General features: G+C 54.4%; 76 protein-coding genes and 3 non-coding genes across 79 annotated transcripts in view; 43 read left to right on the top strand and 36 right to left on the bottom strand.

The window, feature by feature from the left end:
• The first annotated feature begins 8,813 nt into the window (after positions 1-8,813).
• On the top strand, positions 8,814-11,368 carry BZA05DRAFT_396150 (VRR-NUC domain-containing protein). The gene is made up of 4 exons (XM_051483504.1): positions 8,814-9,222; positions 9,289-9,671; positions 9,742-11,115; positions 11,184-11,368. Exons 1-4 carry the CDS (start codon positions 8,840-8,842, stop codon positions 11,309-11,311), a joined length of 2,268 nt encoding a protein of 755 aa, XP_051340049.1. The 5' UTR covers positions 8,814-8,839; the 3' UTR covers positions 11,312-11,368.
• Positions 11,369-12,698: 1,330 nt separating this feature from the next.
• On the bottom strand, positions 12,699-13,327 carry BZA05DRAFT_30164 (uncharacterized protein). The gene has a single exon (XM_051480321.1). It carries the CDS (start codon positions 13,063-13,065, stop codon positions 12,748-12,750), a length of 318 nt encoding a protein of 105 aa, XP_051340050.1. The 5' UTR covers positions 13,066-13,327; the 3' UTR covers positions 12,699-12,747.
• Positions 13,234-14,317, top strand: BZA05DRAFT_30182 (Yippee/Mis18). The gene is made up of 3 exons (XM_051480322.1): positions 13,234-13,500; positions 13,808-14,032; positions 14,095-14,317. Exons 1-3 carry the CDS (start codon positions 13,402-13,404, stop codon positions 14,110-14,112), a joined length of 342 nt encoding a protein of 113 aa, XP_051340051.1. The 5' UTR covers positions 13,234-13,401; the 3' UTR covers positions 14,113-14,317.
• A 785-nt stretch (positions 14,318-15,102) lies between these two features.
• Positions 15,103-16,724, top strand: BZA05DRAFT_30162 (S-glutathione dehydrogenase). Its single transcript, XM_051480320.1, has 4 exons — positions 15,103-15,504; positions 15,572-15,752; positions 15,810-16,190; positions 16,284-16,724. The coding sequence occupies exons 1-4, from the start codon at positions 15,224-15,226 to the stop codon at positions 16,506-16,508; spliced, it is 1,068 nt and encodes a 355-aa protein (XP_051340052.1). The 5' UTR covers positions 15,103-15,223; the 3' UTR covers positions 16,509-16,724.
• A 683-nt stretch (positions 16,725-17,407) lies between these two features.
• Positions 17,408-19,751, bottom strand: BZA05DRAFT_30203 (uncharacterized protein). The gene is made up of 5 exons (XM_051480324.1): positions 19,199-19,751; positions 18,340-18,803; positions 17,996-18,290; positions 17,762-17,942; positions 17,408-17,709 (listed from the first exon to the last, which is right to left on the bottom strand). Exons 1-5 carry the CDS (start codon positions 19,634-19,636, stop codon positions 17,636-17,638), a joined length of 1,452 nt encoding a protein of 483 aa, XP_051340053.1. The 5' UTR covers positions 19,637-19,751; the 3' UTR covers positions 17,408-17,635.
• BZA05DRAFT_30200 (uncharacterized protein) lies at positions 19,752-20,195 on the bottom strand. The gene has a single exon (XM_051480323.1). It carries the CDS (start codon positions 20,116-20,118, stop codon positions 19,867-19,869), a length of 252 nt encoding a protein of 83 aa, XP_051340054.1. The 5' UTR covers positions 20,119-20,195; the 3' UTR covers positions 19,752-19,866.
• A 1,377-nt stretch (positions 20,196-21,572) lies between these two features.
• On the top strand, positions 21,573-24,547 carry BZA05DRAFT_396163 (citrate synthase-like protein). Its single transcript, XM_051483505.1, has 5 exons — positions 21,573-21,773; positions 21,953-22,157; positions 22,217-22,365; positions 22,421-23,875; positions 23,930-24,547. Exons 2-5 carry the CDS (start codon positions 21,968-21,970, stop codon positions 24,110-24,112), a joined length of 1,977 nt encoding a protein of 658 aa, XP_051340055.1. The 5' UTR covers positions 21,573-21,773; positions 21,953-21,967; the 3' UTR covers positions 24,113-24,547.
• On the bottom strand, positions 24,381-25,457 carry BZA05DRAFT_444474 (KptA family-domain-containing protein; the record flags this gene model as incomplete). Its single annotated transcript, XM_051486916.1, has 1 exon — positions 24,381-25,457. The coding sequence occupies one exon, from the start codon at positions 25,455-25,457 to the stop codon at positions 24,381-24,383; it is 1,077 nt and encodes a 358-aa protein (XP_051340056.1).
• A 306-nt stretch (positions 25,458-25,763) lies between these two features.
• On the bottom strand, positions 25,764-27,579 carry BZA05DRAFT_396167 (ergosterol biosynthesis ERG4/ERG24). The gene is made up of 3 exons (XM_051483506.1): positions 27,322-27,579; positions 26,952-27,232; positions 25,764-26,888 (listed from the first exon to the last, which is right to left on the bottom strand). The coding sequence occupies exons 1-3, from the start codon at positions 27,351-27,353 to the stop codon at positions 25,927-25,929; spliced, it is 1,275 nt and encodes a 424-aa protein (XP_051340057.1). The 5' UTR covers positions 27,354-27,579; the 3' UTR covers positions 25,764-25,926.
• A 136-nt stretch (positions 27,580-27,715) lies between these two features.
• BZA05DRAFT_396177 (mannose-6-phosphate receptor binding domain-containing protein) lies at positions 27,716-29,255 on the top strand. Its single transcript, XM_051483507.1, has 3 exons — positions 27,716-28,248; positions 28,320-28,583; positions 28,647-29,255. Exons 1-3 carry the CDS (start codon positions 27,920-27,922, stop codon positions 28,918-28,920), a joined length of 867 nt encoding a protein of 288 aa, XP_051340058.1. The 5' UTR covers positions 27,716-27,919; the 3' UTR covers positions 28,921-29,255.
• A 2,774-nt stretch (positions 29,256-32,029) lies between these two features.
• On the bottom strand, positions 32,030-34,780 carry BZA05DRAFT_396180 (ferric reductase NAD binding domain-containing protein). Its single transcript, XM_051483508.1, has 4 exons — positions 34,183-34,780; positions 33,506-34,115; positions 32,532-33,438; positions 32,030-32,466 (listed from the first exon to the last, which is right to left on the bottom strand). The coding sequence occupies exons 1-4, from the start codon at positions 34,395-34,397 to the stop codon at positions 32,303-32,305; spliced, it is 1,896 nt and encodes a 631-aa protein (XP_051340059.1). The 5' UTR covers positions 34,398-34,780; the 3' UTR covers positions 32,030-32,302.
• A 10,514-nt stretch (positions 34,781-45,294) lies between these two features.
• On the bottom strand, positions 45,295-46,266 carry BZA05DRAFT_435861 (uncharacterized protein; the record flags this gene model as incomplete). Its single annotated transcript, XM_051486382.1, has 1 exon — positions 45,295-46,266. Exon 1 carries the CDS (start codon positions 46,042-46,044, stop codon positions 45,295-45,297), a length of 750 nt encoding a protein of 249 aa, XP_051340060.1. The 5' UTR covers positions 46,045-46,266.
• A 5,749-nt stretch (positions 46,267-52,015) lies between these two features.
• On the top strand, positions 52,016-52,717 carry BZA05DRAFT_30388 (uncharacterized protein). Its single transcript, XM_051480326.1, has one exon. It carries the CDS (start codon positions 52,228-52,230, stop codon positions 52,678-52,680), a length of 453 nt encoding a protein of 150 aa, XP_051340061.1. The 5' UTR covers positions 52,016-52,227; the 3' UTR covers positions 52,681-52,717.
• Positions 52,718-57,313: 4,596 nt separating this feature from the next.
• Positions 57,314-59,156, top strand: BZA05DRAFT_372663 (uncharacterized protein; the record flags this gene model as incomplete). Its single annotated transcript, XM_051481710.1, has 4 exons — positions 57,314-57,397; positions 57,428-58,167; positions 58,231-58,731; positions 58,873-59,156. Exons 2-4 carry the CDS (start codon positions 57,762-57,764, stop codon positions 59,154-59,156), a joined length of 1,191 nt encoding a protein of 396 aa, XP_051340062.1. The 5' UTR covers positions 57,314-57,397; positions 57,428-57,761.
• A 193-nt stretch (positions 59,157-59,349) lies between these two features.
• Positions 59,350-60,077, top strand: BZA05DRAFT_30437 (uncharacterized protein). The gene has a single exon (XM_051480328.1). The coding sequence runs from the start codon at positions 59,543-59,545 to the stop codon at positions 59,966-59,968; it is 426 nt and encodes a 141-aa protein (XP_051340063.1). The 5' UTR covers positions 59,350-59,542; the 3' UTR covers positions 59,969-60,077.
• A 1-nt stretch (position 60,078) lies between these two features.
• On the bottom strand, positions 60,079-62,254 carry BZA05DRAFT_30436 (dynactin p62 family-domain-containing protein). The gene is made up of 3 exons (XM_051480327.1): positions 61,831-62,254; positions 60,957-61,745; positions 60,079-60,900 (listed from the first exon to the last, which is right to left on the bottom strand). Exons 1-3 carry the CDS (start codon positions 62,142-62,144, stop codon positions 60,330-60,332), a joined length of 1,674 nt encoding a protein of 557 aa, XP_051340064.1. The 5' UTR covers positions 62,145-62,254; the 3' UTR covers positions 60,079-60,329.
• A 102-nt stretch (positions 62,255-62,356) lies between these two features.
• BZA05DRAFT_396202 (putative ARP2/3 complex 20 kDa subunit (p20-ARC)) lies at positions 62,357-63,571 on the bottom strand. Its single transcript, XM_051483509.1, has 4 exons — positions 63,350-63,571; positions 62,942-63,268; positions 62,733-62,858; positions 62,357-62,664 (listed from the first exon to the last, which is right to left on the bottom strand). Exons 1-4 carry the CDS (start codon positions 63,350-63,352, stop codon positions 62,611-62,613), a joined length of 510 nt encoding a protein of 169 aa, XP_051340065.1. The 5' UTR covers positions 63,353-63,571; the 3' UTR covers positions 62,357-62,610.
• Positions 63,572-63,690: 119 nt separating this feature from the next.
• On the top strand, positions 63,691-64,977 carry BZA05DRAFT_396205 (S-adenosyl-L-methionine-dependent methyltransferase). Its single transcript, XM_051483510.1, has 2 exons — positions 63,691-64,051; positions 64,108-64,977. The coding sequence occupies exons 1-2, from the start codon at positions 63,851-63,853 to the stop codon at positions 64,945-64,947; spliced, it is 1,041 nt and encodes a 346-aa protein (XP_051340066.1). The 5' UTR covers positions 63,691-63,850; the 3' UTR covers positions 64,948-64,977.
• On the bottom strand, positions 64,978-66,155 carry BZA05DRAFT_396208 (inositol phospholipid synthesis and fat-storage-inducing TM-domain-containing protein). Its single transcript, XM_051483511.1, has 2 exons — positions 65,262-66,155; positions 64,978-65,205 (listed from the first exon to the last, which is right to left on the bottom strand). The coding sequence occupies exons 1-2, from the start codon at positions 66,030-66,032 to the stop codon at positions 65,101-65,103; spliced, it is 876 nt and encodes a 291-aa protein (XP_051340067.1). The 5' UTR covers positions 66,033-66,155; the 3' UTR covers positions 64,978-65,100.
• Positions 66,156-67,499: 1,344 nt separating this feature from the next.
• On the top strand, positions 67,500-69,892 carry BZA05DRAFT_336872 (uncharacterized protein; the record flags this gene model as incomplete). Its single annotated transcript, XM_051480828.1, has 7 exons — positions 67,500-67,909; positions 67,964-68,083; positions 68,352-68,440; positions 68,477-68,519; positions 68,579-68,953; positions 69,010-69,268; positions 69,323-69,892. 7 exons carry the CDS (start codon positions 67,500-67,502, stop codon positions 69,890-69,892), a joined length of 1,866 nt encoding a protein of 621 aa, XP_051340068.1.
• An 899-nt stretch (positions 69,893-70,791) lies between these two features.
• Positions 70,792-75,570, top strand: BZA05DRAFT_473540 (clustered mitochondria-domain-containing protein). Its single transcript, XM_051488072.1, has 6 exons — positions 70,792-71,114; positions 71,254-71,322; positions 71,427-71,479; positions 71,557-73,347; positions 73,399-73,602; positions 73,657-75,570. Exons 1-6 carry the CDS (start codon positions 71,084-71,086, stop codon positions 75,340-75,342), a joined length of 3,834 nt encoding a protein of 1,277 aa, XP_051340069.1. The 5' UTR covers positions 70,792-71,083; the 3' UTR covers positions 75,343-75,570.
• A 1,229-nt stretch (positions 75,571-76,799) lies between these two features.
• Positions 76,800-78,905, top strand: BZA05DRAFT_418266 (P-loop containing nucleoside triphosphate hydrolase protein; the record flags this gene model as incomplete). The annotated part of the gene is made up of 7 exons (XM_051485504.1): positions 76,800-76,837; positions 76,898-77,135; positions 77,191-77,250; positions 77,301-77,575; positions 77,674-77,825; positions 78,013-78,160; positions 78,326-78,905. The coding sequence occupies 7 exons, from the start codon at positions 76,800-76,802 to the stop codon at positions 78,903-78,905; spliced, it is 1,491 nt and encodes a 496-aa protein (XP_051340070.1).
• Positions 78,906-79,228: 323 nt separating this feature from the next.
• On the top strand, positions 79,229-80,193 carry BZA05DRAFT_30651 (uncharacterized protein). The gene has a single exon (XM_051480329.1). The coding sequence runs from the start codon at positions 79,551-79,553 to the stop codon at positions 80,103-80,105; it is 555 nt and encodes a 184-aa protein (XP_051340071.1). The 5' UTR covers positions 79,229-79,550; the 3' UTR covers positions 80,106-80,193.
• Positions 80,194-81,753: 1,560 nt separating this feature from the next.
• Positions 81,754-85,113, top strand: BZA05DRAFT_30714 (uncharacterized protein). Its single transcript, XM_051480330.1, has 9 exons — positions 81,754-82,207; positions 82,267-82,542; positions 82,604-82,640; positions 82,703-82,949; positions 83,016-83,138; positions 83,237-83,317; positions 83,493-83,546; positions 83,612-83,797; positions 83,858-85,113. The coding sequence occupies exons 1-9, from the start codon at positions 81,879-81,881 to the stop codon at positions 84,940-84,942; spliced, it is 2,418 nt and encodes an 805-aa protein (XP_051340072.1). The 5' UTR covers positions 81,754-81,878; the 3' UTR covers positions 84,943-85,113.
• Positions 85,114-86,333: 1,220 nt separating this feature from the next.
• On the bottom strand, positions 86,334-86,579 carry BZA05DRAFT_314118 (uncharacterized protein; the record flags this gene model as incomplete). The annotated part of the gene is made up of 1 exon (XM_051480354.1): positions 86,334-86,579. A coding segment is annotated over one exon (246 nt), but the record flags the coding sequence as incomplete, so codon positions are not given.
• A 4,215-nt stretch (positions 86,580-90,794) lies between these two features.
• On the bottom strand, positions 90,795-91,305 carry BZA05DRAFT_30743 (uncharacterized protein). The gene has a single exon (XM_051480332.1). It carries the CDS (start codon positions 91,182-91,184, stop codon positions 90,855-90,857), a length of 330 nt encoding a protein of 109 aa, XP_051340074.1. The 5' UTR covers positions 91,185-91,305; the 3' UTR covers positions 90,795-90,854.
• A 121-nt stretch (positions 91,306-91,426) lies between these two features.
• BZA05DRAFT_418268 (putative Sin3 binding protein-domain-containing protein) lies at positions 91,427-92,494 on the bottom strand (the record flags this gene model as incomplete). Its single annotated transcript, XM_051485505.1, has 1 exon — positions 91,427-92,494. One exon carries the CDS (start codon positions 92,492-92,494, stop codon positions 91,427-91,429), a length of 1,068 nt encoding a protein of 355 aa, XP_051340075.1.
• Positions 92,495-92,635: 141 nt separating this feature from the next.
• BZA05DRAFT_30741 (uncharacterized protein) lies at positions 92,636-93,400 on the bottom strand. The gene has a single exon (XM_051480331.1). The coding sequence runs from the start codon at positions 93,333-93,335 to the stop codon at positions 92,778-92,780; it is 558 nt and encodes a 185-aa protein (XP_051340076.1). The 5' UTR covers positions 93,336-93,400; the 3' UTR covers positions 92,636-92,777.
• Positions 93,401-100,680: 7,280 nt separating this feature from the next.
• Positions 100,681-101,542, top strand: BZA05DRAFT_396238 (putative glutaredoxin Grx1). The gene is made up of 3 exons (XM_051483512.1): positions 100,681-101,008; positions 101,107-101,205; positions 101,278-101,542. Exons 1-3 carry the CDS (start codon positions 100,951-100,953, stop codon positions 101,433-101,435), a joined length of 315 nt encoding a protein of 104 aa, XP_051340077.1. The 5' UTR covers positions 100,681-100,950; the 3' UTR covers positions 101,436-101,542.
• Position 101,543: 1 nt separating this feature from the next.
• On the bottom strand, positions 101,544-102,782 carry BZA05DRAFT_429955 (chalcone-flavanone isomerase-domain-containing protein; the record flags this gene model as incomplete). Its single annotated transcript, XM_051486145.1, has 3 exons — positions 101,544-102,019; positions 102,077-102,575; positions 102,660-102,782. 3 exons carry the CDS (start codon positions 102,780-102,782, stop codon positions 101,607-101,609), a joined length of 1,035 nt encoding a protein of 344 aa, XP_051340078.1. The 3' UTR covers positions 101,544-101,606.
• A 455-nt stretch (positions 102,783-103,237) lies between these two features.
• On the bottom strand, positions 103,238-103,918 carry BZA05DRAFT_336747 (BAG domain-containing protein; the record flags this gene model as incomplete). The annotated part of the gene is made up of 1 exon (XM_051480824.1): positions 103,238-103,918. The coding sequence occupies one exon, from the start codon at positions 103,916-103,918 to the stop codon at positions 103,238-103,240; it is 681 nt and encodes a 226-aa protein (XP_051340079.1).
• Positions 103,919-108,226: 4,308 nt separating this feature from the next.
• Positions 108,227-109,060, top strand: BZA05DRAFT_30891 (uncharacterized protein). The gene has a single exon (XM_051480333.1). It carries the CDS (start codon positions 108,440-108,442, stop codon positions 108,902-108,904), a length of 465 nt encoding a protein of 154 aa, XP_051340080.1. The 5' UTR covers positions 108,227-108,439; the 3' UTR covers positions 108,905-109,060.
• BZA05DRAFT_30896 (uncharacterized protein) lies at positions 109,009-111,470 on the top strand. Its single transcript, XM_051480335.1, has 3 exons — positions 109,009-109,220; positions 109,347-110,873; positions 110,944-111,470. The coding sequence occupies exons 1-3, from the start codon at positions 109,113-109,115 to the stop codon at positions 111,058-111,060; spliced, it is 1,752 nt and encodes a 583-aa protein (XP_051340081.1). The 5' UTR covers positions 109,009-109,112; the 3' UTR covers positions 111,061-111,470.
• On the bottom strand, positions 111,471-112,647 carry BZA05DRAFT_30893 (uncharacterized protein). Its single transcript, XM_051480334.1, has one exon. It carries the CDS (start codon positions 112,528-112,530, stop codon positions 111,880-111,882), a length of 651 nt encoding a protein of 216 aa, XP_051340082.1. The 5' UTR covers positions 112,531-112,647; the 3' UTR covers positions 111,471-111,879.
• Positions 112,648-113,749: 1,102 nt separating this feature from the next.
• On the top strand, positions 113,750-116,141 carry BZA05DRAFT_418273 (fork head domain-containing protein; the record flags this gene model as incomplete). The annotated part of the gene is made up of 4 exons (XM_051485506.1): positions 113,750-113,863; positions 114,030-115,016; positions 115,068-116,014; positions 116,075-116,141. 4 exons carry the CDS (start codon positions 113,750-113,752, stop codon positions 116,139-116,141), a joined length of 2,115 nt encoding a protein of 704 aa, XP_051340083.1.
• Positions 116,142-116,832: 691 nt separating this feature from the next.
• BZA05DRAFT_444498 (DNA topoisomerase) lies at positions 116,833-119,117 on the bottom strand (the record flags this gene model as incomplete). The annotated part of the gene is made up of 7 exons (XM_051486917.1): positions 116,833-116,859; positions 116,917-117,766; positions 117,819-117,955; positions 118,012-118,093; positions 118,148-118,734; positions 118,786-118,980; positions 119,031-119,117. The coding sequence occupies 7 exons, from the start codon at positions 119,115-119,117 to the stop codon at positions 116,833-116,835; spliced, it is 1,965 nt and encodes a 654-aa protein (XP_051340084.1).
• Positions 119,118-119,417: 300 nt separating this feature from the next.
• Positions 119,418-122,398, bottom strand: BZA05DRAFT_396254 (uncharacterized protein). Its single transcript, XM_051483513.1, has 4 exons — positions 122,214-122,398; positions 121,809-122,128; positions 120,007-121,755; positions 119,418-119,950 (listed from the first exon to the last, which is right to left on the bottom strand). The coding sequence occupies exons 1-4, from the start codon at positions 122,284-122,286 to the stop codon at positions 119,813-119,815; spliced, it is 2,280 nt and encodes a 759-aa protein (XP_051340085.1). The 5' UTR covers positions 122,287-122,398; the 3' UTR covers positions 119,418-119,812.
• A 2,200-nt stretch (positions 122,399-124,598) lies between these two features.
• Positions 124,599-126,221, top strand: BZA05DRAFT_418276 (uncharacterized protein; the record flags this gene model as incomplete). Its single annotated transcript, XM_051485507.1, has 3 exons — positions 124,599-124,720; positions 124,781-125,781; positions 125,842-126,221. The coding sequence occupies 3 exons, from the start codon at positions 124,599-124,601 to the stop codon at positions 126,219-126,221; spliced, it is 1,503 nt and encodes a 500-aa protein (XP_051340086.1).
• Positions 126,222-134,595: 8,374 nt separating this feature from the next.
• Positions 134,596-137,164, top strand: BZA05DRAFT_31027 (uncharacterized protein). The gene is made up of 4 exons (XM_051480336.1): positions 134,596-135,972; positions 136,030-136,266; positions 136,313-136,827; positions 136,897-137,164. The coding sequence occupies exons 1-4, from the start codon at positions 134,764-134,766 to the stop codon at positions 136,979-136,981; spliced, it is 2,046 nt and encodes a 681-aa protein (XP_051340087.1). The 5' UTR covers positions 134,596-134,763; the 3' UTR covers positions 136,982-137,164.
• Positions 137,165-138,870: 1,706 nt separating this feature from the next.
• On the bottom strand, positions 138,871-142,266 carry BZA05DRAFT_451707 (uncharacterized protein; the record flags this gene model as incomplete). Its single annotated transcript, XM_051487449.1, has 9 exons — positions 141,477-142,266; positions 141,005-141,421; positions 140,625-140,950; positions 140,358-140,571; positions 140,206-140,301; positions 139,994-140,152; positions 139,666-139,941; positions 139,503-139,612; positions 138,871-139,449 (listed from the first exon to the last, which is right to left on the bottom strand). The coding sequence occupies exons 1-9, from the start codon at positions 142,189-142,191 to the stop codon at positions 138,871-138,873; spliced, it is 2,892 nt and encodes a 963-aa protein (XP_051340088.1). The 5' UTR covers positions 142,192-142,266.
• Positions 142,267-142,913: 647 nt separating this feature from the next.
• On the bottom strand, positions 142,914-143,749 carry BZA05DRAFT_31050 (uncharacterized protein). The gene is made up of 2 exons (XM_051480337.1): positions 143,515-143,749; positions 142,914-143,465 (listed from the first exon to the last, which is right to left on the bottom strand). Exons 1-2 carry the CDS (start codon positions 143,596-143,598, stop codon positions 143,031-143,033), a joined length of 519 nt encoding a protein of 172 aa, XP_051340089.1. The 5' UTR covers positions 143,599-143,749; the 3' UTR covers positions 142,914-143,030.
• Positions 143,750-144,074: 325 nt separating this feature from the next.
• On the top strand, positions 144,075-145,550 carry BZA05DRAFT_372715 (Metallo-dependent phosphatase-like protein; the record flags this gene model as incomplete). The annotated part of the gene is made up of 1 exon (XM_051481711.1): positions 144,075-145,550. The coding sequence occupies one exon, from the start codon at positions 144,075-144,077 to the stop codon at positions 145,344-145,346; it is 1,272 nt and encodes a 423-aa protein (XP_051340090.1). The 3' UTR covers positions 145,347-145,550.
• An 825-nt stretch (positions 145,551-146,375) lies between these two features.
• Positions 146,376-150,288, bottom strand: BZA05DRAFT_336493 (uncharacterized protein; the record flags this gene model as incomplete). The annotated part of the gene is made up of 4 exons (XM_051480807.1): positions 146,376-146,588; positions 146,646-146,761; positions 146,819-149,667; positions 150,044-150,288. The coding sequence occupies 4 exons, from the start codon at positions 150,286-150,288 to the stop codon at positions 146,376-146,378; spliced, it is 3,423 nt and encodes a 1,140-aa protein (XP_051340091.1).
• Positions 150,289-154,467: 4,179 nt separating this feature from the next.
• On the top strand, positions 154,468-154,548 carry BZA05DRAFT_t156. The gene has a single exon. It is a non-coding gene; the product is annotated as a tRNA-Gly (tRNA).
• Positions 154,549-154,660: 112 nt separating this feature from the next.
• On the bottom strand, positions 154,661-156,294 carry BZA05DRAFT_336508 (eukaryotic and archaeal DNA primase, large subunit-domain-containing protein; the record flags this gene model as incomplete). Its single annotated transcript, XM_051480808.1, has 2 exons — positions 154,661-156,051; positions 156,123-156,294. The coding sequence occupies 2 exons, from the start codon at positions 156,292-156,294 to the stop codon at positions 154,661-154,663; spliced, it is 1,563 nt and encodes a 520-aa protein (XP_051340092.1).
• Positions 156,295-157,907: 1,613 nt separating this feature from the next.
• BZA05DRAFT_396279 (uncharacterized protein) lies at positions 157,908-158,388 on the top strand. The gene has a single exon (XM_051483514.1). It carries the CDS (start codon positions 157,940-157,942, stop codon positions 158,294-158,296), a length of 357 nt encoding a protein of 118 aa, XP_051340093.1. The 5' UTR covers positions 157,908-157,939; the 3' UTR covers positions 158,297-158,388.
• Positions 158,389-161,097: 2,709 nt separating this feature from the next.
• On the top strand, positions 161,098-162,942 carry BZA05DRAFT_31171 (kinase-like domain-containing protein). Its single transcript, XM_051480338.1, has 5 exons — positions 161,098-161,719; positions 161,776-162,067; positions 162,125-162,255; positions 162,319-162,563; positions 162,617-162,942. Exons 1-5 carry the CDS (start codon positions 161,198-161,200, stop codon positions 162,741-162,743), a joined length of 1,317 nt encoding a protein of 438 aa, XP_051340094.1. The 5' UTR covers positions 161,098-161,197; the 3' UTR covers positions 162,744-162,942.
• A 5,196-nt stretch (positions 162,943-168,138) lies between these two features.
• BZA05DRAFT_31276 (uncharacterized protein) lies at positions 168,139-170,731 on the top strand. Its single transcript, XM_051480341.1, has 6 exons — positions 168,139-168,440; positions 168,667-168,870; positions 169,003-169,077; positions 169,214-169,256; positions 169,323-169,355; positions 169,404-170,731. The coding sequence occupies exons 1-6, from the start codon at positions 168,264-168,266 to the stop codon at positions 170,627-170,629; spliced, it is 1,758 nt and encodes a 585-aa protein (XP_051340095.1). The 5' UTR covers positions 168,139-168,263; the 3' UTR covers positions 170,630-170,731.
• A 437-nt stretch (positions 170,732-171,168) lies between these two features.
• Positions 171,169-173,179, bottom strand: BZA05DRAFT_31360 (P-loop containing nucleoside triphosphate hydrolase protein). The gene is made up of 4 exons (XM_051480351.1): positions 172,821-173,179; positions 172,588-172,728; positions 171,889-172,510; positions 171,169-171,823 (listed from the first exon to the last, which is right to left on the bottom strand). The coding sequence occupies exons 1-4, from the start codon at positions 172,958-172,960 to the stop codon at positions 171,476-171,478; spliced, it is 1,251 nt and encodes a 416-aa protein (XP_051340096.1). The 5' UTR covers positions 172,961-173,179; the 3' UTR covers positions 171,169-171,475.
• A 29-nt stretch (positions 173,180-173,208) lies between these two features.
• Positions 173,209-176,689, top strand: BZA05DRAFT_396308 (peptidase family M41-domain-containing protein). The gene is made up of 4 exons (XM_051483515.1): positions 173,209-175,294; positions 175,347-175,992; positions 176,049-176,114; positions 176,205-176,689. Exons 1-4 carry the CDS (start codon positions 173,482-173,484, stop codon positions 176,263-176,265), a joined length of 2,586 nt encoding a protein of 861 aa, XP_051340097.1. The 5' UTR covers positions 173,209-173,481; the 3' UTR covers positions 176,266-176,689.
• Positions 176,690-177,261: 572 nt separating this feature from the next.
• On the top strand, positions 177,262-180,234 carry BZA05DRAFT_396313 (HCO3 transporter family-domain-containing protein). Its single transcript, XM_051483516.1, has 13 exons — positions 177,262-177,627; positions 177,692-177,710; positions 177,838-177,870; positions 177,932-178,096; positions 178,157-178,195; positions 178,253-178,342; positions 178,400-178,759; positions 178,817-178,840; positions 178,900-179,043; positions 179,094-179,301; positions 179,356-179,535; positions 179,591-179,625; positions 179,677-180,234. Exons 1-13 carry the CDS (start codon positions 177,468-177,470, stop codon positions 180,029-180,031), a joined length of 1,812 nt encoding a protein of 603 aa, XP_051340098.1. The 5' UTR covers positions 177,262-177,467; the 3' UTR covers positions 180,032-180,234.
• A 178-nt stretch (positions 180,235-180,412) lies between these two features.
• On the top strand, positions 180,413-182,256 carry BZA05DRAFT_396314 (calponin homology domain-containing protein). The gene is made up of 6 exons (XM_051483517.1): positions 180,413-180,634; positions 180,711-180,782; positions 180,901-180,935; positions 181,034-181,111; positions 181,181-181,668; positions 181,730-182,256. The coding sequence occupies exons 1-6, from the start codon at positions 180,621-180,623 to the stop codon at positions 181,778-181,780; spliced, it is 738 nt and encodes a 245-aa protein (XP_051340099.1). The 5' UTR covers positions 180,413-180,620; the 3' UTR covers positions 181,781-182,256.
• Positions 182,257-182,439: 183 nt separating this feature from the next.
• On the top strand, positions 182,440-186,535 carry BZA05DRAFT_396321 (p115 like vesicle tethering protein). The gene is made up of 5 exons (XM_051483519.1): positions 182,440-182,808; positions 182,897-182,947; positions 183,038-183,233; positions 183,283-186,068; positions 186,126-186,535. Exons 1-5 carry the CDS (start codon positions 182,521-182,523, stop codon positions 186,204-186,206), a joined length of 3,402 nt encoding a protein of 1,133 aa, XP_051340100.1. The 5' UTR covers positions 182,440-182,520; the 3' UTR covers positions 186,207-186,535.
• A 3,555-nt stretch (positions 186,536-190,090) lies between these two features.
• BZA05DRAFT_435893 (uncharacterized protein) lies at positions 190,091-191,020 on the top strand (the record flags this gene model as incomplete). The annotated part of the gene is made up of 4 exons (XM_051486383.1): positions 190,091-190,138; positions 190,415-190,439; positions 190,490-190,694; positions 190,741-191,020. The coding sequence occupies 4 exons, from the start codon at positions 190,091-190,093 to the stop codon at positions 190,772-190,774; spliced, it is 312 nt and encodes a 103-aa protein (XP_051340101.1). The 3' UTR covers positions 190,775-191,020.
• Positions 191,021-191,301: 281 nt separating this feature from the next.
• BZA05DRAFT_t157 lies at positions 191,302-191,381 on the top strand. The gene has a single exon. It is a non-coding gene; the product is annotated as a tRNA-Gly (tRNA).
• Positions 191,382-194,102: 2,721 nt separating this feature from the next.
• On the top strand, positions 194,103-196,246 carry BZA05DRAFT_31606 (WD40-repeat-containing domain protein). The gene is made up of 4 exons (XM_051480380.1): positions 194,103-194,822; positions 194,891-195,188; positions 195,240-195,933; positions 195,994-196,246. The coding sequence occupies exons 1-4, from the start codon at positions 194,396-194,398 to the stop codon at positions 196,186-196,188; spliced, it is 1,614 nt and encodes a 537-aa protein (XP_051340102.1). The 5' UTR covers positions 194,103-194,395; the 3' UTR covers positions 196,189-196,246.
• Positions 196,247-196,532: 286 nt separating this feature from the next.
• BZA05DRAFT_396339 (uncharacterized protein) lies at positions 196,533-197,313 on the bottom strand (the record flags this gene model as incomplete). The annotated part of the gene is made up of 1 exon (XM_051483520.1): positions 196,533-197,313. The coding sequence occupies one exon, from the start codon at positions 197,311-197,313 to the stop codon at positions 196,729-196,731; it is 585 nt and encodes a 194-aa protein (XP_051340103.1). The 3' UTR covers positions 196,533-196,728.
• Positions 197,314-198,172: 859 nt separating this feature from the next.
• BZA05DRAFT_372750 (uncharacterized protein) lies at positions 198,173-200,676 on the top strand (the record flags this gene model as incomplete). Its single annotated transcript, XM_051481712.1, has 2 exons — positions 198,173-198,472; positions 198,543-200,676. The coding sequence occupies exons 1-2, from the start codon at positions 198,237-198,239 to the stop codon at positions 200,674-200,676; spliced, it is 2,370 nt and encodes a 789-aa protein (XP_051340104.1). The 5' UTR covers positions 198,173-198,236.
• Positions 200,677-200,806: 130 nt separating this feature from the next.
• BZA05DRAFT_31658 (uncharacterized protein) lies at positions 200,807-201,419 on the bottom strand. Its single transcript, XM_051480390.1, has one exon. It carries the CDS (start codon positions 201,294-201,296, stop codon positions 200,937-200,939), a length of 360 nt encoding a protein of 119 aa, XP_051340105.1. The 5' UTR covers positions 201,297-201,419; the 3' UTR covers positions 200,807-200,936.
• A 2,080-nt stretch (positions 201,420-203,499) lies between these two features.
• On the bottom strand, positions 203,500-206,544 carry BZA05DRAFT_396346 (putative Ku family DNA helicase). The gene is made up of 6 exons (XM_051483521.1): positions 206,081-206,544; positions 205,960-206,026; positions 205,094-205,910; positions 204,434-205,037; positions 204,315-204,379; positions 203,500-204,258 (listed from the first exon to the last, which is right to left on the bottom strand). The coding sequence occupies exons 1-6, from the start codon at positions 206,262-206,264 to the stop codon at positions 203,830-203,832; spliced, it is 2,166 nt and encodes a 721-aa protein (XP_051340106.1). The 5' UTR covers positions 206,265-206,544; the 3' UTR covers positions 203,500-203,829.
• Positions 206,545-208,217: 1,673 nt separating this feature from the next.
• On the bottom strand, positions 208,218-211,280 carry BZA05DRAFT_336795 (fungal-specific transcription factor domain-containing protein; the record flags this gene model as incomplete). Its single annotated transcript, XM_051480826.1, has 8 exons — positions 208,218-208,469; positions 208,515-208,959; positions 209,025-209,767; positions 209,823-210,130; positions 210,194-210,412; positions 210,489-210,817; positions 211,002-211,102; positions 211,179-211,280. The coding sequence occupies 8 exons, from the start codon at positions 211,278-211,280 to the stop codon at positions 208,218-208,220; spliced, it is 2,499 nt and encodes an 832-aa protein (XP_051340107.1).
• Positions 211,281-213,541: 2,261 nt separating this feature from the next.
• BZA05DRAFT_418299 (Alpha/Beta hydrolase protein) lies at positions 213,542-215,069 on the top strand (the record flags this gene model as incomplete). The annotated part of the gene is made up of 6 exons (XM_051485508.1): positions 213,542-213,701; positions 213,797-213,937; positions 214,084-214,218; positions 214,287-214,305; positions 214,408-214,480; positions 214,569-215,069. 6 exons carry the CDS (start codon positions 213,542-213,544, stop codon positions 215,067-215,069), a joined length of 1,029 nt encoding a protein of 342 aa, XP_051340108.1.
• A 5,408-nt stretch (positions 215,070-220,477) lies between these two features.
• Positions 220,478-222,019, top strand: BZA05DRAFT_31927 (uncharacterized protein). Its single transcript, XM_051480421.1, has 2 exons — positions 220,478-221,453; positions 221,509-222,019. The coding sequence occupies exons 1-2, from the start codon at positions 220,616-220,618 to the stop codon at positions 221,739-221,741; spliced, it is 1,071 nt and encodes a 356-aa protein (XP_051340109.1). The 5' UTR covers positions 220,478-220,615; the 3' UTR covers positions 221,742-222,019.
• Positions 221,930-223,035, bottom strand: BZA05DRAFT_425406 (uncharacterized protein; the record flags this gene model as incomplete). The annotated part of the gene is made up of 2 exons (XM_051485956.1): positions 221,930-222,604; positions 222,667-223,035. 2 exons carry the CDS (start codon positions 223,033-223,035, stop codon positions 221,930-221,932), a joined length of 1,044 nt encoding a protein of 347 aa, XP_051340110.1.
• A 4,222-nt stretch (positions 223,036-227,257) lies between these two features.
• BZA05DRAFT_31978 (uncharacterized protein) lies at positions 227,258-227,982 on the top strand. The gene has a single exon (XM_051480427.1). It carries the CDS (start codon positions 227,363-227,365, stop codon positions 227,732-227,734), a length of 372 nt encoding a protein of 123 aa, XP_051340111.1. The 5' UTR covers positions 227,258-227,362; the 3' UTR covers positions 227,735-227,982.
• Positions 227,983-230,828: 2,846 nt separating this feature from the next.
• Positions 230,829-231,446, bottom strand: BZA05DRAFT_31993 (uncharacterized protein). Its single transcript, XM_051480431.1, has 3 exons — positions 231,071-231,446; positions 230,911-231,000; positions 230,829-230,849 (listed from the first exon to the last, which is right to left on the bottom strand). The coding sequence occupies exons 1-2, from the start codon at positions 231,304-231,306 to the stop codon at positions 230,958-230,960; spliced, it is 279 nt and encodes a 92-aa protein (XP_051340112.1). The 5' UTR covers positions 231,307-231,446; the 3' UTR covers positions 230,829-230,849; positions 230,911-230,957.
• On the bottom strand, positions 231,447-232,366 carry BZA05DRAFT_32000 (uncharacterized protein). The gene is made up of 2 exons (XM_051480433.1): positions 232,129-232,366; positions 231,447-232,065 (listed from the first exon to the last, which is right to left on the bottom strand). The coding sequence occupies exons 1-2, from the start codon at positions 232,167-232,169 to the stop codon at positions 231,588-231,590; spliced, it is 519 nt and encodes a 172-aa protein (XP_051340113.1). The 5' UTR covers positions 232,170-232,366; the 3' UTR covers positions 231,447-231,587.
• Positions 232,367-233,123: 757 nt separating this feature from the next.
• Positions 233,124-233,759, bottom strand: BZA05DRAFT_32019 (uncharacterized protein). Its single transcript, XM_051480436.1, has 3 exons — positions 233,705-233,759; positions 233,481-233,652; positions 233,124-233,399 (listed from the first exon to the last, which is right to left on the bottom strand). Exons 2-3 carry the CDS (start codon positions 233,591-233,593, stop codon positions 233,261-233,263), a joined length of 252 nt encoding a protein of 83 aa, XP_051340114.1. The 5' UTR covers positions 233,594-233,652; positions 233,705-233,759; the 3' UTR covers positions 233,124-233,260.
• A 191-nt stretch (positions 233,760-233,950) lies between these two features.
• On the top strand, positions 233,951-236,651 carry BZA05DRAFT_473577 (P-loop containing nucleoside triphosphate hydrolase protein). Its single transcript, XM_051488073.1, has 3 exons — positions 233,951-234,541; positions 234,598-235,032; positions 235,087-236,651. Exons 1-3 carry the CDS (start codon positions 234,007-234,009, stop codon positions 236,577-236,579), a joined length of 2,463 nt encoding a protein of 820 aa, XP_051340115.1. The 5' UTR covers positions 233,951-234,006; the 3' UTR covers positions 236,580-236,651.
• A 191-nt stretch (positions 236,652-236,842) lies between these two features.
• BZA05DRAFT_352652 (uncharacterized protein) lies at positions 236,843-238,499 on the top strand. The gene is made up of 4 exons (XM_051481323.1): positions 236,843-237,074; positions 237,154-237,300; positions 237,362-237,493; positions 237,545-238,499. Exons 1-4 carry the CDS (start codon positions 236,958-236,960, stop codon positions 238,349-238,351), a joined length of 1,203 nt encoding a protein of 400 aa, XP_051340116.1. The 5' UTR covers positions 236,843-236,957; the 3' UTR covers positions 238,352-238,499.
• Positions 238,500-239,326: 827 nt separating this feature from the next.
• BZA05DRAFT_396396 (uncharacterized protein) lies at positions 239,327-240,549 on the bottom strand (the record flags this gene model as incomplete). Its single annotated transcript, XM_051483522.1, has 3 exons — positions 240,258-240,549; positions 239,758-240,177; positions 239,327-239,684 (listed from the first exon to the last, which is right to left on the bottom strand). Coding segments are annotated over exons 1-3 (734 nt in total), but the record flags the coding sequence as incomplete, so codon positions are not given.
• Positions 240,424-241,505, bottom strand: BZA05DRAFT_32059 (uncharacterized protein). The gene is made up of 2 exons (XM_051480442.1): positions 241,390-241,505; positions 240,424-241,327 (listed from the first exon to the last, which is right to left on the bottom strand). Coding segments are annotated over exons 1-2 (795 nt in total). The 5' UTR covers positions 241,392-241,505; the 3' UTR covers positions 240,424-240,534.
• Positions 241,506-243,515: 2,010 nt separating this feature from the next.
• Positions 243,516-247,506, bottom strand: BZA05DRAFT_352657 (DNA polymerase gamma). The gene is made up of 2 exons (XM_051481324.1): positions 247,264-247,506; positions 243,516-247,209 (listed from the first exon to the last, which is right to left on the bottom strand). The coding sequence occupies exons 1-2, from the start codon at positions 247,412-247,414 to the stop codon at positions 243,992-243,994; spliced, it is 3,369 nt and encodes a 1,122-aa protein (XP_051340119.1). The 5' UTR covers positions 247,415-247,506; the 3' UTR covers positions 243,516-243,991.
• Positions 247,507-248,549: 1,043 nt separating this feature from the next.
• Positions 248,550-249,824, bottom strand: BZA05DRAFT_396403 (uncharacterized protein). The gene is made up of 3 exons (XM_051483523.1): positions 249,479-249,824; positions 249,180-249,427; positions 248,550-249,116 (listed from the first exon to the last, which is right to left on the bottom strand). The coding sequence occupies exons 1-3, from the start codon at positions 249,556-249,558 to the stop codon at positions 248,623-248,625; spliced, it is 822 nt and encodes a 273-aa protein (XP_051340120.1). The 5' UTR covers positions 249,559-249,824; the 3' UTR covers positions 248,550-248,622.
• Positions 249,649-250,222, top strand: BZA05DRAFT_396406 (uncharacterized protein). Its single transcript, XM_051483524.1, has one exon. The coding sequence runs from the start codon at positions 249,891-249,893 to the stop codon at positions 250,116-250,118; it is 228 nt and encodes a 75-aa protein (XP_051340121.1). The 5' UTR covers positions 249,649-249,890; the 3' UTR covers positions 250,119-250,222.
• A 156-nt stretch (positions 250,223-250,378) lies between these two features.
• Positions 250,379-251,276, top strand: BZA05DRAFT_396407 (uncharacterized protein; the record flags this gene model as incomplete). The annotated part of the gene is made up of 1 exon (XM_051483525.1): positions 250,379-251,276. A coding segment is annotated over exon 1 (488 nt), but the record flags the coding sequence as incomplete, so codon positions are not given.
• BZA05DRAFT_396408 (uncharacterized protein) lies at positions 251,131-252,342 on the top strand. The gene is made up of 2 exons (XM_051483526.1): positions 251,131-251,638; positions 251,698-252,342. Exons 1-2 carry the CDS (start codon positions 251,323-251,325, stop codon positions 251,859-251,861), a joined length of 480 nt encoding a protein of 159 aa, XP_051340123.1. The 5' UTR covers positions 251,131-251,322; the 3' UTR covers positions 251,862-252,342.
• A 910-nt stretch (positions 252,343-253,252) lies between these two features.
• On the top strand, positions 253,253-253,333 carry BZA05DRAFT_t158. The gene has a single exon. It is a non-coding gene; the product is annotated as a tRNA-Gly (tRNA).
• A 1,384-nt stretch (positions 253,334-254,717) lies between these two features.
• Positions 254,718-255,129, top strand: part of BZA05DRAFT_435909 (uncharacterized protein) — a gene marked incomplete at its 5' end in the record, with an annotated part of 2,025 nt that continues 1,613 nt past the window's right edge. The window contains one exon of the mRNA XM_051486384.1: positions 254,718-254,833. Coding sequence (XP_051340124.1) covers positions 254,718-254,833 — 116 coding nt within the window. The remainder of the gene's footprint in view (positions 254,834-255,129) is intronic.

A 255,129-nucleotide genomic window follows, 5' to 3' on the forward strand; every position in this document is an offset into this window, starting at 1 on the left:
CAACAGCTTTTTCGATGCCTAACGAACCATTGGAACACGGCGGATGTTGGCATTCCTGTGCCTACTAGACTTCTGTCAGGAGCGGTCGCTACTCTACTCTAGCTGGGAGGGAGTCTACGATCGTCGGCCACAGGCTGCTTCAAAGATCGATGGCGGAGCGAGATGGTGGTGGTGGTCCAACTGGAAGTGACGCTGGCGGGGCGGCCAGACATGTCACAATGACACCCACGCCAATTTACGGGAAGCAAACATCGATCTGCGTGCATACATCCACACCCTCCACGAAGAATAGGCGTGTAAGTACGCCGGGGGACATGCTGTGGACCAGTTCTTACGATCGCGATTACCTTTGTATGTACGGTATGTATGTAGAACCAGTCCGTCGTCCACGGGGACGAGGGTGAGCTCTGAGGCTCTTACACTGGTCAGTGGTGACTGCACAGCACCAGCCAACCCAACGTGCATTACCTATTCGCACCCACAGTCTGAGTCGGAGTCGGACAGTCCCACTTCAGACACCACGGCTAAGTCCAGCTTCCCCACTTCCCAAAAGCGTCTGCGGGTGTGGACGGATCGAGGTGGAAAGTACCTATCCAGGTGTGTGCACGGCTACTCTAACTAATCCCAGAACAATTACGAAGAAGGAAGAAGGACGCAGGACAAATCAATACACAATACATAACATAACTCCCCGTCGGGGAAAGATCGCCTCCCACTCTTTGGATGCGGTGTTTGCTCCCTCTCGACTTACTTATGTGAATACCGGAGTTTTTGCGCGCAATGGACTTTTCTGGGTAGGAATTCATACATAATCTTTGGCTTGAACAGGAACTGGAAGTTCTGCATGAAGAAGAAAGAAAAGAAAAGTGCTGATGATTAAGGAAGGAAAGGCTTCGTCGTGTCTGTACATACCGGTAGTAGGGTACTCTACTCTACTTTGCTTCTCCCGAGTCAGTCCCCAAGTCTCATGCAGCGTTTCACCATCACCCGCCCCGAATACGCAATTGCCCACAACTTACATATGCTACACACCTCCATGGTCCACGCCCCAACACCGCATCGCCGTTCATCAGGACTCAGGACGGGACTCTTCCTACCGATGCCTACGGTACGTCGGTAGTACGGTACATACAAGCTTCCCCCCACACCTTCTAAGCGGAAGTATGTACTAGGCATACCAGAGTACAAGGAAGCCTCCCGCTCGATGCGTACCTACCGTACGGTATGTATGTTAACGATGAGCGGATTCCCCTGCCCTGCCCGCCCACCGTTTTCAAAGATTGCCACCTGCACCACCACCACCACCACCACCAAGTAGCATAGGCACAGTACCGTATGTACATACCAGAGCCAGCCAGCTTACTGCCTTCAGCCAAGCTCCCAAGCTCCCAACCATCCATCCATCCAACCAACCAACAGCTGCCAGCCTCCCAGGCCGTCGTCGTCGGGGGTGTCTCGGGAAGCAATCTCGCCCACAGTCTCGCAGCGCAGTCCGTATGTAGTACCGTTCGATTCATCAGACCCCCTCGCCCCTCGCCCGGATATATGTATTTGCGAGACGGAGAACTCCTACTCTACTATCTAGTAGAGTGGTACATGCTCCATGCATAGCTGGCGTGGTGACATGTGAGATACCCATGCGCACCTGTATGTCTGTACACTGCTTGCATAGATACTATGCAGAATATGTACTCGCACCAGATAACGGAATATTCCACATTCCACATTCTGGAATCCCCGAGGAACCTTTTATCACCCACCGATTGGCTTGTTTGGCAATTGGCAGACCCACATAGGTAGTAGCTACATACCACGCGATCCAATTCCGCACATCGACACTGCTCGACTCAGTCACTCGGGCACGAATGGGGGGGCGAAGGGGAGGGGGAATGGGGGGCTCGTGACTGAGGTGTCTCAGCGCGGGCTACCCAAGTAAGTGCTCAGTACTTACATACAAGTTACATAGCGAACCCCCTACTGGGTAGTGGGTAGTGGGTAAGTAATGATCAATCGTGGTATATACCTACTGAGCGGAATACCATACCGCAGCGGCGCAGCCTGACAGGCCCCACGGAGCGAGATTTGAGAAAGCTAGATTTGGGAGCCCGAGATGAAGGGTGAGGGAGCGAGGGTGTCAGTGCCATCGTCGCGCGCGCAAAGAAAGAAGGGAAAGGCTCTACCTATTGTTTGCTCGATAGACGAGGATTGTAGGGGATTGTAGTCGGGCAAGTAAGCGTCGTCGTCATCGCGCAGAACGATACATATGGTGCCACACACCAGGGCTCGAGGGGAAAGGAAGAAGAAAAAGAAAGGAAGAAAAAAGAAAGGAAGAAAAAAGAAAGGAAGAAAAAAGAAAGGAAAAAGCACCTGTTCTCCTCCCACCCACACACATCCGACCTTCCTCCCTGAGTGGGTGGGGGATGTTTGGGAAGAGCAGACCAGACCAGACGCGATGAATCCGTTACGACGCCGTGGTGGGTGGGTGTAGAGTTATTTGCAGAGCTCTTGTGACAAGCGGGAGGGGGGACTCGTCACCCAAAACTTTTTTTTTTTTTTGGGGGGGGGGGGGGGGGGGCGATTGCTGCCATGGATGCGGTCTGAAAAGATGACGATCTCAACTCATCGGAGGCTGGACGCGGGGAGCAGCCAGCGCCCTGCGGGCCCTGCGAGCAGAGCGCCGCGCGCAAACAAGCAAGCAAACCAAGCTTTTTGACCATGCATTCTTGGCGATTCGGATCCAATGTTTCGGATCGCCAGCATCCAGAGTGCTTCTTCCATCATCTGGCTAGCGTGGAGAGGGAACCACACCCATCCATCCCCCATCCCTAACGAGTATCGCCAGCAGCCCCATCCACATCCACATCGTTCGAACACCACCCCCCCTCCAAAACACCCATCAACTTTGAATCGGACGCTCCACGGGAGAGTCATTGGCTGTGCATCACTACTCTACAGACATGGCACCCCCTCCCCTCCCCCTCACACACACGCCCACCCCCGCGTAAAACACCTGCCGGCATGTCCCCTCCCCCTCCCCTCCCCTCCCCTCCTCATGCACTGCCACCCCCCTCCCCCTTCCCCCCAATTCCTCGGGGATATCGGACCTCGCATTCTACCGGCGCCTGAATAAAAACAAGCCTTTTGGCGAGCACCCCCTCCCCCTCCCCCTTCCAATTCGGGCCTTAACTAGGATCCGGGGAAACCTCGTATTGAGAAGAATGTGCGTGCGGTGAAAGAAAAAAAAAGAAAAAAAGAAAGGAACGAACGAACGGAAAGAAAAAAAAGAAACAAAGAAGCAAAGAAAGAAAAAATAGGCAGACAGGGTTGGCCCCACTTGTTGGTACCGGTAGTACTACTCTACATACCAGTACCGTAGTGGGGCGGGCGGGCGGTACCTACTCTACCTACTATCATCATACTATGCAGAGGAGAAGACATCTATCTCAACCTACGGTACTGTATGTACTATCTGTGTACATACTCTACGTATCCACACCTGGAGTAGAGTACCTGCTCTGCCCCCGAGATGGATAACCGAATTCCATAGGTGCTGCACAAGCTCTGGCAGCTCCGGCTACATAGATACTCTATGTACATCTACATACAAGGACGCCCGAGCTTAGGAGAACCGGATCGATATCACGTACATACCCGTACATACATACATCCTCAGTCATGAGATTTCGGGAGTGCATCTTGCGACTCCTCCTCCGGAGGCAAAGCCTGATCGTGTCCTAGCTCTCCTGGAGTATATACGTGAGTACTTAGCGAGGCATTTCATTTCGTCCTCCGTGCGGTGCGGCAGTGCAGTGCAGCGGGCACCCACCCACCCACACGTACCGATGTATGTATGTAAGGGCAGGCGGCGTCCGGGTGAAGTATGTACAATCATACATAGAAAGCCGGCTGAAGGAATGAGTGTTGAGCAACTTGAGCTGGATGGATGGATGGATGGATGGATGGATGGATGGGGAGACATTCGCCCGCGCCCCAGTCCCGCTCCAGCAGGTGATGCCGCGTCCGCGTCACCCAGGGAAAGCGCAGGCGAAGCTCTTCGGTTTCAACCCCAACAGGTGTTGAGACAGCGGCGTACGGTATGTACTGAGGTACTTACATACTCGGGTACTTCGCGAAGCTTGCCAGGTAGTAGGTAATCATGCCTGCCCGCGTGTCCGCCGGGCCGAGGCATCTTCATTGGATCGCACTCGCATCGGTAACCCCCACATGGGAACCTCGCTCGGAGTGGGGGCGGGGGGCTAACTAAACAGTACTACTGGAGGTTACACACGGGTTAAACAACCAATCGCCGCTCGTGGCCCTATGGACCTTCCGATCTGAAAAAACGCCACTTCCGTCGGCAGGACAAGGCGTGAGGCTTGGCCTTGGCCCTTGGCACTTGGGTTTCCCCATGCCTACATACCTCGTCATCCGAAGTACCATTCTCGCCATACCTACCATACCAACGTGTAACTAGCCCTAGTAAGCCACAAATGTGGTTTCGACTTCTTCTTCTCTTCTCTCTCTCTTCAGTTGTGAGCCGTGACTGGATACTCTACTCTACTCTAGGTAGAGTACTCTAGGTAGCGCTCTCCAGTGTCCAGTGTCCAGTGCCCACTGGACACTCGGACATCTGGTTAATTAATAAGGATATGTTACCGACTTGAGGCATTTCCCCTACAAACCACCTTCCACCTTCCGTACTGTGCGGTAGTGCGCTGCCGGTGTTTGCCGGGATGCAGCGTTCAACTGTTCAACTGTTCATGGTGCCAGGTGAATCCAGCGAAACGTTCGGTCGGATCCGGTACTTACTTACTTACCTCATACTTGGGTACTTCAGTTCGAACCCCCCAGGCCGCAGGATTGTCGGTGCTAAACTCCGGAGCACCAGCTTGCAGGGACGAACGCAGTTTTAGTCGGCATCACTCGACATAGGTGTGTACTGGTAGTTTGGTACGCTCTCGTTTTCGCTCTGGGAATCGAGGCGTTAATGTGCGGTAACTACTAACTAGGCTACTAGTAGTAGTAGTAGTACCTGCGATTTGGAGCTGGAGGCTGAAGCCTTAGGTGCGGCGTTGGGCTCTGGAGTCTGCATTGTTGCTGCCGCCTAGATATGTGCCTACGCAGAACCTCAAGGCTCAACTACATACCTCACTCCGAGTACAGTACAGTACTCTCCTCCATCCGTCTACTCTACTCGACTCAACTCAGCTCGACTCAACTCTTCTACTCTCCTCCATCTCCTCACCTCTCCTCACCTCTCCTCTAACTCCGAACCCGACCCACTGACTGACTGACTGACTGAGCTGAGGGATTAAACGTCTGGGGTGGCCTGCATAACAGCATAGGTACATAGTATGTACTTAGCAAGAACGGGCAATAAACCTGTACGATCCTCAGCAGTTGCGCCGCTGCCTACCCAGGTACGGTACATACAGGCAAACCCTCCCCCCCCGGAGATCCAACTGCGCGCACCCAGACGCAGTCACGCAGACACGCAGAGGCTGCCACTTTTAGAAAGTCCTCGCGTATGTATCTACTCTACTACAGGTACATACAGGTACCGTGCTCACTGCTCTCGGCAGGTGGGGGATCTAGGGGACCTGGGGGTAACCAGTACTTGAGTACTCTAGGTAGTGGGTATGTAAGTGGTATGTAAGTGGTAGATCAGGGTTGAGCGGTTTAGAGTACGCACATATATATGTACCAGCGAATGTGGTTGTTTCGACGGATTCGGTGCGGTCAGGTGCAAAACCGTAGGGTACCTAGTCAGGGTGAGGTGGAAATTGGAATCCGATATACCGGTAGTATACGGTAGGTACCGTACTGTAGTGGACTGTCGACCGGTGTATAAAAAAATAACGGGCGTGCGTGGTTTGCGACTTAAGCGCGATGGCTCAGGATGGCTTATGACTCATGGCTGGTGGCTGGTGGCTGGTGGCTTCTCGATGTTTCGAACTTTCGACTCGGCCTGAGTGGCGGAAGCATAAAAGTGCTACCTACAATTACTGCTGGAGACGGTATGTAGTGTACCTATAGTAGAGATGTTTCCCCAAGCTGGAGTCTGGATAACCGGTTGGTTGGTTGCGACTCGCGAGGATTGACATCGCCGACTGAACAATGGCGGATTAGCGGAAAACCTACCTACATTATACGGTACGGTATGTACTAGTATATATAAACGCTGATTAGTCGTCGTGTACTATATCCCCCGTATCGTGCACCTACAGCATATACAGCTTGAGAGTCGGCTCCAAGTCCGTTCAACGTCTGGCCAAGAGACTGCGGTCGGTCGGTCGGACGGACGGACGATTACCGTATGTACATACCTCCCTACCCATGCTACGACACTCACGACTACCGGTACTTATGCATATCATACATGTGTACCTAGAGGATAGAGGGTTGGATACTCCTCTACGAGCCTAGATTTATCATTTGGACGAGAAAGAGTCTAGACTCCGAAATACCACATCGTCTTTTGTCTGAGACTCTGAGACTCTGAGACTTCTCGAACAAATACTTACATGTGTAGAGTACCTACATGCAGCGATCGAATCGGGGAATGGTACCGACACGGTTGACGGTTCTTCATGCATGGCGGACATAACAACGAATGGGCTTCAATCGCTTCACTCCAACTACGGTGTGGGCACGGGCAGTAATCGAGAAACAACCGGACCGCCACAGTAGAGTACCTAGTACGATGGCCAAGAGGGTTAAGATCTTATCCGCGCTGCGCTGACTGGAATACCTTGCGATCTACATCATCCTCCTCCTCCTCCTCCTCCTTCTCCACACCGAAGTGTACGGTAGAGTACACACCGGTGCTGATTCTCTTTGTACTCGCCCAACCTTATTTCCACGCTATGTGCATCATCCCCCCCCCCCGCCGCCGCCTTCCATGCTTCTGCTATATGTTCCTAGACGTGCGTCAATCAAGCGCGCACGACAAACGCTGGTCCCTCGGTCCTTGGCGGGCGGGCTTGTCGTACATAATCAGATAATCGACCGCCGTTCTAACTTCTGCATGTCAGCTCATCTCCCAACGGCCAAGACTCAACTGTATGTACATACCATGCATATTACACAGGTATATGTATACATACCAAGCCGTGCATCTCGATTCTCCAGACGTGCGCAGTACACACACACATTTATACACACATAAAGATTGCTTCTGTTCTAGTTACATACTATACTCCCGCGCTGGAGTGGGTACATACTAGTACACACGTACCAGACGTCCATTCCGAAGACGACGATGACGGCAGCGGCCATCACCTCGATCGGGATTCGAACCACCAGTCTACCACAGGCTAGCGGCTAATCGTTGATGCATCCCCCTCCCCCCTCCCCCCGTCCCCCGTCCCCCGGTCACGCAGCCGACGCTTCGAGAAGAGAACGAGACGCCAAGCGCGATAAGTGCTCGACGGTGCATCACAGGGCCGCGCCCTTGAAGCGGAGACTACCGTAGGATGCGGAGACTAAGGTGTGGATCGGGCGGAACTTGGCAGGAGTTGGTACATACCCGCCTTGAGACTGCTGGACAAATGTTAACTGCTAACTTGGCACGGACCAAAAACCTAAACGGGACCTTCCGGTCCCCGGGCGTCGCCGGTCGGCGATGAGGTGGAGCATGGCTGGTACTGCGCCATCTACATATGTAGGGAGCTCCTACTCCTGATTTCCCGTCACCTAGTGTCACTCGTGCATAGCGGTCCGGTCCTGGGGAAATCACAATGGATACTCTAATTCAAGCCAGTCTCACCGACTAACCACGTTGTTGCCCAAGCAGCACTCGTGGACTCTAGGGTGGGAGTAGTCCAAATATGTATCATACTGGTGTGCATGCAACGATAATCCGCTTCTCATGTGGGGTCTACCGTCTACATACGGCGCCGGCGCAGATGATCACCACCCGCCTCCCCGCTCGGTCGGTCTCACCTCACCTCACCTCACATCACTTGGTCCGATGCAAGAACGTGGCAGTTAAGATACTCCGCAGTCTGACCGACCGATCGAAAAAAAACCCCCCCCAAAATGGGTTGGCGGCTCGGTGGAGAATCGAGATATCCATCGCCGGACGTCTATGTGTACTCTACATATGTGCGAACGGACCGTCGGCGACTTGGCGGCGGATGGCATTGGCCTGGATTCGGGATGGAAAGACTTCCTACATATACCCACTTCCCCCCGCCCCCCATCTCGGTGAATGGCTTCAACCAGCAGCGTATATATCCTAGTCGGCCGATGCGGCAAGGTAGATTCTTCTACATAGTCGTTAAGGTTCGTCCGGTTTTTGCGGCCCGGTTGTGTATAACTACGGTACTATATATGGCCTCAAATTGGATGCTTGGTTCTTGGACGCTCGTGGCTTTTTTCCCCTGTGCTATTGAGGAGAGCGGATGATTGTTTGTGCATGTAACTAGCACCGAGCTGATGGCTCTATGGTACAAGTCTTCCAGTGAGTCCCGTGTGCCAGGCCAACGATCCAGCAGACGGACGATAGGTATTCGTGAAAAATGGTATCCCGTAGTACCTATATGGACTCTGGAGATCGTCCTCCAGTTCCCCTACCAGTCTCGATGTATGGATTTTCTAGCTGACCGCTGACCGCTGACCACGCATGGCGTCAGTGCGTCACACGAACCTCCCCTCCCCAGAATCCCCACGTCATCACATGACGCCAAGTTCAGCGCACCGAGTCATCTACGCGGTCGCGTATCCCCCATCCCGCATCCCGCCCTTGCCGAACCGCCCGACTCCCCGCTCACTCGCACGATCCACGAATCTGTTCACGATGACCCTCGAAACGCTGAGCCAATCCAGCCGAAACCAGATGACCACCGGACCGCCCAAGAAGCGTGCGCGAACCTCGGGTGGTGGTGGTGGTGGTGGTGGTGGGTTGGGAAGCGATAGCTCCACACCACCGCCATCACCACCGTCGGCGCCGCTCGACGAGCTAGAAACGGTAGACGCGGATGCGGATGCAGACGAGGCCGAGCCACTGCTCGCGACCCCCGAGCGCACCGAGGCAGTGCAGAAATACGAGGGCGGTCGCGAGGTGGACGCGGAAACGGGCACGTACACGAGCTCGATCTATGTCGACGCCTTTGTCCTCGCGCTGGATACCGTGCTAGCCGATGAAGCATATCTCTTCTCCGAGGACGAGCTGGAGGTCTTCGTCAAGTACCGGTCGTTGCCGTATGCGGCGCAACATCTGTGAGCAGCTTTCATGTGGCGGGGGGTGGGGGTGGGGCTGTTGGAATGTGCTGAGAGGGGCGGCAGATATGTGCGTTTGTTCCTGCGCAAGACGGATGCGTGGTTCCGTATCGGCAGGCTACAGTACCCGAAGGATATACCGGACGTGGGCGCTGCGTGTGCGCTCCTGCAGAGCAAGGACGTTGGGTTTGCGAATGATGATGCGGATATTGCCCTCGAGGACGCGGCGGGACTGTTGCTCGTCGAAGAGCTGAAAGCCGTGACGAAGGATGCCAAATGCGCCGTCACCGGGTCGAACAAACCGCAGCTCATTGCCGGGTTGATGAAAGCGTCGAGAGAGCAGGCAGGGCTTCGCGCGAGAGGCGGGCAGCTGAAGCTGCAGTTCGACGGGAAGGGGAATTATGTCAACCGCGAGGAACACTTCGTGAAGAAGATACTGGAGAGAACCGGTGCGAGTTACTTGCTTGCTTACTCCTGATTGGCTTCTCTGTTTGCTCATACGTACCGCGAGAGAAAAAGGTCCTTGCATCCGTCTGTCGTCGGCGGTGACGGTCCTCTTCAACCGTGTGCACCTGGTCTTCTACCGGTCCACCGAGTGGACGGAGAAGTCGCTCACAACCGTCATCCTATCGCGCACGATGAAGCGCAACTTCCCCCACTACATCGTTTCGCGCACATCCAACATATTCCCCACGCGCCAGGCCCTACTAGATTTCGAAGCCTCAATCAAACTGCAGTCCGAGGTAGACGAGATCCTAGTAACCCCTGGTGCCCCAGGAGAAGAAGGTCTGCAGCGAGTCCATGAAATCTTCGAAGCTACATATCCGATCTGGGAGCAACTTGTCGCGGCAGAGGCGGAGAGTACTCTCGCTGCCGAACACGACGAAGCCCTGGAGCGCGTGTACCTCCGTCGCTTCAACGCCGGGTGGGTATACACGCGCATCGCGCACAAAGGCGTGTACGTTCTTGGGCGGTTCAAGCTATACGAGCGCGAGCACTCGGTGCTCAGCGCACTACTATCGCAAAAGTTCTTTCAGCCCGCACGCCGGGGCGTCTGGTACCAGCGCAAAGCCCTGATCGAAGAGAACTACATGAGCGATCTCGACGGCGACAGCAAAGCTCCCAAGGAAGCACGGATCAAGAAGTGGCGGAAGGCGGCGCTTTCCACCTGCGAGGCCGGCCTGCAGGACCCCCAAACACACTTAATCTTCCACTACGACTTGCAGAAACGCATTTTGAAGCTGGAGCACAAGCTGCGCGTTCCCAAGCGTATGCAGCATGATTTCGGCCATGCAAGGCTACGCAAGCCGAGCGATCGCACAATCTTTGGCGAACGCCTCAACGAGCCGGAGCTCGGCCGGAAAACCCTGTGGCGCGATCCCGAAGATGGGTTGGCTGAGTGCAGCGTCGAGGAAATGTGTCTCTCCGTCTACCGCTCCGAGGGGTGGAAGGGCTATCACTGCGAGGGCGGCATAGTGAGAACGCTCTTTGCCTACCTCTTCTACGACATGTTATTCCTATACCTGCCCAACGTCTTCGAGACCGAGTTCCAGACGTGTCCGCTCGATCTCTTCACCGACGCGTTCTATCCCGTTCGAGCATCGGAGATCAACCACCGGCTGGCCGAGATCGCGAACGGCGGTGCGCGGCGGATAGTCAAAGAGGTGTGGGAGAACAATCAAGAACGGCAGCCGTGCGTCGTCGGGCTGAATTGGAGCTATTCCATCGAGGACCTGGAGGAGATTGTTGAGTGCTTCCCGCCCGATGCACTCGCCACCGTCTGCAAGGTGCTCTGTCAGGAGTATCGACAGCGCGGCGGCGGCATGCCGGATCTGTTCCTGTGGAGATATGGAGAGGGCGATGATCCCGTGAAGGAGGTTTTGTTCTCCGAAGGTACGTGATCCACCCACATCCATCGAACACACACCCTTTTGATAGCTAACTAGCTCGCGATGGTACAGTCAAGTCGGAGAATGATCGGTTGAGTGATACGCAGAGACTTTGGATTCATGTTTTGAGCAGTGCGGGGGTAGCGGTGGAGCTTTGCGCTGCGAGGTCCAAGAGGAAGAACGAAAGTCAGGCGGATTAGCCCATTTGACTAGCTAGTAATCCGGAGGAACGAATATAAATGGCTTATGACTCCAAAGTACTCCGAGTGATGAGAGCATGTGCAGGACCCGGTTTTGCCGCCATGAACTCGGGATCCGCTTAGTCATCCGGGGGTGGGGCTGTATTGTATGTACTGTAGTCCACTGTCACGAACGGTGCTGCATCAAGGCAACCGGGTATGCATTAACAGGAATCGCATCATATGTAGCCGTGATGGCAGGGAAGAATGCCGTGATATGTACTCTATGTATGAAGATAAACATATCATAAGCGGATCAATGCGGGTGACTTCGCTATGCTAGAGGCGTCACGCTGCACGATGATGTCTTGCCATTCCAGTTCCGGTGCTTTTTTTTGGTCTTGTGACTTCCGTATCGACTTCCGGACTTGGGCTTTCTTCATCCGTCGGGAATATGTAGATGAAATATCGGCAATTCAGCACTGAGGAATTCCGTGGGGAAGAGAGGTTGGAGGGTGGGAGGTGGGGGAGGGAGTGACTTGGCTTAGGTAAGCTCCGTCTCGAGCTCAGTTGCAAATTGCACTCTTCTCCCTCCCTCATTCCCACCGTATCGACGCCGGATGATGCCAACAACCCGATGCGATATCTACACGGAGGCCGGAGGCTCTATTCTTGCCATGGGGTAGCTAAGGGATTCTGCTCGATGTTCATATCGGATTCCGACTGCCTTCTGCGATAGGCAGTTTGGGAATGAGGGTGGCAGAATTCCTACCGTATATACCGTACCTATGGTATCAGCTTTGACTCTACTAGTACATGCCAGCCGTACCGTAACTTCACCGACTAATGGGCAGATGAAGTTCCAGCGGCTGACGATTGTTTCAGGCCGCTGCAAGTTCGCCCCCCGCTTCAAACACGGGTGGAGGCGAAGGCGAGTGTCTCGGCCAGTGATCTGCGCCGGACAGTGCTGTCATATGGTAGGTATCCGATAATCCAACAGCCTGTGCACCACAACATGACGGCCACTGGTGAGCACAACTTTGGGTTTCATATTCTGCTTGATCCGAGATTGTGAGCGGGCTGCTGCAAGGAGGGAACCTGAGCTACTCAGGCCTTTGTCGATGCACGGGTTGTTTTCTTTTCTTTTCAGGCCTTTGCTTTGATCTTTTGGTGGGGGTGACAGCGACAGAGTTTGGATCATGTTGCCCATCGAATCACCTATACCAGTATGAGTGAAGCGGCAGGATCCTGAGGAGAAAGGAAGGCGTTGAGTATGCGTACAAGAAATCCTCGTGCATGCTGGCAACTTCCGAGCTTTATGTGAAGCCTGGTGGCCGTGCTTCCCTACATCCGGACACTCAAAACAACTCGGCTTTGTCTCGTGGGCTGCTCTACACGTCACATGTCCCCTCCATGCACATGCTCTACGCGCCACGCCCGCCACAACGAACCGTCGCTCAGCAGCTCAGATCTTGTCTATAGCAAAAACCCAGCCATAATAACAAGAACGGCAATAAATGCATCGAAAACATCCGCGTCGTATCTAACCGGAGGACGGTTTCTCCATCTTCCTTCTCTCCTCCCACTCGTTCTTCTCGCTCCCCAATCGGCCCTCCCCCCCACCCCCAACACCCTGCTCGGAACACATCCCGCCTGGCAATCATAAGCGGCCTCAGCTGTCTCAGACTAAAGGACTCAAGTGTGGAGCTTCCTGCGAAGCAAGTAGTCAGCAGAGCCCCCCTCCTCATCCTCCTCCTCCCCGCTGCTACCCTCATCTTTGAAGCTCTTCAAAGCTTTGAATACACCCACTCCCAACCACTCCTCACCGTACCCCTCGCCGCGAGCCCTTCTACGCGAAACCCGACGTCACTCCCGTAAAGCTCTCGCAAACATCTTCCGTCGCCGTCGTCGTCGCCCGCACTGCTCTCATCGCCGTCGTCGTCGCTGTCGTCACACGGAAGCAAGCAACCTCGTACCCCATCCCGATAGCCCGAGCCACAAACACGTTCCTCAGCTAGTACCAGAGCTCGGCCAGCTTCGCCCAACATCGGCCACCGAAGAACAAGCAAAGCAATAGATCAAAAGGCGAACAAGCAAAGAAAGAACCCGAAATGGGCCTCTCGTACAACGTCTACCTCAGCTCTTCGCGCATCTACATGTGCAAGTCATGCAAAACGCATCTCTCAAATCATGAGGACATCATCAGCCGGGTGAGTTTCGCGCCGCCGGTCCCCTCCTCCCCTCCCCCCGCTGCAACTACGTTCCTGCCTGCCTGCCTGCCTGTTCCTGCGACTTCCTGCTTCACGCAGTCAGCCCCTCCTTCCTGTGCTACATGCACGTGTGTGGGCCCCAACGTGCGCGATAGACAACTACCTAGTGCCAGCAGCTCGCTATCCATCTGCTCTATCGCTTCCCCCTCCACCCATGCTTATTTCCCATACGCGGCCCAAGAGTTCTTATTCGTCGTTTAATCGCTATCGGAACAAGGACTGACCGGTAGCTTTTGGGCCATTGCAGAATTTCAGAGGTCAACATGGAAAGGCGTATCTCTTTTCGAACGTGGTCAACGTGGTCGAAGACTCGCCCGACGAACGGACAATGACGACGGGCCGCCATGTGGTGCGCGACATCAGCTGTCGACAGTGCGATACCATCGTCGGCTGGAAATACGACAAGGCCTATGAGCCGCAGGAGCAGTACAAGGAGAACAAGTTCATCCTTGAGGCGGAACTGCTGGTCCAGGTAGGTGGTCTCGGGCTTGTGCTTGGGTTGTGGTTTTCCCCAAGACTGACTTCTGCTTCAAGTTTAAAAAGGATCAGTAAAGAGCGCAATAGCTTGCGCGTTACGTTCTGCCGGAGACCTCTAGACACGATACGATGCGACTCGGCAGTCAAATACTGTTCCTATGATTCCCTAGCTCCTACGACTTTGCTGAGACAACTTTTGCTTGTCACTGCACTTTATTCGTGATTTGTTGCGTGTTTGCCCGGAGGTGGAGGGGGGGGGAGGGAAGGAGGGAGGGGGTGTACTTGAAGCGGTTTGAAGGTTGGGACGGTTCTCTTAACGACGGTATTATCTCCTTTGTGCATTTCTTGCTGGAAACGGTGTTTTGCGGTGTTTTGTTAGGCTTGATAGACTCACTCTTTGGTATGGACTTTGTGATAGTCTGTATACACACAGAGAGTTGAGTATTATGGGCTTTTTACTTTATTTTCATTCCTTTTGGGTTGATTTACTCTGTTTTTTCCCTTCTTTCTCCTTCCCTCTCACTACTCTCCTCACTGTCCATTCTTCTTTTCAAACCAATTCCTCTTGTTGTTTTACTCTCTGTCACATGTCTGGCTGTCGTTCGGGAGGGAATGGCACCCAAGCTAGATTTCATGCATGATTCCCACCGAGAGAAGGGAGAGTTTTCGGGCCCATGGTGAGCTTGCGCTTGTTATAACGTATAGATGGGCAAAAACGGAAAAGATGTGTATAAAGAGCTTTTACTCATCGATTGTCATTTCGCATCCAGTTCAGTCCAGTTGCCGTGTTTAGCCGGCAGTTCGGTTTCCCCCCTTCCGTTCCCTTCGTGTTGAAGTGTTTGGGAACGGACATGGCGAGCGGGGTTTGGTGATTGTGCTGAGGAGTTACATATGGCATACTGCCGTGTGAGGAGCGACATCGGACTTACCGCGGCCTGGGCCATGCGGAGGGTGATGTGTGCCTGCCTGGCTGATTGACTACCATAGCGACTACCATAGCCGACGTGACGCGGAGATGGCCACCCCACCCCCGCAGTCGGGGTTCGGCTTCGTCGCTATATATGGGTAACATCGAGCTGGATATCTGTCACTAATAAGTATAATACACAGGTAGCTCCTCTCCTCCATCTCCATCTCCCTCGAGCTCGACCTCTCCCATCGCAGATCTCACGGGCAAAAACAAAGCATGGCCTCGCAAACGATGAAAGCGGTGATCTTCCACGGGCCGGGGCACGTCGCCGTGGAGGACCGACCCATCCCGACGCTCCAGCACCCGACCGACGCCATCGTCAAGGTCTCGCTCACGGCGCTGTGCGGCAGCGAGCTGCACGTCTACCGCGGCCACCAAAAGAGCGAGCCCGGCTTCATCATGGGCCACGAGTTTACCGGCGAGGTGGTGCAGGTCGGCGCCGAGGTGAAGAGCTTCAAACTAGGCGATCAGGTCGTTGCGCCGTTTACGGTTTCTTGGTAGGTTTTCGCTGTCCGCCTCGGGGGACACGGGGACACGGGGCTGATGAGGGGGTGCACGGGGAAGCATGGATTGCTTCTACTGCAAGAACGGCGAATCCTCCCGCTGCGAAAAGGTCCTTCTCTTCGGCTGCCCGCTGCTCGACGGCGCTCAGGCAGAGTACGTCCGCGTCCCGCTCGCAGACGGCACACTGTTTGTGCGGCCCTCGTCGCTTCCCGAGGAGATCGCCGTGCTGATGGCGGACATCGTACGACGCCCCTCCCCCTCCCCCTCCCCCCGCCTCATCCGCTAACTAACCGCCTAGTTCCCAACTGGCTTCTTCGCCGCGCGCACGGCCTTCACCTCCCTCCCCCCGCCCCAGCAGCGCACGAGCGTAGCAGTAGTAATCGGCTGCGGCCCGGTCGGTCTCTGCGCAATAGTTGCAGCACTAGAATACTCCCCCGCGCACCTCTTCGCCATCGACAGCGTCCCCAGCCGCCTCGAGCTCGCGCGCGGCCTCGGCGCCGAACCCCTCAACTTCGCCGAGGACATGCCGGGCCTGCTCAGGCGCATCCGCGAGGTCACTGCCGGCCGCGGCGCGGACGTGGTTATGGAGGTGGTCGGGCTCGCGCCGGCCCTCAGGCTCGCGTATGAGGTTGTGAGGCCGTTCGGCGCCGTCACCAGCGTGGGGGTACATAACGCCGAGGTTCTTACCCCTTCTTCCCCTTCCCCTCCCCGCCCCCCGCCCCCCGCTCCCCCCGACACCCCCGCCCCCAAGACTGAAGGCTGATAAAGACAGATCCCGATCTCAGGCGCAGAAGCGTACGCGAAAAACCTCAAGCTGCAGTTCGGGCGGTGTCCGGTGCGCAGCGTGTTCGGTGATGCGCTGGCGGTGCTGGAGAGGCGCAGTCATCTCTTCGGGTTCATGGCCGAGAAGGTTATGCCGCTTACAAAAGCGGTCGAGGGGTATGAGATCTTTGAGAGGGCGGGGGCACAGAAGGTTATTTTTCGGGCGGGGGAGTAGTTTATAAGTAATGAGATATGAAGTATCTGATCACGGCGAACATTGGCCGTATTGGGGATGTAGTATCTGTAGGCGCGCGGGGAGGCGAGTGACCATGACGAGGACCCAGAAGCGGGATGGTGGTATGTAGAGTATGATGCTGGTGATGCCCGGCCGCTACATCTTATACCCACTCTGGATAGATAGAGTATCGCCTTGGAATCCCGGTCACACGAGTGATCACTCGATTGGTGAATCTCAATGGGAACTTGTGAAGAGATCCAGAATGGGGCCTTCAGGGTGCACCCGAACTTAATAGCCGAGCACCAGGTAGTTAAGCTCTATCGCTCCCCGTAAGCGCTATCACTCCTCGTCAAGCCCCAACCCGGGTAGACAGCAGGGCTCCCGGGTGCGTCTGCACTCAATGGCCGAGTATCTAGAGTAGTTAAGCTCTATCGCTCCTCGCTTCTCTATTGCTCCTCGTCAAGCTCCAACCCCAGCAGACAGTAGAGCTCCCAAGTCCCGAGTGCCACTACGTGTCCCTCCCGTCATTGTTGAATCCCAATGGGCATTGGCAAGTGATGTAGAGTAGAATGTGGTCTTCAGGGTGAGGCTGCACTCAATGACCGAGGAGAGTAGTTGAGCTCTATCGCTCCTCGTTAAGTGCGCCTACACTCAGTAGTCGAGTAAGCCCCAACCCGCGCAGACAGCAGCCCCCCGAGTGCCACCACATGTCCTACCCGCCCGCCTTGCTAATCCGCTTCGCATCACCGCACACCACACCAGCAGTTCACCGCCATGCACGATTCACAAGTAGCAGTATCAGTATCACAGTAAATTCCCCTCGAATTTACACTCTCCCCTCTCTCCCCCCGCCCCCGTCCCCTTAACCCCCTAGAGACAAGAAAAGAAAAGAAAACGGAACCAGAAAAATCCCCCCTCCCCACCCCGCCCCCCCGTGTAAATTAAACCCATAGACACATAGCCACACAGCACACAATTCTAAAAGTATTGAGAACAAGGAAGTTAACACCGCATCATCCCATCCCCAAACCCTAGTTATCGTGAACTTTTATTTTAGAAAAGAAAGAAAGAAAAAAGGGAAAGGAAAATAGAAGAAAAGTCAAGTCAAGTCGAGGCTAGCTGGCTCAACCCGAGTACTCCTGGACTCCACTGGGGTTCTTGCCCAGGAGTGCCATGGGGACGATACCAGAGACGTGGCCTAGGGATCGGTGTTAGTTCATGTTGGGAGTACGGGGGGTTGGATGGCTTACACTCAGGACCGTAGACCTTGATGTTCAACTTCAGCTCCTGACCGGCAGACTTGATGTTCTTGAGACCCTCCTGGTAGTTGGGACCAGCACGACGGACCCAGATCTGGACGTTGTGCTCGATCAGGACGGGAGCGAATTCTCGCAGGGCGCGTATGACACCCTTGAAGGTGGAGGCGACGTTCTATTCCACAATCAGTGACAGGGTCTTCAACTTGAGATGAATGGGGAGCATACGGTGAAGTTGGCAATACCACCTCCGATGAAGAGGATGCGGCCTTCGGGGTGCTTATCGGCGCGGAGCATCAGGTCGAGAACTGTCCGTGCGTACAGGTACGTCTGGCTCTCGCTGGGAGCACCAGAGTACTCTCCGTAGTTGGCCAACTCGCCAGCAAAGCCGGCCGAGGCGATGGCGTCGGCGTACACCACGGAGGCACCACCACCAGCAACCAGAGTCCACACACGTCCGACGGGGTTCAAGACGGTCAACTTGAGCGAGGCACCAGTCTTCGCATCGAGAGAGGCGATGTAACTACGATCATCAGTAAACGGTCCACCGGCAAGTCAAGGGTGTAACTCACGCTTCCTCCTTGGTCATCTCACGTCCGAAAGGCGCAGGGAACTCCAACGGAGGACCGGCATCGATCGAGGTCTTGGCTTCGGTAGAGGGCCTCATGCCGAGAGCAGCAGGGCCCCGTGCGATGGCCCATTTGGCACCGCACTCAAACTCGGCGGTCTGGTCGATCTTGGCGGCAAGATCGAGGAAGTGGACCTCCGCCGAAGTCTTGTCCTCGTTGGGAATCACAACCAACGGGTTGATCTCAAGGTATGTGAATTGACAGTCGACGTAGACGGCATACAGTCTTGTGATGAAGTCAACCAGGACGTTGTGCACACCCTCGGGGACCTTGCCCAACAGGGACTTGGCGATGGTCTCGTTGGAAGGGTACTCGGATAAATCGACGGGAATCAAAAGCTTCTCGGCCTTCGCATCGACATCACCAACATCAACACCTCCTTCGTGAGTGAACAGGATGTAGTCACCCTAAGATCGTACAAGAGTTAGCAAGATGCAACCAGATAGACCAAAGATATGGGCCCTGCAGAGCCACGTGCATGACGCAATACAAATGAATGCAAAGTGGAACCGGGGGGGGGGGGGGGGGGGGGAACACAAAGGGCAAGAGTATAATGATGACAGGGCAGGTGTGAAGATTTTCTCCCTATGGGTTTGGGGGGTCGGGGGTCGGGGAGCACTGTAGCCGTGATCTCCGTTCGACCGAGCCGTATAGGTAATAAATCTCGTTCGGCTCCCCGCTACAGGACCACACGAACGACCATGGACGACAGGAACGCTTCTTCGAAACAACGCAGATGGGGGGATGGAGTGGGGTGGGACCAAGGGACAAGCTCGAACGGAACACGCAGCGCAGCACTCACCTCTCTCATGGAGTGGATGTTGATGTAGTACTCCTCCTCGGGCTTGTGGGGGCAGAACGGCTCAACCAAGAACGTCCGCAGGTAACCCTTCACCGACTCGACCTGAATCTCCTTCCCGGCCCTCTCCTGGATCCAGGCTTTCGCCTCGGGCCACTCCTTGTTCAGGGCGAGCAGACCGGCCTTACCACGCCTCTTGATCAGCTGGTCGGGCTTCGCGACGAACCTGGCACCGGGCTCCAACAACCACGGGTACATCTGCTCAGCACCGTCGAGGATAGCGGCGGGCGAAGCATCTGCGGGGAAGGTGATGGAGGCGAGCTTCGGGGGAGCATTGTGGGGTGGAGGAGGGAGGGTCGAGGGAGCAATCACGGCAGAACGAGTGAGGTGGTAGGAGAGGATGGCCTTTCCGTCGGCCTCGTGGATCGATTTGGCAGCCATTGAAGCGAATTGAGTTTTCTTAGTGGAGCGAAGAGAGAGGGATTCGGGAGCAACTGTGGAGGGGAGGGGAGGGGAGGGGGAGAATCGAGGAGGAGGGGATGATTGAGGAGGAGGGAGAGGAAGATGGAGGAGATGGAATTGATGGAATTGGGGGGGTTGTGGTTGAGGTGGGTCGGATGAGGTTGAGGGTGGTAGTTGATGGAGGGGAGTTGTTGAGGGAAAAGCTCGGATTATTCTCGAGGGCGGCAACGACGACTTTCGGTGGAGGAGAGCAGGCAGCCCAGCACCAGCACCACCAGCACCACCCACAGCGGCCGGCAAACCACAACACGACGCCTCCACCTCGATCTCGACTGTACCTCCGCCTGCCTCCGCTGTCCACCTAAGCTCGAGATAATACTTTGCCGTACTCTATCGCTCACCCACCACCAGCACCAAAGCCAGCAGCACCACCAGAACCAGCACAACCACCACCACCGCATTTCACCTCCACCCTGCACACCCGACAAAGCCTAGGCGAAAATGCAAAAAATGGAGGGGTTAGTATTTTTTTTTGGTGGGTTGGTGGGTGGTGGGTGGTGGGAGGAGAATCCCCGCACGGCACCAGCAGCACGGACAGCAAAAAAGCAAAAGGAGAACGAATCCATGCCCCGCACCCACCTTCCCTTCGAGACACCTTGAACGCCCACTCACACTTGCATATATTCCCGCGATCATGATTGCGATCAGTTTTTGGAAGCTGGCTTCGCTCGAAAAATCAACAATAAAATCGTTGGGCTGCTTTGGAGAGGATCGGAGTCGGGATCCCGCCATGTGTTGGGAAGTCGAGAAGAGTCAGGAACGGAGCTCTTAGCAAGTTCGAGCAAGGGAAGGGAAGGGGTTCGAAGTGTCCGGCAGCAGGGGCAGAAAGCAGGGGATGGGGGGCAGGCGGCAAAACAATCAGCCCAGACACCGGTATACGGTAGGTATTATTCTACGGCACTTTGTTGTTCGCGGAACGTTGTGGAATTCGAACTTGGACTGGAACATCGAACGGCGCCCGTCAACGCTAGAGGGGAAGTGTGGCTTTTCTGTCGGATTTGCTGTCTGCAGGCCAGCAGGCACCACCCCGCTGTTGCTGTTGCTGTTGCTGTTGCCGGGTGTGTGTTCCTGTGTCGGCAACGCTTCGCAAACAGCCCCGCCAACTGAAGTCGATACTTTCTACACACAACGAGTACGGTCGCTCTCGATCAATGCTTCAATCAGTCAATCGCTCGATGCTTCCCTGACAGAGACATTCTTGCCGAGAAGCAGCGTTTTTTCTTCATCTGTTCCGATTCAGGACTTGCCCGCCAATCACGGGATTCGAGCCGCATGATTCCCGATTGAGTCGTGGCCCAACAATTGGCAGCTTCGACGTCGAAAAGGTGTTGTCGTGTCACCAGAAAGTAAAAAAGTCTCGACGCTTAGGAACCCTTGCTTTCAGACCCGACCCTCCACACAGCTAGTGAGAGTAGCTAGAGCACCTCAACCCGGCAGGCATCGAATCGAACAGAGCAAGCAAAGCGAAGCAGATCAGACAGACAGTTGGGAGAGGGACAGACAGCAATACGGTAGCCCCCCCACTTGCCTCCCGCCCAACAGAACGCCCGCCTTTTTTGTCGTCCCCACGGCTGTTCTCCCCACCCCCCCTCCACCCCCCTCCGGAAAGAGTCTGAAAAGAGATTTCGATTCAGAAGTGCCCAGTCGTACGAACCAAGTAGTGTAGTCAGAAAAAGAAGAAGCTCACGCCTCACACGGGAATTAATTATTCTCTCCCTCCAAACTCCCAAACTCGCTCCATCTCCCTCTCGAGACCTTCGAAGTTCCTCCCTCCCCCTCAACCCACCTCCCCACCTCCCCACCTCCCTCCTGCTCCTCCTCCTCCTCTCTGTCTCCTCATTCACTCTCCCCCACAAACCAACCCCCCCCCAAAGACAGGTATAGCTCTCCCACTGTCCCTCCCGCACTCTGCGTGTTCATCTGCGTGCAAAACACCCAATTGCCCATCAAGAACATCAATCTTTCATCATCACTTCATCGTGCTAACACGGATCGTGGCATAGACCCCTTCTTCTCGTTCCTCTGCGGATATATACCCTGTGTTAGCATTGAATTGGTGAGTTGTGTTGTTGGTGTCGCTTTTGCTTCTTTCCTTCCGATGGCGGGGTACCGTGAAAGTGCGATATTCCACTTGGAATCGATTCCATCGAACCCTCACAACCGCCTGTGCCTCAATTGCCCGTTTCCGAGCCGTGGAGCTATAACTCAGAGTGCACGAGCTGACGCTGGACCCAGAACTCTTCCAACGACATGGCCGCTACTCTTTCTCCTCCCGGCGCCGCGCCCGGCACTGCCAATGACAACATCCGCCGTTTCACAGCTCCTTCGCGGCCACGATCCCCTCCCCCGGAGCACACGCTCTTCCACCCCAAGACCAGAGCTTTCGTCTACGGACTGCAGCCCAAGGCTTCGCAGGGAATGTTGGACTTTGACTTCATCTGTACGTTCCACATTCGAGCTCTGTGTGTGTGTCTGGATCGGCTCTGATGCAAGATGTAGGCAAGCGTTCGACTCCCAGTGTGGCGGCCATCATCTACCCCTTCGGTGGTCAGTTCGTATCCAAGATGTACTGGGGAACCTCGGAGACTCTGCTCCCAGTCTACCAGGAGGTCGACAAGGCTTGCGAGAAGCACCCTGAAGTCGACACGGTGAGTCCTGCCCTGCGTGTAGTATTGCTCCGTTCGGCCCGCTGATGTTCTCCAGGTTGTCAACTTCGCCAGTTCTCGTTCCGTCTACAGCAGCACGTTGGAGTTGATGAACAAGCCCCAGATCAAGACCATCGCCATCATCGCCGAGGGTGTGCCCGAGCGTCGTGCCCGTGAGATCCTGCACATTGCCCAGAAGAAGGGAATCACCATCATCGGTCCCGCCACCGTCGGAGGCATCAAGCCCGGATGCTTCAAGATTGGAAACACCGGCGGTATGATGGACAACATCGTCGCCTCGAAGCTCTACCGCCCCGGATCGGTCGGTTACGTCTCGAAGTCCGGTGGTATGAGTAACGAGTTGAACAACATCATCGCCGCGGTGACCGACGGTGTCTCCGAGGGTGTTGCCATCGGAGGTGATCGGTACCCCGGTACCACCTTCATCGACCACTTGCTCCGATACGAGGCCGATCCCGCGTGCAAGATCCTCGTCCTGCTCGGAGAGGTCGGAGGTGTCGAGGAGTACCGTGTGATCGAGGCCGTCAAGAACGGAACCATCAAGAAGCCCATCGTCGCCTGGGCCATCGGAACCGTGGCTTCCATGTTGACGACCGAGGTCCAGTTCGGCCACGCCGGTTCCTTCGCCAACTCTCAGCTCGAGACCGCCGGTGCCAAGAACCAGGCCATGCGTGACGCTGGCTTCCACGTTCCCGAGACTTTCGAGGAGTTCCCCGAGGCGCTCAAGGTCGTCTACGACAAGTTGGTTGCCGACGGTACGATCGTGCCCAAGGCGGAGCCCACTCCCCCAAAGATCCCGATCGACTACTCGTGGGCCCAGGAGCTCGGACTCATCCGCAAGCCTGCTGCCTTCATCTCGACCATCTCGGACGACCGTGGTCAGGAGCTTCTCTACGCCGGTATGCCCATCTCGGATGTCTTCAGGGAGGACATCGGTATCGGCGGTGTGATGTCTCTTCTGTGGTTCCGTCGTCGTCTACCCGCATACGCCTCCAAGTTCCTGGAGATGGTTCTGATGTTGACTGCCGACCACGGCCCCGCCGTGTCCGGTGCCATGAACACCATCATCACCACCAGAGCTGGAAAGGACTTGGTCTCGTCGCTGGTTTCCGGCCTGTTGACCATCGGTGAGCGATTCGGAGGAGCTTTGGACGGCGCTGCCGCCGAGTTCACTGGTGCCTTCGACAAGGGCCTCAGCCCCCGAGACTTTGTTGACACCATGCGCAAGCAGAACAAGCTCATTCCCGGTATCGGCCACAAGGTCAAGTCGCGCAACAACCCCGATCTCCGTGTCGAGCTGGTCCGGGAGTACGTCATCAAGCACTTCCCTACTCACAAGCTCCTCGACTACGCATTGGCCGTCGAGACGGTCACCACCAGCAAGAAGGACAACCTGATCCTCAACGTTGATGGATGTATCGCCGTGTGCTTCGTCGACCTGATCCGCAACTGCGGTGCCTTCTCTCCGGAGGAAGCCGAGGAATACCTCAAGGTAAGCGTGTGACGGACACCCTAGTACTGGGCCACGAAGCTAACATTGAACCAGAACGGTGTGCTGAACGGTCTGTTCGTCCTCGGACGTTCGATCGGTCTCATTGCCCACTACCTCGACCAGAAGAGGCTGCGTACCGGTCTCTACAGACATCCTTGGGACGACATCACCTACCTCCTGCCCAACCTCCAGGGTAACGCGCCTGGTAACGAGGGTCGTGTCGAGGTTACCATTTAGACACCTGGGTATAGAGCGGGATAAATCTTTTTCTTTCTTTGAGAGGCTTTTTTACTGTTTGTAATCTGGGTTGGGGATGGTTGGTGGGGCGCTGTTTTTCGTTTCTGGCTGTTTCTACTCAAAAGGATGGTGGATGATGACTATGTGGATATGGGGGGTGGTAGTGAATGATTGACGCTGTTGTATCCAACTTTGAGTGATGAATGTCAAATATCATGCATCCGTAAAAGCAAGTGCCCAACGCCTTTTGTGTGTAGGATGCTGCTATCTAGACATCTCCAGCATCAATCTTCAGATCCCCCATCCTGTCCTCCGTTGTCTCGGGTGCCTTCCCCTTCCTCCTCCCCTTCCCACCCTTCTTGCCACCCCTTCCGCCCTCTACACCCGTTGTATCAGTCTTGAGCTCTTCCACCCCGCTCTCCCCTTCCGCCCCCTCCTCCTTCCTCCTATCACCCCCCTTCCCACCACCTCTCCCACCCCTCCCCCTCCCGCCGCTCACAACATGTTCCTTCCCCCTCGGCACCCTCCTCCCCTCCGGCAGCTCCTTCAGCAACTTCCCATCCTTCCAGAGCAGCTCGCCCTTCCGATCCTCAACCCTGCTAACAAACTCCATGCTCAACCTACCCGCTTCATCCCCCTCCGTCAGGAGCACGCCATTGGCGCTCCTCCAAAACTTCAGCCCGCCCCTATCCCTCGCCGCCCGCGCGTCGATGTGGAAGACGACTTCTGCGTCTTTACGCATGCCGGAGACTGCACTGCCAGATTCTAGGGAGGTGAGCGAGGAGGGCGTGGTAAGGTGCACATGCGTCCTCCGTTGCCGTGCCAGCCCGCCGCTGGAAAGTATCGCGGGCAGGAAGGCGTAGAAGCTGCCGTGGACCAGCGTCTCCGGCAGGTCCGCGCCCAGCAGGGGAGTGAGCGAGAGCGCCTCGCTGCTCAAGGGTAAAGAGTGCCCTTGGTTCGCGCGGATAAACCATCCCTCCCCTTCCTCCTCCTTTGCGCCCCCCTCCCCCGCGCCCCCCGAGCCCCCTGAAGAAGTAGGTTCGTGAAGTAAAGCGTACCGCTGTTTATCGTTCCCCTCCACCACCTGTTGCAGCAGTGGGAATGTCAGGTCCAGCTTGCGGAACTTGGACAGCGCGAGGAGCGACGGGACCGAGGCGTAGCCGTCCGCGCGTAATGGCAGGCCTTCCCGTGCCGCCCCGTGACGGAGCGTGTAGCTTAGTGCTTTGGAGAGAAGGACGTCGGCGGACTGGGTGGTGGGGCCGCGGGGACGGCGGGTGCGGGTGGCGCGCGGTTTGGGGTTGGGATGGGAGGGGAGGTCGTCGGGGGCGGTGGGCGGGGTGGACATTGTGTGGGTGGGTGGAGGGTGGTGGTGGTGGTGGTGGTGGTGGTGGTGGTGGGGTTGGGGTGTGTGGAGTTTGTGCGTGCGGAAGTGGAAGTGGTGGGTGAGGGGTTGGTGAGTGTAGATTTGCGAGCGAAGTGTGAATTGGAGTGTTTGGAGGTTATGGCGTGGTAGCGGTGGCATGAACTTTGAGTCAAGTCAAGGAAGCTCAGGTATGGCGGGCTGGTGGGGCAACGAGGCGGGGTGCGGCTCACTAGGCACCAGGCAAAAGAAAGAGTCAAGACTCATTGTGTCATCACCTCACCTCATCGCATCTGATCTCACCCGCTCCGCTTTCGACACATTAAATCTTCGTCAACCTTAATAGGCATAATGATTAATCTACGGTATGCAATATGATACAACCATCCATCCATCCGTCATCCATCCATCCTTTTCTGCCCCCTCCCCTCCCCCCAACGACGACACCTCCCACCTAATAAATCCCCGGCACAATCCTCCACGGCACGACCTTCGTGTAGCGATCCCAGTCCTTGCCGTACTTAGCTCTACACTTCGCCTCGTCCCTCCTATCACGGTGGACCAGGAGCACGGCGAAGTAGACGACATAGAAGTAAGTGACGGGGGTCTTGAATCCGGTGGGGAGACACCACGCCCAAGCCATGATCCAGTCGCCCAGGTAGTTGACATGTCTCGCGACAGCCCACCATCCGGAGACGAGGAGTCTGCTGCCGCTCTTCGTCTCGATGAACTTGAGGTGGGCGACCTTCGGGTCCTCCGGGTTCGTGCGGAACTTGTTCTTCTCGCCGTTGGAGCCACGGAAGATGTAGTAGCCTGTCGCCTGCACCGCGAGGACGCCGAGCACGCCCCGCACCCCAAGGTCGGTCGGGTACATGGCGAGGTACCGCGCCTGCAGAGAGTACACGAACGGCAGCCACGCCAGGTCACCGAACGCGAGCATGAACCCGAACCCATCCGTCGTGATGTCCATCGTTGTCAGCACCGCGGGCTCGTTGATGAAGCTGTCGATCACGTACCACGCCTGGAACGCGTTCACAAGGAGCATGCTGTCTGTCACGCGTCCGGCGGTCGTGTATTGGTGCGCGAGGAACGTGAAGTTCAGGATCGGCCACAGGATCATCCCTGGGCGGAGCTCCGAGAATTGCTTTAGGTCCAGCATCCCGATGCGCGGGTTGAGGGGTCGCCCGATGAACCAGTCGTACAGGGGGTTGCCGGTCGCGCCGTGGTCCGAGAGGAGCTCGCGAGTGAAGAAGCTGGCGGCGTATACGTAGGTCGCAAGGAGCGTGGCGAAGACCAGCGCGGAGCTGAGGAGGTAGAGGTAGTTGCTCCACATCCAGACCCAGAAGCTCCAGCTGAGTCCTTCCTTCACCGTCATGAAACCGAGGTAGCCGAAGATGGTGAGAGAGGTTTCGAGGACTGCGGTAAGGTGAAGTCAGTCAGCCGTGGATTCCGGGTGATGAGAATACTGTATGTGTATACCATTGAGCTTATACTTCAAACGCGTCTTGTCCTTCAGCTCGACACCCTCCTGCGTTCTCCCGGGCAGGATAAACTGCAACGCGGCCAGCCCAAAGTACCACGCGCAGTAGTAGCCAAAGATCTTTGACGAAAAGACCCCGTCAATGCCGGGCCATTGCGCGGCGAGGGCCGCGAGGGGATCCTCGAGGAACGAACTCGACGGACACCCGTTCTCGTTGCACACAAAGTATAGGAGGTATGCGATCGCGGGTGTGCCGAAGGTCACGCCGGCGGCACCGAGACTAAGTGAGAGGTGTCAGGTCAATTCAATTCAATTGAGCGAGGCGAGATTGAGGGGAAGGGGTGCTTGGAATGGAGACTGGAGACTTACGGGCCGCCGAATTGGTATTCCGTCTCGATCATTGTCGAGGTTGGTGGTGGTGTTGTTGTGCTGGATAGGGGGGACTAGGTGGATTATATACTGGTGCTCATAGGCCTCGTTACCGACGAACTCGTAGATGTCGCCGAATTAAAGATTAGATACGATGGACTGCTGTCCACGGTGAAAGGGTCGGTGAAGAAGAGTGTGTGACGCTCGCCGGAACAATCGAGTCTCCCTGATGAACTCACTCTCGGGATCCTCGCATCCGCTCCACAACTTTTATTGCCCGGTGCGGAAGCACAAGGTTGGTGCCCCTTGCATCCAAAGTAGCGGAAACGGATCCGCGTCAAGGCCAAGGATGACTGAGCGAGGCTGCACAGCCCTTGGCCTTCCTGCAGCCTGCTGGCCATCCAAGCCACACACGTGCGAAACAACTCGATTCCTCATACGTAACATCCCCAACCAGCTTCAGCCTTCAGCTCCCACCTCCAGGACCAAACACCCGGTCAGCCGCACGACACCTACCACCAACCTCCCTCACGCACCTACTTCGCACCGCTCGTTTACCGTTTCCACCGTAACAACCACCACCTTCTTCGCCGCCGCTATGCGGCTACCAACGCAATACCTCCTGCTCATCGGCCTGAGCCTTTTACCAGCGACCCTGGCCGTCTCCGAGCCTCCAGAAAAGCCGGTAGACCCGGAATGCACCGTGACGTCCCCGTTCAGCGAGAACTTCTTCGACCTGCGCAAGCTCCGGCGGCTGCCCGACATGCTGCCGCCGCAGGCGGACTGGCACGTCAAGGGCCTCGACTACGGCGCGAACTTCAGCATCAACATCTGTGGGCCCGTACTGACGGAAATATCACCCGAAGGCGCGAACGACGATGCTGTGGGCGCGTTCTACGAAAAGAACGGGACCGTGTACTCCATAGGGTATGCTCTCCACCCCACTCCACCCCTTGTCGGGCGGCGGGGAACTGACGGGTGGGGTAAATGATGTACAGGAGCGCGTCGATCTCCCCGCACTTCCGAGGCCGCAAACTAGTCCTGAGCTACGAGAACGGCTCGCCGTGTCCGGATGCGCCCAACTACAGGAAGAGCACGCTCATGTCGCTCATGTGCGACCACGAGCAGTTCCGCAAGCCGTCGGTCAGCTTCGTCGGCCAGATGAACGACTGCGCGTACTTCTTTGAGGTGCGCACGGCGTTCGCTTGCGCGACTATCAACCAGGCGCAGGCGCTGGGGCCCGGCGCCGTGTTCGGTGCTATGTACGTCTCCTACACACTCTCTCCCCGACGGTGGCCACTAATCGAGACGGATGATGCGTGTAGTATGGGAGTGTTCGCAGTAGTATACCTAGTTGGCGGCATCGTCTACCAGCGCACAGTAATGCATGCGCGGGGCTGGCGACAGATTCCGCACTACCATGCGTGGGCCGCGGCGTTTGGCTTCTTCTGGGTGCGTGTTTTTGTCATGCCATTGGTGTTTTTCATGCGTCTGCTCTCGATGTTTTCTGGCGCCCCGAAGAGAAGAGGCTCGTACATGCCCTCCTCCACCTCCCAAACATCGTCGGGCTGGAAAAGGGGCGATAATGAGTGGGCCTAGTCCACGCTGCCCGCCCCCCACCCAAAATCACCCACCGCCGCCGCCGCTTATCACTCTTATCACTCGTAATTCATATTTCTTTTTCGCAGCCGCTTGTCGTTAAGCCTTGTTCGTCTGTTTTCGTCTGTTCTTTTTTCTTTTTTTCAGCTTAGCCCACGCAGCGCACAGATCCCCCCGTACCGTTTTTGCTTTTTTATCGAAATCTTGGCATCCTCTATATCCACAAAGCTGATGGCGTCTTTCTTCTTTCATCAGGACATGGCACGAACCGTATGGAACCTAGTGCTGGAGCGCGCGCCTCTGCCGTCGTCGTTCCGCCCCTCCGCTGCCGCCCGCGGGTTCGGCGCCCGCACCGTCGGCGGTGACCCCCTCATCCGCGCGCGTGCCGCCGGTGGCTACGTCGATGAGAATCAGCTCATCGATGAGCTGGATGATGATTGGGGCGAGAGTGATTACTAGCCTACTGGGCGAGAGTGATTACTAGGTGGGAGGGGGGAGGGGGGTTTCTTTTGTTTGGGCTTCGCGTTTGGGCTTTGGGGTGCGGATTGTTTGTTGTTTGGCGTTATGTTTTCGGGATTGAAATGCTATCATGGCTACATATGTACCTCTCATGAAGGATGGATTGGGACGGGGATAGGGAAGTCGGGGGAGGGGATGGGGACGAGGAACGGGGAAAATACATGGAATACTTACACCCCTTAGATAGGGAAGGAAAAAGTTCTGCTTGCTTGCTTATAGATTCGAATCGTGGATTTGTGGTATGGTGGTTTGGTGGTACTACTACCAGGTAGAAATTGGCAAAATATGTTCTGTAACCAACCAACGTCATCTTTGTCTGTGACCGAACGACCTCCAGCGCACTCGGGATGGGGACGGGACGTTCAGGAGACAATAGGTATTTCTGAATGAATGGGAAGGGCGGCGTGACATGTTATAGCCACTGGCAGCCGCTGTTGTAAACACAGTTCCAACGGACCAGCTGAATTAGCTGCTCACACAGCATTGAGGTCCATCCTATCCGATCTGATCCATGATTCAAGACCGAGAGTTTTATTTGTGGCCGAATGACCTCCGGCAAACTTGGGATGATGGGGACGTTCAGGAGACGATAGGTATTTCTAGATGAATGGGGAGGGCAGGGCGGAGCGGGGCGGCGTGACATTCAATAGCCACTAGCAGCCATTGAAACAGCCGAATTGGCTGCTCACAGGGCCATTAAGCCTTGACGTCCATGATTCGAGACCGCGCGAAGTTTTAGCCGAGTGATTCATTGTGAAGATCACGCACTCGACTAGGAACTCTGCCGTGTGACGAATAATGGCTGAGCACTCATCATTCCTGGAGTATGTAGGTATGGGGTTCTCGTGGTTTAAACTTTAACCGAGACATCTGGACACGGCTTTGTACCGGTGTGCGTACCGGTATGTGTACTAGTGTTCGCCCGGCTGACTACCGACGCTAAAGCCGAAGCCTGGGAATTGATATCCTCGATTACTTTGGTACCTGCTCCTCCAGGCTCTTGAGGAACACTATCCTTATCTCACCACCACCATATACAATGATGGGAACACCTACGGAAGAGATTCGAACGAGCACCTTCAGACATAATTGTGTGGTGAGGTATGCTTGAGGCGGCGGCGATGGCGCGTTGCGTGGAAGCTGTTACTCGCTTCCGGGAGGGTTTGTCGTACCTTATCTCCATGTGTGCTGCAGTCCGTGCTGTGGAACGGTTTGAACTTTGTGGCATGAATGAATGAATTGTATGAGGTATCATGTATCCCGCTCCGGCACGTTGACTGTTCCACCGGAACGTTCTACCAGTCTACCGGCACGACGTGACGATAACGGCACGATGATAACGACAGTCAGTCAGTCAGCCAGCCGGTCGGTCTGAAGTCTGAAGTCAGTCAGTGAATCACCCTCGCTCCCGTTGGCATATGCATGGCGCATGACTTTCACTCGGTACCGCAGCCCGTAGTCCGTGGCGGCATGTAAGGTATTGCAATTGCAGTGCTGTCTCCGTCTCCTCGCGCTATCACTTGGTCATCCAGGAACAGGAGTAAAAAAAACCAGAAATGTAGCTGAACAGACCATCCCGGAGCACCGCAGTAACTACTAGATAGCAGGGTTAGATCGTGAATTCGCAATGTTGAAGGGTACGGCGACTTGGGCTTTTCGGGTTTCCAAGCATTTCCGGGTTTCAAAGCCTCAGCAGATGGCACATAGGGGTAGGCGAGTAGCAGTGTGCCCAGCCTAGCTTCAGCCTTCAGTTCCCGTACTGACCTACTATGTAGTGTAGGTAGGAAATACCCAGTATGTATACGGCGACCCCGCCGGAGATTCGGTTCCCAAGCCACCAGCTGGCCCGAATCAACAGCAGGGTTATATATACCGGTACTCGTGAAGCAGTGGTCTACAAGCCCGCGGACTACCTACCTAGCAGGTCCTGTACCGCCATACGGTTGCACGCACTCCCCCTTCCCCCACCGTCATAGGTAGCTAGTACATAAGTAGGTCCACCGAATGTTCCTTAAGTCATCCCAGTCTCCAGCACGTTTTGTTTTGTTTCACGGGAGCTTTGTCGAACATATATCCTCTTAATAGCATCGCTGATGGCTGTGGTGTGATCGAAGGACCCATTCCGGGTTGGTTCTATCAGCTGGTGACGGTTTAAATCGTGCCATGGATGGGTGGCAAAAGCGGTGGTGGTGTCGGCGTGGGCGGGCGGGGAGTACACTGGGTACGGTATCAGTCTTTCGTGATGCATCATGCTATCACGCTATCACGACTGGGAATTGCGGTGGTAATGGAAGCTGCTTTTAGTGTGCACACTACTTCGGGCTGGAAACAGCGTGAATGAATCCTCCGTGTGGCACGTTGCTCGTTACTTTGTGTGCTTCCCAGGTGTACATATGTAGAATCCATGAGGAATCCCGGGACGGCGAGTGATACCAAACTATACCTGTCACCCACGGATGTGAACTGACCCCGCCGTAGAGTAAGACCGTCAGAACTGTGATGGGCAGATTAGATGAACCGCTTGCATAGGTATGAATTCCACTAGTTGTGTGGAGGAAATTATCACGGCGGGAAGCACTCGGCCCCCCAACTCTTCAACACGTAGAACAACCGTCAACAGCCAGGAGTGATCCCATTCTTCGCACCAGGTATAGTATATACGCTCGCAACCAACCAAAATCTACACATCCACCCATTCACACCACCGTCACCTCAAAAACAAGCCACAAAAAACGCCCGTACGTAATCCATCCCAAAAGCCAAAGCCCGAGCCGAGCAAGTAAAGTAAAATAAAAAGCCCCCACTACAAGAAACGAAACCCTTTATTACACCACGAAGTGAACGACAAAGTGAAGCGAAGTGACTACCACGAGAATGCCTCCTCGATGAAATCAACATTCGCCATGCTCTGCTTGTTGCGGACGGCGCGGCGCACGTCGTCGCTGAGAGAGCCGCCGCCGCACACGGTTACCGCCATCGAGCCCATTTGCGCTTCGATCTCCATGTTCAGGAGGGTGTCGAAGTTGGCTAGTACATACATGTTAGTTTCTGCGCATAGGAAAGTAGCTGTAATGGGGGAGGGGGGAACTTACGTCTTCCGGGGAACATCTGCACGGTAGCGGAGGGGCTATGGATTTCCTTTGTGGACTTCGGTCTAGTGACGAAGAGGAGGATCTTAAGGACGTCTCTGCGCTTCTCCATAGCGAGGATCTCCGTCATCCACGGGCGAATCCACTCGAGGTGCTCTGGGGTTTGGATGACCCAGACGAGGGTGATGCGGCGGGTTGCGACCACGCCGTTGGCGTAGCCCGCAACGAGCTCGCGCACGTACGGCACCGGGTGAGTAATTCCTACTCCGCCGGCTACGAGGACCACCGTGCCGTATGAGCCCAGCGTGTCGATCTTGCCGTATGGCCCCTCGGCGAACGCTGTCGTCGTGAAGGATTTGTCTGGTGACTCGAAGGCTTTCTTGAACAGCTTGTCGGTGAAGCCCGTGCGGCGCCGGATGATCAGCGACATGGTCTTGTCGGATTGGTAGATATCTTGGCGGTGCAGCGAGAGCTTCTCGTCGTCGAAGGCGACGCGCTGCTTGTCGTCGCTCCAGGAGATGGTGAAGGGGTGGCTGGTCCAGAGGCCAACCTTGGGCATGTAGAGGTATAGGTGCTGGCCTGGACGGAACTTCCAGGGGCGGGTCATGCGGATGGTCACGCGGACGGCATCTCCGGGGAGGGCTTCGACGTGGGCGGTCGTGATCTTCCGGCCTACGTTGACTTTGACCAGGCGGTACAGACGCAGGAAGCGGTCAATGCCCCACAAGATCATGGCGACCTTGAGGTAGTTGAGCCAGACCTGGAGAGACTCCTTGTATGCGAGATGGTAGTAAAGACCGGCACAGGCCACGGCTGCGGCTAGAATGTGGAAGACAAGGAACGTTTCGTAGAACGCATGGCGGATGGCCGAAGGTGAGTGCAGGAGGAGGAAAGTAAATGCAACGGTCGCCTAGAACTCGGTCAGCAATGTACAATCCTCGGCATCGGCCGAAGAGAGAGATGGAAAATTCATATACCACAAAGCCAGGCATGATGAATGCGCTAGTCGTGATGGACACCCTGACCACTTCCCATCCAACTGTCATGGCCTTTCCAACCATCCAAGCGAAAGTATGGGCCAATGCCTCAAGCACCACGATCCTTCCCAACCAGCGATGAACCAAGTTGAACGAGTCGAATGAGATTCCCAACAGTCCTATCAAAGGATTGTTTCTCCCGGCCAGCAGGAACAGCGGCACCATGTTGACGGTCGACATCACACCGGTGCGGTTCTTGAGCTCGCTCAGCATCGTCTGCGTGTCGGAATAGTCGAGCTTGTACGTGCAGAAGATGATGTTGGTGGCAACATATCCCACCAAGAAGAAAGTTTGGAACCTAGTCGGGAGGGTACCAACGTTGACGGCGGTCGAGAGCTGGAACTCGCGGTTGTGGCGGACGCGGAGCAGCGGGGCGTAGAAGACGTTCTTCTTCAGCCACGGGATGAGCTCGCCGCCGGGCGAGGCAAAGTACCGTTGGTTCTCGGTGTTGAGCGAGACCAGCAGACGGATCTGGGCATATATGACCGAGATGCCGCGGTACAGCATCGGCAGGAACGCAAAGGCTCCCAGAGCGATGACCATCCATTTGCTACACAGCGGGAGGAGTCAGTGAACCGTCAAACGGTCGAGGGGGTCGCACTGTCGCAGGGACACACCTGAAGTTCGAGTTCAACAACTCAGCACGAATCTCGTCCTCATCGGGAGCTCCATGGCCTCCGCTGGCCGCAGCCTTAGTACTGTTTCCGCTGCCGGCCGCAGCACTGGTGGCGTTTCCACTGGCGACTGGTGCGCTTGTAGCAGCGGCGGCAACCAGGACGTTCGCAACCCACACGGACGTAAGAACGGCTCCTACCAACAGGCGGGCTGACATGACTGTGTGAGTGAGTGAGGGAGTGCGAGAGTGAGTGAGTGCTGGTGAGTGGTGAGGGAGAGCGAGTGTGTTTGGTTGGCAGAACCCCGTCCGAGTTCAGGCAGTCCCAGAAAGCCCGATATATAGGTAGTGAGCGAGATGAATGTTCGGGTTCGAGATGTTACTCGGTGACTTGGGTGCGAGCCTGTTGTTTTCTTTTTCGTTTCCTTTTCTTTTTATTCTTTCGTATATGCGGGAAAGATGGAATGAATGGAATGCGGCCGGCGCTGGGATGAGTGAATGGAGTCTCGTAAAGAGGTTCTATCGGCAATTGCACTGCAACAAACACACAAAGACGCAGCGGGCAGGCGTGCGGAATTTGGGGAGCTGGGGGGGGTGCTGGGGCGGCAGACAAGCAACCAGGAACACTCTGGGTGGGAGCACACAGCAGTTATAGTAGTTGACTCGTACCGTACTCTGCTTTCCGGGTCTCTCGTTCGTTCGACTGACCAGGCCCCAATCCTGCAAATCTTTGTTCAGCCATCCCTGATGGCACGTTTGCTTGATGATTTTGCGTGGCTGCAGTGCGGAACCGCTTGCTGGGGGTCTATCAGCTGCTCGACCGGGAAAACCGCAAGAACTTGTTCTTGGTTGGCGGTTGGTTGATCCACTGTTCCCTCTCCCTCTTTGCCCCCACTGCGACCAGCATGCCTGGGCCGTGGGTAGAGCAACGCCCCAATTCCTCACCAGCCGGACCTGACGATCCTCCGTCACGGGCGAATCCCAATTCTCAGGAGGTGCTCAAACAGGCACTCCCCGGACTAGCGGTCAGGGTTTTAGCGGCAGGGGGTTTCATGCTTGCCAGGAACCATGGAGCCTTTTCATGCTTTGGTGACCGGGTCGATCGCTGTCGTCGTCGTAAGCCGCAGCCGGCTAATGATTCCTTCCCGCCTGGAACAAGAGCCCCCTCATCGCCCCTCCCCTAAAAAAACAATGCGATAGGCGACGACGGCTATGTACGGAAAAGAAAAGAAAAAACAACAAAGACCCACGAGTCGCTCATCTTCGGCGCGTAGCCGCTGCCTGCCTTGTGCGGGGCAAGAGCCTACCTGCTTCACCGAACGACCATCGTCCACCAACCGGCGACCACCCCCAAGCTAGCGATCGGGTTGGTCCCTACTCTACCTGCGTATGCATAATACATAAGCATTTCTCCTCGCTATTTCCTTCCTGAATCCTCCCACCTCCTTCGCTTGCTCGCTGGCTCATTGATGGCATTTCTCAGCTCCGCAATCAATCGCGACTCTCTTTGAAACGCCCTCCTGTCGAATGTGTCCCCGTTGGCAGGCGTCCGCCACCCATGATTGGCCATCAACCATCAACCCATGCGCTTCCCTCGGGACTTTCAACCTCGATGCCAACTAGTACTTGGCGCTTCCGAGGGATGAACCGGACAGCCACTCTACCTTCTACTCAGCACTGGGCACCTCCGATATCTATGTATACTCTACATACATACATCGCTGACTGCGCAGCAAGGTACAGAGGTACTCACCTCCCCTCTCATTTTTTCCTCGATAGTTACGGGCGAAGGCATCTGCTCTACCGTGGGTAGAGTAGGTACTTGGATACTCCTTCGCTCTACATTACTCCATGCAAGACCGCACCCTCGAGCGGCGTACTATGTCAACTCCCGAATGTACAGCCAGACATACAGACAGAGCCGGGTCCGCGCAGTTCCTGATCCCCAGAATCTGGTGCCGACAGGTGGATTTGACAGACTCCCATAAATACCGACAGTCCAGCCCGTGCTCCAGAGTCCAGCTCCCCTTTTCCCCCAATACCGGCTTTCTGTGCCATCCATTGGACAATCTCGCGTCTCGGACAAAATCACATTTTTTTTTTACATACCTAGAGTATTGTACAGCAACGGGTGGCTGAAAACACCTCCACATACTCCACCCTTTCTTCCTTCCTTCCTCTCTCCACGCGGTCCTCGGGCGAGGTGACGTGCACCCACCGTTTCGCATCGTCCTCAGAAGAAGGGGGCGGGCGGGGGAGGGGAGAATAAAATCGCCGAGAACGAAAGGAAAGTAATCGCGAGCGCGAGATCCGGCTCTCGGCAAGCGCCTACACTTGCCCCAGCTCCGCTGAAGGGCGATAACTGCGATACGTTGGGGGTTTCCAAGTCTCAGTCCGGCGCAGGCGCGGGCGTGGGCGCGGGATGGGCGGACACCTGGAGGCTGGAAGTTGGGCCGATATCGCGAGCGAGCTCGGGCACATGGCACAACGCAAGGTACAACATGGAGTAGGTATCGTGTCTCGTGGAGCGGGAGTGTCTACGTTAAAGTGCAAATAGTTGCCACGGATTTGTGAGTGTGTGTGTGCCATATATGTACTGAATATATGTCGTAAACCGCACAGCATAGAGTAGAGTAAAATAAGTGAGTTATATAGGTATATAGATATCGATTTCCGGTGGACCGTGGACATCGGGGATCCACAAATTACAATGTCCATCAGGATTCAAAATCGCCATACCGGCACATCCACTTAGTATATCCCCAATGCACTGTCCGCTCGTAAGTTCGTATTCAAGCTTCTGTCAAAAACCAGTCCCTCGCCCCCTTCCCCCGCCAGCTAGGTATAGGGAACATACTACATAGTCGGTACTTCACCGGGGATCCGCCCATACCGGTACCGTTACTACCGTAGCCTGCTTTTACGTACGTTACGGCATCATCCCACGGTTAGGGACCGGTGAACTGTGAACGCCTACCAACCTATGTACCAAGTAGGTATCAAGCATGTACCTCACATCAGATCAGATCAGCCATACCACCTAGTATTTCCAGCCTATCCAGCCTATCTTGCCTCTCACCTCCTCGGCCCCACCGCCACGGTGCCAACCAATGGGCGAGGCGAACCCAGTTGTGTCTGTTTTTCTTCTGTTGGCCTGAACATGGTACATGACTACATACATACATGTGTACATACTGGCAATCTCGTGCCGCCTTGCGTGCCTGCGTGCGTGTCCTTCCCGATTCTTCGGTTTGGGGGGTTTCAGAAGTTGCCGGGGCCGGGAGGGGCCGGGGGAGGGGAGGAAGCTCGGCTGTGATGGACAAGTGCCGGTGCCGGTGCGTGGGGAAGGGTCATGCGAGAGCACTCGTACTTGGACGACGACGAGCGCGCGGGTAACTAAGCACTTGGTTAGTGGTCAAACGTCACTCAAGTGGAGAAGGTGGTGGTGGAGCAGGCGGTGGATGTGGAGGTGAGTATACGTACGACGGGTTTCCATTTCCAGTTTCGAACGGCGGGGGACAATGTTCTAACTCAAGTCACGCCGAAGAGAAAGATCGAGAAGGATTGAAACACTATTGCGACGGAATGATAATATTTTGCGTACTTCAAACATCCGGAACATCGACTCAAACGGCTTGGAGGAGGGTTCATCAACGCAAGTCTTCGAGCTCACGGATTGCTATCGCAACGCAGCGGAACCGAGCCGAGCGATAAGAAAGCAGCATCCACCCATGGCGAATACATACACACGCGATACAGCCAACGACCGGAGCTATCATAGCTGTGTATCCAGGTCTTATCCTTATCCTCAAACATTGTGCAAACCATCCCCACACCCCACATCATGCCCCCTCGGGCCTCACTCCACCAGCTGCACCACCTTCACCACCTTCACCGCCTTCATGTGAAAACGGATAAGTCTTGATACGTACCCACCTACCTACGAGACCAGAGTTAATTGGTTAACCCCGAAAGCAGATACCGAGATGATAGATCCAGAAGACATGTCGAGGCATGTCGGCACCCGCCGCCCGTCAAACCTGAGTGACACACTATACCTCCGGGGGTGGGGGAGGTGGGGAGGGGACTCAGGGAGGTGGACACTGGACGGACCGACATCACGGGTGCGTACATGGCATCATTCGATATCCCGGCTTAGTCCAGTGATCCAGACCCGTCACTCGAGCTCTATCTCTCTATCTCTCTCTCGAACTTCTTACTGGCACTGGCAGTTATCGTTCCCCCATCGAAACCACCTTTCCTACACCCAAGATCACCGGACCCGCACCGCCGTAATCGCTACCCTATTCCGGCGCCCTATTCCGGCGCTCGCCGCATTGTCTGTCCAGACTCCAGTGTCCAGATGACCGAGTCAGGTCACTGTGCGCGCATCACTAGGTGGCATTCGTCTCCAGCAACTACCTCCAGAAACTACCCACCAGTACCTACCCACTGACTGAGACACAGCATGATCATTCGCTTCGATTCCCATGGACCCATGGCTCGCGCATGCTGTACTGCGGCCTGCGGATCCACTGATAATCAACTACATGCCCCACGGATGGATGTGCTATCGCGAGCGCGCGCACCCGAGCCCGAGCGGAGCACTACCTATGGCGTGCATGCGCAGGTAGGTAGGCGGACACGCAGGTAGGTAGGCGGACACGCAGGTATCCGGCTGCTATCGGTCCGGTGCTCAGTACACGGTGCACTTGTGACCGGCGAGCTCGGGCATAGTTACAATCGGGTCAGACCGGGAAACGCTCCGATGAGTATGGTGGGTATGGAAAATCCGGATGATGCTGCGCTCTGCCTCTGCGTGGGAACGTTCTACGTCTCAAATTTCAACGGACGTAGTCGATCACACGTCAGACACCTCCATCCGACCAGGCGGCGCTCTGAGCATCTGCGCTTTGCGCCGGGTCCTTCATACGGAAGTTGAACGGAGCCTGAAGATATGTACATACTATATCTACCCCGCAGCTCTCCTCTCCTCTCCACTCGATTACAACTTCCAGCTGAGTCGTATGATGTATCAAGCGAGATCTTTCATTCTCTCATGCTCGCGATCAACCTCCTTCATTGGTAATTTGACAATTTGGTATCATAGTATATACGTGCTCCACAATATACTCCACACACTCCACACGCAGCTCGAGCTCGCCATGCTGCCGCGCCCCACACACACAAGCTTTGTTTCTACTGTATACTTACATAAATCCTGCAAAATACCGCTGCTTGCTGCGTCATGTACCCCACAATACATTCCCTACCTACCCCACCCAGATTGCATTCGATATATGTACATATAGTACAGCACCACGCCACGCAAGTACAGCCAGTACCTACAGTGCACCACGCCACTCCACGGGGCAGTATAAGATAATTAAGTATCCATGAAACCTTATTCCAACACGCACAGTTTGAGCTTTTGGTAGTCGTGGATGATCGTGGATGATCACACCGCGTTCCGGGACAGCTATCTGCTATCTGCCATCTCATCTGCCGCGTGAATGGAACTCGGAAGGGTGCGCCAAGGGAGAGGGGGGCGGGTGATATATCGTGATGCGTGGGATGCGAATAGCTCCTCGAGCTCCAGCGATTTTTCTTTACAGCGGCTTGGAACGTGGGCGCAGGGTGCCGTAACCGGTGGACGGGTGGGCAGGATGCAAGTGAGGACCCACCCACCACCGCTCACCCCCTCCAACCCCCGCCAACCCTCGAGCTCCGTTCCAGGCTCCGAGCGGCCACACACAGCACGGCAGCACGGCAAGCAAGCAGCCTTTTCCCGTCGGGCCGTCGAGAAGAAGTATAGAAGCATACACGCCAAGAGCTCTGTAGACTGCCTCCCGGCTCGGCCGTGCCGGCTGGTTATGGCAAGTTGGCAACGATGAAACCGGCCCGCCCGGCTGGCCAGGTGTGAGGTGTCGGCGCGGTAAATGGTGCCGGCATTGGGCAATAATCGCTACGGTGGATGCGAAGTCGTCTCCCCCTTTCCCCGTCACAAAGCCGCCCCACGGGACCGTACGCTTTCGTCGGCACCGAAACTCACGACAGAGCTCGCTCTATTATTAGGGTCTACAATGATCAGTGGTGGCATCCCAGGTCGCCATGTTTTGTGAAAGTTCGTTGGAAAACATCTCGTCAGCAGAGGTTGTAATCAAGCCTGTAGTGCGCCGTCTTATTGAAAGAAGTGAGCTCCTCGCGGGTCTGGGCTAGTCGTGTGAGGATAACATTTCGGCGGCTCATCACTAGATATCACTCTGACCTCACTGCCCCGCTGACGAGAAATGACGATATGTACGTGGGACAGTGGCTGGTAGGCTTGCTTGCACGCCTGCTTCAAGTCTTGGTGGCTGGTCTGTCGACTGGGCTGCATCTCAAGTTGAAAAGAGCCACCTAGGCAAGAGGTGGTTGTCGATCCAGCTCCTCTCGACTCGCCAGCCATCACATCACTGTATCGTGGCGGAGTAATCAGAGTGTATACAAGCAACCTAGTCCATATCAAGACCACTCATTATTTCCACCAGCTAACTATTAGAGCGTCTGAATCCAGCCAAAGAAACATAATCCATCAAAAACTTCATCAACCATCACCTCGCGAGAATAAACCCTCATACTCAATTTACTCTTCCAACAAACGCACCCTAGATAGGTCGCATGCAATTAATAAATGAACAACAACAAAATCTGACAGACGCATATCATCCCTCCTTAGCTAGTGCCATCGAGCTTAACAGCTTGTGTAAAACAAAAGAAAACAAGACAAAACATGGATCCGGAAGTGCGCATGGCTTCCGCTGTGAGCAGAAGTCTTGGGCGACCGAGGGAAGGTGTTGTCAAACACCACTGCTTACTCGTTTATGATGTGTGGGTCGCTGCTGGACAGCAGATGGTGGAAAGTACTGCATGGTTGAGCAAACGAATAGTAGCGGGGAAGGTCTTCCAGCTTTGGATCCAAATCAAGCATACGTCAGCTTACCCTCAGCTAAGCCCAAAAGCAGCGGAAGGAACATACCTTAGTAGCCAAGTCGGAAGACCGTCGAGCAGCCAATAGCAAACGCCGGCACAATCAGCTCGAGCAAAACGGAATAAAGCCACTGGTAGCTCAAGCAAAACGGCGTAGAGCCAATGACAGCTCAAGCAAACTGTGTGGAGCCACTGAGGGTGAGTGATTTGTGGTTAAGTGAGTTGATTTTGAGGTTGAGCGGGCTGTGGTTGTGGTTGTGAGTGTGTTGTGAGGGTGAATGTGTTGTAAAGGTGAGTACGAGTGGAGGTGTGATGTAGAAGGCAATGAAAAGCCGCCCAGGACAGAGAACCTCATGTTGCAGTATCCACTACACTACACTAGGCTGCTGTTTGTTAGCCGTGTGATGAAACCAGTACGATGAAGTGACTTACTTCTCTGTCCATGAGCGACTGGAAAGACCGCTCGGACGGTCACACTTGCAAATAAATCAGCCCACTCACATTGACGCCCAGAAGTGAAAGGTAACATACCCTTCCGATGCGTAGTGGTTATTTGGCTCTGCGGCGGGTGCTCAATCCAAGGCTGCGATGAACACACCATCTCCGACCCCGAACACATTGAAGCTTCGCAAGGAGATCATTGAAGTCTTCCAAGCCCGCACCCCTCCAGATCACCTGCAGTTTAGGGTCGAAGGGGGTCACCTGCAGTTGTGCTTCGCAGGGAGAGAGAGAGTGAAAAAGACAACGGTAATATGAAGCCGATGTAAGAGAAGGAACAATGGAGAGAAGGAATAATGAAGGATAGAAGTAAGAAGGAAGGAAGGATAGGTGGAGGTATGGATGGATGGGCAGGGTGTTGCCGTGAGGTAGTAAGTTTGAAATGCCGTCAAGGGGCTGAAATGTGGAGTGAAATGAGGAGTATGAAGTGGAGAAGAAAGTGAGGAGTGAAGTGCAGAAGAAATGGAGGAGCGAGGGCGGTCCTGCGAGGTCATTCCACTATGGTCTTGGCAAAGGTAGCAGTCCCACTTCCCGATTCATTCGTGTGCAGCTCGCCCATTCCTACACAGATAGCCCTAGGGTAACGTTTAAGCAATTTGGCCGAAGCAATTTGGCCGAAGCCAGATACCCTACGTCGTACGCACAGATCGAACCTGGAGTAGCAGCAGAGCTCTGGCTGACTCCTGCACTTGATGTCACCCGTGTTCATTGAAATCCGGCAGGCTAGTAGGATCGAGTGACGAATATAAAACAGCTAGCATACTCTCCCACATAGAGGTACATACCAGTTTCCTCACAGCCAGCCGGTTGGGCCACCTTCTCAACTCTCGAGAACACGGTTGATAGATCGCCACCACGTATTTTGGCCCACATCCGACCACAGTCTGGGCTGGTAGCAGACTCGGAACATGGGTATCAGTCTACTACGCTATGTACGATATCACTCGCTGCTGAGACTTGAGTTGACTGGCAGCCATCTCGTGTAAGCACTGTTTCGCAGCGGGCATCGATACGATGGGATTGGATCCTCCAGCAAACTCCGCTTTTGATTACTAGCGTACAGGCTTTCGCCTCGAAGCCCATCACTCGGAAGTCCTTCACTAGATATCACTTCGCACCAGCCACGAAGCGAAGAGCCACACTACTTTAGGTACTAAAGTCTTGGGTGGCACGACTCGCGAGTCTGCTCCACTGATTACATATCATGCACTGTTTTGCTTCGATCGGTCTTGCACTTGCGGTTGCCCAGGCGGCGACGGGCGGGGGGAATGCGTCGCTGTAACCATCGAGCCAGCTATCTGGACTGTAGAGTACTATTATACACACATACGTAGGCAGGACAAGAGTTTGTACTTGGCATGATCCAGATAGACCGTATGCAATATGACATACTATCGTAACCATGAAGAAACCAAAAAAAAAGTCTTGGATGTCACCGCCTCATGCGGAAGAGTCAAGACTTCTACACAAGCTCCCAACTCCGCCGCGCGGACATGCATCACGTACATGCCTACAGCCTACTTACATACCGTCATACCGTCATACCTTCATACCTACACACCTACACACCTACATACTACATGAAAGAAAGATCGTCCCAAGCCACCCGTCAGGCTGCGGATCCCTTTGTCCTTCACAGGTTGCTGGTGGACACGTTTCTGGCGGGGAGGGATATACACGTACGTACCTACATCATACCTACATACTCCCCACTCTCCAACTCACCCACCTCGTCTCCTCCAGATCTCCGGAAGAGAGATTGCGACATGATCATCCCGTCGATCTATGGAGATTCTTGACACCTGCACGGCATAGATGTCCACTCGTCACGGACACGGCGGCCAGCCGTCCGCCAGCCCTTCCTCGTATCCGACCAGAGTGATCGCGAGTGTTCGACTCGAGTCCGAACCCCTCGTCGTCCACGTCCGCTCCGACCTTCCCCTCACCCTCGAATCCGCTAGCGTCGGCGAACTAGAGTTAGGTACATTGGTAGCCCGTTTCAACTTCAAAGCTCCGGGATGATGGATTCACGTGGGGTGTTTTCGAAACCGAAAACTCTTGGCCCTTAGTTAGTTGTCCCTTCCCCCGAGTCCGCATAAGGCTTGGCCCGGGATTGTTACCTGGCTTGCAGACGGGCTTGGATAGAGTACTGGCTTGGAGACACGTGATCAAAGGTGGGTGGTGGTTGTCGGTCGGCCCCCCTTCCCTCGCTCGCTGGACTGGACTCTGCAGCTCGTTGTTTTGATTCCTTTGAACACTGGTGACTGCAGACTCGGCGCAACGTGAGGACAGTACCTTACTCTAGAGTCTGTGTAAGAAGCTGGGCGGAAGAAGCAAAAGAGTGGGAATTCCTTGCATGCAGTTGCTTCCTTGCTTCCCCTGCTTCCCTTCCTTCCCTCCTGTGTTGTTGATGCAGGAACATAAAAGCAGGAACAAAAAAGCACCGAAGCGAGAGGTACAAATCACCTCGCATCGTCAGGGCACACATCGCACAAAGGCCACCCACCCACACACATTCACAGATATCATACTCTACTCTAGGGCAGCTAACGGGTTTGCGAGGAGGCGGAGGGCCCTGCCCACCCACCCCCCAAGGTGCATGGATGTCTGGCTTCCTGGCTTCCTTAGAATCAAGATACGTGGTGCCCCTTTTTCTTTCTTTCTCTCTCGGTTCTCAAACAGCGACAGCGACGGGATGGACTCTGGAAGGTGTTCCACGCAGATGGTTACTTGTGTACACAGGTGTGTATGTACAAAATGTACCTGGCAGGTGGTGTTTCTTTCTTTCTGAGCACGGAATTGGCAGTCATACATACGACGTATGATCCATCACACTCTACACACTCTCCATACTCTCGAAGTGGACGAGAACCAATCCCTCTGGGCCACTCCGGATATACGGGTGTTACGATATGTGTGATAGATATGCGACCATGTTCTCAGCCGCCCGGACGAGAAAGAGGGAGAGAGGGAGCTCATAGAGAGAGGTGGCACACTCGTGACGGATTCGGTCTGTTACCCCTATCCATTCGCACCACGTGCCGGACGTGGTAAAGCGCTGTCTTTGCCCTGTCCATGCCCATGCTTGCACGCCCCCCCGCCCCTCCCTTCCCCCACGGGAGGAAGGAAGACAGTAGCTGCCACCCACCACCCCTTTCGTTTTCGCCCAAAGTCCACACAACACACAGCTGCGAGTTTAATTCACAGAGGGAAAAATAGGCGGAATTCTCGTGGGAAAAATCAGACAATTCGTTGCGATAGACTGCCATGTTCATACAAACAGAACCGTAAAACAACGACTCCACGATATTTACTACCAACAAAACAAGAAGACAAAAATGGACACAAGAGAAAAATGGACCCGCCAATCCCTTGAGTGGTCTTGTCGGGTCCCACGGAGGAAAAAAAACGTTTGAAAGAATATATCAATCTAGATTGAGAAATCTCACGAGCCAAACCCTCCTAATTAAGTACAGAAGATCTAACGACGCCCATTTCCTTTGCCGAGACATGCCAATCACAAACCAATCCACCCCCCATATTTACCGATACACAATTCACCACACCGATCAACCAACCCACCAATCCAACCCAATTAACCCAGAATAAGCCATATCATCGTCAGACCGGTAGATGAAGCTTAGCTGATTTATGCGAGGAAGAGAGCCCCAGCGGCGGCGATGACAGCGATGAGCGAGAAGCTCTTGGCCGACGCGGCACCCTCGTAAGTCTCGGGGACGGACGAGGGGGTGACGGGAGTCGACGTGTTGAGGGGGATGTCAACGACACCGGTTCCGCTGGGAACGTAGCTGGCGTAGGTCGGGTAGCCGGTACCGACGGGGACGCTGGGAGAGCCATAGACGGGAGTGTCGACGGGGGTCTCAACCGGAGTGTCGACGGGGGAGCCGTACGAGGGGGTCTCGACGGGGGTGTCAACGGGAGATCCGTAGGAAGGAGTCTCGACCGGAGTGTCGACGGGGGTCTCGACCGGAGTGTCGACGGGGGAGCCATACGAGGGAGTGTCGACGGGGGTCTCGACGGGGGATCCGTAGGAAGGAGTGTCGACGGGGGTCTCGACGGGGTAGTCGGGGGTGTCAACGGGGGTGTCAACGGGGGTGTCAACGGGGGATCCGTAGGACGGAGTCTCAACGGCAACGGGGGTCTCGACGGGGTAACCCTCGGTGGTGGTGCACGAGGTGGTCGCGACAACGGGGGTCTCGACGGGGTACTCGACGGCCGGGGTGGTGTAGGTGGCGGCGGTGGCCGGGCACGAGACGACATCGGGACCGCACGAGGTGATGGTGACGACCTCAGTCTCGTAGACAACCTCGGGGTTAGGGAGGGCCATGGCGGCAGCTCCGAAGAGCGCGGCAGAAGAGGCGATAGTGGAGAAACGCATTTTGATTGATTAAGTTGAAGAGGGGGATTCTTTCAAAAGAACTGGCGAGTGATTAAGAAGGTAAAGATTGGAGGATGTTTAGTCAAAAGAGTGACGATTAAACTGATTGTGCGGGTCGACGGAGTTGGACGCGACGGGCAGACTGTGAGCTAGAACGATTGCTTTGGTGAAGAGAAGAATGAGAGGAAGGGAGCTGGAAGGGGGGGCTCCTTATACCCAAGTGGGTGGCCCTGGGGATAGGGGTGCGGTGGCCCAGGATGGTAAAGATCCCCACACGTCCGCGATCATCTCCCCTGTCGCCTCCAGCTGGTGGTGGCCGAACGGACCAAAAATAATCAGCAGCGATATGAACCATCTGGCAGGTGGGGCGGCGCGATTCCGATTTCTTGCTGCTCCACAGCCCAAGCGGCGGACGGCGATTGGTGGGTTGTTTCGTTTTTTCTTTTTCCGAGTCGGTTTCATTTCCCAGTGAGCTTACACCCTGAACTGCGCTTGCCCCATCGGGGCAGGAACCGCCCCCCTCCGTCCTGCGAGGTTTGATTGCAGCTTGCCGCTGTGGGCCAAGCGGCAGTGGGGTCCTGAGTTCCCAGGAGCTCATGGAGGGAAGCATGTCCGGTCTCTTCGAACGGCGGTGATAGAATCATACAGGCACTCTGCACCCACCCACAGTGCAAAAAGAAGAAGAAAACGGCAGGCAGGCGAGTACTCACGCTCACTTACTTCCCTACTTGCTTGGTTACTAACGACTCTATACAGTGAAAGGGATCCAACCACGGCCCAGCGCCAGACGATAGCGGCCCCAGCGAGTGTACCAGCTGCCCTACTACCTATCATACACATATCTATCGCGTCGAGCTCAAGCTCCCCCACAGCTCTTCTTCCAACCCCAGCAAGGCTGCAGCCGAGGAAAGCCGCTCGAATCTGCCTCCAGAGATGTCCTCAATCTCCTGGTCGGTAAATAGGAATATGGCGTTGTTTCCACACCTAGGTTCATACTCCCACTGTGATATCAGGACCCACGAGGTCGAATTCGAAGGTTCGACGGAAAGATTGCGACTCGCCAACCAACCAATCCATCACAACCGCCGATACGGTGGCACGGATCCCTGAGCCCGCAATCGATGGCGATGTGGTCGCACGGTACCTGCATTGTCGACACTGCCAGCCATCATGAGTGGCTGCACACGCCCCAATTGAAATGTAAATTCTACATACAGAACCATACAGTGCGCTTTCGATCTTTGCTCCTGAAATCTCTGCAGAGACGCACCAGTGGTTTCACTCGCCTGTCCTCTCGGAGGGTTACCCTCTTGAAGGATAGAACTCCCTGTTTGCGCAGACCTCTTACTAGGAAGTAGAGTAGAGCGGAGTGATATCTGCTTTACGGTACTCTACTCTACTCTAGCTCCGAGTCTCTGGAAAGGGAGAGTCGAGGCAGAAGACCTGCGTGGATAATCTTGGACGGCAAATTGAACCATGGATTCTGGAAGCCACTGGAATTTCGCCGTTCGATTCACATGTGCGCCGCAGCGAATCCGTCGCGCAGCGGCGCAGGGAATCCATCGCGCAACGAATCCGTCGAGCAGGGGAGAATGCATCACGCATGTCTTGGAGGGTTCGGATTCCCCCTCCGCCCGCTGACTAGAGGCTTGGTCATTGGCATCCCGATGAAGATGTTTCCAGAAGCCATATGTATTGGCCATGGGCCTTGTATGTATGCCGGCAAATATGTAAGTTATCGAGCCTTGGAGCCTTGGTAACTTTCAGATATCGGTAGGAGAATTATGTAGTCGCGGAAGGGACAAGACTTGCTTATCGTGAAGTTACGGTACTCTAAGGTCCCCCTGCCCGGTCAGCGCTGGTTGCTCGAGTGTGGAGAAGCTCAACATCCGTGCTCGTGCTCGTGCTGGAGAGAGTATGAGCGCGAAAGGCCACGAAGCGCCAGGGCGAGACGGGACCGCCGCCTCGAAGGTCCCCAGAACCGCCGGAAACGAGGTATCATGAGCTTGTACCGTATTCTTGTCCATCGTACCGAAGGTCAGTTACGGTACTCTGCATTCACGTTGCGCAAGTGGCGGTACGGATGGATGGATGGATGGAAGAAAAGGAATCCAGCACGCGAGTGCCTTAGCCTTAGCAGGGCTTCGCGGATGGCCGCCCCCTTCTCCTTCAAGGGTGATATGTGCTGGTACTTCTTCTCCGAGGTCTTGCGGACTTACCTAATTCCTCGCGAGGTGGACTACCTGATGCCGAGATGCCAGAACCCCCATGCCCTACATATATCTTGGTACATAACCCAACATCTGCCGCGAGAGATCTCCACCTGCTGCTGCTGCAAAGTTAGGGTAAGCCCGTCTCGCTCGGGAACACCGATCGCGGCTGTTTCACGGGCCGCGGGGCCGACGCACCTCCCCCTTGAAGCTTATCTGGAATGCTTTGGCGATGCCCTTCTTACATAGAGTACGATACATCTTCGGAGCGCATGCGAGCCCACTTTAGAGTAGTGCTCGTAATTGTGTATGCAGTCAGCTACCTGGGTAGGCAGTAGGTAGCCTACCGTATTGGTGATACCCGTTTCCTTTCCTTTCCTTTCGAGATGGATCGATGGATGGATGGAGCGACTTGGGAGATGTACTCAAGGTAGAGAAGTCTCTATATCTGGATCTGTATGTAGAGTAGATAAACCATTTGTTGTCAGACCGTCTTGACCATGTACCTACGGCATGTTGCGCGTGCTCGGAGTCTCGGACGTAAATGCATCACGCGCTATCACACGGCCATTTCCGGCCATCCCCCTTCCCATAAAAAAGCTCGCCAAAGACTCTTCACCATTCAGCCCCCAAACCTCCCCTTCCCCCGCGCATGAAGGTTTATGCAGGTTTACGGGCCCTGCCGGGCCTGCCTTACTCTGCACCTGGTCATTGGCAAGGGAGGTACCTAAAGTAGAGTGCCGTAGAGTATGTAGCCTGTAGGTATGCTATGCAACCGCGCGCCTTGCGTCGGTATGTATTTTATTGTACAAAACACCGCGGCGATGAGGGTAGAATACAGAGCCCAGTGTTACGTGCAGTAGTTAAGACCGGAGCGGTTGAGTACCGGTACGGGTGCCTGAGTCGCTTCTATTCTTGTCTTCCCTGACGACTTTGCCGCTGGGCGACGGGTGTGCATTGAGTTGCCGATATTTACTCTACACAGCACTGCAACGGTTCGCCCTCGGGTTTGATCGCGTGGAAGGCTGGCCGAGGTAGATGCCGTACATAGGCTGCTAGGTATTCATTTGTGGTAAAGAAGAAGAAGCATGAGAAGCGTTGAGTTAGTTCTTGCTGGCTGTTCAGTTCGACCTTCTAACTAACAAGTACTAACTGGAAAGGTGGTGTTGAGCCGCCGGACCTGAATAGGTACGCTGGCCTCTGCAGTACTCCTACAGCCTAATAGTGCACAGGCGCCAGCTCGTCTACACCATGCTTCCTCCGCATCCTTCTCCCGCTTCTCATCTCTAGTCTCTCACCGTCTCTGCTCTACACGACTTCTCACCCCTCACATCTTAACGAAGCGACCTACCCTGACCGGCCGTTCTCCTCTAATCTGAAGGCTGAAGCCCTAGGGCCCACCGCCATGGAGGAAGCAGGAAGCAAGCCTTTGCCGGATGTAGCTCGAGCTCACGGATGGGAGCTTCAACGTGTTCGGCGGCGGCGAATGGTTGAACCCCGAAAACAGCGGATACCGATGGTTCCCCACGCTCAGAAGCCAGCACAGCAAGGAGGCTGTCAGCCGCCCTACGGTGCCGTGAAAGGAAATGAATCGTGAGAAGCCATCCGGTCCGGCTCGGAAGTCCACCTGGAGGCCACCTTGTCTTTTCCCTCCGCTCGGCTGGTAGGTTCCATTTTGAAGGTTAGATGGAGTGGGTACTCTATTATGGGACGCGAGAAGCTCGGCGACCTCCGACGGGATGCGTGGATGCGCAGCACATCCGGGCATTCTGCTCGGTGGATCTTCGGAGCCAACGGACATGGAAATACCTGCTGCAGGCTACACTTAACTACCCGTCACCGGCCGGCACTGGCAACAGGGCCGTCCATGAACAGTACCGAGTGCCTAGGTATCCTCTGAACAAATGAGAGCGAGACGCGTATACCGCATCCGTTCAACTCGGTCCCCGGACATCGGAAGTGTGCGGGCAGTGTGTACCAGGAAGCTTGTTTTCTTTGGCCAGGATGTGTCGAAGGGTATTCCCCTATGGCTTAGCAATCATTGGTCTTTTATCACGACGATGCATTGTCCTTTGGTGAGGGAAACGCCACCATGCGGCGTTAATCGTGGGCTGCAGCTCGGCAGTTCAGATTCGTTGGGGAACTCATTCGAATTTCGGTGATTTCAATTCTTGGGGATATAGAATTGTACCTTACATCGACTACGCATCCGGAAGTGGCTCCTTCGTTGAACAAGTCGGCCTGTCAGTCGTGTCCCGAGGCTCAAACATCATCAAAAAAAATCCTGACTTCGCAGACCAAAATTGCCTCATGGCTTTATGTGTCCAGCGATGCGATTCAGCAGCATCGTCGGCGGCATCATTATTTCTGATTCGAGGAATCAAAATATCCTTTTCCCTCTCCGAATCGATATCACGGTAGTACTCTACTATAGACGCCTCCTCACTCGCCCCAGGAAAGAACTTCCCTAAGGAAGGGGGAAGGTGGGGAAAGAACTTGATGCCTTTGATGTTGGTTGAGGCAAATCGTCTATGGATTAACTACCCTGGAAAATCATTCGAATGAGGCTGCCAAAGGAAATTCATTCAAAACGAAACACGCCGAGAGTACCGACGTATACTCTACGCCCTCTCCGCCCCACACTACTTAGGCTCAAAGCTTTCCTGCTCCTCCCAGCCAATCAGTTAACCAGCACATCTTCGTGTGGCATGTATCAAGAGTTCTACCGGAGAACGGAAAGGAGGGTCCCGCGCTCGATAGACGAAGAGAATTGGAGCAAGAACATCCAAAGATGGGGGTATTTGCCTAGCAAGAAAAATATGTACAGATGGCGGGTGGAGCAGAGCGGAAGGAAAGGGTATGTAGGTAATTCATCTCTCGACAACCCACACGGGAGCGCCCGGTAACGATCAGTCCACCAATTGCAAGGAATCGAGCATTCGGCGCGCTACGGACTATCTGTCTGAGACTTCCCTATCTATATATCTGATGCAACCTCCGCATAGAAACTCGCTCGGAACATGGTGGTTCCGAGTCTCCAATGCATGCGTTCGGGCCGCATCTCTTCCAGCGTTAACCCTGCTGCAAAATCCTCACCAGGAGCACTTGGCGGAATCCATCGGAAGGTACACCTGATGGAAGAGATACATAATCATGACCAAGGAATAGGTACGACTGTCTTTCGTACGCTTTCACATGGCAGCTCGAGGAATGTTGGGGTTTAGGTAAGTGATTGAGCTTCCTAGAAGGAGGGATCTGTACATATGGTCGATAGGATCCGACCGTTAAGTACCCCTCCCCCCGTCAATCTCATCCTTTAGCATCCCATCTCTGGACCCTATTCCCAGCCATGGCTGACTAAATAGCCGCGCAGGGCCCATATTGTCGCCAGTCGACGTCGGCTGTGGATTTCCCCGGCATACTCGAGTGAGATCCAATGGGTAGACTCATCAGAGTAAGCGCTGTCCGTGTGATCGGCCATGATTGTTGTCCATCCGTTCGTCTATATACCCAAAGGACGAAGGAAATGTGGTGCGGCCGTACGATCATGATTCATGAAGCAAACCGTGTTTGGAACGTGGCGAACTCATGGGGGCATAGCGGATAAGAACCTTCGAGGGATTCCTGAGAAGTTCCGACTTCCGAGATCTGGGAGTCGTGTCCGCCGCAACGGCGAGCGTTAACTATACACTGCGTACCGCATACCGAAGGGCTTTACGCTGCTGAAGAGAGTGAGTGGCTCATCCGGAACGGACCACGGTGAGAGCTTGGGGTGTGGGGAAGGGCAGCGATCCAGTTGGCAGTTGAGCAGGCTGCGGGGACCGAAGCGTGTCAACGGTTTGAGATCAACAAGTTGAAGGAGGAGCTGAGTGTGGAGAGTTCCAGGAAGCGCCGATCGAGAAGACGGTGTGTGATAGCGCAACCAAAGAAGACATGCTCAAGAACTGCGATCGCAAAAAAACAGTGGGTACCTATGTCGGAGCGGCGACGATCTGGCCGATCCCGAGTGCTGCAACGGCACAAACATACTGGAAGGAGCATGCGATCTCAATCGATCAACCGAGTGATACCACATGTCCGGTGCAGCCGCAGACCCCGTAAAAGCGGGCTGGTTCGGGATAGGAACAGAGGGAAGGGAAGGGGCGGAGTCGCGATCAGAGCGGGTGCCGGGGTAGCGGTCGATATCCCTGCAACATATCTGGCTAGTTCTACTGGCGGTCGAAGGACTGAGGTTGATTTTAGGCCTGGAGCCTCTCGATTGGTACTGATAGTTAGCACTAGATACGAAGTGGCATCTCGATTCTCGAGGCTGACGTGTGCAACAATAGCAACTTATGTACCTACATACGACACACAATTCAAAACACAAAGACAATGTCCGCTCTCAACACCCACCCTAGTATCCACCTCATCTTCGAATACCTAGTTACCTGTCTGACCACGAGAACTCGAGAGATGGCACACAACTTGGCTACCGAGACATACAGTTTTCAGAACGATCTACCACTGCTGCTTCGTAGGAAGAATCTCGCAAGGTGGAACAAAGAAAGCTTCTAGATAACGGTAGCTATCGTTTCCTTGGGCTTTGCGGGCGGTCGCCGGGGATGGTGGCCGAGGGTGGTGGTGGGGCGGGAGCGAGGGAGGGAGTGTGTCGTTATTAAGCGATGTGGGTACCCGTGGATTGGTTGCATCTACCGGCGTGAGGATCAATGGATCACTCAAACGCGCGGAAGTGCGTTGGGGGTGCAGCAGCAGTTTTAAACTCAACGCTGCTCTGATGCCCAAGTGCACTGCCGCAAGTTACGCTGTTTCCATGCCGCTGCTGATTGGAATCCGGGACCGCGGAAAGGAAAGGTTGCAGTCAGACAAGCTCTCGGGCTCCCTGGGTATATCGGCATGATGCTTAAGGAACCAGTGCCAAGTGCAGAACCGGTCTTCCTTGGCCTGAGCACCTAAGGGTTCCAAGGCCGCTTATTCAAACTGGTCATCTCGATACACATCCCGAGGGTTAGCCGGACGGACGGAAGGTTTCAAGAGGATGGGTGGATGGATGGGAGCTCCAAGATGCGAATAGGTACTGGAAATCGTTTGCTAGTCGGTGGTCCTTTGGTAGCTTGGGTACTTCTTCATTCTTATGAATACGTGCAACTCCGAATGGAGGGTGGGGACTCATTCGGCTTTGGAGGCTTGGAAGTTGGAAGTTCCGACAAGAGCTGCAGAATTCACTTCTTCAAGCTTCATTTAGTCCTGCGAGGCTCATTCACTCTTCCAAGACTCATTCACTCCCGCGAGACTCATTCATTTCTCCGAGTTTCATTCAGTCTTGCGAGTCTCATTTACTCATTCACCCCTGCGAGTCTCATTCACTCTTCCGAGACTCATTCACTCCTGCGACCTATCTCACCGCAACACACGCGGGATTCACTCACGAGAGAGTGAATAGAATCCGAACAAGATATGTGTATCGCGGCTCCCGAGACTAGTACATGGAGTGCGTGTTACGATGGAATTACTTAAGCTCCGACAGAAGGCTAGAACGCTTGGAACTGTACGAATAGGTAGCTCAGGTATATTCAGCCTCAATAACAAAACCCCTCCAGAGTCCAATACCAGAACCCGAAACCCCAACCACGACATGTCACTCACACCAGCACGGCGTGGGAAGGGTTTCTTGCGCAAGAGTGTTAGCACTAGGAGGGGAAGAGGTAGGCCCAGCACTGCAGATCTGCCGTTCATCTCCATCACTAGAAACACATCGTTGGTGCTAAACCTTCTTGAATAGGACTTGTGCTCGGGAAATACATGTGCGACACGTGCTTAGGGATTCAGGGCAGACATGTAGTAGGTCAACAGTGACAAGCTGGTAACAACGACATAGGTATATATCCCGCTCGGAATCTGAGAAAGGAAGACGATTTCACAGTATCTCACTCGAGTAATAGTAGAATAATCCATTTGGAATTTTGGATAGCCCGAAGATTGTTGCTCCTGCTACGATACGGAGGTGGATGTGGAAGCCGAAGAGTGTACTTAGGGCAAGGAGCTTCCTCAGGCCAGGGTGACGGGGCGCCATCTGAAGTGGCTTGGAATGTTCTGCAAGCCTTCCAGCCTTCGAAATGTGGGTTGTTCCTCGGATTGAACTGGACGGTCATTTGTACCACGGGTATGGTAGCGAACTTTGGACGGATTGTGGAGTGAGTGAGTACTCCTACCTAGGTGGGTGCCGTCCGAGGAAAGAGGTGGGAAGACAGGCTGTGGAAAGGGGCGGGGGCGAGGTACGGGCTCCCAACGTTCGTTCCGGCGAAGGTGTGTTCCTTGCGGGTGGGGCGACATCGATCATACGTATAACTTCTGCGGCAAGCTTCCATCTATTCGTCAGAAGCTTGCAGGGTGAAGTGGGGATAGCGGCGGTGGTTTTCAGCATGGCATAGAAATCGAGCGGGGGGCGTGGGGGAGGGGTGGTAAATCGTCTGCAAGCTATCGAGTGCCGTACTAGTCGCGGTGGCAACACTGAGGAGAGGAGGCTTTTTGAGGCAGTCCGGGGGTAGACACTCGATGGGACGAAAGAGGAGGGGTCGGGACTCAACGCTGGGATGCAGAATCTGTGACTTGGACGGGTCAGTATCGCAGACCCCTTGGTCCCCCGGAGGGGACAGACAGGCGACAGTGCAGAGGGAGGTCAAGTAGAAGTTGACCAGCTTGTCGGACCAGATTTGTACAGTGTTGCATGTGCAGTAGTCTCGCGTTCTGTACGCTGAGCTGGTGTTTCGGCGATCCGAAAGAACGAATTTCGCGGGGCGGGGCGCAAGGAGTCTTGTGACAGTATGGACATGTCGACACAAGTGCTGCTGGTGTCCATGCAGAATCTGGAGAGGGGGTAGCTAGAGTGGGACGATGGAAGGATAGGGTGGTGGCTGCTGCTGCTGCGGGCCTGGACAGTGGTGGCTCTGCATCCGTCCACACGTTCCCAGAGATTGGAAGACCGACTGGCTGATCCAGCTCGGCAGTTGACCAGGGAACATTGGCTGCATCGTTGCCCATATGAGGTGAGAGAGACACAGACACATCCAGGATTGTCATTGGCGCAGCGAGCGGCTCGCCCACGGAGACAGCTCCATAACGCAATTCAGAATATGACGGCCCCCGCCGCCGCCGCAGCCCGACCGTCTCCTATCAAGCCCACACATGAATAGCAGGTGCGGACAGAGCTCAAGATGCCCAGGATGCTAGAGATAGTTGAAGCAGCGACATGGGATCGACGGGGGGCGTTGGGAGTGGTTGATTGGATAGCTCCAAGGTGGAGAAGAAATTTCGGTGGAAAACTCGGACAAGACAACAGGGAAAAGGAGGGAAAGTATTGTCGTATCAGGTCGTGAAACTTGTCGTAACCGGAAGACCGCCGAGGCGGGGCCAATGGGACGGCTGGCGAGAAATCAGCTACAGAAAGCCCGCTGGCCAGTTGGTAGGGCTCGACTAGCGGACGAATCGAAATCACCGAAAACCCGTGTACATCCTATTTGTTGACAAAGCCATTAGACCATGCAGGATAAAAAAAATCGTGAATACAAGGAGCAGTTGTACCGGCAACTGTCTAGTTTGTGTTGACGCATGGTTGTCTGCGATTGATGTGGGGAAAGGCTGGGGGGGCAGTCATCCATCAAATCTTCCGTTCCATGGAGTGTTTATGCAGCTTCGATTGTGGTCGGACATCGGAAATGTCTTGAACTAGGAGACAAACGACCATGACGGATTTTGTTGGGATTCTTATGACCATGGTGGAGTGAAATCCTGCCGAGTGACGGACGGAGAGGGGCCCAACCGGCGCACAGCTGCAAGTGGTGACCGGAAAGGTTGAACATCACGAAGCTCATTAAGGTACAATTGAATGAGTTCGCTGGATTTCGAGTGCCTGTCGGAATCAGTGAGAATAATACGTTAAAGCGGCTTCGGTCCCTTAAAAGAATCATCAGAACCCATCCTACGGTCCCATGGTGCGATGTTCAAGAGACGTATCCAGCCGTATGCCAGCAGTTCCATCGATGATCTCTCCAGACTCTCCGCTGTCTCTTTACTTTCTGTTTGCACGCAAGTATTTCCGTTTGCACATCGGGGCCCCAGAGATCATCAGCAATCACTCGAGATCGGAGCATCACAACAGACTTTCGGGCTGCAGTAAATCCCCGCATGAGCAGCAGGGTTCAGCTCCGAAACTCCCTCCGGTTGTATTCTTTTGCCTCTGCCGGGCTGCCAATGTTGTCTCCAACTGCATGTCTTTGATGCGGTGATATTTCTGACCGCAGCGGCGAACACCTCTGGCTAGGCATCTGGAGGAGATCGTTGAGCTACTCTCGTGAGTATTTCACTTTGTTTTTCTGTTTGTTTGTTTTTGTGTTTTATTTTAGCAGGAGGACGGCTGTGCACGGCGAAACGGAAAGGACGAGCATGATTACTCTACTGTGTTTCCATCAGGTGACCACAGAAGCGCCGAGGAGGGCATCGCCGAGGAGTAAGCATGGGCTGGCTGAGGTGGACGAACAATGCAGCTGGGCGGGGGGGCTTTGATTCGAAACAAACCGATGTCGGTGATACGCTCGTTTCATTGTGCGTGTGCGTGCTGGTTGCCTCGAAATTTGCATAACGCTTCTGGCTTGAAAGCGATCCCACTGCCGGATGCGGCTGCACCGCCTAGCCATCTGTCTGTTGGAATTTTTGTTGGTCGAGATTATTTTCTGTTGTATTCCTTTTCTGGTGTTCATGGCAATTTGGTGATCAAGCCATGTGAAGGCTCAAAATCACTCTGAAGTACGAAACTTACAACACGCAGTACATGTTCCATACTTTGATGTATGGCAATTCGTCTTCTTCCGCTAGAGAAGAGTTCAGTCGTAACTAGAAATGCTCTGAAATAAATACTTTCTTTATGCCCTTCAAGGGCGTGTATCAGACAAGAGAATTCAAAGGTGCCAAGCGACAATCGCTGCTGAGTAACGGCTTTTTAGGGCTCCAGGACAGAGTTCGCTTCCCGCTAAACTACCGCCGCCGCAAATCGCTTGCTTCCTCCTCCCCATCTGAATCCAACCAGTCTTCTACACAAGTCTTCACATCTTCTCCTCCATCACCACCAACTCCACCACCCACTCCTCCTCCCCCTCCTCCTCCTCCTCCCCCTCCCCCTCCCCCTCCTCCTCCTCCTCCCCCTCTCCTCCCTTCCCCCACCTATTCGCCTCCCGAAAGCTCCCCCACCTTCCTCCCCCCCTCGTCCTCAATTTCGTATCGCCCCACCACCACAACCACCACAACCACCCCACCACCTCGACCCCCCGTTTCCGTTGTCGTCACCAACCAATTTTCAGAGAATAACGCCCGCTTGTCTTACCTATCCCTCCCATCAGACTAGCAACTTCAGTTCGACAGGATCATTTCGTCGCGTCGTAGCTCTTGGCTTTTCTCGCACCCAGTTTTCAGCCACACCCCCAACCTTTTGCGAACGCTATACAACGACTAGTCATGTCCAACGACGCCGTTGAGAATCACGAATCCGCTGGTATTGACGATAATGCCGCTTTCGATGCCAACTTCCAGAATCTTCACATCGACGAGCATGGAGAAGACGGCGAACACGAAGGTGCTCGCACCGAGGAGGAATATGCCATTGCTCCCCTCACCCTCCGCGCCATAGTGTCCTCGAAGGAGGCCGGCGTGATCATTGGAAAGGCTGGAAAGAACGTGGCCGATCTCCGCGACGAAACCGGTGTCAAAGCTGGTGTCAGCAAGGTGGTGCCGGGCGTGCATGACCGAGTGCTCACCGTCACTGGTGCTCTCGAGGGCATCGCCAGGGCTTACGCTATGGTTACGCAGACCTTGTTGGAGAATCCCCCCAGCACTATGACCGCGGCTCCCATAGGCCCGCATCGTATGTCCTTCCTATTCGCTACTTAGCCATGTCTTCTTTGCTAACCATGGTGTATTTTGACAGCCGTTCGTCTGCTCATCTCGCACAACCAGATGGGCACCATCATCGGACGTCAAGGTCTCAAGATCAAGCACATCCAGGATGTTTCCGGCGCCCGCATGGTTGCGCAGAAGGAAATGCTTCCCCAGTCTACCGAACGTGTCGTGGAAGTCACCGGCGATGCTAATGCCATCCGAATGGCTGTCTGGGAGATCGGCAAATGCTTGATCGACGACTGGCAGAGGGGCTCCGGCACTGTTCTGTACAACCCTGCTGTCCGTGCTCAGGGTGGAGGATCTGCGCCCAGCAATGGTGGTGAAGAGCGCACACCTCCTAGGGCTGGAATGGGGTACTCTGGCGAGCGTGGTGGAGAGCGCGGAGAGCGCGGCGAGCGTGGAGGTACTCGGTCATATGCCCGAACTGGAAACGGAACCGACTTCTCCGATGCCACTCCATCTAGGCGAAATGATGCCGGCCTGCCGCAGCGTTTTAACGATCGCAATGACCGTGGCGACCGCAATGACCGTGGCGACCGCAATGACCGTGGCGACCGCAATGACCGTGGCGACCGCAATGACCGTGGCGACCGCAACGACCGCAACGACCGTAACGACCGTAACGACCGCAACGACCGCAACGACCGTGGCGACCATGGATCCCCTGGAGCTGTTCCCCAGGGAGAGGACGGAGATGACTACCAGACGCAGAACATTTCTATTCCTGCTGATATGGTTGGCTGCATCATCGGCCGTGGAGGCACCAAGATTCAGGAAATCCGTAGAGCCTCTGGAGCGAGAATCAGCATCGCCAAAGCGCCCCACGATGACTCCGGCGAGAGGATGTTTACCATCACGGGATCGGCGCCCAGCAACGAGAAGGCTCTTTACCTACTGTACGAGAATCTTGAGGCTGAGAAGCAGAGGAGGAACAGCCAGGGAAGCCCCGAGTAGAATACGAATCCAATGCATCAGGTGCAGGATGAGTCAGACTCCTTCGAGCTGAGCTTTTTTACATTGCATCTAATACGGGTTCATTCGGGGTTCTTCTTGAATATCTCTTGCTTCTACGTTTCTTTTTGTTGTTTAGTACTCTGGTCTGGTTTTTTTCCTTGCTGTCTTCCAGTGGAGTGGAGTGGGATGGGACACATCCTCTCTCGGTGATTGATGGGGGGGGTTGCATGCTTTTGATTGTCACACACGAAACGAGAAAATGAATTGCTATCGGAGAGGAGGATTGAAGAGGACGAGGGAGAGGGAGGCGGTGTCTTTTTTGTGTTTTCAGGTGATTGGCGCTTAAGGAAGTCGTTTTTTCCCCAGGGACACTTTTGTACTTCATCATGGCAAGGGGGTTGCTTCGTCAAGGTTTTCATCTGTTACTGTTCTTCTTTTCTTCTTTCAAACGGGACATGACAACTGGCATCTTATCACCTTTATTGACACTTCACTTCTTCAAGAGACATTTTTTTTTAAAAAAAAATGGATTCCTAGGTTTTTTTTTGGTTTTGTTAAAAGGAGTTTCTTGTGGATTTCTTTGTTCCTGGTTGGTTCTATGGGTCCGGTCTGATTTTTGTCTGCCCCTCTCCCCCTGCCCCTCCTTGCCCTCCGCTACCCCCCTGCTGCCTACCATGTGCAATGACCATTTCAACAAAATTCTTATATCTAGGACTTTTCTTTCTCACGTGTACCATTTGTTCTGGTTTGTTTGGCCAAGGCTCCAGACACACATATGTACCTTTGTAGGAAGTTGTAATTCGAAGATCTAACGGCACCACGTCATGGGCACTGGTCACATTCACATCGATGCATGGCGGGTACCTACATACATACAGCTGCGGATTAAGGTGGGCGGCAGGCAGGCAGGCACTCCGTCACGAAGTGTATGTCTAGTACGTACTCGCTCAATCGGACCGACCATTGACCGGACACAGCTGGACTCTGGGGAGGATATTCTATTCTACATATCTCTAAGTTGGAGTATCCACCGGCCCGAAAAACAATGGGGGGGCACATAACAGTAATTGGTATTAAAACTCCGTCCTCCATCCCATCCCGTCCCAACCCATTCCACCGCAGCGCCATCAGAATGAATCGAAATCTAGCCACTCCCACCGCCTCATGACCAGCTCATGAAGACTTAATCACCGGTTCCCTCCTGGGCGTAGTATTGATCCTCCCGACCTCCAACACACTCCAGTAAGAATGTTCCTTCCGTTCCCTCCCCTCCTTGGTAATCCCGTCGTCGCGCTCAATGTCGGTTTCATACACGCTGCGCACCAAGATGGGGACCTTGACGATGTAGTCATCCTCCGTGAGCTCGGCACCGGCGGGGAAAATTGGCGGAACGATCTCGAGGATCACAGTGGTCCAGTTTCTACCGCTGTCGTAGATCGTCGACATGAGGCCCGTCTTTTTGCCCTTGCCCTTGGACGCCTTGGGGTTGGCTTTGGCCTCTGGCCCCAGGGCTTCGTCCCAGACGTCGGTGCTGGCGCCGACTTCGAATTCGGGACAGAGGATGTACACTGTTGCTGGGTAACGTCCAGGGGTCTTTTCGGGTGTTGCGAGCGTGATGTTGATGGGGTCGTAGAGCGGATTGGTTACCGCCAGGAGGAATTGGTGTGTTGCGCCGGGCTGCAGGTTGTGGTAGTTTACTTGGTTGTGGTCCAAACGGGAGATGGCGAGTTGGGGAATGTAGGAACTGTTTACCAGTCAGTATCATGCTATATACGATGAAGGAAGAGGACAACTGCGTACCTAGCCACCAGTCGTATCCTATGTCTAATCGAACCGACTTTAGACTCCGGCTTAACGAGGATATGTCTACACGATCGGCACCGCTTCGACCGTTTAGTCCGCAGCAACGCTGCCAGCGGCCGGAGCTCATCCAGAAGCCTTGGTGAATGCGACTGAACAATCCTCTGTGCCTGACTCGTGCACCCGCCGAACCCAGCATCCCGCATCCGCTCGATCAGCTCCGACTCATCGTCCACAATCCGCAGCGAGCCCGCCTCCCGCCACGCAGTCTTATTCCGAGCAGAAGTGCCCTCCCTAGGCCCTCCTCCTCCTCCCATCCCCGCAAAACCGCGTAACCTCCCTGCGCCAGCCCCTCCAGCGTACAACCCAATCAGCCGTGTGAGAGATCCGCCACCAGGATAGTCCTCCGTACTAGCCTGCACCTTCTGCTGATTGTAGAACCCCTTGAGTCGTATGTACTCGGCGTCGTCCGGGTGATCGGGCGGTTGCATCGACGGCGACGGCGGTCGCAGGTACGTTCCACCCGCGCCCATCGGGGAAAGCGGTCTCGAACTCGCCGACAGCATATCTGGCGACGAGAGCGTAGCCGCCGCGGCATTGGCGAGCCGGAGCTTCTGTGCCAGCTGCACGGTGATCGACGTGGGTTTTTCGAAATCGATGCCGATGTCGGCGGAGGACCAGAGGCAGTGGGAACACAGCAGGATAAACGGCCCGGTGCTGTCCTCGCCCGTGGCCGTGACTGACATTGCCGCAGTACATACCGGGCAGGAGAAGCAGTTGCGCGTGCACCTGTCTCACGCACACACACGTGCATCAGCTATCTATCCACGCGTTACGTGTTGGCGGGGGATGGAGGGGCGAGAGAGAGGCCCACCTGTTTCCCTCCGATTTGACGGTGGAGCTCGGCACCTCAAAGAGGCAGCTCGGACAAAAGTAGCATACGATCTCCTCGAGGACGCATCGTGGACATCGGACCTGATTGCAGTCTTCGCAGAAGAGGAGATTTTCGAGTGGGAAGAGGGAGAATGTTGAGCGCGCCGCGCGTGGATTGAAGGCGTCTTCTTCTTCCTCGGCGTAGTCGGCGTCTGCGGCCGACGAGGAGTTGCGGAGTCGTGCCGGCGTACGCTGTCCGACGTTGTCGCTGCAGGGACAGGCGATGAATATTGAGGGGAAGCTTGGAGAGTTCATGGTGGGTTGCTCCTAGGTTGCGGGATGGAAAGGGAGGCATGTAAGCTAATGTCACACATGGGATGCCAAGAACGTCAAAACTGCCCGCATTGTCTCGCACAAACTCGTTCCTGGCCTGTGTGCAGGGTAGGTTTCTTTCGTAGGGGTTTTCTTCTTATTCTTCTTTGAATGTACCCGAGTTATCACGGACAATGTGGGGTTGAGAACAGGGTCCAGGAAGATGTTGAGCTTTGCGTTGTGGGGCGGGGGTACTTCAGCAGCTATCTTGCAACCAATGACCATCTCATCTCTTTCACCCTTTTGTCTATATATAAGAACACAACGAACGCTGGCAAAACAGACAGAGGAACAGGCAGCAGCATCACACCCGTTATTACGCAATAGGTATAAGTCACGCCGATACACAGAACCGTCACCATCCCCCGAGCTCCAACCCACCACAGCCAACCGACCTTCCGACGCGCAATCAATCGAACGGGGTGAGGAAAGCTTCGGCGACGAAACGGGCTCTCGCATTGAGCTGTACGGAACCCACCGGTTAGCCCGACCCATGGTGGGGAGCTTGTCCGAGCTCGGGAGGTAACTCACAAACAGCTTCATCTCGGAGATCTCCTTGTCGACCTCCTCCATGAAGTGGATGATGAAGTCCACCAGCTTGTGCTTCAACATCTGCTCGGTATGAAAGTTGGTGATCAAGAACGAGATGTCGTAACCCTTCAAATTCCCCCATCGTCAGCTAATCGCTCCTCACTCCCCCATCATCATCCCCGTCACCAAGCACTGCCAGCATCACACACCTTAACCGCCTTCCTCCGCAGAATAAAGAAGTTCTCCGCACGTTGCGTCAAGAACCGAGTGAACTTGTGCACAAGGATATTCTCGATCTCGTCGGCCTGCTTGATCTTGATGGAAACACGGATCGAGTTGATCGACGGCTCAATGAGCACGCGCTCATGTTCGTTGCGGGAGACGGTGAGAGGATTCAGCAGCACCTCCGGAGATTTGCCGGCTTCGATCTCGGGCACATTGTGACGTTCCGCTGTTTGCGAGGCGAAGTCGCAGAGCGAGATGGCCGCCGTAAGGGATGACCGAACGCATTTTAGGTACGGACGCAGTGATTGGGACTATATTGTGAAGAAACGTGGATTAATGACGGGCTGGGGGTAAGGAGGAGATGGGGAATGGGCGGATGGGAAGGTGCGTACCATGGTTGCGGGCTGAAGAGATGGTGTTGTCGAGGTCCACCGTGTTGACGACAAGGCGGAGGTGGAGAGCTTGTGGAACGGCTAAGACGCCGGGCGCCAAGACTGTTGCACCGTATCATAGATTATCACTCTGATATCGGAAGTCAGTATCTCCGTCCATCTCAGGCTATGTCGCTCTTTTGTCTTCAACCCGAGCGGTGAACTTTATTTCAAAGGATACAGTTTTATGGTTCATCATGGAATTGGTATTGCTCGATGGGCACTCTCGGTTTGGAGGTCCAAGAACGAGTATCCTATCCTTCCAAGATTGATTTAGAGTAGAGTTTGCATGTGCAAAAAGGAAACGATACTATGGAACAACAGGCAACAACTTTCCATTCCGCTCGAGTGATGAATTGACAACCTCATTTCAATTCCCAATGACGTAATACATACAAGCCCAACTAACGACTTTCTCACCACCGGTGCCTACCGTCTCAATCGCCGCCTCACGACACAATCATGCCGCCCCTCCGCCCACTCTCCTACCTCCCACTCCGGCGTTTCGCTACCGCCTCTCCAGGCCCCGGCACTCCCGCCTTCCAAGTCTTCAACCGCCACACCAAGCTCCTGCAACGCCAGCGCGCCGCCATCTCCCCGCTCTCACGAACAACCGACTACCTGCGCGACCACGTCGCCCGCGATCTCGTCGAGCGCCTACTTGTCCGTCCCATCCTGGGATCCACACAGTGCTGGGGGGGAGGCTAACAGGCTTAGAGGTGATCAACCGTCGCTTCCCACGCATCCTCGACCTCGGCGCGGGGGCCTGCAACATCGGGCGGGCACTTACGCTTCCGGTCGGCGATGGGGAGGGGCAGCCGGGCGAGAAGGTCGGAGACCGGGTGGAGAAATATGTTGCCGGCGAGGTCTCGGAGAAGCTGCTGTACCGCGACGTCGACGCGGACTGGAACCGCAACATCGACGTGGAGCGCGTGGTCATGGATGAGGAGTCGCTGCCGTTCGATGAGGGGAGCTTCGATGCGGTGGTTTCGGCAGGGAGTATGCACTGGATCAATGACCTCCCGCGCGCATTGAGGGAGGTGAATAGAGTGCTGAAACCGGATGCGCCGATTGTTGCGGCGATGTTCGGCGGTGATACGTTGTATGAACTCCGGACGTCGCTGCAGCTCGCCGAGCAGGAGAGGATGGGCGGTGTTAGTCCGCGGGTAAGCCCGCTGGCCGATACGAGGGATATGGGTGGGCTGCTGGATAAGGCGGGATTTAAGCTGCTGACTATTGATGTGGATGATGTGGTCATTGATTTTCCCGACGTGTTTGCGCTTATGCTGGATTTGCAGGCGATGGGGGAGGGGAATGCAGTCCTCGGCAGGAAAGAGGGGCAGGTGTCTCGGGATGTGCTCATGGCTGCTCAGGGGATTTATAAGGCGCTCCATGGGAATGAGGATGGGAGTCTGCCGGCGACGTTCAGGGTCATCTACATGGTTGGTTTGCTCCATATCATCCAGAAGATCTTGCTGCTGACAGTGGACAGATTGGTTGGAAGAAGGGCGAGAACCAGCCGAAGCCGATGGAGAGGGGGAGTGCACAGTTTTCGCTGAAAGATGCCCTGGACAAGGACAAGAACAAAAAATAAATGTCTTTACTTTCGAAATATGGAATTGAAAACTGTACAAATATGCGGGTAAAAAGTAGAGTGGAATACATAACGAATTCTGGTGTCTATCAAGCCGATCACACACAAAACTTGCCCGCTACACACCCGGAACTCCCAATAGCATCCTGATATTGGGAAGGGACTTGAGTGCCCACATGTAAAGGGCAGCCCACTCGAACGTCGCGACGACTAATCCGGTGATCTGGTTGGCAATGTCAGTACAACGAAAGATGACGGGGCATGGGAAATGGAACGCACCTTCTCGGTCCATGTATGGAAGTAAACCCCCGTCATGAGCAACATCCACCACCACATACCGAGCAAGCCCCAAACAGCGCCACTCTCGACACCTCCCCAGAAATCCGTGCTCAAAACCGGCAGAACCTCACTCCACAGAAAGAGACTTGCGTGCGTCAACAGGAAGACATGTCCACTCAGATCATGCCCACCAGTCCACCTTCCGCCCTGGAGTTTGCAAGCCGCCGAAGTCAACAGCATCCCCCCCTTGCTCATCCCGTTATCGTTCGGATCCGCATTCGCCTTGTGGAGCACCTCGCACGCACCACCGGTAATCAAGAACGTCCGGTCCATAAGCGGAGGTCCGAAGAACCACTGGGTGACGCTGATCCACCAGACGGTTGCCAGCACCCATCTCAGGAGCGCCTTCGGCTTGCTCGAAGAGCGTAACCGGGACAGGTGCAGGAGGAACACGGCTGTGGTCCAGAACCACCCGAATTTTACGAAGACGACATTGATCAAGTTGCCTTTGTGACTGAAGTACGACTCGTTGGCGCTGGGCGACGGTGAGAGGAGGTAGAAGGCAGAGGCGAGCGCGAGCGTGGCCGGGTAGATTAGTGCTACTAGGTACTCGTTCGTTGAGGAGTGGATTCCGTGCCCGTAAGCCTGAGGCATCCGGAAAGAGGGCTCGGGCTCAGCATCGTCTTTTTCGCGGGTGAAGCCGTTTGTAGGTGATTTCTCGAAGGGTGATGGTGATGGGTTCATGGCGCATGTATTGTATCGTGATATCATGTATTGGAAGAATGGTATCGTAGGGTTGGAGCAGGACGAGGAGATGGTTTTGAGGTGGTTGGCGAACTGGCGTGGCTTTGGTTTCGTTCTTTGTTGGTGCCAGTCGGAACCGGGCAACTGGGCAGCAGCAGGACTGAGGACCTACGTCAACGCGATGCAGCCACGTGCTAAGAACAAGTAGGATGTGTGTCCGTGTGGCGGGTGTGGCGGTGTCGGCTGAGGCGATGTGGCGGATAACCCTATCCCTGTCGTGCAAACTCCGGATGCCGGGCCCCACCACCGCACAATTTATGCAAGGCTGAACCCATCAACCCCACGCATATCCACGGAAGATCTCCAGTACCCAGTACGAAACGATTGGTGAGCGCTCTCTCTGAAGTCTGGAGGTGCCCGTTCCTATGCTTGAGACGATGGGAAGGTGGGTCGGCAAGATTGCCGGTGTGCTGTGATAGGGGAGTTGTCGCAGCTTAAGGCTTGCCAATCACTGTGAAGCCAGTGAAAGCGGCGGAAATGGGGGCTCACGGGATCGAATTACTTCTCTCGGGCTTTGGAGTAACCTCTGGGTCTTTCAGGACAAACGCGAGCAGCCCTTCAATATTCGCACAGTTCTTGCAGCTCTTGTAGACTGCCCAGGGAGCTCAGCAGCTCTTGCGCGTCCAAATTCATGCAGCTTGCTTGCCTGCACGGCCATACCCGCAACACTGACCACTGGCGCTTCTATCTTAGCTGGGAACAATGACTTCGCTCCTCTGGACAGCGTCCGCTCAGTCCGCCAGTCTCTGGTACGGGATCGTTTGGCCATAGCCGGATACAAGGCCCACTATGCAACCGTCGGACGGCATCTACGTGTTGGTACTACATACTACTCCTACTGCTATTAGTATTGAGGACACAACTAAGCCGTGGGCTGAAGACCATTTCTCTGCAGTAAATACGGAGCATCGCCATTGCTTGCCCCTGCTCGAAATTCCAGAATCGATATACACATGGATATCTACGCGTGTCATGCTCCGACATCCAGCAACGCCGAGTAGCGTGCCCACTTCACTCTGTGCGACGCCAATCCAACACCCACATCATGGCAAACGATGCATATCGGGAGAGCAGAAACAGAAGCGGCGTGGGATTTTACCCTCATCCGGAGAGTAATACCTACAAAGTACTTCCTGCATGTGCGACGTTTTCTTCAGCGTTTTCTTCAGCGCTCTTCACCCCGCCTCGCCTCCTAAAAGTCCGTGTTCGTCAGTTTCATCTTCCATTTTAATAGTGCGCGCCGTGCCTCGCCTCTGAAACAAGCGCGGTCCAATTGCCTAGGCCTACGTCAATTGCAATCTCCTCCTGTCTTCTTCCTGCTTCCCGAGTCCCACAGCCCAGTCAGCGAATCTCATCTCCCTACAATACCACCGTCGTCCCCCTCGAACTCGACATCTCGACATTTCGACGATTCCGGTCACCACCTGAGCTCCTATGGCGTTATCTCACTCTCTAGTACGGCACCTCCGGCCCTTGGCCAACTCTACGAGGATCCTACGCTCCACTACGAATGGCAGCAACGTTCTCGGAAACCAATCCTCGCGACGTACAGCGCCGATAGCGCTCGTCCTCCAATCACGATGGCAATCCGGGCCTCCGCAGCCGCCGTCGGCTGGCGGTGCGAGCGACTATCAATACGGTCCCGCAAACGATCTACAGCCGCAACCCCACACACAGCACAAGGGGGATGAAGACCACGGCAGCCCCCGAGGGAACGCAACAGGTGAAGCCGGAGAAGGGGGAGGCGACGGTAAAGGCGCAGGAACTCACAGCAACACCGCAGGCACGGCTTGGAAGATGTTCGAATCGGCGGCTACTACTGCTGCGTCGCTTTCGATTCTCGGGTATGCGTGCTTGGGGAAACGATGAGACGGGGGGATACTAACGTTGCGCCGTAGACTCGCGGGATACGGATACCACAAATACTACAAGCACCTCGTGCTTCAGAAGATCGACAATGCTTTCAATCAAGGCGATCCCGCGCTGAACCTCGCCCGAGCAGGCCACAACGACCCATGGTACAATTCCGAACCTTTAAATAATTCAAGCGATGGCGGCGGTAGCAGAATAGAAGAGGCGGAAGAAGCAGAAGAGGACGATGGTGGTTGTTACAGCTTTGTCCCGTAGTTTCCCCAAAACTCCCCGTTACCTGACTATCCCTCCATGTATTATTATTCGATGAGGCGTACCCTCATTTTCCCCGGAGGAGAGATTGTCGCGTTCCGTGCTTCCTTCTCTTTTTCTGCGGATTGACGGAAATGGCTGCTGATGACTCGAACTGTCCAGGGTCGAGCTGAAGCAACAGGCGAGGCTGAACGATATCATCGATGGGAATGATCACGGCCATTACTATCTACTCATTGGAGAGAAGGCTGGTTCTCAGTAGTGTTGTTGTGCGATAGTAGCTGAAGCTGACCGGTTTCAGGGAACGGGCAAAACCTCAATGCTTTTAAGGTATTTCTCGGAACCTGGCGTGGGACAGGAAGTAACTGAGCTGACGTGGATCGTTTTAGCGCCATGCATCGCACCCAAGGAGAAGCGTGTTCGATGATGGAGGCACATGCCGACCCGGAGATCTTCCGGCTGCGACTTGGGAAAGCATTGGACTTCGAGTTCCATGAGGATTACATTGGATCCCTCTTCTCTATCCGAGGCCCACGTGAAACCACCGCTTTGCTGGACATCGAACGAGCCTTCAACAAGCTGGAGAAGGTTGCATTGATGCGTCGGAAGAAGACCGGAAAGCCGCTGGTTATGATCATCAACGGGATGCACATGATCCACGACGACGAGGTCGGCAGGGATCTCTTGGAACTGCTGCAACAACGGGCCGAGGGGTGGGCTGCTGCGGGACTCGTTACTATGGTTTTCAACAGCGATGACTACTGGTAAGAGAACTAGGACGAGTCCGAGGCTGACAGCAGGGGCTAAATGTGTGGGACAGGGTCTATGAGCGGATGAAGCAATATGGCTCGAGGATGGAACTGATCGCAGTTCGTGATCTATCCAAGCAGCAGGCCATTAAAGCACTAAAAGTGCTCAGGCGCAAGACCAGATTCGCCCTTCCCGAGGATGAGCAGCTCTTCAGTCAAGTGTACGATCTTGTCGGAGGCAGATTGGCATTTCTCACTAAGGTGGCGAAATCCGAGAACATGCTCAGAAAATGCCATGCCATTTGCCAGGCCGAGAAGACATGGTTCCTCGTTCGTTTGCCCACCCTCCCACGGCAGAGACGCTGGAGTAGCTGACATACGTAGAGCCAATGTTGGATCCTAGGTATGGAAATGGATGACGATGTCATGAACCAGCAGAAGTATGCGTCTTCGGCCATGCTGCTAGTCAAAGCCCTCGTCGATAAAGAAAACGAAGAGGGTGCTAAAAGCTCAGACGGTAAATTCGCCGAAAAGCTACCATCGATCCCAATGCACGAAGCAAGACAGATCATGACACGTGCCGATTTCGTACAGCAGTATGACCACCACAACATCTTCACGATCGATTCCAAAGCCATGGTCCGAGCCGACAGTGTTCCGATGATGCACGCTTTCCGTGACATCGTCAATGAGAACGTTGACGACAAGTCGTTCGCGGTATTTCTGGAAGAGACCATGGAGAGGATCAGCGATATCGAGAGCTTGGGGCGAACTCGCGAGGTCACCCTTAAGGACCTGTGGAACGGTGGAAAGTACAACTTTACTGTCAAGGACTCCAAGGGCCGGACCGACAAGACCCTCACTTTTGACGTCTCGAGGGGCTTCAAGGGAATTCACGGTGACGAAACCGAGGGCGATGATGATGATGATGAGGAAGGTAATACCAAGAAGTAAACATGAAGTCCAGAACCGGCCTTCCGAGGAGCGTATCAACGACATCGTTAGAGCGGTACTTTCGATCAACATGAGCGGTATACATATCCGCAACATTCAGCACATACATCCGGGAGGTTCGTTTCGCACTTTAAGCATCAACATTCGACACGGCGGCAAGGTTTCATTCACATCAATTATCGAGGAAGTCGTTTGCGAGCGGGGAGCAGAGTAAACCGGGGCTTTCGCTTTCGCTTGTCAGCCCCGCAACCTACTAGCAGGGCGGGTTTTTTCTTCTTGTTTCGTTCGTTTTTACATTCCCGCCAACGGCAAATACTTGCATGCCGTTCATTCATTCATTTAATTTCATTTCATCTTTCTTTCTTCTGCACATAGAAATACCATAGGGTGGAGGGGAGTTATTGGTTTCAGTAACTTGAACAGATGGGGGCTGTTACTGTATATACATTGTAGAGGTTGATATATCTATGTAGGTACCTATCTGTGTGGCCTTGTGATCTGTGGAGCGGATATCCACAAAGCTGATCGAACTCATTGGCGATCGTCGAGCGACTGCCAAATCAAGCACTGATACCCGTAGCATAGCAGTGGCGGGTTTTCTCGGTGCCGAGCCCTTGTGTGCTCTACCGTATGTACCGCCGGTCAGGTTCAGTCCCACCGCGCCGTGCACTGGCTATTTCGGATCCGTGCTGAATGGCCGCTTGCTTGGTCTCCGTCTTCTTGGTCTCCGTCTTCTTGGTCTCCATCTACTTCTCGCTCTAGTTCTAGCCACCGGTGCGCTGGTCGGAGAGACGGAGAAAAAGTTTCATGATAGTCGGTATGGTCGGTATGGCGGGGTTGTGGAATAAATTGTTTTCTCGGTTAGCCGGGATTTCCTGCTGCTGCAGAAGCAAGTACCACCACCAAACTCGGCTTACTCTTCAGACGACTCCCAAAAGTTTTTTTCTTCCCTCCCCCACAAATCTACACCTCTTCGTCTCTCACGAAACCTCACCTCTCTGCCAGTTCCACCTCCCCCCACGAACTATTACGAAAAAGCACTTCACTGTGCTGTTTCTTGTTTCCTTTTCTCCTCGCTCTGACCAAATAGACTCTTGGTGACCGCCACTACCTCTCCTCCGGGTTGTACACCTTATTTCCCAAAAACACCTTTCCCACAAACACCACAGAGCCGGCACTCTTCCGCACATCATGGCCGACCAACAGGAACCTAACAATGTCGGTAAGTTATATGAGTGCTGGTGTGCTTTCAGTTATTGGTGACTGCGGGTGTATACTTGTGGTGGGGTGTGCAGAGTAGTGCCGTTTGTGCGATGCTTTGGTATGGGAGAATTGGTTCTAATTTGGACAACTGAACACAGAACTCGCGGCTGAGGCTGTCAATGCGAGTCAAAATGAAGAAGTTGCACCGGAACCCCCGGTCCAGGACTGTGAGTGCAATTTGGAGATCTCGATTGACGACCCTCTCTTCCACGGCATTGCGGGGTAGTGGGGGGAAAAGCGACTGGGCTAACCCATGATATCATCGTCTTAGTATTCCAATTGGCCGTCAAGCTACCTCATGCTCCTCATCAGATCCAGATTATGGTGCGAGCCATCCAATCTCATGTCCCAAAGCGACCTGCGGGCAACGGGCCGAAACTGACATTGCATCCAATTCGTAGGTGTCTACCCAAGAACAGGTGCAAGATATCCGCCAGTCGGTCATCGAGCTCCCCGGCACCTACCAATACTCTTGCTTCCACCTGGAACACGACGGGGTGCGAATCAATGACTACGTCGAACTTTCGGAGGTGCCCGGAATCGCGCCGAACTCCGAGCTTGTCCTGGTCGAGGACCCGTACACAGAGAAGGAGGCTAGAATACATCTTCTCCGGACACGAGAGTTGATTGGCGCTGCGTCGGCTCGTATTGACACCGCCGGCGGAATTGCTGCGGGAATGGCGCTCTTTGACGGCGTCGATACTGTCTGCGAAAACACCTCTCACCCATTAAGCAACTATGATTTCAATGCCCCTGCGTCGCTGGACCAGTTCCTGCCCCCTACATCGAAAACAACGGCCCCCAAGTGCGTGAGGGGTATCTGCCTCTCGCCATGGAACCCCCCTCCATACTACCTCAGACAGAAGGGGCACTTGATTTACATCCAGTGCGCTACGCTGGAGGGAGAGCAGGTTCACATCACTTCGCACGTTTCCGGATTCTATGTCAACAACTCGACTGGCCAGAAGTTTGACCCGACACCACGAACCAAACCCAAGACCATGCAGGCACACTCTCTGGTGACCCTTCTTGGCATGATAAGCCCATCGTTCGAGAAGGAGTTCCAGGCCCTGCAGGAGTTCAATTCCACCAGAGATCCTCTGATCACCTTCGGACCCACTAATGCCATTCCCGCGTCTCCATGGTTGGTTCCCGGCGCAGATGCTCAGCACAAGGCACACTCTGCCGACCTGGCCCGTCCGCAAGAGCAATACTTGATCGCAGGCGCCGAGGGTGTTGACTCTCTCCGCGACTTCAACGAGGAGTTCCAGTCCACTAGGGAGTTGCCAAGGGACTCTGTCCAGGAGCGCGTTTTCCGTGAGCGGTTGTTGTCCAAGCTTTTCGCCGACTACACCGAAGCCGCTGTTCGTGGTGCCGTCCTGATCGCCAAGGGCGAGATCGCTCCCCTGAACCCTACCGAGGGCCGCGATGCTCAGATCTACGTGTACAACAACATCTTTTTCTCACACGGTGCCGATGGTGTTGGTACGTTCACCAGCGACGGTGGTGATGAGGCTGCCCGTGTAGCTACTGGAAAGGACGTCATGGGTGTCAAGGCTGTCAACTCTCTTGACATTCCCGGCCTCCAGACCCCCGGAACCGTGGTTGTGGACTACCTCGGACGTCGTTTGGTCGCGCAGAGCATTGTCCCCGGCATCTTCCGCCAGCGTGAGGAAGGCCAGAGCCAGATTGACTACGGTGGAGTTGAGGGCAAGGACATTGTCGCCACGAACGAGGAGTTCGTGCCGCTCTTTGACAAGATGAGCAAGGCCATGCGCGTGAAGCCCCACTCCGTCTGGGACAAGGAGGGCAAGAAGCACGACCTTGTCGCCTCGGTTGAGACCAAGGGTCTGCTGGGAACTGATGGCCGGAAATACGTTCTCGACTTGTACCGTATCACGCCTTTGGATATCGATTTCATTGAGAAGCACTGGAAGGGCGTCGATGACCCAACCGGCTACCCTCATAAGATGGCTGTCCTCAGACAAGAGCTTGTCGAAGCTTTCTGGAAGCTGAAGATGAGGGAGTACGTTAGTGCCCAGGTCAAGGCTCGCCAGGAGGCTAGAGACCAGGCGGACAAGGAGAAGGCTGAGGTTAAGGAGGGTGAGACTAAGGAGGGTGAGGCCAAGGAGGGTGAGGCCAAGGAGGGTGAGGCCAAGGAGGGTGAGGCTAAGGAGGGCGAGACTGCTGAGGTGGGTCATTCTTCTTTTCGGGAAATGGACAACGCTGACGATGCTGTGAAGAAGATCGAAGATAATGAGGAGGATAAGAAAGCGGAGACTCAGGACGACCGCATTGACATCTCTGGATTCGACTTCGCTCTCAACGCAGATGTGTGCAGCGGCCAGGAACCTCAGACTGAGGAGGAGAAGGCACAGTGGGCGGCTGACGAGAAAGATGTCCAAGATGCATGTGCTTTCTTGGTTGAGAAGTGCATCCCTGGCTTGGTAAGTCATGAAACTTCTAGGAGTTCTTGGTGATTTATCGCTGACTTTTCGCAGATTGAGGACCTCAAGGAGGGCGACGTTGGATCCCCAATGGACGGTCACTCCCTCACTCGTCTCATGCACAAGCGTGGTATCAACATCCGCTACCTCGGATCGCTCGCCACTCTCGCCATCGAGCAGGGCTCCAAGCTTGCTTCTGTCAAGATTTTGGCTGTCCAGGAGATGATCGCCCGTGCTGCTAAGCACATTCTTAACGCTCTCCTCCGTGGACTTCCCGGCCCTTTGGCCGCGTACGCTATCTCACACTTCCTCAACTGCTTCCTCGGTGCTACCGTCAACCCCAGCCCCCAGGTCGTCAAAGACGAGGCTCTGTGGAAGCTTTACCACGACGCCGACTTTAGCTTTGAGAGTCTGACCATTGAGAGTCTTCGGGCCCAGATCCAGAAGGAGGTGCAACGTCGCTTCCGCTACGAGCTTGAGGAGAACTGGGAAGCCAGTATTAAACACCTCCAGATGCTCCGTGAGATTGCTCTAAAGATTGGTCTTCAGCTCCAGATCAAGGACTATGAGTTTGGTCCGGCTAAGCTCGAGACTTCCAAGGTCAACAACGATGCTCCCGCTCCCGCTACCAATGGCAACGGAAAGGGTAAGAACAAGAAGAAGGGTTCTGTACCTAGTGGAGCCTCGAGCCCGGTCTACAAGGGACCCACCACGACGTTTTCTCCCGAGGACATCATGAACATTGTTCCCCTTGTCAAGGATTCTTCTTCCAAGAGCCAGTTGGCCGAGGAGGCTCTTGAAGCTGGTCGTATTTCGATCATCCAGGACCAGAAGGAGCTCGGACAGGAACTTCTGCTTGAATCTCTGTCTCTGCATGAGCAGATCTACGGTGTGCTCCACCCCGAGGTTGCCCGCGTCTACAACACCCTCTCTATGCTGTACTACCAGCTCGACGAGAAGGCTGCTGCCGTCGAACTCGCTCGCAAGGCTGTCATCGTCTCGGAGCGAACCCTCGGTGTCGATTCGACTGAAACCATTCTCAACTACCTCAACCTTGGCTTGTTCGAGCATGCCAACGGTGATACCAAGGCTGCCTTGGCGTACATCAAGCACGCCTTCGGCTTTTGGAGAGTCATTTACGGTGACGGCCACCCAGACTCGGTCACCACCATGAACAACACCGCTGTAATGCTGCAGGCCCTGAAGCACTACACCGACTCCCGCAAATGGTTCGAAGCCTCCCTCGCCGTCTGCGAGGACATCTTCGGCAAGACCTCTGCCAACGCCGCCACCCTCTCCTTCCAGCTCGCCCAAGCCCTCGCTCTTGACAACGACTCTAAGGGCTCCGTTAACCGCATGCGCGATGCTTACAACATCTTCCTTGCCGAGCTCGGCCCCAATGATCGCAACACCAAGGAGGCTGAGAACTGGCTTGAGCAGTTGACACAGAACGCCGTCGCCCTCGCCAAGCAGGCCAAGGAAACCGCTGCCCGCAGAAGACTCATGAAGCCCCGCGTCACCATGTCTGTGAAACCTCAGTCGCAGGTTGGTCAAGGCACTGTCTCCTCCACCGGCCGCCTCGCCGATTCGGCTACTACTGGATCCGGCATGGGTGGAATGGACAGTCGCAGCATCGACGAGCTGCTCAAGTACATCGAGGGTGCCGAGACCCAGGGAAAGCCCAAGAGGATCACTGGAAAGGCTAACCCCAAGCGACGTGGCGCTTCATCGAGGAAGTAAATAGTCTGAGAGCTCGTCAGAAGTTCCATTTATCACGCCGTGAATATTGTATATTTCCTGTTTTCTCTTTTTCTAAGTATTTCTGGTTAGGCGTCTAAAAGAAACTGTGTATAGCCTGATGGATGGATTGGTTGGGACGGGTGGGGACGGGTGGTGGGGCATGTACATTAGGGACGGATATGAACGGGTTTCTGGATACCTTAAAAAGCTTTTCGGAGGGTGCTGGGGGGAATGGGGGTGGTGGGGGTGGGGGTGGGGGTGGGGCTGATGGCGTGTAATTGGGGTTGGGTTATCTTTTTGGAATGGGGGTTTTTTTTTGTAAGTTCTTTCGATTTGTTTATTTCCGCATGTATTTCTAGATTTCTTTTTTTTTGTGGGTTTGCTTGCTTGCTTGGGTTGTATGTGGGTGGGCCAGCTGGGGAGTGGGTTGATGATGGAGATTGGAGATTGGACTCTGGAGAAGAATGTATAACTCTACTCACTTATGGACGCGTGCTTGCTGCGGATAAGGATGAAAGCTCAAAGTGTCACGTACCTATTGCCCTTCCAGATAGAGCCGTAGTCGGCCGGTCTGCGGGCTTAGAAGTTGGGAGGTGCTGTGGGGCGGCAGAAGGAATAGCTATCATACTATCCTCCAGAGCACCCGTTGATGTCCCGACTCCTGGACTACTTGTAAGATTTCCGGACATATGTACTCGCTGTCTATTGCGCGGCGGAAACGAAGCTTGGGGTTTCGGCCTGCGCGGATATTCCATCTCACCAAGGTGCCTGTGGTGGTTGTAGCTCGCTAAACCTGCCGGACGACGGGCGGAGGGTGGGTGCGACGGGTGATAGTATGTGATCGCCGGACAGCACCCACAAGGCATTTTGGTCTCAACCCCACCAGGCAACGGTTCACTCTACATGTGACTCCGGCCCTTGTATTCAGGCTGTGTATTCAGGCTTGCGATGTTTCCATGTTCTCAACACTCTTCATCCCTGCCGAAGCGCGGCGACGGCACGTAGTACACAGCATAGTGTCACGTTGGCAACTCGCCAGGCGGAGTATACCCCTCCTTCTTGACATCGAGTTATTATCCGTTGCCTTCCTTCAATAACGTCTCGACGACTGTTGCATTTGCGATTTGATACTTGCGAGAGCTCGAAATCTATGGCATCCATCTGGAACTGGTTACAGGCACCGGCCCAAGAGCCACGGTGGACTCCAGTTCGAACACTCCGGATTTGCTCTATCCCATCGCTTGTTACGGGAGAAGAGTTCAGGGCCTACCTGACGGAACTACTCGGATACGCCGATTTCCTTCTCTCCTTCGTCCCTTCAAAAGACGGCATAGTAGCAACTGTTACTCTCGTGAACGGGGAGCCGGCAACTCTTTCAAAATGTTCCACTGGCAAAAGGGTGTACCTGCCATACCGGGAAACAGTAGTCGGTCTCACAGTTGACTGACTTTCTCGGAATGACGCCTTTATACAGCGCGGAAGAGCCGGAAGTAGAGTAGCGGTGCCCACCATCCTTACTACCTACGTTGATTCAGAAGGGCTGATGGACTTCCAGTATTGTCGCTATCACAGGCCTCGCTGGCCACGCATATGGCTCCTGGAAGGCGCGGGACCATCCGTGGATGTTGTTACGGGACTTCCTGCCGACAGATTTGCAACAAAACGGTCACAAAGTCAGAATTCTCACCTTTGGCTACAACTCAGCCCTGCTTGAGAGCACGACCACATCTTCGATCCAACACTTTGCGAGAAAGCTTTTTGACAGTCTGAAAAGGGAACGCACTGGCGAGAATGTAAGCGGGCCGGGGGCAGACGGGGGGGCGAACTTCGTTTGACAGATATCATTAGGAACGGCACCGTCCAATCATCTTCATAGGCCATAGCCTCGGTGGCTTGATCATCAAGCAGGTAGGCAACGTTGCGCTTCCCGTAACATGTATTCAAGCTCATCTTTGCAGGCACTCGCAGATGCATCGCAGAAAAATGAACAGTACTACGAGGACGATGCAGTGATTCTATCCTCGTGTACGGGCCTCTTTTTTTTCGGCGTTCCCAACCGGATACTCAATGTCGAAAACTTGAGGGTTTTGGTGAAGGACCAGAAGAATGAACACTTCATCAACGACCTGAGGGAAGGCTCGGAATTCCTATGGCAGTCCTACCAACGATTCACACAATGCGTTGAGCTTAAGGGTTGCCAGGTCACGTCGTACGATGAACTCAGAGACACCCAGTCTGTGGTCATTGACGCCCGCACCGGGCTCTGGAAAAGAAGTGGCGAGATGATTCGGATCGTGACACGAGAATCCGCAACATACTCTCTTCCCACAGACCCCTTACACAAGCAGTTGGAATTGATGCCGACCATTCAAACATGGTGAAATTCACCGACAGCCAGGACGATCGCTATCTCCAAGTATTGGGGAGACTGTCACAGTCTATTGGGAGCGCTTCGATCATTATCGAAGCCCGCATACATGAAGGTACGTAGACTTTCATCACGCGGTAGATTGGTCGCGGATCAGCGGGGGACGGTGCGAAAAACTTCGGGAATGATTGAGATGGAGTAAAGGGTAGGAATGAGAGGGGTGAGGGGTGACGGTAATGGATGGGCCGACACAAGGAGAACTAGCATTAAGTATTCTCGTACCGGCGCTGACGATCTTCTAGTGATAAAGCCCGTGGTCATGGTGCCCTCGAGTATGAATCCGGATTTCGTTGGGAGAGAGGAGATATTCCGAAAACTTGAATCGCTGCGGCCTCCCAAAGGTGGAAAGCAATTACGGCGGGCCGCACTGTATGGACTTGGAGGAATAGGGTAAGGTCTTAGCCCACGAGACACGGATCCCCAATGGACGTGGATTTTCAGTGAGCATCCAGACATGACTGCCCATGGTACTACACTGCTGCTGAACGTCCGCGTCCACTGGGTGACAGATATCTTGTCACATTTGTTTTTGAGTAGATTTACTAACTCGACTAGGAAAACTTCGATAGCGATTGGGTTTTGTTACCGAAGACACAAAGCTCATCCGCAAGCTCACACCTTCTGGCTACACGCCGATTCGCACGAAACCTTCAATGACAGCTATCTGGAGTTGAGGCGCAGAGCCAAGCTCTTGCGTGACGACGACCCGGACGAAAAACGGCCGTTGGAGCGCGTGGAGGAATGGCTGGAGAGTTCGGCCAGCGGCGACTGGACGATTATTATCGATAATTTTGACGAGGCCGACTCATACCTCGCGAAACACCTTCCACTACAGGGCGGGGTGATCTTGTATGCAACACGCGACCGGAGGCTCATCGGGAATGCTCAATACGTGCCGTCCGGCGCTGGAGTCAATACTGATGCTATGAGCGACAAGGAAGCATTGGAGATGTTTACAAAGGTTTTGGCTGCCGATGCATCTGCCGCCCTGATGGATACCGAAGATGCCCATGAACTGCTGGGTCGGCTGGAGAGACTGCCCCTAGCAATAGCTCAAGCAGCAGCATTTACAAAGGAAACTGGGGTTGCGATCTTGGAGTATCTCGAGGCCTTCAGCAAGTGTGACAGCGAGTAGCGGTTGCTCTTGGGTGACGAATGGTCAGTGGTACAGGAAGGCGGCAAGCGAAGCGCGGCAGTGACTACCTGGAAACTCACCGTCAACAAAATCCAGGAGAAGAACCCTGCTTCTGTGCAGCTGCTAGAGGTCATGAGCTTCCTCAGCCCAGATGACATACCAAAGGAATTCCTAAAAGGTGTGCCATTCCTCAGCAAAAGCGACGCACTCTTCCACACGACTCTTGCACCTCTTCTGAGCTTTCCCATGATCTATCGGCTCGAATCGTCAAATTGTCGCCTGCATCGCCTCGTCGGGTTATGCGTCCGGACAGGTGTGCATTCGGAAGACCCAGGCTTTCAACGTAGGAATGTGCTCCAGGAGACAGTCCTTCCGTTGCTAAACAATCGTTTCCCGAAATACGACATTCGTGCGAATCACCGTGGGTGTATGTCCCTAGTACCGCATGCAGTCGCCGCACTAGGGCACATCACCGGTGACTCTCAATCTATTGAGGCCGTGCTTCTTCTGCAGGAGAACCTGGGGTTAATTCTGGATGAAAGTGGGGACACCACAGGCGCCCAGATGTGATACCAGCGGGCACTTGATGGCCGTGAGAAGTCCTTCGGAAAAGACCACCCTGTCACTTTCGATACCGTGCACAACATGGCCAATACTTTTCGGCAGCAAGGGGATTATGACAAGGCATTGATGTGGTACCAGTGGGCATTAGACGGATATGAGAAGTTCCTCGGAAAAAGTCACCCAAGTAGCCTCGGTACCGTCTACAGCATGGCCGTGGTGTATAAAAACCAAGGGTATTATGACAAGGCATTGATGTGGTACCAGTGGGCACTTGATGGCCGTGAGAAGATCCTCAGAAAAGACCACCCCGACATTCTCTATACCGTCCAGAGCATGGCCAACACTTTTCAGCAGCAAGGGAATTATAACAAGGCCTTGGTATGGTACCAGCGGGCACTGAACGGATTTGAGAAGACCCTCGGAAATGACCACCCCAACACTCTCCAAACAATCTACAACATTGCCCTAGTTTTTAAAAACCAAGGGAACTATGACGAGGCCTTGGTGTGGTACCAGCGGGCACTGGACGGATTTGAGAAGACCCTCGGAAAAGGCCACCCAAACACTTTCCAAACCATTTACAGCATGGCTGTAGTGTTTCAAACCCAAGGGCACCACGACAAGGTCTTGTTATAGTACCAGCGGGCGCTTGATGGCCGTCGAAGCTTACTCGCCGACAAGATCGATGAGCGATTGACGCCGAGCGACATATGAAATCCCGTGGACCTGAGTTCACCCGAGTTGATGTCGTGTAAGTCCTCGTCCTAAGACAGACGCTTGGATGTGGGAAAGATCTTCTAACGGTACTCCTTTCAGTTTTCGGATTCTCGGCTTTTCTTTACGAACTTTTGCACTTGTGGCTTTGGCTTTGATGTTGCAGCGGAAATCGGCGCATTATAGAGGACCGTCGCAAGCCCTGGGGATGGTATGAGGCGGCGGTGGCGGGTGTGGAAACGGGGTGAGATAAGCAAAACGGCGGCGGCGGCGGGGGGGTGGATAGCTCGTGGCCTCGAAAGTGTATGGATAGGCGGGGGATGCTCGGAGCGGTGGCATGTTATTAATGAAGTTATTGCTTGCTTACTCCTTTTATGAAACATGAACCATGCGAGCCCCATCAGTTTTCCCATGGGCGATAGGAACCGCCGCGCCTTCCTCCCATCAGGCGGATTACGTACCGGCCTCTTAAGGATCAGGTCGACCCCATGGAGAAACCTGCTGGCCCACGACGAGGCCGGTAGGCGCTATTTGTTGTTGCCCGATTACCCACTTCTGATATACATACTATTTAGAATGGCTAGAGCGAATATGTTTAATGGCTACCCTGCTCCAGCGCCAAACGCGGATACAGGACCGCTGCACAACCGCCACCATTCCGGCTTGACATTGGGCACTACTGATAGCTATCCGGGTGAGAGGAATTTAGAACACCTCCAATTTCTCTTGTCCTCCTTGAGTAAGCAATCACACTTTCCGCTACGCACCCTGCCGGCCCTACCGCCATCCTTTATGGCACCAGCCCAGTCTTCGGTGTAACTGGTAGATAGATGGCCTACTCTAATGTAGCCGATGTGCGCACGCTGCTGAGACGCAGGACGGGAGCTACAGTGAATCTATGGTACTTGCGCCACTGTTCTGGACAAGCCCACTATGAATCTATGGAGGCTTTTCTTTCCTCAATTTTCTTTCTGTTATATGGGCAAACGAGTTACAACTTACCTACGCGCGAAGATAATCGTCGAGAGAGACGGGACCACACTTGATTGTGGATGGTATTCGAATGCAGTTCGGCTTTGATGGGCTTTGGCCGCGCCCTCGTTTCGTGGGTTGTTCGGCGTTAACGGTCGTCAATGAGACGCCGGCCAGCAAGCCACCGATGCTCATACGGTTTCACGTTACATACTCTACTGTGTTAACTCAATCGGATTGCATCCAGCTGACTGAATTCGTATCAAGAACTTCGCCAGGGCCCAGGACAACTGTGCGCGCTGATTGCGGCGTAAATACCCAGACCGAACGCTTTGAAACAGGTAAACAAGCTGCCCTCGAAACGAGAACTAACACTAATCATTTGACATCTATCTGTAGATTCTTTATTGGCGAAGTTTCGTGTGTATGGCTGCAGAGTCGTGCAACTTGCCTCCCTCACCACCTCTCCATGATTCCGTGCATGACAGCAATTCCACCGCTCACTGGATTCCACAGCGAGACTCACAGCGCATACAGACTCCTTCTCATAGGTTGAAATCTCAGCCGCCTGCAACTCCTCCTGCGGTGCAACAGACGACGAGAACAAAAGCCACAACTGCCCCGTGGCCAACACCAGCAGCCAAACCTCCAGAACCCAAGTAATCGACCTTGATTTATCCACCCTTTTGAAGCCATTCCAGCACGCCTACTACGAGAGTCACGATGAGGAAGTTCTTTCTATATTTTCGACGTACGAGACGTAGCCAGCGGGCGGTTTCGTCAATCGGAGAGGATCGGCCACGGCCCCCCGCGTCGAATCATCCCCTATCGTCTCCAGCAATTATAGCGATTACCCCAACAGAAATACCGCAAGCTCTGCCGGGTACTTCTCCTCCACCTCCAGAGCCTGTTATGTCGGATGTTGCTCCTCCGCCTCCAGCTGAGCCGGTTCTGCCGGATGCTTCTCCGCCATCTCCAGAGCAGGCGGTTTTTCGTGTGTCCTCCGCGGGGGGATCCGCAGCCGTGATCCCACCCCCTGATCTCCGGATCTCGTAAGCCACATTTTTCCTTACGACGCCATTGCTAGTGAGGCTAATTGCGAGTGCATCAGAGCCGACTGGAAAGCTGCATTCTTCATCGCTAAAAAGAAGCTATCCGAAGACGAATGGAAACAGATCAATCCCGAGTCATCGCCCAGCCATATCGTGGATTCTCCGATGAAGGCCGCAGAAGATGCGAGACAGAAAATGAAGGAAAAACAATGGACCTATACCGATAGCAGAGGGAAGAAAGTCGTCGTACGAGACAAAGTCGAGAGGATCTTAACAAGTATCGAGACGTATGGAAAAGTTGTCGATACGGCGATCCAGAGTAATCCGGAAATATGGTCAGTCTGACTACCAGCTGCTTGTCATGTAAAAAAAAAAATCTGACAGAAAATAAAATAGTGCGCTGGTGTGGGGAGCTGCTCGCTTGATTCTTCAGGTTCGTCTTATACCCGGTATCGTGCTAGCTGTACTACATGTATTCCAACTGATAGAAAATAGGTTGCTCTCAATCACTTTCAGGCATTGGAGAGCTTGGAAAAAGCAATGGGGATTATCCTCCTAAAGATGGCGGATTGCGAGTTCTACGCAAAAATCTATGTCGAGTCCTTGCGGCAGACTACACTCAACTCCGACCAAAACAGTGCTGCGTTTCAGAAAAAAGTCGAGTCTGCTCTACCTGAGTTTTACTCCGCGGTGCTGGTATTTTCTGTCAAGGCAAAGGCGTATTTCCTTCCGATGGGCTCCGGTGAGTTTAATTTCCAAGACAAACGGTAGCAAGGACTTACATGGTGATTTTTATCGCGCACTTCAGCAAAGTTCACGAGCCCGTTGAAGCCGTTTTCAGTCTACTTTGCGGCCTTTGTCGAGGATATAGATAAGAGCGAGCGAACGGTTCGAGATTGCGCAGATATGGCAACGATGGAAAAGATCAAAGGTATAATTACTACTTGGTTATCCTCCGTCTTTCTATCCATCACGATCCGAATCGACGTTGGAAACATCGACTTGCTGGCTTCTAACAAACTTCAATAGGCAACTCCGAGGATCTTAAAAAGATGCAAAAGCTTTTGAGCGAGCTGAAGACCCAGGTTGCTCCCTTGGAACGGATAAACGGTGGGTTCTCATTTTCAAATTTACACACTCGATATCTTGTGTGAACATGCGTGCGAAACCGTGATTTTCGCATTGGGTTCTTTTGTGCATCTAGCTGACGCTTTTCCGCACGTCAACTGGTGTTGGTTCTGCCCTATGATCACGGCATGCTGATTGCATATGGTGCCTTTCATAGACATACACGAAGGTGTAAGCAAGCTCGTCCAACACCGCGAGACTGAGATAGACGGTACGTACGACCTGTCCCGATGTTATTTACCCTAAGTTCGCCGAACAAAAACCAATGATTCCCAGAAACTATGGCACGGGACCTTCGCAAATTTCGGCTCTGGATCGCGGGCGCGGATCCTGAACCGGAGTTCCGGAAAATCGCGGAATGTCGACAAGAAGGGACTTGTACCTGGATTTTGCAAAGGAAAGAGTACATTGACTGGCTGGAGGCTGCGGAGGTACGGCACCTTTTGATAAAGGGAAAACCAGGTATGTGCGCCTGTAACTCGGCGACGAATTAACCGGATAGATCCGCTGATGCTACTGAAGGCGCTGGGAAATCGGTTCTCTCAACTTCCATCCTCGAGAACATGCAGAAGCTGGATGGAGTGCAAGTTTTGTACTTCTTCTTCAAGAACGGCGACCCGAAGACCTCAACTACAGCTGAGATGATAGCGAGCATCGTCGATCAGCTTGTTATGTCTACGATCGCCTCTCGGGAGGTGAAGGAACGGTTGATTGAGGTATTGAAGAACGGGCATAATACCGACAACTCGTCCACATTCAGATCCGTTCCCAAACTTTGGGAACTGTTCACCAATATGCTCCATGCCGTTCCGTTCAAAGTCATAGTTCTCATCGACGCGCTGGACGAATGTATCGATTATTCTCTTGTTACAAACCATGTGGCTGCGGCGGTTAGTAGCGCAAGGTTCTTGGTAACCAGTCGTCCGGAGGATCAGATATCTGTGGAGTTGGAAAATGCCCCGGGCCTATCTGTCGTCGAGATGGACGTGAAAAGCGATATTCGCGACTTCATCGCAAACGAAATCACAGACGATCAACTTTTGCAACAGTTCAAGGAGCCCATCATCTCATCGGTTGGCCAGAACGCCGACGGGATGTTTCGATACGCCGCGCTCATGCTCGAAGAGCTCAAGATTTCAGACAAAAAAAAGATCCCCGCCAGGCTCAAGAACATGCCGAGAGGACTTAATGGAATGTACGAATCCATGTTGCTCCGTTTGGACCGGAGCCAACATGCTGCAGAACTACGCCGAGAGGTATTGATGTGGGTTGCGATGGCGAAGAGGCCAGTGACGGTAGACGAGATGGCATATGCCTACGGGACCGAGGTTGGAGAGGAAGAATTCGATCCCAACGCTATAAGACTCGCTGACCGTACACAAATCCTGAATGCCTGCGGCTCGTTGGTCGAGATATTTGAAGACACAAAGCTTCGATTCACCCATTTATCCGTGAAAGAATTCCTTCTTCAGTCTCCGCAAAAGTTACTCAACCAAAACGAGCGGATAAAGTCCTGTTTGGTGGACCCCATGGAAGCACATGTGTTAATTGCGGAAACATGTGGTAGGGAAAACGTTCCATTATGCTGCAGAATACCTAAGCCCTGAGATTTAACCATGAGTGCAGTCACCCAAATTTCTTCAAAAGTTTTTCGTGGTATATTCGATCGATACGGCAACAATCCGATCGAATTCTTGCCATTCCGCTACTCTATCGTCAACTGGCTACTGCATGTTTCGGAACTCGCAGCGGAAGAGGACGTCAACCCGACTACAGAGTGTTTGTGGAATCTTGTCACATCTTTTCTGGGATCCTATACACTATTTACGAACTGGCGCATGATTTTCCCAACCTACGAAAGAACGCATCGCGGGTGGTGCATGTATCAACCTAAAGATATTCACCCTCTTCATATCGCTGCTTCATACGGCGTCACGTACACGATTAATCAACTCATCAGCGGAGGGGGCAATTTCAATGTGAGAGACAGTCTTGGGATGTCGCCGCTATCGTGGGCAGCCAGATGTGGACATAAGGAGGTGGTACAGTTGCTCCTGGTCCGAGACGACGTGGAAGCGGACTCGAAGGACACCAATGGCCGGACACCGCTATCGTGGGCGGCCGAAAGAGGGCACGACACGGTGGTGAAGTTGCTCCTGGTCCGAGACGACGTGGAAGCGGACTCGAAGGACACCGGGGGCCGGACACCGCTATCGTGGGCAGCCATATATGGACATAAGGAGGTGGTACAGTTGCTCCTGGTCCGAGACGACGTGGAAGCGGACTCGAAGGACACCAATGGCCGGACACCGCTATCGTGGGCGGCCGAAAGAGGGCACGACACGGTGGTGAAGTTGCTCCTGGTCCGAGACGACGTGGAAGCGGACTCGAAGGACACCAATGGCCGGACACCGCTATCGTGGGCGGCCGAAAGAGGGCACGACACGGTGGTGAAGTTGCTCCTGGTCCGAGACGACGTGGAAGCGGACTCGAAGGACACCAATGGCCGGACACCGCTATCGTGGGCAGCCATATATGGACATAAGGAGGTGGTACAGTTGCTCCTGGTCCGAGACGACGTGGAAGCGGACTCGAAGGACACCAATGGCCGGACACCGCTATCGTGGGCAGCCATATATGGACATAAGGAGGTGGTACAGTTGCTCCTGGTCCGAGACGACGTGGAAGCGGACTCGAAGGACACCAATGGCCAGACACCGCTATCGTGGGCGGCCGAAAGAGGGCACGACACGGTGGTGAAGTTGCTCCTGGTCCGAGACGACGTGGAAGCGGACTCGAAGGACACCAATGGCCGGACACCGCTATCGTGGGCGGCCGAAAGAGGGCACGACACGGTGGTGAAGTTGCTCCTGGTCCGAGACGACGTGGAAGCGGACTCGAAGGACACCAATGGCCGGACACCGCTATCGTGGGCAGCCATATATGGACATAAGGAGGTGGTACAGTTGCTCCTGGTCCGAGACGACGTGGAAGCGGACTCGAAGGACACCAATGGCCGGACACCGCTATCGTGGGCAGCCATATATGGACATAAGGAGGTGGTACAGTTGCTCCTGGTCCGAGACGACGTGGAAGCGGACTCGAAGGACACCAATGGCCAGACACCGCTATCGTGGGCGGCCGAAAGCGGGCACGACACGGTGGTGAAGTTGCTCCTGGCCCGAAGCGACGTGGAAGCGGACTCGAAGGACACCAGGGGCCGGACACCGCTATCGTGGGCGGCCGAAAGCGGGCACGACACGGTGGTACAGCTGCTCCTGGCCCGAGGCGACGTGGAAGCGGACTCGAAGGACACCAGGGGCCGGACACCGCTATCGTGGGCGGCCGAAAGCGGGCACGACACGGTGGTGAAGTTGCTCCTGGCCCGAGGCGACGTGGAAGCGGACTCGAAGGACACCAATGGCCAGACACCGCTATCGTGGGCAGCCAGACGTGGACATAAGGAGGTGGTACAGCTGCTCCTGGTCCGAGACGACGTGGAAGCGGACTCGAATGACACCGGGGGCCGGACACCGCTATAGTGAGCGGTCGCGAGCGGGCACCAAAGGGTGGCGCAGATGCTCCATTAGCTCTACTCCCACTCGTAACAGCACACTACGTTGCTAGACTACTTGCGTATCATGCTTAGCACTTAGATGTCATAGGTTCTCCGACTCTGTGATTATTGGCAAGCAGACATTCGTCAATATCGAGTTCACCGTTTTTTTTTGTGTCCTGCATTCTTGCAAACCCGATACTGTATATTTTTAAACAAAGGCATTAATTACATTAGCAATTACACCCCAGGTTACATATGGAATTATAACTCCAATTGATCAGCCAGCCCAAAGCATGTAGTCAGATTGAACTCTTCTCCGTGATTTTCTATTGGTGATTCTCTTTTCAAGTTCTGGTAACATTCCTTAATGCGAGTGGGGCGACGAGCTTTCCCGATGATGCGAATCTAGCCCACGTTTGGCCCATTGGGGGCTCAACCTTGAGCTGAACAATCATTTTAAAGGCCGGAAATACTTCGCCATATTTCCGCTATGTACCGCGGGCTCTATGCAATGCTCATAAGTTGGCCTTTCCTATGAGTGGTCACAGCTCCCTCGACGTCGTATATTTTGGTCTTGAATTTGATTAATATTTTTTGAACCGCCACAACTAGGGCAATACTAAACTGCCTTTGATGACCGGAGGCTGTTCGAAGAGCTCCAAAAAGCTAATGTTTTGGCGGCCATGAGAAATGTCCTTAAAGTTTTGACATTCTCAGGAAGATCATTTTCCGCAGCTTGACGGCATTTCCTTCCCCGGCCTCGTTACTCCAGCATGGGAACGCCTAAAATTGACGCCGGAATCATCTTGTTTTTTTCCCACCGAGACATCAACTTTAATCCGTTCAAACCTTGGTTTCAGCCATGTGGTTGCCGAGTTGTGGACGCACTTATGTACGTTCAGAATCGGCCGGAAAAGCCCAGATGAGCGTTTCTATGGTACAATGCTTGAGATAGGTACTTACCGAAGTACTGATTTACTGGGCCACCAACTCATTTGTGTCAGATGGTATCCTCGTGTGTCGGGGCAATAGTAGAGCAACAGACGAGTTCTACATACCTATGGCTTCTATATACGGCTTTCGTTTGTTTCGGTTACCACCTAGTATTCATTTGAAGGGTCGCTGGCGAGCTGGCGCCGTAAGCTGGTATATTTATTCGGAGCAAATTTTGTAAATCCAACCCAGACCCACGAAAAATGTACAGTATCCAATTATACACGTAAGTTAGGTATAGAAAACTGATTCACAACTTCGTGGGGGGGTGTATGCATTCGCTGGAAGTGGTCAGTGTGGGAACCGGGCCCAGTACATTCTACCAGTGCTTTCGGCTCTGCCGGACTCGTTGCTTTCGGCCTTCAGAGATATTCGCTCTTGGTTACTTTTGTCCGTCATTGCGTCTATTTCCAGCTGGCTATAGAATGGATGGGGCAAGTGTCGATACGATGATCTTCGGTGGACCGAGTGCCAGATGTCGACTCGGGGTGGCGGGAACTTGTAGGCTTTTGAGCCAGCCATGGTATGTATTGTACATACTTCACGGGCTTGAAAGTTGTACATACATTTTTCGAGTGATGGTGATATGATGATTCACCTTTTGCCGCTGGCTGTTTTGAACCTCGGACGAGTGAGAATTCACATCATTTAAGTATGGTACCTACACCCGCATCCAGTTGGATCGAATCGATATGTTAATTCGGCCGACCAAGTACCCGTAGAATAGTATATACTCTACCTATTGTGTTGTCTGCCACCACCATGAAAGGAGCAAGTAGGATAGATAGAGGATCAGATAAGATAGGAGGAGGGACTAGTCGGATCGGTGAATCCGAATGGTAGTGATAGCCGGACTAGCTGAATCGGGTGGCACCGAACGGTGAGGTAGCAGCAGAGGAGAGCCACATAAGATGGCTCTTCGAAGTTGAATAGAACCTCAACTTCTCCATCATCCTTCGTTTTCGCCGTTCCCTTCCAGAGCTATGTTATATTGGCAACACTCATACTCACATCATAGGACCAACAAGACTGGCAATAGCTACTAACTAGTGCTGACGCATAGTCTTCGCGTCTCCGGACATCGGTCATTAGCTTCCGGCTTCTGGGTTTGAAGTTTGAAGTTTGAGCTTGAATCACTTTCGGCTACATTCGAGCTACGTATCTTCGGGAACTGGGAATGATCGTGTGTATACTCACTCTGAATATCCATCCAGGTACACTCCACCCAGGTCCACAACTCGGCTCGACGTATCGATCTATATACTTCTTGCTTCTTGCGCCTCTACTCCACGCTAGGTACTATGGGTAGGTATACTCTACAGCTGAAGCCCGAAACAGGCTCGATCCTGCCCGTCGCCGATTCTACAGCCCATCCACAGCCCGTCCGCCTGTAGCTGTCTACTACCTAGTACAATAGCCGTTGATTGTACCTATGTGCTCGTGTACCAGGAGCTACCTATGTACCTGCGCCACACGGCAGGGGTCGAACGAACTTCGAAGATGGATGGATGGATCGAGTGATATTCTATGCACGCCTCCCCCGCCCTCCGCTCCCCGCCCGCCTGATCCACTTCCTCAAGTACTCTGTGTAAAGTACATCGCCCCAGAGTCTTTGCCTTTTTTCTTCCCGACTCCATCCACCCTTCTCCCTCTCCCTGGAATCTCCCTCCCCGCAGCCTCCCCGTCTCCTCCCCGCAGCCTCCACCGGCAGCCTCCACCCTTCCCTCGCCCGCTGCCTCGATGGCAGCCTCACCCGTAGCCCCACTCGCAGCCCCACCCTCTAACTACAGCCGCGCCAACCGCTCACCGCCTACCACAAAGCAGCCACCAACGTAGCCGCCAGACACGTCAAGTCCATGCGAGCTTGCCTTCGAGCTTTACATGCGAGCTTGCAAGCTTAGATGCAAGCATGCGTGCACAGACCCCCCCCTCCCTGCCATCCAGCGCATCCACTACCCGTAGCCACCTAACTAGCCGCCTCGCAAGTACCGTCCGTCCTACGAGATCACCGCCCGCCGTCAGGCCTCACCGTCGCCAACCAGTTAGTGACAACCACACTTGCCACTTGCCACTTGCCACATCACCGCACCGGCTAGAGCGACTATGTAACTAACGCAGCGCGGTGCGGTGCGGTGTTCTCATCTGATATCACTGGGTGAGCGGTCATCGCTTTCCCCTCCCCTCCCCTCCCCTGAGTCCCCTCCCTCGCTGCCTGCGTGCTCTAAGTACCCCACGTCTAGTTTGCAACGTTGGGTAGCGGTAGCGTAGAGGGGATTATCTACTATACATATCTACTAGATATATGTAGGATCCACTGATCCAGCATTGGGTACCGGTAGCGTTAGCGGTAGTTAGCGGTAGCGTAGAGGAGAATAGGAACATTGGGGTATGATATGTATGATATGTTCCTGGAGCACCTAGGTAGTTAGCGGGTACAAACGAGCCGGACTTGACACTGTCACTGTCACTGTCACGCAAATGAAGCTCGCTCCCTCCCTCCCGCCCGCCCGCACCGCACACACGCACCGCAAGTGCAAGTGCAAGTCCAACACAACACAACCATCCTTCAGATTCAGCTAAGAAGTAAAGGCCATTGTGTCCCCCGCTGTCCCCCCCCCGCCATTCACCTCCCCTCCCCTCCACCCCACCCGCCGCCGCCGCCGTCAAACCACGCAAGGCAAGTCTTCCCGCACCAGTAAAGACCGGAAATCCTCCCTCCTCGCACCTCCCTCCCCCCTTCCCCCCTCCACACCCACACACACACACACCGCTACAAAAAAAAGGGAACGACACGACACCCCGCCCCCAGGATGCCTCATCTCACGGACAGAAAGTTCAACTGAATGACTCCGTCCGGCGTTCTCCCCCTCTTCTCTGCCCGCCGTCCACCGCCCACCGGCCCACCTCGAGCTCCCCTAGCTTCTTAGGCTTTTCGGATTTTATCTCTTTTTTTGGCGTATGCGAGGACTAGATTGGTCCCCCGAGAGTACCTAGTGGCCCGTGGCCACAGACTGGTTGGGCCACTGATGGTGATGATCCAGAAGAAAGAAGAAGAAAAAAAGAAGAAAAAAACGAGTGGAGAGAGATATTAAACAAGAATAACAAGAGATGCGAAGAGCAATATGAACAGAGGAACAAAAGTGGTATCCAAAGGGGGGGGGGAGGGGGGTGGGTCAAATCTGTTGAAGACGCATGCGATAGCAACGCAGAGGCGCCAAAAAGAAAACAGATACTAAAAATGGTATATGAAGGAAGGCAAGAAACGAAATCAAAACAAATCGGGATATAAGGACACATGAAACAAACGCCGATAAGTCGAGCACCCACCCGATAGCTGTAGCCTTCAAAGGAACCCCTCGAAACAAAACAAAAAAGAGACCACACGCCCAACCACTGTATGCAAGCAAGAGACGGAAGGAATAGGAACGAAACCCCCACCAATGTATCATAAGGACCCAATTGCAGCAAAGAAATTCCCAACGACGGAAGCAAACCCAAAGACCTCCCTCCAAAAAAGAACCCAAAACGCCACGTGTGCTTCAAACAGAACTGAGCTTGACCAAAGCCTCTACCGCCTCTCTCTCTTCCCTCGCCCGCTTCTGCTCCGCGGTTTCGATGAAGATCGCCTTATGCCGGTGGGCAATGAACCCGGATGCCGGTGATTGGGCGTAGCTGTCCCAACCATCCGAGGTTATGGGTGACCCCCCTTGTCGCCGAAGAGCCGCTGCCCCCATCTGCGCCCAATCTTCCTCGTCGGTCATGTCATCGTCCTCCGAAGAGTCGGCAGACACCGACATAGCGTCGGCCATGTCGACATCTTCATTGTGGGGTCCCTCTTCCTCCGACTGATGGAATATCCCCGACTCGGTGTAGCTTCCCGTCTGGACCATGCCCGATGAATCCGTGGGGGAAGCCGACAGATCAGCCTTCTCGAACCTGATTGCCGACAGCGGGGGCGAAATCGGCGCGGCAGGGCGTTCCCGTGGCGGGTCACCCTTCATCCTCGCATCCCACCGTCCCCAGCCAATCTTCTCAAAGATGACATCTCCATCGACGCCACCCACCTCTCCCATCACGCCGCTGGCCCCACCCTTCCCCTCCAAAGCCCCAACCACGATCCTCCGCTGTTTCGCTGGTGGTATCGAGCTGAATCCCGGCAACGAAGCAATGAGGTACGCAGTAATGTGGCGGATCGCCAGGGGCCCATGCTGTAGCAAGATGCCCGGCAGGTGGTGCTTCGCAAGCAATGCGGACGAGATGGCGCTCGAGGTTTCGGCTAGGAGGTGGAACATGGGCGTTGTGCCCTCGTCGGAGGCTTTCGCCTCAACAACATTGACGCCGCCAAGATGATCGACTCCGGAGCCGGGTTTGCGAGGATAGTGGACGGCGTGGGACGAACCGTGGATCGACGTCCCTGGAGTCGCCGTCGCATGGGTGTTCAGCACATGCTGAAGCTCAGGAGAGATGTTGAGATTGCGGTCGGTCACGGTGGTGGCGGCGGCGTCGTAGCCACGAAGGTGGCCGTTGGGAATAGCGACGCCCTGAGACTTCATCTTGACCGCCAGGGCGGCAGCCTCGAAGACGGCGGCGGTGAGTTGAGAAGCCATGATTGCGGTTTCTTTTCAGAGGATGTTGTTGGTGGTGGTGGTAGTGGTAATAGTGGTGGTGGTAGTGGTAATAGTGGTGGTGGTAGTGGTAATAGTGGTGGTGGTAGTGGTAATAGTGGTGGTGGTAGTGGTAATAGTGGTGGTTGTAGTGGTGGTGGTTGTAGTGGTTATAGTAGTAGCGGTAGAGGAGGACGAGGACGAGGGCGAGGAGGAGGCGGGAAACGGGAGAGGCTTTGAGCTACAGGGATTTGCTTTGTACTGGAAGAGAACCCGAGAAAGCGAGTCAGCAGATGCGCGCGCAAACGGGCCTTTGATGTGAAGCCAATAAGACTGCTGCTGCAGTACGTAGCAACAACATGGCAAGGAGAGAGAGCTCGAGTCCGACGACAACAAGGGAAATTATTTGGGGACTTTTGCCGAAGCGCGGTCGCGGTCGTCGGATGAGTAGAGGGTAGTGGTTGTTACTCACATCGGGGGCTAGCGAGTCGCGACGAAGAGTGAACTTGTCGGGGACGGATGATAGCGTGTCGCTTCGGAGGTTGAATAGTAGATAGGGTACAGAGTAATAGGGCAACAAAATATGCTCGACGAAAGCTCTTTTGTATGCGTCCTTGCTGTCTGACGTACTTGAGGTAGGTATTGATAGGTGTGTATTATTGTGCCGGGGGGTGGTGGGTGGGGGGGACGGGAGAGGGGGGGTGGGGGAAGAGAAGAAGAAGAGAAGAAGAAGAAGAAGAAGAAGGAGAAGAAGAAGGGAAGGCGAAGAGGAAGAGGTGAGAGCGTACGCTACGGTACGGGTCACCAAGTCAGGAGTTAAGCTTCCCGAGCTGGCACCTCCCATGGCATAATCCAAAAGTCCTGGGGGTGTGTGAGAAAGACAGGACAGCAGCACCCACAGACGAACCAGATGGATGCATCCCGCGGGTGTGCTCGTCCCCCGATTGGCCGGTGCCGCACAGTAAATGAGCAGTCGTCGTCGACGACGACTCGTTGGAGCAGGGCAGGGCAGGGCAGGGGGGCGAAGGGGGGACACTCAACCAACGCAGTTTTCGAGTTGGAACTCCACCGAATATCCCCGCGGCCAAGGAACCAACGCACTCTCTCGTTCTTCTCTCCACTCTCACTCTCACTTCTCACTCGCCAGCAGAGCTCTCGGAAGTCGGTTTGCGGCCTTTTCTGTTGCCGGGACGTGGGTGGGTAAGTAGTGTACTTGGGCATGTAGACTATCTCCTTCGCCTGTACATATGCTACATTATTAGCTGTGGGCCAGGGCACCAAAGATGCGACGGCGTGGGCCGTGTGGGCTAGGATATAACTACACAACTAGTTTGTGGGTTACCGGTACCGTAGAGAAGGTAGCTGGACTGTCGTTTGGAAGTCCCCAGAGCGGCGTGGAGCAACCTGCTAGATACTCTAGTATACATACCGTAGAGCCCTTCGCCCGGCAGCAGCTGCAGTGCTGTTGTCGTGGTATGTACATACGCATAACCAAGTACTCAGCACTCGCGATCCCCACAACAAGCGCGGGAGAGTTCGGGCGGGCGCGAGAAAAAGCCGGGCAGGACTCAGGACTGAGGAGAGGGAGGTGTTTGGTGTGGGCCCCATACTCTATGTAGTTGCTATATTGGCGGGCGCTCATCGTCCGTGGGGCATCATCAGCACCGGGTGGAACACCTGGAACACCATGGGGAAGCCCAACGAAAGGAAAAGAAAAGCAAAGAAAGAAAACTCCTCGATGAGGATATTAAAGTGATGGGGATATTAAAGTGATGTGATGCGATGTGGCTTCCGTAGGTAAGAAGTAGTGACGGAATTGCAGCAGATGGGCTAAACGGAAACCAATCTGAATACACGTCGCATCCTCCTCCTCTTCCTCCTCATCGAATCGACAGCGGTCGCTTTCACCAAGTTCTAACTACCACCTATAGGTATCCGTGAAGCCCGACGGGGTGGTGCTTGCGCCTACGTGGGAGCCTCGACGAACACCCATCGTCTTAATTACCGCCACAGAACGAGCGTGGAGATAACACGACCACCAGGAAGAAAAAAGCAGTCGCAGAGGATGCCGACATGTCGACCACGGCTGCAAGGCCGTACCGCTATTCCTGTTGAAAGGGGGGAGGGGGCGGCGGGCGATAAGTATGATAAAGATATCGAGAGTATGTACTCTGCATAGCGTTCATGCACTCTTCTATCTCTCCCGAGCAGCAGTTTCCCGGGCGTCTTTCTTTCGTTGTGTTGTGACAAGCGGAATGGCCCCAGCAAAGCCTTGCCGAGCCTCCGATTGTCCGACAAGGAATCGACGAGTGATGCTCTGTGGGTTGCCCTCGCAAATAGACCGTGGTCTATCATAGAGCCCAAGTACACGGCCGGGGGAAAAAGCTCAAGAAGAAAATGAGCGGGTGCATAGCCTCAAGCTGCTCAAGCTTCTCAAGCTTATATTCTCAAGCGTCGTCACCATCTGTACAGCTCGAGTATGGTATCATACATGGAACGTATTGGTATTGTTGGTGAACCAATCCAACAGCCTGGGAACGACGTAGATGAGTATTGAGGCCTGTGTCTGCTGCCAATACAGCAAGAGCTATAGCAATCATTCAGGGTCTGACCAAGGATCCGAAGTTACTTAGGGTCGAGTTATGATATGTACCAATGTAACCACTTCCAGTGATCAGCCACCGTCATCTCTCGGCGACCCTTGATTCCCCTTTCCCCTCCGTGTAGGCCCTGCACAGGAGGGCTGAATGCGTCATGTATGTAGGTATATCAGGGTCTACAGCCGGGGCTGCGGTGGTTTCAACCTTCAACCTTTGTCGTCTGTAACTAGGGCGGAGCAATGGTGATGGCATTCATCGACCCATAACCCTCCAGGTACTGACAGTGTTCCCCGCCGGCAACTAACTAGCCGCACGGCATCCGCATTCCCCCATCGCCCTCCTCATCATCGAGCACTGCACAGCCTGCAGACATCGCTGCGTAGATTACCCCCTTCGACTGGCTCATCCAAATTCCAATCAGTCCCTCGCCATCTCGCACGGGGTGCAGCCCCGCCCCGCCCCGCCCCGCCCCACCCCGCCGTTCTTCTCGCAGAGCTTGAGCAGCTGCAGCCTCCAGCCCGAGTTGCCGCGCATGAATCCAAGCCCCGGCGGCGGCGGCGATCGCTGATTCCCTCGAGTCCCTACATAACTAGTTATATCGGACGAGCTCGAACGGTGCACCAATGAAATCCTCCATCCCAGACACTCATCACCCCCCCCCCCCCCGCCGCTGGATCGTGGGATCGCCGCTTCGTTTCGCAGGAGGGAAGGAAGGAAGGAAGGAAGCGTCGACTCCGCGCGCGCGCGCGATTGATCACTGATCATCGCTTCCTGGAACACGTGTGGAGGGGAGGGGAGGGACCGGTTCCCACCACCACCACCACCACCACCACTGCAACGGCGCCGTATGTAGGGTGGGTGCGTGGGTGCGTGGGTGGGTAGACGCTAACTACCGTACGTTCGTCACACCTTTTGACGTTGGATGCTGGAGAACCAGACATGAGGACGGCTGGCCGTGGTTGGTTGGTGGGGGTGCGGGATATGCATGGAAACAGTTATCGAACGGGATGTCTCGACGGGGCTGGGGCTCCTATCTTACCCCCCCCCCCCCCCCCCCCCCCTCCCCACACACATAAGGCTCCGGCCCGGTAGAGTCGGCGAGTTGGTCGGCTTCAGACCCAGGTTCCCCGGTTTGTGAAACCCACAACCATCATAGTAGTACATATGGCCGTACATACTATACATACGACGGAATCATTTCCGGCACAGCAACGCTCAACCCCATCGGCCACCACGACCCGAAGTCGTATCACTGCGCAGCTGCGAATCGCACTCGCGGGACGTAAACCCTCAAGGCGGGCCCAAGAGACGCCCGAGGCGAAGGTTGTTGTGTTGCATGCGGCGTGCAAGTCGTCGGGTTCATCCCTGCTATCATAGATACATAACTCATAGCAGAGTATGTACTTGGAGCTGCCAATAAGTGGTGCCTCACCACCATTACGAATTATAAGCACTAGTCTATATTAGTAGCGCACTAAGCCAGATACAATCAAATGAGTGAGTGGTTGTAACTAAGTTGTATGGAAGAAAAACGCTAAGTTGTATGGGGAAAAGACTGGTGAGGCAGCACTTACCCTTACACCCGTGTACATAGGATGTAGGTAGGCGATAACCACGCGGCTGACTAACCCCGCACGCTTCCACCAATCAAATGCTGTATTCCGCGCACTCATGCCACTAGTTACCGTACGTACCCAAGCTCATCCCGAGCTCATCCCCAGACCAAGCTGCCCGCGCCGGCGCCGTTGAGAACCGGTCCTCTCCGCACGTGTTTTAGGGTTCTCCATAATTAGCATCCCCCGCTTCGAGTCTTCGACGACCCCCCCCCCACACACACCATCATAGGCGCTATGCGATACATAGACACCAAAACATTTCCCCGCACTCCGTGTGTGTGTGTGTGTGTGTGTGGGCTGGGCGGACCTCGAAAAGTTCGTTTCGTTTCGTTTCGTGACTTTCATTTCTGGCGGGGGTTCTTTGTGTGTGGGGCATGGGTGCGGGTGGTATGTACCATGAGGTATATGTAGTGGAGGTAGGTAGTTTGCTCTGCTCCGATCCTCGGAGGCAGGCGGATATCGTGTCCGCTCACGGTTATGTATAGGTATGGTATGGACCTACGGGCGTGCATGTGATGCATGCCGTTAGGAAACGACGACGACGTCGTCGTCGTCGTCATCATCGCGCGGGTGTGTAGGTACGGTACATAGTAAGGAAAAATGGGATTCCTTCCGAGGTCATGCTTGTCCGCTCCATCACGTCAGCGACATTCAGCTGAGATTAGATTCAGCTGAGGTTCATCATCGAGACGGCGGCGGCAGCCTGGTCGTGGAAGTTCGAGTCCGTTTCGGACCTTCTTCGGGAATTTCGTGGAGGGGCTGAGTGATCTGTCGTGTTGTGCGGATGGCCTCGTCGCTATTATGTAGGCTCGCCGTTTGTGACTCGATAATAGTACTTGGAGTTGGAGCTCGGTGCTTCTGCCTTCGAGAGTATTGTTGGTTGAGATGAGCCATAATAGGTACTTACTAGTTGGTGTCATAATGTTCTATTCGGTCTCAGAAACTCACTCGCTCGCAGGCGGCCAGATCCCAGATTCCAAGTTTCCAAGTGAGGAATTCACTCTTGTGCTGCGGTACGCTTCCAAGCCGTATGTACAATATTTACCAGTACTTACGTCTCCAAGCCTGCAGCTTCTTATTTCCCTAGGCGGCGAGGCCAGGCTTTCGTAGGATCAGTTCCTAAGCCTCCAGTAGTACTACCGCACGGATATCAATGCAGCAGTCTTGGGAGAATACAGATTTAATTTGGTATTTGTTTTTTCCCTACAGTCTCAATTCTACAGTATCGAATAAATTATACGCAGTGTTGTAAAGATACGCCTCCTCAAACGCCGGAAGGCCTACCGCAGTTCTTCCGAATGTAAAATATTACGCACTGTCCAGCGTACCAGAGGACTACCGGAGAAATACCGGAGAACTACCGGAGTACATACTAGATACCTAATTCGCACAACAACGTACCTAGTGCAGAGAACACGTTGTCATTCTAATCACGTAGGTAGTTCCTAGACTGCAGTCAAACTATGACGACGAGATTCCTACGGAAAAAAGGCTGTGCTGAGCAGAATGCTCCGGTCACTGAATCCAAACCCTCCAACAGTTAGTCAGTTGAAATGGGAACACTGGTTGAAACAGTTCAGTTTTGGTTGATTTTGTATGAACTTGCAGTTCAGTCAGGGGAGGGAAAGTGGGCGAGATAGGGTCCTATTGTCACGGAAAAAGCGATAGAAAATGGGTTCATTATGCATACTATCTTTGAATGGTCACGGAAAGAGCAATACAAGATGGGTACAGTACTAGTTTTAAATGGTCACAGAAAGAGCGATAGAAGATGTTAACAGTACTAACTTTGAATTCCTACTCTGATGCCACCTATTCATGATAGGAGTACGGTGATTGAACCTCTTGATGCTTCCCAGAGCTTTAACACTCTCCACACCTAGCGAATGCCGACGATCAGTCGGAATCATCTTGCACTCGGAGAACAGCCGTTAGGAAACGACGTTGCTGCGGCGGTTCCAGCCACCATTCGTTCGCGGCAGGACTGTTTCAAACATTCCTCTCGACAGGCAATGATCAATAGGCCTGGAGCTCGTCAACTGGCGCCATCCTACTTGGTGGTTGGCCGGTGGGTTGGTGGTGGCAGCGGGTTTCTCCTAAATTTTTAAGCCTCACTAAACTATTGGGCCAAGCAGTTTTCCCAGTTCAAAACCTGGCAGTTGGTTCGGTTTGCCAGTTGGTTCAGTTCACTACCCCCCAATAGCTGGTTGGTCCGAGAATACCCCCAGTTTGTTCCCAGTTCGAATTGTTGGAGGTTTTGTCTATCAGCGAGAGGAGGAAGTGTGAGCGAGAGGAGGAGCTGTCGGCGAGAGGAAGTGTGTAAACTTCTCTCGACCCCACCGCCGGGCTGAATGAGTGTTGGTAAAGGAGTCGTCCGCAAATCCGTTGTGCTACTGCATCTACCAAGCCCATGATACTCCAGAAGATCGCATTGTAAGGACCCTAAGGTACTGGTAAGCACTGATTTCCGCAAGCACGGAAGTCTTTCAGTAGTGATACCGCAGCCATCCGGTCAAGATCACGTAGTACTGCCGAAGTTGACCGAATATGCAGTTTTGTATACAGAAAGAACCTACAACTACACGCTTGATATAAGTACGCAGTGCATTGCAACACTGTAGAACTCTCGCTGTCTGTAGATGACGCATTGCCTTTCAATACGTGATGTGAGAAAGACGGTACGGCTTCTGTCATGTAAATATGTGTTCTTTAGACGTTTCTGAAAGTAGGCATACGTATTGAACAAAAATCTGGTCGTTTTTCAGTATTCAAAGGACCGCGGTATTCTTCCCGTATCAATCGCACCCCACTTCTTACTACTTCCTATCCCTTCGCAACCCGCCGACCTCGAACCCGAACCCGTTCTTCCAAGCCTCCGAATCCAAGCTTGCTCTCTCTCAACCGACACCCACACGTTCTCATCCAAAGCGTATGTACACCGAAGCCAGGCCTCGTGGTGCACAGCCTCATCTAACTGTGGCTGAATGACCGAGTGACGAATGACCGAGTGACCGAGTGACCGAGTGACCGAGTGACCGAGTGACCGAGTGACCGAGTGACCGAGTGACCGAATGGCCGGACGGAGCCCGGCTTTTCAGGAGGAAGTCAGGAGGCCTGAAGAGCGGATACCAAAGCTAAATACCGGATGCCGAAGACTGGATACCGAACACCAAAGACTCAGGTGTCCGGGGGTCCGGTGAAAACACCGTTTTTTTTGGTTCATTCGATCGTGGATTGCGTGCGGCCTACCGACCTATCCATCTACTATATAGTACCAGTAAATAATGGCAGTACACACACATTCCGTTTCTATGTCTACTGTCCAACTCAATGAGTCCACTCTCGTCAAGCGGGCCAGATGTGGCTTCCACATGCCCTCCGCCCTGACCATTAAACCTTGATGAAGACCCAGTTTTTGCTTATGTTTAACCATTAATTACACGACCTAGCACTACTGTAGTAGGTCATAGCGATATACTCTACACATACAGGTTCAGACCCATCGATCGCACGGTACAGCCGAGTGACACTCTATGCCTCCCCCCCATTTCGGCCTCCGCATCTCGGCGTCATTTCGGCGAGGCGGTCCTCGGGATGGCGCTCGGGAGGATTTCCGGCCCGCACACACGCACGCTCGCTTCCACCTCCGAGTTTCCCAACCCACCCCATCGCAGCGTGCACACTGCACACTGCAGCAAAACCTGCGTCCGTGTTGATCCTGCAAATCTGAAATCTGGAGTGGGTATGATTCCAAATCTGGAGTACCGTATGTACAATTCCAAATCTGGAGTACAATTCCAAATCCGGAGGAAATGGAGTATATCCGCATTATTTCCGATTCCCTGTATGATAGTATGGGGCCCGGGGGTGTGTGTGCGTGTGTGCGTGTGTGCGTGTGGGTGGAAGATGATGGCAGGTGGCGGTCGGTGGGTGATCGATTTGCAATACAGATGTCGTCATCCCCCATGGCACATCCCCCGTCCCCCTCCCCGCGCGCTCCCCTCGCACGCCGGGGTTCTCCGCCATAGCACCGCACCGTCCACCACCGCAGAAATAAACCAAAACAAAGACACACGCACGCAAACCCGCCGAAATCCGAGCCTCCGAAACCGAAAGCATAAATACCCCCCCCCCCCACACACACACGAAGGAATTGTCGCTGCTTGCTCATCGACAAATTTCCTCGTCTCAACCGATACTCACCATAGCTTCTCTACTCCGCCGCTTCTTCGGAACTTCAACCATGGTCTCTGCCGCTGCGAAAACGAAGGTTCAGAAGATTATCGACGAGAACCCGGTTGGTACGTATTACGTTGGATGAGGGGATGGGGGGATGAGAGGTGGGGATGGGGGGTGTGATGCGTAAGATTCGTTGCTGATGGGATGGAACCGTGAATAGCCGTCTTCTCCAAATCCCACTGCCCCTACTGCCGCGCCTCAAAGACTACGCTCTCGGAGCTGGGCGCAAAGTTTTACGTCCTTGAGCTCGACCAGATCGGTACGTTCTAGCTACGTGCTGTTTCTTTCAACGTCCCCGCCGCGAGGGAATGCTAATCCCGTGTATGAATAGATGATGGTGCCGAGCTCCAGGAGGCTCTTGCCGAGTTGACGGGACAACGCACCGTGCCAAACATCTTCATCGACAAGCAGCACATCGGCGGAAACTCGGATCTGCAGGCTAAGAAGAGCCAGCTGCCCCAGTTGCTCAAGGCTGCTGGAGCTGCTTAGACGAAGAGGCTGAGGAGGAGGAGGAATGGGGGGTTTTCACGCTGTTTTCTTAGAGTAAACTTGCGTGTGCTCAATGAATAAAGATGGTTCTTTGATGTAATGCGATTTCTCCGGTATGAATGTACACGTATAAACAGCCAGCCAGCCCACAATCCCCAATTTTGTTTTACTTTACACCCCCAACGTCGCCGCGGGCCTCGACGCCAGCGCCAACACGCCCTCGATGATGCTCTTTCTTGCCGGCTCACTGGCGGGCTTCGCACCTGCCAGGTAACAGAGCCACAGGGCCTTAGCCACGCGCGGATCCCTAATGCTACCCAAATTCTGCACCGTCTGCTCCTCACCCTTCCCGCCGAGCTTACCATCGTTGCGACCCGTCGGATCGTAGTACACACCGAACACGCCGGCCGCGTCCCGTGCCAGCAGCAGCGTCTTCTGCTTGGGCACGCTCTTCTTGAACGCGCCGCCAAACAGCGCCTTGAACTCTGCCAGCGCGGCCGTGAAGGCGTCGTCGTCGTACGATTCATTCTTGGTCGAGCGCGCTTGGATCCCGCGGACCCAGCCGTCGCGGAGGTGCTGGAAGTCTGCGCCGCATTAGCCCCTCTTCCCCCTCCCTACTGCGACGGCGACAGAGAACAAACCAGTATTCCTCGTCGGCACGATCCTGAACAAGCTCCGGAACTGCGCGCCGCCGGCGAGCACCTCCTCCCACAGCTTCTCGCCCTCGACGGGATCAAGCAGGCGCTTCCTGAGCTCCTCCTTCTCCAGCGCGGTGATCGAGCTCGCTGTCGGATCAACCCTGCGCACGAGCGCAGTCTGCACCGCCGCCAGGTCATCAACATGCACGTAGAAACCGACGACATACACCTGGATGCTGAGGAAGCTGACAGTCCTGATCCCGAGGCCGAGCAGCGCGTACTCGGCATTGTCGGGGGCAGTGACGCGGGTGGGGAACGGCGGGACGCTGGTAGTGCCCGAGTCGACGAGGCCGTCGCCGAGCTGCAGGGCGACGGGTGTGGCAGGATCGAAGCCGGCGGTTGCTGGTGCAGGCGCTTCGGTCTTGTGGGCGGGCTCGTTGGCGATCAGGTAGACTAGCGCGACGAGGCCGACGCCGCCCGCGCCGAGCATCCAGCGGCGCCGCTGCATGGAGATTTCCTCCTGCGAGTGTTTTCCGGCCGCCGAGGACGGCGAGGTGGGGCGTTTCGGTGGCGGCCGCGGGCGCACGGCAGTCGGTGGCTTGGGGAGGTTGTAGAGGCCGTGCAGGTCCTGGCGGACGGTGGCGTAGCCGCGGCGGCAGAGCGCCTGGCGTGGGCAGAGCTGGAGGAGCGCGCGGGTCGTGGTGGCCATTTTGCGGATTGTGTGGTGGTTGTTTGTTGGGTGTTTATTGTTGTTTGGCGGGGAGGTGCGTTTCCGGAGGTGAAGGTGGCGTGGTATGGGGGGCTTGGCATAGGTAATACACATACTAATGGCATGCAGGAATATAAATATCACTCGGCGAATCGTCAGCAGAGCTCTGGGGGACCATTCGTATTCCCATTTCAACCGACAAACCGTGCCAGAATCACAAAAACCTATTGCCTACAGAGAACCACACCGACAACAATGAACCCATGTAAAAATGAAAAACACCCCCGTGTGCAAGTAAGTAGCTGTAGATCTTATGCTATTACCGGGAACGGTGACTGAAAGAACCCCAACCAACCCAGTCGCCGGAGAAGGAATTCCAAAGTCAAAGTAAACGGGAAAAAAAGAACAAGCAAAATCGTCTATGATCGCATCCTCTCCCTCCCTCTTTCTCTCTCTTATGCAGATTCCCTGAGGGCCTTGTCCAAAGCATCCAAAGCACCCTGGATCTCCCTGACGACCTCTTTCCGCCTAGCTCTGATCTTGGGGTCTTCCGTCTCAACTCCATCAAGCTTCAGCAGCTCTCCCATGATGGTCTCCCCCAGTCTCCGATGAATGTCGGCCCTCTTCTCTGGCGATTCCGCTCCATCACCGGCGATGAAATCGTCAACGAGCGGGAAGAGCGTGGCGACGACATGATCACGAACAGCCTCGATCTTCTCGGAGGGACCGAGCTTCACCTTCGGGGGCGGCGGCAGGGTAGCAGCAGCAGTGTTGGGCCCGGGCCTCGACGGCGGAGCAGAATTCGTGCCCACGGCGAGGATCTTGGCACCGTGCTCGATACCCAGCGTCTGCAGTGTGACGTTGTCGTCCTTAAGCTGGCGGCCGGCACAGATGAGCGAGAGGCGCTTGACATCGACACTGGTGATCTCGGCAACCTTGTCACGAAGGTGACCGACGTTGAGGGCGTGCGTCGCAATCGTGTTGGTGGGGTACTTGAAGAGGTACTCGTTCGCGCCGTGCTTGACCGTCAGAACGTCCTCCGGTCTGTAGGGATCGACCGAGTTATCGCCGGAGATGGGGCCGGCGTACACCGGGGGTGGGCCGCCGCCACCGCCGAGTCCCAGGAAGCGACGCATTATGATGGCGGTGGTGGTGATGAAGCCGATCGAAAGGGCGAGGTGTGGGAGGAGATCGATCAATGGCTTTGGGGGCGAGTCCGGGGCGATGTAGAGTTGGAGAGCGGCGAGCAGAGAATCGAGATTGGAGATGTATGGATCCAGATGGGGACCGATCCGTGCGAGGTAGGGAGCGAGAAGGGAGTTGGCACGCTCTATGTAGGGAGCGATGCGGATGAGGTAGTCGTGGGGTGTTGGGTGCGCCAGCTTGACGGTTGGTGTAGGTTAAAGTGGAAGAGGGGGTGGTAATTTTTTGGCGTGGTTTGGTTGGGGGGTGGGGTGGGTCGTGTCAAACCCGTGACGTCGGGGAACTTTGCTCTACTTTGCGTGATTGAGCGACTGGGCTTTTCGTTGGCGGATTGATCCGAGGGTGTTCTCGAACAAAGAATCGAGCAGGCAGCAGTGGCGTAACGTGGTCCAAATGCAATGCACGGTAATGCGAAATCTTGGGGGGAATCGGGGGTGGCAGCCAAGAGAAGCAGTACAAATCACCAAGCAACGGGATAGCGGACGGGCAATCGCTAGAGTACTTTTGTATATCACTCCAATCTAATCCCGAATCGAGAATAATGTCTGCTGCAGAGTTGGTTGTCGAATGCGCGATGTGATGGTGGTGATGGTGTTGCTGGTGGTGGTGGTGGTGATGAATTCGAACGGGAGGGCTGTAGGCGCATGTGCGTATGCGGAGAAAGTGTTGAGTCTGCAGAAAGACAAAAGTGTGCGAGGGAGTGTGTGCTGTGAGGGCGATGGAATGCGTTTGTCAGGAGGAGGGACTCGGTGTCGTGAGGTGAGCGGAAGGGGCGTGACTGCAAGTGACTTTGACGCTCAGGACTCAGCACTCAGGAGTTGGCTCTTTTGACACGGTTTCCGCCCAGCGAGTCAGCCACCCTACCCTACTCTAGTGGGTGTGTCTCCCTCCCAGGCCAAGCTTTCCGGAGCTTCGGAATCGCGATATCTCATCCGCAACGAGAGTAAGCAGAGTACGATACAGTAAATTAGAGTATGATACAGTAGAGCAGAGTGGAATAGAGTAGAGCAGGTAGAATAGGGTATTGGCTCTCGGTCAGGAAGTCAATGAGACATGGCAAAAATCTAAACTCTGCTGCCTGCCGATATACCTATTTTCCAGAGCTATCGTATGTATGATACGTATCCCGATTCGCCGGACCATTTAGAGACAAAGGCAAAGCATCTGCCGTTCGGAACACGGAACAGAAGAGGAGAGAAGTTCTGAGAAGAGAGGGAGACGAAGGATGACCATTGACCGGTCTCGCCCGAAGCCATTATTCCGGTACTCTATCAACAGAGTAGAGTAGGTAGTAGATGCCTGCCGCATCGAACAGGTGAGACGTGTGTGGATGTGGGAGTGCACATTCCTCACCCTGCTTGGGAGTTTGGGACGGGACGAATGAAGGTCTTCGAGATGTCGGAAAGGGCGCAAGATTCCCAGCCTCAGCCTCAGCCTCAGCTTCTTCCAAGCTGCTGCCTCGTACTACTAATAAGTACTCTCATATACTTGGGCGCAGCCCGAAGGCTTGCGGCAGACAGAACCACCGGCAGGCGACAGGTAGTGAGTCGTCGTCGCGTCTCTGCATATGTACTGTACAAACATCCGTGGCAAACGCGGATGGTGCGCATGGCCATCGCATCTACCACTATACTACCGTATATAGTATATATCGATCAACACAGGGATGGTACTACCGGTAGGTGGTAGCTATCCCACGGCTTTCGGTGGACTCCCACGGCGCTGGCAATTTTGAGACAACGATAGTAGGTAGCGTCCCGGCGGTCCGTATCCTGCGAATGGGGGCCATTTCCGACGGTAACTATGGGCATGGTTACCGGAGCCGATAGGTAGCTTCCTGAGAGTAGAGTACATATCTGGAGTACATACCGGAGGTGCTTGCAGTTACCGCTGAATGCTACGGTATATACATTCCGCGCTGCTGCGAGTTCTCTCGTGGGTATCTGAATGGCAAAAGGGCATGCCCTTTCGTGGCTCTCCTGGCCGGTGTCTGACTCCGGGGATGGCTGACTACCGGTACATACCCAGAGTTAGTACCGTAAGGCAGGTGATCGGCAGGAGAGGAGGAGGCAACTCGCCGATTTTGCCACATACGCAGCTCAGCTGGCGGCAGGCGGATGATGGAATACTACTCCCCCAATCAATACCGTACTCCTCACAGACACCACCACCGCCACACCGTGTCTCTCGGAGAAACGCCTCTGCCCTGCTGCCTAAGCCATGTCAACGCTTTTTAGATATTTAACCTGCCTTTTTGCAGCTCAATCACACAGCGCTGTGAATACCTATTGGCTCTTTGATGAGCTGGTTCGGACGATACCACTGGAGTGGAGCAGAGTATGGCCCTCAGTAAGACGCCATCTGCCCTTCCGGTGATGTTCCACTGTCGGTGTCGCACTCCAGTCTCCATCACCTCCAAACAACTCCCCCAATCGAGCCTCTAGGATTCTGGGTGGCGAGGGACGCTACCTGGTAATTGCAATATTCGGTGCGAGACATACTGAATTACTCGTGAATGGTGAATTCTGAACTAGGTGGGTATTCGTGTCTGGTGGTGGCCGATGAACGTTTGGTATCCTGCCAGGAGCTAAAGTGATGGAGTTTGTGTATGTGGGTTGTACCGGTAGTCGAGAGGAGGTGTAGGCATGTGAACTTCCTCCCACCGCATCGGTCCCACATGCGGCATTCAGCGGTGCAAACCTCCAAGCCGAGACGGGGTATGTACCTGCGGGCAAGCGCGGTTCTTCAAGTCCGAATTGGATCCGACTAAGTACCTAGCATGACGTGAATGAAGCCTCAGACTTCAGGCTTCAGGCTGACGTTGGTTCCTGCATTACTCCACTCCGGCTCGGTCGACTGTGAGACGAATCTGAATAGACCCTCGACGCCTACTAGCTAGTAGCGTTTGTACCTATGCTGATTACGAACGGACATTGATCTTTGAACCCTCCGTATGCACGCACGCAACCATCCCTTGCACCTGCGTTGTGAGATTTTCACATTCGTGCACCGAAAGTTATGCATGATGCACTGCTCGACGCTCGCTCGCTCGTGGGACCCCTCCTCGCCCGCCAAGGGAGGGATGGGGGGAAGGCGGGAGGATCGAGCTCGCTTAACGTTAACGTTAACCTGCATTGCCTACGCCCACTCTATCTATGAGTCTATTCATATGTCGCTCGACCCCCCCCCCGCCCAGCCGCGTTTGACGCCTGGTTTCCTGGTCTTTGAGGCGGTGAAACGCCGATGGCGTCCACTGGAGTGGTAGCGAACCGCTACGCTGTCAGATCGGCTTCTTCCATCCTTCGTTGCTGCCTATCTACCGGGATCCTCCCATCGCTTGATCGCTTCATCAGGGGCACTATGATCCTGGCCACTGTGAAGTTCCCTAGATACCGTACCGGACGTCCGGCGGCCTGCCGCGTTGCTTAAGCACGGAGCACGGGGTGGGGGTGGTACGGTCACGGAAGTTCCTGGGACCTGCACGCACTTTACGCGGCGGCGACGGGCGTCGAAGCCGCCGCGTGCCCCGAGGTCTTCGGAATGCAAGGAGGCGAGGGGTGGGAGTAATGATGGTGGTGGTAGTGGTGGAAGGGAAGGGGATTTGGGGTTTGGGGATTAAGGACGGAGAATGATTGAGTTCTGTGAGGACCTATTCTCACTCACTACTCGATGACTGGCCCTCGTTGGAGGAGGGGGATTTAGAGGTTGACAGCTATCCGGTCTTTCGGCGCAAGTATCCCGTTTGTTCCAAGCGTGGAGCACGATTGGCGACGGACAAGCCTCGGTGGAATGATAGGTAGCCCGGCTTCCGCGAGAAGGTAGAGCGTTCTGCTAATAGCACCGTAGTCGACTTCTCGGCGAAAGGGCAAGGGGCGCTTGCTGTCGAGTCGACCGCACGAGGTCATTTCGTCAGGGGCAATGACTCCAGCTACCAAGGTAATTGGCAATGAAAGTCCCACGCCGAATGCGTCACGCGAAATGCCCCACGGAGAAGACTCCTACATACACCCACAGAAGCACCCAGCGGCCAGATCGATGAAGCCGTAAATATCTCTTGACGAATCTTACCGCAGTTTCCCATTGACCACCAGAGTCGCACTCGCCACGTGACGTTGAGCCCTCGTGGCCGGCGATGACTGATCCAAGCGGATTTGTACTAGTAGCTAGCGCGGGGGGGGGGGTCGTCGCTTAGCAAGACCATGGGGTTCGAGCTGTGGTGGAAACACATTCTTGTTGGTGCTTCTCCTTGCGCATCAACAATTGGCATCTCGGAGTCGCTTTTCTGTGCCCCCCCGCCTTCCAGCCTTTCAGCCTTGCATGTTTGCCACCGTCATCTGCAGCTCATGTGACCGTGAAACTTCTCTGTGGGATTCCTTCTATGCATACCCACTCTTCTCTGCCTTCCGCCGGTACCCTACCACTGAGGTTGCCATTGCTCGATTGAGGTTCCTGAGATGCCCACAGAGATGAGACCAGGATGTTTGCGGAGAGTACCAGCTGCTGCTAGAGTGCCGCTATGCCAACCCGCAAACAGAAACCTCCTGGAACTCCCTTCCTCTCTCCTTCACACACCACCTCCCCCGAGCTCCCTACTTTTTAAATTCTTCTCTGCTAACCTTCGAGCAGACGCATTCGAGAGCGCCATTCTCGGCCGCCTCGATACTTACCCATTGGTCTTTCTCTTCTGCATCACATTAATACTATTGGACTATTGGCTGCCATCTCTCTCCCATTCTGATTCAGTGGTTTCGTTTCGCTTCGACCCTCCGCTCTTTGCCAAAGCAACCCTAGCCACCTGCCCACACTTGCTGCAACTGCATTTGCCCCCCCCCCGTTTTCTCGGTTCCGCCCTCTTCGTCGTCGTCCGTGTCGACTTGTGTGGCCAACCTTCCACCACTTCAAACTTCCGCCCCCCATAGCCTCAAAACCCAACCACCCTATCTTTTGAACCCACTGCACGAAAAGAAAGAAAAAAACATCACCTCTTCTTCCCCCCCACCGTCAACTCCCATGAGTTAGAGGAAGCTGCACACTACCCTCCCCAATACGATCCGTTCTCGTCTTTCTTCGTCTCGACAGAAAAGTTCTCGCTCACACCACAGACTTGAGCTTGTCGAGACGTCCAGAATGACGGCTGTATCGACTTTGCCTTCTACCTTTACGCCTCCTGCGTCGTCGCATGGCAAGAAAAACAGCGAAAGGGGCGATTGGGAATTCAGTGTGCCGATAGATGGTGTAAGTAGAAACCCATCGAACCCGCTCTGTTTCTTCGGAAAGACGCGTTTCGAAACGTTTTTTTATGTTTTTATTCTTTTAATGATGAATGGACTGACTGACACTCGTGTTCGTTTGTCCCCATAGGGCGATGATGGCGATGTCTTTCAAGGACCACACAGCCATAACCTCTTCAACCACCGAAACTACACCACCGAAAAACCCCACGCTGGGTCAGCCACGAAGGGTGACTTCAACGGCTCGCACATCAATGGGTACAGTAATTCTCCGAGCAGCGACTACGACGATCGCACTGCAGGGCAGGCTGGAGACGACGGCAGGCATTACAGCGACTACCTGGCTGCTCCACGAGCACCTTTACTTTCTGCAAAACACGACTCGGTAGTGTCGTCCAACCACGACGGAGATTCCGTCTTTGACTTGTACGGTGGCAGGATGTCGGTGGGTAGCGGCGTCAACGACGACTTTTCGGGCCCCACGTTGGTATCGGAGGAAGATTATACCAACAGCCATGCTCTGAAACAGTCCGATCGGGTGGGCAATGGTGGAGGATCGGAAGCGTCAAAATGGATTCACAGGGACAAACTGGCTCAGATCGAGGGAAACGAGGCTGACGACTACCTTTTCGATATCGGGCAGTCACGGTGGATCCACAAGGACAAGCTTGAGATGATCGAGATCGAAGAGCTGCAGCGGAATGGTGGATCACCCTCACAGGCAACCAGCACCCTGCCGGGAACCGACGACAAGGACCTCCAGCAACATCGAGCTTCCTCCCACCTCGGTTCCGATGACGACGACGAGATCCACGGTCCCGATTTCTATGAGATCAGGACGCCGGAGGAGCTAGCCGCCGAACAATCACAGGAAATCCACGAGCTACGGAAAGGCTTCCGCCGCAATCCCTCGTATTCTCGGATACCGCTCGCATCGATGTCGCCCCACCCGATCCCGCAGCAGTTCATTGAGCGGACGACACCGCTGCCCCGCACAGCTGTGACACCTAATGGCTCGGACGATGGTCATACGATGGTTATGCCTACGCTCCGAAAGCGTTCGTACTCTGCTGGATCGAACATGCTTCTGGACGACCGAGAAAACACACCGGTGGAACAAGGGACACCAACGCCAGCCAGCAATCTGAAATCACGAGCCGTCGCTTCGCCCACGCGAGCGAGTAAGACCGCCTCTCGTACGAACTCGATGGCAGGAAAGCAACGCACTCGATCGAACCCCCAGCTTAACCACCGACCAGGAACTTCCGCGTCATATCTATCTCACGGTCCTCCTCCGGGTTCTTCACACAAGAAGCCGGAAGGACAGCCACCCTGGGCATTGGCGAGCTACAAGCCAGACCCAAGTTTACCGCCCGACCAACAGATCATTCCAACCCTTGCCAAGCGGCTACAGCAGGAACAATGGGAACGGGATGGCGTGTATGCTACTGTCTACGATCGGGAAATGCGGCCCCTGCAGGTGGGTGCCGCCCCGGGTGAGGCTGAGAAGCCGGTTGCTGCGCAGCTCGAACGTCCCGAATCACCCAAGGAAGAATGGCCTTTGAAGAGCTCGCCACCGACAGAGCCCTCCGAACCAGCAAATCGGCACGAACATAAGCCTAGTGTTGCGGAGGGTGGATATCGGACAATTCCTAGTGTGAGTATCTTGCCGAGTTACGTCACCTTGCTTCTGGGTGCTTTGCTGACATACTTTGATCTGTATATAGATCCAGAATCGCCCCGCACACGAATCTGCGGCACCACCACCGGTAATCAAACAGATGCAACCCGTCGACGAAGACAACGAAAAGAAGAAGAAATTCGGTTGCTGCATCATCATGTAATTGCTTCGTCCACAGAACTTACTGGCGGTGGCTATGATGGGTTCTACACCGTCATCACCCCAGTTGCACCCCAGGCACTTGGTTTTCTTTCCATCATTGTATAGAGCGGGATTGTCTTGCAGATTACACTGGCATATATCCTTTTACCGCGGTGTCTTTTTTTTATTTGTCCATTTTCCGTTTCCCTTGATTCTCATTTTCTAGGAGTTCATTCGGTCGATCAACAGCTCTCTTCCGTACCATATCCTCATCAGGCTGCCTGCAAACTCCGGACAGTCGCTTGTTACTACTACTATTCTAACCATCCTTTTTTGGCTACCACTCGAAATTCCTTGCATTCATCCATACATTCGATGGTCCCTTACACACTCTCTTGCTGTTTCCTTGTCATGTAGTCATTTCTTTGCCTGGTTTCCGTGCTTTCCTTGAGTCCATTTTTGTGCTCGGCGAATTTTAGCGACTTTTTTTATTTTTTCTCTCTTTCTACAACGTTGGGCTGGCTTTTCTGTTTGGTGTGATGGGGTTGTTTGGTTGATTCGTTTTTGTCTTTACTCTTTGTTTTTTCTTTCTAAACCGGGTTTTGAGAGGTGCGGTGCGGTGTCTGTCCGCGTGTGGTGTGTGGTGTGTGTCCGTGTGTCCGTGTGTCTGTCGGTCTCTGTCCGTGTCCGTGTGTTTATAATGGAAACCTTGCAGTTTTTTGTTTTCCAGCAGCAGCGCTTTTTGTTCTCTCCCTTTTTCGCCGTCAGAGTTTTTTTTCTGTTCTTCGTTTTTTTTCTTTCTTTTTTTGCGCATTGCATTGCAGTTGCATAGCATAGCATTTTACTTCATAGTGGTTTGGTTTGGAGCTCTGCGTTCATTCACCTTACTTGACTCATCTTTATCTGCTCTGGGAACCCTCACCCTCACTCTCTCTACATCTCTCTTCCTGTCATTTTTGCTGCATGTTGCATCCGTGTGCGATTGCTTTGTTGTGCTATGCTGTGTTGTGTTGTGTTGATTTTTTCGATTTCGTTTTGGTGTTTTTATAGTTGATGGATGGATGGATGGATGGCCGCGAGATCGGGCTGGAGATGGGTTGTGGATGTGGATGTGGATGTGGAATGGGGAGAAGGGGGTGGCGGAGAGATGCAGAGAAGCAGAGAGAAGCTGAGAGGAGTCGGAGAATGAGATGAGTGGATGATATTTGGGCGGGTTTCTGTGATTGATTGATCTTGATCTTCTTGACGTTCGCTGACGTTTGTTGGTCCTGCAGTGAAGTGGTGAAGTGGTGAAGTCGTTCGTTCTGTGGCACTCGATCTTACTCCGCTGCCGTGGTAGCTTCAATAGCACTCGGTAAGTCGGTGGAACACCTGCGTAATCGATGGCCGCCCGATTTCTTGCCAGGTGACCGAGTCCGTGCGCGAGTGATTGTTCCAAATCTGCGCCAGAACGAGAGGAACTTAGAAGTGCAGAGATACACATGTAGAGCATGTATGTGCGAAGAGAGGTGCATGCTTCCCAGATACCTTGGTGCTTGCAGTAGCTTCGTTAGGTGGGTAAGTCGATATCGCACGACGGCTCTCCGGAGTCGTCAATTGCGAAGTGAGAATGAGAGCTTGAGTTTGCATTGAAGACATGTGATCCAGTGATGCTAGCTGCACCCGCACCCTTACCCACACGCAGAGCGCAGAGCCGCACGAGTGAGCGCGCATGCACCCGCGTCATGCCCCCTCCAAGCGGCGGCCGCCGGCGACTAATGCAAGCGTGGTAGATCCTGTTTATCCATCCACCTATTCGCGATCGGGACATGATCGACTGACGGACTGACAGGCTGACGGGCTGGCCGCCCTCCCATGGAACGAACAGTCGATTACGGTACGGTATCGGAACCATGAAGGGTGAGGGGAGGGGAGGGGGCGAAACCTTTTTTGAGAAAAAAATGTTGGGCTTGGAATGAAGAAAAGGAAGAAGAAAAAGTGTATGTGAGAGTGAGAGCAGGTAAAGTTCTGAGTTTACGGGACGTTGGAGGAGTGTGGCAAAGGTGACAGCAATTGGACGTGCTGCAACTGGCCTACCGGGCTTGAGCCTTGACGTGCCCGCCAACCAACCAACCAACCAACCAACCCAACCAACTAACCAACCCAACCAACCAACGGTCATCATCAGATCAACCCACTCCGACTCGCGTAGAGTAGTTACCATACTCTCGACTCTCGACTCTCAACTCTCGACTCTCAACAACGAACACCGCCTTGTCGCCGTCGTCATTGCCGCCTCCGCCGCCGCTGCCCGCTCAACGACTCCACGACTCCATCTACCTATCCTGCCCATTCTTACCACGCACATACTTCCCTTCACCTTCGGGAAGGAAGGGGACTGAGTTTTGCGCGAAACAGTTTGGGTTTGTTTTCCAGGCCAGATCGAAACTCTGCTTGCTCGCCTTAAACGTTCCATTCTCGCTCGAGAACGAGAACGAGAATTGTTCAAGAACCAGAACCAGAACCAGTCAGCACCGAGGTGTAATTCTGATTTGTACCTAGGCCTACCACCACCACGATCACTCTCTCACACACACAACTACAATATAGCATAGCACCCCCGACTTCTCTCCCCCCACCACCACTCTCGCACGCACACACGAACGTAACGAACGCAACGAACGCACGCACGCAACGACCGTCGACGGAAAAAAAAAGTCGAGCGCACAGACATGCCGCCGCCGTCGAATCAACGCCGCCCGCGCACCCGCCGAGTCAGCTCCTCCGACCCGCACGATGAAATGCCAGACTCGTCGCCGTCCCGTCCGAGGACGAAACGTCGCAAGGTATGCCAAGTCTACATCCCCGCCTGTGTGTATGTGTGTGCGAGCTCGCCGGGCGCCGTGCGCACAGATGAAAAGAGAGTGGAGGAGAACTTTCGCGTGGAGGGCGTGGGGGCGACGATGACGCCGGCGCCAGATTATAGCTAACGTTGATTCCGCGAAACTGCAGGTCGTGCCACCCGTCAAGACCACCGAAACATGCACACCGCAAGACCGCGTCAATGCGGTGATCGTATCGCTCGCGATGCCGGACGGCGGCCAGCCACCCGTGGTGTCGACGCAGTTCGCCAACGAGACGAATTTCCAAGAGAATGCGCACGGCATCACCGCGTACGCTAAGGTCGCCGGCTGCAACTGGACCTACTACGTCAAAGACCTCGTCATCCGCATCGGACGGCCGCCCGACACGCGGCCGGGAACTGGCACCGCCGGCTCGCCGACCCCGCCCCCCCTCAAGCCGGAGGATACGGTGCACATCGATCTCGGCCCGAGTAAGCTCGTCTCGAGGAATCATGCAATTATTTCCTACGACGGCGATAATACCGATGGCGTGCATGACTGGCGCATCCATGTGATTGGCCGCAACGGCGTCAAGATCGATGATGATTCGTACAAGAAGGATAGTATCGTCGTGCTGCGCAGCGGGAGTGTCATTGAGATCGGCGGCGTGCAGATGATGTTTGTCCTGCCGAATAAGACCCCCGTCATCGCCACGTCCATCATGCGCCGTGCGCGCCTGCGCGAGTACATCATCGACGAAGAGGTCCCGCTCGAGTTTGGTCCGGTTAAGAAGGAATTTGGCCCAGATGCGACGATCAACGGCTTGACCACCCCTTCGGCGTTGGCAGATGGCGACGCGCCAGTAACGGCGGTTGCGACGACGGGCGGCAAGAGATCACGGTCGAATACGCAGATTGGAGGTATCGGTGGAAGTGCTACAGCACCCATCTACCAACGGGGTGTATTACTGGAAATGACCGAAGATATGGATTACTCGCAGGATGCCTTGAAGGAGATTAAGCCGCCGTATAGCTATGCCTTGATGATCGCGCAGGCTATCCTCTCCAGCGAGACCGAACAGTTAACATTGTCGTCGATATATCAGTTCATTATGGATAAATACTCCTTCTACAGGCATTCCAATATGGGCTGGCAGGTGTGTTTTTTCTCCACCGCACAGAAAAGTTGAGTGAGCTAAAGTGCGCAGAATTCGATCCGTCACAATCTGTCACTGAACAAGGCTTTCCGGAAAATTCCGCGTCGCACTGACGAGCCAGGGAAAGGCATGAAATGGGAGCTTCTGCCAGAGCACCGTGATGAATACATTAAGAAGCTGCGGAAACCCTCCAAAGGCGGACGGCAGGCTTCGTCGCAATCAGGGTCGCCGTCTTCTCCCAGGGGAGGAGCCCAGAAGACACTGCAACCGCAGCCCGTGAGACCGATGCGTTCGCTGGATGATCCCCCGACACAGGGCCACGAGGGGAGTAAATCGCCTCCGCGCTCCATCACCCCGCCACCTATGCCCGCGTACAGGGTGCAACCTCTGGAAGCATACACACCTGACCGCGGCTCGCGCCTCCCCGCTCTCCGCAATCCCGACAAGACGCTAGTCGACACGCCAGGGCCACCGATACGCCACAGCATCAGCGGACTGGGCGCGCTCTCGGGCCTGGGTGACTCCACCACCGGCGGCGGCGGCGACTCCATCCCCACCTCGCCGACCCGCCGCCCCCACGCCTGCAACGACGACGACACCGCCGGGCTCTCGGCGCTCACGCCCGCGCCGCAGCGGCACCACCCGCGCCTCGCCCCGCCCTCCACCGGCCGCGGCCAGCTCCCGTCCAGCTACCTCCCCACCTCCAGCCCCGCGCCGTTCTGGAAATACGTCCAGTTCGGCTCTACCCCCGCAAAGCCCGACGGCTACACGCCGCTCAAGGACCTGCACTCGTCCAGCCCCCCGCCCGCCATGTCGAAGCCCGATGACCCCGCAAAGAGAAATACCATCCGCGAGCTAGGCAGCCCGCTCAAGGATCGCAGCGGAGGATTCCATCTAGGCGGCCCGAGACATCTGCCGCCCCACCTGGTGCTGCCGGATCCTAAGGAAGAGGAGGACGATGATGGCCTTGGCGACTTTCCCGGCGTGGATTTGGCTAGGTTCGTTCCCCGCCCTACAATTCGGGAAACGTGAACGAAGGCTAATATGACTCACTACAGAGGTTTCGAGAAAATCGGAAAATACCACGTCAATGGCCGGTTTGCGGAGAACGACGGGTGGGTGTGATGTTCATGTTGATTTTGATGGAGCTGCTTTGTGCGTTTGTGCGAATTGTGGTTTGTATATGGCTGAGCCACCATGTAGGTACTCTAGAGACGAGCTCGTGTGCTTGGTGATTGGTGATTTGGTTTCTGAGCATCAAAAAAAGGAAATGGAGTTTGCTTGTTTTTTCTTCTTTCTTTTCGTTTTTTTTTCTTTTCCTTTTATTTTTTCTTTTGCTTTTGGAACAAAAAAGGGAGTCATGGTTTGGTTTGGTTGGATTTGATGGGATCGGATTGGATGGTTGGAAAAGGTGTTTTTACGGTTGTCTTTTTTGATTTGGTTGCTTTGTGTTGCTTTGTCTGGGTAGGTGCGGCCTTTTTGAATCTACTTACCTACGATGCTGAGTGTGTTCAGCGTGTTGGGGGTATGATATAACGTGCTTGCTTGTGGGTATTGTGGGCGAGGACTGAGGAGGGGAGGGTAGTCACTAGCGAAATAGATTTGGCGGGGTGTGTTGATCCTCAAGTGTTTATCGCTCGGCCTTCAACCTAGTGAACAGATTCTTGAGTGTTTATCTTATCACTCGGCTTCCAATCTAGAAAGCAAGCAGATCCTTAACTCCTGGCCATCACCACTCTACAGTCTATTCACAGTCTATAGATTAGTAGTTCCCCTCCACTCCCTCCCAAGTCCCAAGTCCCATCACCGCTTACGCTTACGCGGCCATATAATGTTTCGTTTTCTACCACCCCGCCGCATTAGCCCTCCCCCCCCACCATCGCAACCCAGGAAAACTTACATTCTTCAAAACCCCCGCCTGCCCAACCGCACGGGTAAAAATCTCGCGGTACTGCTCGATACACTCCTGAACAACCGCCTGCTTAGTCATGGTGCCCTCACAGATCTTTTTCATCTTCTCCTCCATCTCCTTGCGCAGGAACGGCTTCGACAGCGAGTTCTCGAAGCCGATCTCGTCGTACCCCTCGATCAGCGCGATACCTAGGCTGCTCGGGACGAACTCCTCCGTGCCTCCGCCGCCGCTGCTGCTGCCTGTGGCGGCTGCGCCGCCACGGCCACGCCCGCGCCCCCGCCCGCGACCGCGCCCAGCTGGCGCGTCGTCGGCTAGTGGGGCTGCACCGGCTGCGCCGGCGCGCCCTTTGGGACGCGTAAAGACGTATTCGCGGTCTTTTATCTTGGTGATGTGGTCAGCCATAGTGGCGTCTGTGCCGATGCCGTTGACGTCCATGAGGCCGATGAGTTCGGGCTCGGTGAGGAAGCCTGGTGCGGTGGTCTTGCCCTCTGTGATGTTCGCCTCCGTGGGGATGAACGTCTCGCCGATGGTGAAGGCCGGGAGCTGCTGTGAGGACTCCCATCGGTCGTACGGGTACACGTCGAGGTAGTTGCGCGCGAGGACTTGGAGTCCGCTCGCGTAGAGGGATTCAGAGCCCCACTGCAGGGAAACTTTGCTGCTTTGGCCGATCGCGTCCAGACTGCAGCACGCCAGGAAGCGTCGTGTGATGAATTCGTATACCCGCCGCTCCGTGGCTGAGAGCGTCGTCGGCGCTACGAACGCTACGGGGTGGATTGGAGGGTGCGCTTGATCGTTATGCGGGCCGGTGCGCGGTTGCGAGAAGCCGCCGTTCACGAGTCTTCATGCTGTGTTAGATAACGTAGGTAGCGAAAGTGGGGGCGAGGGCATACTGGGTTGCGAATTGGCCCCATTCGTTGCTGGCGGTTTGCTTTTGTACCAGCGCTTGTAGGTCCATGCCGCGGTCGAACTGGTCGGTCTCTGTACGGGGATAGCTGATGAAGCCTTGAGTGTACAGTTTTTCTGCGACCTGGATGGAACCATGTTAGACACGGAAGGGAGGTCATGGGATGAGAGGAAACTGACCTCCATCACTACTTTGGATGTCAAGCCTAGGAATCTACTCCCCAGCTTTTGCAGCTCAACTGTGGTCAATGGTAATGGTTTCCTAGTCGTCCATCATCAGCTTTCGTAACTTGAATTGAGAGAGTGGCATACCTACCATTTCTTCGTCGGCTTCGTGTTGACATCCGTGACCTTCGCCGTCTTTGCCTGCAGGCACCTTTCAAACAGAATGACAGTCATCATGCGATCATAGAGGACATTGCGATCCCAATTGAAGTTGACATTAACCTCATCCTTCCTATGATTAACTTTGATGGACCAAAACGGCTCGGGGACAAAATTCTTAACCCTCCTAAACCGATCCACCACAAACCCAAGGGTCGGGAACTGACAGCTGCCATAGCTAATGATCCTATCCTCGAGGCCAGGAATGCTCTGCAGCTGCAGTGTCTGCCATCTTGTAAACGCCGCGCCAATCCTTAGATCCAGCTCCGTTCTTGCGGCCACAGCCGCCGCCTGGTTCTCGTCGAGGTTTATTGGCCGCTGCGCAGCAGCAAGAATGTGGCTGCGCTCGATGTTGCTGAACTTCGCCCGCTTCACCTGCAAGCGAGGGTTCACCCCCAGCGCGATGTCCCGCACCTCCGCACCTATGTACTCCCCCTCCCGGTCGCAGTCGGTCCAGATGAACAGCGCCAGCGCCCCCCGCGCGTACGTTCGGATGTTTTCGGCGACGTCGTTGCGTTCCTGTCATGTGCGCCGTCAGTATCTCTACAGAAGGTGGAGAGGGGGACCAACTTTGATCAACTGCTCAGTCGGCGCATCAAACAGCTCTCCGGGGTGACAGGAGTGCCACTTCCTATAGTCGCTAGTAAAGTCCCACTCGACGGTATGTCCTAGCACAGAGGTCATGACGACATTGCAGTGGCCCCACGGCGCGGGGAACGTGTATGTGAACTCGTAGTTCTTGACATACTTGTTCTGGGTGGGTCTCTAGGGAATTCAGTATATGAACAACGAGGGTTGGGGGCGTCGTAACGGACAGCTGTGAATTGGCCGCCGCTGAGGTGCCCCGCCACGGCTTTGGCGATCGAGGGCTTTTCGGCTACACAGAGGATCTTTCCGGGCATGCTGGAGGAACGGAATGCTTTGGTGGTGGGAGAGCGAGGTGCTTTGGTGGGAGCACGAGCTGCTTTGGTGGGAGCACGAGCTGCTTTGGTGGGAGAGCGCACTGCTTTGGTGGGAGAGCGCACTGCTTTGGTGGGAGAGCGGGCTGCTTTGGTTTTGATATCTCTTCGGAGGATAGTCAATATCAGCGGACGATGGGCTGCGGGCTGGCGGAGCGCGATTCGAACGCCGTAGAGGTGCATTTCATAAACTCTATGACAGTCTGGTTCACAAGTGGGGAGACGTGAAATGTTAAAACGCGCCCTCACGTGATCACCGCGTTAAGTGACCAATGGGAATCTAGGGTATATTGCTGCCGAATAGCATTCGGCCTTTCTTCCAGCAGTAGTTACTCCTACAGACATCCGTGAGAGAGAAGTGCTCATTGCCCAGGCAATCCGAACTCCATCCTCACTCGAAAGGAAAAAAAGAAGAGGAAAACAAACAATAGACAAAAAATCATAGCCGTCGCTCCGTAACACCCAGCAAAAAGCAGATTATCAAGGAAACCAATTGACGTAGAAATACAGCTCAGCCCCCAGGTAAGGATGAGAAAGACGAAGCAATAGGAGATGAAGAAAGGAAAAAGAGAAATCAGAAAGAAAAAACCCTGACATGTGAAGTACCTGGACATGTGCGTTCAATTAAATGCGCAAGTCTAATTCCTACGTCTCTTCTTGTTCGCCCTTCGGCCCTGCATGTTGTCTTTGCAGAGGGGACAGAACCACTTGATGTTTCTAAAATCAGTTCCTGGGCTGACCCCGACACAAGCAAGGTGGAACCACTCCTTGGGACACTGCTTGCCTGTCAGCTCTGCTTTCCGCGGTACACAATTGAACAGGAGGTACTTACATTGCCATTATCGCAAGCTATCATGGTTCCGTCGCTGACCTTGTCGCACACGCAGTATGGGTTGAGATCTTCGCCCTTGTCATCGGCGTCGGCAGTATCTCTACCACTCTCTGTCTCTCCGCCATGCTTCTTTCTTCGTACACCAGTGCCGGGACGTTTCTCGGCGGGCTTCTTTCCACCGGTCACTCTACCAGAACTTACGGGAGTACCAGAGTTGGAACGTTTGTGGGAGCTAGACACTACAAGTGGGGGCGGAGATGTGGCGGAAACAACTGAGCTGCGTTTTGGGCGTTGGGGAGGAGGGACTGAGGTGCCGGGCGGTCTAGATGGCGGCCTTGTTGAGTGCCTCTTGCTGGTACGGTTTGGAGGTTTGGACGGTGCCTCACCATTGATGCTGCTGTTAACATTACTGGTAGAAGTAGCAGTGATAGCATCTGATGGTTCGTCGATATCGGGGACGTCTGAGAGTTCGTCGTCGGATTCTAACGATTTCTGTCGCTTGGCAGCCTCTGCAGCCTCGGCAGCAGCTTTCGCGGCTTCGGCTTCGGCTTCGGCTTCGGCTTTCTCCTTCGCCGCCTTTTCCTTAGCAACTCTCTCTTTTTCAAGCTTCTCCTGACGCTCCTTGTCGGCCTTTTCTTTGGCGGCAGCAGCAGCAGCAGCTTTAGCTTTAGCTTTTGCCTTGGCTTCCGCCTCCGCTTTAGCTTTAGCTTCGGCCTCTGCCTCAGCCTCCGCTTCGGCCTCAGCCTCAGCTGCAGCCTTCTCCTCCGCCTCTCGCTCCAACCTCTCCTTGGCTAGTTTAGCGGCTTCCTCTTCTTCCTTCTTCTTCCGACGCTTTGCTTGCTGTTCTTTGCGCTGGCGCTCCTGTTCTTCCTCTTGGAGCTTCTTCTCAACTTCGACGGGATCCAAGCCTGAGCGTTCGGCTTCACGTGCGCGCTCCTTCTTTTCCTCTTCTCGCTTGCGTTTCTTGGCCCTATTAAGACGCATTCCCTTATTTTCGCGAGCACCGTCACCATCGTCAGGAAGGATTTTCTGTGGGTCGCCGATGCCACCATCCTCCGGACCGATGAAGACCTCCGGCTTTCCCTCCCACTGGTCCTTGAAGTTGTCCTTGTTGTTGGGACCTCTGTCCAAAGCTTCGAGCTCACGGACAATCATCGTTACCGAGGGAGTCCATCCGGCGTTCTTCTTCATCCGCTTCCTCAGCCGAGCCAGCTCCTCGTTAGTGAGTTGGTTCCATGGTAACTGAGCGTTCGGGATGACGGTGCCGTCTGGATTTCGAGCTGGCGCACCTCCGGAAAGCAAGGGATCGGCGTTCGGGAGCTTTGGCGCCCGTTTGATGGCGAATCCTTTCTTTTTCTTGCTCGTTCTAGCCGCGTTATGGAGAGCCGGAGTTTCAGGTAGATCCTCCCATCCGCCTTCGTCGTCCTCAATGTCTGTCTCGTCATCCCCCCCCAGTTCGGCTGCTGGAGTCACGGGCTTCTTTAGTGGTCGCCGCGACGGGGGAGGACGGCTGTGTGGGGTTGCTCCCAGCCGGGGTCGTCCGCGGCCGCGAGGAGTGGACTGTGGTGTTCGTTGTGGCGAGGAGGAATCAATCTTTTGATTGACACGCAGGTTTATTCGCGGCGGGTACGGGTGCTCGGGTTTCTGTTTCGGTGGCCTCTTCTCTTCCGGCGTTGGATCTCTGGACGGAATAGTGATCGTACCAAGCTTGCCGTGGATCGCTACGATACGCGAGTGGTGAAGTTCGACCTGTCGCCGTCAGCCGTGCCCAAACCAATTGCATGTCCCCGAGAGCCTCCTACGTGTTCCAGCAATCGTTGGGCCTCCACCGTAGCCTCCCGCGCCGCACGCATGAAGTCGTTCCAGCGCTGCGTGATCAGGTAGCGAATCTCCATCTCCTTGTCGCTAGCCGACGCCGATTCCATCGCGCGCAAACCGTTGACGCCATTCGACAACTGACCGCCCGCGGCCGGCCGAATCGCAGATCGCCTACGCGCAGCCGAGAGGTGGGCGAACTCCCTGAGGTACCCATCCAGCTCTGTGCGTGCTGCTTCGCGGCGCCGGTGAAGGTCGCGGATGCGCCAGAGACAGCGGCTGATGTCGCTCGGGAGGTACTCGGTGTCTGCACGCGCCTCCGTCGTTCCAGTCAGCTCAACCAACCAACCAACCCAACAGCCATGACGCGGTGGCGGGGGTGCGTCACGTACAATCGATAAACTCCCTGACAACAGCATCCGTGTCAGGGTCCTCGGACGCAGGTTTTGTGTCGGACTCTGACATTACGAGAATTCGCCTCGACTTTACGACAGGTGGTAGCGGAGGCGACGGGTGCTTCGGAAGAAGCAGCTTCTCGTGTTCTATTTGGAGGGTCGTGGTGGGTGGTGGGTGGGTGGGTGGGTTGGGTTGTGGGAGGGGGTGGTGGCCTTCGGGGTTGGAGGTGTTGGGGAGATTGATTCGCGGTCGGGGGGCCGGCTAGTAGGACTGACTAGCTGGCGATGGGGCTCTGCTGCGGCGGCGGCGGCAGCAGGGATTCGCAGGGCACTTGTGCAGCACCCACCCACACGCTGAGAAGGACAGGAAAATACCGGAATATTGCGGGGGAGGGGGCAAGCACCTGAGGAGAGGAGGCGGGAGCTGGCGGTATTTTGTGGTGACTGCGAGGATGAGGATTGCGAAAGAAGACTGAGACAAAGCGAAGTCTGTCCTCTCATATACCCCAAAAGTCTACTCACTCTCGCACTCTATTCAGCTCGCTCTATGTACGACTGAATTGCTAGATGCAATTCACGCTGCTGGTCAGCGAGACGCACATACACACGAGCCTTCCTTCGCCCATTCGTCAGATCGGTTCTCGCCGACTTTCCTTGGCGATCTGTTCCCAAGGAAAGAAAGCCACTTGCAGCATAAGCATCGGCACTCCCGCGCTCTGCAGCGATCACGACACCCGCCATGACCTCGAGGCGAGTACGAGAAGAGCGTGGACGCTGCAACGTGACGACGCTCCCGCCATTACCTGTTGGAATGCGCTTACCCTGGGAGGCGGGGGTAAGCAAGTGAGTACTTTTATCCAAGTATTTACTCTACGCGAACCAGGACGCGGAAGAGTAATTGACATTTATTGGCCCGACAAAGGACGATTGCACAGAAGCATGGGAATTAACCACTGCATTTGTCGAATTTGATCCCCATTCAGCCGAAAACTCCATTACCGCCACTATGATAGCGAAACGCCCAATAAACAGAAAGCAAACCCCCACGGCCCACCTCGTGCAAACAATCGATCGAACTCTGTCCTTTGGCCGCTCACGATCCTACCGATTGTGCCCGAACCAGGCGGGGAATCACTCTCGAAAACAGGCTCGACAGCTCCCCTCGCCGCCCCCGGAATGCCAACGCGGAAGCTAGCCGACCAGTGGTGGACGCGGATCCTCGAGAAACTGCTGGTTGAGATGCCTGCCGGCGATAGTTACCCCGTCCATCACGTCTGATGCACACGATCGTGTGGTTATACTCTGCTGAACGATCACCAGCCGCTGAGACTGCGAAATATCTGAGTTGAATGACGCAGAGTAGCTGTCGGGAAGCGCATGAATGCCCGCCCAAGAAAAACACCCTTCCGAAAGAACAGAGTCGACGGATCCTCAAGGGGATGAAGATTGTGCCGAGTTTGCCTCGGGAAGGAGCATTCGAACACGAGCCTCCAAGAGAAGCCGACGTCGGGCACACCGCCAATAAGGACGAGGTACCCAAGTGGCAAGTACCCGTAGCGCGGGCATCCGCATTGTAGATGTGCACGACGCACGTTGCGTCCGGCGGAACGATGGGCAGCATGCATCGGAAGTAAGGCCTTCCCTATGTAGATAATTCTCTTTGCTGCCTGTCAGTACTTAACCATCTCCGTCGCTGCAACTGATGATCGGTCGCGGGTGTTCGGGACTCATAGTTTTTGTGACCCACATGCACGGCTTTTCGTCAGGGCTTACCCGTAGGTCACTTGGTTGAAGACACCTGGAGTACCGTGTGTTCCACGGAGGTGGGTGGCGGCAGTTCTGCACGAGCGGGAGCAACCGAGTTGGTCAGTCCATGGGATCGCGGCACTAGAATCATCTCTCTAGAGTGCGTAGAAGAAAACAATTTCTTCATCTTCTTCGCTTCCCTTGTTCTTCTTTGTTCGCATCCCCGGTGCGAAACAATTCGCTCCTGTACGACACGGTCCGTATTGCATCAGCGGCTGGTTGGATTCCGGTGTCACTCGTCTATCGGTATCTATGAACCGCATCAGAACACTCTTGCGGTTGCGTGGTGTGCCCCGCAATTGCGCTCGGAAACCCAACAGCCTCGAACATTCCTTTGTTGCACCTTACTCCTCCACCTCTACCCCCACCACGACCACGACAACGACGACTGCGACAGCGACGACAACAACTGCTACCGCAACCACCTCAAAATTCGCCAGCCGGCATACCGTCCCTTCTTCTTATTCTCCGCCGACCGTTGACACCGCTACACCCGGAGTGCTCGTCCGCCGCGTCGCCAACTCGCAGCGGAAAAGAAAGAAGAAGAAGCCGGAAGAGGAGATCCTCGTCGAAACCATGTTTGTCCTGGTCAGCACCATCCGCGGGTGGGGCAACACCGACCTCTTCAGCCGGGCAATCCAGCACGTCCTACGTCCGTACTTTGAAGGCGATGAGTTCTACAACCGCAAATGGGATCTGTAGCTGGCCCTGAACCCCATGTTTAATTCCGTGCCGTCATTAACCTATGCTCCCACCAGGTATCACTACGAGACTTCGGTTCGAGACTTCTTCCTGCTGCCTATCGACCAGGCGCAGGAGTTCCTGAAGGACCTATCCGAGCAGACGGGCATCACTAAGGGCCTCCTCGACCCTCCCAACAAGCTCGCCTTCTTCATTTCCCCGGAAGCCGCGCAGGAGGAGCCAAAGTTGATCGGTAGCGTCTCCTCGAAGGAGGAGTTCAACAAGCTCGTCGCTGCGCACAGCTGGTCGGACGAGGTGATTGCCGACCGAAAGAAGAAGGAGAAGGTGAAGAAGGCCCGCAAGAAGAAGGAGAAACAGAGTCTCGCGATGATGGGCTACAACTCGAGTGTGCGCACTGCACGCCAGCACCTGGGACTTGGGATGAAGGCGTGTGCAATGAAGGAAGCCGCCGGCGAGGGAGTCTCTGAAGACCGTCCCAGACCCGTCCTGGTGGCAATCGACGTCGAGGCGTGGGAACAGGACCACAACCAGATCACCGAGATCGGAATAGCGACGCTAGACACGGCATTGATTCCGTCGGCCGCCGAGTTGCCAGCTCTTTCGCTGGCGGATATGGACATGGCCAACATCGACTACGACAACCCCGCGCCCAAGACCCGTGCCTCCGTCATCAACGAGCTGATCAAGTGCCGCCACCTGCGGATCCACGAGAACCGCTCGCTGAGGAACGGAATATACGTTAGCGATGCGGCCGACAAGTTCGACTTCGGCGAGTCAGAGTGGGTAAGCCTCGGCGACGTCCCCGCGATCCTGGGCGAGTCTCTACGCTTCTTCGACGAGAACGGCAATAAGAGGAACGTCATCATCGTCGGCCACGACGTAAAACAGGACCTGGCATACCTCCGCATCACCGGATATGACGTGTGGAACATCAAGGACCTGGAGGTGATGGATACCACCGCCATGTACAAGGCCGTCAACGACGTGCACGAGTCCCGCGGTCTCGGAAGAGTACTGACGGACATGGGCGTGATCTTCTGGAACCTCCACAACGCTGGTAAGCCTCGCCCGCTCCTCACCCGCTCTCACCCCCGCGACGCACACTGACACAACCCAGGAAACGACGCAGCCTACACCCTGCAAGCCTTCGTCTGCCTCGCGGACCGGGGCCTGCCACCGTACAGCCACCAACCGGCCTCGCCCGTCGCCGTCCCAGCCGAGGACGAGATCCCGCCCGCCACGCTGCCGGAGCCGAAGGAAGGCGAGTACCCAGACTACGAAGACCTTGTTGAGTCCGGCTGCATCAGCTACATCGACCCGGCCAAGAACCAGCTGGGCCCACGGCCGAAGTCGGGCAAGAAGGGAGGAAGGGCCAGGGCGAATCGAGACGGCTTCGAGCCTCCGCAGGAGCCGAAGAGAACGGTTACCGCTCAGCAGATCGCGGAGGTCGAGGATGGCTGGGGCACTAGTAAACCCGTCGAGGACGATGTGTGGTAGGGAACGACAGAAACGCTCAGGGGCTGGGTGGCGTGGCGTTTCGTGGGCTTTTTCTTGACTTGTTGGCTTTTTTTTTCTTCTTCTAATTTGTGACGGCACGATTTGTACCGGTGACGGTGACGATGGTAGGTTGGTTGATGATGGGAATACTTGCAGACCCTCCCCTCAGCATACTTCTACATATGTTCATCCAATTGTTAGGCTTGGGGCTTTGCTGGTACGGCAATACCTGCGAAATAGATGTTGATGACATGTGTAGTTACCTACAATAAACGATGGATCCGTTTCCTGACAGAATGAATACCTAGCATAAACTACTATATATCCGGTGAAGAGACGCTGCCCACCCAGAGACGTCGGATATCCGCAGCCAACTACATCACCATACCAACGGCGCAGCGGTCACGAGAAGTCTGGGCCATGAGACCACGCGCTTGTAACAGTTGCTTGGAACAGTTGGTTGGAACAATTGCTTGGAAAAGTTTCTTGGAAAAGTTTCTTGGAAAAGTTACTGGGAGCTGACCAGCGCTCGCCTGTTTACGATCGCCGCCGCCCCACATGACAAACACCAGCAGTCAGCAGCCAACAGTCGGCGCGCCGGGTGGGTGGGTGGTTTATTCACGGACCGAACCAACCGTGTACCGGTATGAAGAGCGGGCTTGGGAAATGGGAGATGGAAGTCGCCCGGCGCCGTCCCTCCGACCAGCGCTGGACTCGAAGCGTCGGCCGCGGCTGCGGCTGTGGCTGTGGCAGACTCATCATCCGCAGTCGTAACCCGGCGGCGGGTTCTGTGCTTTCGGAATGGGGTGGGGTGGGAGTGGATTCGCGTTCGGAGCTCGATTCAAGGGCTGGGAATGGGAGTCACATCTGAAGACTGAAGCTTGCCAGGACTACACGGCGATTAATGTTGTATGTAGCTTGGCTGGTAGAGGTAGCTTGGCTGGTAGAGTTAGCTTGGTTGGTAGAGGTAGAGGTGATTTCCGTCCTCGAGCTCTCCAGCCACTGTCGAGCACAGAGCTGGGGCAGATTGAGCGACCTCCCGTGCCTTCCTCAAGTCACCCAGCAACCCAGGGTTTGGAAGAATACAGGAAAAGGCTTGGAAGAACTGTAGGCTTGGATGGATGGTTAGGTACAGTCTTCGTACTGTACATAGCTCGTCGTTTTTACTTGCCGTTGTATCCGAAAGAGACGCCGATCAGGGACCATGGTTGTCCCCGCAGCCGTATGTAGTTGGGCTCCTCTGTTCCAAATTTCGCGACTAAGCATTCGCGGTCGAAGCCGGACTGCGCGCAATCTTTCGACGGCTCGCTCTTCCGCCGCAGCCTGCCACGGCCTTAGTCTCACACATACCTAACTTGTCCCTCGCGCCACTCCTCGGCCCCATTGTCCCGCAGTCAAGTAACAGGTTTCACGGGATTTCACTCGGTCATCAATTCGCACTCCTGACTGATGACTAGTGCGAGCTCCCAGTGATCATAAGCACCACAAGTTGCAGTGGCCATTGAGAGAACGGCAGTGGTATGCACAAGTACTATAGAGCACCGCCATCCGGCAGAACTAGGACGGCGGCGGCGGGGGTGGCAGCGGGTGAGTGATCTCGCATGATTCCCCTAATACGGCGGTTCTGAACCGTCAATTCTCGGGAATGTGTTGCTGTGTTGCTTAAACAGAGGTTTAGTCACCCAGTTTGATGTCGAGCGGATAGGGGAGACAATGGTAGGTGAGACAGGTGGATCGAGGGCCATTGAACATGTAATGCGATGCACCAGAGTCTGTTTGTTTATTCATTGATTGCATGCGACCTATGTAGATCATGGGAATATCTCCCTGTTCACCCCCGTTTCCACGCCACTGTCCAACCCAACTTTCATCGAGCGGCCCGATGTGGCTTTCCCTGCCCTCCGCCCTGGCCTTTCCCGAAAGTAAATCTCCATCGTTCGCCCCGCACCCACGCGCCCCGTACACTCGCCGCCCGTACTCGCGCCCGCGCTCTCAAGTCTTCCCATCTCCGCTGCACGTCTCTAGTCCGCTATTCTACATCGCCTGGCTCCTCAAATTCCGCACCCTCCTCCTCCTTATCCTCCTCCTCCTCCTCCTGGAGTCGCCTCAGCTCCGCTCTCTCTTCCCGCTCCCTCAGCTCCCACTCCGACACCTCACTTACTGCATCTTCCTCATCAGTATCTGGGATCCTCCTGCCCACAACAGTGGAGGAAAGGAAGTCGAGGATGGCTTGGCTGCACCGCTCGTCTGCAAAGAGGTCCCGGATTTTGAAGCGGTCTTTGCCCCTCCTTGTCTGCTTCCTGACTTCTGCCCATAGTGTCTTTTACTGATGTTTCCAATTGAATCCATCCAGATAGGCAGCCACATACGACCGACCAACCGATCATGCTGAGTCCAAAAGAGCTGCAGGGCCCGCCACTGTCCCAAGCAGGGCCACCGACTCGCTGGCTAGTCAATCCAAATTTCTCATTTGGCTGGGGGGAAAATCCGACCGGTTCGCAGCAACGAGTGCTTGTTCGTCGTTCGCGAGAAATGCTCGTCCGGAGCGGCGACGGTCGAAAGTCTGTTGTACCCGCCTCCAGATCGGGCACATTTTCTTGATGCGGCCAGTTTCGGCACAATAAAAACAAATGTTGTTGTCACTAGAGTTGTGTGGACGTTTGCCGGCCGATGGTCGAATGGTTGTTCATATTGCAAGTGGTACACCACCGGTTGTTTGACTCCGCTTGACCATCTTTTCCTCCGCTTCCACCTCTTCCATTTCCTCCGCTTCCACCTCTTCCGTTTCCTCTTCCGTTTCCTCTTCTTCCATAGGCGAACCGTGCTACACCCAGTGATTCACTGTCTTGATCTGCCTTCCTAGCCAGTCTGTTCTGCTCTGCATCTCGGAGGGCTTGAGATATAGATGCAACAGTAGCCATGCCTGCCGGCAACCCCAACATCATGTCGAGCGTGGGTTGATACTGCTCAGGAGTTGTGACGTAGATATGGTACAGGAACTTTTCGTCCGATATAGCACCTTCGGTTCCGGTCAGCTGAGCTCGCAAGCCATTCAGGCGGGCGAGATATGCCAAGATGCTCTCACGGGGTTTTGGACGGGCGATGTCGAAAGCCTTGCCGATTGTTCCACGCCGGCCAAACGAGGCCGCACCGCCGAGTATCTTCGCAAGCGTATCCCACATTTCTTTCGGATCCGTGATACCCGATAAGTGGATGCCAACCTCGTGGGTACAGGAGAGTAGGATTACTGCCGCAGCAAGACCTTGCCGCTTTTTGAAGCTTTCACGTTTCGCGACGTTCGCGGCGGAGTTGCCGATAGGCATGGCTTTTTCGGTTTCTTCGCCCGTAACGATCTCAAATGCGAGCTTCGCCGAGAGGATTGCCGCAATGCACGGTTTCCAGACGTCGTAGTTGTCCGAGGAAAGATTCTCGAGGGAGCCGTACTTGCAGTGGTACATTTCGGCGGTCAACATGGTGGATTACGGTATGCGGGTGGCGATAGGCAGCTCGTTGTGTTGGAAGATAGTGATTTGATAGCGCTGGGCCGTGCTCGTAACCTGTTGGATAGCAATGAACGAGTATTGTATTGAGAGAGTCTGAAAGCCTCGAGAGAAGATATAAAAGAGGGGTGGTAGGTGGCCAGTGATTCCGCCGTCATGACCGAGTAAGCGACCAAGTAACGAACTAGGGAGAGAGATCTTCAATTTATTTCGCATGCAGCCTATCTAGACTATGGCGAACCGTCGCACTCCTTTCCTGCCCGCTGTGGCCGGCCGGAGTGGAGACCCCGCTACCGGCCAGCACGATATGGAGCCGTAAGGAACGAACGACTCGATATTGCAACACCAACGCCTCGAAACGACCGAGTGATGCCGAGGTCGGTGTGCCCAACTACTATTAGCACATACATAGGGCTTGAAGGCTAGAATCCCGGATGTGCTTTGGTCTATATACCACATACTATGATAGCCCCTCGACCGTTTACAGCCCGTTCCCGGCTGTGGCAATCGACCGGAAAATCGGTACTACTGCTTTCTGACGCACACGCACAATATGTAACGAGATTGAAACCTCATGATATTCTTAGATAGATAGCGATTTAGAGTAGGTAGATGCAAATAAGCAGATTCTATTTGGTTGTTTATGTACAGCTTTGTGGTGGGGCCCGTGTTGGCCACTATGCTTTGCAAGAGTGACGGCGTCACAAAGAGCCTCAGAGTGTTGTAAAACTCGCCATCCGACTCGAGCTAGGTAATCGAACTGTGAGATATCTGTTTCTGACTCCGCTCCTGGAGGAGGCGACTGACTCGGAGGGAGCCATAGGCAAATGTGTGTTCGAACTTCGTGGACGGCGCGGGCGAGTGACTTTCGATTTTTTCGATTTTTTTCTCGCCGATCTTTTGCCCTCTTCGTGGGGTCAGGCTCTGTGTAGGAACTTTCGCCGTCTGAAAGGAAGGAGGGAGCATCGTGAGAGATGGGTTTGTGTGGATGGTGGCGGTGTGGGTTTCTGTCAGGCATGATCGAGAGGTTTGAAAGTGCTTGACAGTGCTTGATGATTGCCTCAACCGAGTCTCCTAGGTATGAGTTTAAACCGCTGCGTACATAATTTATCATACACTTCGTCAGCTAATGCTATCAGACTTCAGGTGGAGCTAACATGAAAGACGGTATTTTTTTGATGCGGCAAAGTGGTCATAGTCGTCGAAAAAGCCCGGAAACTCAATATCTACGACAAGCCGATTGGAACTTTAGAAGCGGGACAACAAGCGCAGCCGAGAGGGCGAGTGACCTAAACTGGTCGAACGTGTGCCCGCTTTAGCTGTGTGAAAGAACCACCGGGATCGCTCCAGGCTCCAGCTTCTTCCGCCGGAACTGAAGCCAGTCGGGACATGCGTCAGGGCTCTTTTACTCTACTCTATGTATGTACTCGATGGGTCAACGGTACCTTCTAGTTATGTAGTTAATGCACGCAGTGCGTGGTGATGATGGCGGTGGTGATGGTGGTGGCTGGATGGCTGGATGGCTGATGTGTATCCCCCCACCAACACCACTAGTGAAATGCTAAATCCTTAGCAGCTTCACAAAAAAAACTCGCCCCGAACAGCTCTTTCTATTTCTCTTTCTATTTCTCTCTCTCTCTCTCTCTCTCTCTCTCTCTCTCTCTCTCTCTCTCTCTCTCTCTCTCTCCCCCCCCCCCCCCCAAAAAAAAAAAAAAAAAAAAGGGGGTCACTCACTGGAGCTCTATCCACAAGAGGTCGGGAGGAATTGAGTTTTCGAGGTCGGCCCCCTTCCCCGTTGCCCATTGCCCCCTCGCCCCCTCGCCCATCCCCCACGCATGGATCCTCCTCCCCCGGAAGTCCGCACCGAATTCGATTCGGGGCGGGGGGGACGAGAAAGTTCTCGAACACGGTGGCCGGTGGGGTCTCGGCCGCGGCTAGTTAGAGTAGCTAGAGTAGGTAGCTAGAGCTCGCTCGCTACCTACTCTAGGCACTCCAGAGGGGATCGGTCCGTTGGATGCGCACGGGTAAATTGCTAGGCCGCAGTGTGGAGATTGAGATTGGAGATTGGGGATGGAGATTGGGGATGGAGATCGGGGATGGAGATTGGGGATGGAGATTGGGGGTGGAGATTGGAGATGGAGATCTGAACGTTGAAGTTTGATGTTGGTTGATCGATATAATATCTGCTATTTACTCTATGAAGGTATGTTTGTTGTGGTTGTGGTTGTGGTTGTGGGGTATACTCACAGTTACTATGGTAGCGTTGCCCGCTCCATCCACAGTCCGAATCCCGAATTCCCTCACCGGAAAAACCTGACTCTGTCCACTCTCCAGTCTCCACCTCCTCCGTTCCACCGCGCGACATCCCCCGACCCGTGTGCGTGTGTATGGAGCACGACCTAGGCATGTAGAGCACCTAGAATACTCTATGCGCATGTCGTGACCGTCACCCATGAACTTAGCACAGTTCAACGTTACGAGGAGCGCATACTCTACATACCTGTTGGTTTTCTCTGCGTCGAGATACGAGACTCGAGTATTTACGGCATGTTTTTATTACAATCCACGGTCGTCGGTATTACGAATTTACGCCGTGCGGTCGTGCAATCTTGGGAGGGGGGGCTATTTATAGGTGGCCACCGTTTCTGTGGCGCACTGGCGCAGACTCCGCGTGGACTGGAGTCTGGAGGGGAGTCCACGGACGCCAAAACTAGAGTGTGTAGAGTAACTACGATGATCCAACGGACATCGCTCCCCTCCAGGTGACGGTGGCACGGACTGGGCAAGGACGGTGGTGGCGGTGGCGCGAACAGAGGACAAAGAAGAATTGGAAGCTTCAGACAACGACTTGGAATAGGTACATAGTGGAATTCAACCATCGCGATTCGCGACAGAGGGGATTTTGATGGGGTTGTGCACTTGGAAGTTGGGAGTCGAGGCCCTTTCCGAGTTTCCGACAAGCCGAGAAGCCGGCACCCCAACCCAAGCCCAAGCCCGTTCCGTCAAATACAAGCTTTTTTGCCAAGAGATCCGCATTTCCCGCGAAGGACTTTAGCCCAGAGTTCAAACGCGGGATTTGCTTGGTCGGTTGGAGTGACTGCTGACTTGGAATACGGTAACCAAGTGCTGATTCACTTGGAATAACCACCCACTTGGTTACTCGGCTTGCGAATGTCATACATTGGGTGACCGCGACGACAGTGGGCGGTGCTTTTTCTCAGCTGAGAATCGTCTCTCCCCCGGAAGATGGTTTCCCCCCTCCGCCCCCGGCACCATCAGCTTCGCCGGGTTACATGAATGTGCCGGTAACTACATACATCGTCGACCTACATGAGGGTGACGTGGATGCTGCTGCTACCGCATTGGAAAGAGGAGCTGACGACGACTTTTTTATTTTTTCTTCTTTCGTCTGGCTGGATGGATGGATGGAGCGAACAGGCCGGCTCGCCGGTGAGGTGAGGCGAGGGGAGTCTGCGGTACCGTATCGGATTCTGATTTTCTGCAGTCGCAAGTGGTTGTTTCCGATGCCCTTGCTTGACTTGAATCGACTCTTCAAGCACATTGTGTGCCACTATCCGCATGCTCGCTCGCTGAGGCTAGGTATGCTCTAGTTACTCTGCCCTGGAGTCTGGAGTCTGGGAGCACCATCATACTCCACCTAGGTACGGTACTTTGCTCTAGGCCTCACCCTCGCTGAGGCTACTCGATAGTACTCTGGAGTAACTACCCCGAGGCTACTCTGCTCGGGAGTACTCTACCCTACCCTACCCTAACTAGAGTACCTACGCTACATGTACTCTAGGTCTCACTCTCGCCACCGTCCAGAATCCGGCATCGACATCCACGACCGTCACGGAGCCCACGAGTCCTAGCATATCTCACGCGGCAATCGCCCCGAGGTTGAGGACCGAACCATCATACGCTAGGTACCTATCGTCGTGGACCGTGGTGTCGCCGTTGCCGTCGGTGTTTGTTTGTTTGTTTGTTTGTTTGCGGTTGCTTGCTGACCATGGCATTCAGCCTCCGCCCAAAACTCCTCTGTTGCTACTACTCGAAAGTTTCTACCCTTCTCGATCGGGAGGATCGATGTTGCAATCAATCGCCATCCTGTGATGCTATGTAGTTAGTAAGCATGATAATGATGCCTGTAGCAGATCCCACCGCCCAGTGCATACCAGGTATGATGTAGGTACTACAAGTATCTACTTGCCTATTGGATGAGCACATACCGTACCTACTGAATCCCATTATGGTACTATGGAGCCAATAACTTCCCCCGGAACTCCCACTGCGTATGTATCCTGCTGCCTGCACGGGAACGACGGCGGAGAACACCAATCAACCCCACACGGCTCGCTCGCCCGTGTATGATTCTTCACATGGGCACTGGCGGACAACCCAGGACATCCAAGCACAACTGGGGACAACCAAGGACAACACCCTCGTAACAGTTGCAACCACCTTGTGCCCTGTGCTGATCCAAAATTGGACGGTGTTTTGCTCCAATCGAGAAGCATTCCCCGTGTGACGGCACTCTACTCAAGGTCTCCATGTAGAGTAACTACTAGTAACCATATACTCTAGTTACTCTACATACGAAGGCAGTGCTGGGTCTGTGCAACGAACGAATTACTGGATACTACCTAGCAACTAAATAGACCTTCACGATGCACCGACCCCCGGGCCCGCAACCTGGTGCGTCACGAAGGTAAGCTTTCTTCACACCATCGTAGCCTGTCCGCTGGCCGTACCCGTTGGTTACATCGAGTTCGCCGGAAATACGTGCATTGGCTCGATACCTATGAGCGTGGGGCCTGCGCCGAGGACAGAGGGGAGAGAGGGCCGCGTGTTGTGCTGACCCCCCCCCCCCCCCCCCCCCCAAATAAAGTCACATCGGCCTCCACCTCCACCTCCAGCACCAGCACCCTCACCCTCTGGTTAGACTTCGTAGTAAGTAGATACTTGGCTCTTGGTCCGAGTCCGATATCGAAGAAGAAAACCCCCCATACACGTCTCCACCCTCCAACCGGCCAACCTGCAGCATGATCAAACGCTCCGGCCAACCATGGGGGGCGGGCCTTCTCGGCCTGCTGCGCTCTCTCGGCCTGCCGCGAAAGCGCTTCATGCTGATCGGCCTGTTCTCCGTCATCTTCCTGATGTACACCTTCATCAACTACAGCAACGCCATCCACGCGCGGCTCGGCTTTGGCATCGTGTCGGCGCAGGCCCCCGTCGACACCATTCCCGTGTGCATCTCGCCGCTCGGCGTCTCGCCCACCGTCCCGCCGCTCAATAACCAGCTGCCGGTCCAGGACGTCATCGTTCACACACCACCACCATCGCCATCATCATCCCCGGTCGGCAACGACGACGGCGATGCCGACAAGAAGGAGGCAATGCATCCGATCCCGCACTTGATGGAGGCCGCAGAGGCAAAGTGGGCCGCTATGCTGCAGCGACAGTCGAGCACACTCGACGCCGCAGTCAAGGAGTACAAGCGGCGGTACGGCATGGCGCCGCCGGACGGCTTCGATCTGTGGTTTGAGTATGCACGGAGCAACAACCTGAAGCTGGTGGACGAGTACGACGACCTGATGGCGACGCTTGCGCCGCTGCGGAGGCTGGGGCCGAAGGAGGCCCGGCGCAGAGCTGAGAATATGCTCAAGTTTGGGTTCGAGGAGTCGATTGGTGGGTTGGTCATCGATGCGAAAGATGGCGTGTTTTCGTACTGGAAGGATCCCAAGGCGGAGGAGGAGAAGAGGAATAGGAAGAAGAATAAGGCGGCTAAAAGGAGTCTGGTTGAGATGGAGGGTGAGGATGAGGGTGGTTATCGTACCCGTGGATTGCTCCGTATGCTCGAGCCGCTGAAGGATGTTCTGGGTGAGAAGGTGGCCGAGTGGCCGGCGTTTGCCATTCCTGTCAATGAGTTGGCCGAGGCAAGGGTGGTGGGCGGTGACGATGAGAAGTGGAAGGCCCAGACGGATGCGTTGGAGACGAAGAAAGAAAAGTATGAGTTGGATGATCTATGGCACCGGCACCAGGTTGCGGCTAGAACCCTCTCGGAAGACCTGATCCATGCTTGTGATGCCAACAGCCGTTACGGAAAGATGGCGGTGGGGACCAGGTTCGAGTTTGGCATTCACGAAGTTCTGGGTTCGAATGGCGACTTGAAGGGAGAGGGTTCCAAGGCCGAGTTCGTGACGGACCCGAATGCGGATAATGACATGTGCGAGAGACCAGAACTGATGGCTGTACGTTCCTCTTTCTTTCTTGCTTTATTTTGTCATATCACTAACGCTCGTGCACAGCTCCATGGAGTCCACCGCGGAACACGTTCCACAACGAAGGGCCTGTATCCCATGCTTTCCTACGGTCACCCCAGCGCCTTCAACGACATCGCCATTCCCTCCCGCTATCAATGGGATGTCGACGGCTCGTACGAATACTACGACGGCGATGACGTCGCTTGGGAAGAGAAGGAATCCAAGATCTACTGGCGCGGCGAACCCAGCGGCGGCGGCCACGGCGACCAATACTACGGCAGCGTACATCCCCCGTCTCCCTCCGCAACGCACCCTCTAACCCGTCTAGATGCACCGCCACCGCCTCGTAGCCCTAACCAACCCAGCGCACTTCAAGACCTCCGTCCTTGTCAGCGGTGCCTCCGCCTCCGGGGCGCTGATCCAAAGCACCGAGCCCGCGCACATCGCCCAGACCCTGACGAACATAACCTTTTCGGACATCAGCAGCATGTGCGAGATGTTCGGGTGCGATCTGCCCAGCATATTCCCGTTCGAGGAGCGCAACGATTTCAGCGAGGCCTGGAAGAACAAGCTGGTAATCGACAGCGACGGCTGGGGCCCCAGCGGGCGCTGGCGCGCCCTCATGGCTAGCAAGAGTACCGCTATCAGAAGCAGCATATACCGTGAGTGGTTCGGTGAGCGACAGATGCCTTGGGTCCATTATGTTCCGGCGTCCGTGGGACTGGGCGAGCTGTGGGGGCTGCTGGGGTTCTTCTTGGGCACCAGTGAGAGCCCGACGCATGATGCAGAGGCTAGGAAGATCGCAGAGCAGGGCGCGTTGTGGGTTAAGGAGCATATGCGCAAGTAAGTCTCCCGTGCACACACACACACCCCCTCCCTCCATCACTCCATCAGCTACTAACAAAAATATAGACAAGACATGACAATCTACTGCTTCCGTCTAGTGCTGGAGTTGAATCGGCTGTTTAATGGCGAGGAGTGGGTGTATAAGGGCTGATTGATTGATTGATTTTCTACATTTTTTGGTTCGGAGTTTGACTTTGGTTTTGGTTTTTTTTGGGGCGTTATCAGCGAATATTATTGGATATTGGATAGCATATATGGCATGGGATATGGCATTGTTAGATACCGGTCTTTTTCGTTTTCCGCATGGGTGGGTTGGGGGAATGAGAGGGCAACGGGGGGGAAAGGGGGGATGCTGTGTATATAGATTTTTTCATTTTGTAATGCATTTGCATGGAAGACATTGGACAAGCCTTGGGTTGTGCATGTGATTCTGTCCTGACGAGTCCAAGAGTGAATCCAGGTCAACAGGGTGCATAAATATCACTCGGATCATTTTCCAAGCACACTTTCCTGCAAGCCGGCAGGTATTCCTTCATAATATCCTCGGTGAGGGTGGACATTTCCAAGTATTTAACCCCAAAAGCACCCGCTGTTCGGCGTATCTGTAAATACCCGTTTCCACTATCGGGACTCGGGAGCTGGCCCACTACTATACTATTACTACTAGAGTGACTACCAGCCCGCTGCCTGGTACCCTTCCAGGCCCATTATTCCAAGCCCGGTATTCCAAGCCTGCACTTCATGATTCATCCAAGTCCGGAGGACTCGCATACTATACACTTATTTAGAGTACACCTGGAGTACAGGTACGCTAGCTATAAGTAGATCGGAGAGGGTATTAGAAGGAACTGTTACTGGTCTGGTCTACTGGGCTGGTATCGTATCGTGCTGTCACTGGGTGGTTTGGTCTTGGACCCTTGGCCGGGGTACAGCACTCGGGCACAGCACTCGGGTTGCTTAATGATTGCCGATTGTTGCTTGCCGATTGCCGGTAGCGGATTACCACCGCTCTGCCTGCGCCCTCGGAGTGAGTGAGTGAGTGAGTGAGTGAGTGAGTCTCAGGGTGCGACCAGCACTTCCACATACCGTATTATTCCCGTATCATTCCCGGCTTATTCCCGTCTTGTGGCTGGAGGATAAATGGGCTGCTCGAGCACGAATGGGCTGCTCGAGTATGAATGGCTGCTCGCGCACGGATAGGCTGCTCAAGCACGAATGGGCTGCTCAAGTATGAATGGTTGTTAGAGGATGAATGGGCTGCTCGAGCACGAATAGACTACTCAAGCACGAATGGGCTGCTCGAGCACGAATGGGCTGCTGAAGCACGAATAGGCTACTCGAGCACGCCGAGTCCTCGGTCACATCACTCGGGTACATCATCTGGGCTGGTTGCTCATTGCTGATTACTGGCAGCCGGTTGCCGCCGCTGTCGACCTACGCCTAAGGAGTGAGGAGTGAGTGAGTCTCGTAGTGCGGCCGAGCATTCTCCCGCACCAATTATTCCCGTCTTGCGGCTGGAAGATGAATGGACCGCTCAAGCGCGAATGGGTTGCTCGAGCACGCCGAATCCTTGGGCATACCTATAGAACCTAGCTTTCTTCCGTCGCAGACGTAAACGCTGCAAAGACTTTGTGCATAGTCTACCCTCCCTGTGTACATACGAGGACCGGAATTGGTCGCACGGCTTCGGGAACCTAATCTACTAATCTACCATCGTCTTCCGTCACCGTTCGAATCATCGTTAGATCTACGGAAGTTGCGAGGAGAGCTTGGATTCTTTGTCAATATGTGCTAACCTGGCCATTCACAGATATCACTCGTGCTCTGGATAATAAAATAATTCCGACTTCAATTATTCCAGGACCACAGAGCGAGGACTTTGCACTGAGTCCCTAAGAAGTCAAGTTCAAGTCCACCGTTCCTCATTTTCGGAACCCAGAAAATCCGCATGAGCGGAGGAAGCTAAAATACATGTCCGAGTGACATAAAAAAAACCATCAACCCATAAAATACAAATCCATCCATGCAAGCAATCAATCTCTAAACAACCACCAAAACACCCGCATCGTCGTTCAGCTTGAATTGAGCATAACGTCCTCTGAACCTCACCATGTCCTCCTTCTCCGGACCACCAGCTTTGAGCTCGCGCATCAACCAGACTCTAAGCATCTTCTTCTTTGGGTACTCAAAGCACTCAACGACAGTCATCAGTGCATCGGCATCCCACTTTCTTCCTTGCTCCGCAAGCTCACGGACCCTCTTCTCGACCCCATCCCACTCCAGAACGGCGTGTTTTCCCATCCCCTGGGAGAGGTGCAGGTCACGTTGCCACGGTGGGTGATGGCTGAGGACAAGTCGGAGGAACCCCGAGATGGGGATGAAGAGCGGAACACCGCACGTGGTACAGTGCTGGGTGTGCTCCGTTTCGAGGAGGAACTTTAGAAACTTAACGGTGAGAATGAAGTTCCAACGGTTGGAGAGGAGCATTTCGCCTAGGATGTGGGGGTGGTTGGTCGATGCTAAGAAGGGCCGCGACGTAAGGCTTGGTGTGATTGCCTTTAGGAGAGATGAGAGGGCAGCTGTGAAGGCGGGAAGGAAGAGGCACCATTTGTGAGTATCCTAAGACCGATATTAGCAACGTGATGACAGATCCGACCAGGATGGGAACGAACGGGCAGCAGCAATGTCTGGCGGAGACGGTCCCATATGGCGGTATATAAGAATGGGTCTCTGCCCCACCACCCATAGTCACTGATCAATGTAACAAGTCCACACATTCCGGCTAGAGCCCATGCAATCAGCTCCGAAATCAAACGCACCAGGGAGATCCCTTACGAAGGACATATGCCGTCACGTAAGGCTTCGACATAAGTGCCTTAATCATTGTTCCAATCATGTTGTTCTTCGCCTCGAGAACATCCGTGGATTCTTCCAGGATCCTTCTGCCCAGCCTATTCAAACCGACTCCTGTCACAACAAGAAGCTCGACTAAGGCTCCTACCGATGCCGAATGGAGCGCGCTCAACCTCGAGGTGAGCAGTGGACTGTAGCAAGCCACAATGTATTGACGAGCCGCCATCTCAAGGTCAAAACGGGTGGCCAATGCGGTGCCTGAACTCCGTCAGAAAAAGTAAGGGCGCCGAGAAGAAAGGGTAGGACTAACATATTGCCTCGTGAGACCTGGCCAGCAACGTCGAAAACTGAATCATGGCTGTGAGCGTCTCAATATGCTCTTCGAGCTTCTCTAGTGGCATGCCGGCCGCTTGATTTTTTCCACAGATCGTGCAGATCGCTTCCATATCCCTTAGGAATAGCGGTACCACTGCGGTGTTTCAATCAGCAAATAATTGCCCGTTTGTGACCGTCACAACTTACTGTCATTAATTCCTGCGACTACCTGTGCCAGTTTTGTGGCACTAGAAAGCTTATTTCTTGGAAAACAGACCAATACATTGCGGCACCTCCACCATGCTATTCTTCGTCAGTGATACTGACGGAGAGAAAGGCGGGGCAAAATTTGTACATACCTTCGATAGGAATCCACTCCGTTTCCCCGGCGGCCACAAAACATCTGATGATAAGCATGGCAAGCTGTTGGGTTAACAGCGCCGGTTTATCCTTCTTGATAAGTAGGATGACCTTCAAGACTATGAGGAGAACCTTTTGCATTTGTGCACCGATCTTCAACGGATTATCAGCGTTGGAGATAAACCCGGAATTGAACACTTCGCTAAAGAAGTCCTTCGTCGTTATCAGCAATACCCCACAGCCTCGATGTAATGAACGTAACTAACATGGAATACACTAAAAGCAGTCTCGGCATGTTCCGAAATAATTTTGAACACCACATGCGTTTCGGACCATTCACCGGTGCATGTAGTCTCGAGCCAAGTGGCGGTCATGGCCATCACAAACGTCGAATCCGTAGCTCTTCTCTTCCACAGCCAGGGAATGACCCACTCCGCATTTGCAGCCACGAAGGATTGAGGACCAAGCTCCAGAGCATCGCGTGCGGTAGCCTTCGGAGTTTTTGATTTGCTCACCCGCGGAAGAAGACTCACGTAGCTGATGTAGTCATGCAGCAACTCGATCACTTTAGCATCCGAACACGGCTTGAAATCTAGCTGGCGTGAGCACCTGTTTCCTCTTAGCTCGCGAGAAGAATTGTACGCACCCAGAAAACCCCGTTGGACTTGGTTGAAGATGTAAATCAGCGCCACCCTGATGGCGCTCTCCGGATGTGCCTTCAACCTCCTGTATGCCTCGGTATGCTGTAGCACAACCTCGATATTCCACGGTGCCCTGAACTCCGACATCCTTCTCGCCATCGGATCGCTGTTGATCCAGGTCACAAACATCACTCTGAGATTTGAAAATTCATACTCCTTCGAGAAATCGTGTTTGTCCAGGGCTGCGGCGTTTGGGAAATTGAAGGGCGCCGGAGTAAACGCATTGATGTATTCGGGGGTTTCGATGCCAAATTGCCGCTCGAGAGGCTGCAGTACCGCAGTGATGATGTTGTGCACATCCGCAGGCCGCATATCCACGCGGAGCAGGCCTTTGAGCAGTGATGAGCAGTTCGGCAATTTAACTACCACAATCGTTTCGTCAGAAGCAGGAGAAAAGATGGGATGGAAAGAACACACGGAGAGACTTCGCCAGCCGTAGTGTATTCTGCCTATACTGCTCACTCTCCACGCGCCACCAATTGGCCCCGGTGGTCAACAGCAGCAAACACTGCCAAATCGGAAATGTGCACTCGGCCAGCTCATCAAGACCTGCCCAACCTGTCACGGGAATGCTATACAATAGCTCCGAAAGCACCGTAACAGCAGTGCCATGGACATCCACCCATTCGCGGATATTCCCATGCCCGCCTGTCCCCTCCAGTGATAGCGTCTGGATACAGTAGAGGAGCAGCTCCGAGACGAAGCGGAAGCCTGAGTCACCGAGCCGGTGAAAGTTGGGGCGTATGGCAGTCAGGAAGGAAAGCCCCGTGGCGGCAGTCAGTGGGCCATTATCCTCCTTCTCCTTCCCTTTTCCATGGGCAGGATACCTGCCCAGTGCTGCATCGTCCTCGTGCTTGCCAGTCCATAGCATAAAGAAACGCTGCTGATAAGAACTCAAGTCTGTGTGCGTAATTTTGAAGGGGTATTGACTGAGCAGGATGTGGAGGTTGATTTCGACGAGCTGTAGGATTGTAGTGGATTCGTACTGGGCAGCCCGCATCATCAGTGTTTTCGTGGGGGTATCAATTGGACCTGGAGACTCAGTCCGGAACTGGACTGAGTCCAATGCAAGGAGGTCATGGAGGAGGGAAATGAGGGCTGAACGGGTGGTGGTGGTGGTGATGGAAGCCATGGCTGGTTGTTGTGGTTGTTGTTATTGTTGTGGTAGTTTGAAGAGAGAAACGAAGGTGGTCGACGACAGTGAGTGAGACCGACAGTGAATGACACCAGGAAACATGCAAGAGTACCTATTTGGACTCAATTGGTCACACAAATCATAGAATCTCACTCCATTCGCCAGTAGTTACCAAAATGTTCATTTTCCGCCAACATTACGAATGTCTTAATTGCGGATGGGCCGGGCGGAGGGCAATAGGGAACCCACATCGAGCTCGTGGCCAGCGGTCGGAGACAGTGGGGTTGATCCGGACGTGTACACAGCCATGATCTGCAATGGTCGAATGCTACGATAATGAAACAAACAAAAAACGAATGTCTTGACGATCAAACGAGAAAAATGATACAAGACGAGCGAGAATACAGAGGGAGACCGAATGGGAGCAGAGTAGGCAGGGGGGTATGGCAGACCTGTTTGCAGATGATCGCTGCTCCAAGGCAGTGTTGGAATTTTGAAGACCACAGACGTGGGCAGAAAGTTCGCCGTAGAAGAGGCAGAAAGTTCGCCGTAGAAGAAGCAGTCGAAGAGGGGAGTGAAGCCTCCGGAGCCAACGGGCGTACTCGGCAGGATTCTGTGGATGTGGGTCGTGTGAATAGGCGGTGGCAACACCTGTACAGCTTCACTCGTTCTTCCATTTGGTAGGCAGCGGGCTGTGATAGCGGGGCGGGCAGAATGAGTTATTTCGGTTCATCACACTGCCACAGTCTCGAAAGGCTGTATGCAAAATTAATTGATGTTTTGTTCTCTCTCTGTCACAAGCCGTCCACTCCCACGCTCACCCAGCTCCGGTCTGTCTACATAACCAACTTCTGCGCCAACGTAAACCCATACGCCACAGTAGCCACAAACGCCGCCAAATTCAACAGTGAGCTAACGCCATGCATGACACCAAACCTCTTATTGAGCGCCTTCATCTCCAGCGACTTCTCGCCCTCATCGTAGTACTTTCTCCCCTCTTTACTCTCCTGCGCCTTCCTCTCGCGCATGATCGCCGTCGTCGCCGGGCCCACCGCCACTAAGTTCACCGCCGACGTGGCAAACGTGATCAGCATTGGCAGCGCGGCCTCGGTCGCCATGAGCTTGTCGTAGCTGGCCGTGGGATGCGAGAGGAGCACCGCGAGCGGGAGCGCGATCTGCATGCTGAAGTACACGGGAAAGATCCGTTGCTGCAGGAGGCCGAACATTGGCCTGGGGAGCGCGCGGAAGGCTACTACGCCGCCGATGAAGGACTGCATACATGTCAGTAGGATGCCCGCGGTGTGGGTGCAGGATGAATACCTGGTAGAACTGCGAGCCCAGAAGTGTGCCGTAGCTGAGCACGTGCCATGCTGCGGCTGAGGTGAGAGAGGCGAGGAGAGGCATATTTTCGGTTCGGTATATATTTGTGCTTGTTGGATTGAAGTCGAGGTTTGGAAGCGTGAGCTATCTAGATGAGTAGATATAGATGTGGGGGACAGCGGTTACGGAGAATGACCACTGCCTGAGCTCAGATGAGGTGGCATGAGTTCTAAGATCCATGACGCCACCAACTTCATCGGCTAAGGCTAGGCTAATCATGAACGGCGACTCAGGCGAAGGCTTTACCCTGTCTCGACTCTCGATTTCCAAGCTCTCGACAGCATCAAGTATGAGTATCCTGTAGTTGAATGGAGCTCGAGACGCTTCATTCTGTTTCGATGTCTCATTGAGCACGACGCAGCGTGCCGAAACCAGACCTGAATCCTCACATTTAGCACTGACCACGAATCCGCCAGGATCCCACGGAACTCCCCGTCAGCCCTACGAAGCTCACCTCGAGCTCCATCTAGCTGCCGACTGCCACCACGATTACTATTCCAATGGCCGAGCTTCCCCCCTCGCGCATAGTCTACCACCGCGTCTACGCCGACCCACCCACCCGCTCCGAGCTGGCTCCATCACAGCTGACCGACGACGGGCTCCCGCAGCTGCCGCCTCCGCCACCATCCAAGAAGCAAAAAGAAACCGCCAAACGCAAGCCGCTGCCAAAACTCACGACGCAGCGCCTCGCGCCCGTTTCCGTTTCCGCCGGCGGCAGCTTCGATGGGCCGTCCTCCCCGCTCCTCGCCGCAGCCCTCCCCCCGCCAAAAAAGAAGCGTCTACGAATAACCTGCATCTCAGACACACACAACCACACGCCTTACCTACCACCAGGCGACGTGCTGATCCACGCGGGGGACCTAACGAGCCAGGGGACGTATTCAGAGCTGTCGAACGCACTCTCCTGGCTTCAGCGGCAACCCCACGAAGTGAAGCTTCTCGTGGCAGGTAACCACGACGGCGTCTCTCTCGATCCAGAGTACACCCACACATCCACACTCACACCAGCGCAATCGCACGCCGCAAACCTCGCGCTGTTCTCGACGCCCGCCGCGGCCCGCGCAGGGATCATCTACCTCCGCCACGAAGCGCGCACGATCACGCTGCGCGACGGCCGGCGCTTCCGCGTGTTCGCATCGCCGCTCTCGCCCTCGCCCCCGCCGCCGCCGGGAAGCAAAGCCTGGGGTTTCACCTACCCCCCCTCCACCAACCCCTGGCTGTCCATCCCCGCAGACACAGACGTGCTGATCACACACACGCCGCCGAAATACCACCTGGACCGCTCACCGTCCAGCCTCCCGCCGCAGCCGCACGCCGGCTGCCCGCACCTCCGCGAGCGCCTGTCGCAGGTGCGCCCGGTACTGCACGTCTTCGGCCACGTCCACGTCGGCCGCGGCGTCGAAAAGGTGCTGTGGGATGACGCCGCGGCGCCGCGGGTGCGCCACAAGGAGGCGCGCGTGGTCGAGATCCAAGATCCGCACCCGCTGCGGATAAAGAGGCAGTTCCTCGTCGATACGATCCGTGTGAGAGATCATGTGGTTGTGCGCGGCAGGGAGACGCTGCTGGTTAATGCTGCTATTGCCACCGGACCGTGGAGTAGAGACACCGGACATCCCGGCTGGGGGAAGGCGGTTGTGGTGGATGTTGAGGTGGAGTGTGGGGATGCGGCTACGGCTGCGGCTGCTGGTGCTCAGGATGGGTTTGGACAGGAGGGGAGGGTGCGGCTTAGGGGCGTTGGGGAGGGGTGGAGTGCCGTTGATGTTGTGCAGTGACTTGTCTTGTCCGGACGGGTGAGATGGTGTGTATGAGTAGAATCATTATCGTGACACCAATGGACAGATGTGGATGGAAAGTATTTACATTACATACAACAGGTGAAAAGTAAATCCCATCGCCGTTCCTAATAAAACGATAAAGAAAAAGAAAAAGAAAAAGAATCTGCATCACCCATCCCATCCCATCCCATAGCTGTCCCCTCCACCTCCACCTCCACTTCATACATCCCACCCCACATAATCAACATCATCAACCATCAACCATCATGCTTTCGACGCGAATAAGTAAAAGCGGGGAGCAGAAAACAAAAAACTCAAAAACTTAAAAACTCAAAACTCAAACTCAAGAAAACAACCAAATCATATCCTCAACAGAAAACGTGAACAGGAGAAAAAAAACAGTAGCGAAACTTTTCTACCCTATAATCGTCTAGAAAGGAAAGGGGAAAAAAACACGAACCAGCCAGCCAAAGCATCCATAATTATCCATCATTATCAACCATGTGAATTGTGCACTCGATTGCACTCGAGTGCACACCGAGACCGAGACCGAGAGACCGAGATCCAGCCAGTGGACGAAGACAGACAAGAATCAATGATATCGCACGCCCCCGAGTGTGCGAAGAATGAAGATAAAGAAACGATCAGAAACCCCCCACCCACCCCCCATACAGTAAAACTGAAGTTAGAACCCATTTGAATGCATTTTTCATCAATCAATGCCCCAAATTCTGTTGCGGTAACACCAAATCAGACGAACTCCATGTCCTAGGAAAGAAAAAAAAGAAATAAATAAAAAAAGGCGCTCAAGAAAAGAAAGAAAGAAGAAAAAAAAGTACGAAAGAAAAAAAGAAAAAAGATGTAGGAAAAGAAAAAAGATGTAGGAAAAGAAAAAAATTACGTCCCAATGAAAATGAAAAAATGAAAACCAACCCTGTTTACCAAGCCAAACGAAGAGAAAAAGAGGCCCCCCATTATTTTCAATCAATCAATCAATCTGCACGCGCGAAGAAAGAAAAGTCACATCTACTGATTCCTCCTTGTGCTTGCATCGATCGGCGATGTCGCCAGAAGGGCTTCCTCGGGACCCGGTAAGTCTTCGAACCATGGATGTGCGATCACTTGCTCGATCGTAGGGCGTCTGTCGACATCGCGATCCAACATGGTCTTGATAAGATCAAGTGAAACCTCCGACATGACGAACGGAATCCGTGGTTCGCGGTCCATGATCTCGTCGATCTGGTCGACCAGTTAGTAATGCATCCGCGTAACTGTGGGATGAATTGGGGGACCAACGTTGTAAAAGGGATTCTCTTTGTAACAGATTGTGTATAGCAACACTCCCAGCGCCCATACATCCTGCTCTTTCCCTTTATAAGACTTGCCCTGCAGAACTTCCGGAGCAGCGTAATCTATAACACCTGTCAGAAACCATGCAACATCGAATACACCAGGTTGAAACTACTCACCAATAGTCCCCACAAACACATCAAAAGGTCCATTCTTGATGTACGCCGAACTGCCGAAATCAATCACCTTGATATTGCCAGCACCGTCAAGCACCACATTCTCGTCCTTGATGTCTCGGTGGACAACACCAGCTTTGATATGGAGATGGTACAGTGCGCGGGCGACCTGGATAAAGATGCTGCGGCATTCGTCCTCGTCCATATTGACCTTCAGTTCTATGTAATCGAACAAATCCATTCCCGGCAATCCGTGCGGCACCATCTCGATATAGTAGTTGACATCGTCCTCGAAGAAATCAGTCATCTCGACAACATTGGGGTGCTTGAGCCCGTCCCGTCCGAGGTAATCGAGAACGTGGATTTCGAGGGGCACCGTCCCAAGTCGCCGGTCTCGGGTCCATGTATCGACGAGAATCCGCCGCTTCGTAACGTACTTGAGAACGACCCGCTTCATGTCTTTCCGCTTGTATCTGGCCAGTTTGACCTGGCCGTACGCTCCCTGGCCCATATCCTCAAGGATGACGAAGTCTTGAATGTTCTTCTTCCGTTTGGCCACAACTGGAGTCGGGGAAGCGGCTTTCCGGTTGGCACCCTTTGACGACGTGTTAAGTTCATCCTCGGAGCTAGGCGGGGTCGGAGACTGATGGAGTTGCTTCGATAGTTCCTTCCCTGGGGTTTCCGGGCCCGGAGTAGGTAGGGCGGGAGGAGTATCGGGCTGCCCAGGGCTCGGAGCTTTCGGCGGGGTGATTGGTCGGTTCAGCTCGAGCGAAAGGGGATCATTAGTCGCCGATGCAACGTGCAGATGCTTCGAATACGTGATCCACAGAGCATAGACCGTCTCCGTCTTGTCTTCTATCTCGTCCTCGTCCTCGGTATCGGAATCGTCCGCAATAGCGTCCTCATCCCGGTACTCCGAGATCACCACCCTCATTTGCACGTCAACGTGAATATCCGATCCATCGCGATGTCTCGCGATGACTCCGCCCGGAACCGAGAACGTAGACATCGCGTCGCCGCTCTTGTTTTCCCGAAGGGAAAGGATCGAATTCGCTTTACGGAACGAGTGCTCGGGTACAACCATCCCATCGACCAAGCTGATGTGCTCCTCGTTGGTCAAGTAGTCCAGCATCTTCTCAAAGTTGGGGATGAGCTCCGAGATCGATAGACCGATAGGATCTAGATGACCGAGCAGTGCCGCCGCAAAAACAGCGTTGGCACTGGCGATTTTGAGTGAAGACGCAGAGAGAACCATGATTCCAGCAATGTGGGGGAAGGATGAGATTCGCAGTCCTCTGTGTCCTGGAATCGGTTCGACACCACAGGGAATCTTAGCTCCGGTGGCACTCGCAACCGTAAACTGATGCACCACCGTTGTCTTCTCGAAATCGATGCTGCCGTCGTCCATTCTTGGAAGGGTAGGAAGCAAGTTGCGCAGTAAGGCTCCTGGCGCGGCAAGGTACGCGTCTCCAAAAATGTTGCTCAAGCTGCCCTCAGACCGAGTAACAATGTCCACGTTATCCTCGTCCCGCTGGGATGTATAAACGAAGGCTAGATCCTCACTAACTTCCTCCAAAACCCAAATCAACCCTCCCCGCTTTTCTTTGACCCAGAGACTGGCAGCCCCTGTATTACCATTACGCTTCTGAATCGGCACAACATCTCCGCAAAGGATAACCCCTCGATTCTGATTAACTTTGACCTTCGGCTCCTGCGCCTTGGCACGGGCAGCCATCGGAAGTCCAGTGTAGAACATGTCCGATTTGGTCCTCTGGGCCCCCTGGTACATGACGCCAGTCGAACGCGGTGTCGAACGCGGCGTACCATGTTGACTGTGCGGGTACGGAAACGAAGTCGATGTATTCTCGCCAGAGTTCAGCTTTGCTGACAGCCATCCTCTCCTCTCCTCTTTCACGACTTCCATGATACCAATCTTCCGGACTTCAGCCATGGTGACTCCAAAGACGAGGCAAGCCAAATCGTTTGCCGCGAGGATCGTCCACGGACTTTGTGCTTCCGTTGTGAAGATAGCTTGTGCGGGGGGCTGATAGCGGCTCGTGTGTCCGTGTACGGAGGATTTCCGGATCGCCGCGCGTGGACCGTTGTTAGCCCCAGCAACTTCCGAAGCTAGATACGGTTGAGCCAGAGCTTCGTACAGCCTGGATTCGAGCGCTAGGGTGGTTGTGTCGGTGTAGGTACGTCTCAGGCTGGGCCGCTCGGAGGGAGGTGGGGTAGTGCGACCAGTATTGTCCGATTCAGTGTTGGATCTGGATGTTTCTGCTGAGTCCGCGTCGATGGGGGAGTCTGATATATGGGCGACGTCCGAGACTCTAGTGTCAAGCCGTGTTGGAGCTTTAGGTTTCGCGAAACTCTGTTCGAACGGATTGCTGTCAACTCCAGCGGGTCCAGTGACAGGCCCGGTGAGCATCGGCGTCTTCTCCTCCGAAACCATGTCCGCCCTGCGCAGAAGCTCCATCATGCTCTCAACCTCGGCGCCGTTCCCATCCATTTTTGCCTGTGCGGTGGCTATCAGCGGAGACCGTGTACCCCATCCCAGCTTGTCTCTCATGAATTCGATGCTCCGCTTCAGGATATTCTGTCTATTGTGGATGAGATCTTCGGACTGGTTCGCAAACGAGAAGGAGTGAAGCGACTCGGACGGAAACCTGGCGAGATCCTCGCAGGAGCCCAAGGTGGAGGTGGTTCCGGGTAGCGACAACGAGTTGACACGGGTGGAGGCGACCGATGGGGAGCGAGAGGGGATCATGAATCCTTGGGGACCGCTGGCTTGTTGTCGGATACGACGTAGTCCAGAAGTATAGAGGTGGTCGCCGTCACCCAGTAGAGTGCTCCTAAGTTGACGGGCAGGCAAACGTTAACACGGGTTTGGGTTGGGCGGGCGAGGCATCAGCCCAGCAGCAACAATAAGCAAGCCGCAACAAGCAAGCAAGCAACAATCCAACCGATGCCACCCAGCAGCGTCAGCCATCCGGCCAGCCCCCCTCCCCCAAGCAGCAATGCAACCACAGCCAATCCTCAACGCACCACCCACATGCCTCAACATGGTACACAGTGCCGCAAAGGGCATGTAGGTATGTAGGTATGTTTGCTCAGGTAATCCGGAGGGGGGAAGGTGGGGCTGAGTGGGCGCTGGGCGCTGAGTGCTGGATGCTGGGTGCAGGGAGAGAAGAGTTTCACGCATGCATGCATGTACATAAGTGTACGTACCGAGAGATCGAATCCATTCCATGCCGAGGCTCTTCCGTCGGTGCATTCGCATCGACCGAGAAGCGAATCTTCGGGCGGTTGATCTGGGGTGGGCCGTCTGGGGTCGCGATCTTGCGCGCAGTCATTATTGGGGGGGTCGATTTGGGTCTGATGAGGTCGCCGATCGAGTCCGACCCACCGCTTCCTACAATTGGTCCAACGCTCCCGTCAGTGACACAGATTCTCCGCGAGGCTGCAGCGTACATGAAGAAGAATCCAAAACGGCATCCACCCGTCTTGACTTGGCTGTTCCGTCTTCAATCCCCGTAGACACCCAGGCCACAGAAGGCAAGAAGCAAGAAGCACCGGCGAGGCGGCAGCGACAGTGGCAGGATATAGCTCCGTGGGGGGAAGGCAGATATTCCTGTGTGGGCTCTCTCTCTCGTTCCCTTTCTTTCTCTTCTCTCTTCTCATCTCCTCTCCTCTTCCCGTTCATGCTACTGAGGGAGAACAAACCCCGCCGACAACCAGCACACAGCCTCACCGCCGGAACATCACCAAGTCCCCCACCGCCCCACCCACAATCGCGACAACGAACAGAACGACAGCCGAGAACGATCGCAAGGCTTACCATCAGAACCGCCGAGCGTAACCGCAAGCCCCGCCATCACTCACACGCGCGCGCGAACGAACGCACGAACAGCACTCGATCCCGACCGTTACACCCGTATCTCCGAGCAACTGTATTCTCCCGTTGATAATGTACTAGATCGTCGTGTTAATGGTGTGTTTTGCGGGGGCGGGTGGGAGGGGCGGGTGTCGGCTGGGTATTCGAAGGATCTATGTAGGAAGTACCGTTGTTGTGCGATGACGCGGGTAAGTGCAAGATTGGAGCACGAACGGGTTGGAGCAGAGAAGCGGACAGGCAGGCAAGCAAGCGCTTGTTGATCGCGAACTACTTAGAATGGCAGTGGACTGAAGTGGGGTGAAGTTGGACGATAGGCAAGGAAGGATGGGAATGGCAGAGAAACGAACTTGAGGGAGAGGGGCGAGAGAGTAGGAGGAGTGGGAGGGGAAGGGAGGGGACGGAGGAGGGGGGGCGGGAGGGGCGGGGGTTAAGCGGGGATAATAATATGAGGGAGTTGTCGCTGTGGCGAACAACGATACGTCGAACAGGTTTGATTTGATGCGCGAGTGCTGCTTCTTCCTCTTGTGCTTCTTCTGCTTTGGTTTCGGGGATTGTTGTGTGGAGGAGGTGGTGGTTCGCTGTTCGTTGTTCAAATGGGACCGGGACCGGCTGGCCGCGGTAGGGTTGGCTCAAGCAGGGCGGCTTTTCGATGCGTGGCAGGTGGCAGGCAGCAGGCAGGTAAGGTATGTAACAGGAGGGGTTTGCTGATGTTTTGATTCGGGGCTATCTACCTATCTCTCAGTGGGGTTATGCGGGGGAGCGGGAGGCGGAGCGGAGAGCGAGGAGGGGGATCGGAGGGAGGAAGAGAGAGAAATAGAAGGGGGAGAGATGGAGAGAGAGAGGAGAGCGAGACAGAGGGAGAATGAGAGATGGAATGGGAGTTGAAAGGGAGGCTGGTATTCTCTCTGCGTCTTCTTCAAGATGCGGCAGCGAACGCGAAGTGGCTGTAGACGAGATATGGTGATAATAATGGTGATGTCGCTGATGATTCCGGGTTGTGCTTATTATGGCTCACTCACGGAATCAAGTGGCTCATGATCTTCGTTTTCCCTTCCCCTTCCATCTTCCTATGCTTCTTCTTCTTTCCTTCTCGACTCAATCAAGAACCTTTAGCACCTACTCGTCCAAGAAACTCGAGCTGCGACAGATGGCGCGAATACCGTACTATACGGTAAAATACTCGGTTGCACGCACGCTACTAGTATTTCCAGTCCAGAAGAGGTAGAAGTTCTCTTAGCACTCTTATCGCGATCGCCTAGGTAAGATGGAGATGGTCAAGAGCTCCAAGACCCTTGTGGGTAGGTTTGTCTGTACTTAGGCATTCGTTCTCCACACTCCCATTCAGCTTCGTGAATGGTTCGTGATTCAGTGTGGTCATCGCAACGACTTTCCAGTGACAGCCGTTCAAAACGGAGCGCAGAGCACAGCTGAATGAAATACAGAACACAGAATCAGCATCAGCACCCATTCACCTATTTAGCGCACCGCGCGGGAATCACATGAATCACATGCAAAATCCAAAACCACCACCACCCCCCTTCAAACTCCAAGCCCCACGTCACCTGCCTGCCTCGCTCTCGAATCCATCGTAGAGCCGAATTGTCTGTCCTCTGCGGATCAAACCTTAATACCGTATCGCATTCCACGGCTGAATGAACGAAGCCTAGAGCACCTACCTATCCGCAAAAGCCGGCCACGTTGCTTATACTTGGTTACTATTACCTACATCTCGATTGAAATTGCGATTGAGACATCCGTCCCGAGTGCTCCGCGATGCGCCGACACGCCTACAAACCTCCCATGCGATGGATGGCCAGTCGGGATATTCCCACCTTCGCCGCCGCCGTAGCTACTCTACTCGAGGTGATGGTGGGCTAATACCGGTTCCGCCCGACCCAGCCACCCAGTACTCTACGAGACAAACGCGATTGACTCGACTAACTACAAAACTACCTGCTTTTGATTGATTGATTGCTGCTTGCCTACCTGCTTGCAAGATCGGCGGCAGTTCGATCGTGCTGTGTATGATAACTCTACCTTCATACATACCTCTTCATATCTGCTGTTACTTGCCTGCTTGCTGCTGCTGCGGAGTTATGTTTCCACATCCACTCCACTCCACTCTAGATACCCAGCATACCTACTGCGCATGAACGAAACAATACAGCCCTGCAGCGCCAACTGCGCCGTCCTGTACAATGCGGTCATTCGGCATGCGATTAATTACCGCGCCTGTCGTATGTAATCTACGTGCGTGCACAGAGAGAGAGAAAGGGAGGGAGAGGTATATATGGAATGCGAAAAGAAAAGAAAGAAGAAAAGAAGACGGGAAAAAAGAAGAAGAAGAAAAGATCTTTTCTTTTGCGCGGGGGACGAACGGATGGGTGAACGGGAGAAGGGTCAATGGGTGAACGGGAGAGGGCGAAGGGCGAAGGGAGCGAAGGGCGATGGAGGAGGCGCTGGTAATTACACACCGAATTTTGATGCTCCGCGAGGAGGGATATGTGATATCAATGCCCACCGCCCACCGCCTACTGCCCAGAGATTTATGTACAGTACTCGCTTGCTTACGCAGCAGCAGCAGCAGCAGACAACGCATGCTTGCGTGCTTGCACGCAGTATGTACCTATTGTTTGCACACACACTGGGGGGTGGGAAACATCCGTGTTTCGATGCCGTGGACCGTGGTGGTACGTATCACGCGAGCTCACTCGTCCGAAGTTGGCCGGTGGGAAAATGGTTACCCACCTATCGGTGCAGTATTCTCGGTATATATGGTCCGATATGGTTCGATACCTGCTATCCCCAGGTACTGACTGGTCGTGATAAGTGATAAGTGCAGCTCCCATGTACCAGGTCCTCGTATCGAGCTGGCTGTCTCAAGTTGGAGGAGGAGGAGGAGGAGGAGAGCTCTTTGGACTGGGTTCGGCTTTGAGATCGTCGGTAGGTGGTAGGTAGATTGTAGGTAGGTAGATGGTAGCCGGCCGGCTGTTCCGGTGCGTTCCATGACATGGAAACACCGGTATGGGGTATGTATTTACAGCAACGACCAGCCGATACCCACCGAACCATGTTGTTCATGGAGTAGTTATTGGATACGGATTTCTTCCCATCCTCATCGGTGGCCTGAAGTAGGTTCTTTAGATTGTAGCCAGTTCTCGTGCAAGTCCATCTTCAAGGTCCCATAGGCAGTTGGACTCCTTCAGCAGTGCTTGTTCCCACCTTTGGTTCCCCAGCCGTCAGCTCACAGACCCACCGAATTGCTCTGTATTACACCCGCGCACTGAATCCTACCGACGCTGCCCTCTAGCTATCGTAGATTCGTAGCCGCGTCGGTAGCGCGCTTAGCCAACCAAGCCCATGTGACTCCAACCATCACTTAGCAAGGCAAGGGCGTGTCTCGCGATGGCTCCGCTCATCCAATCGATGTCAACCCTTCCGGTGATCTGAGTCAAGGGGCCCCGCCGCCCCAGGCCCTCCCAGCTGCAGATTCCCAAGATTCCGCTTTCTGCCTAGAACCTCCGAACAGGTAGGTACACCGCATCGAGTAGCGGAACTTCGCGGTAGTCTAACTATCGGGATCTGGCATAGGTAGGCACGCACGGCGGGCGAGAGTCTCCCGCCTGCCGCCGTTGCACCGGAGCAGACGGAGCAGACGGACCGCGGACACAGCGGACAGATAAGTGTAGACTCCGGCGCACGACTGAGCTCCGGGGTATTGTGGTCTTATCCTCAAGCCTGGTCATCTGACATCACAGATTCAGTAGTGTAGGGGTATCATGGGCGCTTGCCACCCAGCATTCTGCGCCCGACCCGGGTTCAAATCCCGGCTGAATCATGATTCTTCTTTTGTTTTGCTCTAGTTCAAGGGGGATAGATTAGACACCGTGAGAAGCACCACGCATCATTACAAAGTGTATCCTACACTACAGCACCATATTACGAACGCCCTACATCATCTCCATATCGCCGCCACCACCACCACCACCACCACGACTACTAATCGTGTCCACTTCGACCCTATCACCAGCCCTCCGCGTGCCCGCCCCTCCTCCAACATCCGTCTTGCCAATTGCCTCGGGATGCTTCAGCTCCCAACTCCGGACAAAGTATTCGTTCGGATGGATGATAGTCTCGAGCACCGCCGGCGGTCCTCCGTTCGATACCTGTTCCTTCGCCTTCCGAATTTCCTCACGGTGTATGTGTTCGAACACACGATTGCAAGCCATGTGGAACTTTGTCACGGCGACGTCCTGGGTGACGCCTCTCAGCACGGCAGCATCCTTCACGCCCATCTGCTGGGCAAGGAACATGTTGAGATTTTCCGGCGAGAAGTGTCGGTACGGGCATCCATGGGCCTCGCCGTTTCCGGGGGGAGTCTCGGTCAGGATTTGCTGGCAGGACTTTGCGCGGTAGTTTTTGCGCTGGCCCTCGAGGCCGAAGGAGTGCCGGACATTGTACCGGTACTCTTTGTCGAATTTCTCGCTGGGCGTGCTCGAGAATGCGGTCCGCCAGAACGTCAAAGCTTCCTCCACGCTGAGGCCTATGCCTTTGAGGAACAGCCCGTATTGCAGGCGCCCGAAATGCTTGAGGTGCTTCGCCTTGCGCAGTGTTCGGTGGAGGTGCGTCATGCATGCGGGGAAGTGCTGTGATAGGCCTTCGACATCTGCTGCGGTGATGGGTGCGCCTGAAAGGATTGATAGCTCGGAGGAGGGGTTGTATTCCGGTGCGGTGAAGCCGAGGGAGAGGTGATTTAGGATTGGGATGAGTCGGTCGTCCTCGTCGAGTCGGGGCAGAGCCCGTGCGGTCAACTCGAGGGCATGTTCTAGTTTTTTCGTGAATTCCGCCACCACGAGGGACACTTGGAGCGTCGATGGGACGTACGCTTTTCCTGCACGCACAAACACTCGTCGCTGCTCTACCAGATCTGGAACTCGCTCCCAGTCAACCTTGAAGTAGCCATCGTCCAGTTTCTTTCCGCCGGAAGTAGCAATCAGCTGCTGGGACAGGGCGGCTTTCTCCTCGTTGGAGACCGGCTTCCAGTCCAGCTCCAGGCTGTCAACGAATTCGGTGCGCTCGTTGCCGTCATCGCTCTCGAACCGGTGCTTAAAGAGGATCGTTTCCGCCTTAGAGAAACGTCGTCGGAGGTCTTCGGAACGGGCGAATGCAAGACGCAGGATGAAATGGGAATAGTGGTCTTTCTGCCGCTGCTCGTGCAGTTGCGTGGAATGCGAGGAGTTGGAGTCGAGGTGGAGGTATTTTTTCAGCAGCGCGGCAAGAGTAATCTTCAGCTCATCGGGGGATTTGTTTCGGTAGAGTGAAGTCTCGATTTCTTCCAGGACTATTCCAACCATTACGTTAGCATGCTTCCACCCACCTTTTCCGCAGTGCAGTTCGAGGACAATTCATTACCCCGCAGACGATCAATGGCCCATTGCTCAAACTGGTCGAGAGTTACTTCGGCAGTCGGAGGCGAGGTGTAAAAGTTCAGGCGATGCGGGTAGTCGCTCTTGAGGTAAACCGTAGTGTTGCTGAAGTGCTTTTTTGTGGCGGACGCCTTCTTGAACTGCTCTTGACGGAACATCGTGTGTGGTGTTTGGTGTTTTGGGTTTTGGTGAAGAATTGGCCCTTGGGAGTGAGGACGCGTTGAGTAGATTCTTGGTCAAGGGGAACGCGTTCGCCAAGACGGAGCTTATGTGAGTCATATCTTATCACCCGCTACGCCATATCCTTTGCGTCCCGCCGGCACCCCCGAAGGCCCATATCGGAGGCTGCTGCATCGAGCCGGGTTTCGGGACCCTATCGGGTCTATAGCCGGACTGCAGACGGTGTCTATTGCCATGATAGCTGAGTGTGTACTAAGATCACATGCAATCAATGATTAAACAAACAAACTAGCAGTCTACCCGTAAATAAATTACCGACAGACAGGAGTGAAACAAGCAGATCGCCCCTTGGTTGCTGGTGAAGATGCTTATACACCTTTGACATTGGTAGAGGGCCACTCATGAGTAATCACTCACCATGTACGAAGAACCGCGACACCTATGCAGTTTTCTACTGGGATGACAGCATACCAGCATTCCGGAAAGTGAAGGAATTTGCAGGCTGCAATTAACGGCCCCACGCGTCTCGGGGATAAACGAGAAGAGCTACAGGCACCCAGAGAGCAAAGAGTGGAGTAGCGACTAAAGCGCCTCGACTAAAGATCCTGAGTGTTGTGCCTGTTCATAGGATTTTGGGGAATCAACTTTGCTGTCGGGGGAAACTCCTTCTGACTACCACGGTTAAGTTAGGAAGTAGTAAATATGGCAGCCAGTGCGCTCGACGACTACATCACCTGCTGCTCACCGTGCAGCACGGGTTGGGATATAGGTTACATACGCCTACGCCTGTTGATTGTTGAGGCACGCAAGTGGATCACCATGCTGCCTTTCGGTTACCGGTGTACCCGGACTTCCAGAGCAGATGCAACATGACGTTCACATCTTGGTCGTCAGGTGCACTGATTGCCGAGTGTTCGGGCCGGCCTTTCAGCTTGTAGGTCTACCGTCGAGGTAAATACCACGCACTTACGCGGGAGTTGGCTAGCGAGCTTGCAAATCCACCATGGAAGCTGGTGCGATGGTACGTGACCGTGATGAGCGTATCCGTAATCGTGGGTTTGTTCTATGTACCCCCAACTAAACCCACCGCTCTTGATCAGAAGAAAGTGTCGGGTTTAACTACTCAATTCCGCAATCTCTCGCTCCGCCGCTACTAACCTCCATTCACCGCTGCCACCGCCACTTGCGCCGTTATATCTGTTTTCCGCTGGCGATCATGATCCAGGCCGGTCTCGATCGAGGTTGTTGGCTTGATGCTAGTGGGTGTCCGCTCATCCTCTGGGTTTTCCGCGACTTTACTCTGCCGCCTCGCTGCAATCCCAACCACATGCATCTTGAAAATATTCCCCGGTAGCGATGGGGCTAAGTAGACCTAAAGCGGATGAAAGTTGTCGATTCAAGGGCCGAAAAGCGGCCACTATTTAGAGCATGGATAACTGCGGGGTGCATCAGACATCTGAAATAAGCGCCCTGCGCTGGAATCTGGATAGCTAAAAATAGCGCCGAATTTGTCGGCGCTTCGAGGTTTCGGGTGGAGGGGCTTAGGCCCTGGTTCCGATTCCCATCATCCTACCCTTCTATCTTCGGTGCTCCTGTCAGCACTGCTACGTACTAGAACCGGGAATGATCGCGGTCGCTGTGATGTGTATGGCCGATGGATGTTGGTGTCTGGAGCTCGAGCATGAGGCCGTACCGTACTGCGTCAAGATTCAAGAGGCAGTGTCCACTGTCAGCGCCCTAAGGTGGATGCGTCCGGTGAACCGAACAAAGAGCCCTTCCCACGACAGAACATCAACAAAGAACCCCCCACCATCGAAACATTTTATGTATATTGGTACTCTACTACCTAGTAGGGCGTTGCAACTAGACCACATCTCAGCCGCAGTCCGTCGTCGTAACGGTCTTCGAGAAAAATTGGTGCGGATGAAACGGCTGGACTCCAGAGATGGGTTTGGAGATAGGTCTTCTACAATTGTATGATACCGGCACTGCACTCGGAATCCTCGCTAGAGAACTAGAGTACGCCCACATGTCCTTGAGTCGATCACATAAACCCGGGTTGTTCGCTAGATTTCACAGGCGTACAATATACGACCTCGAATCCGCGCCGCCGTGAAGTCGTTTTTATGTTTAAACCACAGCATGCCACGCTGCGGCTAAACACCTCTAATTATAAACTGCGGCAGACGCCAAGATTCAAGTGCGGCTGTGGGGGAGCTTCCTTCTAAGAATCTAAGTTCTCGCATGTCCGAGCCGCGGGGGTAGGCCTCCCGCAGGTAGGCGTCGGCGCTATGAATAGAAATTCCATGTTTAGGGCCGCTTACCTAGCTTGCTTCAAACCCAACGCTGGTGTGTTGCGAATATTCATCACGAAAATGTAGGAGACAACGCCTTCGGGATCCATGAAGAAATTTGCTGATGCTACGGTACCTGAAGGTTCTGCGCATCTGCGTGTCTGGAACCAGTGATGCTCTCTACGATATGGGACAACGGAGAAAGCACTGGAACTTGTTTATTGGGCTCGGGCTACCATATAGGGACTGGGCAATATACAACTTGGCAGACGAGATATCTGTTGAGCGAGTCTGAAGGAAACATGTCGCCTTGAGTATTCTATTCCGCCATCGACATCAGGTACATACATTGGAACTCTTCCTGGCGTAGTTAGAGGCCATGATATGGGCGAACGTCCTTGTCGAATGGCACAGCATCACCGTAAAACATGCTGACTAGTAGTTTCAACTTTGTATGCTTGACGTCTGACAATGTCCCAAGGATCATCCGGGCTGACCGTGAAACAAACATTTTTGCGGGACGACACCTGTACACTACTCCGTCAATGATGAAGCACTGATGGCAAAATCCGGGCCGTAACGGTCACTGCAGGTGTAAAGCGAGTGCTATATATAATTATCGGCATGGTATGCAAATATGTGGGCTATGCCCTCGAACCCAGTTAAAGTCATCTTCAGACCTGCCATAGACTTCGAAAACTCATTGGCTTGCATCCATCACAGCATTTCCTGATCTCGATTCATTCGTCGCTAGCACACCCTCCTCCTCCTCCTCCTCCTCCTTGACGTCGTACAGGAGATACACACCTACTCGAGATACTCCCAGGACATCCATTCGCGGAAGGCTGAATTGACTGGCTGCATATCCTCATTGCTGTCTCTCTGGAGGGGAGCCGTACAGTCCTCATGGACAGCTGCTCTCCTCACCAGCCGACGAGTCGAGCTCACTAATGTATCTGCTGAATGTGTTGAAGACAGGCCCAGCAACCCCAATCGTCGTTCTCCTTTGCCTTAGGAAATGAACATCCTAGGCAGCATATAGGAGGCATCAGCCAGCTTACCCACCCGTACGTCCGCTCTCGCATCATCGGAGAGTTGTGATGCGCTATCGAGTGTATGGCAAGACGTGCCATTCGGATGCGGGCCACCAATGCAAGCCCAATGGCCACCGACGAAGGCACAGTGATAGCCAGCCATCCCACGAAAGTGGCGAATGACTTTCACACAGACTTCGCACGCTCTTGCGGACGGCGACGGTAGGCGAAGCATGCTGGACATTATTGTATGTACGTAAGCGCCTTCGGAGAAACTGGTCGGAGTAGTTAGCCAAGTGCATTACTTTCGGAAATTTGGGGCTGTTCGAAGTGATGGTATTGAGAACGCGCAGGGCGAGAAGTCGCATCCCCGTGGGGCCAGAAGACGTGAGAAAATCGTCGTCCACGCAAACCTGGAAAGGTGTTGCAGGTCTGAATCTCCAGCTCTCTCCACTCCTGATGCTGTGCAATCCTTGGCACCAAGTCTTGTGGCTAGAAATGTCGCTGAAGAAATGATAATCGGCCAACTCGGTTCCCATAACTACTTGAAGCAAGTAAGTACATACTTGGCTGCACACTTGCACTGAGGGAGAGGATGCGGGATCACGGTGTCCAACCTTAGATGGCCTCCGATTCCCCGTACTCCCGAAAAGCGGCCCAAATTCTCCATGACTTTTAACCTAGCAGGGAGCACTGCCGACAGCCTCACGCCTGCTTCGCGCTTCGGTCTGACACAACCCAGCGAACCCATCCCCCCCCTAACGATCCCAGCCAACTAGAGTACAACACTGGGCAATACCCCTCCTCTGCCTCTGCTCCTCCGCTTGCTCTGAACATCTTTAGGACTCTTCCCACCTCCATCACTGAGGATCCCACGTCCTCGTACCGATCTTTCTGTGTACTTTTTAAACCTTTGAGATATTGCGGAAACTCGACAACCTCATCCTCCTCCTAAACTCCACTTCCTCTTCCCCATCGGCCCCCCTCCCCCAATCTCACGGCCGCAACTACCCACCGCAAGGCCGGCCACAACACCACCGTCCACCCATCGTACCACTGCCGGTGGAGAAGCATTCTTACGATACAATCTCTCCCATATATACGTGCCGGCCGGCTGCTCTGAGCTCCCGGCTCTAACTAAAGTCGACTGCCACCCCTCACTAAGCTCGCCGCCCGCACTACTTTCCCGACCACGCAACACGTCCGTTATCCCTGCTGGAGGGAGTGGAACTGCGTCGCGATAACCCACACATCTGCTTGTGAGAAGCAACAATATTACGGAGCGTCTGTACATTCTGTCGTTCTTGAGTCAGCTGAAAAGGTAAAAGCCTTCTCCTCCCCACCCCCTGGCTTTGTGTAACCGTCGCCACCATGGATAGAACGGCGGCCGATGAGCGGGTGGGCATTTTGCTGATCGTCCAAGAACGTTCGCTCCGCCCACACATCTGTCGAGTTTATAAGGCCACTGCCCTCCCACGTTTTTGAACCGGACCGCCTCACATAGGCAGCCTTTGTAACCCTATCCCACATCGCCCCCCTTCGCCTCTATTACGATGTCCACTCCGGCACCACCACCATTTCTTAGGCCAGCACCGATCAACTCTCCGCGAGCTGGCGGCGCACGAGGAGTTCCCCGGCTCGGCCTTGCGATCCCCGGGAGTGCTCCCGCCGCCCCCGCCAATGGCATGGGTCCGGTCCCCGGACGTCGTGGCCCCCCTCTACTGAAGCTGGCAACCCCGCAGCCGCGGGCACAGGCCGGAGGAAATGTTCCACAGTCTGCAACTAGCCAGTACTCTGCGTTGAGCTTTGCCATGGGCCTGCGAAACCAAGTGCGCGGATCCCCGAACGATCCGAAGCCTACAAATGGGAACAGCGCCTTGGACGATCTCGACAATAAGGTGCCAGACGAGAATGTGGACTACGAGAGTATGGATGTCGAGCTGCTGCCCGTTGAGGGCTGGAAGAAGGCTAGGGAAACCGGCCGTATCATTGAGCTTGGAAGTCTGGGAGAGGGCGCCGGAGGTGCGGTCACGAGGTGTACGCTGAGAGGAGGAAAGACGGTGTTCGCTTTGAAAGTTTGTTATCGCTCTGCTTTATGGGCATGCTGCAAAGATGCTAATATTCACTCGAGGTCATAACCACAGATCCTACACCGGAAGTGCGAAAGCAGATCTTCCGCGAGCTCAACTTCAATAGGGAATGTTCGTCACCATATATCTGCAAGTACTACGGAGCATTCACAGATATCACCTCCGGCACAATATCAATTGCGATGGAGTTCTGCGAGGGAGGCTCCCTGGATAGCATCTACCGGGAAGTCAAGAAGCTGGGAGGGCGAACTGGGGAGAAAGTCTTGGGGAAATGTGCTGAGGGCGTTTTGGAGGGCCTCACATATCTGAGTGCACGGAAGATTATTCACAGAGGTGGGGATTATTTTGGTCCCGAATATGATAGTTGTGGCTCTAACGCTTTCGCTTCAGATATCAAGCCGTCGAACATTCTCATTACCCGGGCCGGGCAGGTGAAGCTGTGCGATTTCGGTGTCTCGGGCGAACTCATCGGCTCCAAGGGCAATGCCGATACGTTCATCGGAACCTCTTACTACATGGCAGTATGTGTACCCCGCTACCGGGAGTGCTGGAACTTTGACCTTACTGACTGGGGTGTTCCATAGCCGGAACGAATCCAGGGCCTCTCTTACACAATCACCTCCGATGTTTGGTCACTGGGTGTTACTCTGCTGGAGGTGGCACAGCACCGATTCCCCTTCGGTCAGACGGAAGAGGGCAGCGGACATGCACGGGCTGGCCTGATCGATCTTCTCACCTACATCGTCCGACAGCCGATTCCCGAACTCAAGGATGAGCCGGAGCTTGGGATCAAGTGGAGTGATGGCTTCAAGTACTTCATCTCGTGCTGGTGAGTTTCCATGTCACTTATTTGGTCCCGATCATATATTGACACCCACATAGCCTCGAGAAGGATACCGCACGACGAGCAAGTCCTTGGAGGATGTTGGACCACCCATGGATAATGGAAATGAAGCACAAGAAGGTCAACATGGCGAATTTCCTCGCACAAGTGTGGGACTGGAAATGAGATCCCTGACTCGCCCCCTCCCTTCATCCTGACTACGACGTATACGAAACGGATCTATTGTTGGGGCACTGCTGCTTTTGGTTTTCTGTTTCTGTTTCTTTTTTCCGCATGAATTTTGGATATCTTGGGTCGTATGGGGTTTTTTTTACTTCTCCTTCTTTATCGTGACAGCTTGCTCTACCTCCCTTGTCATCCCTTTTTTCTTCTCTTTTCTTTTTGTTATCGCGTCTGAGTGATATCACAGCACTGTGGGTGTTTTTTTTCTACCTTCGATCCTTTTTTTGTGTGTGTTTTGTTGTTTTTGGCGGGATACAATTGCGGGGAGGGGAGGTGAGTTGTCTGTCAAGTCATACCAAACATCTTTTTTGTCATGTTATCTGCTATCTCGTCTTATATATCATCTTTGCTTTGCTTTTGCTTTTGCTTTGTTTGTGTCTTTTTTGGGGGGAGTGTGTAGTGGGATGTAGGTAAAATATGATGGGATGTCGGGAGAGTACGACGGCGAATGGCAATGGCAGTGGCAATGGCAATGGATGATGCTCGGTTTTTGTATTGAGTCTTGAGTCTTGAATTTGTGACGGATGGTGATGATGACGACGATGATGATGATGGGTAGTTCGGTAGAATACCTGAGTAAGATGGGGGTTGAGGTAACTAGGAATAATGGGATAGCTTTAACCTCCTATATTCTTCCTGTGATCTGGCTTCTGTGATATGCCTGCTGTGGTCTTGTGGTTATGGCAGTGGGAACAGGTGCGGTCATAAGTGGGTAGTATTGTAGGTATTCTACTTCATGGGGTAGCACTCTGTTTAGGGATTTTGATAAACATTTTGACTCTTGAGCTAGTGATCTAGTACTTTGGTCGACTTACGGGAGGCTTATGATACGGATGGCCTGGGTATGGTACATATAGTTTATGCCTGCGTCAGCGGAGCTCCGGTCTCTGCTATATACTCTAGTTACTGCCAGTTCCGTGCGAGAGTGGAGGAGTGCGGAGAGTGCGGGGAGTGGCGGAGAGCGGGGAGTGGTGGACTGCGGGGAGTGCGGGAGTGGTGGCTAATGATTTCCGCAAGCATATCAAGTTACACACAGGAACCTTCAGGCTTCGGTTGCGGACAGGACATCTTAGACAACTTGGACGGGGCATATACCGCGTGGCGCTGACACTGGCACCGGCGCTGCGTGGGGGCGGTGCTGCGGGGAGGGAGGGGGGGGCTTTGGGCTTTACGCCGAGAAGGTCCCGCTATGTAGACAGCCTATGTAGCCAGCCTACAGTTTACATACATAAAGGTGCCGCCGTGCCTTGCCGGGCGAGCGGCTGGGCGGCTGGGCGGGCAGTGAGCAGTAGGCAGTGGCAGTGGGCAGTGGCAGTGGGCGGTGAGTACTGGGTGGGCAGAAAAGGCCCGGGAGGCTGTGCATACCGTAGGTTCCGCATCGGCGTCCAATTCGGGACTGTGGTGGATTACTCTTGACCGGAGGGACCGAGAACCGTATGGTGCTCCATACCGTTCCCCATTGGGAACTGCAACGATTCGCCGGTAGGTACTCTATGCATACCGTCGGTACGCCGCTGCATACTCCAGCACTCGCCACTCTACACTCTCCACTCCCATGCGTGCGTGCGTGGGGGAGGGGGGATCACAGACCGATATCACAGGCCGATAGTTGTCGGTACATATCATAGATACATATCATTCATATCCATGTGCAGATCACCGACCGCAACTGCCCGCTGGTACTTTGCTCTTCCCTCTTCTTCTTCTTCCTCCATAGATGATAGGTATCACCTCATTCCGCACCTCCATCCCACCACTAACTATGGAATCCGGAATCTCCGCCCAGCTCCCGGAGGCTGGAGGTTTTCGGGTGACGTACAAACACAACAAGCCAAACCCATGGAAGTGTGTGGTTGAAGGTTCTAGAATGGTATGTAGACAGTCTTGGAGCCTGAGAAATACCACACGTTATTCGCCGATGTCGATGACGGAAGGAACTAGGTAGGCACATAGGTACCTATAGCTCAGCCGTATGACGTGTTCCGAGCACAGGAGGAGAGGCGGGCGGTGAGGGAGGAAAGCTTGGTATGTAGATAGTTACACACGGTTCTGCGGTGGGATGTCGGAACACGAGGGATGGATGGATGGGCTGATTGTAGATATGGTAGATATGTAAGATATGGAAGTTGTCAGCGGCGCGATTATGCCCTACTTACATACCTTCTACATGATATGATATGATAGGTATGTCCACCGAGTCCATCGTTCCGAAGTTGCAGCTCAGCAGCTGCTGGTGAGCACTGAGCAGGTGTCATACCTACCCACCAGGTATGTATCAATGCTTGGAACTCCTGGAACTCCTGGAACTCCTGGAACCGGCCCGCCCGCGACGGGGAATGCCTGCGGGCCTTGTATTTATGTAACTACTAGTAGGGAGAGGAGCGGGCGGGCGGGCGGGGCGGGCGGGGCGGGCCCGTTCCCAGTCCAGTCTTGATTCTTGGTATGTATGGGGGAGGGAGCCTGTCCGTATGTGCATAACCCAAGCTGGGCCCAGGAGTTCCGCAGCTTCGGCGGGCATCAGCCCAATCTGTCTGGACAAAAACGGTCAGAGAGCTCCTGCTTCGGTCGGTCGTTCGTTTGCCACAATAATCAATCAAACAGAACAGAACAGACGCTCGACAGCCAGCCAGCCAGCCAGCCAACCCAGCGTAACCCCAACATCCTCGACTGGCTGGCTGGCTGGCTGGCTGTCTGGCTGTCTGGCTGGCTGTCTGGCTGTCACCATACCCCATACCATACCATATGTACCATATCTCCCATACCACCCAGACCAGCCCGTCATGCTATGCCAGACGGCAACCAAGCCTTTCGTATATTAACCTCTCTCTCTCTAGGTCTCTAGGCGTAACTAGGTAGTCTCGTAGTCTCGTATGTAGTCCAGCACCTCCCTCGCACCTGAGCAGTCGATTCCTTGGGGGGACACGCGTCTGCAGTCTGGGCGCTTGGTTGGGTTGGGGGAGGGAGGGAGGCGGAGGACAGGAAGAGCAAGCAAGCTGCAATCTCTGATTAGTGAGAGCCTGAGAGGAAAGCAGGCAGTAACTAGTGGGTATAACGTAGTAGGTATAACGTAGTAGGGAGTAGGGGGAAATACGCCTTGAGGATTTTTTGATTTTTTGGCGTCCGGGCAACGGTTACATACTTTCTTGGCTTTGGCTTTGGCTTTGGCTTTGGGGACGGGGAGGGAGGGGGGGATGGGGATGGGGATGGGGGGGGAGGCCCGGTTTCAGTCATGTCTCCTCTAGATAGATAGAGTGGGGAGCGGTGTCGGTGCTGGTGTTGGTGGAAGTGGTCGGCTGCACAGCCCCCAATTATACACATGGCCGTTGCCGTGATGGTTACAAGTTACAGTAGTACATATATGCGTTGAAGCTTTTTGGAAAAAAAGGGCGTGCGTGGGGTTAGAGTAGAGTCTATAGAGTATCTAGAGTACCTACTGTGCCCCGGAGGAGCTAGATACATGTGCGGGACTGACTTGAGATGGGGATTGAGCCGTTCCGCAGGTCTGGGCCGATCTGTGTACCTCACAGGGCGGGCACGAGGGGAGGTGGGGGGTGGGGAGTGGGCAGGGAGGGGGGTTCGCGGCGGGAAGGAAGGAAGGAAGGGAAGAGGCTGAAGAGAAGCTTCATCTATCGACCGCATCGGCTCAGCCATCTTTTCAAGCAGTTTGCCTTTGGGTTTGAGGGAGGGGGGAGGTGGGGAGGAAACGAACGGGACAGGCAGGAACCCAGCTTGGCCGGCTTGGCCGCAATAGATAATCTGATTGCACATGAGGGGGGTCCGGAAACAAGTGTGATTGGCCACCGCGGCTTGGCGACAATGAACATGGCTCGGCGTGGCTGGGCAAAGCTGGGCAAGGCATGGCGTGGCTTGGCTTTGGCTGGGCGTCACTTACTCCTCACGAATCGTTTGATTTCGGGGGGGAATTGAGGGTGTGGTGTTGCTCTGGCTCTCTTTCGGAGTGGGAATGGGAGTGTGTCCTCTCGCCGCGGTGTGTTGGATTTTGGTGGTGGTGGTTGGTGATGTGTGCGTAGGTATAGTACATACCCGCATCGTGTAGATACATAGCTCTGGGATCATACGGACTGCGGAAGTATGTAGCTGTTTCGATTCGACAGGAGATGGTAGATGTATCCAAGACGTTGCGGGTCCTCGAACACCTGTGAGCTCGCTCGAGATTGCGGTCTTTTCCGCTTCAGTGGTTGCTCGCCATTGCGCCTTGTCATCATCGGCATCATCAGCATCGTCATTATCTTCACTTTCGACACCGACATTCAACTCCCCGCTACACAACCCAAAACTCGCCCGCTTTCGACCACAGCCCGCCAGCCATCCAGCCATCTTCCAGGGAACGCACATGTAAGGAAGTAGGTCCTGTATAGCCGCTCCTTCTATATCCATCGCTCTCGCTCCTCCGAGCCCTCTGCCTCCTTCTTCTCCCTTCACTTCGCTGCCACCACCACCGCTGCACTGCTCGCGCCCCACCCTTCGATCGCGAAGAATCTCCTCCCCGCAATCGGCTGCCTGTACTCGTACTTGTATTTATACCTGTCTGCCTGCCCCCGGATTACGAAAGACACCTCCGCCGGCCACCGCAAAGTAAACGTCCTCCCTTGCCGACTTACTCACCCTCCCGCTCGCAAGGCAACTTCCGGCTCCGTATCAGCATCAGCATCAGTTGCAGTACCTGCGCCGTGCCGGTGCAGCTACACTTCGAGAAACCCTCGCGACACAACCGCACACTTGCTGCCGTCGTCCCGTCCGCGACGTTCGTTCGCTCAGGTCCATCCAGGTTCGCACACTCGGCACCCAGATCACCTGTTCTCCCTTCGTCGTTCGCCGCCTTTTGCCCCACAGGTCGCTGAGTAGTGGTGTCGAATTGTCTCTACCTTCCGGTAGCACCTCCACATTACTACATAGCATCATCCTTCCCCCGTCCCTGTGATCTTTCCGCCTTCTCGCCTCTCGCCTCTCGCCTCCTCTTCCTCTCTCTCCCATCGCTCCGTCGCCGCCTTCCGTCTCCGCCGAAAACTAAACCTCCCCCTCCATCCCAACTCCCACTCACACCCTCACTCCCACACCACCAACTACCACCAACCACCATCCACTACCACCACTACCACCACCACGCCCCTCCCGTTGTTCGCGGATAACCCCAACATCTGATACCTCCTGATATTAGTTCGCGCACACTTGTCTGTCCGCCGGTTAACATCTCGCGACAACACACTTTCTTTCCAACCCTCCCCCTCCAAAAACCCCACCCCCCCTCCACTACCGGAGGAATCAACACCCCACTTTAAAAGTATTCCCGACACTACCGCCACCATAGAGTCCGTAACTTCCGCCCTGGACACGTTCATTGCGAACACCGTCCAGCAGAACTCATCTCCCTCGAACCCCGCAACCGGCTCCCCCGTCTCGGGTCCGTCGGCCACTGCACAGCTACAAACCGCCGTGGCGAACATGACCCTCCCGGAGAGTCCCGCGTCGCAGCATCAACAGGCGCAGGTCCCTACACACCAGGCTCCCGCGGTCGCGTCACCATCGTCGGCTCCGTCGGGTGGTTCGAAAAGCGACGAAAATTTGACATGCCAGTGGACGAATTGCAGCGAAAAGTTCGACACCGCGGAGGATCTATACGTAAGTGGTTCTTGTTCTTTCTTCTGTTGTTTTCGAGGAAGCTTGGCGAGGCGACGTTGGAAAAGAAAGAAAGAAGGGATTGGATCATTCGATGGGAAAATGAGGATGAGCGATAGAGAAGGCTCGGCGCTGCCTTTTCTACAGATACCAAGCCTTTGACTCTCTCTCTCTCTGCCTTTGCTTGAGCGCTCTCGGCTGACGATATTTATTTTGCGTTCGCGTACAGAACCATCTTTGTGATATCCACGTTGGAAGAAAGAGCACCAACAATCTCTGCTTGACTTGTGCGTGGGGCGCATGTAGGACTACCACAGTAAAGCGCGACCACATCACATCGCACATTCGTGTGCATGTACCATTGAAGCCGCACAAATGCGAGTTTTGTGGGAAGGCGTTTAAGAGGCCTCAAGATCTTAAGAAGCACGTGAAGGTATGGAGTCTGCTCGTCTGATTTTCCTTGGGAAAATCCTGTTGTTCCTTCCCTTGCGCTTGCTTCATCTGCGCCCGGAAGTTTTGTTAGTTCTTAGGCTGACCTTCGATTTATCGTCGGCATGTTGAACAGACGCACGCGGACGATTCCGTCCTTCTACGCAGTCCCGAGCCCGACGGGACCGGAAGACGTCAATCTGGAGTTACGGTCAGTACTCTCTCACTCTCTCTCCGTCCCTCTCTCCCTCTCCATCATAATCACCACTATGATGTCACACTCATCCATCACCTATCGCACCCACACGTGCTCATCTTGTCTTCGAAATACTCACATGTCGCGATAGGGAAACATGCACGGACAGTACGCCACGGGTGTTGGTATGCAACGTAGGCCTCCCACCACCGATTTTGGTATCGGCCCCGGGTGGGAACCGTCTGCTGACTTCTCCACAGCATTAGCTGCCACTGCTGCACAAGCATACTACGGTATTTTGCACCATGGAATGGCTGGGATTCCCTCTCACGGCGTGCCAGGCCTTGGAAGCTACTACCCCAACAATGCGCCTCAGAGCAGTGGTGGTGTCTACTACTACCCTCATTCCTCGCAGACTGGCCAGGAAGTCATCGCCCAAGCTGCACAGGCGGCCGCCGCTCAAGCACAAGCTGCACAGGCTGCACAGGCTGCCCAACAGCAACATCAACATCACCAGGAACAACAGGGCGCTAAGAAACGGTCATTCGACGGAGTGGATCAGTTCTTTGAGGATGCGAAACGTCACAAGATCCAGCCTGTCTACGATGGCGCGATGGCTCAGCGCCTTACGGCTCTGCAGTTTTCTGCTCCCTCCACCACTGGTGAGGGTATCGACTTCAGTGGTTCTGCCACCGTCACCGCTCCCGCTAGCAATGGAGGTCCTCAGACATACACTCTCCCATCGTTACGCACCAAGCAAGACCTGATCGATGCGGATCACTTCTTGACACAGCTCTCCGCGAATGTGTACGACAGCTCTGGTCAGCAATTCCAATTCCGCGCCCAGGCCAGTCAATCGCCACACACGCCGAACGGCCAGGGACCTCAGTCAAATCAACAGCATGACGGAGCTCCCCCGGCGCCTATGGGCCAGCAGAACTCGGGAACGGCTGCACTGACACCGCCCCAGTCGAACTATACGACTTCGCACTCGCCCGTTAACCAATCGCCGCAGCAAGTCTCCCCCCAGACTTCCACTGCATCGATGTACCCGAGTTTGCCGACTGCCGTCTCGAGCGGTGAAGTCGGTGGAGGATACTCGGCGCCGGTTTCGTCGGCTCCCGCATCGTCGCTCGGCACCAATTTCGAGTCCAATGAGGCTCGTCGTTACCCTGTTGGCGTGTTGCGGAAGGCAAAGGAAGTTGGAATAGAGTTCGAGGACGCGAAGGATGAGCTCAGCGATTCGATGATTGACCCGTCCCTTGGTGCTCTTGCTGAGGACCAAGCCGAGAAGACTTCGCATTCAGAGATCATCAACAACCTGAGAAGCTACATTAAGGAGTTACTGCAGAAGGAGGATGAGCGCGAAAAGCACGGCGACGACGAGTTGCAGATCAAGGCTGAAGCAATGGCTGCTGAGGCAGCCGAGGAGGAGGACCATACGATGGGCGACGCCCCGGATGCGGAACAGACTGAGGGCGATAACAAACCGACCGAGGAGCAGACTGAGGAGCAGACGGATGCCCAAGCACTGTACCCCATCCTCAAGGCTGTTGCCGCCTGTTAGCCCTGGTGGAAAACAAAAAAGCGAGGTGTTACGACGGGAGGTGGCATTTTAGTTCTATTGGGTCTCATTTCTTCCTTCTTTTCTTTACAAAGCCTGCTCGACCCGCAGGTTTTTTTTTGCTAGAAGTTTACTGCTACTTTTTACTTTGCCATTTTGCTTGCCCGTTCCTTGCTGGGCTCCACGTGTGCAAGTTCGACTTCCTCCATGTTGTTGCATTGGTTTTCTTTTTTCTTGCTTGTCTGTCTAATTTCCATGACGAATTGGGGAAAGGGTAGGAGTGAGGGTTTGATTTTTTTTCTTCTTTCTTTTCTTTCAGTTTCCTGTTCACTTTCGGCCGTTTTGGTCTTTTTTGTAGGCACGAAGTATGAGTGAGGGCTTTGGGGTTGGGTGTGGTGGTGGATGTGGTGGTGGTGATTGGTAGCTCTTTCTCAATTTTTTGTTGCCTTCACGCTTCTTTCTTTTTCCTTTCCCGTTTCTTACTGGATTCTTGAATACTACAAACTACATTTCGGCACTACATATATTTTTGGGGGGACGGAATTGTTATGTAGTGGAGGTGATGATGATGGAGAGATGTCGATGACGATGGCGATTCCGAGACAGGAGGATCTGTAGGCAAAAATACGTATATTGAAATTAGTGTCGAACCACACCGCATCAATTGCAGTATGATGTAACTGCAAACTGCAACCGCAAACCCAAATGCCTTTCCATTTCAGCTTGTACACACTATCGCCTACCTACCCACCTCCCATCCCATCCATTTAGGCCCATCGCACGAAAGTACCGTAAAGCAAAACCAACCAAGCAAGCAATTCAATTCCACACCCACGGTAGCAATAATATCTAACGGTAAAAATCAAACTTTTCGGCCTCATTCCCGACCTTGACCTGGGAGCTGTAAGCGTCCTCGAGGTCAGCCTGGATGATATTGTATCGGTTTTTACGGACGGCGCGGAGCCCAGCCTCCTGCATGATCGCGGCAATGATGGCGCCCGACAGCGGCTCGTTGCGGATGATCAGACTGTCTAGGTCGACTTCGGGTGACAACGACATCTTGCTGGCGATCGTCGTAAAGATCAGGCGCCGCTCGCGGCGGTCCCGGAGGTTCGGGAATTCGATCTTGCGGTCTAGACGGCCGGGACGCAGCAGGGCTGGGTCCAAAGTGTCGGCGCGGTTGGTCGCCATGATTACCTATGGGGGTTAAGGGTGTTAGTGAGTGCGTGCTGGGGGGAGGGGGGAGGTGGGGGACGGGGTACTTTGACGTTGGAGGTCTGGTCAAAGCCGTCCATCTGGTTCAGCAGCTCGAGGAGGATACGCTGGACCTCGCGATCGGCACCAGTTTGGGCGTCGAAGCGCTTTGTAGCGATAGCGTCGATCTCGTCGATGAAGATGATCGCGGGCGAGTTCTCTCTGGCCATGCGGAAGACGTCTCTGACCATGCGCGGGCCTTCGCCGAGGTACTTCTGCACGAACTCGGAGCCGACCACGCGGATGAACTTGGCGGTTGTGCTGTTCGCGACGGCCTTGACGAGCATGGTCTTGCCGGTGCCTGGGGGCCCGTACAGCAGCACGCCTCGTGGTGGGTCGATGCCGATTTGCTTGTACAGGTCGAAGTGCGTTAACGGAAGCTCGACCGCTTCGCGGATCTCTTGCTTTTGCATGTCGAGGCCTCCTACGTCGGAGTATTTGACGTCGGGCTTCTCGTGGTCACCCAGCATCGCGATCGACGAATCCGCCTCTGGTGGCAGGATGTCGACCAGAGAGTTGGAATGGCGGTGTAGTGCCACCGACGACGATGGCTTGAGAAGTTCGCGGTCAAGCGTGGAGAGGATGCGGACGAAGTAGTTGGAGCCAGTTGAGCTCTGTACGATTCCGGTACTGTGGAGATGGAAGAACTTGATGTTAGCATCGTGATCGCTGCGAGCGTGGCAGGACGGACGGATGGGAGCACCAACTTCTGGTCGATCGCCTCCATGAACTGCCCAATAACTAATGGCACACTTTGGATCCGTTTTATCTCCTCCTGTGCACGCACAAGCTCCCGTTTCAAACTCCGCTGCTCATCCTTGATGTACTCCTCCTGCAGACTTATGTACCTGCATCACCGCCGCCCCCAGCTCGTCAGTTATCGCCTTCACGCAACAGGTAGCATCATCGCTCGAACACGTCCGAACTCGGGATGATTTACTCAAGATGCCGCTGCAGCTTCTTGAGCTTTGCGTAGTCGTTGTCATCGCTGTCAAAGCTGTCTATGTCGAGGGCGGAGGAGTAGGTAGGGTCGGTGAAGGTCAGCGTGGACGGGCGTTTCGCGACGGCTGCGTCAGCCATGGTTTATGCTAGTGTTGTTGCTGCTTTCGGTTCAAAGCGGGGTGATCGGGATGGAGAGCTTGGTGTATGTGAGATGGAAGTGTCGATGGATGAACGGTGGTTGGGGATGGGGTTGGGTTGATGTGTTGAAGGTGGATGGTGTTTGGCGGGCAATTAATTGATGGGGGGGAGCAAGCAGTCGTCGATCTTGGCGTTGGTTGCTGGGTGAGGTGATGTGATGGAAGAAGGAAGAAGGTTGGTGGCAACGACCAACTTCATCATCATCATCGAGCTTGCTCGACCCATCGCACCACCTCACCACCGCACCACACTCCACACCCCCGCCTCAACAACCGCCGGAGACGGGACTGCGGCCTACCTACACACTAAAGTACTTCTCTAACAATACCGATAACAACAGCGATACTCTCAAAGCCACTCAATTCTCCATAACGAATATACACCACCCCTCATTGCCAAGTGTAGTCTCCGTTCGCTCGCTCTCCTCGGTCCCACCATCACCCACCACCACCCCCGCAGCCATGCTTTCCCGAAGCCGAGCGCTCGCCAGGGCATCGTCCCGGGCGATATCCACCAGCACCGTCGCCGCCTCGATAAGACCTCGCATACTTCCGCACCGGCTGGCGCCCGCATGGACAACGTCGGGGCCACTGTCAGCGACCTCACGACTGACCATCGACCGGCGATTCTACTCGAAGAAGAGCACGAATGCGCCAAAATCCAAGAAGATCCTGCCGCCCCCGGAGGAGCTTCCTCCGCCGTACGAGGACTTCAAGCCGGTGCCGTACGAGCAGCTCAACCCGGTCATGCAGAAATGGGTCGACCATCTCTTCTCGCTCGATAAGAATACCGACCCCTACGAGAAGCGTTGGAACAGCATGTCGGATTTCGATAAGGAGGCTATGGCGCAGTCCATGATGCAGATTGCGAAGTTGCACCGGCTGGGTCGCGATATTCCGAGTGCTCTACGGGGATGGGTGAACGGAATTTTGGGCGGGGGACCTGGTGCGGCGGCTGAGGATGGAGCGACGAAGGCCAGCGCCAAGGGAGACAAAGAGGGCGGCGAACATAAGCAAGGGCAGCGGAAGGAGGGCAGCCAGCAGCAGAAGCAGGGTGACGGAGGAGGAATGCCGACCACTCCCAGGGTGGATATTACGACTGCCATTCTGGCTACGTTCGCCACTTGGCTGGTCGTCAGGTTTATCTCCCCCGGAGAGCAATCCCGCGAGATCACTTGGCAGGAGTTCAGGAACACTTTCCTAGACAAAGGTTTGGTTGAGAGGTTGGTCGTGATCAACCGGAACCGTGTCAAGGTCCACCTCTACGGAGATGCTACGGCCACCGCATATCCTGACTCTCCAGCTGCAAGCGGAAACTTCTTTTACTACTTCAGTGTTGGCTCTGTTGAGGCTTTCGAGCGCCGCCTGGAGGAGGCTCAGCGGGAGTTGGGGATCCCTAGCCACGAGCGTATTCCGGTTGCCTACAAGGACGAAATCTCTTGGACCGGAACCATTCTGTCGTTTGCCCCGACGCTTCTTGTCATTGGATCAATAATATTCCTCTCACGACGTGCCTCCGGTGGAGGTGGCCAGAGCGGTATCTTCGGCATTGGCAAGTCCAGGGCCAAGATGTTTAACCAGGAGACCGATATTACCACCAAGTTCAAGGATGTCGCCGGAATGGACGAGGCAAAGGTTGAAATCATGGAGTTCGTGTCGTTCCTAAAGCAACCCGAGAAGTTCGAGAAGCTCGGAGCCAAGATCCCACGAGGAGCAATTCTCTCCGGCCCCCCTGGAACCGGTAAGACTCTGCTCGCTAAGGCTACAGCCGGAGAAGCTGGTGTGCCCTTCTTCTCGGTCAGCGGTTCGGAATTCGTGGAGATGTTCGTCGGTGTTGGTCCTTCCCGTGTGCGTGACCTGTTCGCAAAGGCCAGGAAGAATACTCCTTGCATCATCTTTGTGGACGAGATCGATGCCATTGGAAAGGCCCGTGCAAAGTCGAACTTCGGTGGAGGAAATGACGAGCGTGAGAGCACGCTCAACCAGCTTCTTACCGAGATGGATGGTTTCAACACCCAGGACCAGGTGGTTGTGCTTGCCGGTACCAACCGTGCGGATGTCCTTGATAAGGCGTTGATGCGACCCGGTCGTTTCGACAGACACATCGTGATCGATAGGCCGACCATGGATGGCAGGAAGCAAATCTTCTTGGTCCATCTGGCCAAGGTCACGACGTTTGAGGAAATGGACTACCTGAGTGGAAGGCTTGCTGCGTTGACTCCTGGATTCGCCGGTGCTGATATCGCCAACTGTGTGAACGAGGCTGCTCTTATCGGTATGATTTCCGATCTATTTACCGGCTAATGTCTTTGCTAACGGAAGGATAGCTGCCCGTCAGAGCGCCGAGTCGGTCAAGATGACGCACTTCGAGCAGGCCATTGAGCGTGTCATTGGTGGTCTGGAGAAGAAGTCTCTAGTCCTTTCTCCAGACGAGAAGCGGACCGTCGCATACCATGAGGCCGGCCACGCCATCTGCGGTTGGTACCTCCGGTACGCGGACCCTCTTTTGAAGGTTTCCATCATTCCGCGTGGATCCGGTGCTCTTGGATACGCCCAGTACCTTCCTTCCGGCGAGCAGTACCTGATGTCTGTCAACCAACTGATGGACCGCATGGCGATGACGCTTGGAGGTCGTGTATCGGAGGAGCTTCACTTTGACACGGTCACCAGCGGGGCTTCCGACGATTTCAACAAAGTCACTAGATTGGCAACGGCTATGGTTACCAAGTGGGGTATGAGCCAGGAAGTTGGATATCTCCACTTCGAGGACGACGAGCAGAAACTTACCAAGCCTTTCTCGGAGGCTACCGCCCAAAAGATCGACTCCGAGGTCAAGAGGATTGTCCAAGACGCGTACGAGAAGTGCAAGGCCCTCTTGACGGAGAAGAAGAGTGAAATCGGACTTATTGCCGAGGAGCTGCTGTCGAAGGAGGTTCTGTCTAGAGACGATATGATCCGGTTGTTGGGAAAGAGGTTGGCCCCCATATCTGCCACTCGTCTGGTAGTGAACCCGCACTGACAGTAGACAGGCCATTTGCGGACAGGGACGAGTTCGAGAAGTTCTTTGCTCCGCGGGGAGAGACATCAGCGCCTCCGTAAGTTTATAACGCTCTCGTTATCCCCTCTATCTGTCATCGAACGGATTACTGCTTCTTTCACTAGACTAATCGTTCACTCTCCTACAGTCCATTCCCCACCGACATCCCACCAACCGAGACCGACACGCCGCCCACTCCGACTTCGTAGACTCATGCGAACTCGTCATCTAGGAGAGAGGACTTTTTCAATTGGAGGGTAGTTGTACCAAATCTGTCAATTTCGAAATGGATTGAATTGAGCCGCGTCATGTACAAGATTAGTTGTAAATATACTTGCTGAGCGGATGGATGGGGAGTAGTAAGGTGTGGTTTTGCTTTTCAACGGTTGGACTTTTTTTTTGCTCTTTTTCGCGCGCCCACCAGTGTACTATTATCTTCACTCTTTCCTTCTTGTTTGCCAGCTAGGTTTACCAAATAGAGACGAGGTCGGAGGGAGCCATCGGAATCTGCTGCTGCACCCGAACCAGATATATATGCTTTGCGGCCGTTCGGAACTAATGTACACATACACATCTGCACCGCTACCGAGGTAAGTAGCTACACTAGAGTAGGTATCTACGGGAACATCGAAGGGTTCGCTCGAATTGCTAGTATGATACATAGATTTCAGCCACCCATTATCCTGAAGATGCTCCGACGTTCCTGCTAGTAATTCTAGCCACTTGGGAGCAGTAAAACGCCTTGCACGAGCCGTTGCTGCAGTCCCGACTCATACGTGCATGAGTACTACACAATTTTCTTCCAAGTTTGAAGCTTGACACCCCCGGACGGTACATATGTCGCCGCATAAAAGGCACGGATCTGTATGGGCAGAAACCCGCCGAGAAATGCGTCAAGGTCCGAGCTTGGACTCTCCGTTCGGCTGTCCCCGTCTCGGCGAACGCGTTGAGATGTGGAGAGATAATGGAATGGGTACGGCACAGGACGTGGATATGCCTGGATTCAATGCTGCGGCTTCTTCGTTGACAGGACAGTGAAGGTTCATGTCTTCAAGCAAGCAAGCGAGCAGTGACTTGAGCTTCCTTCCTGGTTATCGCAGATTAGCGGCTATGGGGGCCGGGGAGATGCTCTTTTTTCTCCTCGCACATTTTAGAGTAATAATCTCTGGCAGCTCCCGCACGCCAGGAACTTGGCGTCCGTTCGAATTCAATCATCTTCCTTGTCGCCGAGCCCATAGGCGGACTTTTTTTGAACGGAACTGGATCGTCTTGACGTTTAAGAAATCGAGTTGAAATATAAGAGTATACCTGAGCTATCTTTCCCTAAGTTATATTTCTCTCCTACTTCACCCTGTAACTGTACTGTACTATACTGTACAGTGTACACGCGATACACGAAAGAAACGAAACGATGAGCTCCTTCAACAACTCGCCACGTCCCCCGGCCGCCGCCGTGCCATGGTGGCGCATCTACTGGTTCCGGGGAATGGTTAATGACATCAAGAGGAGAGCGCCGTTCTATGTCTCAGACTTCACCGATGCGTGGGATTATAGGATCGTGCCGAGTACCAGTGAGAACCCCCTTTTGTCTGCGATGCGATGCTTGCGAATCGGTACACTGACAGCACGGTACAGTTTACATGTACTTTGCAAAGTAGGTCCCTTTTTTTTGTTTCTCTTCTCTTTTTCTTCTCTCTCTCTCTTGTCCAACAAACTATTCGGGCGCCGGCGACAAGGTGAAGTACTGACTTCGGGGATTTTTTTCCGTGGCGGACATGAAGTATTTTGCCAGCTCTGGCTTTCTCGTATGATATGTAAGGAAGCTTCCCGATTCATTCTTTCGTATGCAGGGTGGCTAAAACGACATCTATGTAGGTACGAGAAGATGGATGGTGCCTACGGCGTCAACGAAGTGCTGCTTGCTTCGGTGCTAGGCGCCGTGGTGTTTTCGTTGCTAGCTGCACAGCCGCTGTGTATCGTTGGTGTTACGGGACCCATTACGGTGTTCAATTACACTGTCTATGATATTATGACGCCCAGGTATGTTTCCAGCTTGCTCCTGGCTGTTCTGATGGCGAGTTTGTGGCTGATCAAATACAGAGGGACACCGTATTTCCCGTTTATGTGCTGGATCTGCTTGTGGGTATCCCGTGCAGCAGACGTCTGCGATTAACAGGCATGCTGATACTCGTCCAGGTGGGCTATGGTCATGCACTGGATTCTGGCCATCACAAACGCTTGCAATGCCGTTCGATGGGTAACCCGGTTCAGCTGCGATATCTTCGGGTAAGTGATGAACTGAACCCTGCATTTGAGGTATCTACCTACTAACATCGCGCAAAGCTTCTACGTAGCGATCCTCTACATTCAGAAAGGCATTCAAGTTCTCACGCTCCAATGGCGAGCCAGTGAAGCATCCGCATACCTTTCAATCATGGTTTCGTTGCTGGTTCTCATTACTGGCTACATCGCTGGTCTCATCGGCAACAGCAAGTTGTTCAACCATCCAGTCCGGGTGTTCTTGAAGGATTATGGTACGCCGTTGGCGGTCATCTTCTTCACCGGATTCCAGTTCATCGGGAAGATGGAGAATGTGCATCTTGAGCGCATGCCTATCAGCAAGGCTTTCCTTCCGACCCCGAACCGTGGTTGGTTCGTTCATTTCTGGGATATCAGCACGGGCGATATCTTTTTGGCCATCCCGTAAGCTTGTCCTATCATGGTTGACAATTTAGTGGAATATACTGACGTCAATGATAGCTTTGCGATCCTTTTGACGATTCTGTAGGCTCTCCCGTATCTTCAGATGACATGTCTGTGTGTGTGTTAACAGTGCACCGCAGGTTCTACTTCGACCATAATGTGTCCAGTTTGATGGCCCAGGGAACCGAGTTCCCGTTGAAGAAACCTAGTGGATTTCATTGGGATATCTTTTTGCTGGGAATCACCACCGGTATCTCTGGCATCCTGGGACTTCCGGCGCCAAAGTTCGTATAAAATCCGACCAGTGAGAGAGTATAGGCTGACATCGATATAGTGGTCTCATTCCCCAGGCGCCTTTCCACACCGCTTCCTTGTGTGTGACCCGGAAGCAGAGCGATGATGATGAGGATAATAAAGGCAAAGTGGAGACCGTTGTCGACCATGTCGTTGAGCAAAGAATCAGCAATTTGGCACAGGGCTTGCTCACCTTGGGCACCATGACTGGGCCTCTGCTGTTTGTTCTCGGGCTCATCCCCCAAGCTGTGTGTACTATCACTCGGTGTAAATGGCTGCCGAAAGAAGCTGACAGAAGATAGGTTATGGCCGGGCTTTTCTTCGTCATGGGACTGCAGGCACTGGAGGATAACGGAATGACACTGAAGATTCTGTATCTTCTGAAAGACAAGACGCTCACTAGTATCAGCCATCCTCTTCGCCGCGTGAAGAACTCGACTCTTTGGGCGTTTGTCTGGGTTGAGCTAATTGGATTCGCTGCGGTTTGGCCCCGCCCATGATTTCCGGTGAAGGAAGGGCTCATGTTAACCCATTTAGACATTTGCAATCACCAACACAATTGCCGCTGTTGGGTGAGTCTTCCCTGCTTCCGTTCCGTGACTATAGTTAACCGACGGATTCAGCTTCCCCGTCATCATCTTCATCTTGATCCCGATTCGCATGTACATCATGCCGAAGTACTTTCGTCCTGAAGACCTCGGTGCGTTGGACGAGCCCACGGCATCGGATTTCCTCCTGGAGTCGGTTGGAGGAAGTTGGGGCACGTATGTCGGTTCCGATGGTGCACCGTCGCCAGAAGATCCGGGCCGTACTCCTGTTATCTCCGATACCGAGGAAGATGTCATGGAGAGAGGTGATTCGGTCAGACTTCAGCGGCGGCGGAAGTCGTCGGCTGCACGGCCGGTATCGAGGGATGTGAATGAAGAGGCTGGATCGTCGTCAGCAGGGAGGGGACTGCAGCATAGAAAAGGGCAGTAATTTATGAAGTTCGACGGGATGGAGATGTCTTAGATGGTACGGCAGCAATGGGATTGCTAGGGTAGAACCGGGTGGGATTGAGAGTGGAGTGGTGATCCGAGCGTATAGACAATGTCCGGTAGATTTGATGCGCTGATGGATTGACGTCTATGTAATAATGTTTGCGGAATTTTGGCATGTTTCGAGTCGACTGGAGTCCTTTATTCCCCTTTACAGTGCAATTCGTTCTTTATTCTTCGTGTCTCACTCACAACCGAGCGACTGGCATGGCTGACTCTCGGAGGTCCCTGGTCAACCGGACAACCAGAGATCCCGGCTTGGCGTCAAGCGCCAAAATCAGAGTGGCGGTTCCCTGCCCTTTCCTGACGCCAAAAGAGTTGTGAGGCACCTCACCTTCACACACACACACACACATAACTTGAACCTCCACCCCTCCCTCATCTCTCAAGCCTCAACCGCTTTCCGAACTCCTCCATCTCTTGCTCCTTTCCCTTCCACATTACCCAGTTCACACTCGGTAGTATTCCCCTCCCGACCTACAACCACCAACTCCCATAAACAACCCCCTCTTTACTCACACTCCGACAAAATGGGAGAGTCTCGGTATGTACCCAACTTTTTTGGCTGCGACCTATCGCCACCGACGTTGATGCTTCGTGCTGACCATGTTCCCATGCAGACAAGAACTCCTGAACTGGCTCAACTCTCTGTTGCAGCTCAACATAACGCGTGTCGAACAATGCGGAACCGGGTATGTACACGTTGGATGGATCCCTGGCAATACTACGACAAGAAGCAAAACAGTACTGTGGGGTTGTCGGAGAAATAATTATTGGTGATCATGTTGGCTGATGAATATCCAATCACAGTGCGGCTTTCTGCCAGGTCCTCGACTCGATCTACGGTACAGCTCCCTCCCTCCCTCCCTCGGCCGACGATCCAAGTGAATGAGGTTTGCTTGCCCTCGCGGAACGTGTTGCTGATGTCCGGGTGTTACCACAGGAGATGTACCAATGCACAAGGTCAAATTCAATGCTCGTTCAGAATATGAATACATCAACAACCTCAAGGTCCTCACCGGTAAATATTCCTACGCCGGGTACGATATTCTACTACGGCGGCCCTTCTGACATGACTGGTTCTGCTTAGTATACTTCGCCCAGAAGAACATCGACAGGCCCATCCACATCGAGAGACTCGTCAAGTGCAAGATGCAGGACAACCTGGAGTTCTTGCAGTGGACGAAGCGATTCTGGGATCAGAACTATCCCGGTGGCGACTACGATGCTCTTGCCCGCAGAAAGGGAGCGCCTGCCGTGATCGGAGGAACCCCCAAGGAGCCCATCCGCAGCAACGTCGGTGCGAACGCTGCGAAGAGAGGAACTACCCCTACCGTCGGTGGTGCTGCTAGAACCAGAACACCTCTTGGTGGTGGTGGCGGATCCGCCCACCTGCAGCAGGAGAATGCGCAGCTGAAGGAGAGCGTCGCTGGCTTGGAGAAGGAGAGGGATTTCTACTTCAGCAAGCTGCGTGACATCGAGTTGTTGGTCCAGAGGGCAGTGGAGGATCAGCCAGAGCTGGAGCAGGACGAGGATGGTTTGGTTCCTTCGATCCAGGCGATCCTGTATTCCACCGAGGTATGGCATTCAAATCCCCCCTTTGCTGTTGGTGTTTAATACGTCTGACCAGCCTATGCAGGAAGGGTTCGTGATACCCGATACAGCGGAAGAGGACTTGGAGACGTTTTAGATGGCTTCCACGATGCGACGCGGGGGGTTCCCTCAGGAGAGAGTTTGCGAGTTGTATGAAGGCTTTTCTTTTCCCAAAATGTTGGAGTGCGGGGGGGCGGGGGTCGTTGAGTGTCTCATAGCACAGTGGCCTGTAGGGTTGCTTTTCGCGTGTGTTCTTCTACCTACCAAGCCAGCTATCCATCCGGGGGTTTGTTTCTCTCTATCTCTCCCTCTCACCTTTCTTTTTATGTCCCTTGGTTCCTTAACTTATTTTAAAGCTCCCCTTCTTCTTCTCATGAGCGCTATAGGGTAAAGTTGGTTGTTACTGTACGTGCGAAGTGCTTTTGTTGTGTTGATGGCCCACCGAGGCACCGTTATGAGCCTTTTTCTCGAGCAGGGAGGAACATCCTTCCCGTGTTTAGATATGATCTTGTAATGCATAGACTACTTTATTCGGCCTCCTCATTTCTCCTCTGAATAATACTTCTTTCCCGTGAGGACGCTCTGTGAATAGAACCTAGCAAGGTGCATCCGGAGCTTGCGTTCCAGGGAATTATACTGCGGCTGAAACATAGAACTTCGATCGGGCAGCTCTGTCCTCTCGATTGGCGAGCCATTGAAGGCAAGGTGAGCTAATGCCTTGTGGCCACGTAGAGTGATGACCATGAATGCGGCTCCCCCCAGACCATCCACATCACCACATCACCGGCGCCCCACCCACCGTATGCGCCCCGCACCCCACCACACCAACCGAACACCATGTCGCTCATAACCGGGCTCCTCTCAGGCGCGCAGGCACCGCCGAAACAAGACGCCACATCAACGATCCAAACACTATGTCTACGACTGTCGTCCTCCACCCTCCTCGAAGACCGCCGCGCCGCGATCCTGGGATTGAGAAGCTTTGCGCGCGAGTTCCAGGAGCTCGTGGCCAGTGAGGGCCTCCGCGGCCTCATCGCCTGCTTGGCTAGGGACCGCGAGGACGGCGATACTGTTCGTGCCGTGCTCGAGACGCTGCTGATGTTGTTTGTGCCCGATGCGTTGAATGTGCGTCCGTCGCCTGAGTTGGGGGGGATTGTGGGGGTGAGGGGGTGGGGGAAGGTAGGGGACAAGGTGCTGACGTAGCGGAGTGTAGCTGGAGAGCTCAGGGGATATAGCGCTGTGGCTTACGGATGAGTTTACTCAGGTCTGTGGCACCTTTTTTTCTGCGCCGGGGGAGAGCGGATGGGAGGCAGATGGGAGGCGGATGGGATGAGAGGCTGATGGAGAACGCAAGAAACAAGAGAATATCACCATCCTCCTGGATCTGCTAGAAGACGGCGATTTCTTCATCCGTCTGTACGCGCTACAGCTGCTCGCGGCGATCTCGAATAATCGGCCGGCGAGGACGCAGGAATGTGTCTATACCGCGCCGCTGGGGGTGAATAGGCTGGTGGAGATATTGGGGGATAAGAGGGAGGCTATACGGAATGGTGTGTTGTGTGGGATGGCGAGGGAAGGAAAGGGCTGACGGGAAGACAGAGGCGGTGTTACTGATAATACACCTTTCGGCCGGCCACACCGATATCCAGAAGATGATCACGTTTTCGAATGCGTTTGACCAGGTCTTTGCGATCATTGATACCGAAGGCGGCATGGAAGGTGGGATAGTGGTGCAGGATTGCCTACAGCTTCTCTCGAATCTCCTCAGCTTCAACGTCTCGAACCAGAAATATTTCCGGGAGACCGGCGGAATTCCGAAGCTGGCCGCGTTACTGGATCTAGGGCCGGAGGATAAGGTGCTGCCGTTCGCTAGGGAGCAGAGGGATACCAATATTCAGTATGCGCTGAGATTGGTAAGGCTGTTTGTTGTGCCTGGAGGGTTGGGGACGGTCCAGAATCAGAATGCTCTCGTAGCGGCGGGGATAATGCATTTGGTGGTCAAGGCTGCGTTTTCGCCGGCGGATCTAGCAGTGCGCACGGAGGCGCTGAAAGCGGTGGCTGATCTGATCGACGGGAATAAACCGCTGCAAGAAGCATTCGGGACTATGGTGGTTGCTCCGCCGGAACTGCAACCGCCACCTCCGCTGCCGTCGCCTGACGGCGGTAATAAGAATGGGGATAGGGCGGAGATTGAACCGGTGGAGTGCGGGGTTATCGAGGGACTGCTAGATCTGGCACTGATGAACTCATCGAAACATGTGTTTGATGCACGGTTTGCAGCTGGTAGGAGTCTGGAGGCTTACTTCAATGGTAACGAGCTCGTCCGACGACATTTCCTTGCATACGCAATCGAGCTGCATGATCATGGCGATCCATCGGCGAATGCCCTCACCTGCCTCCTCCACCTCGACAACGCCTCCCGTGGCGACCCTTACCGCGTCTGGATCGCCAGTGCGATATTGATCCACCTGATCTACGACGATAAGGAAGCTAAAGTGCTCGCTACTGGCGTAAAAGAAGGGGACGCTGAAGCCGGCGAAGAAGTGGTTACCGCTATCCAAGGCATATCTGCCAACCTGATCATGGCCCTTCAACACCAATACGACCCTCGTATCTGCATTGGCTACCTAATGCTCCTCTGCGTTTGGCTCTTCGGCGATTCTGACGCAGTTGACGACTTCCTGAGCGAAGGAGCCAGTGTGCAGGCGCTCGTCGGCGCCGTAAAAGAAAATGGCGTGGACCTCATCGTCCAGGGACTCTCCACCCTGCTCCTCGGAATCCTGTACGAGTTCTCGCATGCACAGTCTCCTGTATCTCGCACACAGGTCCACGAGATCCTGACTCAGCAGATGGAGCGAGATCTCTACGTCAACAAACTAACCAAGCTCCGCTCCCACCCGCTGATCCGTGACTTTGAGGTTTCGAAAGATGAGTTCATGCCGGGCCAGCGACCACGGCATGGGCACGGCCTGCCAGAGGTCTATTTTGATCCGGTATTTGTTGAGTTCTTCAAGGACAACTGCGGCCAGATCGTGCGCGCAATCGATAAGGACCCCAATCTCGAGACGAAAATCACCGCCAATGGGATTACCAAGGTCAGCAATGGCGTCAATCTCGAAGAGCTAGAGTCACTCCGCGGTCAAGTCGAGGAGAGCCAGCGGATACTTGCCGCTGTTGAGGACGAGAAACACGCGATAGAAGCTCAGCATGCAGCCGAAATGAACGCAGTCCACCAGCAATTCCAGGCCGCACAGGATTCGCTCCAAAAAGACCACTCTTCTGTCATAGCAGGGCTCCAGAAGCAGCTTCTTGCCGCACAACAGCTGAGCTCCCAGCTGCAGCAGTCCTTCCAGCGGTCACGCGAAGCACTCGCCGCAGAGACTCGGAAACACAACGAGGCGATCGAGACGCAGCGGAAGAAGTTCGAAGCGGAGAAGGTTACTGCTGACGAGCGGAACCGTACCATTATGGAGGAGATGCGCCAGCGGAATCGACGCACTGTTGAGGAGAAGGAAACGCTTGTACAATCGCTACGGAAGCAGATTGGTGAGCTGCAGCAGCATGCGAAGGCTGCGGCGAATGAGGTGCAGCAAGTGAAGCGGCAGCAGGACGAGGCGGGCAGGAGGAGCCAAGCCGCTGCAGAGGAGGCGGAACGGAAACTGGCGGATGTGCAACGGCAGGCGGAAGAGGCGGTGGCTAGACTTGCGGCCGAGAAAGACGCCCAGATGGGTAAACTCGCCGTAGAGAAGGATGCGCAGCTCCAGGCACTGCAACGCCAATTCGAGGAGACCCGGCGGAACGCCGAATCGGTTGACGAGGCGCGGCGGCAGGCGGAGGAACATTCACGGGGACTGCAACAGGAGCTAGAGCAGGCTCGATCATACACCGCCTCCATAACCTCCGAAAAGGACTCCGAGCTGCAAGCTGCGCGGGCACAGCTTGAGGAGCGGGATGACCAGCTTTCGAAATTACAATCCGACCTGGAGCAGGCAGCGAAGAAGCATGCGGAGGACCTCGAGTCGCAACTCGCCGAGCGCGACTCCCGTCTTTCACAACTCCAGTCCTCGCTCGACCGCGCCGCAAAAGAACACGCACAAGACCTTGCAACCCAGCACGAAGAGCACACAACCGAGCTCAAGAAGAAGTTTTCCATCATCGCCGAGCTGGAAGCGAAGCTTGCCTCGACCATTGACGCCGCTACCCTCGAAAAGGAAAAGACGGCGGCGGCGGAGGCGGCAAAAGCCCGTGATGCTGCCGTGAAAGAGAAGGAAGCGCTGGCTAAGGAATGCGACGAGGTTAAGGCTAAGGCTGAGGAGGTGCAGACCGAATTGGACGATTTGTTTATGGTACTAGGAGATTTGGAGGAGAAGAGGAAGGCGGACAAGGTTTGTTGGCTCAATTTCCTGTCTGTGGTTTTACACGAAGTACTGACTGTGGACTAGAAACGCTTAAAGGAGCTGGGCCAAGAGGTGTCTGAGGACGAGGATGAGGACGACGATGACGATGACAACGATGAGGAGTGATTGTCGTAATACGACTGGCGAAGGAATACTTGAGTGCTTGATTTTGATGCATGGCGATACATAGAATACTGTTCTGATTCCTTTCTTTCTTCGAGCATAATCCTAGACGGCTTTCCCGGCGAGTTGGTTGACTAACCCTTTGGTTAATGAAAGAGGATTCTTGGAGAAATCACGCGTTCACTTTGGTTTGGTTTGTTTTGTTGTATTTTAAATTGTTCTGTTGTATTGCATTTGTTGATGTAAGTACATCTCTACTGGTAATGTTGGACTGGGAGCACATTGAAGTAGGAGCAGCGAAGAGAATTGTTCGAGAGTCTGTGAGTGAACTTGGCCAGGGAGATTGTACTGTACTATTTATAGTAGCGCAAGCCACTGACGGCCACTAACCAGTAACCAGTGACCACTGCGAACTTCGAAACAGAGGACAATAGGTATGTAAAAGCCAGGGAGGTGGGCAGAAAACGAGGAGGCAGTACCTATCAGGAGAGACCACAGGGAGAGATGAGGCACCTACTCTACCTCATACTGGACGAGATGGTGCCGAGGTGTTGGAACCTGGAGGTGGACACCGGACGGGGCTCTGAGCAAGTTCACTATCTACTCTTTTCTTTTTCCCTCTCTTTACTTTTCTGATCCGTTTCTGTCCTGTTCCATACGTACCTATGTACACACGTAATTTCCTTGGAGGCGGCCGGGCGGCGGAGAGAAAAAGGAACTCACCGTCCACGTCGAACTTGCGGCCACTGGTCAGCGGTTCGAGACTGTGGGCAATGGGGGTGGAGATGGATGGGAAGTATCTGTGTAGTTTGAGGTGGAGTGGAGTGGAGTGGATGTTATGTAATTCCTTATTCACGTAGTCTGTATTTACTGCATACGGCATAGCCAATACTTTATTGATTGACCATCGTGAAGCGAGCATCGCGGCCACGGTAACACGCACAGTGGACTCATCGTTAGTGTACACTGTGCCCGTATGCACCAGTTGGGGTTCCAAAATATTGCAACAGGTTACTTCTAGAAGCCTTGGCGAGCTAGCCGCACCAGTGACCACTGACCACTGACCACCACAACCACGCAGAAACAATATTCGTGAAGCACAGCATATGTGAGTCGTTATAAAGAGGGGGAAAAACCCCTCACGGGGGGAGAGGGCGAGACAAGGCTCGCTCAACTCATATATGCCAGAAGAAAACGACGGGAGCGAAGGAACGAAGAAACTCGACACATACATACATAACTTTGACACTATACGACGAAAGTCCAAAAGACCAATTCGCACGCGCCACTTTTCGAGGTGTCAAGTACTACTATACATACCTCATACGTTTGACGGCGGGATAGCTAGGGAGTAAACTCCACCACCACCGGCATCCGTTCAGACTTCATCATGGCCGAGCAGCTACCGCTAGTTGCGATGATGCAGATGCAGACGCAGATCCTACAGATGATCACGGACATCCACCAGACGGCGCAGTCGTGCGCCCGGCGGATGGACAAGCTGGAGGAAGACATGAAGAGCGTCCTGGTCAAGGTTGAAAGCGTCGTGCCCACCGTCGAGGGTCTGCGGGGTAAAGTCCTCGCGTTGGAGAAGGAGACGGCCGAGATGAAGTGTTTCCAGCAAGCGCAGTAAGTTTTTTGTTTTTGTTTGAGTGTGTTGCATATGTGTTGGGGGGAAACGGGAGTGTTGACTGTAGTCTGTCTGTCCTTGAGGTCGTGGAACGACACCTATCGCGCACTGAACCATCACAAGGCCGATTACGAAGCCATCAACGGTCTCAGAGACGTGCGTACGGGAGTGGCTATTCCCGGGTTTCCCACCACATTTTCCGAGATCAATTCTCTTGACGGTATGATACGTCTTTAGTTTTATCCAGCCAGGTTCGTGTGTTGATATGATACGTACTTACGTACTGAATACTGTGATACCTAGGGGCGTCGGTGGATAGAATATTGCTGGCGCTTGGGAGTCCTGCTCTTTCGTGGGCCGATTGGGGTGCAGGCGATGCTACTGCGGTGAAGCGTCGTATGCTGGCATATTTCGCTGGTAAACGTTCTATTGGTAGGTTTTAGTAGAGGTTATTTTTGCACCCGTGGGTAGTTAGTAGTACGGCATATCATCATATCACGTGTTTGGTTTTTTGTTGGCTGGGCTCGAATCTTGGGGTCAAGAATTACTGTTTCTTTACAGACGTCAGTGGAAATCTACCATGGGTCCGGGAGAGGATGCTGTAGACAAGGAGCCGCTGGAATGAAGTGGGCGGACAAAGAACAGACATCGGATGTTACCAGCAGTGAGTCTTTGAGGGCGGACGAGGGAAGTTTGAAGTCTGGGGTGCTTCGCTATTCATAGTATGAGGGACAACATTAATCAATCTAATAATCGGCGACGTTTCCGGACTTCGAAAGAGAAAACCATTCCTCCACTCCTTGCTTGCCACTCTCCACCAATGTACAACTTCGTACGGGGCTTCGCATAATGCTGCCACACGTGGACACCGTGAAATGCACAGAAACCGGTATCGAGCACGTTGAAATCTGGAAAGTGGGAGGTCGGTGGAGATATGCGAACTGGGGATGGATATCCACCGAGCTCCTGCATTGGCATTTGTGTCGAGGTCAAATTCCTTGCTCTCTTGGACTTGAAAGAACCCATCAATACACTTGTCTTTTGAGTGCTCACCTGAAATGAGATATACATACCTACATCCACGGGGACCCGCTATCCGCGGTAGAGAAAAGCAGCCGCCAGCGGAACTACCGTTCCTTTGTTTGGGCCGGAGATGTAGCCATCACACGCTACTGATAGAATCGTTTTCTTGGCGTCTTCAGTCGCCTCCGAAAGGTAGTAAATGCCTAATTCGTCCGAAATCCAGTGCTCCAGCGTTTCGTGAGGAATATCCGTGAGCTTGATATCGCATTGAGCTAGATAGAAGTCATTCTCCGGGGTGATATCGTGAATATCGATAAATTCCCCACGCCGTAGCGCGTTTTTTGCTGGCGCTTTTCACCGAAAAGGCCCGTGGGCCAGGTTGCGACGAGAAACGTCGGGCAATAGTATAGAGTAGTATTGTAACTCGGCGGACCGGTGTACGGGGTCTCCACGCAATGGATTCGGCACGAGATTCCAGTGGAGAAACGCAAGGACCTCGGGACAGCCTTGAACGTCCCTGATGCACGGCGAAGGTGTAGGTATCCTGTTATGTGTATAAGAGGCGGAAACGGCGAAGTCTGTATATTTCCGCCCATCTCATCAACGTATGTAGAGTAGTTAGCCCAACGGCACATGGCCTAGAGTAACTAACCCCAATCCTTGGATTCGAGAATATCACCTGATCAGATTCTAGCCGCCTCCACCAATAGAAACGGCACACAGCAAACCCACATTGAACGCGCACAGTATACATGGCGGAATGTGCAGTATTTACCAGAGCAGTCTAGGTGCAGGGAATACCAGACGACTTGGGAGTGTCGATGGACCATGGGGGGTGTTGGAAACAATAGGTACCGATGCATGCCGCCGAGGGTTGATGGTGACTCGTGAGAGACGCAAAAACGGGTGAGAGACGCAAAAACGGGTGAGAGACATAACCGTGAGCAATTGGAAAAGAGATCTATGATGATGTCATGGTTAGCAAGATGAGTGTCTGATGGTATGTATCATAAGAGACCGAACGGCGAACAGCCTAGGCGGGACTTGGCCATACCTGAGTGAGGCCAATGGCCCAAGCTTGAGAGGGACCCTATCGGGTCTGAGTGCGACTTTGTCGGACTTGAGTGGGACTTACTGATTGAGGAGCAGGACTTTGTACTGACCTGGCGAGACCAGCTGTCTTGGTGTGACTGCTGTGAACATCGTATGTAGGGACGGGGACGGAACTTCACCGATGGCGACGGGCTTACCCGCTGCTCTGCGATCGCCGCTGCTGCTCGAGGTGTGTTGCGTGCTCAATCACTCTCGATTTTCTCTGCTCCGCCGGATCGTTGCAAGCCGGGCGCGGTGGAACGAGAGGAACTAGCAGAGGGCGGTTTGTTTACGCCCCGACGACAGAGGAAGCCAGTGTAAACAGGCAGCGCAGCACAGGTCCAAAAGTGGGTGCGGCAAACGTTAGTGGGTGTAGCCAGCGGTATATAAGGGTGGGCTCCCCCCCACCAGCTCACGAGGAAGGAAGAGTCAAAGGCAATTCAATCGAACACACACACAACGAAAGGAACTCCATTACAACATCAAGACAGGTACGTTTTTGTTTCAGAAGGTAATGTCCACTTGTTTTAGATTCCAACAGCGGGGATAAGAATTCGAACATCGTTACCTATCGCCTCCATGCCTGGTCGAGACAAAATCGTGAGGGATGGCTGGGGTAGTCACACCAACTTCCAGGCTTCCTATGGATTGCGTACGACGCCCGAGGGTCTTGAGGAGGGCAATAGGATCTTGGATGCAATGATGGAAAACGATAGGCGTGGAGATATGCACGGCGACAAGAGTGAGTGAGCCATGGGAACAGGGTGCAACTGTTCACTTGACCGGATATAGATCTAAAGATTGCGATAGGGATGAGGAACGATGATCGTATAGTTGAGCCGAGAGGAAGTTGTGCGAATGGCCAGGGAGGATCAATGGGAGGAGCTGGTCCGGCGGGCGAAGGAGCGAAGAAATAAGGACAACGGGAGAATGTGAGGCGGTATAGTTCATGTTAGAGGACTCGTAGTTGTCCGTTTGTCACGTGGGGAGCAGGTGCCAGCCCTCTAGCTCTGTAGAGGCTAGTATGACCAATTGTAAGCTATGGGACTTTCCAACCTTAAAAGGAGAGCTGTTGAGATAATAATAGATCATCATTCTCTCTCACTTCTTTCCTTTTGCCGTGCACAGCCCATCACTGTGACTGTGTGACACCGTTCGTCTTGTCGATCCTTCTCTTGTTCAACACATCAGACATCATCATAGATTTTAGACTACCTACTCGAATAATTCATCACACCTCTCTTTATATCTCGTCCCGCTCTCAGGTCTCTCAATAGGACTCGTAGTTCAAGCAAGTAGCTTATGCTGTATGACAGATATTAGTACCTTTAGACAGTTCAAGAAACATCTAAAGATTCAGTAGTGTAGGGGTATCATGGGCGCTTGCCAAAAGCATTATGCGCCCGACCCGGGTTCAAATCCCGGCTGAATCATCAACCATGTCACCACTCTTGAGTGGTGAAGCTTTTGCTTTCTTTTGTGGGTGAGAGTGGTGTTGCAACGGTAAATTTTGTTGTGCGAGAAGATTTCGATTCAGACGCCTGGCTATGGCTTGTTACTTTACCTTTTGAATGCCGATGTATGATACCATGTGTTACAACTTACAGGTGGCTTCCTCCGTGGTTTGCGGAAAGTGCGCGGCCCTGGATGGGTTTGATGTGCAGATAGGTAGGTAAAAGGACGTCTGGAAGCATGTCTGCCGGCGGGGAGTCCATGCATGTATGATATGTACAATGCGGAACCGCGGATGTGCAGACGTGTTGATGAAATGGGTGTTCCAGCCATAGAATACCTACCTTGGTAGGTTCGTAAGAGCGCGGTTCATCAAAGCTTCAAGCAAGCGGTACTTTACCTTCTGCTGCTTCTGCTGTGAGTCGTATGTATAGTATTCGATGGCTTTGACTCTGGATCTGATTTTGACTCTGACTTTGGCTTTGGCTTTGACTCTGATTTTGACTCCGACATTGACTCTGGCTTTGGCCCGAATGCAATGCGCCAGAGGTTCCAGCCTTCCGCTGGGTTAGTTGAATACTACATGTGCACACTGCACTGTGCAGGCCTACATACCACGTGCAGCCATGCATGCGCGCGCAGTTAATGCCCGCCCGCCGCCCGCTCGCCGGCGCGGCGCGGCGTTAAGAAGTGCAGGATGCTAAAGAAGTGATTGGTGCGGTTGGCCACGGCGGTAGGCAGAGTATGGAGGTGGAGGTGGAGAGTTGTGAGGACAAGGTTGGCCAGCCTCGAGCTGATGCCTAGGATACCTGCCTTCCTACATATGTACCCAGATCCGTAGGGATTGGGGGCGCGGTGGGTGGAGTAGGGCGGCACTGGGGCACTGGCACTGGCAGGGCGGCACGGAAGTACCTATTTGCGGTCTTTCCCGCGCACACCGCACTCGCCCCATGGGCCATCACGGCAAACCCGGGGGCCGGCCGGGAAGGCACTCAACCGACCGGCCACCGGCGTGTCAATTTGCAGTGGTTGAACGGACAGGACAGGACACCTTCTCTCCCCGCCACCCGCCCGTAGCTTTTCACCATGGATCGTCAGGCGGCGATGAATATCCGTCCCCCTCCCCCGCCCCTCTCCCCCTGCCCCCTTCCCCGCCCCCTCCACTGCGCAGATCTCGTGGCGTCCGAAGAATCCGAAGTCCGAAGTCCGGATAATCCGCGGCCCTCTCCGAGTACCTCCCCATCCTTGGGCCCGGATTACGCCCCCCCAAATACTAGTAGCGCTACCTAGCACCTCTATGTGCGAGTTGAAACTTACAGGCCCAGATCTTCCAGAACGTCCGTACTTACTCTGTTTGTGTGAGTTCCCACTGCCCAGTACCAGAGCCCACCAACCAACCAAGCAACCAACCAGCCGCCGCCGCGCCGCACATGGTTTCTGGTCTGGTCGAGCTGCAGTGCTGCAGCTTGACAGTCGCCGCCGGACCGCCGGTACCTACCTAAATCAGGCTCAGGGACTCTAGTGTGCTATGTACTGTACATAAGTGTAGAGTACATGTCTAGTGGACTCTGGAGGGCCGAGGCGATGCCCCGCGTGAGCACCGGCGGTGGGTGAAGGTGGGTGAAGGAGGGTGAGGCTTATCTGTCTGGGGTTATCATCTGGTTGACCGGGCGGGCAGGGCAGGGTGGGCGGGGTGGGATGGGATGTCGCTGGGGTGGGAGACGTGGGAGTGGAGGCTGATTTTTTATGTTTTATTTTCTGTACATCTTGTATTTCTTGTGTTTCTTTATATTTCTTGTACTTTTTTATATTTTTTTATATGTTTTTGTTCCGTACTACCCGCATTAAGCCTAGCCTCATAATTTGGTGGAGGCTAAGGAGTGACCGACCGCCGAGCGACCGACCGTGCGAGTATAAACGGATGCATTGAGTAAAGCACTTATTTCTGTTTTGCTTTCTCGATTCCACACGATTCGCTGCTCCTGCTCCGGCTGCTGCACCTAAATCCGCTTCTGGTATTTGCTTTTGAAACTGAAATTTATTCTGCATCCGCCGGAACCCAGCCCACCACCACCACCATCTCTCCGCACCGATCAACACGAATCAGTCAAGTCCTCTCAAGTCCTCTCCTCCAAGTCAAGTCCACTCCAGCCAAGGGTCCTATCCTGGTCGCCACTAGCAATTCGCCCCTTCCACTCCCACCCCCCTACCCCCCCACCGTTTTCGCTTGTCGAACCTACCCTCGCCTCCATAGGAATGGTAATAAACAACATGCTCACCTCCACCACCACCACAACCACCTTCTTCTCCTCCTCCTCTGCCTCCTACCTATCCTTCCCTTTCTCCGCATTTCCGTGATACATCCACCCAGATACCCTACCTACGTGCCACAAGTGCTGAACTTGTGATCTCTCCCTTTCCTCACGAGACCGCCTCATCCCACCCCCCCTACCCTACATCCTCACTTCTGCCCTTCACGCTTGTGCCGTGCGTGTGCTTGTCGTTTGGAGTTGCAGCTGCTCGTCGTGTGAAAGCGGAAAACCAAAAGCTCAATTCTTGATCAGGGGTTGTCTGTACCCACGTCTGATCCCCCCGGCACTCGGGCTCCCTCCTCTTTACTTTAACGCGCGGGCTTCCTCTTCTTTTACCGTGTACCCTACCTACTTTAACGCGCGGACTCCTTCGTCTCTTCCCCTCTTTCTATCCTCCTCCTCAACAACGAATCGCAGTCCCTCGTTAGGTCCTACTTTACCCTGAGGGATCCTTACCGCCAGCCTGCCACTCACCTCACCCACTCGATCCGCCGTCACCGGGTCAACCATCGGCAGCCTGTCTAACCCGAGAACTTGGATATTTTGCCGTGCACCTGTTGCAGCCTGATTGCCCTGCCCAGCCTCCTTGAACGAACCCACCTACAAACGCACGACCTGTCGAACAAACGGACGACGCATACCTACCCTAATCACAACCCACATCCACAACCAAAGTCGCAGCTATGGCAGCAACAGCTCAACTAGCCTCGTCCAGCTCCGGAAGCAACACGCGTGGCTGGACCTCCATCTGCCGCTCCCTCCCCTTCCGCGGCCGACGACGCTCCAACTCGCAACCCGTACTCAACGCTGCCTCTCACGACTCGATGCTTATCGGGGACGGCTTTGAAACTGCACTTGCTACAACAGCTGACTCGAAGCCCGAGGGCCGTGGTGGACCGATAAAGAAGACGGTGCGGAAGCTTATGCGGAGGGCGTCGCACTCGTTTCGACCCGGAAGCGAAAAGGGTCCTTTGGTGGTCAGTGGGCCCGGAAGGAAGGGACGCGGGAAGGGGAGAGCCCTGATGGGGGATGCCGAGAGCGGGATTGTGCTCGACGAGAGGGACGTCGGGGATAATTATTATTGCGCCGATGCGTTGATGAAGAGAGTTGGTATGCGCGACGGATATACCCGACGGGAGCGAGGTGTGGAGAATGCTAATCGGCTGGAACCTGAATAGACCCCGTTGGTTGTCTTCCCGCCGAGATCACGTCACAGATCATGTCGTACCTCGACCATCGGAGTCTGGTCAACTGCGAATCGGTTTCTCGAAGATGGCGCGAGGCGGCGGTCAATCGTCACGTCTGGCGATCGATATTCCGCGCCGAGCACGGGCCGTGGGAGTCGGAGCCTGGAAAGGATTGGAAGAGGATGTTCGCCGTCAACAAGGAGCTACATTCGCGATGGACCAAGGCGGAGATGACTTACAAGTACATGAAAGGCCACACCGACAGCGTTTACTGCGTGCAGTTTGACGAGTATGTGCATCTTTCTTCATTAGGCTCCGAAACTGGCTAACGATCTGACAGCACAAAAATCATCACCGGCTCCCGAGATCAGTCGATCAGGGTCTGGGATATCAAGAGTGGGGACTGTGTCAAGATTCTTTCGGCTGCAGCCAGCACGGATGCGACACTGGGGGACGTGGCTCCAGTCTCTCAATTCCACACTGCTTCGGTACTATGCCTGCAGTTTGACGACCAAATCTTGGTGTCGGGTTCATCGGACAACACCTGCATCGTCTGGTCGCTTCCCTCATACACCCCCATCGGAAGGCTGTCGACGCACACGGCTGGAGTCTTGGACGTCTGCTTCGACGTCCATCACATCGTCTCGTGCTCCAAGGACACGACCATCTGCATCTGGGACCGTAACACGCGCAAGCTGATCCGCCAGCTCAAAGGCCACCGCGGCCCCGTTAACGCCGTTGCAATCCGTGGCAGACAGATTGTCAGCGCCTCCGGGGATGCACTAGTGAAGCTGTGGGATCTTGACACGGGCGAGTGCATCCGCGAGTTCAAAGGCCACCATAGAGGGTTGGCGTGCGTCCAGTTCAGCGAAGATGCAAAGACCATCGTCAGCGGGGGTAACGACCAGGATATCCGCGTGTGGGATGCTACGACGGGTACGTGCTTGAAGACGCTGCACGGACATAAGGATCTCGTGCGGACGCTTCACTTAGATTCGAGGAACCGCAGGATCATTTCGGGTTCATACGATGCGGTAGTTATCCCAATCTCCGATAACAGCACCCGTTGGATAAGTTACTGACATTGGTTATAGAGTGTCAAAGTATGGAGTCTCGACACTGGCAAGATGATCCTCGACATCAAGCAGTTCCACTCGACGTGGATTCTGGCCGCAAAAGCGGACTTTAAGCGAATCGTGAGCACTAGTCAAGATAGCCGGACGTTGCTGTTGGATTTCGGTGCGGGCGTCAAGGGATTAGAGTTATTACAGCCGACTGCGAAGTATTGATTGGTCGCTATGCGGGTCCATTGTATTCATTGTCTTAAGCTTTTGTTGTTGTTTCCGTCACCGGGGGCTTTTGGGTCGGTTTTTGGATGTAGTTACCACCTCCCCTTGCATTGTACTTATTCGCTTGGGGTCTTTTCGTTTCTCTTCTTTCTGTCTTGCTTCAGCCCGCTCGGCGTCCGTTTTGTTTTCATATTAGTTGTATGTTCTTGTGGTTCGCCTTCACTGGTTCGGGGGTTTCTAGATTTCTGGTTTGGCTGTGGATGGTGGTGTGGAAAAATGCATTCACTCATTCATTGCTTTGAAGATTGTTAGTCCGATGCGGTGAGTATGTAAACGAGTGATGGATTGCCTGCTATATGCGCTGCTTCCTGTTATTCGTAAAAGTGGAGTAAAATTACATGCAGAAATAAACGTGCATCACATGCCGTATCTAAGAAATAAACGTGCCATTACATGCCGTGTCTAAGGAGAGAATATGGGAAAGAAAAGGAAAAGAAAGAAAAGAGTAACACCAGCCCAACCCGGGCGCAATCGTAGATATCACTTCCTCCCGGGTCCCGAGGGTCCATTGCCACCATTCAGACCCTGCTGCTCCCGCATCTGAGCCCTCGCCATCCTGCTACCACCCAGCTTCGGTCCCTTCGGCCTCTTCTTATCCTCCTTCTTATTCCCCTTGGTCTTGGGATCTGCGCCGCGCCTCCTCCTCTTGGACAGGATCGCATCAATAAACTCCTTCCGAAACTTCTCGGCGATCTTATCGTCTGCCGCGCCCTCCTCATCACGATCCTCCTCCTCGGCCGCATCCTCAGGATACAGATCCAGCCTGGTCTCCTTGAGCACCTCCTCGACGAGCCTATCCCGCTCAATATCCTGACTGTTCCTCCTCCTGCGCTGCCTCCTCCTCCCGCCCGCCACATCCGCCTGCACCTCGCCCCCGCCCGTAAGCGCCTGTGCCGTCAACGCAATATTCCTCTGCTTGACCTCCTCGCCCAGATCGACCTCATGGAGCTTGCCGAGTGTAGCGCCGCGAGCCTCGGGACGTGTCGGCGCCCAGTAACTACTCTTGCCACCTTCGTGCTGCATGCGCTCATCATCCTCTCCCCCTCCTCCCGCCCCCAGTGCCATCTCTGCCGCCCCAGCCCCAGCTCCAGCCGCCTCCCCCCGTCGCCGCGACATCTGCTGCTCCACGTACGCCATCATGTGCTTATCGACATCGGTGACCTGTCCCGTCTGGTGCGTGAAGCGGTTCACGACGGCGAGGGTCTCGGCCTCGAGCGCGCGGTCTTCGGTCGATAGGTCGGTGCTCGTCGTTGGAGGTTGGGTGGGCGTGGGCGTCGACGTGGAGGTCACTTCGAGGCCGAAGCGGTGGCGGGGGCGGGGGCGCTGCACGGCGGGCTCTGTCGTGGGCTCTGTCGTGGAGGCTGCGGGTGGGGACAGAGAGCGCCGTCGTCGGATGTTTTGCGCTAGCTTCCGACGCTTCGAGGGGATGAAGGTTAGAGGTGGGGGGGCGGTGGTTGACATGCTGCTTGTTGGTCGTGGTGGTGGTGAAGGGGGATGTGGTTTTGGGTTGGGTTGGGGTGTGGTGGAGGGTAGGTGTGGGAAGGTGAAGGTAGGTGAAGGTGAAGGTTCACGAAAAGGTACGCTTCGGGTGGCGCTACAGACTTGCTTGGCGGCGATCTGGGGCTAGTTCGAAAGTTTAGGATCAGGGATAAATACGGTGTCATGTTGCGGTCGAATTGTTTAGAAGGATGGATCTCCAGCCGATCTTATTAACTGCTTCACCGCTCGAGGATGTTCTTTCTACGGATCCCACTTCCGGCGGACGAATGGAATGTTGATGATGGAATTGCTGGCACTCAACGGATATCACTCGACCCGCGTGGGTTCAGCGCTACCCGGCTCTCGGCTAGCTCGGTCTAGGGCGCCAATACTTATCAATCGATCTGATAGAAATGTTGAATTTTACTACTGCATCTGGGTTGCTGTGCTGTGCTCGTGCTCGTGCTCCTCCGGCAGCAGTGCAGTGCTCTTCTACAACCCCCACTTCAATGTACCGGTCAATTGTTCCCTCGTGGCGGACCCTCTGCTCCAAATGTCTGCGGCAACAACTGCAGAAAAACCTCCTCCACCGTGACCACCACCGACGACCATACGGCACCGCCGCCGCCCTCGGGAACTACGTCTCGCAACAAAACGTAGGTAGTAGTAGAAGCTCGAGCTTCAATCCTGCTCTACACTCTGCGCCCAATGCCGCTGCCGACGATAAAACGCTGAGGGAGATATTGTAGGTGACCTAGCACCTTCCCTCCTCCCTCCTCCCTCCCTCCACCTCCCTTCAACTAACTTGGAACCAGCGACAACGCCGAGCTCTGGTCCCAATTCCTGCGCAAATCCGGCGACCCCACGGCCACGCGCACAGGGCTATTCCACAACAAGGACCTGACGTCACCGCTGGGGTTCCGAAAGTATGCGTCGCGGACACTTTCGAAGGCGAAAGCCTTGGTTGAGCAGATCGTTAACGCGAGCACGCGCGAGGAGCTCGCGCGGGTCGTGCTCGACCTCGACCGCCTGAGCGATCTGCTCTGCCGCGTTATCGACATGTCGGATTTCGTGCGCGCGACACATCCCGATCGCAAGATTGTCGCTGCTGCGAATGAGGCTTATGCCGCTATGTTCGAGTATATGCATGTCCTCAATACGACGACGGGGCTGTATACCACGCTTAAGAGGGCCCTGCAGGATCCGGAGGTGGGAAAGAGGTGGACTGATGATGAGAGGACGGTAGCAGAGATCCTGTTCAAGGACTTTGAGAAGTCGGGGATTAATCTGCCCGGGTATGTGCGCAAGCGCTGGGTCGAGCTTACGAGTGAGATTGCCGAGTTGGGGGCGGGGTTCGTTAATGAGATGGAGCCGGAGAAGGCGGTGCTGGAGTTCGAGAGCTCGAGGATGCGAGGGATGGATCCGATGGTGGTGCGGGAGCTGACGAGTCGCGGGAAGATACGGATTCCGACCGTTGGCATGGCGGCGAATCATGCGTTGAGGACCGTCGAGGATCCCGCGGTGAGGAGGGAGCTGTATCTGGCCAATCATACCAGCTCGAAAAAGCAGATTGGCGTGCTGGAGAAGCTGTTGAAGCGCAGGACGGAGCTGGCGACGCTGGTGGGCTGTGAGAGTTTTGGGCAGCACACGCTGATGGATAAGATGGCGGGGACGCCGGATGCGGTGATGCAATTCCTGGAAGCACTGGCGACAGCAAACCTGCCTGCTGCGCAGGCGGAGTTCAATACGCTCACGAAGCTCAAACGAGACCAGGGCATCGCTGGCACATTGGAGCCATGGGATCGAGACTACTATGCAAGCAAGCTCACGTTTGCGCTGCGCGACCGCTCGAAATCAGACCATGACCTGTCGGCATACTTCTCACTAGGCACGGTGATGCAAGGGCTCTCTCGGCTGTTCACGCGGCTGTACGGTGTGCGCTTCATCCCGCGGGAGCCCTCACCGGGAGAGACCTGGAACAGCGACGTGCGGCGTCTGGACGTGGTCTCGGAAAGCGACGGCCCCATCGCGGTAGTCTACTGCGATCTCTTCGAGCGCATGGGCAAGAACCCCAACCCGGCGCACTTCACCGTGCGCTGCTCACGTCACATCCCCGAGTCCGAAATCGCCGAGTCGGCGCTCCTCGGCGAGCGCGCCGACGACGGCATGGCCTCCGCCATCCGCGCCGGCACCTCCGACCTCTACCAGCTCCCGACCATCGCACTCATCTGCGACTTCCCGCGCCCCATCAACCGCAAGCCCACGCTCCTCAACTTCCGCGAAGTCCAAACGCTCTTCCACGAGATGGGACATGCGGTGCACTCGATGCTCGGGCGCACCTCACTGCACAACGTCGCGGGCACGCGCTGCGCAACCGACTGGGCCGAGCTCCCCTCGGTTTTGATGGAGCACTTCGCGCGGGACCCGACGGTGCTCTCCCTCTTCGCACGGCACTACTCGACCGACGAGCCGCTGCCATACGCGCAGCTACAGCACCGCCTCGCGCGCGACGAGCTCCTCGAGGCGTCGGAAACGCGGCACCAGATCCTGCTCGCTTTGCTAGATCAGCACTACTACACATCCTTGCCGCTGGCGCGCGACTTCAGCAGCACGGCGATCTACCGCCAGGTCGAGCGGCAGTACTCGCTGCTGCCGCACGCGGACGGCACTAGCTGGCAGGGCTTCTTTGGGCATCTGTATGGCTATGGCGCTACGTACTACGCGTACCTCTTTGATCGCGCGATTGCGGCGAAGGTCTGGCGTGACGTGTTTGAGTTGGACCCCCTGCAAAGGGAAAGTGGTGAGAAGTTTAGTGAGGAGGTGCTGAGATGGGGGGGTGCGAGGAGCGGCTGGAAGTGCCTGGCTGGCGTGTTGGGGAGGGAGGAGATCAGTGAGGGCGGCGAGGAGGCTATGAGGGAGGTGGGGAGGTGGGGGAGGGAGTTGAAGTAGGTGGGAAGTGGGTTTGTAGATTATTGTACTATACTGGTACGTTGGGACCGGGTTATGGTCACTTTGGGCGAGTGAGATGTTACGGATGAGAGCGTTCGTTCACTCGTTCACTTGTATGTATGTGGGTAGGTAGGTGGGTAGATAATGATGCATGAAGCTACGAATGGAGGACCATTCGTTCACTTGTAAATAATGAAGCATGAAGCGAGCTATCAATCAATCCGTCCATTCACCAAAAACGAGGTAGGTATACCTCAACCTCAACCACAGCTCTTCCAGATCCACACAAGCACACTTAAACGATAAATGACAGATCTCAAGCTAAAAAGAAACCTGAAGGCCGACAGGCAGGCAGGCAGGCAGTCGCACAGGCAGCCGCGGAAGACAGTCGCGGAAGCCAGACGGAGGGAGGTTCGTTCGTTAATCACCTGAGCCACATAATGCACAACACAACATACAACACACAACACAACACACAACACACGGCAAAAAGATAGGTATGATAAGTAGTGTGCATAGTAAACGACAGGTTGATAGGTAAGGTAAGATGTAGAGTAGTAAAGTAAGTAAAGTAAGTAAAGTAAAAGCAGAGTTATTTCCCAAAGCAAGCAAAGTAGCATAAGTACACACAGACGACAAAAGCACGGACGTGCACAACAAACAGAACAAACAAAACGCCATCACTTATTCGATCGACCAAGTGGAAATGGAATGTAGTAAAGTAAAGAGAAAGAGAAAACGACGCAAAAAAACACCCCCTTCCTTCCCATCTCCCGTCTCCCTTGCTCTTGCCCCCCTCGCCCCACGTGCATATCTAGGTAATCCAGTTTTTATGCCATATCGAACACCAGAACAATAGAACAGTCTACTTCCATATCGGCCGCTTGACAGTGCTCTTGACGCCGCTGCGAGTATCCCTACGCTTATCGTTCTTTCTCTTGGGGGTAGCCAGGAAGTCGAGGCGCGCCTTATCGAGGAGGCCCTTGCCCTTATCCATGATGTTGTCGCCATCGAAGCGGAGCTTCTTGCGGATGGGGCTTGAGGGGGCGGGGGCGGAGGTCATGTCGGTGTCCTCGTCGGTGTCCTGGCCCGCACGCTTCTGGTTCCCGTTCAGCAGAGCACCAGCTCTGGAGGGGAGGGTCGGCGCGTGGGCGGGGACGTCGGGGAAGACGGGCATGGTGGGGTTGTCGGCCGGTGCTTGGAAGCCCCAGTTTGCGGAGGGGGGTGGGTCACGGCTGCCGAAGGGGTCCTCGAGGTTTGTGTCGGTGATCTTGATGGGTGAAAGCACACCGACGTGGGTCGAAGATACCCTGGGGGTGGCCATCATAGCTGGTTCAGACGACTTCTTAAGTGGCTTGATGGCTCGAGGCTTGACCGTAGTGCCTGGGGCTTGTGGGAGGGAAAACTTCGGAGCGGCGGCGACGGTGGCGGGCGCAATGTTGTGGAACACCCGCGACGACGGAGTCACCGGTATCCTGGAAGTGGGGAAGAGGCGGACGGTCGGTTCGATGCCGGATTCTCGCGGGGGAAGAGCGGGCATTGGTCGCTTCTGGTTGCTGACGCGCCTAGCGACAGCAGTCCTAGCTGACGACAGCGCCTTAGGAGCTCTCTTCGGTGTGGCCGAGACGCCACTGATCTTTGACGCAAAGCTGGAGACCGGCTCGATCTTGACCCTCTTCGATTTCCTCTCCACAGTCTGTTCGGGCAACTTCTTTACCGGCGATGGAGTGGGCGGGAGACTCTTCTGATCCAGCGTAGCCTGCGACTGCGTCCTCTTGATCCCCTTCTGCGGATTCTGCGGAGTCACGACCTTCCTCTTCGCGGCGTAATGATCGGCAATGCTCGGCATCTTATCGAACTGGGCCTGATGGACCTCCGCGAACCTATTCCTCTTGATCGTGGTAGTCACCATCTTCGTCGGCGAAGCGAGCAGACTATTAGTTGGCGGTGTGGTGGGGTTGCTGATATCCATCTGCGCGCGCAAGTCCTTCGCCTTCTCCCTGACCTCGTCGAGCACCTTGCGACCGTACTCTCCCAGCTCGGCACCGAAGCTAAACTCGAAACCCGACGCGTCACCGCCGAAAGCTCCAGGCATAGACGCCTGCTCCGCCAGCGAGGCCCTGATAGGTTTCCGCGCGGTCGTCAGAGGTGGCGGGGCGGCTAGAGTGTTGTCCCCACCGGTAGGCGTCTTGGGTAGTGATTCGCCCAGTTCTCCTAGAGACGGGTAGGAAATTGGTGTGGCCTCGGCAGTGGCGGCGGAGACGGGCATTCTCGATCTTGGGGTCTTGGTGGGTCGTTCAGCCTTTTTTCGTGCGGGTGTGGACGCGGGTTCGGCCAGCTTGGGGGTTACATCAGTGGACGGTTCGGACGACTCGGACATTGGCTCGCGGAGGAGAGGATAAAGTACAGAGGGTTCGGCGGCGGCGGCGACGTCGGTGGGTGCTGCTGCTCGTGCGGTTGAGCGTGTAAATCGCGCCATGTTGTGAGAAATTGCAGGATTTTTGTGGTCGCTTTGTTCGTCGACCCGAGTATGTGAGAGGCGATGAAAATTGACGTGTTGCGGTGTGAGTTGTGAGTTGTGATGGTGACTAGTGGTGGTCGTGATGGGTTGTGGTAAATATCGCGGGTGGTAGGGGAGACGGGCGGGTAGGGTAGTAGACAAAGACCTGAAGTTTGTTGTTGGGGTCGTTGCCGAGTGTGAGTAGACAGACAGGGGCTTCACGATGAAGTGTGTCGAGGTGATGTGGTTGGCCACTCGTGTTTTGTTTATGTTCTGCCTATAAGCAGCAGAGCCGCCCTGGCTTGGCACACAGCTCGCATCCCTGCAGACGATCGTCCCTCCTCTTTCCCGCGCGCATCACCGCTTTAGACTCTAGAGTGGGGTTTCCATGTGATGTGACGACGACGGACGTCTCGCCTAGATCCACCAGCGAAAGTATTTACGGATCTATTATCTGCACCTTGCGGCTGTGGTGTCACACCATACTTTCCGCAGCATTGCTCAGTGCACAAGGACAAATTGAATTCCAACTGAGAGCTCAAGAAACCAAAGACCCAGTAAGGGACACTCCTACCCTTCCTCACCATGCGTCCACACACCTCAAATCTTCCAAAACTGCCAACTGTGTCAGTAACAGCACTTAGTAATAGAGTTCAACGAAACCTTACCTCCGCTGCCTGATCTTCGGTAACATCCGACGTATCACCCGCTTCCTCCGTGGTAATAAGGCCCAGATTAAACTTCCGGATGGTCTGCAACATGTCGTTCCGATCACCGTCGAGCTTCTTATCGATGATGTCCTTCTTCAACGCCCGCATTTGGGCATTATAGATATCGGCAAACTCATAGTCTCTGAACTCCTCTCTGACGACCCGCAAGATCTCACAGGCGCGGTTGTAGTTCAGATCTGCAAGCGAAGATTTAACGAGTTCTTTGACGTGGTCGAACATCTGTGTGCCGAGCTGGTGGAACTCGGATTCTTCCTGCAGAGCCCCGAGCTTCTGCTTGAACTCGGGAATCGCATTCTCAAGAGAAATTTTGGGCTTCTTGCTAGCAGGGGTGGCGCTGAGAAGAGCCTCGAGCTGGGAGCAGGAGGTTAGCTGATGCACAGAATGATTGAGATATCTAGGTTACTCACATCGAGACCAGACTTGGGCTTTGGTTGCTCTCGTTCCCGCTTCTTGCTCCGAGCTTTGACATCGACTATCACCATGTCAGCATCCTTCCAGTAAACGATGGGCGGGAGTGAAGGCCAACCTTTCTTGACATCGCAAGCGTTTATCAGCTTATCGAGGTGCTTCCTCGAACTTTCGACGGCTTCTTCGGGTGGGTGCGAGTACTTCAACAGGATATCGTAGGGTGGCGGCAACGGATCCTTCGGATGGATGGCGCGATGCTTGATAATCTGGTTGATGCGGTGTATTATCGGCGAGTAGGTATCTTCAACCGGTGCGTATTCCATTGGCTCTCCATCGTCATCCTTCCCGAACTCCGAGATGTCCATGCTGTCAACGTAGTCGCTCATGAACTTTTCCATGTCGTCGGTCGGGATGTTGCGATGTTTGTCCAGCGCCTTCCCGGTCACCGTCTTCACCTTGCCGAGAGGCGGGAACCTGTAGGGTCTGACATCCTCTATGAAAGGAACCTGGACGTCGATCAGGCACTCGAAATCGGCCTCAATCTCCGGCGCAAGCACCATCATGACAGGCGCATCCATCCTCTTCTTGACAAACCGAACCAGCGCATATGATTCAAGTTCGTACAGCGCGTGGATCAACGAAGACAGCGCAACAGCCGCCTTGCTGTTGCCTTTCTGTGGCACGATGGCATTTGTCGTCGACATGTGAAAGTAACGTTTGTACTGGAGGGTAAAATTAGCCGAAGGGACAAGCTGCTGGTTCCTCCCTCCATACATACCCCTTCCGCCGGAATGAACCCTATGATGTCCATGTTCGGCTCTGTCTCCAAAATGGCCACCTCCTCGTCCGTCTGGCTGACCGGGACCACGGTGCGTCCGTATTTGTACCCTTTCTCCGTCGCATCCTTATCGATTTCCATCTTGCCCTCCTTGTTATCGGCCCTGACCTCGTACGTGCGCTGTTGTTTCACGGTATCGATGTCCTTTGTGCTGGTATCTTCCAATGGCATTGTCTGCGCGGATTCTTCGCCTTCTCCTTCCTTGGATTCTGTCGTAACATAATACCGGCTGCACGACACCGGCTTTGCGACCGCCGTCCTGGGATATCGCTCGACATCTATCGCCAGTGCGGTATCGTACTTTGTCGCATCGCCCAGCGTAAGCTTCCCCTTATAGCTAGCCATCGGCCTGACAGCCTTCAACCGTGGGCGTCCCAGCTCCGCCACGGCCTCGGCGATAGTTCCAAATCCGCCGCCCGTCGCCTCGGCCAGCTCCTTCAGCACCTTCTCATTCTCTCTTTTAGCCTGGGCCTTCCCCTCCTCCTTAACACCATACTCCTCGTCGTCAAAATCGACCCCTAACACAGTCAGGTTGATATTCTGCGCCTTGATCTCGGCGACGACGTTCTCGATCCCGTCCGTGTCGAACGAGCCAGTGCCGTTCGTTACAAATACGATCGACTTGATGTACTTCAGCTTCTTGCAGTGCGACGCGATCAGCTGCACCCCGATGATTAGCGCGGATATACCGTCGCCATGGTTGGTGCTGCTGGGCTGGAGTGCGAGCTGCAGCTCTCGCAGTCGCGGCATCAGGAACCTATCCTCTCCGTCAGCCACCACACAAATGCGGGCTCAGTCCAGCTTACTGCGACAGCGGCGCCAAAACACTGATATGTTCGTAATCCTCCTCCTGCGCAAGTTCATTCTCCGAGCCTACACCGCCCGCTTAGCCCCCGCCATCCCCATTATTTTTTAAAGACAATGAACCATCAGTCCTAACAGCCACAACACCGACGAGATCCGTCTTCCGCCCGTTCGATACGGTAGTCGTGATCCGGTCCCATACATAGCGCATCGTGAACTCAAGATCCGTCTCGCTGCGGCCGTGCCGTGTCTGGCCCATCGACCGCCCCACGTCGATGATGTACAGCGTGGCTTGCTTGTCCGCCATTTCGAGGGTTGTGGAAGGGTAGGAGGGGGTGGGCGGGGTGATGAGGGTGCGTGCTGGGGATGGTGGTGCGTGGTGGTGGTTGTGCTGGTGCTGATCGTGGTCGTGTTGCTGGTCGTGGACGTGGGCGTTGTCGTGGGCGTTGACACGGTGAAAGGTTGGCCGGGAAGACGCGTCCGTTGTCCACAGCTGGCGTTACCTGTCGTTGAGTCACTGGACAACGTGTTTTGGCCCTTGGCCCCTGGCCCTTTTGGCGCCTATGTAGTTACATATTACTCTAGCGCGCGCCGCTTGGCTGGTCGGTCGTCGGGCAATAGATGTGGCTCGTGTCAGCCACTCGTAACTGTGAACCTGGTCATCGGAGTCGGGGTCGGCAATAACCCCCCACCCCCACACATCAGCCATCAGCCATCAGCCATGTAGGTACTTATGTAGAGGACTTGGTTACTCCGGTATGATGGCTACTCCGATTCTCCCATACCCTCAACCTGTGGCCTGGGACCTGGGGCCTGGGTAGTGGGAGCCTGGGAGGTTTTGACATCTGTCACGGTCCCACGGACTCACGGTGTCACAGTATCCACTGTCCCCTTAGGACCCAGATATTTGTTATTTTTGGTTCTTTTATTCCGGCGAAAACCAGTACCGGTGCCATGTACCCAGCTGTTTTGTGGCTGATGATTCCAGCACTCGGCACTGGCCACATCTTCCATTGTATGGTACCTACAGTGTCCCTGCTCTAGCATGTGCGAATCGGACACTCGGAGTCCCACAACTCCGCACTCCGCACACTCACACTCCGCACTCCGCACCTTTCCACCGGGGGGCTGACAGCAGAGACCAACCAAGCGCGCGGCGCGGAGCGGCGGGGCAGGACAGGGCGCGGACTTACGGCACTCGATCGTTCCGCTGCCTCTACTATCATACTGCTGCTGCTGCGGTGAGAGAGAGAGAGGGCTCGGACTCTCGGACAATCATTTTCACCGCCTCCGACTGCACCTATCATACCTACTGTAGCCACCCAGGTAGTATTCAGTCCCCCGGAATTCAGTCCCCTTTCATCAATCAATCGCCATGATCTAGAATCTAGATTCTATGCATACGGTATGATACGGTACGGTATGATACATACAGTATGTAGAGGAGAGGAGGAGAGAATCGCAAAACAAGAATCTAATTGCACCCAGCACCCAGCACCCAGCACCCAGCACCCAGCACCCAGCACCCAGCACCCAGCGCCCAGCACCCAGCAGCAGCTCAGCCACCCCCCTCCTCCTCTTGCCCCTCCTCCCCCACCTATGTAGAAATGAGAAATGAGATCACTATGATGATGGGATGGGACACATCTCCCCTTCCTTCCTTCCGTCCTCCGTCCGCTGAGTGCTTCACACGCTAATCATACACAACCCCCTCACATCCAGTCACCACCAGCGACCACCCTCCACCGACCTCCACATGGCACACACCCAGAAACGATAACATAACAGCGCCCAACCAATGGTCCCGTAAAAAAAAACCCAGCCTAAGCCCCACAGAACAGAACATGACAGAGGAAAGCAAACACGCATAAAAATGAAGAGAAGAGAAAAGGTTTTGTCCCAAATAACATGCAAATGATGTAGCTGCTTTGTAGCAGCACTAAATAGTAGCCCCCCAAAAAATGACAAGTAAAAGAAGAAAAAAAATCAACCCCACCCGCCCCTGACTCCTTGTGCAAATTCCCCGGTAACAATTGTGTACAAGTATCCCCGTCCGTCCGTCCCATCTGTCCGTCTGTCCGTCTGTCGTGATCGATGTCGATATCGATGTCGCTGTCGACGTCGAAAATCCATAAGCTGGCGTAGTGTCCAGTCCAGTCCAGTCCGATCTATCCCGTCCCGTCCGTCCCATTCCGTCCGTCTCGTAGCCGCGTAATAACCATGCGGACCCTTTCCCCCACCTATTCCCCCGCGTCTCCACCTACATGGTACCATTATTTCCTTCGGGCCAAGGGGCCTGGCCACTGACGTCTGCCCAATCCCACTCGAAGGTCATTGGCATCTGCCACAGATCTTGTGGGACAAACGGCTGCTCGAACGAGTTTCCGGACACGAGCGGCAGGTTTGGTGTGTGCACTATGTTGGTCGGCGTCGATGGAGCCGATCCCATATCGTTGAACCACGAAAGCGAGTTTCCCGGCGAGAGCGCCTGGACTAGGTCGCCGCCAAACAACTATCGTACAGACCAAGTGTCAGTAATCACATCCCCAGCCTCGACTGACCCCGAGGGGCACCGTACCTGAGAGTTCATGTCCATCTGCAGGCCATGAACGTTCGCTGCTCCATCCGGAACTGTTGTTTGAGTTTGCGAAGTGGCCGGTTTATCGACGGGTTCCGGTCTCCGTGGCTCGGGGCGAGGATTCCGGTGGTGATGATCGTCCGCCTTCCGCTTCTTCTTGCCCAGGCCATCCTTCTCCGCCTTGTCGAGCACGATCTTTGCGATGCGCTCGAATTCTCCGCACACAACCAGCATGCGTTTGACGGAACCGTCCTCAAACGTCAACGCATGGTCGTCCATCTCGTCGAGATCCAGAACGCTGCGGAGGAACTGCACCACGATGTGCATCTGCGTGAGGTCGACTCTTGCTCGTGGGTCCTGCGGATTCTGGAGGATGTTCGCGAATAGGGTAACGAGGGCCGAGACCGGATAATACATCACAAGCCTGGCACATGTGTCAGCGGTCAGAGTCCGAGTGGTGTAGGTGAGTAGGCACAATAAAGGTATTACCATATGCAGGGGTAATCCAGCGGGTCCAGATACTTGATCAGACTGATGGATGCCCTTGCAGCCGAGACGCACAAAGCTGCACTCGAGAAGACCCGAGGGTTAAGGGGCTTAGCACTTAGACCAGATATAGCATAGTTAGACAGCCGGCTCGTCCAGTATCCGTGGTGAATGGACATCCGGTGTATTGTCGTGAGGCAGTTGTAGTAGGCGAAGTGGAGGAGCACGACGTGCATCATTTTAGCGCTTTCCTCCTCAAAAAGCAGTTCGTTGTCGGGACCGAACTCGGCTGGAACAGCCTCCCTCCACTCTTCCAGCTCCTTGTCCAACTCACCGATCGTATTCAGCAACTCGCCGTCAGACTGCTTCGACGCCCTAGCCGAATAGAGTTGCATGTAGACCTTGCTCTGGATTACCGAGAATTCAACCATGCACCGGAAAAGGTTGAATTTGCCCTTGGATTTGATGAGGGGAACGTCGCCGACTCCGTCCAGAGGATGCTCATCCGGTAGCTCAACGTTGCAGTCATCGTCGTTGATGCATGGTGGGCGTCCAGATCGCAGGGCCATGTCCTTGTCGAGCATGTACAGGATCCAGAATATCCGCCGTCTCTGCTCAACCTCGAGTGTATGAAGTCCGAACGAACTCCCCCGCCGGTGCATGCCGATACTTGTTGCGATCCTGACGGCCGCGGCAATCAGAAAATAGGACGGTTGTGGATTTGCAGTTCCCTGCATGAATAACGCCTGTGGAACAATTAGAACGCTATGATACCCGGTGGCCCTTACGGACATATCATACCATCGCCAGAATGGCTTGTATGCTCATCAGGTCAGTATTCCTGAGCAATAGTTCTGTAAGCACTGTTGCCGCATTCTGGAAATATCCCCACGCCTCCCGAACATGGCGGACGACGGGTATTGGCGCATCGGCGGGCGGGACCGGTGTATGTGAAATCCGTAATCGACAAGAGATGGCTAGAACCATATTGAAAGCCGCATACCATCCACTGTCTGTTGGTGGGTTGTCGGTGTACTGTCTATCGAAGAGAATCTCGAATGACGCCTTATGGAACAACGGAAATAGCACATTGAAGCCACCGAAGAAATCTACCAAAACCCATCAGACTATATTTGCCCCCCCCCCCCATCCGTGGTGGCAATGAGCCTTACCTTGCACTAACTGCAACGCGACTTCCTTCGGTGGTGGTGGACTTTTCCCACGATGGTCGAACAGATCGCCGCACATATCGGTATTCCACATACAAAACGGTTTCTTCTGTTGCTCCTCCGTAGCTTCCTGGATCATCTGCTGGAAGCTGGTGTCGCCGGTCTTTTCGTTTACCCACTGTATTCCTTGGGGCGAGAATATCGAGAATCCCGATGATGACCCTATACCGAGACCGTAAGATCAGAACCGAAAGAGAAAAAAAGACTGTCGGAAGTTTTCCACATCGAAAGAACATACCAATAAACCTTGTCTCGCCGCAGTTGTTCGTGACCAGTGAACACATTTGATCTGAAAGAACTTCAACCTCAACTATATCTTTTGATACCGTAGGGGAGCCAGAATTACTCTGCAACGTAGACGATGCGGGCGTTCCATGCGCGGATTCGGACGAGGACCTTCCGATGAGTGACGGTGGAGCTTGTGACGAAGCCGCCGACTCCTGTAACCGTCGCTCAAGGTCTCCTAGGTCCACCGAGTTCTCGTCTCCCTCAGAAAGAAGCCCGGACAGCTTGAGAAGATGTTCCATACGTCCGAGACGATTCTCCAGACCTTCGATATACTTTGCCCTGGGACCGATCAATCAGCAAGTGTTCATCACGGGCATCGCACAACAACAACCACGACCATCACCACCGGCGCCACCACCACCGGCGCCACCACCACCGGCACCACCACCACCACCACCGGCGCCACCACCGCGGTCGCGGTCGCCGCCACGACCTCCGGGGGAGCCCACGGGGACCGACTAACCCTTTAGGAGGATTCCTCTTCTTCTCGACCAGGGTGAAGACGCATTCAGTCTTGTAGTTGACGCAGTGGGTGCAGGCGGGGAGTTTTCCATCGCATTTGATCTGTTTAATGTTCGTGAGTATTGGTGTGCTCGGAGCAAGAGGTTCATGACTTGCGGCAGAGAGAGTTATGGCACACTTTCTTCTTCCTGCACATGTCGCAAGCTCTCGCTATCCTACGGCGCTTTGCGCCCTCGGCGCCTCCATCCGATTCCGACGGCGGCGCTGCCGAGTTGAACATGGCCGCCGGCACCGTCGTACCATTGCCGCTCCCCCCGTTTCCCCCGTTTCCGAAGAATTGCTGCACCGGGGAAGGCGTGGACAAATTGACAATATTCGACATGCGGCGGCGGGGTAGTAGGAGAAGAAGAGGAGGAGGAGGAAGAAGTAGTGATGGATAATCTGAGACTACGGGGTGTGGCGAGCGAGCGAGCAGCAGCGGCGGCGGCGGCGGTGGGGCGGACGGGGCTGCTAACGTTCTACCTATATGGTGTGCGGCAATGACGGCAGAGCAATCTTTTTTTTTGTGTTTGTGATATTTGGGGGTCGGTTGTGTATGGGTTGGTTGGGTGGGTGGGTGTGGTGGTGTTGGTTCCTTTTCGACGGCCGGACTTAATGGGATATGGATGGAGAGAGGCGATAATGCAGTGTTTCGTGTCAAAACTCCGGTACTGACTGTTGATCCCTGACAACTGGTGACATTCGCACGGGTTCGATCCCTTTTTCGTCTCTCTCTCTCTCGGCAAATAGCACAGCCACCGGGAACTGGGGGGGAGGGGTTTTTGGGGTTCTGGGGGGGTGGTTTGAGGGAGGTTGAGGAGTGGACCAGTAGATTGGTAATTGGGAGTTGATGCGGGAGCGGTTCCTTCGCAATTTGATGGATGTGGGGCGGCGGGAAGATGATTGTGGACGGGGCCTAGAGGATTTGAAGGCAGGTTGGACAACGGATCTCCGAGTGATGTTGGTTACATATAGCGAGAAAGAGACGTACTGGGCTCCTCGATGACTGATGGGGTGCAAAAAGCAAGAGCTGGGTTCAGGTTCAGGGCAGGCTAAGGGGGGGATAGGGATTGGACGATACGAATACGGGGGTGGTTGTGGCAGGCAGAGAATACTCGGCAAAAAAGGGAAGAAACACTAGGAGTGGGGGGGGGGACTTTGACTGGCATCGGGCGGCAGCCGTGGGCTCCGACTGTTTGAATATACTAGGCACCGGGACATGCCAGACGATGCAGACATGTCCTACATACACGATCGGGGAGAGCATGATTCCGACATGGTGGATTCTTCTCGAAATATCCCTCTCTGGGGGTGGGGAGGAGCGAGTCTAGAAGGTCGTAAAGAAGCGAGCAGCGCCATCGAGCTGTGATACATATGCCACAAGAGCCAGTCAGCGTCAAAGAGCAGAGTAGAGTAGGAGGACGAATCCTGCACTTGGGGCCGATGCCGCCGGGTGGACTTACGGACTGTATCGGAAGCCGACAGTCGAATCAAACGCTGAGGCGGAGTTCGACCGCTTTCCCCGGAACTTCGGAGTCCGGCGAGGGCGCGGGGGGCCGGGGCCTTTTTGAGGGAAGCACATGAATATGGATCGAATTTGGCGCAGAAAAAAACCACCATCCAACGGCGAGCAACAGAAAAGAGGGGCGGGGGAAAAAGACATGTGTCTCTAGAGTACCTGCTACTTACCTAGAGTACCGTACTTGGGTACCTAGCACCCATAGTAGAGCAGAGACAGCCTGGCCTTGTCGGTCTGTCTGTTGCGGCGTGGAAGGCCCATGGCCGAGTAGAGTGAGTCCTTCCGGCAGTTCATGCGGACGCCGGGTGGGACCTGCCGGCGGTGGGACTTTGGCCGCAACAAACAAGCGGACGGACGAACAAGCGGACGGACGAACGCTTGTTCGTGCGCGTCGATGCTTCCGATAGTTATCCCACGTTCTTCTCGGAAAATAGACGCGATAGGAATGTTAGATGTGTATCATGATTCATATCTACTCTCCATCGGTGGAGACTCGAGAGAGCTCCAGTGTCCACTACTGACTGACTGCTGGTAGTACCGTATGTACGTCGGTTTGGTGCATGATGGCGAGTGGCTGCTCGGAGTCGGCCCTGCAAGCTTGTGCTTGGTTAGCCGGGACGCTGCCTCCTCTGGACGAATCATGGCCACAGAGGTGTTCGAACCTCCACGACAGGGCCATGCATGACGACTATGGTACCTACTATGGAGTAGGTGGTTATCCGTGCATCGCGTGTGCAAACCCACCCTGCCGGGATGTCGAGACTAGCCTCCGCGTCGAGCTCTACTCTAGAGGTACCTAGAGTACCTTGAGTTTACTGAGATCTCAGAGTTCCCCTCCCTCCAACCCGTCGTCGTCCAAGACAGCTTCTGGAATTCTTCCTGATCCTCTCTCCAGTCTCCACAATACATATCAAACATACTCCACGCGTTCGTCGGACGCCTCCCCACTCCCGAGAAAGAACGACATACATATTTCCTCCACCATGGCCACCACCACCACCACCACCACGACGGAGCCCCTCAGCCTCGATGACATCGCGCGGCACCCGGAAACCGTTAACGCCATCGCGCGGTATGATCCGAAGGAGGCGGGCATGGCCTCCGTCGCCCTCGGGCGAACCGGAGGCCCGATATCGATAGCATGTTCGCACCCACCGCCCATCCCATCCTCATGACTCGTACGTGCGTACACACATGCATGCATACATTCTATTGACACGCTCGAATGCACTACCTAGACGAGGTTTACGGCACGGGCCCGATCCATCTGGTGTGGATCATGGGCTTGAACGCGCCCAAGATCGCGTGGCATAGACAGGTCAAGTATTTTGGTGTCGAACGGGGCGACAGGTTTTCCTGTCTGGTGTTCGACAACAGAGGTATGTGCTTAGGAAAGAAGAAAGAAAGAAAAGAAAGATAAAAAAAAAACACCCAGTAAAGCAAACAAACAAATCCCGCCCCACTCGGCTCCTACGAAATCGCACATTAAGCTTCGAATATCCACCTAACCGTGCACTACCTACAGGCGCTGGGGACAGCAGCGTGCCTTGGGCACTCCGCTACAGCACTAGCGAGATGGCAAAGGATGTGTGCGAGCTGTGCGATCACATTGGGTGGAACCGAAAGAAACAACTGCATGTCATCGGCGTTTCCCTTGGAGGTTATAACGAGCCTGCCTTCACCTCCTTGCTCTTGCATCGTTCGCTGACATGCCTTATCACATCCCAGGCATGATAGCCCAGGAGCTGTAAGTGCACTGTGCGAGCCAATTCGCGATTCGTCAAGGAGGTTAAACTCGTACGAGAGTGAGAGAGGAATTGACCCAGAGATATGTTGTCTACATACACAGAGCATACTCAGCGCCCGAGAGGATCGCCTCGCTGACCTTGCAGAGCACAGCTGCCGGGCTCGTATACACAGTTGTGAGTATTAGCCCCCACCAGCGCTCCCCTTTTCATCTTGGAGTCACTCCGGCTCATCTGTATCCCCCTCCCCTCGCCGCACACACAGCCCTGGTACCAACATCTAGCCAACCGCGCATACATGGTGATGCCCAAATCACTCTCGGCGCGGCTCGCAGCGGCGAAGCACAACCTATTCTCGACACGCTGGCTATCGGCCCCCGACGACCTCGGCGTGTTCCCGACGAACGGCGACCGCTTTGCGGCCGAGGAGCTGTGGCGGATGAAGCACCTGCGGCGCCCGGTGTACCAGGGCTTCCTGCTGCAGGGCCTGGCCGCAAGCTGGCACTACATGGCCCATGACCGCTTGATGGCCATAGGCGCAAGCGTGGAGAACGTCCTCGTCTGCACTGGCACTGACGACCAGGTCATCGCCCATCAGCACTCGGATACTATCGTCGCTGGGATCACGGCCGGTGGTTGTATGGTGAAGATGAGACATTTTGAGGGCGTGGGTCACGCTCTCAATTGGGAGGCGCTGGTTGAGTATAATCGCATGGTCGAGGAATTCGTCACCGAGGCTGCAAACCGCCAAGTCATGGGGGAGTGAGGTTGGATTGTATATTGAATATTGGCATTGCCGGAACATTTTCGCACACATACATACCTCATATATACCGATACGTGTCTGCAAGCCGTGTTTCTTTGGATATTGGGTTTTCGGTTGGCTGGATTTTCGGCTGGTTTGGGTTTTCGGCTGGTTGGTTGGTTGGTTACAGGCCGAGTTTCTTTTCGATATTGGTTTCAACTTTCGGCTCGTTGGTTGGTTGTCTACCTGTGAAAATAACCCCCATGGATATATCTACGGTACAAACTCGCCGAAATTTTGACGAGCACCGATCCCGAGCACACACACACTCAGACAACGGGCCGCTCGATCAATACCCCCACATCCCTCCCCTAATGCACTCATATGTAGCTACGACTCATCATCACTAAAGTGCTAAAGTATCTACCTGTAAACCTGCCGAACCAGGTAACCAGGAACTGGGATTCACAATTCAAACTTCTTACATACATCCCACTTGCGGCCTGCGGGGCACCGGGTAGGAGTGCCTTAATGGTGATATGTATGGGTGATATGATGATATGGTGATCATATTTACGATTACCTATCCAATTCCAATTCCAAATTTCAATGGGTGATTTTCTTTCCTTTTTTTCCCCTTTGCATTGTATTGTCTTGCCTGGTCGTGTCTTGTGTTGCGGTGTCTTGCGGTGTCTTGCCTGCCTGCTTCTGCTGCTGCTTCTTCGTGAGTCATGAGTCATGGTGACTCCTCCAGACTCCGAGGTGGATGGTGGATATATCCATATCTCCGAGACCACTAGACGGTGCCGAATAGGACTTACATGCACGCCGCACGCCGTACGCCGCACACGAGATTATACCTACTAGGCTCTAGCAGCCTTGGTCTGAGCACTGAGCAGTGAGCACGCAAGCTGGAACAGAGCTTTCGTGACTTCACTCATCCTTTCCCTTCCTATCCTATCCCATCAGTTCCCATCCCATCAATTCGCTTCTACACATGATCCGTAATCGGAGAGACATTCCTCCCCCTCCCTCCCCCCCCCCCCTTCCCCACAAGTTACAACCACAGTGATGGAGACATTCCCCCTCTCCCCACAACCACATGGAACCTGAGCCTGGGGAGCAAATCGAGAGATGTGTCGAAAGTGAGCAAGACTCCCGCGCTAACCAATTTACCATATGCACGCTCACGAGTCGCATGTACATATGTACATAATGTATGTATGTACCCGCGCGCGCGCCCGGCATAAGAATCCCAGACTAAGCCAGTAGGGATCGTCTCCGAACGTGCCCGCCCCCTCAGGCTCGGGGGCGGGGGGGACACGAGATCGGTTGGTCGGTTGGTCGGGGTCGGGGTCGGGGTCGGAGAAGCAAGGAGGAGAGTCGGGGGCGGGAGCGGAGGGATAGATAGGCCGACTCGTTTCGTGTGGGGGGTCGTATTCACTTCGTCTTCGTATTCGTGGAGAGTAGGTATGCGGGAAGAGTAGGTATTCGTGTATGGATGTAAGTGTATGGGTATGGGTACCTATAATTTAGAGTTCTTGTGTAATGCCGTATGGGGGGGGGGATGCGGCCCGCTTTGGGAGTGTTAGGAGTGTCATGACTCCGAATTGTTTGTTTCCTCGCCGGCTGAAGCCTGAACGGGGGAGCCCCCGAGTCGCACATGGGATATCACCCGCCACGTGCGAGGTCGTCGTACGATAGATACGAATTAGAGCAGGCTGAATGCGGCGCGCCGTGCACCACCTGCTTCTATACGGAAATACGGAAATACGGAGACGAATACGTCCGTACTCTGCGTACTTGCTGAATCCGAAGAGTACGGTACTCTACTGGGTATGCGGCCTTTTGCCTGTACGTACGTTCCCTGGAGGCTGGCACCCACTGCCGAGTCCCGACTCGGGAGTCGGACCACTCAGACCACCTGAGAGTCGAGAGTCGATGCACACTGCACAGCCCAAAAGATCGGATGCTTTCTGTCGACTCGGTACTTAAGAAGTAGGTACTAGGTAGGGAGGTGGGGATATTGAACGTCAGTAGTAAGTACGCGTGTAAGCTTAAGCTTAAATAGACTGTAACGGATGCACTGCACTGTTCAGCGTTTGACACAAATAAGCGTAAGTAAGTAGGTTTCGCTACACATGTCTATACATGCGTGACTGCAGGATAGTTGACAGTGGTCACCCGTTTTGAGGCTTGAGGCTTGAATGATTCGGATTTTGTACAAACTTATGTTCTGCTAAATATACCTAGTGGAGTTAGATGGGAAGTCGGAACTTGGGATGTCGGAACTCGGAACTCGGCACTCAGGCTGCGTCATGGATAATCACTGTGTGCGCTTTCCGCACTGGTGCGCGGTCGTGTGTTGTGGTGATTTCAAATTTTTCTTTCTTTATGGGTTGATCGTTGATTGCGTGCGATCTAGCTATGATTCTGCCATCCAAGTACCTTGTACTTGGATCATGGCTTCCGGATCCACCGTCCAACGGTCCATCCCGAATTTCGTCAACTGGCCCGACGTGGCTTCCCCTGTCTCCGGCTGTCTCGCTTCCCGCTCGGAGTTCCCTCAGCTCCCACTCGAGCTACCTCCGGCGGAGGAGGGCGGCGATGTGTTTTCTGGTCTGAATCGCATATTTCTGGTTGGGTCCGGGGGTGTCGTGTCTTCATACGACGGCGTCACAGCCGACCGCATTGCAGTCTGTTCGGGATCCGTCCATGAACATTGACAGTCCTGCAAGTTGTGTGCCCTCCCGTGGCTGGGTTGGTGTTCTTTTTTGTTCTTTCATTGATTGCGTGCGACCTATCTAGATCATGGCAATATCATTTACACGTGCCCCCCGTGCACCCCCCCGCGTTTCCACGCCACTGTCCAGCCCAACTATCGTCAGGCGGCCCGATGTGGCTTCCCCTGCCCTCCGCCCCAGCCGTTCCCAAAGATATGTCTCCGCCGTTCGCACTCGCCCCCACACCCGCACTCGCGCCCGGGTTCGTCCCCACACCCACGCTCGTCCCCGCACCCACGCTCGTCCGCGCACCCGCACCCGTACTCGCCCCCGCGCCCTCGAGTCGTCCCACCTCCACCGCAACTTTCTAGTCCGCTATTCTGCGTCGCTGAGCTCCTCAGCTTCGGCACCCTCCTCCTCCTCGAGTCGCCTCAGCTCCGCTCTCTCTTCCCGCTCCCTGAGCTCCCACTCGGATGCCTCACTTACTACATCTTCCTCGTCGGCTTCTGGCATTCGTCTGCCCACATCGGTGGTGGAGAGGAACTCTAGAATGGCCTTGCTGCATCGCTCGTTTGCGAAGAGGTCCCGGAGTTTGAAGCGGTCCTTGCCCCTCCTTGTCTGCTTCCGGACTTTTGCCCAGAGAGTCTTTTGCTGACTTTTCCATTCAGGGCAATTTTTGAAGAGGTGCTCCCGAGTCTGTGTCTTGTAGCGGCACCAGCCGCAGCGGGCATCCGGGCGGCTCTTGGTCCACTGGAGGTACTGGCCGGTGAGGCAGTGTCCTGTCTTGAGTTGGTAGAATCTTGAGGCGAGGCGCTTGGGGGCCATCTCCGGATTTGGGTCAGGACGCTGGTCGGGTTTCCGACTGTACCGGTAATTCTTATGAGTGATTCGGTTGACCGCCCATCCCTTGGCTTCTCTCCACTTGGCTTCAGAGATGCCGCGTTTCAGGTAGGCGAGCGACGGCGGTGGCAGAGGCCGGGTGCCATACTGGTGCAGGTAGCGGGTCCCCTCCACCCCGCGGGCGGTGGGGTTGTCAGCTGCCAGCTTAGCCCATTCGTCCGCCTTCTCGTTCCCAGGAACATCTTTGTGTGCCGGGCACCATCTGATCTTAATGGTGATCGCAAGTTCCCTTTGCCGGAGAGTGGCGATGTGTTTCCGTGCCTGGAGGGCGTACTTTTGGCCGGGGCCAGGTTCATCGTGAGCCATCCTCCTGATAGCAGCTTGTGCGTCGGTGTAGATAGTAACTCTTTCTAGAACGTAGCGTCGGTGGGCGGCTGCTTCGAGTGCTCGAGCGATTGCTGCACATTCCGCACCATAGGCGTCCTGTTGGAAGCCCATTTGGACTCTGTGTCCCTTCCATTCGTCGCCGGAGTGCCAGACAACAGCGAAGCCGGCCGCTTTCGAGTCTGTCCGAGATCCGTCTGTGTACATAAAGAGTCCTGGGGGGTTGTGGGCCTAACGCGTGCGCTTTCGCTGCGACTGCCTCGTCCACGGTGACTGTGCAATCAAGTGCTTGGGCTTCTTCCAGAATCACCGTCTCTTCCGTGCGTCCAGGGTTTCCCAGAAAAGTGACCAGTCTTTGTCCGAGCTCACTGTCTGCTCCGACCAATTCTCGTGCCTGGTTTCCCTTTGGGAGGCTGAGGAGCCTGAGGGCAAATCGTCTATCCCTATTGTTGAGTTTTGCCGCTGCGGGTCTCAGTCCTGACTCTAGAATGAGTGCGCCCTGGTTGGTGGTTCTGAAGCTGCCCATGACCGCTCTGGCTTCTTGGTTGATAAGCTTCTGTAGTTCTTCCCCTCTGCCAATCGTACCCTGAGCTCTGGCTGGGTTGGTGTCACGTGCAAACCTACGGGTTAGCGAACCAGGCCGCGTGACATCTTGTGAAGCCACGGCGAACGATATCATATGTAGGCCGTGGGAATCGAGATCTATCATTGACTGCTTGCACCAAAATCCGACTTTGCGATGATTCGGCTTATGTGTGTTTAGCGCCGAAGCGATATAGTGTAGAGTACATTACTGGCGAAAACAGCAGAGACGCTGGTCAGTGGGGATTTTCTAGGTATATGACGGTGTCAAACTTTAGTCGCCCGGAGGCGGAGAGGTCGGCACTAATAAGGTTTCGTGGTGGATGGTCCAGGCCGAGTCTCGACCGCCGCGATGGACTGTCTGTCGACGAGTATATGGTTACGCAGCGACGGCCACCTTTAGGCGGCACCTTAGTCTTAAAGAGAGGTCTCGGCGTCTCGCCGCGGACGATAGGTTCTTCTGGTTCTGTATCGAATGAATTACCTATCTCTTTCCGTCTACATAATCCAAATATTCCAACGGACGGGTTCGCCAGCAGCCAACGGCGGCTGGTTGCCATCAGTACGGTACTGAGGTATTGAGCTCGATAATCGGTTGCGAACTGGTTAATCGGCCATGAACGCACACGGGACTCAGGCACCTATCTAAACATGCCTACATCGAAACCACGTCTACCTTCTAGACTGCTGCGATTGTGGAGAGCGTCGAGCGAAACATTGGCGTTGGGACGAGACTAGCTACGTACGAATAAGGTGGAAGCTGTAACTTGCAGCGTACGTCGTCACATGGCCGCCCCTCCCCGCCCCTCTCCGCCCCTCTCCACCCCGCCCTAACCCCGCCCTAACCCCGCCCGCCCGCTCCTCCCCCTCCCCCGCTCGTCTTCCTCTCCCTCCCTCCCTCCCCACCACACCAAACTTCCCCGCCGCAGACACCACCAACATCTGCACAGCTATCAAGAAGTAAGCAGCCCATCCACCGCCCGCACCTCGCCCGCACCCTGCCTGCACCTCCCCCAGTACACACTACAATCTAGCACCATGTCCACCCTGAACATGAACCGACCGCCGCCGCCAGCACACCGCCATCCCCTCATCCACCCGCGCACAGCATCGGCTCCGGAGCTCGGCTCGGGCCGGTCCAGACTTTTCCCCGGCGACACCCGGCCCAGGCTTGCGCTGCGCAATGCCTTGTCCAACCTAGCGCCCGCCCCCGCCTGGTCTAGACTAGCGCTCGCGCCCGCCCCGCCGCTGGTGCGCCGCCCGGCACCCTCTCTCCCGCACGCAGCAGCGACCCCAGCGTTCGGCTTGGGCCGCGGTCAGCTGGCACCCGCCTACGCTCCGCCGCTGGTGCACCGCATCCACCCGTCGCTCCCACACGCAGCAGCGACCTCGGCGTTCGGCTTGAGCCACGGTCAGCTAGCACCCACCAATGCTCCGCCGCTGGTATGCCGTCCCCCACCCTCTCTCCCGCACGCAGCATCGACCCCGGCGTTCAGCTTGGGTCTCGGCCGAGGCGCGCTTATCCCCGTCAACACTCCGTCAAGACCCGCCGTCAATGCCCCGCTGCTGTCGCACGGCTTTCCCCCGGCTCTCCAACGCACAGTATCGACCCTGTCGTTTGGCATGGGCCGCGGCCGCGGAAATCGTGTGCTCGGCAATGCTCCATCCAGGCCCTACAACTCCCCGCCCTCACTCCCGCGAACAGAATCGACCCCGGCGTTCGGCTTAGGACGCGGCCGAGGCGAGTTTACCTTTGCCACTGCCCCGCCCAACGCCCCAACCGAACCGCGTGCCGACCGCCGCTACTGGGACCACAACAGGAACCCGTTCAACTTCAAGGATAACCACTTATTCAAGCATCCGAAGGTTTTCACAGGTATGTGTACAAACCGGCCCGCCTCCTTTCTGTCTCCTCTAACGGTACTGCACAGGCAACACTCGCCTCCTGCTTTGGCCCGTCACCTTCCCCGGCAACGTCGACGAGGTGACTATGGAGCATTTGTGGTTTCTTCTGCCTCATTTCCCGTTCCGCTGGGAGCCGACCGGAAAGGTTATGTGTGAGGGCATGGGCTGCGTTCTTACTTTGAAGAGGGCGATCATTGCGGTAAAGGCAGGAGGAAGAATAATGGTTGAAGTCAAGGTTTGGAAGGAGGATGAGTGGTAGAGTGGGAGCGACTGGTCAGTGGAGCGATTAGGCGACTGCCAGTTTCCGGGATGTAGGCTTTTAGATAGAAGTCATGTATCCTTTTCTATTCAAGTCGCAACGTTCATGATCAATAAAATCAATGCTCTCCACAATCCACAAGTTTAATGCATAAAAAACAAAGTAACGTACAGTACAGCATGGTATTTCTAATCCTTCTTCGCTCCCTTAACCTCCAGCTCATGTCCCATGAGCGCACCCAACCCTGGAACCACCTTATTAACCAGCAGCTGGTACTCCTTGTAGTCGGGATACTTCGCCGCGGTGATGCTCTCGGTGAAGATAGTGCTCCCCAAGAAAATGGCACAATACGCCATAACGCCCAGGCCGCTCCAATTGTACATGGTATCAGTCTTGAGGCAAGCCCACTGGTACACGCCCAGCCAGATCGCCTGCTCACACGCAAAATTCGGATGTCTCGAGAGCGCCCACAATCCAGTGACCACGAACCCGCGGTCGAGGTCCTCCTTCGCGAACCCCTCGGCAACCGCGCCCGTCTCCTTGTAGCTCTTTTTCGCCTGCTGGTACGACCACTGCTGCTGGTCGGCCAGCGCCTCGATGCACAGGACGATGACGAGCCCGCGCGAGAAAATCGTGTCGACGATGTCGGTGGTGGCGCTCTCGGGGAGCTGCGAGTATAGCAGCATGATGTACAGCGGACAGGTGATCGCCATCAGCGTGAAGCTCTGGAATAGCGAGATGAAGCCCAGGTTAAACACCGGGAAGAGTGCCGCCGGGATCTTAGCACGGAGGACCTCCCAGCGGTAGTCTTCGTGGCCGTATTGGTAGCCGCCTTTGCGCCAGTAGTTGAACGTGAGGCGGGCCTGGAGCCAGTGTCAGCGGGAGTGCACAGCAGCGGGGCTCGAAGGGGGGCTTTTTCACGTACACCCCACAATCCGATGAACGTAGCAAGCGTATCCACGCGTTCCGATGGGATCCCGTGGAGGTGTGTCCACGCCGCGTAGTGCCCCGCGTAAACGACGGGGAGGAGACTCCACAGGCGGTCGACCTGGCTACAGTTGCGGGTGATCTCGCCGGCAACGAGAACGACGAGGGAGACGGCGAGCGCGAAGAGCGCGGCGCTTATGACTGGGTTTGTGGCGAGGTACCATTGCGTCGGTGCGATCTCGCCGCGCAGGAGCGGCAGCACGTGTGCGGGCGTTAGTTGGCGGAGGTATGGATATACTGTTACGGTGAGGTCCGTACAGTCCACCAGCGAGGAGACCGTGGGGAGCGCGGCGATAGAAGCGGCCATGGTGCGGATGAGGTTCTTCGTCGGCGGACAAGAGAGGACACCGTTCGATATAAGATGAGGTGCGGTTGACTTAGGGTTGATACCATGATGTCATTTAAGGCAGGTGAGGGACCTTTAGGGGATCTACACTATATCAAGAGGGCTTAGCATGAGATGTAACTATGCGCCTTGTGCTTGGCAGCTATCGGAGGTGGCCGCGATGGCTGTTGCTAGACTTCTGGAACAGATCGAGCGGCGGGCCGCGGACCAGGGAGGCAAGGCCCCATCGCTGCAACGTTGCATTTATTCCGATACTCATGTGGATTTACGGATCCCCTGCATCGGAGACATGATGGTCTCGATTCGAGCACTCCATTACGTTCATACTTCCGACATTCATCTTCCCGAGAATGAGAAGGATAGATACTCTAGAGAGTATGGACGGCACCACACTCGAATGTGGATGGTAATAACTAGTAGCAGATGCTCGGGTGCTGGGTGCTAAAGAGGCTATAGCCGCTTGATAAATTGCTTGGAGTAGGGCGCGATAATCACGGTTTCTTCATGGAAGCTGTGCCAATAAATTATCAAGGCGCAAGTCGAATTGGTATGGGAGTGCTACACAACAGGGAAGAAACTGTGGATGGGTGCCGAGAGGGCTCATGCCGATTGTTGATTTTGATTCGAGACGTCCCTCTGCGCGAACCGGGTGGCATGAGTGGGAGATCTCGAAATGCGACGGATGCATGATTGCCAAAACATTCAGCAACTAGAGTACCTACTGTATAGTGAAGGGGAGGGTAAAAAATACGCTTTGTGGCCGTACCGCTACGGAAAAAAGCGTATCGATACGGTGAAATACGTATTTTGACCGTATTTCTACGCTATTTGACCGTACCGATACGCCAAAAAGCGTATTTTTTACCCCCCCTTCACTATACAGTACGCACAAGCGGAAATCCCACAGAAAGCGGGATACCTATGTGCTGGAATACAGCTACCAGGAGCTTACCGGACTGCAGTCGACTGCAGTCCGGCCCCCGTCCGGCCCCCGTCCGGCAAACAGTGGACGGGATCGACAATTTCTATGCCCTCCTATAAAATTAATACCTAGGCGGGACTGGATTAGGGGTCCTCAAACCTCAAATGGAATAGAAAAATGGAATGGGTTGCGCGTTTCCATTTGTATGGACCCCGGGTGGAATGGCAGGTGGGTTGTGGGGTGGATTCGTTAGTTAGTGGCTAGGAGTAGGGGGAGGAGTACTATGGGGGGTGGCGGCCCAGGCGACCGGAAGTCTCACGGATTTACTCTGTCATTCCTGCTCGGTGACTAAAGTCATCCCTTCAATGACTAACTTTGTGTGTTAATCGACTCTTGCAATGCTTCCCAGATGACACTTATAACAAAAACCATCGCCTCCATAATATTCAGCTTCTAGAAGTTCTAGTCCGTCCAGACCATGTAGAACACTGGAGAAAACTTGGCTAGCGCGCACTATTTAGCGGAAACCACTGGGTTGAACTGTGGCGTGAGTGATCGGTGATGAGGCTGCATCGCTGATAGGAAGACGGCCTCTGCGTTTAATTAAGTACATACTCGGAACCATCCTCGGAAGCGAGCCATGGCAGCTGTGGATACCGCTTGCGGTTGCCCAGACCGAATGCTGTGGTGCATATCAGCAGCAAATATCACCCTCGAAGAAGAAACCATAACAATTGCCCGAAATCCGCCTAGCATTTAACATCCGAGTATGATTTGTTACTTGGTAAAGTGCATGGTTTGTTTTTGTTTGTTCATTCATTAAAAGCGGCCTATCCAGATCATGGCAATCTGTGTTCCCCATCCTCTATCCGTCTGCAGTACGATCAACAGTAAGTACGGTGTGGTCCAGGGGAGGGTAAAAAAATGTGATATTACTACTGTTTCTTTTCTTTTACAAAATGGTGTGATATCCCTCCGGATTGTCGTTTCCGGTCAATGTATCCACCGAATGCGGAATTCTAGATTCCGGTCGTCTCTGATTAGTCCGCCATCCTGCGGCCAACTGGATGGATCCCTTCTCCGCTATCTCCCTATCGATGAGCCTCCTTTCAGCTTTCGGTAGTGTCCCCTGGCTACGGGGGTGACGAGCTTCCCGGCCAAAATCATCCAGCCCGACGTTTGACCCATTGAAAGCCCAACAATGAGTTCGACCGTTTTCGTAAAGCCGGTGAATGTCGACCCATCTCCACCCCGGCGCACCAAAGGCTCTACCTATGCAATGGTCATGGGCTGGTCTTTCGTGTGAGCGGTCTCAGCTCCATCGAAATCGTAGTCTTGATCGAAAATCCGATTTCCGAACAGCCATAACTCGGGTAACTCATACCACATCTTCCTACGTTCTTGGCTCCTATGGCTGGACGCCATCTGGCCGGTTACAGATGGGAAACAGCTATGAGAAATTTCCTTGAGGTTTGACAAATTCAGGATCAGTTTTCGCACGTTGACGGCATCTCGCACTTTACCTAGCATGGGAACACCTAAACTGAGGCCGGAATTATCTTCTGCTAGGTACTGAGATATGCGACCTTTAGATTAAGCAAACCTTGATCTCAGCCATGTGGTTGTTGAGCTGTGGACCCACATCCGAAAATAGCCCGGAAAGCCCAGAAGCAGTGTTGTGAGTGCATGGGAATGATATCAATAGCCATCCAGCGCGAAAGAAACGTCTTTACCGCATGAGTGTTTGCAGCACCATCATGCCATATCGGCCACAATATGTGCCACGATAGGGCCTTAAATGTGATACCATCCACCATCCACCATCCACTATCCCCCATCCACCATCCACCATTCACCATCCACCATTCGCCACGAACTATCTCACGGCGTCCGGACACGGAATCCACAAATGACGATCGCCGCCCCTAGTCTGTGATGTGTGACTGGCTCTAGAGCGAGCTCGGCGCCGCACATCTCAGCTAGGTATCTTACGGAGCATCGGCGATGTCATAATTCTGGCCGCGAGCAACACGAATGGGACTGACCACTCCATGTCCAAGGACCGCGAGTTATCACGCCCTCGGAAAGGCAAATGTCGACGGGTGGGGAATTCGTACTTCTGCAGCCGACGACGACAACAGTGCCCACAGCTTGGCAGAACTGTGCAGGACACGATGCGACGGGGTTGGCGGCGTATCCTGTATATGCTGGCTGGTGCGCATGGTAGTGAAGACGGATATCAGGCTAGGATACCTGGTGGATGTTGGATAATGGTGGGGCCGGATGGGACGCATTGAAATGCTATATTTGATTTCTTTAGTGGTGTGGCCCGGGATCTGCAGTGGCCCGCTCCATCGTACTGCCCAACGCTGACCAGTGGGGTTCGAAAGCTCGAGCAGGCAACAGTTAACGCTAGAGGGAGTTTGCATTTCGCCGAGTCCGGTTTGGAAACGAGAATTGGAATTGTACGGGCACCGATTACGGCGATCCTGCCGTAGTGTATAAGTAGGTCTTGCTGTCTCCCATGATGTTCGCTCCCCAAGAACGCCGTCTCTGGCATCATACCGAACAAACACCCACGACGAACGGTTCCTTCATCCGCCTTCTCTTGGATCTTACGAACCGACTCTTATCTTATTGTGATATATCCCCCCACGACTCGAACGACTTTCTCTGTTTCTCCAACTTTTCTTGCGGACCTTCGAAACAGGCCTTCCCTTAAAAAAGATTGAAGTCTTGCTCCACAGGATACCCAATCCTCGGGTACCTGGCATGCCATCGACATCCTCATACTGAGTACATGTTCACGACGAACGGCTCCTTCATCCGCCTTCCCCCAGAGATCTTCGAGACCGGCCCGTTATCAGTAGCAGGTCAAAACAGCCAACAAATTGTGCTTCGATCCGACCGCCGCACCATCAGCTTAGGAGGGGAATATCCATTTAGCACCGGCAAGTATGTAACCCTGACGGTCAACTATAACCTGACCCAGTATGCTAACGGACTCCGCAGCCAAGACGCGAGCCTTCACTGTCAACTATCTTCACGATTATCCTCTGCGTCTTCCGGAAGAAATATTCACTACAGCTCCGAAACGATTTGGGAAATCTCAAATACCTATCCATGCCCCTCTATCCGGGGCCCGAAGATGGTGACCTGAAGGGTTGGGCGTACCACTCCACCACCCCATACCCCATCACCGTTGAAGGTCGGAGACAAGTCTCAGTCCGGCGGGACTTGGCGTTTTCCCATGCGATACATTTCGGAGCACTCATTGCCGTAGTTATCCGGCCTTCGGACCCACGGCCTCCGAATCCACGGATTCTAGGGACCTAGAGTCAGCCTGACACTTGAAGGCTGCCGCTCATGCTGGGGACTCCATACCTGGCATGCTCCAGGTCCTACTTTATCATCATCATCGGATGTTCCCTATCCCCTTCCGTTCCTCTCGCTGGCTGGGTGAAGTGTGGGCTGGCACTGAGATTGATTGGTCGTGTTCCCCGGATCGTACGCCTTGTTCCCCGGATCGTACGCCTTGTTCCCCGGATCGTACGCCTTGTTCCCCGGATCGTACGCCTTGTTCCCCGGATCGTATGCATCATCTACAGTATCTTTCAAGCTATCGGCGTTCGAGTGTTTACCTTTCCTGGGAAGTCTTTCCTCGATCCAGGACGTATCCCGCATTCAACGACAAAGATACACTCCGTTCGCTCGAATGGAACGGGTATGCGAAGCTAGTTTGAGGGCACGATCGGCGAGGAGGAGCACCTGATTGGCGAGGAGAAACATCTGGCGAGTGGAGACAATGGGCTGGAATAGCAGAGATGGAATAGGTCGGGATTTGCAACGATTGAGACCTCTACCAATCGGGATGGAAACTGAGAACATGTCACATGTGACTGGATTTCGTTTTTGTTTACTCATTGATTGCATGCGACCTAAGTACCTAGCTAGATCATGGCAATATAATATCAACACACTCTCCGTTTCCGCGCCGCTATCCAGCCCGACTCTTATGATGTGACTGGATATAAAGTGACTTGCCATGGTCGGAAACGGCCGAACGTGAAATGATGAAGCGGAAAACGTAAATGGTACAAGCCACCCAAGGTATCGTATCGAATATGGGGATAGTATGTACATTCTTGCGACTTCCCCAAAGAGCCTCTCGATTCTGTGGGCTAGGAAACATGCGTCTGTGACCGTGCGCAAACCTGAGATCGTAGGAGAAATTTGCTGCGGAGGGCTACTTATGTACATAGCACGATGGTGGTTGATGAACCGTATGATAGGTATCTCTACCCTCTCTGGGGCCAGGATCTCATTACTTGTGCGATGACTAACAGGTGCCACCCCTTGCAAGCCGTATGTACGGAGACCACCGGCGAGTGCTATGTCATGTAGGGCTGTAGCGCACACCCGCGAGGCTTGCAGCCCGGAGTGGCTTTAGGAGTCGATCTGTTCCGTGGCTTTTGCATAGTGACGCATAACGTGGTTACGTTCCGAGCGTGTGGTGCTTGCCAGTTACCGCCCGGCCGGTCCGCTTGAAAAGCATCTTTCGGAAAGTATGGTAGACAGCAGCACCCATGACGATTGTTGTGTTTGTTTCGGGGACGATGATAGACAATAGCTTCTACCGCGCACAGCACCCGCCACCACACTTCGATTCGAGAAGTCGCATAGTGATAATGTACTACTTGGTAGGTAGATCCCGCCGTCGTTGTTTTCATCACCCATACCGTAGTCACCGAAGAGCCAATTGTAGTAGCATTACCGAGTAACTATCGGAAGATTTTTGAGACATTGTGTAGACAGTAGACAGTGAATTCCAGCCCATTCGGAGCATGGGATGATGTTTGTTGCCCGACCGATTGCTCAAACGCATGCATCCATCATGACCGTTGAAGCTCACTAAGCAGCCGGTATGAATCACCACCTCCAGAAGATACGGATGAACTGCAACAGCAGACCGCCCACAACGACAAAGATCAGAATCCCTATCCCATCACAACCCATTTGTATTAGCCCACACCACCTTCTCTCTCCCCATGCGCACACGCACTGGGGAGAGCGACGGCGAGAGAGATAACTCACAGAAACGGGATCCCGAGATCTTGTTCTTGTTCTTGGCCACTTCCGACTGGGTCATCTTCTTCTCGTGTTTCGCGACAAACCTCGAGTCAGCTCTACGCTGGCGGCGGTTTGGTGGTGGGACCTGCGTCTTGTCAGGTACCGTGGAGAGCGAGTTATACCTAGGGAGAGGTCGGGTGAGAGGCGAACCATCTTGATGTTTGTGGGATGGTTTTTTTTTCTTCGGAAAGGCGGTGGATGAGTGTGTTTGTTTGGGAAGGTTTTGGCGGAGGCGTCGTGGGAAAGTCGTCGATTTAGGTAGGAAGTAGGGAGAGAGGAATGTGAGGCTCGTGGACTGGTGGGTGTAAGGCAACTACTGGTTTCCCGTTGCATCGTTTTGCATTCGACCCGCTATGGCCATGCCAAGTGAGAAAGGTGAGTGACAGACCGGCCTTTGGCCGGAGGGCTCGATGGCCCGGCCAACTTCCGCACTTTAGCCGCCGTCAGCCTGAACCAGATCAACGTTTACACCCACGGGACGTCCCGATTGGTACCTAAATATTGGTTGTCTCGGTGACTTGCCTCGTGTTGGTTACTAGGAACTTAGTATATCACTCGTTTTTCATCTGTATGAATGGGCATGGACCCCTCCCCCCTTCTTCTTCGGCGCTGCAGAGATTTCACGGCTATCGTAGTGTTCAGCATCGTGTGCCCTCTCCGTTGGATCAGATGATGCTGCTGTTGAACTGTTGTTTTTCCATCATAGCTTTTTCCATCTAGTCTGCTACTGCTTCCGCCGTCTGTCAGGTCGCGATCGCCGCCCAGATACCATGTAGGCAGTGCAGGCAACAGCCCAACCCAATCAAAGCCAGCCCGCAGCCCGACGCGTGTAGCCCAGCTCGGGCTGGTGGGCCGTAGTTAGTGAGCTCTAATGATGCGTCTCACTGCTAGTATCGTCGAGGGTGGTGGATCCGGCACGGCCACCTCCTGTATCCCAACAACAACCGCAAGAGAATCACCTCCGCATCCGACGGCAGAGGTAGAAAGAGTGTTTAGTAGCGATAAACTCATGGTTGGGTTGAAGCCGGAGCTCATTGAGGCCTGCGAATGTTTGCGACATTGGCACGCTTCCGCCACTGTGGACCTGTCTTCTTAGTAGAGTAGCTTTACATTTTATGTGCTGTTTTTTTTCCTCCTGTTTTTTTCTGTCTTTCTTTCTTGAGGGCGCTGCCGGCGTGGGCCTGTTACATATCTATCATGAGAGAGAGAGAGAACATCAATTATTGTCGCATGCGGCCTTGCTAGACTATGGCGACCACTAACTTCCAAACCTTTCCTTTCCAGCCAGCTCCGCGGGTCGAAAGAAAGCTCTAGATACCACCACGGCCCGTTCCTGCGCCGCTGCCTACCAACCACCGACTTTATAATCCAGCCCGCCCAGCAGCCCCAGCCCAGCCCATGGGCTTTTCGGGCTGTTGCCTGCACTGTATGTAGGTATATGCATACATCTCAGGTGTTCCAGGGAGCCGCATTCTGTGTATAGAAATATGTAGTTTGAAATCCGACTTTTAATTTTCTCCCACGTATTAAACTGGCCCGTCGAGAGTACCTACTACGAATTTCGCATGAAAAGATTTACCATCCGAGTCCCCACCAGCCCCTTCGCCCAAAGAAAACGACTTGCTGAAAGATGATCACTCGTGTCCTCCCCTCCTCCCCTCCTCCCCTTGACGCAGACTCTGAATCGAGCCCAATATTGTGCCTCCCGTTCGGTCTTATCGATCTTTTACAGTTAGCAAGTCTTTCGCCCTTTGCCCCACCAGGTCTCCAGTCAAAGGTCCCACCGGCTCCAACGCCAAAGGCGACAGTCGATCTTCCTTTGTGCCTCCGTCTAAAACGTTTTGGTTCGAGCGAGAGATTGTTTGTCAAACTCCCTAGTAGGTAGGCGAAGTATGCACCGTCAGCATGCGCAACCCCTTGATCCACTGAGATATGGGAACCTACTTCCAGGCATCGACTGTGTTAAGCAGCAGATTCAAGAGCATCAGCATGGGGAATATCTGTCCAAAGCCCCATTGTTGCTCCTCACAATCAGCCAATACTGGCATTGTCGACACCCTCACATCCATGGTCCGGGAGAACGCAAGGAACCACCACATCAGCATCGAGACGACGTAGAACTGTAGACCGAAGCTCGGGTGCGTAATGACGGCGTGTATCTTTCGGGGTAGGAATAACATCCAAGGCGGAAGCTAGTATAGCATGGACTTCGCGATCCACAGCAAGCCTACTAAAGATCCTTTGATGGTTTTGAACGCCGTACCCCTGCCCAATCTTGCAAGTAGTAGGAAGAGGGCAGTCCTGTGGAGCCCGTCTCCAACGGCTTGAAGAAAGTCGTGCACATCGATCGAGCGTCTGTATGGCGATAAGATAGTCACCCCATACCCACACGACGAATAATGCTAGCCTCGCATAGCAGAACAATATGTTGATGGAGATAAAGTACTAGTAGCAGCGCTTGCTATCGGTATCGTCCCAGTAGGTGCAGCTGGAAAGAGTTACACCGAACAAGTATATCGTCTCGAGTATAATGTGGTGTCGAAAGTGCGATACGCGCCCAATTAAGTCTGGTGGAATACTGCGTCGAATTTGATCCTGGGCCGTGCCCCTCCTCCTCGAGCGGACGTCCTTCCAACTCGAGCGCGCCGACGAAACCAATGTTGCACTGTGCGGCGAGCTGGATGACAAGGTAACGATGGTTGAATGTGGAGTCCTCTTCATAGTGGTGTTGGATACCGGCAACCAGCATTGCTATGCCGATGACAAGCTGCTGATCGGCAATAGTTATTATCAGAGATTGGGACAGCGCGTAGTATCTCCCTCGGTGCTTGAGCCGTGCTGCCTTCAATCGTGGGAAGCTGGCCCAGAGGCGTACAGGCCACAGGATCATGGCAAAAGAGACAAGAAGCACGCAAAAGAACGAGCTGATCAGGAAGGCACTAACGACCTGGAAGTGTCAGTAAAATCGAAGCCTAGTTGAGTATCGGCCGACGTCGACTCACCCCATCGCTGGCAATCTCTGGATTTGTGGGAATAAGATCATCACTAAAGTTGCATCGATACCGAAATTGGAAGTTGACCGCGAAGATTGAATCCGAATATAACGCGTACCTCACCTGGCAAGTAGATGTTTTTTTGATTGAGGCGTGTCCGGACCGAGCGACTCGACTCGGTGTAGAACTTTCCAGGAGTGCGGGGCTGTCGTCGAGAAGGAGGGGTAGTAAGACAACTTACGAGAACTTGCATAACTATGTGGCACGCAGCAGGTAGAATTGGCGAGGCCATCATTCGACCAATATGGATCGCTTTCCAACCGGATTCTCCATGAGTGGTTGTACCCCAGTATGTACATACCAGATTTCCCTTTGCTGCCGCTGCCGGTGGCCCGCCAGTCACCTCACTGGCCTGTGCCCGCCAATTATCGCCATCATCAGTTTTTCATCCTTTGGCCCGCCGGTTGTTGAGCGGATGATTCCTGTCCTTATGCCCACCGAATACTTTACATCGTGAGCTGCCCCTGCAGTCTTCGGAGAGTTGCTGGAAGCCCGGTGCGGGGAGCACATGAAGAAAGCGGGTACGATGAAGGAGAAGGAAGCGGGCGAGAGCGAGAGCGAGTGAGTCTTTTACGGCTTTCCCAAAGAAGCCATCCATCCATGCGTAGCACAAGTACTCGGGGCTGAAATGTGCGGAGAGATTTTCGATATGCAGATAGGGTGGTTGCATTTGAAAGAAGTGCGGGCTTCAGGAATGTGCTCCCTCCTTCTGTTTACCACTGCAGCCTGCCCACACTCACAGGAGACCACCAACCCAACTGGATCCGGTGGCGAAGCGGGCGATCTGTCAACAGGATCGAAATACCTATGCACATATTATCAGCAAACGCCTGTCCCGTTTAAACTTTAGCAAAGGAACACTTCAACACCTATTCGACACTGGACAGGGCCAGGCCGTGACAGGTTTAAGAAGTACGCACTCCCTCCGTTTCTCAATCTCACCAGTGGTCTCGGTAGGCCCCTATTCGCCAGCGTAATCCAAACAAAGGGAATGGTACAGTCCTTTGACCAAAGGTTCGGATATTCCGACCTATCCCTTCCACTTTTGTTTTCCTCAGGATGGGCTTGCTGGGACCTCAACTCACTGCAACTGTTGAACAATTGCCCCCGAGACTGCTTGACTCCGTGGCGGCATCACCAACAGGAGTCGTTCGCGTGCCTGTCGATCTGGTGGTGAGTAGACGTCACAGCCTTGATGGCGATGCCGCAAATTGTGAATACTATGGTGTTTCGAGGGTAATTAGATCCAGTGAACATCGCTAGGGAAGGAGTGGTGAGGAGAAAAGGGGAAATAACTTTACATTATAATCGACGATGTATTATTGATGGATGACGGTGGTAGGCGACAGCATGGGGAGCGTAGGAGAGCTGCAGCAACAACCACAACATAATGGGCCGTGCTACGTGAGGTCATTTTGAACCCTTTGGGTGTACCGCATGGCCGTTTCGGGCCCCAGCAAAGAATGGGTAGACCTTGGTGGCGGAAAACATTTCAGCCAGCCCAACGTAGGTACCGCAAACTCACTGTTTGGCCTCAAGACAGATCCATACAACCCCTTATATTTAGCAATGTAATCCCATCAGCCGCGTGTGCTGCCGTTGTGGATAGCCTGGTGACTCGTGAGGCAGTCTGTGCTGTGTGTCTGCTCCGCTAGAACGATACGACGAGGTGGACGGAAATCAAGCGCAAGCGCGTCAAATAGCCGACGAGTCATGCATGGACCACCACTCTAGAGCAGTAGCGTCCCATCCCACCAACTCTTTCCAGAGCCGCAGGAACTTTTTTTTTTTTGCAGTTTCTCGCCTCAACCCACGACCGTCGCAACGATGAGACCGGCCAAAACGTCGAGTGCGGGCCGCCTCGCGAAGGCCTTGGATAACAAGGTCCTCGCGCTCGTGCGCCAATTCGTTTCCGAACAGTCCTCGGACGAACCGACGCTGCAGCTCAAACTCTCCGCGGTCTTCGCATACGTCTCGTCGGATCCGTCGCTCACGAGGCACAAGAAGCCAACCCTCGAAAAGTCGATCGAACGGGCGCTTGATGTTATCCGGGAGGAGGAAGAGGAGGAAGAAGAACTGGACAGCGACTTTGAGGGCCTCGAGATCGCCAATATGATGGTTCCCGATGAGAAGCAGAGCAATGCTGTCAACAAGAGGATTACGGATATGTGGGGGGTGAATTCAGGCGCTACGAGCGACGCTGGGAAAGCAAGTGTGCCGTCAACACCTAACACCGAGCTACCGCAGCCGGTGGTTGAGCCCGTGGGAATGGCGGGAGGAGTCACTGTTCCCCCACCTCCGGCTTCACCGAAAAGGAAGCGGAGAGATAAAGGAGATGAAGCAAAGCCAAAACGGCAGAAAGGTATGGACCTGTGCGGTGGTGGTGGCGCACAGTCTACTGACTATTATGTCTTGCAGCAAATAAGGATGAGAATCGCGAGCCACCAAAGAATATACTCCTCAAGGACTTGGGAGGTATAGACGATGCAGTTAACCAGCTACTGGAGTTCGTCGCATTTCCATTGATGCACCCCGAAGTATACGAATTTACCGGTGTGCCGATACCTCGAGGAGTTTTGCTGCATGGCCCACCGGGATGCGGGAAAACATTGCTTGCAAATGCTCTTGCCGGGGAGCTCGGATTGCCCTTCCTGTCCATCTCGGCACCTTCAATAGTGTCGGGTATGTCTGGAGAAAGTGAAAAGAAAGTTAGGGAGCTATTTGAGGAAGCACGAGAAAAGGCACCGTGTTTGATGTTCCTCGACGAGATCGACGCCATCACACCAAAGCGTGAGAGCGCACAACGAGAGATGGAACGGCGGATTGTCGCGCAGATGTTGACATGTATGGATGGTATGTATGGACGTCTTTCGGTGCTTTTAGAACTGAGAACTAACGATCTTCAAGATTTAAAGCCGGAGAACAACGATGGCAAGCCTGTGTTGATCATTGGCGCAACTAATAGACCGGACAGTTTGGATCCCGCTCTCCGAAGAGCAGGGCGTTTCGAGAAGGAGATTTGCTTGACGGTTCCGGATGAGAAGGCCCGAGAAAAGATTCTCCGGGTTCTGTGTCAGAAACTGAGATTGTCGGGTGATTTTGACTTCCGCGAATTGGCAAAGAAAACTCCCGGTTTTGTTGGTGCGGATCTCAGTGCTCTCACCGCGGAAGCCGGCCGCGCGGCCATCAACCGCATATTCCAGACGCTCAAAAGCAGTCCTGAGGCGCTGGATCGCCCACCGATCGAAGAGATTCCCGATGGAGATGGTGACACTTCGATGGATGTCGATCCTCCCCAGCAAACCGACACCACCATCACTACTACCACGTCCGCCGTACCCACCACAACCACCTTGACTACGGTCGATGTGTTCAGGCCCACAAGTTTGATACAAAACTTCTTGGCCGCATACCCAGCGAAACTTACTGAGGAACAACTTTCACCTCTCACGATAACCAACGACGACTTTCTCGTCGCTGTGCCCAAGATCCAGCCTTCATCCAAGCGAGAAGGCTTTGCGACGGTTCCTGATGTCACTTGGGACGCGATTGGTGCTTTGCAATCCATCCGACAGGAGCTCCAGATGTCTATTGTCCTGCCAATCCAAGATCCCGAACTCTTTGCGGCCGTTGGCCTCAACAAGCCTATCGGAGTGCTTCTCTGGGGTCCGCCGGGCTGTGGTAAAACACTACTGGCCAAGGCTGTCGCTAACGAAAGTCATGCAAACTTCATTTCGGTGAAGGGCCCAGAGTTGCTGAACAAGTACGTTGGAGAATCAGAGCGGGCGGTACGACAGGTTTTCCAGAGAGCAAGGGCCAGTAAACCATGTGTCATCTTCTTCGACGAGTTGGATGCACTAGTCCCCCGACGTGACGACTCCTTGAGCGAAAGCAGCGCGAGAGTTGTAAATACCCTTCTGACGGAACTTGATGGGCTGGAAGATCGACAGGGCGTTTATGTCGTAGCCGCCACCAACAGACCAGACGTTATCGATCCTGCAATGCTCAGGCCCGGACGTCTCGACAAGCCCTTGCTTGTTGACCTCCCTACGGAGGACGAACGATACGAGATCCTGAAGACCATCAGTCGGAAATCGCCATTTGCCCCGGATGTGGACCTCGAAGCCCTAGCAAGAGACAAGCGTGCCGACTGCTTCTCCGGCGCGGATCTGAACGCACTGCTTAGAGAGGCGACGACGGCGGCACTGCGGAGGGCAGTGTTTGATGAAGGTGGAATGGCGGTAATCAGGGATAGGGTGAAGGTGGACGGCGGTATGAGTGTGCGCGTGAGCATGGAGGACTTTGAGATCGCTTTCGGAAAGGTTAAGCCAAGTGTCACGAGGGAACAGAGAGCTGGGTATCGACAGCTCGCCACCAAGTTCGGGATGCACCAGAAGTGAGCGGAGGATAGGTCAGTAAATAAATGGAGTTTGCTTTGGGAGAAATTGCGGTTATTTGTGGGTGACTTTGCGTACATATTGCTTAATCTTTCCCTATTCTGCTTCGGTGTTTTTTTTGCGAAGAAACAACCAAGCGAATTCACGTTATGTCTCTGAGTATCCGAGTGATAGCTGGGTGGCGCCAATTAAATGGGACTGCAAGTCATAGCCCGTAGTTAGCGCCTTGGCAATTAATCGCGTCAGAAATCTGAGCACTGCACAACCATCGCGAATCCCAACACGCTACAGCTTCACCACCAAATCTCCTGCCCGAACCCCATAACCACTTGAGCCCTCCGTACCCTCGAATCGATATAATACCACCTCGCGACGCGTATAATGTCGGGCGCACGACACTGGGAACAAGACAAGGAGGCGACTGTCTACATTGGCAACCTTGACGAACGAGTTACGGATGCGCTGGTTTGGGAGCTTATGCTACAGGCGGGACGAATAGTGAGCCCCTAGTTCTCTATATTGTGGGCGCGTTTGTAGCATGCTCGGACGGAGGCTAACGACGACTGCGAGGAAACAGGTCAACGTACATCTTCCCAAGGACCGAGTCACGCAAACACATCAGGGCTTTGGCTTCGTGGAATTCATCTCGGAAGAGGATGCGGAATATGCGGCCAGGATTATGAATCAGGTGCGGCTGTACGGAAAGCCGATTCGAGTGAATAAGGTATTGGCACAATCCACTGGGGGGTGCGATCGGGGAGACGGGATGCTAATTGTTCCGGAAGGCGTCGGCGGACAAGCAGAAGACGGTAGAGGTGGGTGCAGAGTTGTTTGTAGGCAATCTGGACAGTATGGTGGACGAAAAGACGCTTTACGATACCTTCAGCACGTTTGGAAGTTTGATTTCAGCGCCTAAGGTGGGACCTTTCTTATCCGTGATTTTTCGCGCCTTGTTGCTGATGAACCAGATCGCACGCGACGAAGGCGGTATCTCCAAGGGTTTCGGCTTCATATCATACGATTCCTTCGAGGCCTCCGACAAAGCGATTGAGAGCATGGACAAGCAGTTCCTGATGAACAAAGAGATCAACGTGCAGTATGCGTACAAAAAGGACGGCAAGGGCGAGCGCCACGGAGACCAGGCCGAACGTCTCCTAGCAGCCCAAGCGCGGAAACACAACATCTCAATGCCTAGTGCACAGCTTCCGCCAGCGCTGTTCGCGCCACAAGGACCTGCCGCCGGCGCACCCCAGACTCCCTCGATGCCGAATGGACCCGGCGGATTCAGAGCCCCTCCTCCGCAGGCTCCTCGTCAACCCAATGGCATGAACATGGGAATGGGCGGTCACGATCAGCATCACCAACAACAGCAGCAGCAACAGCAGCAACAGCAGCAACAACCTTACCATCACACTCCAGCACCACCGAGAGGTCCCCCACAGGGTCTCCCCCAAGGATTCCAGCAAAGCCAGCTCGCACCGCCGCCACAGGGTCTTCCCCCTCGACCTCCTCCGCCAGTCGGATTCCAGCAACAACAGCAACAGCAGCAGCAGCAGCAGTTACCACAAGGATATCCGCAAGCAATGTCGGGCATGGCACCTCCGGGCTTTGGACCGCCGCCCGGAGCTCCCCCGCCAGGATTCGGACGACAGCCTATGCCGCAGGGATTCCAGCAGATGGGCGTTCCTCCCCCCGGCTATGCTCCACAAGGAATTCCGCCCCAAGGCTACCCGGGTGCGCCGCCTCCACCGGCAGGATTTGCGCAGAGGAGGTAGGTTCGTTAGCGGTGGAGTGGGCGTGGAGCGTGGAGAGGAGAGCGCTGTGTATCATAATGAGAACCGTCGAGACTTTTCTGTACTTTAGCGAGAATTGGGGGTACATTCATTCTGTATAGAGTACCATAGGTACTCGGGTGCTCTGGTGGCAATCGAACACGGACTCGTGTGACGATACTGTGACTAGACGATATGTAGAACGACTTGTCCTCGATCCTCCTCCTCCCAGTTCACCATCAGTCTTTCTAACCCACCTAGTCCTCGAGCTACACCTGTGGCAGAGGGTACAGCTCGAACCATGGCCCTGGTAAAAGATACCTAGTGGTACCATGACTGTGCAGGAGTCGCAGAAGTGAGTTTGTTAAATCAATCCAAAAAACCCGCCATCCCGCCCCCCGTGAATGTATAGGCTATAGCGCATGCATATGCAGTATCTATCTCTTGAGGACGCCACTCTAGAGTACCGGTAGTTAGTATATAACTATAGGGTAGTAGTTAGGTATAGTAGTTACAGATCAGATGGAGTGGCAGTAAATCCGCCCAGTGCTTGGTATGTTAACATTAGAGTAGCCGTGAATGGCCTCACTCAGGGGAATCGACGAATCGTCGAACCCACGAATCCGCGAATCCGCCCGCGCGGATTCGATTCGATTTGTGGTTCGGGCCACTCGCCACCGAACAGCAGCTATGTAGTGCTCTGGAGTAGGTAAAGTAGGTGGTATGTAGTTAGTCAGTGTATAGTACTGGCCGAATGGAAGACTCGGACAGTCTGTAAACTACCGGCCAAAACCCCGGGTCCGAGCGGCGAGCGAGCGGACTTATGGTATGGACACGGTTGCGGTTCATCCGATCCATTATCCAATCACCTACTATAGATGGAGTAAAGGATGGTGTTCAACCCGTGTATGATACCGAGAGCGATCCGGAGTTGCTTGCGCATTGGCTGGCTCTTTTGCAGCAAGGCATAGAGGTAGGTAGGTAGGTATCTCCATAAAATTTATATACAAATGTGCACTATATACACACACACACACACACACACACCCTCCCTCTCGAGAGAAAGAGAAAAACTATTTATGAGCGCCGACAGGACACGCTCCGCCGACCTGAACGTCCTCGACCTTCTCTCCCTCCTTGAGCTCCTCGAGCCCTTCGGAGATGAGCTGGCGGAACATGTCGGCGGGATCCCAAAAGGTCTCGAGGAACTTGATGCGGAACTGGTCGTCGACCTCGGCCACCGTCAGCCCAAATATCTCGATCATCTTGTTGTGCGCTTTTGCGGTCACGGTTCGGCCAGAGGACAGCTTGGCTCGGTAGTTGCCGTTCATCACACCTGTGTTTTTATTCTGTTAGACTTGGACTGCGATTGAAGGTGAGGGGGAAGGGGGAAGGGAATGTAAACGTACCCCAATGCCTCCACTTGACGGAGACCTTTGGCGGTGCGCCGAGCACCTCGACCACCTCCCAGTTAAACGTCTTCATGGCGCCCTTGAAGAGCTTGTGGCTCTTTGAGAAGTCCATTTCCTTAGTCTCGTAGACGCCCTTGATGCCCTCCTCGCCGATGAGAGCGTTGTAGGTTCCCATCTGCAGCATGTCTTCGGCGCTCATGCCGGGTCCGCCGTTGAGGTGGAAGCTGTAGCTCTCCTGGGAAATCGTGCGCCATTCCTTAGGGTCGACTTTGTACGACGCCTCTTTCTCCCAGTTCTTCACAAGGTTCTGGATCAGGTTCTCGAGAGAGTCGGGTGCCCAGTCTACGCTCTTGGTCGTCTCGAAGGTGGCGTTGGTCAGGTTGTAGTCCGGGGCCTTCTTGTATCGCCACTTGGCATCTGGAGGAGCAATGCGTTAGTCCATTGTTCAAGCTGTTGTGTAGGTGGAGAAGATGGGAGGAGGGCAATCGGGAACGTACCATCTTTCAAGACGATGTTGGGGTCGGTCATGTAGTCGGGGAGTGCGGCGGCCATATTGAAGTAGTGGTGGTAGTAGGAGGAGGTAGAGAGTAATGGAAGCTGGTAGATGTAGGAATTCGTAAATGGTATCCGTAGCAAGATGGAGAATATCACCCCACCGGTGAGAACTGCGTACTTTATATACAAGTCCCAATGGCTGAAGAATACTGAGCCTGCACCGCACGTTCCTCTCTCGCCAGACTGTCCTCCCCTCCCCCCTCTCCCCTCCCCTCCCCTCTACCTCCATTCTCCCCGCAATACAATCATCATAGTGGTCAGATAATTCAGGAGCTCCTCTTCTTCCGTATCCGGCATATCTCCCCGGTTCCTATGTGTTGTGAAGGAAGTAGGTAGCTTCATTATTCTACCTGCTGTGCCGCTTAGACCCCATCCCCAACCAAGTGCGTCGGATTGGTGTTTACGCTCCCACACAGCACACAGCACACGGACCACGGGTCGGACTGCCCCCCCCCTTGGGCAGATATGTACTATCTTCATGGTAGTTATCCGATAAATTTTTCCCATCAGCCAGCACCAGGGTAGAGCGAACCGGACACGACATGTGCAAGCAAGCAAGCAAGCAAGGACCCGTCGAGTCGTCGTCGAGTCGTCGACCCCCATCTGCAGGGACGAACGAGCTATCGCCCGCAGCTCGCAGCAATACCATAGCAGACGCGCGATATAATGAAATGCGCCGGCCGCCATTGGCCGAGATAGAGTGCTAACTAGCCGCCACCGCTCAAACGCGGGTAAGGACGAGAGGGAAGGTCCCATCCTGCTGTGCCGTATGTATAGGTAGGTTTTATATTGCCCTGGTGACAGGTACAGGCATCTATGTAGCCTGTGCCTGTGCCTGCCTGTGCCTGCTCGCAATATCTGGGCTCCACCACCACCACCACCACCACCAGCGTCCCTCCCTTCCCTTCCCTGGCCCTGGGGGCTATGTACCTTTTCCCCGCATGTGCTCGGTGAGGTGAGGCGAGGCAAGAGACGATCGAGAGTTCTCGCGATCGGAGAGGGGTGAATCAGCCTGAGGAATTTGGGTCAGCGGATCCGGGAGAAACGTGGGGACTGTGTGGGTGGGATATCTACATACCGGTACCGGAGGCTACAGATCGCTTGCCCTAAGAACGTCGCGGACGGCTCGTAGTTCGAGCAGTTGATTAGCAGTTGGCGCCGGTTCGCCCAGCGACCGACCGCAGAGCACTAGGTATGACGGTAGTTAGCTCGGAAAAGGCGCGGACCGCCGACGTGGCTTCCATGGTGAACGTTAATTCTGTAGCGTGTCTCTCGTTTGCCGTAGTTACATAACTACCTCCTGGCTAGGCTGTGTCTGGGTTGCTGGATGTACGTCGCGTAGAGTGCCGAACGTGATGTTGCGGAGAGAAGAAGACATCCTGTCCCGATAGCGATAGGTTTCGAACGAGAGAGCAAGAGGACGAGCCCGCTTCACCGGGTGGGGGTTCTGGTGGATGCTGTGAGGCCTGTCTGTCCCATCCTCTGCTCTGTCGGCTGTGTCCCTGAAAGAGGAGCGACATCTAGCGCAACGAATTGCACCGCCTTAGGTACCCTAGAGTATTTTCAATTCTTGTCGTCTTCCCTTCTTTTCCGCCCAGAATTTTCTGTTCACTGGTGTGACTTCCCGTATGTACAGTGTATGTACACCATGCATTGCCGGCCGGAACTGTTGCACGGATACGGACGACATGTGCATTCGAATCCAAGGTATCGCCCAGCCCACAGTGCCCCACTCGGAAGCTATGTAGGTAAGTACAGGCTACATCCATCCATCTATCATACGACCAATTGATAACAGCGAATTACGCAGGATGTAACTAGTAGTTTGCGAAGGCGAGGAACCCGTTGGTCGTGAGCCTAGATTCATCCAGAATATGTATCCACCGGACCCGGCACCGGCACCGGACTGGAAACCATGGCAAACGTATGTACATGCCAGCTCCGTGCCCGCAACTGCCCCGCTAACCTAACCTTCCATGGTCAAGGATCTGGGCTCAGATCCCAGTTCCGTTCCCGCGGATGTTTGGATAAGGAAAACTGCCAGTTCTAATCTATTCTACATATGCGTCGGTAACTCTACGGTCGGCAGTCACTAGGCGAGGAGATTCGCCGTTCCTTAGGTGAACGAGCAGAGATATTGGATTCTTGGGGATCTCCTCGATTTCGGGAGACGTTCGGTTCGAGTCCTATGTCGATTCCTAAACCCATCCCGAGCGCTACTAGTTAGCCGTGAGCGTTTCAACACAGTTCCAGGAATCCTCAGGTCCGAAGGATCAAGAACCCACCCCACGAAGTTATGAACCTGATCTTCCATGCCAGGAACCCGCAGGAACCCCCGGACGAACGTCTGGAGTCTGGCTGGAATCCCATGTTTGCGGATCTCAAAGACTGACCAGACCCGACCCGACCATGGACCATGCAGCACCGAGCGTGGGGTTGCAGGTCTGCCCTATGTACTCTACCTAGTACGGGCTCCACCCTCTGGTACACGCACACTTTACTGAAAGGCCAGCGGGGCGGGATGGGACGACATGAGTGATAATGTGTGATTGGCGCTGCAAACTGGCAACTAAATGTCACGATACCTATCAGACCTATCAGACCTCCAGCGTCGTCCAAAGGCGAGAAGTCACGCCTCAGGTTCAATGTGGAGACAAGACAAGACAAGCTTCTTCCGTTTCTGCAGTCGTCTCGTGGAAGGCCAAGCCCACTCACTCTTGAGGGGCATAGCGGGGTCTGGTCTAAACCCCCAGCTTTGAAGCAGGATCTGCCGCTCTTTGACGGGATTCCCGTCTACCTAATTAGTTCCATGTGGAAGGGGGGGTGCGGGGGCGGCGCGGGGGGCGGTGCTTTGCTAGTAGCTTCCCGAAGACGGGGGGCCGGGGCCGGTGGTCGGTGGTTGAGCGAAGACTGAGTCCCGACTATGTATGTACCTTGTATGGATTCATGGATGGTCGTCGTCGTTTGTCATGCAGCTGAGGAGGTGATTGTGGGTATCGATGGGCTAGCCTGGGTGACAAGGGGGGAAGGATGGAGGGCGCGGTGTTCGGGGAATTCGGAGTGGAGAGGTTCGTCTACTAGCCGAAATAGATACTGTATGTAACTTGCAGATGGTAGCATGGTGTAGGGAAGAGCTCAAGTAATCAGCCCGGTGTTCCATTACGTGCAGGGCAACAGCTTGAGAACATCTTTGAGTTCAAGTTCAAACCGAATGTGTTTTCAGGCAACGATGATGATTAAGATACATGTACAGTTACAGGAATCCCCGTTCCCGCCCCTTTCCGCCAGGAACCATCATAACAGTATCGATACTGGTAGCCTAAGTATTCTCTCCATTCGGCAGACCCCACAAACCCCCCACAAATCCCCCCACAAACCCCTCGGAATCCTACAAGTAACCACAAGCAGAAAGCACTTTTGCCCGCAGCATATGTACACATAATTTCCCTTCCCAAAGACAAGGCAATGCGAAGAAACCCTCTCCCAAAGCAAACAATATCTGCAATAGAGTTCATGCAGCTCTATCGAGATTAAAATGAAAAAAAATGAAGAAAGAAGCAAAAAAAATTCAGTCCAGCAAAAGAACCCAACTCCAGCCCAAACAAAGGAAAAAGCAAAATCCCTCAGGAATGAAGACCCCCAAACTCTAAACAAACATCGCTCCATCCGTCGAGGCCTAATACGCCGATTTCCTGACCAGCGTTCTCTGCGGCATCGCCACTGCCGTAGTCATCTTCTTCTGGAAGCTCGATCTTGCCTGCCCGCTTCTTCCCTTCCAGTACGGTCGTTGATCGTCGTCGTAGTCATCCCACGATGCGCGGGAGGAGCTGTTCGTCTTTGGGGGTTGCAGGTCCCGCCACTCCTCGTAAATTTCTTTCAGCTCCTTTTCGTCCGCGATTTGGGCACGGAGTTGCAGCATCGACTTCTCCTTCGACTCTTTGGATTCCAGCTCCTTCATGACTGGAATGCGCGGGGTGTAGCTCCATCGAGAGAGGTCTATTTCCGGCTTTGATTCGTCCAGTGTTGCGACGTCCCCCATGGCGAGAAGCTCTTGGATACCGACGCACTCTCCTGGCGCGATTGGGTCCGGGTGCGAGGGCGTGACGCAGTCGAGGTCGACTTCTTTTCGGAAGACGTGGTCGATGTCAACTCCCGAGAACCACGCACAGGATTGAGGTAGGTCCTCGATACCCATTTGCTGTGAAAATATCGCTCTCGTCCATATGTTTGCCACTTGGAGCGCCATGGCAACCCTGTACTTGTCTTCTTCCTTGACGAGGTAGCGGATTTCGTCGTGCACGGTGATGGCGACACGCGCGGTGAGGCCGTAGCGACGGATGAGGTAGTCCATAGAGATGAGGAGGAGATGGAGGTAGTCCACGCCCGAAGACTGAATGGCCCAGTTGATGCGGGACGTCAGGAAACCGCCCCTACTGAGATTGCCGCGCATCAGGGCCTCGGTGATTCCAGCACCAAGGACGGGGGTACAAGGTTTGTCTTGTTCCGCAAACTCTTCGAGTTTGTTGAAGACGAGACTCTCCGTCCCTCCTCTCCAAAAGGAACGGTTGAACAGTGCTTGGCTTGGCTTGACTTTGATGCCCTTGGTCTCGCGGTACAAGTTCTCGGCGGTTTCAACGGCCTTCGTGTCCGAGATCGTGGGATTGAACTGTCGGAGTAGGGTGGATGCGAACTTCAGTCCGGCGCCGTAGATTCGACCGTAGTTGAAAATTTTGGCACTGCCCCTCGATATACCGAGAATACTTGCAGTCTTCGAGTGCAGATCTGTGCCTGCAGTTTTAGTACCTTCAAGGGTCATAAAACCCAGAGCGCCGCCGCCGTGAATTTTGAATTGAGCATCGCCAACCAGCGCAGCGATCCACAGCTCTTCGGAGTCCACATCAGCACCAACAAACACGTAACCCGGTGGTGCTTTGACCATGGCTTTGAGTTCAGAACCAACGCGATTCTTTTTGGCGTTTGATGCCGTAAGCCAAGTCCGTTCTACTGCACGGCGAGTGATCGTACCCATCGGGATTAATTGAGGAAGAATCATCCCGAGCTTGTGTTCGCTTCCGAGACTGGAGGCGTCAAGTCCAAGGTTTTTATTCTTATCATCGCCATAAACTACCATTTGGGTTCTGATGCGTTCACGAGCAGATATCCAATATGAGCATTGAGCGTTCATCGTCAGGGCTTCCAAGGCGAGTGGGTATTGGGACGACAAAACTTCCTTGTCAAAGTACTGAAGGTACCCTTTCGCTAGAGGGTTGGCGCATCTGGCCTGCGGTCCGTCTTTGTGAGGTATCTTGAAGTATACATAGCCGGTATCGTCTTGAAGAGCGGGATTCTTTTCGTCCAACATCGAGACTTTAACGGCCGGGGTCCCATCATACGCGCTCGCTTCGTCGGGCGTGACACGGAATGTCCAACCGTGGAGATCCGACCAGATCAATGGCTTCTTGTCCCATGACATCTTCAGGAGCAGAGGCGCGATGCGTGTACGCACTGTCAGATTCATTGGGCCGTTGGCCTTAGGAAAGAGGTCTTTGTACCACTTTGGTTCGCCGGGCATCTTTTGGTTTGCTGCGATCCGAGATGGGTTCTTCTTGGTTTCTTTCGTCATGCGAATCTCCTGGTCTGACCAGTCGAGCTGACGAAACCATTCATCTTCGTGTACGGAGGGGTCCTGCTTCAACATTCGCGCCTCTTCGGCAAGCTGGCGTAGGTTCTTGCCGACAGCCTCGAGGAGTTCCTGGTATTTATTTTCCGCATTTTTTATGTATTCATCCCAAGTATCGTTGACAGGAAGCATGACAGAGGAGAGGTGTCTCAGCGCAGCGAAGCTCACTGGATGAGGGCATACTTCTAAAAAGCGCGGGAAGATTTCCTTGTATACTTTGTGTGTAATGGCAACATCAGTGGCACAGTAGTCGAGAAGCACATTGAGACGACCCACGACGCCCTCACGATCGAGTGTGCCGAACTCATCGCGGACGGTTTTGTCCATGTCTATATTGCAGTGAAACTTCGCAACATCTCGAAGAGAGTTGATCGAGCTTCTTCCCACCCAGGCCTCCTCCTCCTCATCTCCCGCCCCAGACTCCAGGATACCAATGAGCGACGCAGATTGGGAATCCCCTGTAAACTTCTGGCGCAGCTCCCGATTCTTCGCATGTTTCATCCACGTCGGCCGTTGCTGAGAACACATTCCGTTGACAGCTACATGCAGCGACATGGTGTCCAGAAACGAGTTCTTGGTCTGCTTGATGTTGTACTCTTCCAACATTCGTGCACGATCATAGCCGATGTTGTGCCCCACAATAACTCTCGGCGTTGTTGGATCCCCCAACGGAATGAGATGCTTGTCCGATTCGGTCTCCCCGAGCAGCCACGGCGACAACCACGCATACCACGTATCCGGCGATGCCGCACAGGCCATGACAGCGTACGGGGAAATCTTGTACAACACCTCGACATCGAAAACCAGCATCTTGTCCTCCGGATCCGGAAAATCCACCTTCATCGCCTCGCCGGTGCGGACATCGTAACGAGTCCAGCCACTTTGCGCCACCCATTCCTTCGGCTGCGCCGGCAACTCCAATTTGGAAAACGTTTCGGCATATTCACGAAACGGCTCAGCCGCATCCAGTCCAAGCCTGTAGAAATGCTCATCGAGAGTCTTTCCCTGTAACTGCGGAAGCTTCACCGAGATGGGCGGCGTGGTGTCGCTTGTCTTCCCGAGTAACTCGTGTTTCGCTAGGTGCTTCCTGGCGAGTTCGACGAGCTCCGGGTCTGCTGTCGGGGGCGGGCCAGAGAAGAGCTGCGCGCGGACGTCGAAGGGGAGTTGCTGCACGCCAATCTCATTATAACGGGGCTTCAAGGGTTCTGGAGTAGCTAGTCAATCCGATTAGCGATTGCGCACCGCGACTTCAAACGGAGGGGTTGTACCAGTATGTGAGTTGGACGATTCAGCTGAGGTTGCATACTTTCGTGAGGAGTCGCGAAGCCGCCACGAAAGGTTTGTCGGTGCTGCGTAGCGTGATATGTGCAAGGGTTGCGTCCGCACTGCTCTGCTGAGAGCGCGCCGCGAAGACAGCATGCTCTCGAAATCAGAGGCCAAGGGGGGCCTCGTCGATGTAGAATTTCGTTATATCGGAGGTCGAGGTGGAAATCGGTGGTCGAGTTGCGGCGACGGCGGGGAAAAAAGTCAGAAGAAACTCGATGTCAAGGATCGCCGACGTCGTGTGACATGACATCAGCACGACTATTTTTTCTGCGATGACCAAGCAATTGCGTCCCGCTATTGGTAGACGCACCAAGCGCCTGTCTCGTCTCCAGACTACAGGAATTTGGTTCAGTTACTGCCCAACATCTGTAGGCTTTCCATTAAGAAAGTACGGACTTCATTGGACGATTCCCGGAATTACATCGCTGGCAATCCTCACGATGGCCGCACTTGCAAATTCGCTTTATTTTGGCGGTCGCTCCACGGACATGATCGACATGAATTGGAACTTGAATATTAACCGAGGAGATGGGATGGATCACGGCTGCTCATGCTCGAGCGCACCAGTTCCACGTATTACCTCGGAGGGCCGCGCAGCCACCTCATCGCAGCACAGGTGGGGGATACATAGTGACAGGCGGTAGGAGCTTCTACCCGGAAAGCTAGGAACTCAAATGAGCCAGTGCATCGTCTTCGATAGGGGACGTGCTGGACTGTGGTCCGACAGCCTGTGGGTCGATGCTACATAGTTTTGATTGTAGGGTGCTCGCAGCCCCGTCGGTGTGATGGTGTGAACGGAATTGAAGATGAAGTTGAAGATGTGGGAGCTATTAGCTAGATTATGTACAAGATCATATCTGCGTCGGATGCGGACAGGTGCGGTTTCTCAAGTGGGCCGGAGGTCTTGCAGTCCTTCACGGAAATCCGACTTGACTTTCTTCTGTTGGTTTCAATGCTCTCGCGCATTATAAAGTGCAAATAAAACAGCTGGGTAGTCCCCCTGGTCCAATCGTAAGCACTCTGCTGGGTGCCGCCCAAAGATGTTTCTCCTGGCGAGTGATGAGGCGATGCAGCTCAGTCGTGGAATCTACAGTTATCCTCTCTTCTACTTCTCTTCGCACGCCACTCTGCTGTGCCATTGCCAAACCGTCCGTATAATCCGAAGCCTTTCGCTTTGAGCTCTTTCCCTAGCATTGTTGTTCTGTTTTCACGGACGGTGAGATATGTATGCCAGTGATGACCTGCCTGCTCTATTCAACCACTATGATACAGTACAGAACGGAAAAGAGAGAAGAAGAGTATCAAAGCCACCGACTGCAATTCCCACAAAAATGCTTAACCGTGTCCATCTTGCAGGTCCCACAGGTGCCACACTGCAAGCCTGGCACCAAATCCACGTTCTTATTGCACAGGGAGCAATAGTTGCAGAGCATCGGCTTCGAGCACGAGCACGGCTTGCATGTCGGACAAGTGACCTTCTTTGGGGCCGCAGCACTCTCGAGCACCAGCTGTCCCGAGAACTCGGAAAGCTCGAGCAGAACCTTGCGGAATGCATCGTGCTTGACCAATTCGGGCAGATGCTTCCGAGTGGCGTGGACCAAGACGTTGCGAAGTTCCTTGTCGCCCGGGTATGTGGTGGAGTATGCGTCGCGGACCGTCTCGTGGAAGTCGGCGGCGATGCAGTCGTCATCCAGCGTCGCCTTGAGTTTCGCCGTGGCAACGCTCTTCAGACACGGTGCACCAAGCATATCCGCGAGCGCATACACCCGGGTATGCTTCAAGGGGATCGGATCGTCTTTTTGCCGTGACCAGGATCAGTGACAACCCCTCGCTGATCATGGTGGGATCGAGCCGGTACCTTCAATTTCCTCCCAGTTCGACTTATCCGGATAATCCCCAGTGTAGCAATACACCAGAAACCGCCACACGGCATGGCAACTGTGCTCCTCTATCCACACGACACCTTTTGCCTCCTCGAAGCCGGATGACGGATTGGTGGCATTCGTGAAGAAGCTTGTTCGTAAGCCGAGGATGGCTTTGTGCGCGAAGAATTCGAAGGTGCCGACAGCGACGGTGATGTCTGAGTGCGCGGGATTATTGAAGAGCCTGTGGCACCATGTTGTCAGCGCGGCAACGGGGAGTGGGCAGATGGACTACTTCTCGAAGCCACCAAAGAAAGCGAGCTTGGATTTGGCGTCGGTCATGTCTGTCTGCTTCTGTGTCTGTGGGTTGTGCATGTGGTGGGTGGCGATGGAGGATGAGGGAGTGTGGCGACAGTTCAGGTCGTAGGAGCTTCAGGTCGTAGAAGCTTCAGGTCTGAAAGAGAGGAGGAGTGTTACAAGCACACGATCAAAAGTGCAGTTGCAGAGAGCTTGGACAGGAGAGATGAGAGAGTGTGGCGACGGTTCAGGTCGTATGTAAGCTTCAGGTCTGAAAGAGAGGAGTGTTGCAAAGCACACGATCGAAAGTGCAGCTGTAGCGAGCTTGGACAGGAGAGATGAGAAGAATTACAAGTTGGGTATAAAAAGATCACAAGACTCAGCTTGGAGCACCCTAGCGGTGGGGCCGCATGGGGGGGCGATACCTAGCTGGAGCTCAGCTTCCGCTGCAGCTGGTGGCAATGTGTCGATGGCTATCGCTTGCCGGAAAGTGGTGCATCACGTGCAATTCGACATCAAGAAGACTCGAAGGGAGCGATCTGACGAAAGGAAACTCTCCAACGAGCACGGCAGGCCTCTCGAAAGCCAAACTCTTCAGACTGAAGTATGCTGCGACGAATGTATTTTGCCCGAGGTGAAGCCCAGGCTCTAAGCCCTACGGTATCGCACTCGCCGCTTCATTCATCATGAGTTGTGCATCCAAATCGTAGAGAATAGAGGGCGGAGAACATGAAGAATACAGTCAAACCTTTTGCATTTCCCTCTGAAACCTCCAATGCTTTCCCACTTCACATGCTGCAACCCATCGCTCGGAGGTGGCTCGTTTGACTAAGCGGGCTCGTGGAGCGGCTCTTCGTTATCGATTCGATCTCACGTCGAAACTATCCCTCATAGGCACATGTCCCTCAGCCGCCGCGCTGCTCATTCGACGATCCAACGACCCACCAAACCCCCCCTCGAACGCGACGATACGAATGCTTCCACCACCGCGGAATCATAATACCAATTAATTCACACAAGAAAAGAGACGGAAAGGAAGAAAAAGAACGAGAGAGACGGAAGAAGTAGGGTAAGAACGGCGAAAGGCTAGGTCGAACAGAAAAGAAGCAAGCACCCCAGCTCCCAAGCTATAATAAAGACATGTCCTACAACTTCCCACTTCCACCCCTCTACGGCCTCAACTTCCACCCAAACGACGAGAACGGCAACGTCTTCGGTGGTTTTTTTCCCGGGCGGTTCCCCCTCCCTGTTATCGTGCAGGCCCCTTCATCCTCGGGAACCTTCGACTCCGGCTCCCCACCTACATCACCTTCAGGGTCCTCGGAGCTAGAAGAGGAAGACGAAGAAGACGACGAAGAGGAGGAGGAGGACGAGGAAGAAGGCTATTCATCCGAAGACCAACGTTCAGCTTCCGAACACGGCGCTCCTTCCTCGGATCGCGTCTCGCGCTCAGGTCCTACCTCGCCGCAGCAGCCTTCGACCCCCGACTCCGCCGAATCCTACCTCGCCCACTACGCTGCAAACCTCCCACCAAGTCCTATCCGCCACCACTACGCAGGATCGTTCTACCCAGGGCAAGCGATGGTGCAAACACGCTCATCTTCCAGGACCTACGATCAACCTCCTAATGCAGCTCAGTCCGCTCGCGCTGGAGCCTCATCCTCCCGTGCTGGCGCTGAAGCCCCGCCCTCTGGCGCCACAGCCGGCGGTAGTGGTGGTGGTGGTGGTGGTGGTGCGTCACGCACGGGTCGTTTGCCTCCGGGTGCACCACCGTCCCAGCCAACACGAAGAGCCCAACCCACACAGACTTCGAGAAGATCGCAGTCTAGACAGCCACCACCAATGATCGACCTGACGCTGTCTTCGCCGAGTGGACCCTCCACCACCACCGCCAAACGCTCCGCAGCGCAAGGCCCAGCACGCAAAAAACAAAAAACATCCAAGGCCCTAAAGAAACTATCCGAAGACGAACGAGAGGACGAAGGCGAGAATGATGCCGATGACGATGACGACGACGCCGACACCGAAGATGACGGATTCACTATGATTCCCATAGAGAAGCCGCCGGCGGAGGACGAGAAGCCAAAGAAGCTCGCGGGCACCGCTTGCATCATCTGCATGGAGGACGAGCCCGTCGACTTGAGCATCACACCTTGTGGTAAGTTTTGCCAGGCTGTGTGGTTACTTGGTGAAGCTGACCTAGATTTCGCTACAAAGGCCATATGTTCTGCAACAAGTGCTTGTTTGGAGCCATCAAGTCAACGCTACCCGCGCCTCAAAAGGTTCACGGAAAGTGTCCGGTTTGCAGAGGTAAGGTTGCCATCAAGGACATCATCGTTCTTGAAATTAAGAAGAGGTCCAAGGGCAAAGATCGTGCCTAATGACGACGAGTCGCCGACGCTTCTCAGGGCGAAGGAATCGCATGATGTTCCTCTTGCCCACTTCCTGTGCCATCTTATGGGGTGTTTCTTTTTCCTCTGCTTTCCGTACTTTGATCTCTCTGGGTACTGGTAACCGCTGCTTCCGTACCATCCCAGAGTGTAATGCTGCTATGATTGTCCTGCTGCTTTCTTCTTGTGCTTTTGGCGTTGTCTTCTAGCATTGTTTTTTTCGGCTGCTTCGTGATGGGGATTCTGCTTCTGCTTCTGGTGTTCAGGGGGGGTGTCAAAGGTCGCTTTCGGCGATAACATGAGCTGGCGCGGGGGTTATATACAAGTAGTCGACGGTGCTGGGGCGTTCAAAAGGGTTATTCAAAATGCTTCCTATACTGCTTCCCTAAGGCGGAGGGTAAATTCTAGAGGATTCCAATCCTCGATACATTGTAGAGTACCATTTATCTGCCCTATACTCCGCCGTGGGGGACGCTTCATAGCCTTTGGTACTGAAGAGTCAATATCTCCACTGTCCAGTAGCACAATCACCGCCCGACTGACGAAGTAGAATAGAGTGCTGAGTAACCCGAAAAATTGAAGACGAAAACTAGAGTAATGAACACAACACGCCCACAGCACGCGTATAGATCGTATCGGTGATGTCACTACCATTTCGTAACAAAGCAACAGCAGTGCCACGGTATTACAATTCGCACCCTCCTCTTTGAGGAAACTCCGCGGGAGCTTCGGATGACTGGAAAGGCCGCGGGAGCTTGGAGGAGAGGTGAGGTGAAGCCTACGCACAGCTGAGGCTCGGTCGAATCGGATCGCAACCGAGTGAACGCTTCGTGTAGTATGTAGGTAAGAGGGTTTTCCCACGGCAGCGACGGCGGCGAGGTCGCACAGACGATCACTCTCTGCACTGCACTTACGACAGCGAACAGTTCTAATTTCCGATTCACTCTCTGCACTGCACTTACGACAGCGAACAGTTCTAATTTCCGATCCCCGGGCCCCAAGTGCGTCCTCGTTGCTTCACGGGTCGTAGGTATCTTGCTACCAGAGCAACTCCTACATACCTAGCAGGCTTACTCCTCGGTGCCAGTAGTTATGTACCTCACCTGGTCGACGTCCCGCTTTCGATCCTCATACGTACATAGTCGTGGGGAATATGGAGTTGATCATTGATGTGAGCATCAGAGGGGGCTTGGTGATGGATTGGAGATTACGGCGGACTCAGGAGACGGCCACGAACTTGGGAGAAGGGTTTCCGCGAAGTGGGAGGGAAAGCTCCGGTACGGGTGTTGGGGAAGATGGCGATGCTGCCTGGTACTTATTATTTGACTGATGGAATGGATATTATTATAATTTAGAAGTAAGATGGAAATGCTAACATACAAGATTCAGTAGTGTAGGGGTATCATGGGCGCTTGCCATCCAGCATTCTGCGCCCGACCCGGGTTCAAATCCCGGCTGAATCATGTTGTCTTTTGGTCTTTCTTTTTTGCGAGGAGGGGGATCAGGTAACTACTGGATCTGTCTGGAGTTGCCGGTGCGAGCGGGCTGAGACCGTGTGCGGAGTTCTCAACTCTGTTGCATATATACCGGTACCAGCCGTATCGGAAGCCTGGATCGGCACCGACTCCCGAGGCTGGAGGCCGGGCCGGAAGACACGAGAAAAGAGCTGGCCCCAATGCCCATGACACCGAATCGGAGTCGTATTTAGGCAAAAGCCCTCCAGGCTCCAGTGCCACCTCCATCCCGCCAGTCTTCCCCGTTCTCCTCATACATACCGGTAGGCACTAGAGTAGACCAGGCGTCACCAATCGTTTTTTATGTACATAGGGACCTTGAACTTTGAACTTTGCTCCCTCCCTCCCCCACACACACACACACGAACCTAGACGATGCTAGATGAGATGAGATGTTGCAATACCTCGAGAAGTAGAGAACGGCGATTAGGTAGTTGGATCAAGGTCTGTCCCCCCACAGCAGCAATCATGCGAACTCACTCGCAGTGCGAGTCAGCCGCTATGCACGGATGCAGACAAAACCCAGCTTCATCCTCCCCAGGGGCGGTAGATCCGCGGTGCAGTATGCAGCGTGGTCTTGTAAGCAGAAACGGCAGAAGCAGTAGACGAACTGGTGCTGCGGTCCAGTGACTTGTACTAGTGACTGCCTGTGCGGATAACTACCTATCGCCGCCCGGCACTGGCAGTGGATAATTCGGTGGACAACTCCGGTGGACACTTCCGCGGAGCTCGCTCTGTTTGAGTCGCGAACTCCGGGTCCCGAATTCCGAATATCGGACTTCGAACTCCGGATAATGTACCGAGTGATCGCTGTGATCTCCGTGGTCCGTCGGCTTCTGCAACTCATCGGCCTCGGCTACGGACTCAGACTCAGACTCAGACTCAGACTCAGACTCAGACTCAGACTCAGATTTAAAAACTTTACATGACTTGATTGATGAGATGGACGAGAAAGACTAGTAAATAATCGACTGCATTTAAAGCGGAAACAACGAGCTCGTGTACTATTACATAAACAAAGGGAGGAAATGAAGCCTCAGACAGAGAATGCTACGGTACTATAGAAAATATGGTTACTATAAAGGGACATAAGTAAGAATACCCGCAAAATCTCCGCAAGATGAGCTGACCAGTTAACTGCTCTGCCTAAGTAGGGCCTGTATAGCAGCCCCTCGAGCTTATGAACCGGTTTTCGGAAGAAAACCTATAGCTCAACTAAGACCCGAGCACGAACGGTGAGGATATGGGAGGATATGGATTGATATGGGAGGATATGGGAGGATATGGCAGGATATGGATTGACATGGGAGGATACGGATTGATATGGGTGGATATGCTGGGCCCCGTCCTCGCTACATGCGGGATCCTGGCCGGATGCTGTCGCTTTGGTTTTGGATTGCGGCCGGACTCGACCCGGGCCCGGGCCTCGCCACGCACGCACGAGTATGTGTATGTGTATGCATACCATCATGATTCATGACGGGCTGTCAGAATTTCCCATGTTGACTCAAGTTATATGGTGCAGGTGGAATGAACTACAGTCGTTCCGATCTCCCAAGCCCGTACATAGCTCCCGGGGGTTATTCAAAGTCTTTTTTCGAGCCGTTTGTCCGTGACGGACCATGTTGATCGTGGCGATGCCTGTATGCTCATTCTATGTGCTTTAAGGTTTGGCATGCTCAGTTCGGGTCGGGTCAACGGAGCGATCGAAATACTATATACATAGAATGGCATATGCATGCACC

The sequence above is a fragment of the Tricharina praecox genome (genome assembly GCF_024521635.1).
Source record: "Tricharina praecox strain CBS 144465 chromosome Unknown BZA05scaffold_10, whole genome shotgun sequence".
In the NCBI taxonomy this organism is placed as follows: domain Eukaryota; kingdom Fungi; phylum Ascomycota; class Pezizomycetes; order Pezizales; family Pyronemataceae; genus Tricharina; species Tricharina praecox.

Excerpts from the sequence above, each read along its gene's own strand:
- BZA05DRAFT_30743 (XM_051480332.1), bottom strand. The coding sequence starts at position 91,184 with ATGTGTCCTTATATCCCGATTTGTTTTGATTTCGTTTCTTGCCTTCCT.
- BZA05DRAFT_31993 (XM_051480431.1), bottom strand. The coding sequence starts at position 231,306 with ATGTTATTCCTACCCCGAAAGATACACGCCGTCATTACGCACCCGAGC. Across the intron at positions 231,001-231,070 it reads AACACAGTCGATGCCTGGAA|GGAGTTTGACAAACAATCTC; the intron begins GTAGGTTCCCAT and ends CCTACCTACTAG.
- BZA05DRAFT_31027 (XM_051480336.1), top strand. The coding sequence starts at position 134,764 with ATGATCAAACGCTCCGGCCAACCATGGGGGGCGGGCCTTCTCGGCCTG. Across the intron at positions 136,267-136,312 it reads GCGACCAATACTACGGCAGC|ATGCACCGCCACCGCCTCGT; the intron begins GTACATCCCCCG and ends TAACCCGTCTAG. Across the intron at positions 136,828-136,896 it reads GTTAAGGAGCATATGCGCAA|ACAAGACATGACAATCTACT; the intron begins GTAAGTCTCCCG and ends ACAAAAATATAG.
- BZA05DRAFT_396313 (XM_051483516.1), top strand. The coding sequence starts at position 177,468 with ATGAGCTCCTTCAACAACTCGCCACGTCCCCCGGCCGCCGCCGTGCCA. Across the intron at positions 178,097-178,156 it reads TATGATATTATGACGCCCAG|AGGGACACCGTATTTCCCGT; the intron begins GTATGTTTCCAG and ends GATCAAATACAG. Across the intron at positions 179,536-179,590 it reads AGCTAATTGGATTCGCTGCG|ACATTTGCAATCACCAACAC; the intron begins GTTTGGCCCCGC and ends TAACCCATTTAG.
- BZA05DRAFT_473577 (XM_051488073.1), top strand. The coding sequence starts at position 234,007 with ATGAGACCGGCCAAAACGTCGAGTGCGGGCCGCCTCGCGAAGGCCTTG. Across the intron at positions 234,542-234,597 it reads AAAGCCAAAACGGCAGAAAG|CAAATAAGGATGAGAATCGC; the intron begins GTATGGACCTGT and ends TATGTCTTGCAG. Across the intron at positions 235,033-235,086 it reads GATGTTGACATGTATGGATG|ATTTAAAGCCGGAGAACAAC; the intron begins GTATGTATGGAC and ends ACGATCTTCAAG.
- BZA05DRAFT_396202 (XM_051483509.1), bottom strand. Across the intron at positions 62,859-62,941 it reads TGCGGAGGAAGGCGGTTAAG|GGTTACGACATCTCGTTCTT; the intron begins GTGTGTGATGCT and ends GGGAATTTGAAG. Across the intron at positions 62,665-62,732 it reads TCTCCGAGATGAAGCTGTTT|CTCAATGCGAGAGCCCGTTT; the intron begins GTGAGTTACCTC and ends GGTTCCGTACAG.
- BZA05DRAFT_396167 (XM_051483506.1), bottom strand. The coding sequence starts at position 27,353 with ATGATCGAGACGGAATACCAATTCGGCGGCCC. Across the intron at positions 27,233-27,321 it reads GAATACCAATTCGGCGGCCC|TCTCGGTGCCGCCGGCGTGA; the intron begins GTAAGTCTCCAG and ends CCTCTCACTTAG. Across the intron at positions 26,889-26,951 it reads TTTGAAGTATAAGCTCAATG|TCCTCGAAACCTCTCTCACC; the intron begins GTATACACATAC and ends ACCTTACCGCAG.
- BZA05DRAFT_31927 (XM_051480421.1), top strand. The coding sequence starts at position 220,616 with ATGTCCACCCTGAACATGAACCGACCGCCGCCGCCAGCACACCGCCAT. Across the intron at positions 221,454-221,508 it reads GCATCCGAAGGTTTTCACAG|GCAACACTCGCCTCCTGCTT; the intron begins GTATGTGTACAA and ends GGTACTGCACAG.
- BZA05DRAFT_31276 (XM_051480341.1), top strand. The coding sequence starts at position 168,264 with ATGACCCTCCCGGAGAGTCCCGCGTCGCAGCATCAACAGGCGCAGGTC. Across the intron at positions 169,257-169,322 it reads CACGGGTGTTGGTATGCAAC|CATTAGCTGCCACTGCTGCA; the intron begins GTAGGCCTCCCA and ends ACTTCTCCACAG. Across the intron at positions 169,356-169,403 it reads TGCTGCACAAGCATACTACG|GCCTTGGAAGCTACTACCCC; the intron begins GTATTTTGCACC and ends ACGGCGTGCCAG.
- BZA05DRAFT_31658 (XM_051480390.1), bottom strand. The coding sequence starts at position 201,296 with ATGCTACTTTGCTTGCTTTGGGAAATAACTCTGCTTTTACTTTACTTA.
- BZA05DRAFT_396208 (XM_051483511.1), bottom strand. The coding sequence starts at position 66,032 with ATGATATCACGATACAATACATGCGCCATGAACCCATCACCATCACCC. Across the intron at positions 65,206-65,261 it reads TCCATACATGGACCGAGAAG|ATCACCGGATTAGTCGTCGC; the intron begins GTGCGTTCCATT and ends ATTGCCAACCAG.
- BZA05DRAFT_396163 (XM_051483505.1), top strand. The coding sequence starts at position 21,968 with ATGGCCGCTACTCTTTCTCCTCCCGGCGCCGCGCCCGGCACTGCCAAT. Across the intron at positions 22,158-22,216 it reads GTTGGACTTTGACTTCATCT|GCAAGCGTTCGACTCCCAGT; the intron begins GTACGTTCCACA and ends TGCAAGATGTAG. Across the intron at positions 22,366-22,420 it reads AGCACCCTGAAGTCGACACG|GTTGTCAACTTCGCCAGTTC; the intron begins GTGAGTCCTGCC and ends GATGTTCTCCAG.
- BZA05DRAFT_396346 (XM_051483521.1), bottom strand. The coding sequence starts at position 206,264 with ATGGCGGACAAGCAAGCCACGCTGTACATCATCGACGTGGGGCGGTCG. Across the intron at positions 204,380-204,433 it reads CGCTTGCGATGTCAAGAAAG|TCGATGTCAAAGCTCGGAGC; the intron begins GTTGGCCTTCAC and ends ACATGGTGATAG. Across the intron at positions 204,259-204,314 it reads AGCCCAAGTCTGGTCTCGAT|CTCGAGGCTCTTCTCAGCGC; the intron begins GTGAGTAACCTA and ends TCCTGCTCCCAG.
- BZA05DRAFT_30388 (XM_051480326.1), top strand. The coding sequence starts at position 52,228 with ATGTCGGAGCGGCGACGATCTGGCCGATCCCGAGTGCTGCAACGGCAC.
- BZA05DRAFT_30714 (XM_051480330.1), top strand. The coding sequence starts at position 81,879 with ATGAGGAAGTTCTTTCTATATTTTCGACGTACGAGACGTAGCCAGCGG. Across the intron at positions 82,208-82,266 it reads CCCCCTGATCTCCGGATCTC|AGCCGACTGGAAAGCTGCAT; the intron begins GTAAGCCACATT and ends CGAGTGCATCAG. Across the intron at positions 83,547-83,611 it reads CCGCGAGACTGAGATAGACG|AAACTATGGCACGGGACCTT; the intron begins GTACGTACGACC and ends AATGATTCCCAG.
- BZA05DRAFT_30436 (XM_051480327.1), bottom strand. The coding sequence starts at position 62,144 with ATGAACTCTCCAAGCTTCCCCTCAATATTCATCGCCTGTCCCTGCAGC. Across the intron at positions 61,746-61,830 it reads GTCAAATCGGAGGGAAACAG|GTGCACGCGCAACTGCTTCT; the intron begins GTGGGCCTCTCT and ends TGCGTGAGACAG. Across the intron at positions 60,901-60,956 it reads AGGATACGACTGGTGGCTAG|TTCCTACATTCCCCAACTCG; the intron begins GTACGCAGTTGT and ends ACTGGTAAACAG.
- BZA05DRAFT_396279 (XM_051483514.1), top strand. The coding sequence starts at position 157,940 with ATGATCGCGGTCGCTGTGATGTGTATGGCCGATGGATGTTGGTGTCTG.
- BZA05DRAFT_32000 (XM_051480433.1), bottom strand. The coding sequence starts at position 232,169 with ATGATCTTATTCCCACAAATCCAGAGATTGCCAGCGATGGG. Across the intron at positions 232,066-232,128 it reads CAGAGATTGCCAGCGATGGG|TGCCTTCCTGATCAGCTCGT; the intron begins GTGAGTCGACGT and ends CCAGGTCGTTAG.
- BZA05DRAFT_32019 (XM_051480436.1), bottom strand. The coding sequence starts at position 233,593 with ATGACCTCACGTAGCACGGCCCATTATGTTGTGGTTGTTGCTGCAGCT. Across the intron at positions 233,400-233,480 it reads AATACATCGTCGATTATAAT|TATTCACAATTTGCGGCATC; the intron begins GTAAAGTTATTT and ends GAAACACCATAG.
- BZA05DRAFT_396254 (XM_051483513.1), bottom strand. The coding sequence starts at position 122,286 with ATGTCAGAGTCCGACACAAAACCTGCGTCCGAGGACCCTGACACGGAT. Across the intron at positions 122,129-122,213 it reads TGTCAGGGAGTTTATCGATT|ACACCGAGTACCTCCCGAGC; the intron begins GTACGTGACGCA and ends AGGCGCGTGCAG. Across the intron at positions 119,951-120,006 it reads TAGCTTGCGATAATGGCAAT|TGTCCCAAGGAGTGGTTCCA; the intron begins GTAAGTACCTCC and ends ACAGGCAAGCAG.
- BZA05DRAFT_352652 (XM_051481323.1), top strand. The coding sequence starts at position 236,958 with ATGTCGGGCGCACGACACTGGGAACAAGACAAGGAGGCGACTGTCTAC. Across the intron at positions 237,075-237,153 it reads TGCTACAGGCGGGACGAATA|GTCAACGTACATCTTCCCAA; the intron begins GTGAGCCCCTAG and ends GCGAGGAAACAG. Across the intron at positions 237,301-237,361 it reads AGCCGATTCGAGTGAATAAG|GCGTCGGCGGACAAGCAGAA; the intron begins GTATTGGCACAA and ends TTGTTCCGGAAG.
- BZA05DRAFT_31606 (XM_051480380.1), top strand. The coding sequence starts at position 194,396 with ATGGCAGCAACAGCTCAACTAGCCTCGTCCAGCTCCGGAAGCAACACG. Across the intron at positions 194,823-194,890 it reads TGCGTTGATGAAGAGAGTTG|ACCCCGTTGGTTGTCTTCCC; the intron begins GTATGCGCGACG and ends GAACCTGAATAG. Across the intron at positions 195,189-195,239 it reads TACTGCGTGCAGTTTGACGA|CACAAAAATCATCACCGGCT; the intron begins GTATGTGCATCT and ends ACGATCTGACAG.
- BZA05DRAFT_30182 (XM_051480322.1), top strand. The coding sequence starts at position 13,402 with ATGGGCCTCTCGTACAACGTCTACCTCAGCTCTTCGCGCATCTACATG. Across the intron at positions 13,501-13,807 it reads ATGAGGACATCATCAGCCGG|AATTTCAGAGGTCAACATGG; the intron begins GTGAGTTTCGCG and ends GGGCCATTGCAG.
- BZA05DRAFT_30891 (XM_051480333.1), top strand. The coding sequence starts at position 108,440 with ATGCCCACAGAGATGAGACCAGGATGTTTGCGGAGAGTACCAGCTGCT.
- BZA05DRAFT_30164 (XM_051480321.1), bottom strand. The coding sequence starts at position 13,065 with ATGAGGGTAGCAGCGGGGAGGAGGAGGATGAGGAGGGGGGCTCTGCTG.
- BZA05DRAFT_396406 (XM_051483524.1), top strand. The coding sequence starts at position 249,891 with ATGGGGGGGCGATACCTAGCTGGAGCTCAGCTTCCGCTGCAGCTGGTG.
- BZA05DRAFT_396177 (XM_051483507.1), top strand. The coding sequence starts at position 27,920 with ATGCGGCTACCAACGCAATACCTCCTGCTCATCGGCCTGAGCCTTTTA. Across the intron at positions 28,249-28,319 it reads GGGACCGTGTACTCCATAGG|GAGCGCGTCGATCTCCCCGC; the intron begins GTATGCTCTCCA and ends AATGATGTACAG. Across the intron at positions 28,584-28,646 it reads GGCGCCGTGTTCGGTGCTAT|TATGGGAGTGTTCGCAGTAG; the intron begins GTACGTCTCCTA and ends TGATGCGTGTAG.
- BZA05DRAFT_30651 (XM_051480329.1), top strand. The coding sequence starts at position 79,551 with ATGGCCAATACTTTTCGGCAGCAAGGGGATTATGACAAGGCATTGATG.
- BZA05DRAFT_396403 (XM_051483523.1), bottom strand. The coding sequence starts at position 249,558 with ATGCACAACCCACAGACACAGAAGCAGACAGACATGACCGACGCCAAA. Across the intron at positions 249,428-249,478 it reads TTCTTTGGTGGCTTCGAGAA|GCTCTTCAATAATCCCGCGC; the intron begins GTAGTCCATCTG and ends ATGGTGCCACAG. Across the intron at positions 249,117-249,179 it reads GAACTGGGAGGAAATTGAAG|ACGATCCGATCCCCTTGAAG; the intron begins GTACCGGCTCGA and ends CACGGCAAAAAG.
- BZA05DRAFT_30896 (XM_051480335.1), top strand. The coding sequence starts at position 109,113 with ATGACGGCTGTATCGACTTTGCCTTCTACCTTTACGCCTCCTGCGTCG. Across the intron at positions 109,221-109,346 it reads TCAGTGTGCCGATAGATGGT|GGCGATGATGGCGATGTCTT; the intron begins GTAAGTAGAAAC and ends TTGTCCCCATAG. Across the intron at positions 110,874-110,943 it reads GATATCGGACAATTCCTAGT|ATCCAGAATCGCCCCGCACA; the intron begins GTGAGTATCTTG and ends ATCTGTATATAG.
- BZA05DRAFT_30893 (XM_051480334.1), bottom strand. The coding sequence starts at position 112,530 with ATGCTCTACATGTGTATCTCTGCACTTCTAAGTTCCTCTCGTTCTGGC.
- BZA05DRAFT_473540 (XM_051488072.1), top strand. The coding sequence starts at position 71,084 with ATGGCCGACCAACAGGAACCTAACAATGTCG. Across the intron at positions 71,115-71,253 it reads ACAGGAACCTAACAATGTCG|AACTCGCGGCTGAGGCTGTC; the intron begins GTAAGTTATATG and ends AACTGAACACAG. Across the intron at positions 71,323-71,426 it reads GGAACCCCCGGTCCAGGACT|TATTCCAATTGGCCGTCAAG; the intron begins GTGAGTGCAATT and ends TCATCGTCTTAG.
- BZA05DRAFT_396238 (XM_051483512.1), top strand. The coding sequence starts at position 100,951 with ATGGTCTCTGCCGCTGCGAAAACGAAGGTTCAGAAGATTATCGACGAG. Across the intron at positions 101,009-101,106 it reads TATCGACGAGAACCCGGTTG|CCGTCTTCTCCAAATCCCAC; the intron begins GTACGTATTACG and ends AACCGTGAATAG. Across the intron at positions 101,206-101,277 it reads CCTTGAGCTCGACCAGATCG|ATGATGGTGCCGAGCTCCAG; the intron begins GTACGTTCTAGC and ends GTGTATGAATAG.
- BZA05DRAFT_396150 (XM_051483504.1), top strand. The coding sequence starts at position 8,840 with ATGACCACCGGACCGCCCAAGAAGCGTGCGCGAACCTCGGGTGGTGGT. Across the intron at positions 9,223-9,288 it reads CCGTATGCGGCGCAACATCT|ATATGTGCGTTTGTTCCTGC; the intron begins GTGAGCAGCTTT and ends GAGGGGCGGCAG. Across the intron at positions 11,116-11,183 it reads GGAGGTTTTGTTCTCCGAAG|TCAAGTCGGAGAATGATCGG; the intron begins GTACGTGATCCA and ends GCGATGGTACAG.
- BZA05DRAFT_396205 (XM_051483510.1), top strand. The coding sequence starts at position 63,851 with ATGCCGCCCCTCCGCCCACTCTCCTACCTCCCACTCCGGCGTTTCGCT. Across the intron at positions 64,052-64,107 it reads ATCTCGTCGAGCGCCTACTT|GTGATCAACCGTCGCTTCCC; the intron begins GTCCGTCCCATC and ends ACAGGCTTAGAG.
- BZA05DRAFT_396314 (XM_051483517.1), top strand. Across the intron at positions 180,936-181,033 it reads GGTCCTCGACTCGATCTACG|GAGATGTACCAATGCACAAG; the intron begins GTACAGCTCCCT and ends GTGTTACCACAG. Across the intron at positions 181,112-181,180 it reads CAACCTCAAGGTCCTCACCG|TATACTTCGCCCAGAAGAAC; the intron begins GTAAATATTCCT and ends GGTTCTGCTTAG.
- BZA05DRAFT_31978 (XM_051480427.1), top strand. The coding sequence starts at position 227,363 with ATGCTGGGGACTCCATACCTGGCATGCTCCAGGTCCTACTTTATCATC.
- BZA05DRAFT_30162 (XM_051480320.1), top strand. The coding sequence starts at position 15,224 with ATGGCCTCGCAAACGATGAAAGCGGTGATCTTCCACGGGCCGGGGCAC. Across the intron at positions 15,753-15,809 it reads CCGTGCTGATGGCGGACATC|TTCCCAACTGGCTTCTTCGC; the intron begins GTACGACGCCCC and ends CTAACCGCCTAG. Across the intron at positions 16,191-16,283 it reads TGGGGGTACATAACGCCGAG|ATCCCGATCTCAGGCGCAGA; the intron begins GTTCTTACCCCT and ends TGATAAAGACAG.
- BZA05DRAFT_396321 (XM_051483519.1), top strand. The coding sequence starts at position 182,521 with ATGTCGCTCATAACCGGGCTCCTCTCAGGCGCGCAGGCACCGCCGAAA. Across the intron at positions 182,948-183,037 it reads TTACGGATGAGTTTACTCAG|AAACAAGAGAATATCACCAT; the intron begins GTCTGTGGCACC and ends GGAGAACGCAAG. Across the intron at positions 183,234-183,282 it reads GAGGGAGGCTATACGGAATG|AGGCGGTGTTACTGATAATA; the intron begins GTGTGTTGTGTG and ends ACGGGAAGACAG.
- BZA05DRAFT_30203 (XM_051480324.1), bottom strand. The coding sequence starts at position 19,636 with ATGGCTGCCAAATCGATCCACGAGGCCGACGGAAAGGCCATCCTCTCC. Across the intron at positions 18,291-18,339 it reads GAGATGACCAAGGAGGAAGC|TTACATCGCCTCTCTCGATG; the intron begins GTGAGTTACACC and ends TGATGATCGTAG. Across the intron at positions 17,710-17,761 it reads CAAGGTCTACGGTCCTGAGT|GCCACGTCTCTGGTATCGTC; the intron begins GTAAGCCATCCA and ends ACCGATCCCTAG.
- BZA05DRAFT_396408 (XM_051483526.1), top strand. The coding sequence starts at position 251,323 with ATGATCGACCTGACGCTGTCTTCGCCGAGTGGACCCTCCACCACCACC. Across the intron at positions 251,639-251,697 it reads CTTGAGCATCACACCTTGTG|GCCATATGTTCTGCAACAAG; the intron begins GTAAGTTTTGCC and ends TTCGCTACAAAG.
- BZA05DRAFT_396180 (XM_051483508.1), bottom strand. The coding sequence starts at position 34,397 with ATGTCAGCCCGCCTGTTGGTAGGAGCCGTTCTTACGTCCGTGTGGGTT. Across the intron at positions 33,439-33,505 it reads TCATCATGCCTGGCTTTGTG|GCGACCGTTGCATTTACTTT; the intron begins GTATATGAATTT and ends ACCGAGTTCTAG. Across the intron at positions 32,467-32,531 it reads GCAGATGTTCCCCGGAAGAC|CCAACTTCGACACCCTCCTG; the intron begins GTAAGTTCCCCC and ends TGTATGTACTAG.
- BZA05DRAFT_30437 (XM_051480328.1), top strand. The coding sequence starts at position 59,543 with ATGGCAAGGGGGTTGCTTCGTCAAGGTTTTCATCTGTTACTGTTCTTC.
- BZA05DRAFT_30741 (XM_051480331.1), bottom strand. The coding sequence starts at position 93,335 with ATGGGAGGTGCCAGCTCGGGAAGCTTAACTCCTGACTTGGTGACCCGT.
- BZA05DRAFT_352657 (XM_051481324.1), bottom strand. The coding sequence starts at position 247,414 with ATGCTGTCTTCGCGGCGCGCTCTCAGCAGAGCAGTGCGGACGCAACCC. Across the intron at positions 247,210-247,263 it reads ATCGTCCAACTCACATACTG|CTACTCCAGAACCCTTGAAG; the intron begins GTACAACCCCTC and ends CGGATTGACTAG.
- BZA05DRAFT_31050 (XM_051480337.1), bottom strand. The coding sequence starts at position 143,598 with ATGCCTCTCCTCGCCTCTCTCACCTCAGCCGCAGCATGGCACGTGCTC. Across the intron at positions 143,466-143,514 it reads TGGGCTCGCAGTTCTACCAG|TCCTTCATCGGCGGCGTAGT; the intron begins GTATTCATCCTG and ends ACATGTATGCAG.
- BZA05DRAFT_396308 (XM_051483515.1), top strand. The coding sequence starts at position 173,482 with ATGCTTTCCCGAAGCCGAGCGCTCGCCAGGGCATCGTCCCGGGCGATA. Across the intron at positions 175,993-176,048 it reads ATCCGGTTGTTGGGAAAGAG|GCCATTTGCGGACAGGGACG; the intron begins GTTGGCCCCCAT and ends GACAGTAGACAG. Across the intron at positions 176,115-176,204 it reads GGAGAGACATCAGCGCCTCC|TCCATTCCCCACCGACATCC; the intron begins GTAAGTTTATAA and ends ACTCTCCTACAG.
- BZA05DRAFT_31171 (XM_051480338.1), top strand. The coding sequence starts at position 161,198 with ATGTCCACTCCGGCACCACCACCATTTCTTAGGCCAGCACCGATCAAC. Across the intron at positions 162,256-162,318 it reads GAACCTCTTACTACATGGCA|CCGGAACGAATCCAGGGCCT; the intron begins GTATGTGTACCC and ends GGTGTTCCATAG. Across the intron at positions 162,564-162,616 it reads AAGTACTTCATCTCGTGCTG|CCTCGAGAAGGATACCGCAC; the intron begins GTGAGTTTCCAT and ends ACACCCACATAG.
- BZA05DRAFT_30200 (XM_051480323.1), bottom strand. The coding sequence starts at position 20,118 with ATGCGGTGGTGGTGGTTGTGCTGGTTCTGGTGGTGCTGCTGGCTTTGG.
- BZA05DRAFT_31360 (XM_051480351.1), bottom strand. The coding sequence starts at position 172,960 with ATGGCTGACGCAGCCGTCGCGAAACGCCCGTCCACGCTGACCTTCACC. Across the intron at positions 172,729-172,820 it reads AAGCTGCAGCGGCATCTTGA|GTACATAAGTCTGCAGGAGG; the intron begins GTAAATCATCCC and ends GCGGTGATGCAG. Across the intron at positions 172,511-172,587 it reads ATGGAGGCGATCGACCAGAA|TACCGGAATCGTACAGAGCT; the intron begins GTTGGTGCTCCC and ends CCATCTCCACAG.